At 45.3% G+C, this 288,358-nt stretch overlaps 3 protein-coding genes across 15 annotated transcripts; all 3 read right to left on the bottom strand.

The window, feature by feature from the left end:
* Positions 1-9,687: 9,687 nt before the first annotated feature.
* On the bottom strand, positions 9,688-10,356 carry LOC130145034 (claudin-8-like). The gene has a single exon (XM_056329429.1). It carries the CDS (start codon positions 10,354-10,356, stop codon positions 9,688-9,690), a length of 669 nt encoding a protein of 222 aa, XP_056185404.1.
* Positions 10,357-21,661: 11,305 nt separating this feature from the next.
* On the bottom strand, positions 21,662-23,212 carry LOC130144780 (claudin-8-like). The gene has a single exon (XM_056328923.1). It carries the CDS (start codon positions 23,060-23,062, stop codon positions 22,388-22,390), a length of 675 nt encoding a protein of 224 aa, XP_056184898.1. The 5' UTR covers positions 23,063-23,212; the 3' UTR covers positions 21,662-22,387.
* A 58,234-nt stretch (positions 23,213-81,446) lies between these two features.
* On the bottom strand, positions 81,447-276,645 carry TIAM1 (TIAM Rac1 associated GEF 1). 13 transcript variants are annotated; one of them, XM_056327703.1, is made up of 30 exons: positions 276,494-276,645; positions 237,120-237,463; positions 216,797-216,856; positions 177,294-177,467; positions 172,309-172,487; positions 166,056-167,035; positions 150,390-150,837; positions 147,813-147,985; positions 142,399-142,623; positions 140,766-140,951; positions 138,179-138,325; positions 136,029-136,103; positions 134,812-134,982; positions 128,989-129,093; positions 125,053-125,134; positions 119,891-119,977; positions 116,113-116,337; positions 106,059-106,165; positions 97,061-97,240; positions 96,548-96,616; positions 96,122-96,247; positions 94,148-94,256; positions 91,824-92,003; positions 91,584-91,702; positions 90,312-90,420; positions 88,722-88,780; positions 87,713-87,815; positions 86,881-86,968; positions 85,842-86,014; positions 81,447-83,861 (listed from the first exon to the last, which is right to left on the bottom strand). In XM_056327703.1, the coding sequence occupies exons 6-30, from the start codon at positions 167,022-167,024 to the stop codon at positions 83,377-83,379; spliced, it is 4,800 nt and encodes a 1,599-aa protein (XP_056183678.1). In that variant the 5' UTR covers positions 167,025-167,035; positions 172,309-172,487; positions 177,294-177,467; positions 216,797-216,856; positions 237,120-237,463; positions 276,494-276,645; the 3' UTR covers positions 81,447-83,376. The 13 variants fall into 13 exon arrangements, 12 of the variants coding, with proteins under 12 accessions (XP_056183678.1, XP_056183677.1, XP_056183679.1 ...); XM_056327702.1 differs by lacking the exon at positions 177,294-177,467; XM_056327704.1 differs by lacking the exons at positions 177,294-177,467; positions 276,494-276,645 and adding an exon at positions 266,933-266,948.
* Positions 276,646-288,358: the final 11,713 nt, after the last annotated feature.

Below are 288,358 nucleotides of genomic sequence, written 5' to 3'. Positions count from 1 at the left end.
TCATTGATTTCCTGGAGCAGTAATGCTCTGCTAGTAAAGTAGGCTGCACAGTCAAAAACATGACATTATTCCAACATGTAGATACCACTATTTTATTCTGCTGATGCCAACTAATATCTTTTTATGCAACCAACTACATACACTCACAGACATACAATGTAAAATGAAAGTCTAATAATAAATAGACTGACATATTATTTAAAATGTGATGGGAAGATAAAAAAACCTAGATGTGAGAGTTTTGTATCACATTGTTGGAAAGATTTCTACAGTACTCTGGCATTAAAAAATAATCTATTCTTGTCAAATCATTTAGAAAAGGAAAAGAGCACATCAATAACCATTACTAATCTAGAGCCTGTGAAAAAGATTATTTTTTGTTTGCTGGTTTGGAGATTGAAGTTAACTGACTAAGACTATTCTCATAGAAGTGCTAGGAACTACATATTCTACCACATAAATAACATAGGAAAATACGGTAGATCAAACCTCATTAAAAATATATTTTCAGCGCTCGTTCTCATGAAAATTAGTCTTCTGCAGTTATTCTGTCTGTCCAGCTTCCCTAGTAACACCAGTACCTGTCAGCCAATTTCAATCCTATTTGACACAGGGGTCAAAGCCTCAAAGATAAATTAGTTACTACAAATTTCAGAGAAAATGTTTAAAGAAAGAAAAAAAAAAAAAAAGGGAAAAAAACCCCACACACAGCTACGGAGGGAGAGCCAAATGGCCTAAACAGCAGATCTCTGGTGGGGATGTGGCTGTGCCCAGCCCCACAGCCATGTCTCCCACCCACTGGAGAAGGTGTCCGGCAGCTTGCACTGCCTATGCCTACCTGCCCTGCAGTGCAAGTTGCCATAAGGGGAATAGTAAGACAACATGGATGAAACCTGGATTCATTAACTCTACTTCTGACAGGACAGCATAATAAAAAAAAATTCCCCAAATACATCTTAAAGGAAGGGATGGATTTTGAGCTGCTAATTAAAGAAGTAAATACACAGTGAGTAAACTGTACTTAATTATGTCCTTCTAATCTTTGGAAAATCTCCATGTTTAGCAACTTTTAGTTTACCAATAATATAACAGATTGTGCAATCTGGAAACACTTTTTAAATTATGGAAAAAAGTTCCAGTGTACGTGATTATCATGTTCCTACCTGTGTGGGGGGGGGTGTGTGTGCATACACACTGCTTAGCAACATGCATATGCATATATAAGGAGTTGGGAGTGTTGTTCCAGAAATGCTAAAGGAAAAGGAAGACCCAACACCAAATCTCAGCAGGCATTTGCAGGGTGTTATCCATTCCTATATGAAACTCTGACCAACTGAACAACTATCTCCAGGACCAGTGACAGCTAATCCTGTGTAACTATAACTGATGTTGACATGTTTGATGCTTAAAAGATCTTTTGGTCATAACAAAAACCTTTCCATTGTTTTCAATAAACTTTGAACTTTACCCTCACTCCTAATTCACGAGTGTACTAAAACAACTTGAACGTTTATCTCAGTCTTGCATCCCTATACCTTTATTTCACCATGAAAGATATTAAGGGTATTTTGGCTTTCTGTATGAAATGTTATTGATCTGAAACCACATGCTAGTACTGTAAGGCCAGGTGAACCATAGGTTTACAAAGAGTGTATTACACAGTGGCGTGGTTTAACCCCAGCCAGTAGCTAAGTACCATGCAGCGCTCACTCACACCCCCACCTTTCCTGCTGGGAAAAAGGTAAAAGCCATGGGTTGAGATAAGAACAGTTTAATAATGGAAATACAGTAAAATAATAGTAGTAATAGTAATATAAATAATAATAATAATAGAGATGATGATGATGATGATGATGATGATGAAAAGGAAGATAGTAAAAAGAGAAAGAGAAGTAAAATTCAAGGGAACAAAAAACAAGAAAAAATCTGAATGATGCACAATACAATTGCTCACCACCCACTGACTGATGCCCAGCCAGTCCCTCAACAGCAACTGGCAGGCCCCAGCCAGCTCCCCCCAGGTTATATACTGAGCATGATGTTGTATGGTGTGGAATATCCCTTTAGCCACTTCAGCTCAGCTGTCCTGGCTCTGTTCCCTCCCAACCTTTTTTGCCCCTCCAGCCTTCTCCCTGGCAGGGCATGAGAAGGTGTAAAGTTCTTGAAAGTATAAACACTACTTAGTGACAACTAAAACTATCATTGTGTTATCAAAATTATTCTTATGCTAAATCCTAAACACAGCACTACCAACTATTAGGAAGAAAATTAACTCTATCCTAGCTGAAACCAGGACACAGGAATGCTCAGTCTCTCTTGATTTGGCATAGGTACCACTCAAAGAAAGATTAGCATGTAATTAGCTCTTGGCAGTAGAGTGTCTCCAAATTGCGCCGTGTCAAACAGCTTTTTGGGTGGCACACAAACCAGGTAATAGGTGTGGTAAGCCCAGGGAGAGGAAGTCACTGCCACTCTTCTCAGAGACAGGTTAGTGCTTTTTGCTGCCTGTATTAAACAACACTTCATCGCCTTGCACGCATCCCTCAGCAAACTGAGTTGCTTACTCCACAAATTCCATTTCTTGATAATCACTTTGATAATCACTGCATTTTGCTGCTTGAAGAGACATGCACAGAAGCAGACTTGGAAAACAGGGGCAAACAGTGTTGGAGAGAAGGCATGTCCCAGCGCAGCAGCACAGGCATCTGCTGCAGACAGAGTGTACAGAGTGCGAGCAGCAGCTGTGCTCCTCCATGGCATGAGCTGGTCATCTCACCAGAGCATTCCCCCCGGCGCTGTGCAGAGCAGCACCCCTCTCGATTGCACTTACTGCTCCCATCCTGGCCGGCTGTGGCTGGCCCAAAGGGCAGGAGGACTCCAGGAGATTTCCAGGCCCAAACACAAGGCACCTGGGTTAGACTGTTACGGATGGGAAATGTCAGGACAGTGCACCAAGAGGCTCTACAACCTTTTCCACTCCCTCCAGGGTCTGGCTGCCAGTGCCCAAGGCCAGCTCTGACACGGTTCTGCCACACAATGTGGCTGCAGCCCAGTCCCCTTCCAATGCTGCCTCACGCTGAGGGCTGCCATCCCAGCCAGGCCTGGGGCTGCAGTGGCACCAGGTGATGGCCGGACCCAGTCACCACTCCAGTCACCACCATCGGCCCAGACCAGCTCACCTTGCTGGGGGCTGCGGCGTGAGGTCTGGGTGGGAGTAGGGCACGGCACTGCCCCGATGGCCCCCAGCTGCCCCTCGCTGCTGCACCCCGGCAGGAAACCTGCAGTGCAGCTGTACCAGCAGCGGGTGCCGAGGGTCTGCCAAGGGGGACGGGGGTGGCCGCTGTGGGGAGCAGCTGGGGCTGCCCCATGCCAGGCACAGCCGCTTCCAGCCAGTTCCGCCATGGCCGTGGGGAAACCTGCGCGAGGGAGGGCAGCGCTGCCGGCGCTGAGGGGGAGCGGGTCAGGAACAGCCCGGCCGGCCCCGAGGGGAGAGGGCAGGAGGGGAGGAGGTGCCCAGCGGGGATCCCCTGCAGCCCTCGCAGGGAGCACACCGGAGCAGGGGAAGGAGGGGGGGGAGAGAGAGCGTCTGGGTGGGCATCTGGCTGCCAGCCAAGGTCAACCCACCACAAGTAGATGTTTAGATGAGGGAAGGAGCGTGTTCTTCCTTTAGACCCCTGCAAAGGCAGCCCACCATGGTGTGCCCTCTGTCCTGGAGCTGTGGGCAGGAGCTCTGGCACCAGCATTGGCCTTCCCTGCATCTCCCCATCAGGGCTGCGGCAGCCACTAGGCTGGTGTAAGAAAACCCTGTGGCCAGCCACAAGCCACACGCACATTTTGGGTGTACCAGTGAGCGACCAGGACTCAGACTAGCCTGTGAAATTTGGCCTCACAAAATTACTTAGATAACAATATACTTTTCTTCAACATGTGGAGTTTATGTTGCCAATTTTTGCTAAATTCAGAATGAATGTGACAGTATGTGAGGCAATGTTTGTTGGGGTCTAGAGATTATTTTCTATCTCCCAGCACCATCTGGCATTACAGTGGAAACTCTGAATGAATAAACATTGCTTATCATTCTGTCAGTCACTCATCCATCAGACAGAAGCTGAAACACTAATGTACTCATCATCTTTGTCATTTGGCAATCAGGGACTACTTCACGGTAACTGAGACAAAGACCACAGATTAAGGTCTGTGGCAGAAGCGGGCAACAGAGATTTGCAGGCTTAATGTATTATTCAGTTTGACTGATGCTGATGCAGGGAACAGAACTTGATGGGTTTGTGGTTTCTACTTTTGAAGCACCTTTCTCACACAAAGGTGTTGGTTTTGTCAGTTGAATTGCTGTGAGCTCTGTTTTTGTTGTTTAAATGAAGGGCAATGTCTAAATTTTAAAAAAAGAAATGCTGAAAGGAGCTGCATGATAAATTAATCTCTAGTGATTGGTACACAGGTAGTGTTCAGAAATTATTGGGTCAAGGGAAGTGTACATGCATTAGGATGAACAATAAATAGTTCAAACATCTTGGGACAATTCAGTCAGTTCCCACTTCAGAGCAGAGAGCTGCATCCAGGTTCTCCAGCTTTGCTCCCCTAGTCACTGCAGCAACCATTACAACTCAAACAGTGAGCACTCCTGGATAACAGACAGATCCAGAATCCTTCATTAAAATGACACTTCTTAAAGCTCGTTTTATCAGCAAGATTTGTTCTGGTTTGCAGAGCCCAGGTGAAGGAGGCACTGTGAAGAGCAGTGTCACTTCGATACCAAGTCTCTGCATCAGCACTGTTCAGCTTGCTGCTTGAGCTGGCTGGTAACAGAAAGTAGAGGCACAGTAAAGTTTACTTTTCTATAATGCCTCAAAATTTCACACTTCAGATTGTGACACATTCAAGCAGGAAGCCTTTTTGGAGGGACAGGAAAATGACTAGATAAAAGAATAAAAAGCCTAATGGTAAAATTAGCTCATTCTTTCATTTTTAAAGGGCTGGAAGTATGGCGATGACAATCTCAGGTAACCTTTTGTGTTCTGCTGTTCTTCTGGTACAAACAGCTGAGTTCAATATAGTATTTTCTCTTTTTCCTTTAATTATTTTAATAATAATGCAATTGATTATATCATCACAGAGGTCACACTGGCTTCAATCCATTCTGATCCTTGGAAATGAGAAAACTCTGCAGGTGTACATGGCTTGTTAATACTGCTGTCACAACCCTTTCCCTAGCCAGTTCTGTTCCTTGATGTTGCTAAAAAATGAAATCTTTGTGCTTTTGAATATTTTTTGTTTGTCCTCATTGACAGCTGGAACATTTTCTGTGTGTGGAAACTGAATGCTAGAAGCACTGACACAGACCTTTTCAGCTGAAAATGTCCAACCCTTATCAGGGTATTTCTTGTTTTCTTTTGCTCTTTGTTTCTTAAAGTAGTCATAAAATGTCAAGTTAGTCTTACTCAGTCTCTGAGGCTCAAATCAGGAAAGAAAAGTGTGTAAGTCAGAGAGCATTTCCATACCAGATATAAAGGAAAGGAATTGTTTATTTGGTGGGCCAGCCCTGTCCCAGTTTTCACAGATGACGCAGGACTCCCCTGAAAAGACCTCTTGTGCCTTTTTCAAAAGGATGGTTACAGTCAATCAGAACACAATCAATCTCCCATTTCTGACTTTGTGAGTCCTCACACTGATTTGCAGGAGAGTTGTAACATTTTTTAGCATAAACTCATTTAATCTTAAATGTCCCTCACATAGAGCTTTGTCTCTGCATATCAGGACTGATGACTGCATGCATTTATTTGTCTCAAAACCTGTCTAATTCATCTTTCTGTTATAATGAAATGTTTTGCTAAGTCGTCATTTTTGCCATAAATATATTCCCTTGGCTGCATCTTAGTGGTGGATTATTTGCTCCACAATCTTTTCTCTTCGTCTCAGAGATGAATATACATTTCAAGACCAGCTTTTGAAATATCTATTTGCTTCAGGAAACTTCGTATAAGCAAGTCTTGGAAGTCAGCACTACATCAGTTTTGTGTATTTTATTTCCCAAGGAATCAGACCCACTCTGTTTATTATCTAGCAAAACCCAAAGCACAATGTAAAAACCAAGACTGAATCAGAAAAGGACATTATAAAAATACCAAAGCTGTCTTTCCCTGGCAATGGGGAAATACATTCATTCACTTTAATATTAAAAAGAAACAATGGTACAATGGTAAAAAAAAACCAAACAAACAAACAAAACAAAAACACAAATAAAACAAACAACAAAACCCAAAGGGTTCATACATTTGTTTCAAAACATAGCAAAATCTCAGCCATTCATATTTATTTCCAAAGCATTTTTTTCCTGCAATCACAAAATATTAAACTATATGATAGCATCAATATATTAAACTAGATATTTAACCACAATATTTAATCAGCTGTTACTAACAAATACAGCAGGCCTGAAGTTTCCAACAGTTGTGCCTAGAGGAATGTGAATATAGCATCACTAAAGCAAGTTTACCACCTCCACTCCTCAATAAAAGCAGGGCTTCAGTACAGGAAAACCTGGCAACATTTTAGTAATCCCTGACCTATGCACATCAAATGACACCCGTCAGGCCTTTTCTTCTGAGAGAAAAGTCCTGTCAGTAGAGACTATTCACATGCTGCTTCCTCTTGGTCCTCCATCACGTAGTGTGTGACCAAAGCTCTGTTTCCATGATCCTCCTGTATCCAGGAGTGAAGAGGTGGCCCTTTCCCTAAATGTCTTTGCTGCATTACACATGTTCCTGAGAATCCTATTCTCACCTATCTCACTTGGGAAGGACATGTTCAGCCATCTAAATAACTTCCAAGAGTCACCTTAGACACTTTGGTTTACCCGAGACCAGGCCTGGCTGGACACAACCCGGGAGGAGCAGCAGCTCAGGTCTCCTGGAGCAGCAAATGGAGGGTAGAAGGTGCAGCCTTGGGCACTAGAGATCTGTGCACGCTCCTCCATCACCCCCCTCAAGCCAAGCTCTTCCTATTACCCTCAGAAAATTCATGAACAGCAGCAGTTTATTTTCAAAGCCTAACTGCAGTTTGTCATTAAAGGCCTTAAAACTTCCTTTTCTTACTCATACCTGGAAACTGCAGCTTCCAGCTAGCCAGTTCTGACCATCACAGGTCTTGAAAATGGGAAAAGGAAAAAGAAAAACCTCTGCCTCCCTTAGCAGACACAAATGTATCCACACAGTTTACTCAGCCAAATGCATTCCTCACATACAGAGCTAAAATACCTAGTAATCATCTTTATAGCATTTTGCCCACTAGAATCCACAATAAATAAATTTCTGTTCTGTTCAAATGGAGAAGGTTAACCACTGTGCTATATCTCTTACAGATTAGCGCCTTACAAGAAATTTGTTTCTGCATCAAATTCAGAAATTTTAGCGTCATGGACCCTTAAACATATTTGGGTGAGTCTAAACTGCTAAATCACTTCACCAGAAATTGCTGTTTCTGTCAATAAAACTCCAAACATCCAAGCAGCAACCCAGCCTAGCTGTATGCTTGGAATTAAGGTCAGTTTCCAAACCCACAAGCAAGCACAAGGTTGTCTGAGCTTAGGGATTTTGTTTGATCTCACCTTTTGACCAGCTGGTAAAAGAGAGAAATGGAGCAATATGCAGTCATCAGGTGTTAATGTTAGATGTAAAAAGCTTAGGTTTTCTTTGAAATTAATTTAAATGTTGAAATAAAGCTGATTTATCTTTCAATTCTTGGAAAATAAAGTTACTAGTGTAAATGCCACGCCCAGTTCAAATCTGATTTCTAGATGAACTCACTGATACTGAAGGCATTCAGGTTCCTTTAATTAATGTTATAAAGAACTGTTCTTAATTACTTCTTAAGCACTTATACCTGCATAAAGTTGCATTATACTGAATATGTCATCATTTAAATCCATTACCTACACATAAATATGTATCAAATTTGCATTGCTAATGTCTTCATCCTCTGCTTTGCTCATCATAAATGGCATATCTAAATGAATCAAAAATGTGCAATTCTGGCTTACTCACCAAATAGTTCCTTATTAAACAAAATATGTATTTTAGGACATAAATACAATAAAATAATAGGTGGAGGTCCTCAGGGTAGTATAAATTATTACCAAAGTCAACAGAATGACTCCACTGAAATGCGCTGTCTGACCCAATGACAGCTGCTGTGACAGACATCAGCAGCTATAAGACAACACAAAAAAAAAGTTTTAGTACTAGAAAACCTACTTACAAATGTTCTCTTGAAGGCTCATCTGGAATTAATAAGTGTTGATTTGACTGCTCAGTTGATGAGTGGGATACATCAAGCCTGTTTTCTGGTGACTAGAGAATTCCCACTAAAAGATCTGAGCTGGTTGTCTTAAACGTAAATGCACATTAGTTAATATATGTAATGAATATCTGTGTTCAACAGCACTGTTTCATTTAGGTTTGTCTGAAGTCAAGTTAATAAAAGGCTTGTTTCATTAAATGCGGCTTTCCGTGTTCTGCTTCAAACTGAGCAGTCAAAAGAATATATAGAGGCATTGCTCCGCTCAACTCGAAAAGTCATTACACTCCATTTTTTTTCAAATCCCAGTCACAGAAAAGGATCAGACTGAATATCTGTGTCATTAAATTATCCATGAAATGGTACTACTCATTACTACTGTGTAAAGAGCCAGAAACATGTTTTGAACTGGATCTTCTTTGGTCACTTATCAATGTTGTGACATGGACATTGTCAAAAGCAGGTTCCAAGTTCTCAGCTGTGTAAGGAAGTATGCAAATACTGTTGAATCCTGCACAGTGGACAGACAGACAGGCTGCTCTGTCTACATTTCCAAATAAGTCTTGAGAACACAAACCAAACCAGTCAGAACAACATCAGGGCTTGGCTTTTGTGGGTGCGATGGAAGATGTAGGCAGGAAGCCTTGATCCTCCAATGGGCAAGTAGGGATTACACATTTACATTGCCTGGCCTGTTTAATTCTACATTACATTAGCACAGTGCTCTAAAGTGCACAAAGACAGATGGTCTGTTCTGAATTTTGTAGAAGAGTAGGTGCTACCTATTGAACAGGAGAAGCCATAAAAGGCAAGAGGTAGCAAGCAATGAAAAACTAATACATTCATGGCAAAGTGATTAACAAACATCAATGGAATCCATATTCAATCAGAGGCCTCTGATGTGATAGCAAGAAGATTTGTGTGCCAGTATTGGAGGTTAGATTGCTGGTGGTTTCTCCGTTCATTCATCAGCTTCTTCAGCCATGCTGGAAATTCCATGCTTCGCACCACTGTCCTAGAGCAGTCCTTATGGAGACTTTACTGTAGAGTAAAATGCACTGCTCCCTTTGCAGAACATCAGTTTAGCTGCCTTCCTACCAGCCCGACCATATTCTGTTCATCTTCTCTGAGACTCCTGACTGCTGCTGTTCCCATGCCATTCTTCATTCCCACAGAACAGTGACATTTTTCTTCTCTGCTCAAATATAATGCCCATGTAATCACATTTCCTGTAAGCGTGTTAGAGAGCAGATATGTATGTCAATAGTAAATAGCAAATGAACAAAATTGCTCCTCCATTACAGACTAAGAGTTTAATTGACATTGAAGTCAATCAGTACATGTTGACATGCTAAGCAGAAAGATCACATGTAGCAACTACACATAGGCATGCACACTTAGGGATGGCCCTCCTGCCAAGTCAGGTTTGTGCAGTCTCTGTCGGGAAAGCGATGGATACCTGGATTTTGAGGATGTACCAGCCCAGCACCAGAAGCTACAGTACATTGCTCCTGCAGCAATGAGAAGTACAGTGCTCACCCAGCCCACATAGAGAGCAGCTCCTAGTTCTCGCTTCAGTGGCATAGGGACTTCCGGATCATAGAAGTCACGAATGATGCTACCTCCAGTCCAGGACACGGGGATCAGAACAAGGATACCTGTCAGGAGAAAGGTAACTCCAGCTGCCAGTATGAAGATACTGATGCCCCGGGGATCCTCCTTGGTCCTGTGAGTGTACTTCACACCAACAATGGCCATCAAAAAGGAAATGATTGACAGGACCACTGCAATGCACATGAGGGCTCTGAACACCTCCAAGGGTGGGGGGAGAGCCAGGACAGAGTCATAGAATTTGCACTGCAGCCTGATGCCCAGCTGACTGATGCAGTCCATCCACAGTCCTTCCCAGATGGTCTCAAACACCACGATGTTGCCATCAATGTAGGCAGAAACTCTCCACTGTGGCATAACTGTGGCTGCCAAAGTCCCAACCATGCCGACACCTCCAAATATTAGACCAGTGATTTGTAGCACACAGCAAGCCATGCTTCTTCTGAAAAAAGACAGCTCAAGCAAGGTGGCCTAGGAAGTCTTCTCAAACCACTTTTTCACAAAAGAAATATAAACTATAAGAAGGAATATTTTCTCCAGTAGTTTCCTCATATGATGAGTTGGGTTTTTTTTAAAGCAGCTTCCTGCAGTTTAAGGTTCAGACAGGTGGAAATCCATTTCTGACCGGCTAGAAGGACCTGCTATTTATTTGCTTTGAAACCTGCTCTGACTACAGTGCCTGCCCATCAAGCCTGACAAGTTTCTACCCAATGGGGGACTAGGAGGGGTGTGTCATAGTTGATTTTACTACTTCTCATAGTGTGTCTGTAGTGATGCTATAATTAAGTGTCAGGCATTCAATTACAGGAACCTGATTGCAGGGCTAATAATTTCTTAACTGCAAGATTGCAGCTATGTTGAAATTTCATACAGAAAGTCTGAACTTCCATCTGTTAAAATATTATGTAAAAAAAGGTCATTATAGTTGTTTTTGACAAAAGCTAAACCTGGATTTGGAGTGGGACTTACTTTCTAAGCGCTACAGCCCTGGGAAAACATCTGATTTTTCTTTTTCCAAAATCAAGCTGGGAGGTACTTGGCACAGCTCTTTAATGTAGATTCCTCATTTTGATCAAATACAAAAGTATAATCATGATATTAGACAGGTACAGGAAAGTCAAGTATTCCAATCAACATCAAAGCTTTACTTTACTGGCTCTATAATTCACAAGGATGACAAAGAAAATAGCTGGCAGAGTTTCACAGCTTCTGCTTTTGAATCCACAAGTAAGATTGCTGTTAGGAAATAAACCTCTATGAGACTCTCTCCTGACTAGGAGGATAGTGTTGTCATTATGTTCCATAATAATAATCTTCTCCAGATAACATTAGGAGGGGTTGGGGGCAATTTTCTGATATAAAAAGGATGAGCTCGTCTTTTAGCGTACAATGTGCCTTGAAAGAAGTCAGAGATCCCTCCCATAACAAGCCTGTATCTCAGCCTGCACAGATAGCTACAAGCCTGGACAAAAAAGCACGCCAAAGACTTATTTGCCTTGGGCAAGTTAAGAATAACTGCCGCATTATTCATTTTTTACTTTGTATGTTTATTTTTGACATAATAGTATATGATGACAACTCACTGGTGTTGTTGAAATCAATGTGTTTCTGGTTACTCCAGATCTTTGAGCCAACAGGGGTAGTAAAAAAAAAAAAAAAAAGCATTGGCCCACTAAAGAAAATGAAGGCCCCTAGAAGTGCCATTGAAGAAAGACATATTCTTTGATTACCTGTGGGTTGTAGTGTTGTGGGCTTTGTGTGTTTGGAAATATCAGACATTGCCTTTGATGGTACTAATTTAGTTACAGCCTTAGGTACCTACATAACATATTCAAAGCAAAAGCTAAAACCCTTGAAAAGTGAATTGCCCATCTAAAACCACCCACAACCCAAAATGCCCTCCTTCCTATGGTTACTAACTGTAAGAAAGGAATGCCAGATAATGCAAGTTATAAAGTATAATGGTACATGTCCATCTGGAAAATACTCCCAGGGGATCTGGGCAATTCATTTTTGCCTTCAAGTCTGCTAGCAGGAATCTGGAGAGAAAAAATATCTTCAGGCAAGATGTGAAATGTAACCTTTAGAAACTAAATACATTATCAGATTTGTTCTTGTAGAGATACAAATATTGCATCACTCTTCTGCAGACAAAAAAAAAAAAGAATCCTGTGATACCAAAAAGTTAAGGCACTTTGCTTGATGCCACAAAGAAGGAAGTAGTAGAGATGAAATCAGAAGTCATAGATGATTACTTGTCTAAAAAAAACTCCTTTCTCTGGCAGAAGACTGCTCCCTTAGAAGTCTGCACACAAGACCTGTGCTACTTGAGTACAGTCTCCATCTTACAGGACTTTTTTTTATGTCTGAATTCTCAAAACTGCTTTTTGATTTATTTTAACTTCAAAAAATACATCAACTTGTTATGGAAAAGCCCTCTCAAAACTAGCATTTAAATTTTCAACAGAAAAACTCTTTGTGCAACATTTTCAGGCAGCCAACTCTTGAAGGTACACACAGCTGGAGAACAGACCATACCTAATGCCCTGAATCTGTTTATCCAACTGCCTCATCTAGCACGATTGTTCTGAAACAGTTTTTCCTTAGGTGACTGTACGAAGGTCAGCCACAGAGGTCATGCATAAAATTACACTCTGTGGCAGTCGGGGCATGGTTTGTTTAGAAGATGAACTGCTCACAGAAATACTATTAAAATGCATTATATGCTGGTTTGTGTAGCAACACATCCAGAAAGTGCTGAATGGTTGAGTGGGTTTTTGATCTTTGATTGGAAGTAGTAGCTACGGTAAGTGACATCCAGTGTCGGCACAGGCGTTAGGAGAGGAGCACCCAGGGTACGCTGCTGCACGTACTGTACGGCGGCAGGATTGTTCTTGTTGTTGAAACCTGAGGGGAAGGAAGCAGGAAAGGAAAACCAATATATGGCAGTTTTGACATTTGAAGATCAGTTTCAGAAATGAAAATGAGCTACAGGAGACAGGCTGGGGGGGGGGGGGTGGGGAATAATCAAGAACACTACCAATATCTTGGAAACTCGTGAGGGCTGGAAAATCTTGTCAGCCTCTTAAATGCCAATGAGTCCCTGACTTTGCTAATCGCTCAAAGAACTATGTTTTTCAGAAAAATCTTGTGTTTGAATCACCCTGGAGGGAGCTCTTGCACCCTTGTATACCCTAGAGAACTGTACCCCCATCTGAAGGACCACCTCACCTCTCAGAGAAATGCTTATTTGACTGAGTTACTTCAAAATCACCCTGAACAGCAGACAGCTCTTATACTAGAAATTAAATATATGCTTACATAGCAGGCATGACAGATATAGTGGCTTTAGTGTCAGGTGAGAAGAAATCAAAGGAAAACTCCATTTACTCCCGACTAGACTTTAAAAGTCTCCCCATTCTGTATATCATTCATCTGTTATGCTATTTGAATGCTTACCTGCCCCAAGGTAATACCAGTTCTCAGGCAAGCATATCCAGCCCAAAATTTGCCTTCAAAGAGGAAAACAGGCAACTGAGCAAGCATGCAGCCTTTACACCTGACCTTTCGCTGGATTTCTGTTCAGATTTACATTTTCTCCTCCCTTCAAATCAGGGTGTTCATTTGAATGCTTTCCTTGCACAATACCTTCTGTTCCCTTCCTAGCTTTTAAAATGCTGATGCCTCTTGAAAAGGAGGAAGTAGAGCATCTCCAGTCCACAAGATTAACAGGACCTGTCAAAGATCCCCAGTGCTTAATTAATTACAGGCATCAACAATGTAAATGCTTAATTGCCTCCCAGAAAGCAGGTTTCATTCCTCTTTGTGCATCTTCTATGTACACTGAATTTTAGAGCCCATATACATACACATGCATCTATATATAGACAAATAGACTTTAATCTCACAAAAATGTACAACTGTAATGTACTCAGTTCATTATGAGTTCTTGTCATGCATAGATTGGTTGGTTATGCTACAGGCTAAGGAGCTACATTTAAGGCTCAGTAACATTTTTGGAAGAGGTAAATATGCAGATTTAATAAAAGCACACTTTAGATTAGTGATTACTAAGAGTTACAGTTAAGTCTCTTAACGTCCCAGAGGCTGCAGTTACCCAGTAAGGCTGCAAAGCTGCCTAACCACCTGCAGAGCTTGGCAATGGGGAGTCCCGCAGGCTGGGGCGCTGCAGTCACTCTCCATCCTGTCCCCTTGGGCAGAGGTGCTGGGTGAAGCCATGCAGACCAAGATCATCCTCTACAAGTAAAATCTGTTTTAAGCATACAACAAATAGGGTTAGGATTGTCTGCAGATTATTTGTTTTGGAAACACATGTGAATGGCATCAGTTCTTCCCTACTTGTGGCTTCCAGTAGTCCATTCATTATCTGCCAGGTTAATCACTTTGTTTGCAGCTGTTTGCAAGGGCTGGTCAATGAAGTCATAGTTGAGTTTACAGTTCCATTACTTTCTATGGTATTTTCATTGACTACAGTATTTTGGGCCTATTGGTGAAGTGAAAGTTTACTTTGATTCTGTTTTAATTCAGGAGAAAATGGACTGAAGCCAAGAGAGGCCTTTTTATATGTGTTGACTTTAATATTGCTGCTGCACATATGTTAAAAGATGAAGGCACATCTCCTTCCCCCTCTCTTCAAGCGTGGCACAGTTTGAAGTGAGAGGAACATCTGCTCAGTGTAGCTTAGAGAGGGATTTCCCCCAGACACGTAACAGGCGCTGTACTGGGGCACTGACCTCTAACTCCAGCTTTGAGGCAACCCATGACTGACAGTTGAATTGAAAAGAGCTAATATTTATTTTCTGTCATCTTCCTCAGCATGCCTGAAATTCACAGCCTGTCAAAACTGCCAAACTTTTAATGATATTCCGTGTCTGAGGAAGCCTGTCTCCTGGACACTGTGAATGAACTAGAGTTCAGTGTAATAAAAATAAAACCCTACAGTAATAAAATATTAAATACTCCTTTGAGTATTTAATCCATCTAAACTGCTTCAGGCTTTTACAAGGTATTTGTCACCTCAGTACTTGCGTACAGGGAGCAGCCATCTTGATAGAAATAGAACCTGCCAGAAAATATGCTATCTTACTTTGATGTTCAATGACAGGACCTCAAAGCATATTTGGGGGGCATTTGATTGCACAGTTCACATTAAGCTATTGGAAAAACGGCAGTGGCAAATTCCCAAGGCAGTATTGATTGTTTTCATAAGGGTTAGAAGCAGGATATACAGTTAGGCTATTACTGTGTGAAGCACAGGGGAACTCCTTTATTTACATGATTTACTGTGATAGAATAAAAGAGGAGGAGAAGGTATATTGTGGCAGTGATCACTTAGAGATAGATGAGAGGCAAGCTTATAGAAGGAGGTAATAGCTTTCATTAGACAACCTGATACTGTCAGAAACAACGTCTTAGGCTCAGAATCCCAAGAAAGATTGCTTTTGAAGCACAACATAATAATGCACCCTTGAACTAGCTTTCCTGTAACCAAGCAGTGTGGGTAACTAAGCAAGTCAGTCTCAGACTTTGAAGAACAAGGTTTTTTCCCATCTCATAATTTGGATTCCTCCCTGTTCAGCCCTGTCCCCCTCACTTGTTGTCCTCCCCCAAACCCCACTTCCTGAATGTAACTAACTACATGGTTAATGTCCACCTACAAAGTAAACCCTAGCAGCATCAGCTCCACCACCACCCTCAGCCTTGTGCACCCAATGACACCTCCAAACCCATCATCTCAGCACACAGCGGGGTCACCCTCTACCCCCACACTCTCCCCATTCTCTCTTTACCCAAATCCAGAGTCCTTTATCAAACCTCTTTGTGTCTGTCCAGGATGTTCCTTTACTTCTACCTCCTTATGATTGGGATTCATGTCTTCCCTGGGACACCCTGGCTGACTTTTCCCAGCTGGTAAGCTGGGCATCCCCTAGGAAGGAGCAGCATAGCCCCTGCCCATTGGGCCTGTGTAGCTGGCAGAGCTAATCTCCAGTTACCTCAGTTCCCCTTCAAACAGAGGGAGAGGAAAGGATGGAGAGGAGAAGGGAAGCTCTGCCCAGTCAACCAGCTGTTCCTGCACTCACACAAAAGAACCTCTTCCTGGAAGTCATAAATCACTTTGGATTTGCGCTGGCACAGAGACCAAAGCAGGAGTATTTTGCAGGAAGCAATTAATTTTCGTCACTTGCTCTCAGAACACCCTCTGCAGCATCATGAATCGTAGCAGCTCCAAGGATGCACCACTGTCACTATAATTTTGCACATTGATGCATCTTCCTGGGGCTGATGTGTCTCTGCACAGTGACAACCCACAGCCTGCAAGGGCACAAATGATTCACCAATGTCAGCACACTGCTTCCCTGCACGGACAATCCAGTGCTGTTCCTGATTGCAGCATACTATGTAGCCAACCAAAATATAAAGTTCTTTCTCCATGATCAAGCAGTAGCTGCTTTCAATCCAGATCTGAAATGTGTAGTTTAGCACAGAGTGCAATACTTCAGAAGAAGGAAGAATGTCTAATAACTATTTCTGCCAACCATGTGATGGCAGTTAAGGGGCTGGCAGTTGGGGAAAAGGGAAGGAAAAAAGATAGAGAACAGTCTGGTACATACAAACTGACTTTACAACAACTATAAAATGGAGGAGGGAAAGTCCTCAGCAGATCTGATGCTTTTATGTTGGGATGGAACACTGCTCACATTGTGAGGCAGAGAATGGTATGTGAAGGATCATTAAGGTGCGAGGATCTGTATCTCTGCAGAAGACCATTGCCAATGAGGTGAAAGTGCCTGGAGCACTGAGGGAGAGCTCCTCTGATCCTGATCACATTCTCCTCTATTAATTAGACTGAGCAGCTTAGGGACATGAATGTGGATGAGGCTTAAAAATTCCTTAGGAAGTGTCTGGAATGTGAGTACCTTGGGGAAGGAAAGGAGAGACTTGTAGAAGGTTGATACTCAAGTGGATGAATAACCCCACAGAGAAGGTATTTGGTAGAAGAACAGAAAAGGTAACCAACCACCAAAGAAAATCTATCAAAAAGTCAGAAAATGTAGGGAGAAATGAGACCCAAAAAGAGTCAATCAAAATTAGGCTTTCCAAAAAATAGAATAAACAAGGTGCTACAGGGATACAAGTAATGTAGAACAGCAAAGGAAGAGGCATGCTGGGCTCTAAGAAAGGTAGTTAGCACACCTCTTCTTTGAATTTAAGTAATACCAAGGATATAGGAGACTGTGACAGAATTACAATACTGTACCCAAGATAGATTAAAAAAAAGTAATCCAAAACTTTATGAGCACAAACTGAAGAAAGAGTAATTTCTACTGAAGGAAGTTCAGCATGTGCAGTTCCAAATCTGGTAGCAAGGACTGTTAGCATATGTGTCACATTGGGAGTGGTACTGTGTGTCTGGAGAACAGCGGAACTAAGGGAATGAGTGGGGAGGTGGAAAACCCTGTGCACTAGAAACTCATTAGTCAGAATCTAACAGTATAAGAGGATTTTAAATCCATTCTGAAGAAAATAATAAATACCTAGAAGTAAATGGAAAGTTAAATAAAATGTAGTGTGGACTTAGCAATTTTAGATTCAGGTTTTGTTCAGTAACATTTTCCAGAAAATAAAAGTTGAGAAAATCCAGTCGGACCTTAAGAAAGCATCTGACACAGCAGTGGGCAATTAACAGAGACGCTGAAGGGATGGAGAAGAGTAAAAATAATGTAATGCGGATGCATAATCTATGAATGAGTAAAAGACAAAAGGATATATTGGAAGGAGAACCATCATGTTCCTATTTCCAGACATTGATATCCTGCGCTATACACCCAGCTGGCCAATGTACTGCCAACGGTTAAGTCCCACAGTGCAGGAAAGATGGTGATCTGGAGGCCTGGAATAACAGAATTGCAATGCATTCAACATATTCAAGGAAGGTATTTGCTTGGTTCTGTGAATCATCTACCCCACGCTATGATAATGTGCAATAAGTATATTCAGTGTGCTGAGCAGTGGTGAGGTTTTCTCTGGGATTCTTTGTCCAGTTTTGGGCATCAAATTTAAAGAAAGAGGCGGAGCAGCCAAAAACAACCAGAGAAAGTAAAGAAGTATGGGGGGAAATTTAATGAGCATACCACTGAGGAAAGAGTTAGAGATGATTAAGCTAAGCAAGACAGGTGCAAGAGGTCGGATTGGTAATGGTCCTGAAATACGGAAAAGGCTGTCTGCTTTAAAGGAAAGCAGTAGTCCGTTTTCTACACCTGCTGCTGCTGGGACAAGAAAAAATGGAGCAGCCTCAGCCTGCAGTGAGGAGATTAAGTTTTAGCTTCATGGAGACCTTTCTGTGAAAATTATAATTAAGTACTGGGAGAGATGGCTAAGAACACGGCAGAGTATCCACCTCTAGAAGGTTTTATTGCACAAATGTCTCTCAGAAATCATTTTGGCATATTTATTCATTGAGAAGAGCAATGGACTAGTTACATGGATATTACCTTTTCTAGAATGAACTCCACTCACACTGTCTTCTGCTCCTATTTGTCCTCTTTATCCCTACATGGACCACCTCCCACTAGTGAAAGGAACTGATGGTTCTGGTGGGACTCTTGATGGCACCCAGGCAAATGAGCTGGCATCATCCTTCTAAGTTCTCAGGCAACACATATCTAGGACTGTCAATGGCCTACATCCCTTAGGTGTCAGTTCCTTGCTGAGACTTTGAGCAAAGTATTACAGCCACCAGTTCCACAGGGCAGTGGGAGGAGTGGGAGGGCAGCATGGTTAACAAGGGGTCAGCTTGCTTTGCTGCCTCGGGGTTGATCCTTGGTAGAGTCACAGGCAAAGTCCATGGTCTAGAAGCATCCAAATTGCAGACTGAAGGTGGGCATTGGTTGAGAGGCTTAATTCACAGGCTCAACCCTGCACTGCAAGGCAAGACTGGGATAGTAGACATACCTGCATCAGGACTGCAGGTACTGGCCAAGACCTTCACAGGGCTGGAGTTACCCAGCGCTGCCTTTCCTCCAGCTCAGCAGGCAAGGAGAGCTGTGCACCATGACTCATGCTCAGAAAGCCCACTGTATCTGCTCTGTAGGGTCAGACTATGACCCTTGGTGAAGGGCTTAAATTCCAGGCAAGCCTGCAGTTCCATTAAGCCCAAAGATACCCTGAGCACAGGAGGCTGGAAGCAGGAACAGTACCTCCAAGCACAACTGTTCACCAGCCCTCGCCTCCTGCTGCTTTGTAGGCACCTGCCCCCGACAGTGGCAGCAGCAGATATCCATACATCTCAAGGCTGACACAGTAAGGCCATTTTTATACCTCCGTAATGAGCTTTCCTGGCTGCGAGGCCCGAGGTATGGCCTCTCCTTGCCTTGATCCATTTTCTATCATTCTTTACTAGTCCTGTTAGAGAGTTGAACAGAAAGCAAACAGTCTACAAATGAACTCTCACATATAGGCACCATGTATATTCAAAACCATGGAGTAGAATACCTATTCAGGACTGCACCTTAAAGAGACAGACAAATCCATTATATACAGCTGACCTTACTAGATTTGCAGATGTGTGATAACCTCATCTGTCCCCGATGATTCAGTCTCATAAAAAACAGGAGCTCTTCTGCGAAACAGGAGCTCACACACGCTCAGTCTCTGTTACAACTCTGCCTTGCCTGCACAAAACAGCTCCTGAAACTGCTGCAGTGCTGCCGTCCATGTGTTTACCACCTCACTGCCTAGCTCTAACGAAAGCAGTGCCCAGTAATGCAGGTAGCAGACCTACCCTCTAGACCTCCACAACGGTTGCAGTAGCAGGGGAGAGTTTCAGAAAAGGCTCATTATAAATGGAAGCCCAGTTGCTCAATCATGGAGCAGTGGTTGAAATCTTGAACCTTCACTCATCTGAGTGAAACAAGCATTACTTTCCTCTGACCTGCAAGCTGTGCATTCAGTAACACCTCGCAGAGGGCACCAGGTGGACCTGGAAAGGCTCCACATCCATTTCACATCACAGGAATGCATGCAAGTGCCCAAAGCGCAGCAACACCCCAAAGGGGAACAAGCTAGATACCCTTGATTTCATTTATGGAGGCAATACTGCTTATTTCCCAAGTAATTCACCTTGTCTGTAAGCACAAAAATGAGTTGTAAATTACTAGATACAACATTTGAAGGTTTATTGTTTCAGGCGGTTGTTTTCTGCTTGGATATATGCCCATAGATGGGACCCTCTGCTCAGACTGCTCAGGGTTTATTTCAAGCACAAACCTGAGGGAGGGCAGCTCTGTTTGAAATGGAAACTTTCACTTCAGTTCTTTTGAAGGTGTGGGTGAGATACAATTTAAAGGAAATGTCTGGATGTGCATGGGAGGTACTTAAAGGGGAATAATATGTGTATGTTACAATAAAGTAAACCGTTTGCAGCATATATAGGATCTCTAAAGGAGATTTTCAAAAACTTCAGGGTCCCACTCACAGTCCATTGGACTTGTGTTCCTGTTAGCCCTGTGGATAGTTTTACAAGTATTTTTATAGTCTTCTTGTCTCTTCTTTTGTTTGTACAACTAGATCAGTGTGTGCTTCACCAGGAACAGATACTACTAGCAGACGCTGGAGTAGTGTTCAGTGTACACAGGGCTTTTACAGAGATGTCATGCTTACCTCACTTTTCAATGAGGCTTGCCTCAGTCCTGTAGATGAATACGGTATGAGTCACTCCGTGTTTTGACAGCAGAGACAACTGCAGTGCACCGCTACATACACATGTAGTTTTCTGAGTAAGATCTTGTACCTACCTTTCAGAGGGATGAACTAGGGAGTAGATTTTATTATAGACATCGTTATAAACCCTGGTGTTCTAGCAATGTGTTCTGTGTAGGATATTCAAAAAGTCCCTCTAACAACAGATTTTCTCCTCTACTCTCTTCCCCCCAAAAAGACACAGGGCTGGTGTATAAACATTAATGAAAGAATACAAAGGAAATAAAGCCACACACTACTATATTATGGGATGGTCATGCATATTACACATATACATATGTAGAAATAATTTGCTTTTAAAAAGGAGGAAAAATAAAATTACATAGTCAAGCACATGTATCTATGTATCTTACAAACACTGTGAAGCGAGTTCTAGAGCAGATTTTGATTTCTTCTAGCTTGTTCAGAGTTGCATCCTATGAAGAACTTGCTTCTGAAGTTTCTGATAATATTCTAAGGAATTTAGTACAGATCACATAATAAATTTTCTATAAAATATTTAAAACAGTCAATCAAACTCTAGAACAAGAATGTTATTCTCCATTAAACACGACAAATTGAATTGTGTTCCCAGTTAAGACAAGGCAAAATTCCATTGATTTTTGTGGGTCTGGAGTTGCACCTTATTCATTGGTTACAAAATTCTATTAAAATATTACTACTATTGATTAAATTGGGTCATTTATTAAATTAATTTGTATGGAACTATTTATTTTTTGGTAGACTTTGTTTCTTTACATTGTTTCTTATCACAGGTGCATGATCTTACTAGTAAAAATATTGTTTAGCTTGTTTTAATGTGAACTGTGAGAAATTACTGTCACTGTTTATGGTTTTTATGTCTATAAACTATGCTGGTGTGAGTGGGTATCAGCAAAAATACTGGCCTGACTGCACAAAAGACACTTCTTAAAAATATATATATATCACAGAGTCCTGTGATAAGTAGCCAACACGGTGTTTGTGATCTGTGCAATATTGCAAAATGTAGTAAGCCACAAGGAGTTTGCAAAGGAATACTGCTGCTTCTAAAAAGAGGGATGTGAATAAGTTTGACCTATATGGATTACAAAAGAAAAATTCACTTTCACCAGAAAGATAATATTGAGGACGAACATTAAGCTAAGTTTATTCTCTGAAATGTGTGATATTTTTCATATATTCCAGCTTACCTTCCCCTGCTGAGTAACTTCTTCGTGGAACCTTTCATTAAACCTACAGTAAATCAATCCCTTAGTGAATGCTTTTCTTTTAAACATTATTATCTTGTCCTTATTCACTGTTATCCCCTCTTTCCCAGGCAGGAAATAAAACCACCCAGGTGCTTAACTCCCCTCTTCTTTGCAATAGACCAGAATTTCATATCACAGTGGAACTCTAAGCCCTTTGTTACTGTTTTACACGTAAAATGCAACCAAAGCAGCGTCACACAACCCAAAAGGTATTAGAAGTTACTATTAAAATAATATTAAACATTCACCTCGCTATGCATTAAAATTGTCCATGCTGCAGCATTAACCACCACAGCAGAGCTCACTGCGGGTAACTGCAGCTCCAAAACACGGCCCCAGCAGCAGCAGTTGCAGAGCAGAAGGGAAAAGCATCTTTCTAGCTGCCCTTTTGTGCAGAAGCTGAAATCCATCCATCCAGATCGAATGCTTCAAAAGTAGAAAAAGGTAGGAGGCATCTAGACGTACTGACTTCTGGAGTATGAGCTTTCAGTCTTGCTGTGCAGATGCTGGCTGTGAGTGGGGTAGTGGGTTGCTGCAGAGTATCCGTAGCTTCTGGTTTCCTCACAGCAGCAGCAAAAGCAACAGAATATGGCTCCAGCAGCAACGAGGCAGAAGGCAGCTACCCAGCCCAGGTAAAGGGCCTCTCCAAGCTCCCTTTTCTGTGCAATGTTGACCATGGGGTTGTAGAAGTCACTGATGATGGTGTTGGCAACCCAGCAGACCGGGATGAGCTCAACGACACCAGAGAGGATGAAGAGGATCCCAGCCATCAGAATAATATAGCCCTTGGCTTGCCAGCTGCTCTGCGTGCACCGTGTGCACTTCATCCCAGTAATGGCAATTGTGAAAGCGAGGAATGAGAGCACGGACCCAGCACACATCAGCCCTCTGGATGCCTGCAGGTCCCGTGAGAGGGCCAGCACGGAGTCATAGACTTTGCACTGCATCCTGATGTTGGCTTGCCTGATGCAGTGCATCCACAGGCCTTCCCAAATGGTCTCAAACACGATGATGTTGTTCTCTATGAAGGCAGACACCCTCCACTGAGGCATGCCCGTGACAGCGAATGTCCCAATCATGCCAATGCCACCAACAAGCAGCCCAGCGATCTGCAAAGCACCACCGATCATGTTGCCTTTGCAAAGCGAGCACACCTCAGCAGGTTTCCTCAGTCAGGCGCACACTGCTGGCCAAAAAAAATGAGCAACTTTTTCCGAAAGTCGTTGTCCCTTGTGCAAAGAAAGTGTCAGAGCCAGTCTGCACGACTTCAGATCAGCTTAAATCTGGCACACAGTACCTGGGACTTGGCTGCGCCTTCATTGCCTTTATAATTCCCCTGCCACCACTGACTCAAAGAGGCAAACTGAGCAATCAAGTGGAACAACTTTCCACAGCTAGAGAAAGGACAGGGTGTGTGTGAACCAGCAAGAGCCACTTAGGATAAAAGTACCTGCTGAGGAAAATGCTTTGCATTGAAGTGACTTATTTAAAAAATAAATAATAAAAAAAGAAAGTTCTGTGCTCAACTCTAGCTATTGCCTACAGGTTTGCCTGTGCTAAGGAAATGGACTGGTCTCACTAGGGAGACTTAGGTGGGCACTGATGCAATTACTGAAGCTGTTGCACTGAACAAGCAAGAATATTCTGCTTCGGCTTGGCTTGGTGGCAAATTGCCAGGAAGAAATGGGAGCTGTGCTCCCTGCCACAGGGCCTTTGCTCCCAAAAGTACTTTTGTTCTGAAGCTTGAAAGAGAGTGGAGTGACAGGATCAAGGAACAAAGCAAATCAAAAGGATAAAGATAAAGTAACTCTGAACCTGAAACAGTTCTGCAGAGGATAATCAAAGCTGCAAAAGACCATTTAAGAGGTAGAAAGGAACAATAAAATGCCTCAATCCTGCTAATACCTGTACACATATATAGCTTTATACATTTTTGTGGCTCTACTGAGTGATATGGGAATAGGCAGGCTTTTGGAGATATCCACATGCTTAAATGATTGCACAATCAGGTCTACAGAATGGTGATTTAAGCTATGTAAAAAATTGTTTTCCTGTGCAAAAGCAAACCCAGCAATTGCCTTATGATGGAATCTAGTGCAATGGAAAGCGATGGCTCTCCAGGTGTTAGAGCTAATCTCCTATTAGAGCTATCCATGTACAAATACTTCAGAAAGAACTCATTTTATAAAAAAAAATTTAAGCATAGTAACTATGGAGAGCAGATGAACTGTTCATTCAAGAGTCCTTGTATGATATGGCCAGCAGACAATCCTGGAAAATGTCAAGTGAAGAAATCTGGGAAAATCAGAGCAACTGAAACCAGTCAAAAATCCAGAAAAAAACCCCAGGCATATAACAGTGGATTCTTTTTACAAATCCATATAGCTACAAATGTATGCATAAAATATTCAGCCTGATCTCTGTTTGTGCCTTAACATGGAAAATAAAAATTAGGTATAAACTATGATTATTTGTTACAAAGTAGTACTCCATATATTGCAACAAGAACTAATTTGCTATACTGTAAAAGATCAATTTAGGTTGTAATTAGCTAGATATTGAAATACTAGTCCTGCTTTTCATTTGAACTTTCTTGCCTCTATTTCTTTTCTTGCTATTTATGTATCTTCAACAACAGAAAGAGAATGCAAAAAAAAAAAAATTGAGCAGTGCAGTGTTAAATATGCCAGCTTGTTGGCACATCAATGATAAAGAAAAGGTAAAAGTCCCACTTGCATGTAGTATTTTATGCTCCCTAAGTGTGTTTCTGTGTGTGCATAAGACTATGGTTAGGAGGCAAGGGAAAGTAAGATGCACTCTATGACTCTTTTCCACATTCAGTTTGGCTTTCATATCCACCTGCTTTTCCAACCTCTGCAGCAGGCTGCTGCTATAAAGACATGCTAAAGTGATGAAAGCAGGCAACCTCCCCTTCTATCTCTGGTCCCTTGAGCCCCGATTTGTGACCAGGCAACTTTCCATTCTGCCCATTTGGTTTTGTTTATATCTGTGAAATCAAACCTGCTGTCTGCATGGCTTTCCTAATCCAGAGGCACAGAAAAGTGCAGTTCATCTGATGGCAGCTCCAAAAGCATATGAAGGGTTGAGAAGCCAAGCAGGTGTCTGTTTTTTTCAGGTTTGCTCCTACTGCTGTGGTGCTTAGCAGTACCTGATCTAGTTGCGACTACACTGTCTGCTCGGCATTTCTCCTGCCACACAGCTGTATTTGCAGTTTGGGCTCCTGCTTGCCATCAGCCAGCTGCCCTTGGCAGTTCAAGCCCCTTTTGCCATGTCTGTGAGCAAGGCAAGGGAGGGGACCTATAGCCTCCTGCGTTAGGGACCATGAAGGCCCCCGTGTCACCCCGTGCCACCTTCGGAAGGAGGGCATGCAGGTGCAAAGCACTGGTGGGTAAGAGCTCTCCTCCTCTCCAGCTGCAACCCCTGATCTCGTGTGAAGGGTGTCATTTGCTGGCCAGCCATAAGGGATGACTTGATTCTGTTGGGCAGAATGTACATTCCCAACACATTAATTTGGAGAGGCCACTCTAAATCTTGCTGTATTGACATAGGAACTGCACAGACTGCTACAGCGTGAGAGCATCTGGATCTGTGTAACTGAAATGACAATTTGCTGCTTTGCATGCTGCAAGCTAGTGCTGTCATACAGACCTGTAAGTGATGGGGGTCTGGGTACAGGACTTTGGGAAAACTGAGTGGGGAAAGTTTCTTGGATGACTGGGTTCATAGAATCACAGAATCATTCAAATTAGAAGGAGTGTCTGGGTGTCATCTAAGCCAACCCATGCTTGAAGCTGTTCCATTCAAAGTCAGGAGGCCAAGAACCCAAGCAAGTTCCATTTCAGCTATCAAAAACGTCCCAAAGGTTTCTTGGAGGAAGAGGGTGGTTAAATCCTCTTCCCGCAAGTGTGAGACAAGGAGGAGTTTGAGGAAATGTTATAAATGCACAGTATTTATCTGCTAAAATGGATTTGGCATATTAAATATATAATAATATAATTACCATTGCACAGCTTTGCAGCTCCATGGTTGCCACTCAAACAGCAAAGAAAAAGCTACCCGCCTATAGCAGAACAAATAAACAAGCACTTTAATAATGTATCAGTAAGTAAACACAAATGCAATACAAGCAGCAGGACTGATTTTTCTTACAGACTACTGAAGTTCTAATTTACAGGACATGGGAAATAATTAGCTGAGCAAATATAATTTAACCACATTATTGATTAATTTACAAAACCATTAAAGCTTCCATACAAATTCATGGTTAGATTGTGTTTGTGTCAAGGATTCAGCATTTGCACATTCTTAGAAGGATTACATTTTAGTGCCTTATCTTGCTTAAAACCATTTTCAGAAAGAAATGTGGAGAAATCTTATTTAGCATTATGGATTGCATCTGCTTGTTTACAATTAAAACACAGGAAGGGGGCAAGTCAAGAATCTCATTATTTGTTCTCTGTATTCAAACATGCCATTTCATTATGGGAAAATATCAGAACTACCTGTGATTAACTAATCATATTCCACTGTTGGCCACAGGATCCTATTATTTTGTTATAAAACAAATATGCACACACAAATTAACCATTTCCCTTCCTTTCCTTTCCCACTATGTTAAAAAATTAATATCCTTAAAGTCAGTGTCAAGCTTTTCTCTCTGACCTGTGTATTTTCCTGCTCAGTGTTCCCATCCCTGCCCTCCTCCCCTTTCTCCTCTCCAAAGCGGGTGAGTAAATCAGCTGCAGGCACCCGTTGTTCTGTAGTCTTGATGAATAATGTGGACCTAAAGCAACTACAGCACTGCCTGAGCAGAAAATACACGGCATTTCAGGAGTGGGCTTGGGTGGTCTGTCCGTTAGCTTCAAACAGGACCCCATGGTCAGGACACTTCCCTGTCTCTTTGACACTTTGGTAGCACCTTTCTCCAATGAATCCCCTTGTGTGAGAGCGAGAAGGGATTTCTCACTCTTACATGGCTTGGCTTCTGCATGTTGCATGCAGTTTGGGGAGGAGCTGAACTGAGGAGATAACCGTGTGATTAGCTCAGCTGCCATTTAGCACCATTTTTCACAGCTTCTTGGGGAGCCCACTGCTCCCCAGCAGGGCAGTACAGCCCCCAAGTCCCTGTCATGACCCATTTTCAGCCACTAAAGGTGTATTCTAATAAAATACAGCAGGAAAATATGTTTTAAGCATGATGTCCTTCCTCCTCCTGAGCATACAGCATTTTTTAACTCCAGAGTTGTGAAGTGCTAACAGCAATCGCCGATGCTGAGGAGGAGGTGGGGAGAGGGGGAAGACACGGTTGCTCAACACCTCCAAAAATCTCACCCTGCATCAGTAGCAAATTGAAAAGAATCCTGATCATTGATGCTCTTATGGAAAAACAGACGAGTGTTGATGTCAGACAAGTTGTTCAGCATTTTCTTTCCTGGAATGCTATTATTACTGTGTCAGTGGATGTGCACAGCATGGCTTGCCCCAGGTACACTGTAACCTGGCACTTATTTTTCTCCAAGATCTTTTACCTAATGCAGCAGAATGTGAAAAGCCAGTTCAGCATATCTAGTGCAAGCAGAGTCACTTACATGTCACATACATCCATTATCAGCTTCACTGAAGAGCCACCCCTTTTCAGTTGAGGTAGCTTTTACCCCTGTTCCTTCTCTCTCCATCACTTACCACTAACATGATGCCATTGTCTAGATGGCAAAAGGAACAATGACAGAAGAGCAAAAAATAATAATCCTTGACTAGTAATGTAAAAGCACTGCAGAAAATCTTTTTGCCTAATATCCCAAATAACTTTACACATTTGTCTCTCTTGCTCCCCACGCTTTAAATCCCATATATAAAATCCATGACAATGTGATGATGTTCCCTTGGATTAACATGCGGTGCAGAAATTTCAATTTCCCTGCTTTTAACTTCTGTTTGTTTTGTGAAGTATTAATGCAGAAAATTTGCCTAACTTGGAACAGGGACACAAAGTTCAAAAATAGGATATCTGAAGATAGGCAGTGGCTAAAGAGCATCAGAGGCAACAATTTCCTATGCTGTCTGTCTCTGCACACCTTTAGAGACAGCCAAAACCTCGTGAAGTGCTGGATACAAAGAACTGACCTATTACGTTGCTGAGTCTTCCTAAGAATTAATAGCAGACAATGACATGCTAAAGGAAGGGATGGAAAGCTATCCCCTTGGTGGCTTGAAAAATGGACTAGATAAAGTTCATAGGCAGATGTCAGGGAATGTCAGCACTGAGACAGACTCACCCTGAGGAGGCTATAGGACATTTCTTGCCCCAGACTAGCATTGGGAAGCTGACCTCTGACTTCAGATCCCTAGCTTACACTCACTGAAACCTACAGCCCATCTGCTGTGAAATGAGTAGAAACATGGAGTATTTTGTATAAAGTTGCTTTTTTCTTCATGCAGAAAGAGACATGATCGCTAATATGAAGGTCTGAGATGAATATATTTCTTCATTGTTTTAGAAAAAGCATTGATGTGTTTGAAAGAAAATTTAAATCCCAGTTTATCCCGTTCAGGTGGTTGCCTCAGTAGCATTCTCTAGCATCTCCTGCAATTAGCCTACAATTTACAGATGCCAGACCTTCTTTAAAATGCAATCTTGCCTAAGATGGTCTGATTAAAAGTTTTACATCTCCGGACAAAACCTATCATTTGTGGCTTTTCTGCTCCAACCCAGTTGGAAGCATCACTGTATTACATTTAATTTTCTTTTCTAAAAGTTCCCCAGGCTTTTATTTTTAGCGTTCCTAACATTCTTGCTGTGAAGTGCTGCCCATCATAAGACTTTCATGAGATGATAGTTCATCAAAGACAGAAACAACTGGCCAATGCTTGTCTTCTGTTATACCCTAGATGCCTCAATGACTGCGGCGGGATTTCACAGGTGGAAATGAGAGCAAAACTTCAGTTTTACCTGCTTGCCTAGAATCTATATTAAGTGTTTAGTAGAGAAAATGCTAAGGGAAGATAAGGATTGTTTTCAATTCAGTTAATAATGTTTAATCTTTTGGTGTAATAAAATGATCGTCACGATAATGTATATATTATAGAAGTGGTCTGACATTTTTGAGGCATAACAGTGAAATTGCAGTTATTGGTAGTAACCTAAGGGTAAGGAAGGAAAAGGGGATTCAGAAAAGCAAACCCACAAATTCAAAATATATGCTGTGTGAAGTCAGAACAAGACTGAAGGGGAGGGTTGGTTTAGCATGGCAGTTAATCCGCAACCTACAGAATGGGCACACCCACGCTTTGGAGGTAATGCTGTGGTGTGAAGACCTGACACTAATACAAACAACATGTATTTCTTGCTTCTGGTTTTCTGTGTTCTCGAGAGGCTTCCCCACCCTTTTTCTTGATTTTCTTTATTTACTCTTCTTAGAAAAAATCCAGGCTTGTATCCCAGACATTTTCTAGCATGCTTTTGCCTCTGCGATAGCTTACCTGGCTTTAGCACTAATAGATTTTTGTAAATGAGCAAAATAACATCTTCAAAAACAGATTATCACAGCCTGGCATGATTTCTGGAAAAAGAACAGACAAATCAGTAACACGATAAATATCCTCAAGCAGGCCAAAAGAAACTCTAGAGTTTTAGTCTTTGCATGACAATTGCTGTAACGTGATACACGTTTTGTGCCAGAAGCCAGCAGCTGGCAGGTTGTTGGAGCGCTCCCACAAATCTTTCGAAGCACATCCCGGCACTGCTGGCGTCACTGCTCCTCTCAGCAGCTGTGCCTGAGCTCTCTTTGCCTTCAGATGCAGCAGCATCGACTCGTATCCAAGCCTTACCTCTTCTTATGTCTTAAGCCCACCCAGATGCTAGCAGTGCTCTAGCGCTAATAAACGCTTCCCTATTCAGTCTCCACAGTGTGGTTTTGACAGTAGAAGTGACAACATAGATATGCAAGCTCTTTTACAAAGAAAGCCCCTTGAGCCTGCAATAACATTGCAGAGCATGGAGTCCACTGCTATGAAGTCTGTGCTAATTACAGTCTTTCACTAGCCACATCTGATAAATGGCCCTGCACTCTGGGAGGAGAGAGATGACAGGCAACTGCTGCTTGCAAACATTTTTCACTCACTGCCTACCCTGGCCATGGTCCCACGTTCCAGAAGCAGTAAGGAAGGAGCTGGTGTTTCCACACACACAGGAACTCACCATCTGCAAAAATACAAGGGCAGGAATCGTTTGCTTGCGTTTATGAGGACACACCGTGGTCAGGAAATAGTCCAGCTCAGGAATCCAGGCTTGGGTACTTCTAGGAAAGCACAGTTGGGGTTGTTTGGAGTGCTGCCCTAGGGAAGAAAACTTAGGCTCGTACTCTAAATACTCTTCATATGTGGTGTGAGCCCCCCCCCCCCCAAAGGTACTTTCCAAAATTCGAAGAGGACCAAGCTTTCTCCTTGTAAACACCATAATTGTCAGCAGTGCTCCAGAAAAAAAGCATTTAAAGCAGGTGTATATATAACTAAGAAGCCTTTAAAAACTGAAGGGAGGATCAAAACATCATATAAAGGGGGATTTCAATGCTTTCTCCTTCAGCCACTTTTTTCCAATCTGATTGGGAATCCATACATCCTAGTTTGCTTCTGGGTTAATACTTTCTCATTTATTGCAAATTCTCCTTGTTTTTTGGCTTTCCATTGCTGCATTCATCAGTAATGTGAGCCAGGGGTAGGCAATATTCTCACAAGCCAGGTTTTCCCATGGTGGACCCCTCCTGAATCCTGCAGGAGATCCACTCATGGAGTAATAGCAACACCAGTAATAGCAACACTTAATGCCAAAACTCTTCAAGATCAAGGCAAAGTGTTCCAGCTGCAATATTATCCACAGATCAACATGCTATTAAATTAGTTGGGGTCCTGCACAAAAAATCTTTACATATTTACTGTGAAATACCTGCATGACTAAATAAAACAAGCTCTAGATGAAACAGATGAGTGGAGGCAAGAAAAAGGAAGAACTTTCTTGACATTTCAGTATAGTTCATAGTATTTAAACAAACACACAAGAATTTTTCTGAAAGATGTTTTAGCGGAAGTGATAACCATATTCAAAACAAAGTTGTTTGCTCACCAAAAGGCATGGAAAGAAAAAAAAAATGTAACAATAAACGTTTGGTGCTATCAGAGCAGCTGGAAACAAAGATAGAGAAGAGAAGGACAAGAACGCATCTGGGGAGGCTGGAGTATGCTGGGTTGTTATTTTTTTTACTTGAACAACAGCAGGAAGTTTTTGGCTTCCAGCTGCTTCAGGTGCTGGCTCCTTGTGTGGTGCAGCTCCTTGGATTTCCATTCTTACTTGTCCAACCCCTTTTCTCTTTCTAAGAAAGCTGCAGGTACGTACACAAACTGTCATTCACCTCACTCAGGCTTCAAGATACAGTTGTTGCCCCCGTATCCTGCAAGTGTACTGATGGTGACGGTTCAATGTTGAGAACTTCCCATCTCCCCCATTCCCTGATCTGGCTGATCTCTGTGTACCAAGGTGGAACGGACACCCTGCCTCAGGCAAGAGTCTCTGCCCAAATTTCTCTTTGCTTCCTCTCGGTGTGAGTCAGACCTATGATATTGCAGGGCAGCTACGAACAGCACTTTAGCAATGCAGAATGCATCTGCACATTTGGTGGTGGTTTTTATATTTGTTTGCAGCCTTACCAACTGTGCCTTTTAGATCACCACCTTCTCCCAGATTTCTGCTAAAAGCTTATGCCAGCAAACTCACATTTGAATTTAGTCTATTAAAATGTAAACCATCGGATGGCACATGTTCAGCTGGCACAATGCACTCTTACTTTCATGGAAGTACTGAACAAAAATACTTTTCAGAGATATAGCAATCCTGAAACATTATAAGTGCTGTGACACTGCGTCTCCTCTGATAAGTTAAATTTATCCTAATTGGGAAAATGTTCAATTTTTTCCAACATTTCTTTGCTCATCTCTATGACCTGTTCTGCTGGAGTGCGAGATTGGGATGCACACAGGGAATGCAAGAAGAGCCGGGTGCAATTTTTTCAAGGACAATATTTTTCAATCCAAGCTGGGTTTGGCTTTTAACAACAACATATGCTGCAACAAATGTTCTTTTCTGTCAATGTAATTCATTATCAGATGAAATTTCCAAATGAAATATTTAAACAATGACAGAAATACTAAATATTTAATTTAGAAGTCTCACCAGTGAAAGTTAAAACAGAAGTTGTTAAATAAAAAGCCACCATTTTTCTCCATGTGATCTATTTAAAAAGCCAAAACCTTTCTCCCTGCATAATGAAAGTATTACTGAATTGAATTTTATATGAAAATTCTCATGAAAAACAACAAAATAAACTTTTTAAAGGAAAGTAATTTATGAAAATCCATTTCTCCATTTCGCGGATACTTTTTTTAAAGAGGTAAGTGAGTTGCCACACACAGTGTTTTCCCACCTTCTCACACACGTTTGGGCACACACAGACACACGGGGGGACACACAGAGACACACAGAGCCGTTAGAAAGGGAGGCTGTAAGAGCTGCTGAAGGAAAATGAAGGCAGCACCACAGCACCATAGCCATGTCCCTGCCTTGCACAGCAGACTTGACTGAGAAAGCAACAGCCTTAGGCCTCAAACTATGGACCATTTCTCTAATTCTGAGTCTCCAGTAGGTGTATGCGCCTCCTTGTCTATCAGTAGAAGAAAAAAAAAAAAAAAAAAAAAAAAAGCAGCATTCATCTATGCCATGCCCCTAGCACAGGACAGTGGAGAAGTCACAGACAGAGCCTTCACTTGGTTTCAGCCACCTAGAACCATCTGCAGTCACAGAGTACTCTTTCTTCAGTATTAAGAAGGTGTAAGAAATCAGCAAAGGGAGGCAAGAGACTGGCATGGCTGAATCGAGACCAGCTGGTCAAACCAAAGGGCAAGAAGGAAATGCACAGACAGTGGAAACAGGGACAGGTATCGTGGGAAGAGTACAGGGGTGCTGCCCAAGTTGTGTACGGGTGGTGTCAGGAAGGCCAAGGCACAGCTGGAGCTGAACATAGCAAAAGACAACAAGAATAGTAAGAAGGGCTTCTGTAGGTATGTCAGCCAGAAAAGGCAGTTCAAAGAAAGTATATCCCCCGCCCCCGCTGCCTTGATGAACACAACTGGCAAACTGGTAACAACATATAAGGAGAAGGCTGAGGTGTTCAACAACATTTTTGCTTCAGTCATCATAGAATCATAGAACAGTTTGGGTTGGAAGGGATCTTTAAAGATCATCTAGTCCAACCCCCCTGCAATGAGCAGGGACATCTTCAACTACCTCAGGTTCCTCAGAGCCCCGTTTGACCTGACCTTGAATCTTTCAAGGGATGGGGCATTGACCACCTCTCTGGGTAACCCGTTCCAGCGTTTCACCACCCTCATTGTAAAAAAATTCTTTTTTATACCTACTCTGTATCTACCCTTTTTTGGATAGATCCTCCCTCTCGGGGATACCCACCAGTACCTCCAAGTCCTTCTCTGAAGGGCTGCTTTCTATCCATTTATCCCTCAGCCTGTATTGATACTGGGGGTTGCCCCAAACCAGGTGCAGGACCTTGCACTTGGACTTGTTGAACCTTGTGAGGTTCACATGATCCCACTTCTCAAGCTTGTCCGTGTCCCTCTGGATGGCACACCCTAAGATGTGTCAGCTGCACCACTCAGCTTGGTGTCATCTGCAAACTTGCTGAAGGTACACTCAATCCTACTATGTCACTGATGAAGATATCAAAGAGTACTGGGACAATACAGACCCCTAAGGGACACCACTTATCACTGATATCCATCTGGACATTGAGCTGTTGACTACTGTCCTCTGGATGTGACCATCCACACAGTTTCTCATCCACAGAACAGTCCATCCATCAAATTCATATCTTTCCAATTCAGAAAGAAGGATGTTGAGGGGAACAGTGTCAAAGTTCTTACATAAGTCCAGATAGAAGACAGCTGTACCTCTTCCCTTGTCCTCTGATATTGTCACTCCATCATAGAAGGCCACTAGGTTGGTCAGGCAAGACTTGTCCTTGGTGAAGCCATGCTGGCTGTCTCAAACCACCTCCTTGTCTTCCATGTGCTCTAGCATAGCTTCTAGAAGGCAGTGTTCCAGGATCTTCCCAAGCACCATGATCTTTCCAAAGGTGAGGCTGACGGGTCAGTAGTTCTCAGGGTCCTCCTTTCTATCCTTTTTAAAAACAGGTGCAATTTTTCCCTTTTTCCAGTCACCAGGGACTTCACCTGACTTTCATGACTTTTCAGATACCATGGGCAGTGGTTCTGCAACTACATCAGCCAACTCCCTCAGGTCTCTGCGATGCATCTGATCAGGACTCAAAGACTTAGGTATGTTAATGTTCCTCAGATGGTCACGAACCTGATCTTCTCTTACGGTGGGAGGGACTTTGCTCCCCCAGTCCCTGCCTTGAGGTCCATCCCCTCGAGAGGTGTGGGAAGAGACGTGGACCTCTACTCCACCCTGGTGAGACCCCACCTGGAGCGCTGCATCCAGCTCTGGATCCGTCAGAACAGGAAAGACATGGAGCTGTTGGAACAGGTCCAGAGGAGCACCACAAAAATGATCAGAGGGATGGAACACCTCTCCTATGAAGCAAGACAGAGAGTTGGGGTTGTTCAGCCTGGAGAAGAGAAAGCTCCAGGGAGACCTTACTGCAGCACTTAAAGGGGGCTTATAAGAAAGATGGGGACAAACTCTAGCAGGGCCTGTTGTGATGAAAGAGGGTAGATTCAGACTAAGTATAAGGAAAAAAAAAAATTTATGATGAGGGTGGTGAAACACTGGAACAGGTTGCCTAGAGAGGTGGTCAATGCCCCATCCCTTGAAACATTCAAGATCAGGTTGGACAGGGCTCTGAGCAACCTAATGTAGTGGAAGATGTCCCTGCTCATTGCAGTGGAGGTTGGACTAGGTAACCTTTAAAGGTCCTTTCCAACCCAAATGATTCTGCGATTACTCTGGATATCTTCAATTATGTATAAAGCCAAAAGGGGGGAAAATCTACTAAAAATAAATGCTTTGAATACTTTTCCAGACTATCTCTGCAACAGCCCAATAATAATGAGAATAAGCAGTGGAGTTTCAATTACAGTATCAAATACTGTGTTACTCATCAGTTATTACAAAGTTTCTCTAGTATCAAGTGCTATATGGGATCCTGCTATTACCCCTCTTGAAGACATATGCAAAGTCACACTGTCCAAAGAAATTGAAACAAGAGACCTCTCAAGTTCTGACCAGAGGACAGGCTGGATCATTTTTTTGCCCTTGCACAACTTGCCTGGCTACTGTGGAGCTCCATGGAAACAACCGTGACAGTGATATGTGAGGACAACTCCTCAATCCCACCTGGGAAGAGCTAGCCAATGTTGTTACTCAGGAGTACACATGGAGTAGAGAGGCACTGCATCCCCTCCAGCCCCCTGGACTCCTGCACTTGAATGCCCAGGGACTGCAGGATTGTGTAGTAGTGACCTCCAGCACAATGCCAGGGCAAGCACGAGCTTCCTCCCAAAGTAGATGGTGAACCCATACCAAGAGCTATCCCAGTGGATACTTCATGTGGCTGTCCCTCCAGGTGAAGAGAAAAGCCACGATATCTGCATCAAGTGCTCTGCCACCACATCACTGCTGGAGGGGAACACCACAAGTAGATGTTGGTGATAGCCAGATGCACCTGCACTTGGCAGGTGCCTACAGAAGCTATTTCAGCCCCCGAACAGTGATATACTGGTGCTCACACCAACATAGAGAGCAAAGGGCTGAATATACCCCTGACCAAAATAATTTATGGACATATATCAACGTCCAAGGAGATGAAGGTGAAGGATTTCTGAAACCATCAATTGCTGTCCCAGGAGTGTTTCTGCCCTCAGTTCTGCCTGGATTCACTAGTTCTCTACCAGCTGCTGTTTCTCTCCTCTCCCAGCCAAGGATACAAGTGTGAGGCCTTAGATTATCACCCAAGGTCTGGTGTTAGAATATATCTCCACGACATACCATACCACAGCACAGAGCCCCAGCGGAGCTCCAGATTAGGTTGGGAGTCCCAGCATCTCCAGGTGAGCTGATTTCTGTTGTAACTTATCTTCTTCCTCTGCTGAGCACACAAAATTATCTCCACACAGTCTGTCCATCCACAAGCTACACACATGCTTCAGGGCATGCGCCCCTTCATATCTACTGACAGATAAACAGAAGACCCTGTACAGTATTGCAGGATTTAATTAATGTGATATTTCTCATACCCAAATTCTTAAGTCTTCCTTTGGAAACACGTAGGGCAAAGGAGCTGTGTGAGGTCACAGTCAGTGATAGGTCACCTCTACTAATCAATATCAAAACAGAAAAATACAGTTTATAGGCATATATGGTCCCCTAAATGTGAAGTTTGGCAATACTTAAGTAATAGCAATCTGTCCAGCTGCTTCACACAGTTCTCACCTCAGCAGTACCTAAGCATCTTCCACTTTATGGCTATAATGTCAGCTACCCCACAATTAAGCATGACAATACCTAGCACTTTGTCAACAGCCCTTGTCAGCTGGTAAGCACATTACATTTATTAATTAGGCTTTGCAATACTCATCAGATGTAGGTTGCTAAGTACAGTATGGTTATCTCTGTTCAGTGACAAAAGCCAGTTACAGCTGTCCAGCCTCAGAAAATTACTTATGTGGTTTGTGCCTCAAAAATTCAGTGTTCAGTTACATCATGCTTATGATCCTTTTCAAGGACTGAGAAGTCTCTTTTCTTCTGTGCTTTCCTGAAATATATACCTGCACTGTCAGCATTTCCAGCTCACTTTCCCTTTCCGTTAAATCATCAGCAATTTAGAAGCCATTAAGATATAAAAACTGCCTACTGGCTGCCTGGTTTCTGAACACGTTGGTAAAAGAGACTTTCAGGCCCATACACAGGGTTAGGGAGCAGGGCCATGCTACTCTTAAAAGTTTCTGCTAATTCAGGCTTGAAATGCTGCATGGTGCCTGTAAAAGAGAGTGGCTGCTGAGCTCCCTCCTTATGGACCTGGGCATGGGGAGTGCACTTGAAGAGTAATAGGGCATATGTCTGGAGGCAATAGCTACCATCTCTTAAGAAAACTAATGAGTCAAAAAGTCTGCACACAAATCAGTCCACAAACATCCAGTGTAGCCCACTGAGACGTGCACTTCAATAATAGTCAAGTTGTTCTTGAATAGGGTATCCAACAGGGCGAGCGTCAAGCAACCCAAACCATTCAGGGCAAGATCAGAGGCATCAATTCTCATAGCATCATGGAATGGTGTGGGTTGGAAGTGACTTTAAAGATCATCTAGTTCCAACCTCCTGCCACTAGACCAGGTTGCTCAAAGCCCCATCCATCCTGGCCTTGAACAGGGATGGAGCATCCACAGCTTCTCTGGGCAACCTGTACCAGTGCCTCACCACCCTCACAGTAAAGAATTTCTTCCTAATATCTAATCTAAATCTACCCCCATTCAATTTAAAGGCATTACCACTAGTCTTATCACTACACGGCCTTGTAAAAAGTCCCTCTCCAGCTTTCCTGTAGGCCCCTTTAGGTACTGGAAGGCTGCTGTAAGGTCTCCCCAGAGCCTTTTCTTCTCTAGGCTGAACAACCCCAACTCTCCCAGGCTGTCTTCATAGAAGAAGTGCTCCAGCCCCCTGATCATCTTCATGGCCCTCCTCTGGACTTATGGCCAGCCCCATGTCCTTATATTGGGGGTCCCAGAGCTGAACACAGTACTCTGGGTGGGGTCTCACAAGAGCCAAGTAGAGGGGAAGAATCACATCCCTCAACCTTCTGGTCGCACTTCTTTTGATGCAGCCCAGGATACAGTTGGCTTTCTGGGCTGCAAATGCATGTAGCCCAGTCACGTTGAGCTTTTGTCCACCAACACCCCCAAGGTGTTCTCCTCAGGGCTGCTCCAAATGCGTTCTCTGCCCATACTGCATTTGTGCTTGGGATTGCCCCACCCGCATGCAGGACCTTGCACTTGGCCTTGTTGAACTTCATGAGGTTCACACACGCCCACCTCTCAAGCCTGTCAAGATCCCTCTGGATGGCATCCCTTCCCTCCAGCATGTCAACTGCACCACACAGATTGGTGTTGTCAGCGAACTTGCTGAGGGTACATGCACTCAATCCCCCTGTCCATATCTCCAACAAAGATGTTAAAAAGTGCTGGTCCCAATAGTGACCCCTGAGGAATGCCACTTGTCACTGTCTCCACTTGGACATCAAGCCATTGACTGCAACTCTTTGAAAGTGATCACCCAGCCAATTCCTTATCCACCAAGTGGTCCATCCATCAAATCCATGTCTCCAATTTAGAGACAAGGTTATGTGGGACAGTGATTTGATTCCTGCTTTTCTGCACAAAAGCGTAGGTAGAATCCATTGTGGGTTGGATATTTTTGTTTCCATTTCTTTGATTTTGAGGGCAAAAAGGAAAAAAGCCTGAAGATTCCTGTGCTGAAATGTCTCCAGATTTGGAATACCTCCCCTGTTCTGACTGTTGGAAGGCACCCAGCAGCTTCAGAACAACGAGAGGTTGTATTTGGATCATTTAGAGAAGTCAACCTTGAAAAGAGATGTCTTTACTTTGATCTAAGACAGAATAGCGTTCCCTTACAATCCCAAAGATAGGAGACTAAAGAGCATGCCTGCAGCAGCGATTCAAGGTAACCTTTTGCCTTTGCTCTGCAAGAGCCTGTAAGGGCTCCCGCAGTCACTTACAGCTGTTCCTGGCATCCCGCTGCAGCCTGAGCTTCCTTACTGAGGCAGAAGGGGTTCACTCGAGCCTGTGAGGACCAAACTGAGACTCTCCTGCCCAGGAAGCGACAGGGTGAGATGAAGGGCAGAGCCATGAGAAAAGCCCAGGAGAGCAAGCACGCCTGCTCCTACTGCCTCCAGCCATAGGCAAGGAGTCCAGCAGCTCTCTCTAGCTCTGGGACCTGACACGGCTGGAGTCACCACAGAGGATTTGGCCATTCCCACCACCCCACTGATGGCCACCACCAGATCTGCCAAAATCTGTCCTCCGGTGCTCTTGCCCCGTACAGCCAGGCAGCAAAAATGGTGCCAGCAGCCTCCCCTGGGCTTCCCCAGTGATGGATGCCCTTAACCCACAGCCAGGAGCTGCCCCGTGCCAGGGCGTGTGGCACGCAGGTGTGCTCAGGGGCAACCAGCTCAGGGCTGCGCTGGCTTGGCTCAGCCGGTGGGGCTTGGGACCTTACAGGGGTTAAGGACCCAACTAAGCAAAGTGCTACTGGCCATGGCGAAGAACTGCTTTGCCAGCACAAATAACTAATCTGGTAAAAAAATCTGGCAACTCAGTTACCAGGTTTAGACAGTGTGTCTTTGGGAAAGACTGACTTAAAACATGAGCAAATACTTCGAGGGTCCACTCTACACCCACTGAACCACTTTGTGTACTTATGCCTGATAGTTTAAACAGGATTTTTGCGTCAGGGGTGTTAAATTTATTCTAGTTGATTGGATTTGAAACCTCTAATAACTACATCCATTTGTACTATATATACACAACCATTTAATACAAAATAAATCTTGTATCAGGGCTCTTGGAAGATATTATAATGCAGCTGTAAAAATTACTAGTAGCTTTTAAGTTGGACCATCAGATTAGTGTCAAGTAACAATTCCTATGTCTTGAATTGTTACATCTCAAATATTACAGCAATTTACTATCAAGTAGCAATGATAATACTATTTTTTCTAGCAACACTGACTAACAAATTCCATTCAAATTATTAAAAAATAGTACTAACCCTAAAATCACTTTCCTGAGCAGTTAAAAAAAAAAAAATTATGTACCTTCTGACCAAAAATCTTAGGCAAAATGAATAGTCTTGGCTTCTATCCAGAAATTACAGATAAAATAGGTAATGGCTGAAAAACATGTTAAAAAGCTGCCTGCTCCTAGTGGTACTGATGGCAAATTCTCATCTGTCTTGTTTTTGTATTTCTGCAGTAAATGTATGAAACATGTTAAAGTCAAATTTGCCCTCTGTAAGGAAGGTGTGAACAATTATGACTCTTTGTTCTTGTGAAAAACAAGCCAGGTGAGAATCCTTCACAATTCTTCAGAAAGCACCATCCTTTACTAAATGACAGACACTATGTGTAGCTATAAGGAGACTAAACAAGCAAATGTGATATAGATGGATGAAGGGGAATAAGAAATATGGGGAAGAACTCAGTGTGACCGAAAGCACACCTCTTTAGTTCTAATCCCTTCTCTTCCTTCCTCTGCAGTGTCCCAAATAATCCTTATCTAAATATTTTATTCTGAAACTATATTGTCTCTTATCTTTTTACACCATGGTTTTGTATTTGATCTTAATCTTCTTCTATTTAGCTTGTACCAGCCTCTGGCCTTTTCACATTTAAGGATTTTCTTTCTGCAGAAATTTTGCATTACAAGTAGGAAAAAATGTAAGTATTTCTGTGGGTAAATAAGCACGTAGGTTCTAACATGGGGGGGGGGGGGGGAGAGAAGATATGGACATTTTAGCTTGAATTCATTTTCCTAGAAGTTAAAGAAAAGTCACGTTTTTTTTTTTCTAATAATGATATTTTCAATAGGATGAAGGCATGCTGAAGGCAGTGCAGTGAGATTACACCAATTTACAATATTGCAACACATCAGATTGCAGCCTGCTGTCTCAGGAGTGTGCTCTAGCTCGCATAAACAGCTCTGGAGTTCTTTGGAGGAAATGTTTACTTTATAATTTCACCACAAACTAGAAAGTCAACATCAGCTATAGTGTTGCTAAATTATTCCCCCCTCACAAAAGCAGCTGTGAAAGAACATTATCATTACAGATCCCAAACACACTTCTTTTTGATACAAATTCTCACTTAAGATTGTTGATGAATAAATTCTCATTATCCCAAAATACCACAGAATGTGCGTTCAGTCATCAGTTCCTCATAAGACAACCAGGATGTCGTATTTTCTATAGCCACTTGTGTTTCTTCTGGTGGACAAGGAATCCTTTTCAGAGCCAAGTCTGAACGCTGGAGGTAATTCAGCACTGTGCCTTTCAGAGCAAAAGCACAATCCTGGTTCTTGCAGTGGATCTTCTCTGCCACAAGGCCATTGCCAAGAGAGCCTGCATGCTGAACTGGCTTTTCTTTTCCTCACATATTTCAGAGCAGGGGGTGGGATAAATAAATATAAGCATAAACCCCCCTTGGTTTTTTAGCAGCCTTTTATTTACGCTGACCTTGTCACGCTATACAAAAATGCTGGACTCGGAATATAGCTCCGCTACCACAAAGCTGCAGATATAGAGCATGTAGGGATAACCATGCTGTGTTCACCCTGGCTGCTACACATGACAACAGAAATGCAAGCACAGACTTTAGTATGGGGTGTGTAGGCTCAGCAGGGACCTCGGATTCAGTCTGGGAGCTCATGCTGAAGCCCAAGCCACTGACAGGCCATTATTGCCATTGCTTTTGCTAGCTAAGTAAAAAATCAAGATGTGTCCTAGTGCCTTAATCACATTTCCATTTGAGTAGAGATGGCAATTATTGTACAGAAATATCTGCAAAAGCTGTGCAAAATATTTACAGTGAGTGATGAGTCCTCAGGCTTGTGTTTCCTGGAACTTGACCTCAGGTTTTCTGGCTTCATAATTCTGAGAGACCTCCTCCCACTTAGCCACCCTCACACCATGCTGTCTGAAGATTTCTAAATCCAGATAGCAAATGAAGACACCGGGGTCAGGCATAGCTGTGAGAGAAAAAAAATCTGCCCTAATGAATTCAGCCCAGATATTTATTAATTTTCCTTTTGTTAAACACCCAAACAAACCCACACAGGATGTTTGCTTACAACCAATGCAGACTGCAGGGTTTAATTGGCTGAAAGCTCTACAAATTGAGCCCTGCTGAGTCTGCAGTGCTGTGGTTATAACCCAAGCTTTAGAGGAGACAGAAATGGCCGTAGGATATCTAATTACGTCCTGGATCAAAGTGAAATGGTGAACACCTGAGTTCAGGTGATAGTATCATCAAATTTTAAGTGCAATCAAAACTGTCATTGTTGTTCTAGGGTCTCTTTGAACTGCTGAAGTGTTGCATTCCTGGACAGAAGCACAAATGCGCAGCTAATGTAGAAGTAAACATTGAGCACACTCAAGGTGAGATGGTGTGTCACATTCTTAAGACTTTTGTGGTTGGTTTTTAAAAAATATGTCTTGGCAAGCTTAGTTAACAGTTGCCTTTGTTAATTTTCTTGCATGAAAAATGAATATAAAAGTAATGGCATCGCATGAATAGACTGTTTTAATAAGCCAATCTTCCTCTTGTCAAATGTGGCTTGTAGGACTTACTGTCTCTTCTTCAGATTTAATAACACGGTTAATTGTGCTGGTCTGTTCTTAAAACATAGTCACAAACTGGTTAAGGGCAGGAGCGCAATCCTGATGCCTCATAAATATGATGGAATCTCGCACCATTGTCAGAAAAGACAAAATGAGTCAATCCCACAGCATTGCTTTTCCCGAAGCCAGCCCTTGCAGGAAAGCCTACCTCCAGGAATCCTTCTCTCTGCTCACTGATGTCCTTGCTCTCTCCTACCTACAACATGGCTTCAAATTTTCTTGTGTTGCTCTGCAGTCCTGGGTACCTTGTTGCCCAGTTGTTCCCAATGGTGCATGGGGCTGAAGCCATGAGTACAAAGGCTGTTGTTCTGGGAAAGCTCTCTGGAAGCCATCCTTTCCCAGAAAAGAAGACTCCCAGAGCCTCTCTCAAAAGAAGCATGCTGCTTTGTTTATTTGTTTTGGCTTCTCCTGGCTTGGCTCCTTGGGGAACTGGCTCATAGGCTCAAAGCTCTCAGGAATGCAGTAGTCTCCTGGTTGCAATGCTGGCTGTCCTCCTCATTTCCCCGTGCATTATTTATCCTCTCTCGGCTGCTTTGGATAGCATTGCCCACTCCCTAGTTCAGTTTGCACAGAGGTTCAGCACATGGAAAGCAAAATTCCCACCTGGGCCATGAAAGAGCTGCGCTGGGAACTCCTGCCCCCAGCACCACAATGTCACCTCTTATTGTCATTGTCACCCTATTTCTTTGTGTGCTTACTATACATATATTTTTAAAAGATCATTTATTATGCTTTTTTTTTCAAATAGCCTTGACTTGAGAAAAGCTTTTTCAGGCCCAACCAAAAGCTGGAAAGGATCACTTACAAAGCTGAGTGCTGATGAGTCCCTAGATTTCAGCCCTGGGGTATAACTTGACTAAATTATCTTTAAGTGAAAGGTAGCTCAAGAATTTGAGGCTAATTCCCATCTGTCTATGTCACAAATTTTAACACAGACTCTCATGAAAGGTTGATGCATAACTACAGCATTGCATCATGCCAGCTACGCTAGATTTGCTTCAGTGAAATGACTGAATTTTTATGACACAGAGTTAGCACAACATGATGGAAAATTAGCTACATGATCACTGATGTTCTGGTCAGTACTGTGATTTTTTTAAAAAAAAAAGTCTGTTTTGATTAGTTGATGCCAGCAACAAACTATTCATTATTTCAGGATTTGTCTTCCAGTGCTTTGCATTTTGAGCAGTCATAGTTATCTGTGCCAACTACATGTCAGTCCTGTCCTGTCATCATTTCACACCCACTTTGCATAAAAGTCAGCAGCTAGACAGGGCGATGGCAGGGAAGAGCAGCCCCTTTGAAAACAGCCTCCCTGTCCATTCCCCTGACACCATCAGGCTGAAGGTCCTTGGTGACTGAAGCTCACAGAGGCCTTAGGGGCAGGGAAAGAGGTGGGATGATCCTTTCTCAGCTTCATCCTTCATATACCTGTGGTGACAGATGGGCTGCCCTCCCCATCTTCCTGGAAAACCTCTCTCCAAAGGGATCTTAACCAAAGCCCAGCCAAAAGCATCAAGCTGTGTCCACCCTGTGAGCATCCTGCAAAGGTCATAGCAGGACAGAGAAAATATCAACACGCCACATAGCAGCAGATTCTGTTTCAGGCTATAAAGACGGAAACCATAAGAACAAAAATGCTCCGCTCCAGAGCAGCACCAGGCAGTGCACGGGCTCAGGCTACATGGACCATTGTGTGCCAAATGCTGCTTAGAAAAGCTGCCAGGAGAGGCTGTCTTGCTGGGAGCAGCTGCGGGGTGGAATAAAGGTGTGTGTACTCTGGGAAGTTAAAAACAACTCCAAGCCTAACGACTATTTTAGTGGTGACCTGGAGCCCACAGGAAAGCAGGAAAAGCACGCTGAATGTGCTCTCTGGTTGATTACCACCCATTGTCTAAAATAAAGTGAGTCCAAAAGATTGTTAAACCCTGCTGTGGTCTCAGGGACAAAATCAACCAAAAAATAATTCCACTGCTTGTTGTTAACACGTCCCAGAAACGTGAAACAAAAGGTACAAGTGATATGTTGTTCCTCTCCCTAATTTTAAACACAGCTTTGCAGACGAGATGTTCCTTGCTGCAGATTCCTTACAAAGCAGCAACAATAGAGAGGCAAAGCAAAATAAAACCTCCACAACTCCCTGGGGAAGTACAGTCCATTATTTTATTTTTTTTTTCACTTTTGTGTAGACAACTGATATCGGAGGGAAAGCAGCCATAACAGAACTACAGGCTATTGCCAAGCTGTGGTTAAAAGAAGAAAGGCTGATGTGAGGTTATACTGCTCTCCAGTTTACTGTGCAAGAGCAGGAAAGAATGACAGCAGAGGTAGGAAGAATTACCATTGCTTTCATAAAAGGTAGACAACGGGTTCTCTGAATTATGGAAAGATCCAGCTTGAATAATTAGCTCAGAATGGAAATGGAAGTTTCTTTCATAACAAATAGCAATTACCAAGGAGGCCTGGCTTTAGAAGCTAATGTGAGTTTGTAATTAGTAGGGAACTATGGAGTGGATGTACAGAGAGAAATTTAATCAGCCCAGGGATATAAGAGGCCATGGTCAGCTCCAGTGTGCTGGAATATAACACATGTGTTAAAATATCAATAAAGGAAACAATAAAGCCTTTTGAAATATAGGTTAGAGTTAGTCACTCTGTATTTCTCCAGACTACAAGGTGCTACCAAATCAAAACCTATTAATTCCACTCACCTAGGAAGTAAAAATGAAAAGAAATGCATTGTCCATATACTGGAAATACAGGGAGGCCTGAAGTCCTCTGTAAGAATGATAGGTCACCCAAAACTGTCCAGTCCTCCAGGGACACAGCGGGGAGGGGGAGCCACATACAATGCAGCTTCTGTACCTGCAGCAGAAAAGAACAGAAAGGAAAAAAGAAAGATTTACCACTTGAGAAAAATTGGAAATGCAGGAGTTTCTAAGACAAGCAGAGAAAAAGTGGTGGGGAGGGGAGGCCAGGACATGGGCAGGAAGAAGGCAAGGTTTTGGGGAGGCCAGGACATGGGCAGGAAGGAGGCAAGGCTTTGTAGAAACAGAGAAGGGGGTTAAATCTTCAGGGGAAGCACAGAAAAATGAAGAAAGCAGCAAAACCCAGAGTCCCACAGAGGGGGAGGAGGGTGACACCCTCAAATGTTCCAAAATCCTGACTATGTGAATTAGTCTTGCCCTGAGACTTTTGGGCTCAGTTCATCTGTCTCTGAACACTTACCAGCTATATATCATCTTCTAGCACCCTTCTAGCACCTGTAGAAGCATTAATCCTAACACCAGGTCTTAGGTAGATTTGCAATGTTATTGTCCTCACCTATAAATAGGACAGCAGAAAGATGAGAAATGAGACCAGGCAAAAAGGTCTTAAACTGTGTCTAAACAAGGTGTCAAGTGGTGTTTTCATCCACATTAGGCAACTCGGGGGGGGGGGGGGGGGGGGGGGGGGCGGGGGGCGCGGCGTAGGGGCATGTCAGCACCTTTTCTCCTAATTCAAACAAGTCCAGGTGAGCCACACTTTCTCCTCTTCCCAGCATAAACTGACATATAGACCAAAATTGCATTATTGCATTTAAGAGCTGAAGAGGAGAGATCAGCCTTTATAATGTAAAGGTAAAGAGAGAATTTAATGAATAACTATCAATCTGGCTGAGAGCAAGTACCAAAGAGAAAGGGGGCATCTTGCTGCAGAGCCAGGGGTGTGTGACACGGAGTTATTGCAGGCTGGACCACTAGCAAGGAAAGGGAAGATTAGGAGCCATCTCTCAATTGCAAAGGAACACCTCTGTGGTTCGAGACCCACTGCAATATATTTTATGCTGGAGCTGCTGATGAGGAAGACTGACTTCTCCACTTGCAGCTGAGACACGGGCAACAGCAAAACTCACACTTTCATCCAAATATTTCACTGAAGTTCCCCCAAGTGTTTTTAATACCGCATTGTTTTCATTGTGAGGCGATTTGATTTTCTTTTAGTGCCACCAGCTGCTCCACACACAAAAACTGTTGGCTGTGAACTTCAGAGTTTAACACTGATTTTCACTGCAGTTTCATGCCAGGGTTCCTACAGGAGAAGATGGAGAAGGAAAAATAGCCTGTTGGGGTGCATTTCTCTTCTGTCTGTCCTGGAAAAGTCCTCTTCAGATACAGTACATACTTCTCCATACATAACTGTGTGCATAATCCATCAGACCACAGGTCCACCTAGTCAACTGCCCTGTTTCCAAAGCAGCTAGTGGCTAAGTGATGAAGCTGTCTAACAGTGTGCTGAGTGATGTCCTTCCTTAGAATATTGCCAGAAGTGCCTCTTGCACAATTTTCAGCTTAGAGTCTTTTCAGCGTTTTTGTATCTAATAGCTCTTGATAGATTTTACTCCCAACGATTTGTCCAGTAACACCGTGGACCAATGCAACCAGTTACAATGGTGCACAGCTCACAGTCCCACATCTGAGCTGCACCCTGTGTGAAGGATTGCCTCCTTCTGCAGCGAGCTGCAGGGGTGGCTGTCTTGTTTGACCCTTCCTAGATCTTTTGTTGGAAAAGCCTGTAAACAACCGATCCCTGTTCACTGTCTCCTTGCCACTAGTGATTTAATACACTCCTCCCACACCCCTCTGCTGTCATTTCTTTCTCACCCTGCAGAATCATTGCTCTTACAGAAACTGTTCCATAGGTCTGATTATCCTTTTTGTCCTTCTTGGTATTCTGTGTCCACTGCCTCCCCTCCAAACTGGGAGGGCCAGATGTGAATACACATTTAGGATGCAGGAACAGCATGAGTTTGTGCGATGGCAGCATGCTGCCTTTCCTAATAATCCCTAATTTTTAGTGTGCTAGTGTGATCAATAACAAGTACCGTGAGATGTTTTCACACAACTATTAGAAACCCAGGAGCTCATCCTTATGGGGTACCAATCACCTTAGAGGCCCTCATTTTGTATATGAAATCAGGATTGTTTTTCCTATGTACACCACTTCATGTTTCCCTACAATGAACTTCACTGACCACTTCATCATCTCATCACTCACTCTTAGAACATCCTTCAGCATTTCTCACAATCAGCCTTACATTCACTGCTCTGAACAACTTAATATGACCAGTGAATATTGTCACCTTGTTTTTTCCATTTTCAGATCATTTAGGAACACACTGCTCTCCACACAAATCCCTGCAGGACTCCACTCATGACCTTCTTCCACCATGAAAGCTGACCATTAATCTTTGCCTTCTGTTTCTTTTTAATTATCTGTGCACTGACCCTCCTCCTTACCCATGGCTGTTCAGTACTGCAACAGCTGATGGTGAGGGACCTTGTACAAACGACCTTACACAGCTATCAATTAAAAGAATCACCCTTATCTTCGTGCCTGTAAATAAAAGTGTGTAAGTAGATACAGTTTTTTAGTCTTCTTGGATGAGAAACCACATTCCAAGGCAATGAAGTTTCGGGCAGGGATTTGGCAAATGTCAACAGCAAAGTTCTCCCCATCCTCACCTGTGCAGCTTTGCAGCTAAGTAATTCTGGAATTGCAGAATGAATTCCTGATCTTCAGCACATTTTATGCTTGTCCAGGCACTTCCAAAAAGCTCCTTTCGTAAGAAACACAAGAGTTAACTGTGATATAGCTGGGACCAGGTGTTGTAACCTGCAAATAAAAGAAAATATTATGCAAAGTTGATATTTGGTATTTCAGTTTGAAAATGGCATTCCCATTTGGCAAAAGTTTGCAGTTATTTAAATATAAATGTATCACAGCCTTCTTGCCGCACTGAGAGTAGTTCATTCATTTTCTAATTGACTGATCGTTTCTGTTAGTTCAATAAAACTATTGTAAAGTCTGTGTTTGTGTATTTTAATCAACGACTACTTTTTATCCAGCTTTGGGAAATCACAAGTAATATATTACTTCTCTAAAGCACATAAGGAGAGGATCTGAACTGGTGATTTGTGGTCCCAGCACTTTGAGGATTTGAAAGCTGGTAGCTTGCAAACGCTAGGGCCCAGCTTCTACCCATTACTTAAACGAGTGGAAAACAAGCTTTTCTGTTTCTTCCAATACCAACTGGCTGCCACACTGTGAGTGAACCAGGCACTGACCTGAACTAGCTGAATAAACTAAAATGAAAAAATAATCCCTCTACTGTCAGAAAAGACTACTCTTGTCAGTATTTATTTGGCACCTCAGTGATTCAGTAACCATCCACCAGCTCAGCAGGCTGCCTTTTGTTTAAAATGTTGGCACCAAAAATCTGCTGCTTTATATTATGGCCTTATAATCTGGCCTGACATTGTGACATAAATTTTTTAAATATTCCTTAAACTTTACCTTGACATTTATTTTTAAATTGTGTCTCAAAGAAAGAAACAGTTACATTTAAGGAATCAATTTCTGCAGCAGTTATCAAATGATATCTACTGTAAAATCTCTAATATCACACACTGAGTAGATAAACCTTGCAATTGTGTGAGGAAAAAGGACCTCAGAAAGCTTTTTGAATACATCCATCAAAAAACAGCCACCTCTGATGCTGTGATAGCTCTCTGTCCCCAGGACTGCCGTGCCACACTGTATGGTAAGATGCTTCTGCAGGGTTGGAAATATCACAGAATGATTTGGTTAAACAAAGCAGCATTTCCCCTCCATGCAAATGGCTTGGCAGCAAGTGTGTCCCCGTGGCTGCCAGCACAGCACATGTGGCTGAGGAGCAGGGCTGCATCGAAGCAAGATGCATCAGACTCAACTGGGGTGGGCTCACACGTGTTCAAGGGGCATTTGCCTCCACTGCTCCTGCCATTAAGGCTCTCGTTATGTCCCATGAAACTGGAATAAAACTGTTGCAGTAAGTAGTAGCAGACAAGTGTATGAACTTGACAGGAAACACAGAAAATTGCATTTCACTGCTTGTTTCAGCCCAGAGAACACTTAAAAACATGTTCTTTCTTTAAACAAGTGCTGGGCAAGACCAGCAGAGACGATGAGTGGGCATGGAGCGCTCTCAGGTGAGTGTAACAACATGCTATCCCTTGTGGTCCTCCATCACAGTATCTAAATATTTTATCTCTCTCCTGCACTCAGGATTACGTATTAGGAGAAGGAAGGAAGGATCTGGAAGATTGTTTTCCTGTGTTCTTGTTAAGCTTCTCTCTCTCAAGCCTGATGCCCATATGGCCTGTTAATAATGCAGCACCATAATTTAACGGTTTGCCTTCAGATAAACCCCAAAGTAGGCATGGTCCGGGAAAATGCTCACTTCATATAAGTGCATGGTCCAAAGGGAACTGACCAGCAAACCAAGCTGTAAATGTGAAAAAATGGAGGAAAAAGACAAGCCATCCCAAGCACTTCAGTTTTCTTTATTATTATTATTATTGTTGTTGTTGTTCTTATTGTTAGTATTATTATTATTTTGAGGTTTCATCCTGTTGGCTTAAATGAAAAAAGATTAGATCTTAATAGTCTCCTGCAGTTCCAACGACTTCCAGTAAGGTGCGGTTTTATTCAGAACAATAAAGGGTTTCTTTTAGAAAAAGTTTGTGATTTCACTCTAATAGAATCCAGGAGGGTGCTTCAAGGCAACTCATGAAATATGTAACAATTTGTTAGCATAAAAAAAAAAAAAAAAGAAAGAAAGAAGGAAAATGAAGGAGCAAGAAGGAGCTGGATCAGAAGTTTATCTTTGTGTAGCAAAGCCAGGAGTGAACTAAGAAGATTTCATAGCAGGGTGCATCACTGTGATATGGATGCAGGGCTAACAGGTTTCAGGTCAGCCACCGGGGACAGGTACACTGCACAGCAGTGCGATGGCTGCTCTTTGAGTGACACAGACAAGAGGAAAGACAAGCACTTTGGTCCATGCTTATGTGACAACCATAACCCTGGACACTGTCCCACATTTACCATGCCTTTGAGCTTTGAGACACAGGCATTATTTCTTTGAATGCATAAGGAAATACAATGAGCCAAAAAAGTGAGAAAGTCACTTGGACTTGAGAAAGACCATGTCATCTCCATTCCATCATGACTGTAATTAAACTGTGCCTTTTCATTAGCAGCCACAGCAGCTATCCATGCAGGCCCTGCTTAAAAAGAACAAATAGAAAACAAAGGAAAGGTGAGCATATGGTTTGGCTAGTACATTTAATTTTAGTGCACCTCTGTAAACTCTGTCCTGCAAGGTTAGAAGAGAGGCCTGGGACAGCAGCTGGTAGAGGTCTATTAAGACAAATGGAAGAATCTGTAGTGCTCATATGGTTATTTTTACTGCCAACAGCTAGCCTGACCTGCACTGACGGGCAGAACGAGGGCAGCTCTGGTGCAAGGGCATGTTTCCCCCAGCAGCCTTGCGTTGCCTCTGCTGCTTCCCCTCACCACTGGCAGCCGCCACCCTCAGGATGCAGCCCCAGCTGAAGTCCACAGGTTTTAGCATACCAGGGCTCTCAAAAGGCCTCTAGTTCTTCAAAAGAGAAAGCAAAAAGTTTTATGAAATGTGAAATTCAATTCACTTAGTGTGTTTCCAGGGATTATTCACCAACAGTAACACTTTTTATTTGATTTCTGCCCACAACACCCCAGCCAACATAATGCTTAAGTATCCAGAAGAGACAAAAATAATTATGTAACTTTGTTATATCTAAGCAATAATAATGAAAAAGCTCCATTTCTATTACAGTTATAGAAAAACAAGACCTATTACTCACATAACATCTAACTCACTTTCAATATGGCAGTACAGTTCTTCTGTCTCATAGCATTAATAAAATGTACCAGCACTGCAGACGTTGAGAAAGCAGATTTCCACAGATTTATTAAAATATCTGAAGCTTTCAGTTTAAGCATGAACAGGTAACTGAAATATTATTGCAACAATGAAACTAATGGCTTTCCAAAAAACTTTTCCCAAAGTGCACGTGGCCTGAAAAATAGACAAATATGAGGTTGAGAAATGCAATAAACAGTTTCAGTTCCTGTTCTAGAGACATCAGGTCTTCTGCCCCCTCCCCCAAACCCCGAATTACAAGTGTAAGGCATTTTTTCCCCTTGAATTGCTCTCTTTACCGATGGAGTTTGAAAACCATGAAAGCAAAACAAAGTGCATTCCTTCATAAGCATCATCAGGATCTGTCAAGTCATATCCTGCACCAGTTTGCAGGCCTGAAACCCATAGTGTTGGTACGTGCATGAGTTGGAAAGGAAAGATGAAACATCCAGTAGAAAATGGGGAGATGCTGGCTCCACAGGAAGCACTGCCAGAAAAGATCACAACCCGTTCACTAATCAATAATGTGACAGTGTTTCTGAAAGAGGAAATCTTCTCCTGGTGTGTATTTACAGGATTATTGTCCATAAGACTTGAGAAGAAAATGATCGTTTCTACCTGTACTGGGGAGGCCTCAGCCATGCAGCAGTGCATACCTTTGGGAACTGCACTCCAAGAGTGCCATAGAAGACATGGAGAAAGCACAGAGGCAATCCTCATCATAGGGCCTTTGGTCTACAAGTCTTCGTGAAGAAACAGTAAAAGAACTGACTTCTGAAAATATTTTTTAAAAATGTATATAGATATACATGCACACACATATATATACCACGTGTCTGTTTTCTAAGAATATACCTTAAAAGTCAATGGCAGTACTATACAGACCAAATTTGGTGTCTCATGAATCCCACAAAACAGCTTACATCCTAATGAAGTAGTCCAGTACAACACTAAACTGCAGATTTCTTGATGAACCATTTGCTGTATTGATTACATGACAAGCTACGTAAAACCTACATTAGTGATCCACAGGAAAGCTTAGATTTGGGCTAAGGATTAATGTAAGAGTTTTTATGTGATGCAGGCAAATCTACTTTAGCTTTGCAAGACTATAACATTCCCAGGTTTGAGAGAATTTACTGTACAAAAATCCGCTTTTCATCATACTCAAAGTGTGTACAAGAATATTATAAAGCATAATTCTTCATGATCTACTCAATGCTATCATGCCCCAGTTATACCAGCTTTTGTAGATCTTAACTTCATAGTTCTATCCTTGCCAATGGATATATTTGTCTGTTTCAAACTTACCTAAAAATTATTCTCTAAGTTTTTGTTTATCTTTCAGTTTCTTCTAAAAGGAGAAATAGCAACACAGCATCTCGACAGATGACTAGAGAAGGAAGATGCCTATGAGCTCATACAAAGGATTTGCACCCTTCGCGTTTTCATGACTGCTGACTTTTTAAACCTTATTTTGTGATTTTTGCAGTTTAGATTTTAACTTGCTGAACTGGAAGAACTTTGGGACATGATGGTTTCATGCAGACACTGAACATTTTTGCTGAGCACTATCTGCAGAGAAAAACAAAGATATATATTAAAAGTAGTTACAAATCTCTATGCAGTTTTCAAATGGGACTGTGTATCACAAAGATTTCCCGCACGGCATCTACACTGGAAAGCAGTTAAATCAAGTTTAGATATACAGAATGAAACACTTCTGAAGCACAAAGGACATTTCACACAAGGCAACCACCAGATGTGTATTTCAATTAACCACATATCTATCCAGTAATGACTTAGAGTTTAAAATATTTATTGGATTCTATGTTTGTGTTAACACCTGATGGCCACAAACAGCAGAAGTTGCACGCCAGCTAGAATAAGTGTCTTTTCTGGAATACAGCCACACTGGTTCTGAGAGGTTCGGTAGCTCCTTACCTGCACGGGCAGCTCAAGGCACCCGTCCCTCGCACTCTGCCAGTAAGCCTCAGCTGCACCAGCATAAATCTCTCTAGTACCAGTTCACTGCACCCCTTGTCCACCCTCCTCCACCAGCCCGTCTGCATTCCCCCAAGGGCAATAAACATCCTGCCTGTGCAGTGATCCCACAGCTTCATCCAGAGCCTTTAATACCAGGTTAGGGCTACAACAGGAATAAGCTGCTCTCACCTGTTCACCCAGTGCTAAGAGCCCTGGGGAGAGCAAGGAGATCATCCTCCTTAGGGTAATTACTTTTACGTTTCTTGTTTGCATCTTGTTTGTGAATTTTCTACCAACATCACTAGGGCATTTGAATGGCTGCCATTTTAGGAAGCGTACATGTGAGATGCTTTATCAGTTACCTTTAATTTTCTAAGCCAGATCCAGAAGATTGGTCAGTTGTCAATAAGCCTCCTTTCACATTGTGGATGCCCTCATGTACAAAGTCTGCACTTCACTCAGGAAAGCGATGGGAGAGATACTAGGGGTTTTTTTTCAATGCACATGATCTCAATTTACAGCAGAGCAGGTTAAATCCTAGCACAACCTCAGTAAAAGGGATCCAGCTTCTTGCTATCCTTTTATCTATTCCAAGCAACCAGTTTGTGTGAGAATTATGGGTGCGTTTATGTTGCCCTCTGTGCATACAACATACTTCTCAAAACATATGTTTCTGCTAGATCTGTATAGAGGCTTTGTTAGTGGGAATAAAATTACTAAAGTGTGTAGGTGTTGCATTGGTAATGCATCTATTCATTTATGCTTATGGTGCATTTAGTTTATGCCTCTAGTTTAGTGTTTGTGAAATCCCCTTTTCACTGGGTGCATTCAAAACAGTGCATTTGCATTGCTATTTGCAAGACTTCTGAAGCCCTGTTACATTGATCGTTATGTATTCACAATAAATAGCGCTGTATTTTAATTGGATTGGAGGAGGGTTGGGGTTGGTGGTTTCTTTGCTTGTCAGGAAACAAATTTAATGTAGATGTTCATTAAAGGCATGAAGCCAGAGCATGTTGAGGATGGTGCCAACTGTTTGTTGCAGGTTAAATTGAGGCAAAGGACATGACAAAAATACAAAGCATTCCCTCATGTAAGTACACCTGCAAAGAAATGCTGCTTCTGTCAAACCCTGGCTGGCATACAGCATTGGTATCCAGGATCCAGTGATTTTACCACTGCTCACAACCCCAGTCTAAAATTTGCTATTGTTCAGGGCATGCCTCAGTTTACATTCACTTATAGTTTTGAACCAGCTAAGAAAACATTATGGTTGTGGGTTTCTGAAGTTGTTTTCTCCATGAGACACTAATGATGGGTTATTTGCTCTGCCCTTTTATATTTTGAAGAGGACTGCAGGCAGATTCTCATGTACTTACTTTCTTCATACTGCACAGCTCTACAAAAATATAAAATCATAACTCAAAGAAGATTAAATTAGATTTGGGAGATGCGAACTCCCCAAAAAGAAAAGAAAACAAAAGCCTTGATCAGCATATTGTGATCATGGAAGACATTCTAAAGAAATTTAATGCCATGTAATACATATTTTAAATGTATGTACACTTTTGCCTGTTTGCTTATGCATGGTAACACGCAGCACTGAGACATGAAATGCATTAGAAGCCACTACACAGCACAGCCACCCACAGAAACAGCAGGTTAATATAGCATCAGCTTCTTGTGATTTTAGAGAGAGACACAAATGGCAGATTCTAGCGGTACCAGGCTGATGCAGCTGGTTGCCCTATGTCCTTTCTCTCATTCCATTGAGATACTAACCTTGCAGCTGCTCTGCTTGGTTGTCGCTCTGATGTATTGCTTAGTTATCGGCACTTTTCTTCCTTTAAACTGAGAAAATAATCATTGTTATAGGGGCTTTTTTCTGTGACAAGCCAACCATTGGGATATAAATGTGGTTTCTTCCATGACTCAGAGAAGTTAAAAAAGGACTGACCAAGGGCGAGCTTGACCTAAGGACATTGGTGAAACAATTCTGCAGTGCCTGACCCTGTCTCATGCGTGCCTGCCTCGGACAACGAACTTGCAACCTGTTGTGAGTCACATGAGCATCCTATTCAACCTCAGGGAAAAAGTACATATATTGCATTTGGATCTGTGGACATGCTGCCTAGCAAAGGGTCAGACTAAGCACAATAAAGCACTCCAGAATTGCACCTCATGTACTTGGCTGCTGGTGGTGTTCAGTTCATGGGACCGGGCTTACATTAATGTGGCGTCACCCTTCCAAAATGCACGTGATGTTGATATCAGGTCCCCAGCATCAAGTGTTTTCAACTGCACATCTGTTCCCACTGGACCACAACACTCGCTGATGTAGGCAAAAGCATCACCATGATAATCCAAGCTGTTCAGCCGCATTATCCTCCCTCTGAGATTCAGAAACCCTGAGCTTCTTCCTACATGGTCACCTTTACTCATTAATCACTGGCACAGAGAGAGATGTGAAACAGCCACAGATCTTACACCATCTTTCTAAACACAGTGATCATTGGGAAAGCATAGGTACATGGAAACTTTAGATCCCCCCAAAAGGTGAGCAAAGAATTTAAACATTTATTTTTATTGATTTGTGGGTCTAATTTCAACACAGCATTCTCTTTCTGTCTCCAAACTGAGCTTTCCCTTCTGTTGCTTAATGCCACTGGTAGGTGTTAAGTTCTGGGAGATGTTATACTCCCCCTAGAAGACAAGAGCATTCTGCTCACAGTAAACAATATTTCCAAAGGAAGTTCAAGCTGTTTCCAAAACTGAGACTGAACAGGGTTGAAGTTCATCCTGTGAACTGTATTGTACTCTGCCTGTGCAGAGCTTTGCCTCTAAAAGGGTAAAAGATCTTGCCAGAAATTCACTTCAGTCTGTACATTCACTGTTAGTGAGAGCCAAAAAAGTTACGCTTTTGAAATTTTGAGGATTTCCATTAAATCACTTACTGCTGCCAAATGTGTAGAACAACTAATTAAGGTTAAAATAAAGACCATCATATGCAATCAGGATCCTATTATTACAAGAGAAAAACATTATTCTAGTGACCCTACACCCTTCAGAAGATACAAAACTGTTTCTGCAGACAGGTGGAAAAGTACTCTTTAACGAGTCATCTTTTGACAATAAAGAATGAAATCTATGTGGATTTCCAGAATTCTGAAAGTTTTTTAAAAAATGGTTTAGTTTAAAAGATTTTAAGACTTAGAGATGCTACACATACCAGCTTTTTGAAGCAACAGGGTGGAATTGAATCACTAGGGTGCAGTACCTCCCTGAGTTCATTTCAAGAAGCCTTGACTCTTTTTGTTACAGATAGATTGCAGCCAGAATAGACTGTTAGGGAAAAGGTTGCATCCTGAAAATGTTAAAGGACAACAAAACAAAGGATGCATCATCAGATAGTAAACCAGATCTTACCAGGCAAATTTTAGCCTTAGCTCTTACAACCTTTGCTTAAGAACCCTTCAATAAATGTGTTGATGTAAGAGCACAGAAAACATACATTTTACTAGCTGTTAGGATCTAAGACAACTCTATATTTATCCTTAACTAAAGCAGGAACTACTTCAGTGTGGGCTTTGTCTCTTGTCCTGCTCTGTAGCTCTATGTTGCAAAAGGGAAACAGTGCAGTGAACCGAGCTCCTAACAGTGCTTTTGTGCCCTGTTTGAACCCTGATTTTTCTTTGCTTGAGGACAGGGGTTATGGAGAGTAATAAGGAAAATCAATGATTCCTGGTGAATCCTCGCATTTCAGCTGAGGCCAGATACAATTTTCTGGAGAAGTGTGCCCACAGGGGTTGGCTGGCTCAAGAACCTGGGAGAACCCCGGCCTTGGATGGCCCTTTCCATGGTGTACGGATCAGCAGAGGCTGTAAGACCCTCACAGCCTCAGCAGAAGCAGTGACCCATGTCCTCATGAAGAAGGCCCTGGTCAGCACTGGGCATTCTTTGAGGTGTTATGGAGAGCAGATAACTTACAGATGTGAGATGTCCCCTTTTCTTTTTAAACTTTGTACATCATTTGCTTTGTCAAGTGCCACGTCTCACCATTACTCTTTACAGATCTGTCCAAAAGCATCAACCTTTATTTTTCCACTTTTTGCAGCAAATATACTTTCCTGGACAAAAAGCAATGGAAATCTTGATAAAAGATGCAAAACAGAGATGACAATTGTCTTCCTCTTAAAAAAAGAGTTGAAGAGGCAGCTGAGGGCTCTGCATGGTTCCAGCATAGTGGAAACTCCCTTTCTTTCTGCTGATCCAGAGATCACTAGCCAAAGGAGGCTGACTGCATAAATTTTCTCTCTCACGGGGTCGTTGCTCAGAACACAGTGCCTGCTCCCAAATCTGGTGAGATTTTGGATTTTTTCCCTTTGGCTCAGTTGGTGTTGCCAGGAAGTCTACCTCTACAGTTACACTTTGGGGTATGGAGGTGACATTGTGTTGATTCTACAAAGTTTATAGAAAATAGTGGAAGCTTTGAGTCACCCTTTGTGAATCGTTTCAGTGCAGAGCTTCAGAAAATATTTGGGGAAAATACTCAAAATCACCAACATTTATAAATCTTTTTCAGTTCACCTCCCTGCTATCTATAGCTGAGGAATCAAGAAAGTTTATTGTATCAAATCGCCTAGGTTGGACTCTTCCTGTACTCAGCATCTCAGCAAGGTTAATCGGTTCTCCAGGACGTAACCGAGGGCAGAGTTTAGGATACTTGAGGCAGAATTTAACACTGCTACACAGTCAGTGTCACAGATTTCTTTTGTTCATCCCTGAGTAAAGAACTTACTGTGACAAATCATATTCCTGTTCATTCATTTCCTGAGCGTTTGTCCTACAATATTCTTGCTCCTTGTTTACAGAGAAAGTTGGATTCCACCATATGGGCATAAAAATATTATCTTAGTTGGCTTATTATTTTACAGCATCCTATTTCCCGCCCACAATATGAACTCTTACTCGCACACTACCCAAACATTAGCAACAACTACTTAGCATTGACATCTGTCCATTACTGCTGTTCTCTGTTCCCTAAGGAAACAAGGCTATGTAGTTGCACTGTCTATCCATCCATCTGCCTGTCTGACAGTTTCCCCACCCCCACCCCCCAAAAAAATTCTTGCCAGTTGCAATGACTTTTGACAGAAACATTTAATACTGAAAAGTAACAAGCTCAATGAAAATGGAAGTCAGGCAAAGGAGACAGACCCAAATTACTGTCACCACTGTGGGAAAGGCAGACAGAGCTGAGTTGTCCTCCACCTGGCAGCAGCTCCATGGCAGGGAAGAGAGGTTATAATCACAAGAAAAAGGACTTAAGGACACAAACAAACAAGAAACTTTGCTACTGGAGCTAGAGGTTTGATCAGTTCTGCAGCTCAGGGGAACCTCTCTCCTATTTATGTGGCAGCTGTGCCTAAAAGCCCCTTTTCTGGATCAGACCCCAATTTTCTCAGCACTGTACAAATAAAGGATACGAAGACAGTCTCTCCTTCTTCCTGCCAAAGCTTTAGTCATTCTTATGGTGATTTCTCTCTCCTGATTGTGTGTCAAAAAAAACCCAATGAAGACAACAAATTGTGGAACAAAGATAATATAGAGTGACAGGGGAAATGCATGTAAAAAATATGTAACAAAGCCAAACCGTTGCTAGTATAAAGTCTCAAGTACTATTAGTAACTTTGGGTATGCCACTAGATGTATTTTGTATCCTCACTGGGTATGTCACAGACGATACCTTCAGAGGGCCTGATATCTCAGGCGTAGTTGCTCAGTGCTGCGAAATGAAGTGAAATCTGTGTACGGGGTTCATGCAGCTGCTGATCCAATGTGAGTGGCTGAAGTTATTGCTCCCTCAGCCAGAAGCCCCTTCCCTGTAGATGCAATGAGATGAGTGAACTGGCCATATGCATGCTCCAAATCTGTTATAATGTAAAATAGAATAGGTAGCTTTTATCACACTTGGTCTATTTCTGGCTCCAGTAAATGAAAATAAATCTTTCCTGTCACCTTAGCAGGCATGATTTTCCCTCGCTCTCATGGGCACTAGGAGCTTTTGACAAGAAAAGTAGATTTTATTTGAGGAAAAGGAGAAGAAGTAAAAATAATCATAATGCAGTTAACTCCAGAATTCAATCGACCATGCAATTCCAAATTAACCAGGGAGCAGCAAAGCCCTTTGCCCCTGGCCAACCCAAAATCCTCCTGACGGCCCTGTGAGACACAGGGGAACCAGAAGGGCACCCAGTTCATGAGTTAACCTCCACCCAGGTTACATCAGCCCAGCTGACCCCTCCAGGCTCGGCTGTAATCTCAATTTTCGCCTCCCTGAATCTAACCACGTTTCTCCTGAAAGTCAGCCTAACGCTGTTTCTGATGCTGACCCTGCCCCGTCCCGAGAGGGACTCCCAGTGCCCACAAGCATCCCTTGCTGGGTTGTGCTGGGCAGGGTTCCTCCGTCAAAGCACCCCGCAAAGCTCAGGGTGACCTCTGTAAGGCAGGTCCCCTCCTGTGTGATTTCCGTGCAACGGGAGCTGCACACAATAGCAAGTCAAACAGGTATTAAAATCCACACAGGCCCCCAGGAAAGTGCTGGAAACTGTGTCTGAAGAACTAGAGCAGCTTGCTGGTAACTAATGGATCACTTCAGCTATTTATCACAACAAACACAACCAATTCCAAAGCATAAAACCCCATAAAACCAAAACAAGCATTGGGTAAGGAAAGTTATGCTTTATGTAAATAAAATAAATTAAGATTGTGAAAGTTGGCTCCCCCACTTTTTTCCACATAGAAGCATAGAAAATAACCCCCAAATCCAGTGGTTACAGGGTTTTCAGTTACACAAACTGACCTTATCTTGGTCAAGAGGATGAAATTCCCCCCGAATTGTTTTGTCATGTTCTGTTTTAATTTTACTACCTCCCTTTTCTGCCCTTTGGGCAGTTCAGGAAGTCACATGGGATGCTGAGGAGGAACTTTCAGTGCTCTGTGCCACTCCATGTCAGCATAAATTTCAGAGAAAAAATGTGCAGGAACAGAAAATTCTGCTTTTTTAACCTGAGGAAGTCCCTTTCTCCTACCCACAAATCAGGAAAAATGGGAATGACTTTGAGATACCTTTGTTCTGATCCTCTCTGCTCAGGAAGAGTGTGGCCTACATCAAGTCACCCTACAGCCTCATACCACAGGACTCTCTTTTAAAGGAAAATAATTTCCATATTCCTTGTTTTATTCACGGTTTCTGTCCACACTGTTTGCAGGCTTTTTTCGTGGGTGAAGATGAAGAGCTCTTTCATTTATATGCGGTTACTTTGACTTAATTTCCTTCAATTCATTCTATCAGCTGCTGCAATTATTCCTTTTCACAGAAAACCTTCAATGTCTGTTATCAAATTCCTGACGCTGCCCAGCCAAATACCCGCAGCAATACTTCACACCAATGTCAGTGCCAGAGCCGAGCGTGTCTTTTTCTGAAGGACAGATTAGTAAATGGGCTCTGTTTACTTCTGACACTTTCCTTCCCCAGGGCAACAGCATGAGCAAATCTGACTGGAAAAGAAAGGAAACACCATTCACTCATGTATGGTTTATTTTGAAAGAAATTTTCAGGAAAAAAGCCAGCACAGAGAGAAAGAAACAGGAGTTCCCACTGCTCACTTTTGTCTGCAAAATGTGTTTTGCTGTTGCAATTACCCAGCGTGCTATTCTGTGGTATATTTTCAAATTAACGAGACAACATGTTGTAGTAAAATAAATTGAACAGCAAAGATAAGAGTCTTCCCAGCAAACATTTAGATAATGCTGGTCAGCCTGTAGTCAGCCTTGGCCATCTAGCCGGCAGTTGGTCTGACTACTGCAGGACTGGGGCACCGCTGATCTAGTCAGAAACAGAAACCCAGTCCTTCTCCATTTCACATAATTTCTGGAGCTCCCACTTTTCTGCGCATCTAAATACATGTGCTCCTTTCGGCCAGTGTTACTGCCCCATCACCTGCCGACACAGACCTTTCCTCCTCTGGCTCCATCACACCTTCACTACACATCTCACATTCATTACTTACTGTTACCCTCTTTGGGGCAGCAGGTGCCTCTGCTTCTGGCTTGAATGCGCTGCTTCTGAGACAATATACCTGCTGAACAGGGTTTGATGGCTTTGATGCAACACCCTCTCCAGCAGCGACACCATTCTTCAACACCTGTTCTGTGCTAGCTTGGGAATCACTGCCGGCCAGTCAGCTGGCCTTGCTCACATCTCAGCTGCACCTACTGAACTTGCACATACACAAGGGGTTTGGGGGCTATAAGAAAATTATTCTATGCTACCTTCTTTAAATGAAGATGAACTGGTTTTAAGCACAAAGAAAAGTAGCAAACGCATTTTCTTAACATTTTGAGGCATTACCTTAGATTTAAAAGAGTGCAGATGTGGCACTCTTGGGTCATGGTTTAGCGGTGGACTTGGCAGCATCAGGTTTATGGTCGGACCCAATGATCTTAAAGGTCTTTTCCAACCTAAATGATTCTATGATTCTATGATTTGTACAACAAAATCAGATTACAATAGCTTTCTCTCTGCTTTCCTATCTTTTAATCTTTCTTCTTCTTTTTCTTTCTCTTATCTTGAGCCTCTCTCTTTTTTTAATATGTTCACCTCTTTTGTGTTCTCCCCTTGCCTTTGCGTTCCGTGGTCCTGCACATCAGCAATGCCTCCCTCCAGCCTGATGGCACTCAGAGCACGGGCTGACGAGAGCCGAGAACTGGGGCTGGAGAGCTGAGTGCAGGGCAAGGCTGGTGTGGACAGGCTGTGCCCTGCATTGCTTAGCGTGTGAATGCAACTTTGTCTTCTTGGACACAAATGCAGAAGCCTGATGGTTCTTCCTAAACATAAAGCTCCTGGTTCAGTCTGGGGACTGCTGTCTGAAAGGCTACAGCCCAGCGCTGAAGGGGTACAACCAGGGTTTGTTTGTTGATGCAGATAGAAGTAGCTTGCACAGAGAGACAAAAAGTTTGGCTAGCTTTAGCATAAGCAGGTTTCATGTCCTGACCCCACAGGAATCCTCTGCATTGCAAACATTGTGCTTCTCAGATGAATTTTGCAGGCTATTCACCACCAAAACCCTTCACTATTCTCTGCTCCAGCTCCTTGATTTCCTCCCAGGGATGAGCAGAAAGGTGGCCTGCAGCAGCTGTGACAGAGCAGGGCTGGTGTTCTTACAGAGTCATAGAATCGCTTAGGTTGGAAAAGACCTGCAAGAACACCAAGTCTAACCATTAACCTGGCACTGCTGAGTTCACAACTAAACTATGTCCCTAAGCACCACATCTACATGTCTTTCAAATACTTCCAGGGATGGTGACTCAACCACTGTTCCAGTGTTTGACAACCCTTTCGGTGAAGCAATTTTTCCTAAAATCCAATCTAAACCTCCCCTGGCACAACTTGAGGCCATTTCCTCTTGCCCTATCCCTTGGTACTTGGGAGAAGAGACCAACACCCACCTCACCATAACCTTCTTTCAGGTAGCTGTAGAGAGCGATAAGGTCTCCCCCGAGCATCCTCCTCTCCAGGCTGAACACCCCCAGCTCCCTCAGCCGCTCCTCATAAGCCTTGTGCTCCAGACCCTTCGCCAGCTGCGTTGCCCTTCTCTGGACACGCTCCAGCCCCTCAGTGTCTTTCCTGCAGTGAGGGGCCCAACCCTGCACACGGCATTCCAGCTGCGGCCTCACTGGTGCCGAGTGCAGGGGGATGGCCACTGCCCTCGTCCTGCTGGCCACGCTGTGTGGGTACAAGCCAGGATGCTGCTGGCCTTCTGGGCCACCGGGGCACACTGCTGGCTCGTGTCCAGCTGGCTGTCGACCAGCACCCCCAGGGCCTTTTCTGCCAGGCAGCTTCCCAGCCAACCTGTAGCGCTGTGTGCGGGTTTTGTGACCCAAGTGCAGGACCCGGCACTTCTCCTTGTTGAACCTTGTACAATTGGCCTCAGCCCATCGATCCAGCCTGTCCAGACCCCTCTGCAGAGCCTTCCTACCCTCAAGCAGATCAACACTCCTGCCCAGCTTGGTGTCGCCTGCAAAGTTACTGAGGGTGCACTCGATCCCCTCATCCAGATCATTGATAAAGATATTAAACAGGACTGGCCCCAGTACTGAGCCCAGGGAAACACCACTTGTGTCTGGCCTCCAGCTGGATGTAACTTCATTCACCTCCACTCTTTGGGCTTGACCATCCAGCCAGCTTTTTCCCCAGCACAGAGTGCACCCATCCAAGCCATGAGCAGCCAGTTTCTCCAGCAGAATGCTGGGGGAGGTGGTGTCAAAGGCTTTACTGAAGTCTAGGTAGGCAGCACCACCTTTCCCTCCCTGTTGGCCCAGGCTGAGTGCTTTCCCTACTCACAAATCCTGACGGGGGCAGGTCTGTCAGGTTTCTGGGAAGAGGGCTTTCACCTTTGCAAGCAGGGGTCTGTGGGAGCATATGGTCTGTATCAGTAGCACCTTGCTCATCACAGAAAGGCACAGGAACTGTAAAACTTAATGTATTCTTTGCATACTCCTTATAAGCACTAATGCCTCTGGGCTATAGACTCTTTGTTTTCATTTATGTTCTCTTTTACACTAGTGGCATTTTATCAGGTTGATAATTCAGCTATATAAGAATCCCCTGATATCAGCATTAGTTTTTGTCAAATCCCTTATCCACTGCGTGAAAACAGACAGGCATTTTGTTGAAACAATAAATCCATTATGTCAACACAATTAGTCTGTTCACTGACTAAAACATGCTGTCGAGGAATAAAAGGCATTAACTTAATATCTTTATCTAGTTGACAAAAAACAAATTAGTTCAGAGTCTTTGATGTCATTGTGGTTTATGCCAAGGAAAATTCTTCTTGTTGACATACCATTTTAACATCATTTTGAGGGGAGTCAGGATGCACGGGCTTTACCAGGGCTCTGCTGAGTGACACAGGGAAAGTTATTGTATCTGCTTGTGCCTGTACTTCCCTGTCTGTCTGGACCAGGACTTCTGCAGAGTACTGTTTCTAATTATGTGCTTGTACCGTGATGGTCTGTTCCCTAGGTCAGGGACCATCATTTCTCTATGTGTTTATTTTTGCAACACAAGAGGAAAGTAATGGATTCCCTCTCTGCTCTTGCAGCATCAACAATAAGTGCTTGATTTCTCTTGGCACTTCTTAATGCCATTATGGACCAAATCACTTTCAAAGTCATTGGTGAACACGAGGGGTTTTGGGGCTCCAAGTTCCTAAATTAGAACAGTTGTCCATGCATGTCTTCATATGCCTTAAGGAAAGTTCCTTCCTTCTCACATATATATTTTTTCCAACAGCCATTGAAAATTAGAGGTTCAAATCTCACATTATTTCTTCAGGGAATTATTTCATTACAAAGAGACCTCAGGTTTCACTGAAGCCCTTAACAGTGGGCTGCATATGCACAGAGAAAGGAAGTTGTGCACTGCAGTAATGTTCTTTTTTCCTCCTTTCTCCTCAGAAGAGATTAATTATGTTATGAGATGAGTTTTTAAATCAGTGAAGTAGTCAGTCCTGCTTCCCTGGAATCTAAGGTACAGTGGCAGTTTCCCTCAGCTCTTCCTGGCACTGTGATGGCTCCTCTGCAGTGGGCCTGGGACTGAAAAGTATGAGAGAAGATGATGCAGGCAAACCCAGCCTGCTGCAGAGAACAGCCTCCGCAAGCTCAGATGGGGCTGGGATGCAGATACACAGCATGACCACCACTGACGCCACTGCAGCAATTCCTTTACCACCCATGGATGTGTGTATCAGGACAGTAGCCCTTCTGGCCATGGGAGCAGCCCACATGCAGTAGTTCAGATTTGTTTTCCCATGGGCACAGGGCTTGTGCAGCACCTCCAGCACCTCATTTGGCCAGGCCGCACAAAGTGAGGGGCTCCTCTGTTCATCCTCTAAGGAAGGTCCTCTTTTAAAGATGCCTATTTTCTTTTACTGTGTGCAGTAATCTGAGTTAGAACTAAGCACAAATATAATTCTAGAAGATGGACATTTCACAGTGGTCACTTGACCATCCACTCCAGCTTCCTCATGTACCCTGAAAGTAGCAGGACACCATCAACCTTTGAAGTACTGTAGGTCCCACACACAAGACTTCAAACACAGGTCAGGGCATGGGGCTGTGTGAGATGCATCCCAGCTACTTCCTTACTAGGAAGCTGTATTTGCCTCATCTTTGGGACTAACATTTGATAGCAGATTTAAAAGGTTCATTTTAAAAGGAAAAAAATAGAAAGAATTAAAAAGTTGCTTACAATAAACATTCAAGGAAAATCCTAAAATTATACTTCATCATATCTAAACCTCCTTCAGACTGCATGCCTACATTTCTATTTCAAACTCCCAGCAGCTAGGTTTTTCTCTTTACAGTCTAAAAGGCAACAGCATAGCTCCACACAATGCAGATAGAATGATTGTGAATTGTGTGGTTATCAATAGATTCCTGATTAGCAATTTTCCTTCCATTTATGCCTACAGTGATTAAGAAATATCCAGCTCCTTCTTTCATTTTTTAAGAAACTTTTTTTTTTCCTATTCTCTTGGAAAATCATCTGTCTCGGTTGATTTGTGATTTGGCCCTCTGCTGTGGTCATGCATTGTTTTAGAGTTGCTTGTGAATCACAGTTGTGAGCTGAATTTCTAATGTACTTATGCATACGCTTACCCTTAAGCTAGCAAGTGATCCTTGCGAGATCAGTAACACTGTGTTTAGGTACATGTTTAGGGGCACTACTGGACTTAGACCAAAGTGTTCAAGATCTACAAAGCTGCATTTCTTGTGGATAAGTTCTGTAATCTTTAGATTTGTTATAGTTTGAATTTAACTGCTAAGGTTTTCTCATTTATTAGGTGGCTGCTATCCCCTAAATATATTGGCTATGAAAATTTTTTGGAGCCATCATCTCAACATTCCCACAGACCTCACTTTTTGTAACAGCTAAGGTAGTCTGCTGTCTGAACTTCAGAGGTAGTACAGAAGTTATCAGCAGGATCAAATTATGTGATAGCTATTTTGCTAATTTGGTTAATGAGATGCTTTTCCAGTGTGAGACAGATGCTGCCTATACACACAGGCACAGAGAGAAACCTACATCTCTGGAAACAGAATTACTGCTTTCAGGAAATGTTCTGCTCAACGTACTTGCAAATGCTCGTGGGAAGCCATCCTGTTTTACCTAGCTGAACTGAGATAATTGGCTAGGGGTTTTCCATCTCCAGTTTTAAACTTTTCTGATGTTATCTGGAATGCTTCAGTACTTGGTCTCTGAGGTTTTGCTGTGTTTCCTAAACTATGTTCACTGAAATCAGCTGCAAAATCTTATTAAAACATTGCTTGAAATAATTTCATGGTCAAAGCCAATCTGTCTAAAACACTGTCATAATATTTTAGCATCTGTACAGAGGCTCCCTTAAAAGGAAATAGTCTTAATTGTGTATTGTTCCTCTGTTATGTTTTCTCACTTGTTTACCCAGTGTATTAAATCTGTTCAACACAAACTATTCATTCTTTCTAAACAGAAACATTAAGTTAAACTTTTAACACAAACCATTTCCCTTCCAGGCACAGAAACACCTCTTGCTTTGTAGCACATGAAATGCTAGAACATAACGCAAAAGTTTGCAAATGCTTATGGTTTGGTAGGACAGAACCAAAAGGTGGCAACACCTTGTTCAGCTGCTATTAATATGTGGTACTGGGAGAAGAAACACAAAATCACTGAATCACAGGAGAATTGCTGAGGTTGGAAGGGACCCCAGGAGACTGCCCAGTCCACGTCCCTGTTCAAAGCAGGGTCACACACAGCAGGTTGCCCAGGGCTGTGTCCAGCTGGGTTTTGCATATCTCCAAGGATGGAGACTCCACAACATCTCTGGGCAACCAGATCCAGTGTTCAATCAACCTTAAATTAAAAAAAATAAGTTTTTCCTATTTTCTAAACAGAATGCTGTATATTGGAAAAATATCCACCTGCAGTCTTTCACAGAGGGCAGAACTTCCCTCAGGCCACCATGAAGTCAGCAAAATGGTGGCAGTCCCACCTGTAGTGCCACAAAAGGGCACAGGAGTGAAAGACACCCAAAATGGTAGTGAAGTAAGATGGTGTCGATGGTCTTTCTGAAAGAGATTAGCACAATCACAGAAGCAAGCTATTGCCACAGTATTACTCCTTGGCCCTGCCTCAGGTTTCCCCAGGCTTTGGCAGAAACGTTCTGGAAAATCTCCTGTCAGTACCTTAAGGTGCTCCCACACCAGCCGTCCCTGGAGCTGTCCCTGGAGCAGATGGCTGTGAAGGCTGTCCTGCCACCACAGGCTCAGGAAACCTTCTTGTTTCTGTAGCTTACACTAAGATGGGTGGATGAAGGGGCTGCGGACGAATATTCCTGGCTGCTGACACTGTGGTGGCAAATGCAACCGACCACGGGCAGGCAGACCAAAGGGGTGACAGACAGTTATATTTTAAAGCCATTTAGCAAATATGACCAGGGCTTGCCTGTCAACACACATATTTAAAAGGGCAGATGAAAGACTACCTAGTGCAGTGTCTGTAGGCCACATGTAGACAGGAAAGGGCAGAGCACTTGTGGAAGGACACAGTGAAGTAAAAGTTTGGGGCTGACAAGAGGTGCCCAGTTGCTCAATACAAACGCACGGTGCCAGGGTGAGGGGAGAGGGAAGGTGCTGAGTGAGGCGTGGTGCTGCAGTGCACCCTGAACCCCCTTGCGACTCCAGTTTTGGTCATCAGCCCATCAGCCCCATGCATGTCTCCTTGGGGTCCATGGCAGGCTTAGCCACGTGGCTGGGGCAGACGTATCAGGGCAGCCCATCAGATATCCCATCACTGGCCCTCATGGGTGTTTTGGTGGCTGAGGAAGAAGGTAGAGCAATGACTTTCTCTGGGTCCTTGCACTGCCCCTGGTCAGCCAGAGGTTCTAGGCACAGAAAGGTGTTTGGACCCCATTGTCCTTGGGACATGGATGGTGACATGTCAAGTGTGGAGGAGCACAACGAAGGCACAAGATGTTGCTGCGACTTTGCCATTGCTAGGTGCATTTTGGGAGCCGTACTTGCATTCAGGAAGAATTTTTGCCTCTGAAGACTCATGACATCCCTACATCCACCAGTCAGTGGCTATTTTGGGATGGCACATCCACCATGTGCCTGACAAAGGTCTCCACAACCTTCCTCCAAACTTTTGAACTTTGGACTAGGTGCCTAGAAGGTGCCAACAAAATTGCCAGAACCTCCACTTTCCAAGGGTTCCCAAACCCAAGTTAGCTGTGATTGCACAGGCCACGTAGCACTTGTCCCACCAGCCCTCCAGCAGGTGTCAGGTGGAGCACGCCTCCAGCCCTCTTACTGAGGACACAGGGTGAAGGGCTGGAGGCAGCACTGTGAACACTGCATCGTGCAGCCCCTGTGAGCCTTTCCATCATGACCAGAGCAGCAAGGACCAGGTTTTTTGGCAGCCGTATGCCGTGCCCTCCATGCTCACAGCACACAGGCAAGCCACCCACACGCTGGCTGCCACCAGAGGGGAAGCGCAGCTGTGCTGGGCACACAGGGAACGGTCAGGCCTCGGAGGACACAGATTCATCTGCAGGGTGGCAAATGTCAGAAGATGACTGAAAAGCACCAGTTAGCTTGTCAGGTTTATCTCTTCACCCTCTTCTCTTGCTCTCCAGCAGCACTTGGCCACGGTATCTTGTGGGCAAGCACAATTCCTTTGCTTACAAGTCCCCGGGCCCCCTCTGCCCTGCCACCCCCAACACTGCGGTATGTCCATGGACATGGCCTCCAGCACCTCCGGGAAACATCAAAGGGCTTGGAGGGGCGGCGGGGGGAAATCATGCACAAGGGATGGTGGGAGAGGCTTCAGCAGGTTGCTTTCTCCCCCATTTGCCAGGGAGAAGGCAGAGGGTTTGGGCGCTGTGGGTGAGGGAGGATGGATGAGCAGCAGCTCAGGGGGAGTGAGAGAGCCACAGCTACAGGGGAGCAAACGTGTTCGAAGCATGACAAAACCATACTCGCCAGAAGGGCCAGTGTGGCCCCTAAGCATTAGAGGGAGGAGCAGGGCTGCTGAGGAGGCTCAAGACCCTTTAGGGCAGGGCAAGATGGTCTGGAAAGCAGGCAGGGGTGGGAGAGGGCAAACCAGGACCAGCATCGCTCACTGGATCGGCACATCCCAGTGGGGACTAGCAGTAATAAACCGCGGCCACATCACCTAACTGAAGCAGCAGGCATGCTGCCCCATCGTCGAAAAGAGGCTCCAGCCATTCCCTTGTGAGCAGACCCTGGAGGCGATGTGGGCATTTAGTGTCCATCACTGAGGCCCAGGGACAGAGCAGGGTCAGGAAAGGGGATGGTCTAACCCTCAGGGGCAGGGCACCCTTGCAGTCCCTCTGCCTCCATAACGCAGGAGGCTTACAGCAAACGTGAAGGTCTATTTGGCCTTTCTATTGCCCAAAAAGCACTTCAGAGCACTGCGTGACTTCTTGGTGTTTCCTGAGCCTCTGTTAGTGCATGCATCCACAGCAAGTCCTGGAGGTCTCAACAGCTGCGTGGCCAAATCAAGGTTGAGACCTTCATGTCCCCGTTCAAGGCCAGAGTGCATGAAGTGTGCTCCTGGAGCAGATCCTCCAGTTTTGCTTAATCCAAAAGGGCTCCAGGTCACTGGCACCAGACTCTCCCTGTGCTGTGAACCAAGGCAGGGTCAGTGGGGGTGACTGGGGTGTTGGCTTGGAAAGCATGCCCCAGGGGCAGCTAAAACTAATGCAAACGTGCACTGAGGGTTCTGCTCTGCAGCAGTTTCTGACTGATCTGGTATACCTGCTTTAAAGTGAAACAGGACTTTTATACGGACTAAAAGCACTGACTAACCAGTCCTCAAAACAGATTGTGTTGTGGAGTCCATTAGGGCGGTGTAGGGTCTTTTCTTACATGTTTTGAAACTCAGAGCTGAATGAAAGTCCAGAAGAAAACTGGAAGAGGGAGGAAAGAAAGATAAAGGGGGTTTTTACAACTTGCCCATGTTTATCGCTTGAAGGCAAGCTCTTTTCAGAGACTAACAACTGACATTTTGACTATGAAATCTATTGTCGTACACCACAGCCAGCAGTCACCAATCGTTCTCTTGAAACTTTCATAAATGAAAACTCCAAGACTCATCATCCTAGCACAATACACAGTGCAATGCCACAGCACAGCAAAAATAGCTAGATGAAAATGCTAAACCCCACTAACGTAACACAATGAGCCACATGGAAGTGTGGTGTGATGTGCCCTAAGCTGCAGGGCTTTGTGCTCAGCACTCAATAGTTCGTGCATTGGCACCGTGGTGATAACAAGACTTTTTCTCCTTTGTTCTTGTTGCATTACCAACCCAGAGAGCTGTGGTGCTGCCAGGAGAACTGATGTGGAGCCACCTCCATTAGCAGGAGAGAGAGATTTTCAAAGGGCACGGAGCTTACTATAAGTAGGTACATCCATGCCTCTTTAATAAGCAATTATAGGAAACAAATACAATTCAGGTCCCTTTTTTTTTTTTTTTTTTCTCTGAAGGTATAACAAGGCTTCCTCAGAACTTCAGAGCATAATCGAGTTACCGTGGACTGAGATGCATTCATTCAACATCACAACTGGGCTGTAGCTAGTTCCTATGTGTCCACTGATGTTTCTCTGCAAGAAGGGAAAGTTAAACCCAGGATCAGGAACAACAAATCTGTATGATGAGAAATTAGTAATTTCCATAAGTACCAACCCAGACAAAAGACTGGAATCCCCTACCACACTCAAGAAAAGGCATATTTGTTTGAAATACAGTCTCATGCAATCTGTAATGCATCTCTTCTTGTGTTTTGTCTTTAAAGGAGAAAAGTCAGCCTGTTTTCTCTCTGTATTGAAGAGATATGCCCATCCCAGCCTCCAAAACAGCCCCCTGCAAGTGAACGCCCTCTCATTTGTACAGGCTAAATTTCTTTATGCTCTCTGTAAAGAAGTTACAGTGGGAAGAACTTTCCCCTACCACAAGGAGGCCTGAGCAAATTGAGCTACCAGTGCCACTTGATTTTGATTTACTTCTTTTTAAATTGAGGCTGTCAGGAATATACTGCACCTGTGGACTTTTCGCGGTGTTTTCCAGCTCCTGCTACAATGGCGTGACAGCAGTTTTCACAGTGCAGTAGGCTAGAGCATCCTCATTAATGTGGTCACTGTTGCACCAGGTGGGAATAGCAGCAACTGAGAGTGCCAGAGCACCAACGAGAGCAGCCTGAACTTAGCTTCAGGAGACCCAGCTGAAGGCAACTAATTCTAAATGTCCTCATTGCCTTAAACCCCACTGCTGCTCATTCTGCTGTCACTGAAATAACAGACAGCTGCCAGCAAAAAGGGTTGTAATGGGTTTTTACCCACTCCAATAGGTGTTCACATGTGCTTGAGATTGTTTTGTCAGCATTTCTGTCTTGCACTTACACTGTGATGTATTAACAGTCCTTTCAGGATCAAATTCAGTTGAATTTAATCATATTAGCAAAGCGGCATCATCCTTTCACATGAATAAGACTGGTAGTTTTCAGAAACATACTGCATACAACATCTCAAGGATGTTCAATTAATAGCCTGCAAATGAAGCTGGCTCTAGTTGCTAGGACAGTGATGGAGGAGCTATAGGAAGAAAACACCCCATCAAAACCAGACATCACAGGTTAACTGATCATGTTTGTGAAACTGTCGTTAACTGCAAACAATTCCAGTTCTTTACAAAACTGGAGAAGAGCCTATTCCCAGCTGTAAAAGCAACATAGTTAAATTTTGGGAGGTTCCTTCCTCATTTCTTCCTAATTTCATTGCTTTCAGGACCAGAGAGCAAGAATCCAAAAGAAAGCTTTATCTATATACTATGTTTCCCATTAACGGATCTGTTTTGCCACTCCAGATGTAACTTCAGTTAATGGTAACAGGGAGAATGCTTGGCAGGTGGTAGGGCCAGCCAGAGATCAATATTGCATACTGATGCTGCAGGTTTTCAGACACAGCTGTGAGGATTACTTGACTATGTCATGGTATTAGTGTAAACTTCTGCATATTTGGGGTCTAAGTTTTATTATCTTGCAAGTTTCTTCCTCATTCCCCAATATCAGTCTTTCCAGGGATGGGACATCTTTGCGGACTGATGAAGTACTCAGGATAATAGTTTTGCAAAGTGTTAATTCCTTTGATTCATGCTAAGCACACTCTTTGCCTACTGCTGCTGTATATTTTATACTTATTTATTAGTGTAGAACCATAAGGCAGCATGTTAAAGTGTGCATAGTTTTGGGAAGCAGGCATAGGTGTAGAGGAAGGGAACTGTTATCCAGCTGGTACTGCAATATGTTATTTGTTTAGAGCCCTGTCATAAAACCAACCAGGTGAAAGCAGAAGTGTCCCTGCAGATTTCCAACATCAGAATAAGCAGAGACCTCACCCTGTGCTGCAAACCTCAGCCTAATGCAGGGTTAAAACTTGTGGCTGTGAGAACTTGGCATAGCAAGCAGAAAAATGGAAAGCCCCTCTGGAGCAGGTGAGACCCCTCCCCAGCACAGACCAGCTCTGTATGGGGGGTCCGTGCAGACCAGCTCTGTATGGGGGGTCCGTGCTGCCATGCCCCACAGCCCTCACTGAGGATACAGGCAGCACTCTGCAGGTTCAAGCTATTCAGCTGAAATATCCTACAGAAAAAAGTCATCCCTGCACTAACTATCCCACAACTGAGTAAGATTGCACTACATTGTTTCCTTTTTCCCGAAATGGTCTCATTTCTCTCTTCAGTTCCCAATGACATTGTCGCGCTGCCCCTCCACCCTGATCTTAAGTCTCCACACTGATGTTTATGACCTTCCAACCCCTGCTCTGGCCCCAACGTACTGAAACATCTTCTTGGGCCATCTACAGAAGTCACATCAATCGCAGCTCACTGCTAGGGGCCTTTCCCTGCATCTGCTTGAAATCCACTGTTGCAGCTCCCTGGGGAAATGCAGACAGCCGAGCCCCACAGCTCCAGCTTCTCCGTACCACGCTGGGGTGAATCTTCCCAGGCTCACCTACTGGTTTCATAAAGCATTTGCTGTGCAAATGTGCAATTCTTATCCCAGCACTCTCAGTTTTATTTTTCTTTTAAGAGCAGCTCTTTTGTTACTTTTTAAACAGGAGGCAGAGAGAGAAAGGTCGTTTTAAAATAATTTTATTACCTGTCACTCATATTCTCATGCTTCGTGAGGTTTTGAGGGGGCAGGGGATTGGATTTTCTTATCCTTTTAAGTTATGGGCTTTTTTGCTGTCTTTGTCTCCTTTTCCTGGAGTATTCCAGTGTATAATTCAACTCACAGCCTGCTGTTGCAGTGACCTCGAGGAAAGCTGATACTCTTCCTCTGATTGAGTGTTTCAGTTCCTCACTGGAGATCTAAAGGGCCTTTTTTAGCACTGTATTAAGAACTTGTGGGTGAGGATGGAGATTTTTCTGGACCACATTTCTACCAAAGCTTGCTTCCACATTCCTCTGCCTTCTCCAACAGTAGGGTGGTTTTTCCCCCAAAACTCTCACTCGTCATTTTTAAGCACCGCGCTGCACTTCTCAGAGCAAACTCCAGCTGTGCCAGGCTCTGGCCCGACCTGCCCGGGCACAGACCTGTACTGGGTCTTGGCAAGTGGCTGCTGGCGCCCACGCCGCCCTGCAGACCCTGCAGAAGCAGCGGGAGGGTGAGACGTGTGTGTCACATGCACGATGTGCAGGTACAAAATCTCTTCCCTCTTTTCCACGGTATTTGCCTATCGCCCAAAGCCCTGACCCAGGCCTCGTTACGGTGCTGAGCCGCTGGCCGTCTCTGACACTTTTGCCTGTTAGGAGGTGTTATCCCTGTCCCATCCCTCCTTTACACATCCTTGATGGGATCCTTCGGTCCCTCTGAGACCTGATGCAAAATGGTGAGGACCGAGGGATGCCATCCCCCGGGCGCGGGGGCACGCAGGCACCCGCTGACGGGCAGCAGCAGCCCCAGCGTCCCCCGTGCTTCAACAACCGCACGGACACCGAACCCTCTAATTCCTCTCGGGGAGTTAATTAAAGGGGCTTAATCTCCGCTGAGCACAGTGAATCTGAACCTGCCCCTGCAAATTACTTGCCCTTGACGGAATGACGCAAAGCCCAACCCGCGCCCTGCGCCAGGCCGGTGCCGCGTGTAAGGCCAGCCGGGGGGACGGCGCCCTGCCCCGAGCCTGCTGCGTGTCCCCCTGTCCGAGCCTGCTGCCTGTCCCCCTGTCCGAGCCTGCTGCGTGTCCCCCTGTCCCTGTGCCCGTGCGTCCCCGTCCACCCCCCGCCTCCCTAGGGCGCGCGGGGAAGTGCGCGCCGCGGCATTTGCAGGAGAAGAGCGACCCCTGCTGGCCGCGCGCGGTAAAGGCGGCCCCGGCCCCGCCCCCGCGTGTGCAGCGCCCCGCGCCCAGCGCCGGTGACCCCGCTGCCCGCCGCCCCCCGCTGCCCCACGGGGAAGCCGCCGGGCCCGGTGCCGGTTTGTGCCTCTGCGCGGCCGCCGCCCCGTCCCCAGGGCAGCCCGGCGGGTTGGCAGCGGAGCGCAGCCTTGCCCCGGGGCAGCGCCGGGCGGGCTGGTGCCGCGGCCGCCTGCAGGGGCAGCCCCGCCGCAGCGAGGCAGCGCCGCCCGGAGCGCAGGGCGCGGGCCTGGGCTGGGGCTCCGGCCCCACGCCGGTGGTGGCGCTGGGTGCCAGCCTGACGGCCAGCCCTGACCCCCGGCGACCCGCAAGGCTGGCAGCGCGGTCGCCAGGCCCAACGGGCACCGAGCCGCCCGGGTAAGCGGGCCCCTGCCCAGCGCGGCCGCTCGCAAGCTGGTACCCACCGTGGTCGTGGCGGGGGATGCGCTGGGCCACCACGGGGGGAGCTGAGCTGGGCCACCACGGCGGGGGATGCGCTGGGCCACCATGGGGGGGGCTGAGCTGGTCCACCACGGCGGGGCAGGGGCTGCGCAAGGCCACCGTGTTGGGGGGGGGGCTGCCATGGGGGGGAGGGGGGGCTGAGCTGGGCCACCGCGCTGGCGGAGCAGGCCGGGGTGCTCCGTGGCCTGTGGCCTCGGCTGAGCAGGACGAAGCCCTCAGTGTGGCTGGCCCGTGCAGCAGCCGGAGAGCCCCGAGGCTCCCTGAGTTTCCCTGGAGAAAATCCCGAGGAGCAACGAGTGGTGCCGGACCGACCCAACGCCCCTACAAAGCGGCGGGTGTTTTCTGCAGGGATTGGAAGGAAAGCTGCTGGACCTAGGGGTGTGCTGTGAGATTTAAAATGTAGCACCAGAGCGGCTCTCTGGCACTGGCGAGGGCTGATCCAGAACAGCCTGCGCTGTGCTGTGGAGCTGCCTTAGTCCCCCCACTGCCACGGGCAAAATGTTCCCCTCGTCGTGTGCTGCCCTGTGAATTAACCTGGGGCAGCCCAGAGGCAGGCGAGCATCCGGCGGGAGACGGCACCGAGAGCAATTCTTGCAGGTACAGCGAGTGCAAAGGCTTGTCCAGCACTTTTTAAAAAAACACAGAGCTGCGTGTTGGCCCTTGGGCATGGAGAAGTGCTTGACTTTTTCCTTGCCACACTCCAAGCACCTCCAGTGTTGATTCGGAGCCTGCTCTCCTTTCATAGACAGTGTAGCACACACTTGATATTCTATCCACACTCCTCTGCAGCTTTATGAATCTCAGTTTCTGGCTTTGATCCGATTCCTGCAACATTAATTAATTTCAGGCCCTCTTGCTCCCTCTTTTTTCCAATATGCTATTTCTAATTATTTCTTATTTCCTCAGGTTACTTATTTCATTTCAAACAATTTTTCCCCAAGAGCAGATTTCTTGGCTGTTGTAACAATGTGTCATTGCATACAGGTCATCAGCTAATCGCATAGATGTGACATAGGGATCTGGCACTCCTTTCTAGCACACAAGCTACTGGAGCCTGTCCTAGCACTCAAAAATGGCAACGGTGTTCACTGCTCCAAACCGTGCACGGAATTGCAGGAGGAAGTTTCCCTCCATCTTCCTCCATTTCACACAGAGAATGTTGGCTCGTGGTACCACAGGGTTGTTAAGCCAAAGCAGCGGGAAGGATTTCAGAGCTGGTGCAGCAAGCTGACATAAGGCACTTGTCACCACTTGTGTGCACACACTTCTAGTTGTGTGCTGCTTTCTGCTTGATGCTCTAACTCTCTTTCTTCATTTCACTACTTCAGTGGCTTCCTGAAGGTTTTGGATTAGCCTGGTAGTATGACAAGCTGAAAATGATCCTACTTTTAGTAGCAAACATCAACTTGCTGCAAGAGATGCCACTGCTGCAGGAACTGCTGCATATACCATACACCCTTTTCCTGCTGTTTCCTTTCTGTGCCTTTTATTGTCATCCCCTAGAGAGACACGGGGCTCTGCAAAATTTAACAGCTTTAGCAATCCCTGTGAAGCTTGTTGGCAAATATTCAATATGTGTAATTTCTACTTTCTTTCACTGTCATACCTTCATACTTTTTATTATCTTTTGAGGATGGAAAAAAAGTTTGTGGCATCAATGAGCTGGATTAATGTCTCTTTGAGTAGATGAAAGGGCTCAGTCTGGAAGAAAAGCTGGCTATGAGGAATATGATAGAGGTTTCTAAAGTCATGGGTGAAGTGCAGAAAGGAAGTAGAGATTGACTTTTCACAGTTCCTCCAATGTAAAAAAATCACCAGGTGTCAAATGCAACTAGTAGGATCAAAGTTCAGAATGAGTAGAAGAAGGTGGTACAACCCTGTCTGGGTACCAGACCTCTGAGATTTCTTGCCAAAGCATGTCTAGGTGCAAAAAGCTTACCTGGATTCAAGGGCACACCGGACAGCTGTAGTGGGTTTGCATGGCAAGGTTTTGGTAGTGGTGGGGCTACAGAGCTGGCTTCAGTGAGAAGATGCCAGAAGCTTCCCCCATGTCCAATGGAGCCAATGCCAGCCGGCTCCAAGACGTACCTGCCGCTGGCCAAGGTTGAGCCTGTCAGCAACAGTTGTAGTGCCTGTGGGATAGTGTATTAAGAAGGTGGGGGGGGGATCTGCACCAGCGACAGAGACGAGACCTTGTGAGAGCAACAGCCCTGCAGCCCCCCAGGTCAGTGAAAGAGGAGGGGCAGGAGGGGCTCCAGGCACCAGAGCAGATTCCCCCCCAGCCCACGGTGAAGCCCACGGTGAGGCAGGCTGTGCCCCTGCAGCCCACAGAGGTCCACAGTGGAGCAGATACCCACCTGCAGCCCATGGAGGACCCCGTGCCAGAGCAGGTGGATGCCCAAAGGAGGCTGTGACCTGAAGGAAGCCCATGCTGAAGCAGGTTTGCTGGCAGGACTTGTGACCCCGTGGAGGACCCAGGCTGGAGCAGTGTGTGAAGGACTGCAGCCTGTGGGTAGGACTCACATTGGAGAAGGTCATGGACAACTCCCCTGTGCAAGGGACCCCAGGCCGGAGCAGGGGAAGAGCATGAGGAGGAAGGAGTGGCAGAGACAACCTGTGATGAACTGGTTGAAACCCCCATTCCCCAGCCCCCTGCACCGCCTGGGGGGAGGAGGTAGAGAAATCGGGAATCAAGTTAAACCTGGGAAGAAGGGGGGGGGGGGCAGAAGGTGTTTTTGTAATTTGAATGCTAGTAAATTAAACTAATTTTCCCCAAGTTGAGTGTGTTTTGCCTGTGACAGTAATTGCTGGGTGATCTCCCTGTCCCTATCTTGACCCATGGGCCTTTCATTGTATTTTCTCTCTCCTGTCTGGTTGAGGAGGTGAGTGACAGAGTGGCTTTGGTGGGCACCTGGCATTCAGCCAGGGTCAACCCACCACAACAGCCTCCTGAAGCCAAAGTCACTGGAGAGCTACTAAACCACAATATGTAATTCAGTTGCCTTTACTGGCATCTAAGCTGCCCCAGGATTACCCACCATATACACCAGCTGCTCTTCCGTAACAGCATAGCTCACCTGGAGCACCTGTGTCCTCCTGCACCCCCACCAGATGGATGTCTGGGACCCCCTCAGGCATCTGAAGGAAACGTTACTGCTGACCATGTGAGGGCAGCTGAATTCACCTTGGGATCTTCTGAATGAAGTGTATCTACATCTGCACCAAACACTTCTCATTGTGGGTGAGAGAATCAGGAGAAGGTGACTTATGGCCTCTTCAACTGTCCCACCCCCACAGTAAATCTGTGCTCCTACCATTTCCTATGGAAGATTGTCACCAAGCTTTATCTCCTGGGTGTTTGTCTATTTGGTGTCACTGCAATTATTTTCATCTTTTGTCACAAAATTCAAGATACATTTTGCAGTCTGTTCCTGACTGGAAAAAACCCCCCAACAAACAAACTGAAACTTATCCTGTGTGACCGGGTATGGAGGGGTGCAGAGGAAGAGTCACAGCATCACAGGATGATGCCTCTCAGTAGGGTCTCCAGTCCAACCTCCTGCCCCAAGCAGGGCCAGCTCCAGGATCAGACCAGGCTGCTCAGGGCTTTCTCCACATGGTTCCTGAAACACCCCAAGGATGGAGCCTGCACAAGCCGTTCTCCTCCCAGGCGCACAGAGGCATCCCCTGAGGCTGTGTGCAGTCAGCATCACCTGGAACATCAGTGCATGGAGGGGCACAGCCACAGAAACCGTGACTTTATTTTGAAGGTCACATGGAAAATACTTCATTGGTTACAACTATTCCCTGACTCATCATCATCCCTCCCCCCTTATTAAATTGATTGGAAAAAGAATTGAAAGGAGAAAGCAAACTCCATACCACAGCTGTATGTAAGGGACAAACAAATCCCTGCTGCCCAGGCAGTCTGTGCGCCTTTCCTGATCGCTTTATTGCTCTGCCACAAGAAAGGGTTCCTTACAACAGCTAATTACTTTTTTACATTAGTGAAAATGAAACATGGTCCAGACTAATGGCTCAACTGCCTTCTGTAAGCCTTTCACCGGTACTATAGGCTCGCTGCATGACCTTGTGTGGACTTCTCCACCTGCCTTCATTTGTCAAGCTTAAAACTGGAACAATTTACCCAGGCCCTAAGGCTGTTATAAGATTTCATTATTGCAAAAACCTGCTCAAGCTCATGCCCCTGTACAATACAGAGGTACTATGTATTATTAACAGGATATGGCCAAAGGAAAAGAGAAACAGAGGAAGCAATTTTTCAAAGATTTTCTTTCCCCTCATTTCCCTCCAGAATAAGGCAGAGCTGCAGCAAACTTCCAAAACGCTGGGTTGGATTCTTTCAGTAATTCTGACATGTTGACAGTCTTCAATCACCATGCATGACAGGTCTTGTAATTGAAAGGATTAAAAAAAGAGAAGTCTAGTGTTCAGCACAAGTACCTCAGCAACCACTGAGAATAAAATTAAAAGGGAAGGAAAGCAAGATGACGAAGACACCAGGAGCAGGAACATCAGCTGCGGGAAGCACTGTTCGCTGTTTCCACAGTTATCTGGCCACATTTAAAATAGCTCCACGCAGGGAGTGGGGTCACATTCTTGACATGTTATTTGCAGAGACAATAGCCTCAGAAATTAACATTTCCTGTGTTTTCCTGAAGCCAGTGCAAGGAAAGCAAGTCTGCTAGGGAAGACAACAAAAAACAACTGACTGATAAAACCAGAGGTAAGAAAAGCACTTCCCAAACCTCAGTGCTCCAGGATGCCTGTGCTCTCCCCACAGAACAACCGCTGTTCGTCTGCTGCAGGCAAGACCAAGGGGCCGTGTGAGGCTCTTCTCACAGCTCTGGCAATTACAATTTGTCTTCTAATAAACCAGTCCCCTAAAGTCCACCAGCCCACCTTTTAGGGACAATCTGCCAGAATCCACATGCATAACCCAATTGCCTGCACATCAGTAGTCCTAGTTCCCTAAAGAAGAGTGGTGGGAGTCTGGGTCGCACCCACAGGCCAGGCAAGCTTGGGCCCAGGCTGCACAAAACACCAACCCACAGTACGCTCCTGACATCTGGAACAAAATTCAGCCCCCCAAAAGGGAGGGGATTTAGGCCAAACAAGTGGCCATGGCAAGTCTGGAGAGCTCTTCCAGTGTAACTGGAATTCTTCTGAAATTTACGACTTTTTTCCTCTTTTTAAAATACACAACTAAGGTTCCTTGTGGCCAGTGTAAAAAAAGAAACAGGCGTGACTAGTTATGGATGCAATAAGGAAAACGGCAACTCTCACTTCTGCAAAATATGAGCTGAGCCTTGCCCGAGGGCTCCTTCCTAAGCTACAGAGACTGGCAGGTGAGAATACAAGAACTACTCCGTAGCATTACACTTTCCACCTATCACACCTTCTGTGTAAGGCTAGATACGTGATAAATGAGCTTCATAATAAGAATTTTTAATGCAAGGCATGATGTTATTGCAGTAGGACAAGCTCTTTAAGCAGCTCCGTATACAGTCTGAAAGTTGAAGTCAGTTGCTGGAAACACTGCAGTACCTAGTAAAAACTGAACTGTGGAAATGAACACATGAACCCATCCAAAGAAAGGCCGTGGCATTTCAAACAGGATTTCATACTTGTTCCCATTTGTTCTCTGCTGAGCACGCAAGCAAGCCTGCGCACACTCATTTTTCAGCAGAGGTTGATGCAGTTTCATGGATTTGGAGAACAGCGTTGCTAGTTACAGACGACTGTGCCGTTTTAAAGTTAGCGATGCTACTACGGGCAGCTTCATTTTGCGCCAAGGGGCCTGTCAAATAGGCACACTGTGGGCAAATACTAGCAGCTAGCGTTTGATCTCCTGTCTGCTCATTTTCCACCCTCTAACAGGCAAGACTCCAGGCTTCAACCTTCCACTGAGGCGATAAATAAACATGAGGTTTCAGTAGGAGAGAAGGGAGGTCAACAAGCCTGCTCAGCATTTCATGTGGGACAGGCTGAAGCTCAGCCCAGTGCTCAGACTCCACCAAAAAGCTAGAGTCAAGACAGCCTGAACCCGTTCTAGGGGAGCATCTGCACATGACACGGGGCACACACACTGCTAAGCGTGGAAACTTTAATAATCTGTAAGGAATCTCCTTCATAGTAAAGCCAGGAGAAGTGATCCCAACAGCTTCATCTGCTGTAGGACTTGCTTCCTTGCTTCCCTCCGAGAGAGGCACCTGTCTTGGAGCGTACACATACCACTCTCTTGTATTTTTTTTTTTTTGCAGTATTTTATTTCTGACAGGCATTTACAACGTTCCATTCATAGAACTAAAAACATAAAAATAGACCTTCTTTCAGCTTATAAAAGAAATATATAAGAACCTTTGACATAGACATGTCATGACGTTATGTACAAGAACAACGGTACCTTCCCAGTACCAGCCTTCCAGTATTTCAGCGCTGACTGTATTCCGCTGGGTGCAGCACAGGACAGCTAAAACCTCCGCTTCTCTAATACGCTGGGACACAACTGACGGGTAGATGATATAAAACAATGATGTGACAATACAAAGGGTATAGAAACCTTTCTAAAGCTTTTACGAAAAGAAATCAGAAGATAGCAAAAAGTTAATAGAGAAAGCTTTCGTAAGATCAAGTATAGTGCACCAGAAACCAGAAAGGGGCGGGGGGGCAAGGGGAGAATGCTAGCTGGGACACGAAGACAGTGATGGATTTTTTAGGGGAATAATTTTTGTTATGTTTTAAAATATAGTCAGAGTGGATTTTATAAAATATAATCCTAAAGCTATTATAAAATTTTAGGTTTTCAAAGCACCTACTAATGTGTCAAACATCAATAGATACCAACAAAAAAAAAATTCATATAGTCTTCCTTTTTTCCTATAGGTGAAACTGAAATGGGAAAAGTTATATAAATCTTAAAAAAAAGTGCTATTTTGTATTTTGTATTTGGAAGTCTACTTAAAAACCACAAGATTTTAGTCACGTTTTACCCTGTTTTAGATGTTTAAATAAAAGATTTAGAATGTTAGAGGTTTGCTTGTGTAGAACTTGTTCATACTCTATTGCAGTGGAAAAACTTTTATAAAGGAACTAAAACACACTAGTTTCACCCACAGTAGGAGAGTGGATGAGGTCAGTTTTTTGGCCATGAATTCCCTGTCCCCTAAGCCCAAACTCTGCCAGAGAAAGTGGACCAGACAGATCTGTGATGTTGCTACACTGGCTCCAGCAAGGTTACACCATGGATCAGTTTGGTCCGCTACAATTCAGTCATGTCATTTCATTTTATTCTTTTTATTATCTAACTAAACTCCAGTCTCAAACATATACAATAATCCTTTTCCTGAAGAAAGTTATACCTAAATAAGGGTTTCCAGTTTATACTTTAATATAAAATCAGCATTCCTAACCCTCTGCAAAAAGCTAGCCTCGTATTCTAGACGTGGAGCTACACTAACGCTGTAAAACTCTTATCCCTTTGTGCCCCTGCATCTCAGGTAAAATACAAAAAAATAGTTCTTCAAGTGTTAAATTTGGATCTCTTTTAAGAGAGTTTGGCATCTTTACAATATTATGTAAAACTAGAGCTTCCAACATTGACATTAAATTAGACCAGCCACAGACCAAGAGGACTTAACACAACATAAATCCCAAACCTTTCCTCACACATTCCTAAAATACATGTATTTTCTCTTACATTTAAAGAGGGAAAAGTAATAAGAATACTGCAACTGTACACGTTAAAAAGGCAGTTTCCTCAATAAGGAGATGAACCTACGACTGACGTTTTACGGCTATAAACCCCTCTGTTCGTTGTGCTATTGTTCAAGCTAGTTCACTGCACGTAGGTTAAGACATCCAGAGTAATTTGTTTTCCAGTGATGATATTCTCCCCATACTTAATTTCAGCCCCTGATTATTTCAGAATAAATAAAATAGTGTGAAAGCCCTTGGTAACATAAGACAGGACCTCAAGCTTATTCTGTTCCAGGTTTTGAACATTTTACAGTTGCCTAAAGTGTGGCCACATGGCTTCGGACCAATTCAGCTGCCGAAATGGTGTGTGCAAGTGTGCAATCTATCGGGATCAGCTCTCCGCGGTGTGCGGGGGCAGGAGGGAGGGATGTAGGGTGGGACGGGGAGACCTACGCATCCAGGCAGGGAAGGGGACCGGTTTAGAGCTCTGTGTTCAGTTTCCTGCTGGGGACAAAGTCTTCACGCCTAACCCAGATGACCTCCTCGCTGTGGCCCTCCATGTCGCCGTTGATGCCAGACAAGGCTGCCTGCTTCTTCAGCTGGGTCATCCTGGAGGCGTGCGTGTCCACGGGTGGGTGCGGGCGGTCTCCCTGGCACGGCTGGCTGCTCGTGATGGAGGCTGCCTGCAGCCGCTCCCGAAGGTCTCGGTCAGCCACAGCACCTCTCATGGCCTCGCAGTACTCATCGTCATCGCTGAGGATGTCCGTTTCCTTGATGTCCTCCTGCTCCTCATACTGAGCAAGGTCAAACTGTTCCTCTACCCAGCGGTCAGTGTCCCCACTGTGCGTGGGCTGCTGGGGCTCTTTTTCGGGGCTGCTCATGTAGACGGCATCTGAGTCAATGGTAAACCTGTTTCGGGCCAGCCGCCGCCTCCTCCTCCCAAGAGACTTGCTTGGGGCTGACACTGCACACACAAAGATAAAACCCCACAGGCTTTTTACACATGGTACAACTCTCTTTAAAAAGTTAGTCTTCCAGGGGCCCTTTATTTAACACCGCTAGGCACAAAGCAGGCAGACTCCCACGAATGACCTAGTCATTCGGCATCCTCCCTGTGGGCAAGTCACACTTCACTCAGCTCCTCAGCACAGGTCTCTCTCCAGCTGAAAAAGGAGTTTCTGCTACTCAGATCCACAGTTGGGATAATGGCCCTCAATTACTGTTCCTCCTAAGCGGCAGGCAGGCAGCCAGCCAGCACAAAGCGCATCTGTTCAGCTCAGCTTCTCACACGCAGTGCCCTGCTGTCAGCACACCGTGAAAACCAACTAGGCTTAGGCTCACGCCTTGGTACAGGAAATCGCTTTGTCTCAGGTAAGAGCAACGCTAGGTTTCCCGGTAGCTACCTTGGTGCTGAAAACGCTGCAATTGTTGCATTATTTACAGGGAAGTAAGATCCCTGTCCAGACTCTGCCACTCCCTCCCCAGCTCCCTCCCTACTGGCGGGCGGGAGAGGAAACAACCCCAAAACCCAAAAAGCTTTCAGAAGTTCCTTACTCAGCATCAGCTGGTCTACTAGCTTTTGCAACTGGCCCAATTAGCAAATTCACATCTTCTGTGTTGGAACATCTTCATAAGAGGCTTGTGAGGCAAAGCAGGGGATGAATCCTGCAGCTGAAGGACCTGCAGGCATTCCAGCACTTTACGTGCACACACACGTAGCTCCATGGCAAGCAGGTGAACTCCGAGGTTACAGTTTGTCCCCCTCCACTGAACAGCACCTTAGCACTTTCAGTATGTATTTATTAAACTCTGGCTTGGGGCTGGGGTTACATTTTAATATCCCTGAGCCCTAAAACACGCACTAACTACAACAGCTCAGCAGTTGCAGATTTTAACCGTAGTTAGAGGTCTGGACTCTAGGAGATTCTCATCTCTGCAGAATTCATCATGCAAATGCACCAACGAGCCAAACTGAAAGGTTTGGCATCTACAGCAGATCAGCCCCACAGGCTGACTGAAGAAGCACTGTAGTAAAACAGCTGCATTTTGGCCCTCCTTTGACTCTTCTTCCTTATGATTTTAAGTGTCTCTGAGGCAGATGGCTAGCAACACCCCGAGTGAGAAGCCATGCTGCGAATGTTACTGGTCTGGCCTGCCCATTACAGAAGAGGAACAGAAAGCCTGGCTGTCTACAGTGCTGGATCTAATGAGCAGAAAAAAAAAAACCCCAACAAACCACCAAAAAAACCAACCACCAGACCAGATCAAAACACGCAGCGGTGCCATGTACTTTTCAGTTGGAAGCATGTTTCTTCCCTTCATCATCTAGTGTTCTGAAAATGAAACCCTGCTTTTCCCTGGGATTTCCTCATTGCTTTTGCCTGAAGTCAACTGAAAAGGAAAATCCATGGTTTAGGACAGGCCATTACAAAAATAATAGCATCAAGTGCATGCTTCTCAAAATGGGAGAAGCAGAAGCACGTGCCCTTTAGCAATAGAGCTGAAAAGTCTAAAATGGAGGACACACCAAGCTATCTCTTCAAACCAAGCCACTCACTTAGGGGAGCTGATTTTTCTTGTGCATTTTAGTTTAAAAGTGCTAGGGTTAGCTCAAAATTCTGTACATGCTTTTAAGAAGTATGCAGTGGGCTTCTGTTCAGCTTAAACCCATTTCCAGATTAAAGTGCACAGCCCATCAGTATTGACAGGAATCCCATTTCTTCCTTCCATGCCAGAAGGACTGCTCTGAAGCTGAGCCTTGAGTGCAAAGCAAGGTAAATAGAGGCAATTTAAGGCTCTCAAGGAGGTGAAGCATGGAAAACCAGCAGTTTTTACATACACAGGAGAGAATGCTAATCCTAATATACAAGTAACAGACACCACCACATGTCCTACAATGGTGCTGGGGTTACTGGGATCTTGAAAGTCTGTAGCCCTACAGTACCTGCCCTGTTCATGGCTGGCCTTGCACCTTTTAGAGCACACAATCTTTTTCCACCAAAAGGAACATATTGCTGGGATGAGGGCAAACTTTCGGTTTTAAGAAGCTGTCTTCTGTGTTTATCCCGCAGAATCGAGTGCACTGCTTTCAGAAAGTCCTTCCTGTGTTCTGGTGAACTGAAAAACAGGCGAGAAGAGAAAAGGCAGCATTATCCCTTGGGAACTGCTAAAAGCTCGCTGTGAATGAGATAAATAACGACTGGTTCTGTAATTTAAGACTGCAAACTGACTGGCATGAACCGCCACCAGAGAAGACTCAATTTAGTAACGTATTTTCAAAGCAAAGCTAAACCTATAGTCCTTGCAATGGACATCCAAGGAAACAGATGCACTGTTCATTCACAAAAAATTTAGTCATTCACCCCTCTTGAGGCTTCCTTTCCATCCAATACCAGTCACACACTCTGCTTTGTCTGATACACATCAAGCTGACCTATGGTGGCTAATTAAATCTTAAGTTTGTCTCCTGTAAACACACACCAAGCAGAAGTCCTGCAACTCTCTGCTACCTAGTAGTAGGAATTGGCTTGGCATCAGCTGTGTTGGGCTCTGGTGAACTTGTGTACCAAATTCTTATTTGAACTCTAAAACACGTCAGGGCAACCACCACGATGAACACGGACAAGGTTTACTTAAAGAAAAGGCAACGTATTAAGAGCAGAGGTTGGAACTTCACATGACAGGTACCAACTGAACATACCACAGTAGCAACTACCTGGCATAAAGATCCAATGCCAGAGTTTAACTGAACGTAAATTTGTGAAAGGAAAACTGTAATAAGGGTATCTCCATAAAGGTGCAAGCTGATCAAATATATGCTTTTATTTTAATACATTTGACAAAATTCTGCCTGCCAGAAGTAAGGTTTCCACACCTCTCCCCACTTCCCCTACTGGCTATTTCCAGATTGCCTTCAAGGGAAGACACAGGCAAGGTGGGATCCTGTGATGCAGCTGCTATTGAAAATATAGAAAAGCACTTACCTACAGCAAAGGTGAAAGGTTCTTTCTGGCCTGCCTTCAGACTCAGATTTAACATGGACAATCTCACATACAGAATTGGCCTCTGCATCTAAAGTGAAAAGCAAGCAGAACATCATTCAACAGTTTCTCATGTTTAACCTCAATTAGAGTATTTATTCCATAATCCTGAATAAAGGGTTTAAGACCATCCAGGACAACAGATAACACGCTGCAAACAATATTAGCTCATGGCTGAAAGGCAGCAGTGGGCAAGTGACTAACGAAACAACACCCTTAAGTTTGCCAAAATCTAGTGGTACTTTATATTCACTTCATTCAGTCTCATAAAAATATGAAAAAAAAACCCCAAACAACCCCAATCCAGCTTTTCAGGTATTCCACAGAGTACTGTCGCATTTTACAGCTACCTCTTATTTTCTTTCCACTTTTACTTATGCATTAGAAAGGGAGCAAACTGTTTAAAATTTTGAAAGTTTTATTAGTATGAACCCGTCGACAAGAACAAAAATTCACTAGCTCTGTTGTCTCACAGCTGCAAGATCGCTTTCTAGTCTCCAGAAGAGGAACAGAGTGAACCAGAGTCGGCAACAACTTTGCCCTGTTTTTCCAAAACCCTGCCCAGCTTCAGAAGAGCACTGACAAGCTGGAGGTACACCACTGGAGCTTCTGCCCGTTCATCTCTCTTCAGGGCTGTTACGGATGTTAAGGTTGTGGGTTCCTTTTACAGGCCCCAGAAACTGCACACACATGTACTAAGGGCAAACACTGATCACTGAACACCCCCAGACCAAACACTAAGAACCCTGCCAAATTCGTGCAGCGGGAACATTACCTGCACTTGCCAACGCTCGAACCTGCAGTGCTTCCAAAGGTATCATGTGGCGAAAGCGGAACGGATCCCAGTCTTCGTAAATTGAAGCTCTATGTGATCCTCCCTGGAAGAAAAAAATACCATTAGGAAATGAGACACCTTGGGATAGTCAGGCACAAAAGTCTCCTGTGCTTTGCACTGAGAACATCCAGCTAGAGACTAGTTGCAATTCTTATTTTCTCACTACAACCTCTTAGTAACCAGTGTCACTGAAGCGCCTGAGAAGATCTTGCTAAAATCTAGACAAAAGCAACCATTAGGCCAATCAACTCTTATCAATGCCTTCAAAAAGTAATTCCAGACCAGTGCTGCATTCTCTCCTCCAAGTGCACATACACTCAAAAACATGTATTAGTTTTGCCTTATTCACTCTGAAGTTACCTTGTGGCCAGCTGACTTTAACCATACAAGCATTCCAAATCATACTTTGGTTTATGCCATATGTGGGAATCCAAAAGCTTTCTGTAATACTATAAACCGTGGTCCCTACTGCAGCAAGGCAGGTGTTTACTGTTAAACCTTAGCTTTCACCTTGAATCCCAAACGCCAGTAGGATCCCCTGACACATACTGCAGGCATACCACATCTAGCAGCACTCGCTCAGCAGCACGCCACAGCCAGAGCGGGAATGCGGGCATTGTGTTTCACTAAGAAAATTGACAGACATCAGCTCCCGTATTTGACTTGTATACACTGACCAAAGAGTCAAACACAAGAGAGATGTTCAAGGTGATACCTTGTTTCACGCAAGTCCGTTTCACAGCACGGGTGAGGCAAGCAACATGAATGACTGGTCCAGCAGAGAGCAAAAGATAAACTAAATGAACACTTGCAGACTGCTGTGCCCAGGCTGAACAGCAGGCCACTCGGCACTACCCAAAACCTCAGCTGTGTAGCAGAGAACAAGGATGACATATGCAAAAGTACCACAAATGCACACACCATCACCGAAAAGGTCCATCCAACTTACTAGTTTCTTCTTCTGTTTGGAACCATCCTTGTATACAAGTACCACAGCAGTTTTGAACACTAGAGAAAGTTAGAAACAAAAGTCACGTAGTCAGTAAGGCTGGGAACAGGTCTCCTCTATGCCCAAGCACACAGACCTTTCAACTCCTCAGACTACACTCACCTGAGTCAGGGAGGGAAGGCAGGAGTAAACCTACCAGCCCTCTTGCATATTCTTCCCAAAAATCCAATCTCAACAGCTTTTATCAGGTTACTTCAAAGTCACTTGAAACTCAAACGAGTTTAAGTTACCAATTATTGGAACAACTATCTGAACAGCAACAGTTCTACATAAAAATTTAGAAAACTTAAATCCCGTGGCTAGGTTCATCTCAGACAAACGAGCAGCATCCAGCTACATGCAGCCAGTCAGCAATGAGACTGTGCTTGGACAGAATTTGAACCCCTACCAGGTGGGACGGGGGTTTATACCAAATTAAAAAGTGAGCACCACTGGCAGGCAGAGGTATAGCCTCATTCCTCTTTTGCCACATAACATCTACTCGGAGCTGGAATTTGTTTTTCAAGACTCCAGTTTTCCTTGTAACCTCTTTCTTTCAGGCCTCAACTGCACCCTTTGTTATCAGACTGAATTGTACAGACACCTACTTCTGGACATTTTATGAAACCAATTTCAAGATTTCTGGAGCAATTAAGAGTTGCTACACATTTCTAGCAGCTTTCATGAGGCCACTCAGCTTCAGGGTATGACCAGGTGCTTTCCCAGCTGACAGGAAAGCAGTCAATTTTTATATGCTCTTCCAGAGCAAAGCTGTAAGAGCCTGTCTGTAATCTGCTTGGTGCAAAACGAAAATAAAAATCATTGGCTCCCTAACCAGAATCACTTTCTGAAAACAACAAGGAAAAAGCCTGTTGCGTGTGAAGAAACTTAGGAACAAATAAAGAAAACTTATCACACTCTGCATCACTTGATATGATTCTGAAAGTACAAGAGATGTGGTTTAGCCAATATAAGCTATCATGTACCTTTCCAAGGGACCATACTTCAATGTAGTGGAAAGACCTTGAGATCTATGCCAACAGCAGTTTCAGTTTCTAGTTTGGCCACCCAAGATAGACTACTCAGAGGGAGACAGACCACTCTAAAGCAACTCACTGGGAGTCCTGGCTTAGCTTTTAAGCACTTCTTAAAGCTTAGGTATACAAGTTCTTTCTGGCAAAAGGCACAGAGAAAAAAAGGCAAAGCCTTTGCAAGCAGCCAATTAATTCTACAGGATGTAAAGTAGAGTTACTTTGCAACAATCAGACTACCAAACTATATCTTTCCAGAGACAAATACCTTTCTATATAGCCCTCAATTCATAGCTTTGGATATGGGTTTAAGAAACTCTTGCTCTATTACAGTAGTCATCTCCAAACTCTTCACCAGTTTTAAATGAACACAGAAAAGAATGTGACCATTGCAAAGAGACAAATAAAGCTTTGAGTTTCAGCAAACCAGAGCCAGTGCTCAACTACCTTCAACAAATATTTGCCAAGGCATAGCTGACAGTCTTTTAGGCATCTGAAATAAAATTACTCAGATACAAACCAAATGCTGCCAGTTCAGGTTCCTTCTTCCACTTCCCCAGTGAAGCAGGAGGATTCAGCCATATCACTGTATTATGCAAAAGCAAGTCCCCCATCGAAAGGTCTGCAACCTGCCAACACAAGCACATGCCCAAACTCACAATGTGTAATTAGTTCAAGAAAGCTTACTTGAATTTTCAGTTCAAGAAAACTTGCTTGACATTTATTCCTAAACAAACAAGGGAAATTTTGGAATATTTTATCAGATGACTGCAAGTGTGTGCAAACAGACTGTGACAGTTAGCAACATATGCAAGTAAAACCTTAACCGGTTAGCATAAATTAGGGGAAGTCCAAATCAGAGTTCGTCTCTTCTAATTTGGTGGGAAGTCAGGGCAAACCCCAGATTTTTCCCTTGCATTTTTTTCCTCCTTTGTCCATCTTCTCCCTGTCGGTTTCTTTCTATTTGGTTTGAACACTTAAGCATAGCCCCCATCACACACACACAATTTGGGGTGAAGTTTATAGAGACCGCATCATGTGAAGTGGTCAAAGCACTTCCTCCCCACAGTTGCCGTGGCTCTTGATTTTGCCCAAAGGTGCATCTGTGGAAACCACATTGCTGAAAATGGACTAATAAAGGAGCTCATAACAACTGTTGGGAGATGCCTACTAATATTGCAGCAACCAGATCTTTTGTTTTGACTTACGGTCTCCCCGAGTGACAAATCGAGAGCTATCCCCAGCCTAGGGGCCGTGTTAGCCCATTCCTCCAGGACTGAGCCACACCGAGTCTTCACGCAATTGCATATGCACCGTAGGAGACATCTAGACCAAAGCCTAAGGCATTCTTACATACCAAGCACACCAACACACTTTCTAAAAGAGAAACAGCAGTTTCTCACACACCGCGCCTCGCATTTTTATCTCTTTAAAGTGATTAAAGAGCTAAGCACAGACTTGCCTCAGCATGCCAGTCCACTCAGACTGGTGGGGTGAGGTTATTTATGTGGAATGAGGAGAGTCAAGACATCGACATCAGAACAGTGAACTGCAGATTTGTGATTTTGACCGAAGCACGATATTGAAGATGCGTTAACCCACTACTTCTTTACATTGGTCCCACTCACCGAACCATACATGGAAAAGCAGTTTTTGAATTGGATTGGGATTTTTCTGTTTGCACCAGGATCCACTTAAATGACACAGCACGAAAGGTAAATATTTGATAAAACATTCATGCTACAGGCACCAAAGTAACAGCCTTTTTCTCCTAAATTTGATCATCCATTACCTCTTTTTTCTCCCCTGTTTGTTCTGCTATGAGTTGGTCAAACACTGCACCATATTCTTCATGGATTTTCTGCATTTCGTTAATGTGGCTGGCAACTTTGTTCATTGTTTTTATGGCCACTATAAGAAAGACAGAGAGACAGGGGAAGAGACAAAAGGTATTTTGAAGGCTCTGAGGGGAAGGAGGATGGTTCCAGATCAGTGATTAAATAGGGAACAGCAAGGCAGGTTAGCTCCTTACCATCAAGGTGGTAATGTTCTTCACTGTCTACGTCAGTCAGAGCAAAGAGCTCCTTCAGCAGGAGAGGGTATTTCAGTATCCGCTGGATGGGTTTGATGAGGTAAGACTCCAGCGTGGAGGAGTGCTGCCGTCGGGGATTCTGAGCATCCAGAAATGCCTTGAAAGCAGTGTCTGTCTTGGCTGGAAGATTAAAATGAAGTGATAGGATAAATCAAAAATCATAACAGCTACCCTGATAAAGTGACTTTTCCAGCTGTAAATCAATATATCCAGAGACATTTTGCAAGGAACTGCAGATTTATCGGGTCCACAGTATTAGATTTATGCATTTCAGATTTTCAGTTACCCACACTTTGCCACAGATAAGCTATTTATGATTTAACAGGTACCCACCTACCATACCAATACACGCAGGTTTTAATTTCACTGTCCACAGCATTTCTGGACTTGCAACTATTGTAGAGCACCATAAAGTGTTTTAATCAACTGTTTCCTTTACGAAAAGGCTCAAGTCGGTTATTTGTAAGAAGTCAGTACTCACCCATCTAGTCTGACAGGTACACCTATAATACTGGTGATTGTTACCTGGTCCTGTTACCATCAAGCAACCTGATCTGGTTATTGTTTCCTCATTAAACCTTAAAATGCAGTACTGAACAACAACAACAAAAATCAAGAGCTAGTAAGGAGGCAGGAAGCAGTAAATTTATGATAGTACACCATATTTTGGGAGAACAGGCAGAGTGGACATCTGATTGCTATCATCTTGTTCACCTGACTGCTACTGGATTTATAAAAATAGCGTTTTCTCTGTTGCTCCCTCTGCTAGAACACAGATTTGTACAGGGAGGGAAGTACAGAGAAGGTGGCATTTTTAGACATACAAGTTACTCGGTGCAAGAACAATTGCTTTTGTTAGAGCCATGTCCCCTGCCAAGGTTGGGTGGGTTTTTTGCAGACAGTCACCTGATTTCAATAAAGCAACTTGAGTTTCAAATCCAAAGGCCACCTGTACCTCAGGTAAGGACACCAAATTACACTTCAAATACACTCCCAGGCTTTTTAAGAGATTTCTTACTGGAATAAAATTTTGTTTGTGCCATTATTCAAGTACAACCATTTCTCATGCAAAACAAAACAACCAGATCTATGGCCTTAACATTAAAGTCTAACAAAATGATGCTGAAAGAAAGCATGGATGTGACTAGCAGCAAATCATTCATTCATGTATTCCAGAGCTACCGAATATACCTTGCAGCACGGTAAATAAGAGTTTACAAATAGACATGAAAAAAACATGTGCACAGCAAAAAAACCAAACCAAAACAAAACCAACCAAGAAACAAAAAAAACCCAAACTTCTGATTGTCAGGCATCCAGATGCTCTTTGAAAAAAAAGAGCTCCTCCCTTAATGCTCCTACAATTGGAACCATTTGTTTATTTAACGTTCTGGCCAAAAATGAACTGCACGAAGAAGCACTGCTAACTCCAAGAGATTAACACTTTCACAGGGGAAAAATACACCACTCCAAGGCAAGGAGGTACGTGAGCATTTAGAAGCCAGACCACAGCTCATTTATCTCCGTCTCAGCAAGCCAAGCTCTACTAGGAATCCACACATAGAAACTTCTCGGGCAAACTGGAATGAAGGTGAGAGGAAAACGACGGGGGAGAGAGAGAGTACAATGAAGTAAAATATTTAGACAGCTTCCATAAAATGTTCTCCCAGGCTGATCTTTTCCTAGTGGCTGTCAGCATTCAACCACATTGGCCAGAGCTTCAGTGGGATTGCCACTAGCAAGGATTCACAGCGCAAACTCAGGGAGGATCCAGAGTTCATTACAAGCATCACCACTCCTGGTTCCAAAGTACACAGTGATCCATTAGCACAGCCCACATTGCCCATTTATGAAATCTTTCCACTCCTCACATGACTGAAATGAAACTGAACATGTCAGGGGAGAACAAATTAAGTGTGTGGGGAAAAGCTACATGCGAGGTTAACGACACCTTGTAGTGGGCTACTCAGGTATCATGCCACGGATGGTGGTCCAAGATCACCCATAGCACGGAGCTCTCTGCAAGCCTCTCAGGCCAGATGGACTTACTTCCCTACTGCAAAGTCTCCTGGAGAGCAACCAGGCACACACATGCCCCCACTCCTCTGCCGCAACTTGCCCCGCGTGGTCTGGGGTGCAGCGGCCACCTCTCCTCATCCACAGGCACAACCTGTGCCAGCTCAAACCAACAGGTCACTGCAACACCTCTCTCTCTCTCTCTCTCTGCATGCCCAACATGCATTTGTCCAACACACGGCTCTTACCTTTCACCAGTACTTTGGGGACTTTTGTGTGGCTGGCACAGAAGGCGCTGTACAGCTTGAACCGGTCAGCATAGTAAAGAAAGGATCCACCCAAGGAAAACAACACTTTCTAGGATTTAAAAAAAAAAAAAAAAAAAAAGGCATTAGGGAAAAAACAGCACATGAAAACCAGTTGTTAGAGTTATTTGTTATCTTCCCTTCTTCCATGTCACCTGAAGTTTCCATTTAGCTTTTGGATAACAGGACACTGCACTTTTAGAGTGTTTTCACAGCATCTAGCAAGAAACAGGCCTAGCCTTGATCTGTGGATTTGAGCTATGTGATTAACATCATGAGGCAAGTTCCAGTTAGGATGACCTGGAGACACTGTACTGTTTGTCAGACGCAGGCAAAGGAGGAAAGGTACAGTGACAGAGAGAGTTTAGAAACCACAGGTGTTGTCACACCTAACCCATGCTCACATCTCTGCTGTAGAGCAAGGTACTTCAGGTTGGGTGGTGATTGTTTTGTTAAATGTGGTCACAGCCATGCTGTCCTGTTGAAACATCACTGACTATAGAGGGAACTAGGTTCACAGCTCCAGAAAAGTATTTAACCCTGAGCTTAAAATCCTGTTGGTCTAAGCAATGACCAGAGGCCACAGAAAGGACTGGATGTATCTGACTTCATAACAGATCAAGACACTAATGAGCTGCAAGACTATTATCCCTCTGCATAAACACACCAAGGTCTTCACTCTCTTCAAAATGAGTTTGTCTTAAGGACCAAACACAATCTTTCCCTAAGATGTCTATGCCATAGACAAGCATTTTCTCCCCTACCCACTTAAGAACAAGACAACATGGGGTGGGGAGATGAGACAACGCATAGGCAGCTTGCCTACAGTCAGCAGAGGGAAGCAAACTGCAGAACTGGAGCCACAAAACCCTGGAGTCCCATTTTGCACGCTGCGGTCAGACAACACCCATAGGACAGAACTAAAAGTGAAGCTGATGCACTTCTTATGGAAAAAGGTGGAAGCAGCAGCGCTCGGAAGAGAGAGTTCTCTCCATAAGGAGGCTTCTTCCACAATCCTCTCAAGGCTCAGATGACACAGTGGTCACAGAGGCTTCCTCCACTTAAAAAGAAGAAAAAAAAGTATCTCTGTGCTCTCCATTAAGGGCACATTTCCTACAAAACAAAAGCTCTGTTCTAGTTATGCTGAGGGCAGCGTTCATGATTGATGCTTATTTTAAACAAGCACCTGGTAGCAAAGCCACACAGGCTCAAAAAGACACATTCTTTCAGTAGTTCTTCTAGGGCTATATGTTAGCTGAAGAGCAATCCCAGTGGAATTATTATTATTATTCATAAAGACATCCTGTCCTCTGCCAACATAAGTGTTCAAAGCAAGAGTCAAATTCTCCAAAGACAAAACATTGCATTAGCTTCTTGCCATATATTCAATACATGACTGCATCAGAAATAAAACAAAATTTCTGTTTCCACATCTTCCTTTTTTTCTAATATATCTTTAGTTTACATTTCTATCTTTGATGCACATCTGCTGATAAGTGAAAGTATTTGCCATATAGTTCTGCTATGCACCAAAAGTCCCAATACAGAATTCAATTTACGGTTCTGATCTGTAGCCCTAGTGGGCTTCTGAACTACTACATTAGACTTGTCAGAACAAAGATTTTGTGTAACTTTCCATTTCTAGTTTTTCCTGACAGCCCAAGACAAGAAATCTGGCAGAAGGGCAAGAATAGCGTCTAAAAGCACATGACGTTTGAGATTTCTAGTGCTCTACACGGCTAAATGTAGCAAAACCTACAACTGTAGCAGGATGTTTTTCTAACAGCTTCAGTATTAGCTAAAAAAAATAACCTCTAGTGTAAGTAGATGTAGGTTTTTACATGAGCAGTGACAGTAGTGAGGCAAATATGATGAAGAGTGTTAAAGGACTACTCCAAACGTAAACAACGGGATTACCTTAAATTGTTCAACTTTTTCAAGCTTTTCCAGGTCTGGAACCAGCCTTACTCCATCTTCGAGAGTTTTCAAGAACTCTACCTGAAATGCTACCATTTCAGTCAGGTTCCCAAAAAGAACATCCAGCTAGTAAGAGAAAAAAAAGCAAGATGCTGAAAGTATCACTTTGCAGCTAAATCATGTTTTCTAGACTTTCAGTAATTCTCAGTCCAATTGTATAATCAATGTAATGTCAGGAAAAAACCTACAGACTACACATTACTGAGCAGTACCTTTATGCTCTACTCAATCCGTTATTTTAAAAGAAATGGAATTCAGAATTTCTCCATAGCCCTTGCTCAAACAAGCAAGTCAAGCAGGGGGGTGGGTGGAGAAGAGGGGTGTGCATAAGCTATCCAGCAAAAAGATAAGCAACAGTTAACATACCTCATCTGGTGTGAGAAACGTTTCTTTTTGTAGAGGCTTCAGGTATCTCTCCATGAGACAATTTAAGTCCTAAAAATTCAGAAAAAGATTCCCATGTCGGTTCTTCAAACTGCTTCTGAATATATAGAGGTGGCAAAGATCACCGTTTACCTATGATCTATCTATGAATTTTTCCCTTTCACACATAAAAGAGCTAGATTTCACAGAATTTAAGACAGTAAAAGGAAACATTTACATAGTTTTACTTATAAAATCGTTACCAGCTCTCATTGAGCAGTGTTCCTCTGCACACCAGCTAAGTAATTCCAAATGACAGCATAAGAATTCGGAAAGCCTACTTATTTCAGAGGCTTAAGTCACTATTCTAGGGACAAATTGTAGAACTGAATGTCAGTTAAACAAAAGATACATGCATGAAACATACTTTGAATTATTAGAGAAGAAACTAACAAAGTTTTCCAGATGGAGCAGAAATATTAGTGTGGACTGAAGCAACACATCAAAACCCCTTACTTTGACGTAGGTGCGTTCTGTCTCGAGAAGTTCACAGATAACCTTTCGCAGTTTATCTGCATCTGTGAGTTGTCTCATGGTGGCCAGCTGTGGTCCTGTAAATTCCTGAGGATGAGCACTTGAATCAGAAGAGTTCATTTCATGCAGACTGCGACAGAAAGCAGCGACCTGCTCTGTACTCTTCAAAAAGAAGGAAGAGGAAAGACCAGCGGTAATATTTTAAGTAAGAGCTGTAGGAATGATAGAGCTGAGAAGCCTTTGCAGTTAAGCAGTTGCAGCTTGAGGGCTTTTTGACAGGCACCAAAGTCCAGAAGTGCACACATCATTTCATATATCTGTCTATCCTCTCTCTCAGTGACTGGGGATAAGGGGGGGGGGGGGGGAAATAACCAAGTTGCACAATTCAAGTTAATTGAAGTGCTGTTCAACAACATTCCTGGTTTCAGATAAGCATGAACTTTAATTTAAATAGGCTGGTCCAGCATTTAAGATTGAAAAACAAACAAACAAGAAGGCCTAGGAATCAGGAACCAAAAATGACCATGCAAACAAAACACACACCCCAGCCCTCTGCCAGTTCCCTAATCTAGTCTGCAACAGTCCTGTGAATAGCTGTGTCAACACAGCCAAGGAGACAACACAGAGACAGAAACCTTTTGAGCTGTTTTTCCAGGAAGCAGAGTCATCAGGGGAACCAAAGACTCTCAAGTATTCAAAGGCAAGCTCTTTCAGAAAGTAACTGTATACCTGTTTTGTGTCTGGAAACATGTCTTGCAGGGTGAGTTTCTTCCCGGTAAGTCAGTTTTTTCAGAGCTGCTACATCTAGCTGGTTTCTGTAACATTTAATCAGCTGTCTATGTGTAAAGACAGTTATCCTCTCTTCCCTCCCTCATGTTACATCGTCATCTTGCATCTTTTGTTATGCTGAAAAGTTTGGAGCAGGTATAGTCTGTGTCTGTGACGACAGCCCCAGGCTTCTAGGGTTGCCCCAGCAGTGGCACGCAGGGTCTCCATCCCTCCCAGAGACCCGGAGGGGGCACAGGAGGCCAAAGAGCTGCTGCACTTGATCACACCTCTAACCTTCTGCATCTAATGCCTACATGGTATCTTAACTCAGATTTAGTGATTTGCTGGCACTGCCTCTATAGCCCTCCAGTTCACAGTAAAATGACTGACCCAAAATTAGCCTGTTCAGAAAATATGCAAAGAGAGGAGAAGAGGAACACCCCCACACACATATCCCAGTGGGTGGGGTGGGGTGGCGTGCGGGGTGGTAAGAAAAAAGAAAAAAAGCGCATCACCACCATGCAGTCTGGAGACAGAGCCGTGCCCCCTGGGAGATCACTCCCACCAACTGGTAGCAACAACCTCACCCAGAACCTGCACTACCCCACACCTCTGCAATGGCTCAGTGCTGAAAAATCTCCACATTTTTTAAGCTGCACAGCCTGCTCATACATACTTTCCCCTCTCAGTGCACATACCATGCCACGAGGCCAAGAGGAGCATTAAACATGCTAGTGACAAGTAAGGGATTTCCTGCCATAATACAGTTGCTATCCTTCAAGGTGTCTTATGCCTGTAAATGTTCACCCAAGTGTACCACTGTAAGGCGTATTAGTAAAGATGCTTATTACGCAAAGGATAAATTTCTTCAGGACAAAAGTGTAAGCAACAAACTAATTTTACTGAAAGTTACTAAAAGTAGCTGACTGTCTATACAAAAATGCCTATTGGACACAGTTTATTACAGGAAATATATTCATCGAGTATCTGAGGCTTAACTCGGATGAGGAAGAAAGGAACAATCTTGTAAATTGAGGACTGGAGTAAGCAGTGAGCTGAACCAGTCCACTTCCAACTGACCCAGCCTCTGGTAATGGCATGTGTCACTGTGAGTTAAGATCTATTAAAGTAATTCCTTCCATTCCTCAGCAAGGTTCCACTATATTCACTGCACTCAAGTATAAAGCATTGTATCTCTATATATGCAGGTTATACTTAAGCTGTATATATGCTTATGCTATATGTATGCTTATATATACATATGCGCTACATATAAGTACAAACCCAAACTTTTAGGTTAAGTTTGCATTAGATTTCAACCGGTGCAATGTTGATCCCAACCGCCCCGAATTCACAAAGTGCAGTACGTGAAAGCCTGGCTTCAGCACAAGTGAAAAAACCTGCCCGCGTTATCTGCTCTGCTGGAAAGGGACAAAGAACTGACAATTAATGGATGTTAATCTGAGCCTGCAGAGACCCAGGACATGCAGGGGTTTGCTCACAGATGTTTAGCTTTGTAAGACGATTTTATGAAACAGTATTTGAGGAAGACATATCCAGTGGCATTTTAAGAACCAAATGTAGAAATAAAAATAGTTACATAATGTATAAAACACAGTATGGAATGTGTTTTAAGCAGTTCATGCTTGATAGCCCGCAGACAGCTCGACATCCTGTGCATGCATTTGCAGTAAGTTGCAGGGAAAGATGGGTCACCCAGAAAGAGAGCGCAAATCCACTTACACCATGGAACACCAGCTAAACACCAGTGAGAACCTGAAAATTAGATAACCTTCATACAGGCATGCAGTCTGCCCCAGAAGGAACAGCTACACCCATATGCCAAAAAGGAAGTGTAAAAGACTTTTAAAAGCCTTATCTCCACTTGTGCACGCTTAATCATCTGCTCACTGGCTTCAGCCATGCCCAGCTCCAGCCAGCAGCAACTGAGCTCTGCCTTGCCGGTGTCCTGCCTCACAGCTTTTTATGCATTCCCCAAGCACCACTCACCCAATACTCCTTGGACAGATGAAAAGTCTCCCACAATAACGTTCACAAACCCGTTCTCTTGCTTGCTCACTGAACAAACCGCTGTGGCGGTGTGCTCCTCCCCAGCCACTTAAGCCATAACCACCAGTGGGGGTTGTGACGGCTGCATCCACCTTACTCTGGACTTTGGCGGATGGATGGGAATACGGTAGCCGAGGGTTGTCTAGAATGGTGAGCCAGATGTCTTGCTGGTAGGCAAATATGATCATAAGTCAATTATATTCTCTATAAATAGTAGCCAGCCCAGGGCCCGTTGAGCCCTCCTGCACAGCAGCGAGCTGTACGCCAGGATGTCCCCTTGAGTAGGGATGCCTCCCAGGGTTACTCCTGGAGGTTGAAAGACTCCTTGCCACAAGAGATTCTCAGTATGTGATTAACAGCACACTAAACTGTGAAATCTTTGTGAAGTGATACATAGCGAAGTGATACAGAGGAATGATTGTGCATATATAATCCTTTAGACATAAACCAATGACCAAGTCTGGGACCAGGAGTGGATCCAGCCACACCTACACTCCTCTTTGAGGAGTTTAGAATGCAAGGGGGTCCCTTCTGAGCCTCATGGCTCAATGGGAGGGTCTCCTTGACAGGTTTGCCTGACCCTGTCCTCTATGCAGTAAATAATCAAGGGTACCTTGCCACTGGATGTCGTTAAACCGCTGTCACATTAACCATTGAACTTTGTTAACTTGCTGCTTTTATCAATAAAGCATACTGTTGCTTCTCTCTTATGAGTGAGGTGCAAGACTATCCATGACAACTGTCTTGTTTCATTCCTGAATGTGATTCTCCCTACCTTATATTTACATTAAAAAAAATATATCAATTTCTAGACAGAAAACAGATGCATATTGCACCAAGGGAGGTTCATAACGCAGCTATTTTGCTAAAAACTCTCAAACGGTATTAACAAAAGCCTCTCTATTCCCATTTTCCTAGAGAAAGTGGACAGAGTGGGGAAGGTCTGGAACAGAAAGAGATCCTTTTACCTTCCAGTACCAGCTCTGTTTGCCAGCTGTGACAATGATAGCACTGAACCAGGATTTCTCTAGGAGAATTAGGGCACCACACTTCAAGCACAATCCTTTGAGCAATCCCATCTAGCAACCCTAAAATGAGATGGAGGGCTGGCACAACTGGGCTGTAAAGTGAGGTTTACTTTGCAAGTACATTAACCCCTCCTCTGCAGGGGGCTCAGCAGAGGAGCTAAGCTCATCCTTCCCATGCAGGAGGAGCAAGCCCTTAAACTCATCAAACATATTGATGCTGCAGTGGGGAGTTTTGGCTGCCTGCCCTATAGTTTTGAAAGTGGAATGCCAATTCCTGTTGCGCTTACCGTATAAAGGCATAGGGGTGCCTGCACATCAGGCAGATCGCCCCCTTGAATGGCACACAGCACCTCTGTCTGCCACGGATGGCAAACTCTAAGCAGTACTGATCTCCCAAACAAAACTCAGGTAAATTGCATCCTTTCACGCATTGCCAGGACTGCTAACGACATTGCACGGTAACAAAAAGCCTCTACAGGATATATATGTTACAGCTCAGCCTCGAATTTATAACCTGAAAATTAAAACAGCATGAAAATTCATTTAACTGCTAATTACTTAAGACTAGTTGTGTTGCACAGTAGATCTGCTCACCAAATACAGCATACGGTACAGAGAATCGCCAGCTCTCCCAGCGCTTTCGTTCTTGAGTTTACGGTTAACTCTCCAAAGAGCCGACATCGCTGGAAAGGCAGTATAGCCAGAGCTGTCACTCATCTAGGAGGAAAAATCCCATTTCTCCACATATTCAGCTGGTCCAACAGGCTTTCCCACTTCAGAAGGATACTCCACACTGTTTACTTGGCATGCAACACAGAATACGGCTGTATTCTAATAAGGAAGAGCAGTGACCATATTTCTCTAAGCAAAGCCTTTCTGCATGTGTCATTTGCCGCTGGCCTCGTTTGCTCACCGCATCAGCTGGAATTAAGAGCCGGCTACCAGTTGAAGCTGAGAACTCAACACCGCTTTTCATAGACTCGTTAAGAGGAAAACTTCAGCAGAGAGGCTGAAATGCAGCAAAGCGGAGGTGAAGACAGCTCAGGAATATAAATGTCTGTTGCCTGTAGCTGAGCATGAGCCGATTGGCTACGAACAGCACTGCTGAAGAATATTAAACATCTGAAGGGACAGAGGCACAGAATTAAAAGAACTTAAAAGAGCCAGTTACGCTACTGGAAAACCTACCCTTCAAATCCCTGTTTTAATCCTTTGACATCTATTGCAACACATTGAAGCTTTTGAGACTTAATTCTGGTCTTGACTAATGCTGCAGAAAGACGACGACCTATTTTCTTGGAAAAAATACCTCTAAATGGTATAAGCATGTACACACACAGCCCATTAGGGCATGCTCTCCCAAGCACAAGTGCTGCAAGGTAATTAGCTTTCATTTCAAGAGGCAGATGTCTTTAATTAGAAACAGGGAGAAATGAGCATCCTACAGTATTTTAACTGATGACAGGTTTTAAAACACATTCCCAATTAAATTCAAAGGGCTATTAACAGTGAAAAAAATGCACAAAGATTGATCTTGAGATGCAACACAACACCTATCTTAGCCGTTGGTAACCTGCAACATTACGAACTCACACATACGCTCAGTTTTCAGGGTACCTCCTTTGAACCTCTGTTTACTTTACAGTATTTAAAAGGCCAAAACAGGTCACCACAGAGGCAAGTCACCGTTTAAAAAAATTACTCTGGTATGAAACGTTCCTGATATTCTGTTGAGCTGGAAACTGATAAAGGGGCATCACCTCCATTTCATAAACAGCCTGCAACTTTAATTCCCATGCTAGGTGAAAGCAAACCTGAAGAGATGGCAGAGAGCAGGCTTTCTTTTTCTCCACTCTTCTCCCTCCCAGCTCTCTTCCCTTTGGCTCCCACATGACATGGAGGAAGAAAGGAAAGTCAGGAGCCCACCCCAGAGCACAAGCAACTGGGAGCACAACTCAGACCACTGACAGCTGCACGGCTTAAAGGAAAATAGTTGCATCCAGAAAGCCTAGCTGCTTGCTACTGCCTCAACCCACCTTGGAAACAGGTTTCTAGTATTTTATCAGAATAGTTCTACAGACATTTAATTTTTGCTTATTATTATAATGATTCCTTTGACAACAGTGGTAGAGAAGTAAACTTCACATTATCAGGTCTTTACAGAAGATAAGATTTTCAGGAAACGGAGGAATTCTCAGAGCACTGGTGTACCCTCCAAATCCTTCACCACCATCAACAGCTTGGAGGCTTTTGCAGATTAAGAAACAAATGCACCACTACTAAGGAAACATACACCCACGTGCACACATGCTGGGCTGGGGGAAGGGAAAGAGACAGCTGGGAGGGAGGAGAAGGAGGAGAAGGGAAGACACATTTGAGTATCTCCTGTGTTGTATACAACCATGCATCACCTACATGAGAAAGTTACAAGTAAGTCAGAAGGGACCCAAGTGCAGCTTTAGGTAGAATTTCACACAGCTTACCTTCATAAAAAGCCTACCCAGCCTGTGCTACAAGAGCAGATGAAGGACAGCTGCAGCACTGCGTTCCTCTCCTTTTCCCATGAATTATTAACTCTCCCCTAGGATCGCTTTGCTGGCTGGAGAGCTGGCAACCTTCCTCAGAGCAGCTCTGGGCTCTCCTCCTCTGCAGCGCTCTGTGGGCATCAGCAGACCACCAGCACCACGGCACAGAACAGTGATGTTTGCAGGATTAAGCCCTGCCTCAGGATCATGCTATCGCAAGGCAAAAGACAACCCAAAAGCTATTTTCGGATCTTCAGCTACTAATGCTGCATCTGGGCTGAAAGAAGGAGAACTCTGCATTTAGCTGGGAGGCTCCAGCGCAGTTAAAATGGATTTCCTCTGCTGCCCAGCGGCGAATGGAGAAGAGTGCTCCTGCCCTGCTTTTGCCAAGAAGGGCAGAAAATAAAGAAAGTCTCCCCTGAACTCCTCCATCTGAGGGAGTCTGGAAGCTGTGGCAGTAATGGCATCACAGGGGAACATGCCCCTCCTGGTGGTAAAAGGGCAGGGTGTTCCACTTCCCACGTACAAAAATAACCCCTGTAAAACAGCGCTGAGGACATCAGCTTAATCTTCTGTGCCATAATCCTAGAGGCATGGAAAGGTGTGGCAGTGCATGGACAGGAAAACACCTTTGCTTTTTTCCTCACCATGCCAGCTGGCTGGTGACTTTCCACAGAAAAAGATGTGTTGGAGACTCCTCACTCCCCACACAGATCAACTTTCCCAAGAACACAGAAAAGCAATGGGACTGGGAAAATCCTCCCGTTGATTGAGCTTCTTTACTCCCCTACACCATATACTAGAATTCTCTACAGGCACTGCAGAATAATTTGGGGGGTTCTGTAGCTTTTGTTAGAGAGGAACCACAAAGAAAGCCCACTTGGTACAGAGCTCTTCTATACAAACAGGGACAGCAGCATTCATGAGTATGCCAAGTTGAGCACATTATATATCTTTTTTTATGGAAGACCATTTCAAGGAGCTTGCCCCATAACAACCAGAATGAAAAGTAAAATGCCTCACTCCCCTCGATATCACACAAACAAACCAAGACATTTTTCTGAATTTTAAAAGAAAACATGTACTGATATCAACATTTCATTTACAGAAAAGACAAGTGTTCCTCTCGTTGGAAACAAAGGCTTGTTAGAGTTACAAGCTACTCTTCCAATATACGAATATTAAGCATTAGTGCTGCTAATGCACATTTCTCAGTTTAACTAAATCTGCTGAGCCACAGAGCTAATCATGTAATCCTTACGCCTTGCTTCAGGCAATTACAGCTCTGAAGATCCAGGAGGCAAGATGCAAAATGGAACCCCACAGCCTGTCACACAGTTCAGAAATAGAAAGCTACAGAAAACACAGAACATTTATTCCCCGAGCAGCTATGTGTTATGCTCCGTGCTCTTCCACAGCTTCAGTGTTTAACAGAAGAGACTATTTGCAGAGCATATGAAAATCCCACATATTTACAGTTAAAAATCCCAAAGTATCAACAAACACTTGCACTTACTAAAGAAGAAATTCTTTGTACTTACAAGAAGAAGTTCTGTAATAAAACCTGGAAACAAACTGTACAAGTAATCACCTTCTCAGCATGTATATATTTCATGCATAGGAATGTTTTCTCTTATCTGACTTCCACTGTCTGGCTATCAAAGACAAAACTACAGGCTAGCATGACATAAGAGATCAGGAAACGAGAGGCCAAGGTCTTTTCCTTCCTTTCACTACAATGACAAGTAGAACAGCACAGGGACCAGCTCAGAGCTCACTATAACACATTTTAGTTAAAACAAGAGCTGAGAAAAAACACACCTGTACGTAAGCACAAACTGTGTGAGATCTGATTCTCATTAGATCGTTAATTCTGTAGAAAAATAGCTGTAAGCTCTCATCACCACCTATGCAACAAATACCTAAAAGCAATCAGTGTCTTTAAAATAATGTCACTTGATTTTGCCTCAAAAGATACTAATCATCACATCTAATGCTGTATAAAGCCCGCCAGTACCACAGCAAGTGCAAACTACCAACCACTGCAAAACCCATCCCTCAATAGATGGCAATTAGCAATCCATTTGCACAACCTCTTAGCTATAATTGGAGAGGTTTGCTTCAATTTAATGTAGATTGGCTATAATTAGTTTGCATTTAAAAACTAGCATGTGCACTATGCTATTGATTTAGGGAAATATTGTTTAACTTATATTCCTCCTATGCCTAGAAATCAAGAAATAATAACAAATTGTAATAACCCACCTGATCTTTTGCTTTAGCTGACCTGCTCTGGTGAAGGAGGTGATAAACTAGCCCATTTAAAAGCTATGTGGGAATATTATCAGAAGTTACTGAAGATGTGAATCAACCCTGGAAAAAGGGCACAAGTCTTGCTTAAGAGGTAGTGATGTGCCATAATCAAAGCTGTAATTTGTTACATTCAATAGCATCCGTAAACACCTCAAAAGTAAGATTAACATTTTCCCAGGAAAGATGCTTTAATTGTGTGCAGCTGTGAAGCCAGCACATCAGCTGTGACTGTACTGCACTTTCACTCCATTTCATGTGAAAATGAAACTTTCTCACCTTGCTCATCTTATCGGCCTCATCAGATGACTCCAAGTCTTGTGCTTCTGCCTCCTCTGGAGCTGTCTCAACAGAGCTGTCCGGGTCGCCACAAAGCGAGTGCCCTGCTGAAATTGAGATGCGCATGAAAACCCAACCATAATTTCAAAAAATTCCAAAAGCTGGGTGCAACAGACGTGGAGCTCCCATGGAGGGCCAGGCCCCATCCTGTACACAAGTACATGCCCACAAGGTGTTATGCCAGAGGCACTCAATGGCCCCAAAGGACTACCTTGGTTTAGAGCAGGGGCCAGGTTTAACTATAGGTGTAAAAATACACAAGTTATGGCCAGACACGTTACTTACTTGGAAACTACGAAAGCTGATTCAGAGATAAGGCTAAAGTGCCACATTTAAATTCTTACATTTAGCATTAATTTCTTGGCTGGCAAGCAATTGCCTACCTTTATACTTCAGTGGTTTCAAATGGAAACTGCAGTATGTGAACGGGCAAGTCATGCCAAGAAGCAAGTCTCAGTCAGCCCTTCTTCTGAGTTAAGCTGAATGTGATGATTTTAAATTGCTTGCAGCTTTGGTTTAACACACCCACTACTGAGTTTCTATGTTGATTTTTAAGGAAGCAAATCTGGTTTTAGCAGATTTTAGGAGTCTAATACATCAACTGAAAACTAGATTTCATTTCCATCAGTACGTGGCCACAACTATGCACCTCTGTGCCTGAGCAGTCTTCCCGAGACTACGCTGATAACACAGCTAAAAACTCGTTTGTGACCTCTTGTAAGTAAATGATGAATTACCGGCAAGTGATGAAAGAAAGAGAACTAATCTCAGCCTGAGACCTCTGTGCACAAATAACTTTTTTGGGAATCTCATCCTCTGACTCAAATAGATGTAAGAAGCAGTATTACTACATATTAGCCAGTCTTCACAGAAAAACAGATTTCATGTATGTTCAGCTTCTAGTTATGGCAAATTATAACGCCCAGTGATGGACTGAACTCTGCTGGGATTCTCCTACATGCGTCAAATGACCTTCAAGCCAGCATAAAGAGGTACTTTACAGTAACTGAGTCCAAACATTAATTCCTTTTAACTTTCCCCTCTCCTCCCCTCAACCCCATAAGGATGAGGGTTTTTTTCTGTGGTGTGCTGCCACTTCTGGGGCTGGATAGGGAAGGATGGTTTCTGAGTATGCCTCCCTGCCTGCATCCTGCCACACAAACAGGACAATGTCCCACCAGGGATTATACCTTTTATTCCATTACATTACATTTATTCTTCAGGTAATGTGAAAAAGCCTAATCAAAGTTCAATGGATGCTGCAACACAGAAAATCCCTCCCTTTTAAAACCCAAGACTCAACAGACTATATTAACATAACTTTGGCTGTATTGTTAGCATGCAGCATTTAAACCTTTTGGTGGCAAACTGACACTGTCCTGTAACAGAACACAATTTTTTTAAAACCAGTCTTGGGGTTTTTTTTGTTTGCTAGACCTACAAATAGAAGCAGCCCAACAGCGCACTATCGTGTTGTGAGCACCCACTGGTCCAGCTGGAACATGGACATTTACAACGATTAACAGTGATTTAGCACATCAGACGCAGCACCATTTCCATGTTAGTCCCATGGTGACTTTCACGTTACTTGCTATTTTTCAATTAGACATTTCAATTTAGCTAAGTCACATCTATTTGTGTGTAAGAAGCATTTGGCCAGACAGCAATGCTATGAGTAAAAAGGCCACAGTGATGGTAACACCTATTTGTTACACTGATATATTTCAGTTAAATACTGTGTGGTTTGGCCAAAAAGACTATGATAGTGGATGGTCTTTTTAATTAAAATAAAAATGGCAAGCTGCTTTAAAATCAAGAGATTTTTTTAAAAAAAGAACCACCTGATACACACCTAGTGTATTTGTTTATATTTATACTGGAATGAAATATATTTCATGGTCCAGAAATTATAGTCTCTAGGAAATATGTTTCCTAAATTCATAAGGAAAATTCTGCTGCCCCTTCGCTGCAATTGAAAAGCCACCGCTCTTCTTTCAAGGAGTTTTATTTTAATGCACAATGTTAGTTGGCAGACACATCCTAGGTAAGTTTCTCTCCATCAAGACTGATGGCAGAGATCCAGGTTTGGGTTCCTCAGTACCCAGCTTCAGCTGTTGTTCTTGCAAGCTTTCAGCCACCATCACCAAAACCAATTTGCACGACTGTACAAGATTTCCACTTTTTTGAGTCTGCAAATAATTTGGAAAAAGTGGAAATCAGAAACCTGGAAATAAATTCAGAACGTATATAATGGGATGGAGCTAAACTGGACATGAAATAAAATTAAAAAGACATAAAAGGTAGTTCATAGCTGAACTTCTGGAAGACATGACTCTTTTCTTAAAAGATAGGTTTACTTTTTAAAAAGATATGCCTGTAGGGGTTGTTTGGCAACACAAAATCTATTTGAAGAAGTGTTTTTTCTGTAAAAAATTAGGTTTCTGAGCCTTGCCCATATTTTATCAACTTGGACTATCAGCTTTCTGGTCTCTCTATTAATGTGTGAAAAAATCCTTAAAACCCTTAAGCTATCCATTAAAAAATATGAAAAAAAAATGTGCTATGTGTCATAATTTGTCTGGAGCAGTCTGTGTTTTTTCCCTGCAATTAACTTCCCATTACAAGCTGTGTGAAATACATCTTACAGCTGTTTCTCACCCCAAGCCAAGGCAAATAATGTTTGTTTGGGGGTTTTCATTTTTGCTTTTAAGCCACCACTTTTTCTTTTCCTGTATATTAAAACACCACTTAATCTGTTTCCTGCAGTATAAACACTTTTACCCAGTAGACAGCAATCATTCACTCACGCCTTAATGAGCAGCCACACAGCACATGTGCTCAGGGTATTTCTAATGTCTTAAGCTGCCAAAGTCAATGTCGACTTTAGCAGGTTTATCTGCGCGCTGTTAAACGTAGGCAATCAGTTCAATAATGTCGCACGTCCCGGCCTTTTAATACCTTCCAGTTACCATCCCATTTCTGTCAGGTTGACTACATCATTTTATTTTTGCCCTGTAAATCTTTATTTGGCTCTGCAAGGAGCTCAGAGGGCAATATGTTCATTTCCTTCTGCAGCACCTAAACGTTGCCCAGCCACTACTAGGGATGGTAACACATGGGCTTCACTTGACATTAAGGAATTAGAAAGGGAAATGCAGGAGGAAATGGGGGTCAAATCCATGCGGCCACCAGCACAGATGGAGGTCACACGAGCTCCCAAGTTGCCTCAGCAGTGTAATATCTGTGACATTATGACTAATGCCCATTAAATAACTCCTACTTATGGCTAAAACTAGCAAAATGAAAGGGAGTCTTATATCACTGGAGCAAAGGTTCTGGGGCTTAAAGGCCTGGAGAATCACAAGCTTAAGCACCATGCCAACACTTGGCTAAGATTTTCCATGGCTGCTGCTTCCAATTTGCAGAGTTGCTGTTGCTCAAGATTTTAATGAGACTTCCACAATATTTGATATTGCTCTTGAAGTCCACTTCTTGGTGCCAGATTATACATTTTTTTTTAATACAGCAGAAATAAATATTCCTAGCCCAGCTCTGTCAGCTGGGGTGCAAAGCTCAGAAGTGCACATCCTACTAACACAAAAAAGCAGCACACAAATCAGAAAACTCTGCATCTCGATGCTTTATTTCTGAGTATGTGGAATGGGCGATACTGAAGGTAATCCTCCCGGTGGCAGCACTGGGGAAGTGCTCAGTGCTGGCAAGGGCAGCCATCTGCAGCACGTTGTACGCTCAGATGGCTGAAAGCTTTGGTTTGTAACTTTAAGGTGCCTCAGTCTCCCAAGGCGGTTGTTTTACACGTCTCAGCAACCCACACTACACCTTGCCATGCGACTGAGGCAGAGCTCTGGGGCTGCCGCAGCTGGCCAACAAGTGCCAGGGACAGGAGCTCAGCCTGGTGTCCTTCCCTGCCTGCCTGCCACCGCTTGCTCCCTGCAAAAGGCGTGTTGTGCTCCTCCGTATTTCTTTCACCGATGACAATCAGCAATACTGGAAGTAAAATATAGTGATTGCTTAATCACCTTCAGCAGGAAATAAGGAGCGAACCTCATCTGAGCTGAAAGCACAGAAGAAATATGGACCAGGCGGAACGTGACTACCCCAGCTGAATCCCAGCCAAGTCACTTAGGTGTCAGTGCTCCTGCGAGAAGGGCTACAAAGGTTTCAGTGGCCAAGTGCTTTCAGCACCTCATGTTTGACTGTAGTCTTAAAAGAAAAAGTTATCAACTTACTTGAGCTCAACAGTAACTTCCTTAAACAGAAATTGCCATTTCTAAATGCTGCTGGGGAATGGCCCCATTATGACAACAGAGTACCTTTCAGAAAAGACTCCATCGTTAAACTGAACAACTTGAATACGAATTGTTAGGGAACCATCTCCCAGATTAAATTTTTATTTGAGACAAAATCTTGCCTATAAATCCACAATAAAAAAAGGTAAGTATGCATTTTTTTTCTTTTGTAGAATTCTGGTTAGCTTTGAAACACTGAAACATGCAAGAAGGAAACATCCTTTTTATAGTGGGGTATTCTGTCCCATTGGGAGGCCCCACAGAGTTGATATCTTCTCCAAAGACCTATAAAACTGAGCTACAAACTACCAGTTTCAGTCTACTGAGCCACCAAAGAACAGTACAGGAACAAAATGGGAAACACTGCCTTTCCTGCAGAGCTACAGAACAAGCCGCATAAATCTCTTTTCAACAGAACTCTTTTGCTCCTCCTTCCATTGCAACTAGGTAATAAATTGTACAAATATAGAAAAATCTATGCTGAATGTCACTTAATTCACTCTCTCTTCTTGGGGAAAAATGCATATTCAATGAAACCTTCCCTGTCCCAACTGTACCATGGCCACTTTTCACCCCTTCCCTGGTCAGGAGCCTAGTCAGGCACTTGTAATGTGCTTGAGTAGCCCCTTGGGAATAAACAGGATTTTTCATAGATGTAAAAACAAAGCACGTGCTCAGGGACCTTGGAAACCAGAGACACTGCAAACAGAACAAACAGCCTTTTCTTCTGCAAATATGGCGCTGGGAGCCGGCAGGGGGAGCGGCAACACAGCAGGAGTATGAAGATGCTAAAGGACGGTGCAGGTACGCTTACTGCAGCGGCGGTGGGATGGGGGCAGAAACCCAAAGCCACAAGGCAAAAACTGACGCGTCAACAGCAGCTCAGGTGGTCTTTAGAAAAAAAACAGGAATGAGACCTCTGGACACAATTCTGACTGAAGCAACATCCTTGAGTTTTGGCTTTTAAGCTCTTAGAAACGAGATCTCATGAGCAACAGTTCTGCATGTCTCTCATTAATTATATGCAAGACTCTCAGATTGCTGCTGCAGTAAGGGCCTCTCGAATTGCTAAATCAAGCACTGAATGCTCACAGTATTTTTTAACATACTACAAAAGGTATGAAATCAGTCCTCTGCCTCAGGAAAATAACCCTGAAGAAATTAAGGTTACTGTTAGTCTCAGCTTGTTCTGAAATCCAAATTACTTAGCCTAAGGGGACCTGTGACAGTACGAGGATGGAATGAAAAATAGTGGCCATTCTTACAGTGCAGTGAAAGTGTGTTTCAGTTTTATAGCATAGTCTTTACGGTGTGTGTTAACTTCAGCCTCTGGTTCTCCTGCTTTCTGAATGACAAAATAATAGACTCCTTAAAAATACCTAGCTACTTCAGATCTAGAAGATCTTTTTTACCATTTATACATTCTGCATGGTGATTTATATGGCTCACAGTTATCCTTGCAGAGTTATCCCTTATACTAGAGGTCTCCAAAATACAGGAGCGTGCAAAGCCTGAACTTCAGAAACTCCACCCCGGTGTAAAAAAAGGCAGTGAACTGTGGGGAGACCACAAACAAGTATGGATCCCATTCCCAAATCCCCTTCCAATATAAAATACCTTCTTTATGATTTTGGGGAGATGCAGTGCTGCGTTTCCAGCTTTCAGCCTCTCGTTCCCTGGATTGAATGGAGCAAACAGGGAGACAAATAGGGAGCAGTTCTCACTGATCCTTTTAGGCAATAAGGAAAACAGGCTGCAGGGCTCCAGACAGAATGAGAGCTAGTCCTCCTCAACCAGATTTATGTAGGCTGCATTAGCAAGACAGAAGAATGAAAGCCAGGAAAAACAATAATAGATTAAAGGAACAAAGCCTATGGCTCTGCAAGCCTGATGCAGCGTGAATTCCTAGGAGAAAGTTTATATCATACTCAAGATGATGTTTTTCACATCAATTAGAGGTATAAAATGCAAGGTCATTTCACGAATAACCTGTTAAGTAAACAGAATGAAGTAATCACTGCCACAGGGCTGATTTGCAGCTCTAGCCCCAGCCTCAGTATATACAAGGTAGTTCCAGATAATGAAACAGCTGTTACGAGACCCATTTCACAGAAGCACTGGCAGTCACTTCAGGGAGGTCAACTCCCAGAAACACAGCACTGCTTTGCTCCTGGAAGACCTCCCGCTGAGTAATGAGGCATTAGGAAAGCTTCCTTAGGAAAACGTAACACAGCATCTTTCTATTGAAAACACACAATATGTTTTGTCTCACACAAAAAACCTACCCTTTGCTGCCTTCATAGTCGATGAGGATGAAGAATTGCTAGTGAAGATAATTATGGGACATCAGCATGATCGACCAACCAGACCCTGAAGTTCTGGAGAATGGATGTGCCTACGGGTGATTTATACCTGCTGGCATTCTGGCCCAGCAAAGTTTCACCCTCTGCTGAAAGGGGGTTACAATACTTCGGGACCAAATTAAAAAATCTGCATGCTGTAAAAGCATCGAACAGAAATCACCGAGCTGATTTGACTAGCCAGCCAAACTGCCAGGGATCAACAAGGACACAAATAAACAGGTCAGTGGGTATTTCATACTTGACTGCTCTCTAAAAGAAGCTATGGAGCCCAGACCAAAAATCTAACATACAGCCACAATGTCCCAAACAAAAGCATGTACCCCTTTTTAAAATTTCACATGGATCCCATTTTAGGTAACGAGTCCCTGAAAAAGCACAGGGCCAGACGAAGAAAGGCTTCAGTAAAACAGCGTGTTCTACAAACACCTAAGTGGAGAGAAATTGATGGAGAAGATCAAAATACCTCCCAGTCACACACTTGGGTGCAGATCCTTAATTTCACTCCTGCCTCAGGCTAAGCATCCCAAATTAGAGCATCGGCATTGTTTAACTTTAAACACCATCTTAACGTCATTCTTCAGAAGCGTACTCCAAATGGCAACTACAGATGCTTTCAGAAGCTGCCACAGACACCTGCACATCTGCTGATGAGCTATTGTGTTGCTTCTGTTGGTTAAAGAAGTATTCCTCTGCCTTTGAGGAGGAAGGTGAGTCCCACTTTGTTTGCCACGTTTTTAAGGAAAGCAAATGTCAACAGAGGTCTAGCTTCTGTGCTGCCTGTTGCCTGAAAGCGAGTGAAGGAGCTGACTATAGCACACCAAAAGCGACGGGCAGCTGTACTGACAGAAATCTGAAGGGAAAAGGAAGCCCCAAAGCTTAGCCCTGGTCCTGGGGAGCTATTTAAGAAGGAGGCGCTTTAGCCCACCAGACAGTTCACATAGTCACTGCAGGACATGGAAAAACAAGCAGCCGTTCCACACCACTGCGATAACCACAAAAATCCAGCTCAGGAGAAGCTTACAAAGGAGGACAGACATGACTTGAGTTGAGAGCAGCACAAAGGAAGTCGTGCCTACAAAGCATCAGAGGCAGGAAGCCTGATTTTGTCATGATGTGTCCATCAGCAATGTCCTATGTCCGCATTTCACATGGGGCACGCAGGGTTATTACTGGGTAATGTTAAAAGGCAAATGCTAGGTTCTCCAGACACATTTGGCAAACTGTGCGTTATCTTACCCTCAGCAAGAAAAAGGACCCCTTGAAGCCCTCACAATAACGATGCAGAGAACTGACAGTGGCAGAGAGTCTGCTTGTTGAGAACCTGGGTTACAAAATGTGACTCCTCTGCCTTAGAAATCACTGTGTTGCATAAATACAAAAGTCCCAGTCCCTAAGTCTTTGCACCCAGGGTGGACACTCACTTCAGTGAAAAGTTAGAGTATGAGGATTGAGCACTCAGGGATTCAGTGAAAAAGCACAGGCAAGGACAAAAGGACGGGCCCCACAAAGAGCTGGTGTTAAGTAGGAAATAGGGGCATCTTGTGGCCAGCTGTAAAAATGTACAAGATGAGCTTGATTTTTCAGCACAAAAGCCTAACTGGGAAGAGTTCCATGAAAATTCGAAGGGGAGAATGTCCTTCTGAAAATGTTTAATTTTAACTGCCTTTGGAAGTTTATCCCGCATCTTAGATAAGGTTGCTTTTATCAGTCACCTCTGAGGTATTTGCAATAAGCTGTTTTTAAGCTTTCTTGTTCATGCTATTACACTTGCTATGAATATCACAGTCCCCAAAGTCAGCCTAGGGGTCCAGCTTTCCCTTTCCTCACTAGGTGTTCCTGTCATCTGAACTATGGCATTTGTGCTGGATCACTTTAAGTAAATATTTCAAGCAAAGCCAGAGCAGCATCCAGAAATGTTGAAAGGCAGGCTGCACCTCCCTGACCCTTTGCAGGCAGACATGAGTCAGCTTGGTCCTGAGCCCAAGCAAACTATCTTTCACTGCAGCTTCTTTGCTCCAGCTCAGCATCATGTTAATGCACTCACGCTGCTCCTGGGTTAGCTCTAGTTTGCACCCACTCATCCCAGAAGCCCCTGCACTGAGTGATGGCAGCAGTCAGACATGTCCTGGGAGAAGGCTTTGAACATCAGTGAAGTGCATTAACAGCTCTGCTCCTACTCCAGCTTTTCATTCCAAGTGCCCAAACCAAAACTATTTCATAGTTGTCAAAACAATTATTTTGATATTTCTGAAACCTTCACTTTGTGGAGAAAAGAAAGTATTTTGACATATTCAGATGCCATTTACTTTCGACTGAAAGTCAAAATTTATCTCAGCTCAGAATAGTTTTGATTATCTAAAAACTACTTCTTTTTGGCCATTCCACTAATTTTTCCTGTATTTTACATTATTCCAAAAAACCTAAAGCAAACAGTTATGTCCAGTATCCTCTTCTGTTTTGTTGGGGTTTTTGGGTTGTTTTTTTTTTTTGCGGGGGGGAGGGGGCATTTAGGAGCCAGCACATAAGACTTGGCTAAACAGGCAAGTAAGAGAAGACATGGTGCAGGAGCTTTCCAGTGCAATTTCCAAAACCACTGTCTTACAGATGTATCAGCCAGCAACCACCAAGGAGGCAGTCCTACTATTCTGCAGCCATTTCTTTTAACCCATGCAAGACTGCGTGGCCTCAGCTGGTTCAGGAAGCTAAACTAGCAGCAAACAATTCATATTTGCTGGGGATTAATTTTCTGCCAGTTCAGTTTTCTGAAGAGGGCAACATGGTGGGCAGGAATGACCCTTCCCACTGCACTGTGCTGTGGGACCACTTAGGTATGTTTGGCTGTAATGACAATCCCGACTTTAGTTGTTTTAAACTGTCCTTGGGAGTTATTTATGCATTTCACGAAACATGCAGGGCTCCCGTGCTCCTGGCTAACCCCACAGAGGGCGAATGCTTATCCTCTCTTCCTTCCCTGCCATACACATATCCTGTAGGCAAATCCAGAGGTATAGGTACCTCCTGAGCAGCCCAAAAGTAAGCACGTAGTTCTGTGACTTGCTGTAGGCACAGCTAGATGATGTGGCATGGATTTGGCGATGACACCGTTTCACAGCCTAACCATGTACACAGTCACCCTTCATGGCTACCGCAGATTATACCTTTACGGCTTCCAGAGCTCCCACGTACTATCCGCCCAGCACACTCAGACTGTAATTCCTCTCACTTCCACCATGGAAGTTACATGCAGGGATCAATGGGATTACACCAGCACACTGTAAGCATGAATCTTCTTCCTGGTGATTTCTAAATTGAACCCAATACCTTGGCTGCTGCCAGCAAACACCAGTGTGCTGTCAGTCAAGTCAGACGGGTTTTCCAAGCGACGTGGTGGTGGCTGCATTAGTTTCTGCCCTTCCTCTATCTCTGGATAGGTGCGCACAGTAAGACACAGTGAAGGCTGCACAAGGGCATCTTTCAGCAAAGCTGAGTCCAGATCCTCAGCAGCTTTCTTGTTAATCTCCACAATTTCATCGCCAGCTTTCAGGCCTGCAACACAGAAAGGAACAGGTAAGACTTGTACAGTAACGTTTCTGTCACCCACAGACATCAAGGAGCTCAGCCAGGTGTTTATGAAGTGCCAGACAGTGTTAGGTCTAGACATAAAAGTAAACATTTATGACTGGAAAAGGTACTGAAATTTGATTGACTTTTGTAGATTTGTTGTCAGGCTGGTAGTCCAGTATGATCCCTAAGAGCATGGTGCCCAGAAAGTCCCTCACAATGTACCAGCAACAAGATAACCCCTTTTTCTTCACAGAATCAAAGAATGGTTGGGGTTGGAAGGGACCTCTGAGATTATCTAGTCCAACCCCCTTGATAAGGCAGGTTCACCTACAGCAGGTTGCACAGAGTTGCATCTGGGCAGGTTTTGAGTATTTCCAGAGGAGACTGCACAGCCTCTCTGGGCAGCCTGTTCCAGTGCCCTGTTACCCTGCAAGGGAACAGCCGCTGTACAGCATGGCACACTACACAACACATCGCTCGTAAATAAATATATACTGAAGGACAGAGCCAGACTGCTGAGGTGCTTGCACATAGGATGGCGGAAGGAGTAGCTGGGCTGGCTTGATTCTTGCTTTTAACTTCCCATGTAAGTGAAGGCTTTTATTTGAAGTGGTCACCTACCCATACACCTAGGAGGAAAGAAAATGTTTCCCACTCAGCTGGGGTGTATGGTGTAGAACTTCAGACAGCCTCATCTCTGGCCGTCTCTGGATCACGTCCTAGCACACAGATCTTCAAAAGGCAAATTTTAGTGCTTGGTAAGTTAGTTACGGTTTTTTTCCAATCTGATTTCATGAGTTATTTATAGCACCGGTGCCCAAGGGAAAAGGGGATCTGCAGAGGAAAAAGCTGACTCCTGTTCACTTCAGGGGTGACACAGCAACGCCGAAGATGTGCAGCCCTGTGAGAGCTCCTGCAGGAAACCTGACCTTCCCTCAGCCAGCCAGGCCCGTTCTCCCAGCTAATAACAGCAAGCTGGACCAGGGTTTAAACCTAGGGTCAGGCAGGCAGGAGCATGCCAGGGCATGCCAGTGCTGACAGCCCTGATCACTGGAGCTGCTCCTGCCACTGCAGCTTTTGTCTCCACTTGGTGACACCAGCAGTTCCCCACAGACATCCCCCCAGGAGCTGACCCACTGGGCACAGCTGGCAGGAACGCATGCTCTGCAATGGCCACTCACCCACCAATGGGACCGCCTGGCATCCCAGTCACTGTCCTGGCATTTACAGGAATGAAAGCTGGAATTTAAAGGGTTGAAAGAGCTGCTCTGTGGGGGTGACCTGCCCTCATGCCATGCAGTCCTCTGGCTGGGCAATCATGCAAAGGGTGAGTCTTGCTACCCTTAAAGCTCAGATGAAAGGTCTGATTTGATGAGCCTGAGCTGCAAGCAGAGCTCAGCTGCATCCTCCAGGAAACAGATTACCTACCTGCATTCAAGAAAGAAATGTGGAAGGGAGGAGGCTAAAGAGCTTCAGTCTTCTTTAGGAAAATTGAGATCTTTCTAAATGCATGTAATTGTGCCCAGAAACTGTAGTGTGGTGTGCAGTTTCGGAGAGAATAAAATGAACTAGATAGAATAGCTACAAAGTAAATGGACTGTAAAATCATATTTGAAACAAGGACAAAACAAGGCAAGTCAAGCATTTCACATTATTTCATTTATTCTACTTAGTGATGCCATGTCATAATAGTAGCAGATTAATATGCCTGCAACCATAAACATCCTATCTGGGGCTTCATTTACTCTTTGTAATCCTTGTTTGAATCATTTGGGATAAAGCATCATGTCTATCAAGCACCTCAAATTCCAACAATGGTCTAGCTAATGCAGACCAACAGAAAAAACAAAAAGATACACAAATTATTAGGAGAAAATAAAATCTAATTTTTCTAATTAGAGAAAAAATAGGAAATGAAATACAGTATCTCATTAGACTTACTCTAGGAAGTGCAGTCAGATGCAAACATGTGTAAGTAATGGAAGGAAGAGAGTTTTCCTCCCTGCTTTCTGCTAAATCTGGGTATATTGTCACAATATCCTGCCAAGTACTGTTCATACAGAAGTGGCTTTTCATATCAATTATCAAGAGCAGCGTATCACTGAAAGCATGTTTTAGCATTTCAGCCCACAGGAGGCAGTCTGCGTTCACGCATTCATTTAAATTGTTGTACAAACATTAACTAAAAGCAAAACAAGGAAGCCTTGCTGAACACCCACACCCTCGCCATCATATTCTCTCCCCACAAGAAACCCACAGGGTTTTATTTCCCTGTGATGGGCTGGTAGAGAGCTAATCCCAGTGCCCATTCAGGCCTTTTGGCACAATACCCATCCTGTCAGCCAGGGCGTATGGGGCTGAGGTGGCGTGAGGAGGGACAGGAAAGAGAAAGAGGGCCTTTTCAAGCCTAATAGACATATGCAGCAGCCTCCAGGATGACCTACATGGTTTTCTTAAACTAAGGTTAGAAGCTACAGCTGAGCGAAACTCCAGGCTCCCTGCAACCAGGACTGTTCCCCCTCCCCTGCCCCCTGCTTCTTCCTTCCCAGTTTCTGTCTACACAGTCCTGTCCCTCCACTGTGCCACTTCTGCCACTCGCTTCATTGCAACACATGCCGACTCTGTTTGCTAGCAGGTCAGAAAACCAGCCATGCATTTCTGCCACAGCAGTTTTCCATCAAGATGGGGAGCTGAAAAGACTCAGCAGAGTGCCCAAGCCAGGACAAGGCAAAGGGATGGAGCAGTTTGGGGAAGACCAGCCCCCCACTGCTTTTGGCAACAGCTAACTGTTGAATGAGCTCTGCGAGACCATATAACCACTCACCCAGAAAACTCTGAAGGTGTTCTTGAGGACTCTGCATACATTGATGGGTTATGAAGAGATGAGAGTCTTTTCACTCTTCATGCTCCCCATGTTATACTTCAAAATCCAGTTAGGTTTCAGCTGCCCAGCTCCCTGACCAGCCCATCCCATGACTGCATGAGCAGCAGCACTGGCACATCAGAAAAGGCAACGAATGGGCAAAGAATAAGGGCATGGCAGTGTCAGGATTGACCTCAGCTTGGGTAAGCTGCAGTTAAACCATATCTTGCTCTGCCTTGGGACGAGCCTGGCAGCCTAGTTATCTCTGCCAGTTTCTGGTCCAAGTGCTGTCATGCTTCCTGCAAAGGCTGGAAGCAAAACTAGAGGCAGTAATCCCAGCCACAGAGAGCACTATGATGGCTTCTACTGTACTAGTTTATCTTGCAGTGACTGACCTGAGAGGGCCTCTGCTCCTCTGTCTAGCTGCAAGGGACATGCTGACCCTGCTACATACACAGCAACTCAAAATTAAGAGGTTGACTACATAGCATAGCTGATCCCAAGATCAGAACAGTAATGTATTCAGTACCTAAGGTTCTTCCCAAAAGACCATGGTCTCTTTTGGACTGAGGCCCTGATCTGGTGTGTTCATAAAGCTCCTATCCCAACAATCTCATGGCCTATAACAGGATTAAACAAACAGCAACAAAAACACTTCAAAAAGTATTTTACCTTTCTTGAAAGCTAGTCCTGTCTCTTTGACGCTGTTCACATACAGCCGACGAATCCCTTCTTCTTCCATGGAGGACAGAGAGAAACCTAGGGAGACACACAGCGAGACGTTAGAAAAAGCCAACCACTTCCAGCATGTCCTAACTGCACACACCACAAGTCCCTGCAGCCAGCAGTTGGGAATTCCTCCCTTCTCCTTTCCCTCAAACCTTTACAAACATGAAGAGGAAGTTAAAAAATGGAAGCGGCTTTAACAGAAACCCAAAATGAATTTCTGAGTCTTTATATAAATCATCCACAGCTTTATTTGAGAATACCACAGCTGCAAAACATTGGAACAGACTTCTAATTCTCTTGCTACAAAAGGTCACTTCAAGAAGTTTTGCTGTTTGCAGACAAAAGCTCCACAGAGCTGTGGTTTGTGACCCAAGCTGACAAAAGCCAGGAAACAGACAGCTATGGCTGACATGCCATCCTGAACTCGGACAAGGCATAACAACTCCTGCTAAAAGCAGAATGCCAACTTTTACTTTTTGAAATTCCTGGACTGGACAAGGTTTTAAAAACGCCACTTCCCCTTTTCCCCTTTTCTTTCCTCAGCTCCGCCTGGCACAACCAGCTATTTGCGAAGTCTCAGCTCAGCGCACATTTCGTAGCTACACTGAGACCCACTGAACAACCGCATAATGGAAGTACTGACACAGCCTTAATTCAAACAGTGCAAATGGTACTGTTACATTTGGTTTTGGTGATTTTCTTGCCATTTGTGTTTGACACTGTTAAGATAACAATGTGTAAAGGAAATACAATGTGGTTAGTTAAATACGGTTTGTTTATTTACTGTTGAGGGTTATCTAAGGCAGAACATATGCCTTTCTGAAACTTCATTACTCCCTAAATGGGTGTAGGCAACCATTTGCTCTCTTTCTCCAACTAGAAAAACATTTACAAACCTCTGGGGGAAGATGCTTGTTTGACATGGAATCAGTCACCAGCCAAGAGGTACAGATGTGCTAGGAGCCTATTCAGACTTTAGGACTCTTTTCAAGTTGATGCTTATGGATGAGAAGTTATTTTTTCATCCATCATTTAAAAAAAAAAAAAAAAAAAAAGAAAAGGAAAGAAGAGGAAGAATGTGGCAGCCTAGAAGCAAGGAGCATATGGCCCTTCATGACTTACTGAGCTACTTGGAATCTGTATGTGAGCTCCACAGCCCGAATAAAATTAAATTTGTGAAGCTTACTCAACACACCAACTTTGGCAGAGAGAAAAACTCCCAACTAAACAAAAGAGCAACTGTAAAATATAGTAGTTATTAGCTGTCATCACCACAAGCCCACCTGGAAACCCCTTAAGCAGAAGCACAGTGGAGGATGATCAAGACTGCAGTCTGCGTCAGCAAAAATCGGCAATTACTAATACCATCACCCTTTTGCAACTGAAATGGTGTTTTGCAGCCAGCTACCATACAGTTAAAACAAGGCTGAGTTGCATCTCAAGTTCTCACGGTGGCTAACTGTCAAGAGATTAGCACACCCATGCAATCCCAAGCTCCCATTCTCCTCCGTGAGAAGACCTCTGCCTCCTCCAGTCTGTCAGGGCTAAGCACACATACAGTTGTTTTTTAATTCGTCTTTCAGTCAAAAAAACCACCCCATAAATCCTGAACAGTAATTACTGACAGAACGGGTGTAAGAAGCAATTACACATGTTGCCATCAGCTTTAAGAGATGAGAAACGGGCAATGGGCAACAGCCTTGAAATGGTCATCTCACAAATACACTTAATCCCCCCCCCAGACAGGGTGTCTGACCATACCCCATGAATGGACGAACTGTTTTATTTCCGCAGTTGTGACAGTGGCTTGATCTTGTAAACAATTTGAAGCAGCATGCCTGTTCCGTTGCAGGGCCGGTGCCAGTGCTTTCATTGCCATGCAGTAAAGCAGAGCAGGGAACCCATCCAGATGAGAAACACCTCAGTCAAATGGGTGTGTGTATGTATATATATGTATGTGCAGTTTGTACATACACATGTATAGTATGAATGCACAGTTTCCATCTGGCTGAATTCTGCAGGTGCTCCACACAAACACTAGTACTAGCACTGCATGAGAGGAAGGGCAGGAGTGGGTGGAAGTGACAGTGATTGCATAAGCTGGCATCACTGCCAAAAAGATTATTATCAAACTGTGCATGGACTCTGAAACACAGGTGTGAAGAGATGGGTGGTGACCCAGACAGAGCCTTTTCTTCGCTGCAAAGTTTTGATGACAGGAAAACAGAAGTCTGCATCCATGAGTGCGCATGGCCTCACTGAACCAGCACAATACCTGAACAAATCCACCTCCAGAAAATTACCTCAGCCCCTGTGACAGACAGTTGCTAACAAAAATGCCAGCATGCTCCCGGTACATGCAGGAGCTGGAAGCAATAGGTTCCTACTGCTGGCGCGCCTTGATTTCTGCCCACACAACCTTTGCAAAGAGGCTGGTACCAGTGAAAAAGTCAAGAATGCATGTGTCCCAGGTGTCAGCAGCAGTATCACATTCACAGATTTGATGCTGGCAAAGTCCAACACACTAGCCAGAGACTCCAGGAGTGCCTCTTACCACAGGCATGCTGGTGGGAATAGAAACACTACAAGACGTTCCCAGGTGAGCTTTCCCTAAAATGCTCTGCTCCATCCTTTTGAACTTAACGGTGTGCTCAGGTGGGATAGTGAAGCTGCTACAAAGGCCTGCTAACACCTGAAGGAGCAGCTCTGCCACCTCCCTGGCACCAGCATCTCTTTGCTGGCCCAAAACAGCTTACAAAGCCAGCAGACAGCTATTCACTTATTTTGTTATCTCTCTGCCCGGCTAGTGAGCTGAACTGGCCTGTCTTAATTGCACCCTTAGCAAAAGCATTTCACCTCCCCATCTGTGATACCATGTCTGCTAAATGGATATAACAGCACCGTCCGTATTGTTGGGATTAATTAACAGCTGCTTGTGAAGTATCTTGAAAATTCAAGGTGATTTACAAGTATTATTGTTGCTATAGCTGGAATACTAGCAACAGCAACAGGTAATGTCACTAATGATTTTCATAATCTCATCCATTTTCAAGATGAAGACTTTTCTACTTCTTCTGGAGGAATCAAGGCACAAGGAATTTGGACATATGTTTTTTAAATGGGCAAGAAGTGGCAGAAGGCTTGAACAAAGCTGCACAGAAAAACAAGCAACGATCAGAATAAAAAGCCCCTCAGCGCCCTAGACACCAGCTGCAGTACTGGCTCCTGACCCTGTTCCCAGCACTTATGGAAGTGCTCGTGAGCGGCTGAGGCCCGAGCAGCACCCAGCTGACTGAAAACCAACCTCAAAGACAGCCCTGCTCACAGAAAGGCTCATGCAGGTTGCTTAGATGTTTTGAGACTGTGCAGTCACATCATTGATTTAGGTTCTTTTCAAAAAAACAAACAGCAGGCAAGAAGCCTTAAGCAACCCTGTTAAAAAGAACCTATGCTGAAACTTTAAAGCTCTGATCTTCGTGTTGCCATAGCTTGTGAACGTGCTGTAGCTTTCTCTCATACACCTCTCATACAATACGATACGGATTGTAAAAGCATGTATCGGCACTGCTAATTCTGTAAAGAGACTAAAAGAACTACAAACTCAACTGTACCTAACATACAGGATGGGAAAGAATCTCAGAAGGAACCCTAGCCTTCCCCAGCGCTCAGCCAGGATCAACACTTCACCTCTGCTCCCCCGCACACACGTATTTCAGCCCACACTTGTCACTGCATGAACACATAGGACTGTTTCTATGAGACAAATAGAGACTACAGAAATTCTGCTCCCATTCAGTGTCAGGGTAAGTTTTGACATTTTCTTTCAATGCGACCAAAGTCAGCTTTTTGGGGGTGCATTTAGCATTCACTCCCTGCAGGGCCAGAGCTAGTGAACAGATGCATCCTGTGCCTGATCTCATTTCACAGGACATGACAGTGCATTTCACGGTCTTTCCCATCTATCACTTAAAAAAAGAGAAAACGAAATAAACAGGAAATGCTATGATAACTCTAACTCTTGCATGCTTTCAAACACAGTATAATTATTGAACCTAGGGGCATCACTGTGGTGGTTAATATTTCTTTCTTAGGCCTTCAATATTCAAACTGCAGTCAGTACCACTGCTTTGTAGCAGAGCTCAATATTCAAATGGCCTGCAGCTGTATAATAAGCAGTTTGGGGATTCAGAATTATGCTAGTCATTAAAACAGAATATTTAGATAAACAGTACAAAGATGCAGATTGCCTTCCCACAGGGTAGGTTGCACAAATAACTTTAAAATACACTACAGAACTGTAATTGCCAGACCAAAGGGCAAACTTACCAGGCTGCAGGTCTGTAACTTGAAATACTTGAAAGCTAAGAAATATGACCACCCCCATGCAAAGATTAGGGATTTTGCAGAAATACACAAGGACGACTTCCCCTGCTTCATGTTTTATGCACATGTCTGTAGGACATGTCATATTCTGGCTCCAGGAGTCCATGCGGCATCCTCAAGGGATGGGTGTGCACTGGGGCCAGGCTCCCCCAGCCCCTCTTGGGACAGCTGCCCAGCTGCAGAGCTTGAGATGCCTCCCACCCACAGGCGATGCTCCTGGCTGCATCCCTGCAATCATGCTTGGTGGAAGGAGTGAGAAGGGAGAAAGCCTTCTAGCGTGCTAGCAGTGGCAAGCCACAGTGGCAGCCCTCTCCCAAGCCCCACTGCAGGGCCCTTGTGAACGCCATGACGCAGGCATTCATGTAAGAGATGACACCTGGCAAAGGATGCTGTCTTTCACTGGCGCTCAGCTGCACAACCTCTGTAGGTAGTGTTCTGAGAAACTGCAAGACAAGAAAACATTCGTCCTTCCTGACCCTGTAGCTCTCATCAAAGAGCTACACAGCCTACAGCTTGAACACCAGGAAAAAGTGTTCAGTGCACTACAAATAAAACTGTCCTGCTTCAGTGCTTCAGCTTTCTGTGGATGACACAGGAATCACATGTGCTTTTCTTTGTGTGTCCAACAGGCCTTTCAGGTATATCAGTGAAGAGCAAGCAAGAACCTGCCCACACTAGAATTGACTTGGTAGAAAAATAAAAACAAACAAGGAGAAACTCACCATAAATATCAGAGGATGCATCAGACTTCTCTATTTGAATGTGCTGTGTAATTTTCTGACAGATTTCTATTTCTTTGTACAGCTGAACAGAAAAAAAATCACAAAAATACGTTACTGTGGGAGGAGACATCAATTGTACTAATTTTGAACATTTTTTTTTTAATTACAAGCAGAAGAAATGGACTGTGGTCATTATCAGTTTTTCTCCACATGGGTTAGATGTATTAGTAGTGTCACTAAGTTTTACCATTAGAACACAGTTAAAGAGGAGGAAGCACTGTTTTACTACCACCATCAGAAAAGCAAGGATATATGTATTTCACTTGATCAATACCATTCTGAGTAGACAAGAAACAAAGCTTCTATTCTTGTTTTCATATTTTACGGGTAGTCATCATTTAAAGTTTCTATATTATTTTGATTAAGACATTGCAAGAATTCAATTATTTGAGAGTATTAAAATCACAAGGAGGGATCCTGTTTCTTAAATAAATTTCTGAATTGTTAGAAGACGATGGGATTTGATATGCAGCTCTTTCTTAGCATGAAATTTCACCTTTAACACTTTCATGTTTATTTGTTCCAACAAAAGCCCCCAAGTCTTTGAAATGGTCACTAACATCCTTCCTGGGAGACCGGCACAAATTCACACCTAGGTAATAACCCAGAAGCCCACGCACTCAGGTGCAATTCACCCTGCCTTTCAGGAGCAAAGCAACTCCTCAGCAGGGCTACACCCCTCCACCACAGCTCACACATTTTGAGCTTTCAAATCACTGAAGTTTTCCCGTCTTGTGTGGCTCACTATTGCATCCAGGTCCTGCCCTGAGTGCCGAACAAAGGAGATGGTAGTGGGGCCTGTCATCCTACCTGAGGCAGGGAAATCCCGCTTCCCCAGTCCAAGTCAGACATTTAGAGGCTCGGAGCTGACATCTTTGGGAGTCTGCCCTGACTTATTCCTTGTAAGGCAGCCTTGACACACTGGAAACCTCTGGCTCAGCACAGGTTTGAAGCTGTTTTTTCCATAGCACAGGTAGCACTTAAGTAATAAACTATCCTTCCCTCTTTAGAAAAAGTCATAACCACAGGTGAATGAGAGCTCACAGGTAAATATTGGTTCTGTTTACATGCTGGTATAAGTGTGTAAAAAAGCAATTCATAATAATTAGCATTTTGAAACTAAGTGACAGCAGTGTTTCAACTGAAGTATTTAAACCATTTCTTTAAAATAGTAACTAATTAGTAAAGGGCATCTTTAATAAAAGTATCATTTTATCTCCTGCTTATATCAGCACTTACACATCTGCTTAACTGCAAATATTAGGTATTACAGAACAGTTATATACCCATTTAAATGGTTGTTTATAGTAAAACAGAATGTAAAATGAAATGAGGATGCCATGCTAGTAATATTTTTAAATGCATTTTTCAAATATAGGAATATATTGTTCAGAACCAGAAAAAGAGTCAAAAGACATTTACAAAAAACACAGCTAGACTTCAGCAAGGGTTTTAAAAAGAGGAGAAAGAAAAAAAGTGAAAATAACAGTATTTTCAGAACAAAATTTACGTCTGATCCCTGCAGCCATCTCAACTGAGTATGCAGGACCAAAACCACAGAGGATGGCTGACAAGCTCTCACAGGGATATGGCAGACACTTGCTGCCTGCATCCCAAAGTGCTGTTTTCAAGCAAGAACCTCTATCAAATGGGAGACAAGTAACTCAGATGCACAGGTTGCAGCTGAGCTGCCCAAACCAGAGAGCCAGCCCCGAGGTGCTGCTTGCATTTCCTTGCCCTGTGGACCTGCTGTCCCGACACCCAAAGGCAGGCAGCATACCTGGGCTATGGTGGCTCATGCCATGAAGGTGTCAGCCTTGCAGGCACCACAGCCTCGGGGGGGAAACCCCCTCCAGACCCAGAAACAGGCCCAGGGCTCTGCATGGAGAGGTTTGATAGCAATACTTGGAGCATCCCAGGGCAGGATGCTAGGTACCGGGGCCAGGATTTCTTCCTGACAGCAGCAGCAGCATTGCTCCTTTGAGTCGCTCCAATCCCTCGTAGTGTTTTTCATAGCAGCTTTGGGTTGTTATTATTGGGTTTGGTTGGCTGGTTGGCTGGTTTTGGTTGGTTTTTTCCCTTCAAGATTATATCTTCCTTGCCTTTTTCTTCTCTACCACTTTTGGTCTTGTCCCAGCATCCTTTCCCAGAGCTACGTCTTCTAGTAGTTCCAGCACCTTCACTCCAGCTTCAGCCTACCTGCCAGACTTCTGGGGAGGCCCCTGGTCTCCTGCTTCCATCTAAAAGTGCATCCTACCCAAAGTAAAAAGTCTGGCACATCAAGCTTCAGCCAAAACACTCCAATGCTTTGTTTGCAATAAAAGGTGCTTAAAAGTCTAACTGCCTGGTACAGCAGCTAATGTTAAATGCTCTCCCCTGAGCCCTCAGTAACATTTTAAACACATAATAAATGGAGCTTGTGATTTTTTAAAGACTGTGTCAGTACACAAAGCATCACCATTAATGTTCTGGAGATAAATGGAATATGGATATTTAATCTCCATTTCTTACTTCAATATATCTTAGAGAGTCTGCAAGAAAAAGAACTATCATCCTAAGAAATCACTTTTCTGCAGCAATGTATGTCTGCCAAAGCATTTTAGTAGATGGAAGACAGCTCTAGTGAGGTAACATCAACATTAGACAATATTATAAACAGCTATTCAGGAGACTACAAAAATAGAGGCATTTGTTGTATCATATTACACCAGAATCATTTAATTAAACACTTACATGAAGTAGCTAAAATTTTCTCATGAAACAAGCGTGCACACACACCAGCAAACACACAAATGTCTGTTGGTTTAATGTTACATTATATAAAAGCCTGCCACACCTATCCATATTATAAACTTTCAACATGTGCACAGTCCCACCGACTGTAGAGTTTTCGTTTAATTTCATTTTTTCAGAGTAAACAATAATTGATGACTATGTCAATCCTACATCTTCTCAACATAAGAAAAGTCACCAAAGTCCTTCCAGGCAATGAAAGCTAAAATCTGTCTCCTCTTGAGTTTTAATTTTTCCCAACGATGTTTCGCTTCCCAGTCCTAGTATCCCACTTTCTCACTTTTTTTTGTTGTTGTTGTTGTTGACAGTGTTAAACGGCAAATCCTGGAACTTATTTACTAAATGAACAAAAGCATCCCTAACTGGCAAAGTTTTACTTCTTATAAATAAAGCAGCCACCAATGAAAAGGACTTTAAAAAGCTTTACAGTCTGCATGTGTAAAATCATAGAGTTAAAGCATGACACTAATTCCGTTTGGTCTTTTTTTTAATCTCTCATTTCAATATTCCTTTGAAGTTGCTTTTGAGATTAATGATATGAAAACATCCAACTGAAGCAATTAGGAAAGTATATTCTCACACGTAACTCCAGAGCTTTTTAACCTCAGCATTTACCTTCCCATTTAGGGAAAACAAAAACAAATTAAACAAACAACAAACCAAAAAAGCCAACTACCTGTGCATTTCCCCTCTCTTTAAAAATCGGGCAAAGCGATCTGAACAAGAAATACTCAGGCCTCAACACTATGTCTTTAAAACCACCAAGGACAATATGAACAACAGAAAAAGGCAACCTTGAGAGAAGTAAGCTTAAATGTATGTTAGAGTGACGTTCACACATTACCTGTGCCTGTTCCTCCTCTCTCTCTTCCACACAGACGCATGCACAAACATGAGATAAATATCAACTCTTTCCTCAAAATTAAATGTTTGGAGAGATTACTGTAGGCCAATTTGCTATGGTCTGCAAAGCACTATAATTGCAAGTTAAAAAGCACAGCTCTACATATTACGAATGTCAGATAAACACTTATTAAGTGTCCTACCAAGTGCCATTTAATTTTGCTCAGTAGGTAGCATTACCAGTTCATAGATATCCTCTTCTGGCTTTGGTACATAAAACTGGATCTGGTTTTCAATCAGGAATTTAAGACGCAGGTAGTGAGCAGAGTGATCCAACTGGTGTGTCTGCAAGAAATGGAGCAGAAGCTTTACAAGAGAAAAGCAATGGCTCACATCATCTGTACTTAGAGAAAGGCCTGAGACTCATAGGAAGAAAAATGCCCCAGCACCGTCTTTCACAAGAGGCCCATGATCTCCTAACCTGAACCTCCTCCTCTTCCCCAGGAGTAAGCATTCATTTAACCACTGACCAGGATGTCAAGGGCAGCACTAGTACTCTAAGCAGCCTCTGGTTCTGCTTATCTGGCAGTTCTGCTCCCTCCCATGCTATTGCAGAAATAAGCAAACACTTTTACAGCAGAAGACTCAGAGCATACCTTTGCATACAAAGGGCATTTAAAAATGCAAGGAGGAAAATAAATGTTGTGCTAACAGAGAAAAATGTAACAGGACAGTTTTTTCTGTTTGTTTTGGGTGTTTCAGAATCTTCGTATTTTAATGGATAATTACGATGTGGTAAATACCAAGCAAAGTTAATATAAAAAAAATCTTTATGTCCTCTAAGTTCAAAACCAGCTCTGGATACACTGGCTTTATAAGGCTAAAGGAAGCCATGAGTTGCATACTGGATTACATCCCAGTGGAAACAGGTCACACCATTTTAATGAATTAGTTATAATTAGCTGACGATACAGCATTTGGTCTGGGAGATGTTAACGACCTTTTCTCAGCACGACTAATAAGCTTGATTTAAGCAGAGGTTAATGCAGTGTGTAATCAAAACGCATTAGAATTATGACAAACACAAAGGATGTCATTCAGAAGTTACTTTCAAAGTTCGTAAACTGTTGACTAAGGCTAATGAAAAACCCCAAAGCGATTCACAAATATAGGAGGTAAATTCTCCTCACTATCACTTTTGAAATCCCATTATATCTTTTTATACTTGGCTTTTCTATTTTATACGAGCAAATTACCAAAGTTTTCTAGGTTGTGCTAAAAACAATGGCTCATCTGAAAATTCATGGAAGAACGTAATTATTGCCTATTTATTATGTTTTTCAATGCCTTGCTTCTCCAGTTCAAGCCAAGATGATGATACAGCGGGACTCAGCTGACTGATCACGGTAATGTACACCGAGTGACCCGTAAAAAGATCACACACTGACCTAGCAAACCCTTCAGCAAATTCTCAGATAACAGTGAATGTTTTCAAAGTCTAGATTAGCCCATGAATAAAAAAGAGCGACCAATAAGAATAATAAAATAGATCTATTGCTTACTCTACGTACTGCTACATTCAAATATGTCCAATTCAAAGACCAAATTCAGGAATCAAATATCTGAAATGGAATAAGCTCTGTAATCTGGACAAATACCTAGTTAATGAAATAAAGAATCTGAAATCTATCAGAGGCCAACATAAAAACAGCTGAATGTAGGAGACCCCTACCCTCTCCCCTTTCCTTATTTTTAATAAGCATTTTGCACACTTTCCTCATTGTTTACTGACCTTTTTCACTAGTTTTTTCTCTTACACACACACACATACAAACATGCCAGAAATTAAAGGGAAGAATTGGCTTTAATGGTTCAGAAATGACACAGAGGAGTTCTAGATTAGTTTCCAGTCATATTAGTTTGCTATCCCTATACACAAACTGAAGAGCACCTCACACACCAATTAAACAAGAACATACAGAGACATGAACCTACAGACTGCATACCCCATGTCCAGAGTGAGCCGTCTATGATAAATCTCTCTGCAAGTCCATGAAACACTTGAGCCATTTACAGCAAAGCCAGTGGGGAAAAAATTCTATGTGGAAAAAACCACACTAGCAGAAAAAGAAGCTAGACAGCCTGGCAGCCTCCACCTGCCACCACGCTGTATCGTCCTGTGGTCTCCTGTGCCAAAGCTGTCATACACATGCTGCATTTCATGCGGGGCCGGACCACGCCGGTCAGCCAGACATATGCTGACAAGCCACACACCATCGAGTAAAGCCCAGGGTTGGGAGAAAGCCCCTGTCTGCAGCTGGGTATTCGTGTCGCTTCCCACAGCAACTCTGAATGTCCTCCCCTTGCAGTGGAGACCCAAAGGGATGCTTTCCAGCCTGCCCCAGGCCAGCAGAAATCACAGCCTGTTGCAGAGGGACATGAATTTATGTAGTCTGGGGCCTCCAGCCACTGGGAGCAGACCCAGAGCTGCCTCACCTGCACTGGTGGGGCAGGGAGCCCATGCTCAGCCACCCCAGGCTCCCCGTGGGGCCAGGGGCACCCCAGCACCACCAGTTCAGATCCACTGCCCGCCCTGGGGCAGGGGCAAGGTGCGCTCAGACCTGCTTGCAACCTGTTCTGCAACCTGCACCCTGATAGCATCTTAAAAGAGCAACCTTTGGCAGCTTGATCTATCATCCCAGCGGTCAATGACAGGGCTTCTGCCTGCTTTGATACGGGCACTGCATCAGGCGTGGAGGTGATAGCTGACGCCTCCATTTTCACACCTGTCTTTGCAGGGAGATCTGCTTATGAGAAAATTGTGCGTGCTGTCCATTTTAGAGAGCAGGAGGGAGCCAAATGCAAGATGACTGACGCTGCACTGAAGCCCTGAACTATGCCAGAGAACAGCATTGTCTGAAGAGGTCACCAGATAAAACTCACACATTTTTTACGCCGCTAATTTCTTCCACGAAACACCAGCCAGGGTGTGTGCCATTCATCCACTACATTGCAGTCCCATCCAAGTCATGCAACGAGAGTCATCACCATTAAAGCTGTGAAGGTGCAGCGCATGAGCCACACCATGTAGTTAATTAACATCTGCGTAGCTGCAGCAATGCTTTGTCTACCTCAAAAATTTACGCTAGTTAAACTGTTTCAAATAGCAGCATGATTTTCTACTGAAATGAAAGGAAAAGGTCCTCTTATAGCGGACACAGGCAATCTGCCCTAAAAGCCATACCGTTAACCCGCTTCTTTTGTGGCTGATCTAGCTGCGTCCATACACGGGAAGGCAGGAGCAGAAACAGGGCAGCTTTAATGGTATTTAATAATATAATATAACCTTTCAAGACCACCCAAAATACCTTTTAGCAGTCCAAATAAGCTTCTCGGTTTATTTATTTCTCTCCTAATAACTCTGGCTATGACTGGACTAAATTAAGTAGCTAACCCAATTTAAAGCATAACCTGACAACTTAACCAAAGTGCTCTTGAAGAAGAATTTACAGCCTGCGGTGCGATCCAACTCAACAGGCTCCGAGCAGTGTAGCGGGTCGGCACACAACCAGAACTAGTCATCCATTTCAGCTCCCTTCTAGTTAAAGCAAGGGACACCCATGTTCTTTCAGCTTGGTGGGGGAGACCTTCATTCATGCTGAACTGACAGCATCATGGAAACAGGCGAGCCACCTCACCATACCACCCGAGCTTCGCGCTTGTGTGGCCCAAACCTTTTCAGCCAGAAAACACCAGCTCAAAATCAAAGTACGCCTGCAGAGCATCAAGCTTAAGTAACTTCTCAGAGACTTTGAGCACAGATCCGGAGACCTAGGGGGAATCTGCTTCTTGCTCCTCATGCAGGTCTCTCTGAAAAATGCAGGTTGTGAGAAAGCACAACCTTTTTCACTTCTCACTTTTTATCCATTCAGTCAAAAGACTAAATGCCACGTAGTCTTCTAGGCTTGATTTTTGGTGTTATTCTCTCCATACTGACTGCCTAAATCCACATACAGTGTGTGTGTTTCTACTCAATTTTAAGACATACCATTATGCAAATGTTAGTAGTAAGTATACACACATTTACACTGATCAGTATTATCCATGCATATACATTGACTTTTCCTGCCTTCCAAGTGATGTCATTAGTTAAACCTTAGGTGAAATCTTCAAGAAACCACTTTAAAATATGCTTTAACTATTCTCCCACCAAATTTGATCATAAAAGTGTCACAAAGCAGCCTCCAAAACCTAACTTGCTGTATAATAACAAGCAGCAATGTGAGTATAAGAACACATTTTCTACAATGACTTGAGTGCACTTAATGTTCTCCAACAGAATACTCAAGCTCAGTTTAATAGCACAGACAGATTTAACCACATCTACAAACATGAAGAGGTTTATATGAAATGTAGATCTTGAAATGTTTACTATACCAGAACTTGACTGGTTCTCAGATGGCAGATGATGTGAAATGATGTGGATCAGATATTAAAGGGGAAAAAATGAGCTGAATGTAAGAGACAGAAGAAAGAGATTGATTATTAAATGCTACAGCAAAGAAGGCATCCATCAGTGTTTTCCAGACCGAACACTTACAGAAAGGAAAGAAACAGACAATAGCTCTTCAAAAAAACAAACACTCACCCACCTCCCCTATCCTTATATACCACCACCCACAACAATTAAATACACAGCGGGAGACCAGATTCTCAGCAGGCGCCTACTGAAACTGGTGGAGCTACACCAATCTGTTCCAGCTAAGGATCTGGCCCAGTGAGTTAATCACTCTTACTCAAAGGAAAATATAAATCCTAAAAATAAATCATTACTAATAATGTGTCATCCAGCTTCCCTATTATGTCTCTCTCCAAAAATGTCATCTTTTCCTGAACACAATGAAGCGCTTTCACAAGCTGCAGCACTCTTAATAGTGCACCTGGCAGAGAGACGAGCACACTGTATAATTATTGGAAACAAACGCTGTTCCCTCACCTTCGCTCTCTTTGGAAGCATGTGCAACATGTTCTAAAAGTTCCCAAAGTTACGCGCTTAACTAATAAATGTTTTCTTTTCTTTTGCTGTTGTTGTTGTACAGAAGAGGACTCACTTTTCAGAACTGCACGTGACATGAGTTGGGTCTAGCTTGCAGTCAGCCAGTTAGCAGAAAACATACATTATGCAGCTGCCAGAACTGAAAGCTTGTATTTAATTTGTCAAAGCTTTCAACTTCTTTGCTGAGATGTAACTCTTTTTAACGGCCAAATGTCTCCGATACTTCATTTTGCAAAGAAATCCAGGTGGTTTTTCTTCCACCCCCCACAAATGCAGATAAAAGCTTTCCTCTCTCTTCCCTCCTGCCACCTACACGAGGTGAGTCTGACTCCGCAATGCAGACAGCAAACACAGGAACCTTCTCCTACTCCTGGTGCTGTCGTTTTCTCAGTGCCTTCCTCCCCTACGCCAGCCAGAGGGGAGGAAGCGGCAGGGGGAAGGAAGGAGGAACAGCACCTGGAAACAGGACAGCCTGGCACCTGGGAAAGGGTGAGATCACCCCGCCTGCCTGGCGGAGGAGGGAACGGGCCACGGGGGGGCTTGGCAGAGGTGGGGAAACCAGCGTGGCTGGGTGAGGACAGGGTGACTGCACTACCATGCTATGGGGCATTCAGTGAGGGGAAGGAGGCTGGGGGGGTGCAGACGGGGAGAAGGGGAAGGGTCCTGCACACAGCTTGGTCTCCAGTGGAGTGGGTACGTAAGAGGAGGCAGCACTGGGGTGTGAAGGCACCGCAGAGGCTCACGCACGGTGGACAGAGTGGAAAAGACAAAAACTAGCCTGCCTTCCTCTCCCTACGCGCATGCCAAATTTAGCTCTAGCTGCATGAATATTTCTTGTGTGGTGCTAGCGTGAAAATTTCAGTATCGTTCATGTTCTCCATCTAACATACAACTGATCTCACAATACAGTGCACTGTGAGCACTGGCATACGAGAAAGTTACGATGAGGTTCACCTGAAAAGGATCATGGTTGTAGATACTTCACCCCACTTCAGGGCAGCCCTTACCTTGCAAATCATTTCCAGCACATCCCGTGTGGTGTCCCCAGGACGGATGACTGTCAGAGCAGGCTGGTTGTTCGGCAGGCAGAACCAAGATGGTGTAAAATACTCGTGAACCCAAATATCACAGTCAGGATTGTGCTGATGGACACTGCTCAGTGCCACTTCTTTTTCCCTCTAAACAGACAAAATCTGTTATGACGCTACCAGAAAAATACAATCTCCCTCTTCATCAGTAACAAGTGTAAGGAACATTACATGCTGTATCAAAAAGCCTGCTTACAGAGAAGACATTTTATTCACAAGCCTAGACTGAAGGCTTGTCTGGACAGGAAACTTTGCAGTTTTACCTGAGCAGTACAAAGTGTGCCTTCTTATGCCACCCACACAGCTACACTGGTGCAGTGTGCTTTTCCTGGGGTTTTACCCTATGGCTATTGGGAATGCTAGGAACGCAACAAAAAATAATAGTGATAAAAAGAGATTTAAAATTAAAAATTAAATGTACTGTGTTTCTGAGTAAACCAATCCAAGGCCAATAAAACTGTTGTAAATGCTACAGTTCCTATACCTAGAAATGGCAAAATAGCAAATCTTAGCATTTATTCTGAATTTACTGCCTTTTATACATCTGAGCTGCTTTCTAAGCTATAAATCCCCAGGAAGTGATAGAGTTGCAGAATCCCTATTCGCTGCAAGTGGGCTCACGCAGCTAAACCTGTATTCACTACATGAAGAATGTGCCTCTTAGCACTGTCTTAATGCTGTTTTATAGCCGACTTTCTCTGGGGAAAGAAAGTAGTTGTAATTGTGGCTGCAAACGGAGAAGCTCACAGAAGCGCATGAGAACAAAACAGAGAAAGTCCTGCGCCTCACAGTTGTGCCAATCCTGAATTATGAAAACCCCATATGGCTGCCACAAGGAACCATCTTCCAGAACCAGCCATGGTCCTCCTGTGGGCAAGTACTTCCCTGGCATGCAGTGCTAACACCCCTCTGGGTCTGCTACCTCCAGCTGCGTTTAGGGTGCCACGCTCAGCGAGCCCTTTTGACCATGAGCAACCAGCTCAAACCCTCCCGGAGCAGCTACAAGCCCTACAGCACTCAGAGGGTTCTCTCCTCTCCTGGGGACTCCGTGTCCCCTCTCTCATCCCAGAGTCAACGCTGCACTTAGACTGGCTGTAAATGGGGGGAAGGAGGCAGCTGGAAAGCTGGTGTTTTACCTTGCCATCTGGGACCGTATCATCAAAGATTCCTTCGAGAGATTTCTTTACTGAATCAACTCCTTCACCAAACACCTGAGGAACAAAGAGCAACTCTCCTTTAAAACATGAATGCGCCTCTGTGCTGTCTGCAGCACACACTAAGGGGAGAACAGTGTATCTAACATCTGGCATGGAAATCAAACTGAAAAGTAAAACATTCATCTCAAAACACAGAAAAGGAGAGTAACAGCTTATTAAAAGAGAAGGAGGTGGGGGGTGATGGACAAGCTGGTGACAGGACGCCATTCTGAGAGATAGAGACTAGTTTTGCTTAGGGGTCTGTCATTGACCTACTTGGTGGAGCTGGACAAATTTGATATTCTTTTGTGCTCATTTTCCTCACCTGTAAAGTGGGGGAAATGAACACTTCTCCACCTCTGCTAAGGCTGAGAAATCAGAAGAAGGGATCCGCTTCTGGCTGATTTCATAATAAGCCAGCTTCAAAATGTACTTAGCAAACATTCAAGTACTACCAGGCACAGTAACCCTTCTCTAACGAAGTAAGAGCTGGTAACCCAGCATGAGCCAGAGAGCCAAAATCAACAGGACTCTGTGCAGGATGAATGACAGAATGGGAATATTTACAGGATCCACCCCAAATCAGCACAGGACTGCATCAGATGGGCAAACAGCAGCATTGTTACTGCAGCAGAAGCTTGTAATTAAAACTGGAAAGTTAAGTTTTATAGCTCCACATCAGCACAGCTTTATGATCAAGTTGCTGGGTTTGGTTGTTAACTACTCAGCACCTAAAACAAAGCAGGGACCATGCAGGATGGGAGAAGATCACTTCTTTAGGGATTTACAGTTTACTGCTTCAGCTTTGCAATACTTTGCATGCTAGTACACATGAGCAGGGGAAGTGCATTCAGGCACTATATTTAGACATTCTGCTACTTTCTCAAACTTTGCTTTTCCTTTGACTCTCTGCAGTATGACTCTTCTTTAACTGGAACAAAATCCCTTTTCACGCCTGTGCTTATTGAGGACTGAGGGGGGGGAAGAGTGGGGGAAGGGGGAGGAAGCATGAAGAATGCATTTATCTCCACTGAAAGGAAAAAAAGGGTCTGAAGACACAGCATGGGTAGGATTCTAGCACAGGACAAGGGAATGCCCTTGATTTGGGGAAATAAGTACAAAGCAACAGGGATCATGCAGCTCCAGTGCAAAGACTTGGGAATACGCTCACAGAGGCATCTGCTGCTTCCCAGCAAAACCCTGAGCTTTTGCTCAGTCACTAAATGTTAGGTGAACTTCTAATGTCTCACTAAAAACAAGATGAACAATTTTGCAGTATTCAGCCTCTGCTAAGCAAAACAAACACCCACTGCTGCTTTAACAGAAAGAAGAAATCACAGGGCAAAGAACAACATGTGTCCCAAGCCTTTCTCCCCTCAAGAAGTGAAAGAAGAGAAAGAAAAGCAAAGCCTACATTTCCTGCAATTAGATGAGGTATGGCTCTTAAAAATTGAAAGCTATAATTAGGGATGTTTGGAAAGAATAACAGGGAAGCACCTTCCTACCACACTGAAACACGTTTTCCAGAGACAGATCTGGGCAATGACTGGGTGGAAATGCTTCAGCTTTTGCTTTTTTAAAAATCTGAAGCAAAATGGGGATTGTCCCTACTAAATGCAAAGCTTTTTCTTACTTTAGGAAGTTTTCCCCAAACTCAACTACATATGAAGTATTCTACAAACTCATAACTTTACTTTTAAGGAACAAACAAGTCTGCACTTTCTTTTCCTTCCAAAGCTGTTATCTGTTTTACACTGCTGCTTTGTTACTCCTGAGTTTAGGGGAAGTACCTCCAGCAAAACCAGAAGTAGCAGAAATACAACAGTGGAAATGTAACCAATTCAGCTAAAGCAGGTGCAAACTCCAAACCTTGTTTGATAGGAGCTGCTCTATACCTATTTGTAATTACAGTCACTGATTTTTGAAAAGGATGTGAAATGAGATGACTATATGCTGTGAAAAATTAGACAGGCATGGTTAAGGCTGAATGTGTAAGTGCTTGATGCAAGTGACTCGTTGCATGAACTGCATGCTGCACAGTAACAAATAAGCCTTGAAAATAACAGTATCACAAACTTCCACACACTTACCTGATTAATGCTTGGCCTCCCTTGCTTTTTCTTCGAGGTAGTATCCAGCCCCCAAAGAGAAGAAAACCTGCTTCTCCGTTTACTGGCAGATCTGGACATGGCCTGCGTCCTTCTCCTCACTCCGGACTCCCCTGTGCGAGCTGCCACCTGTCAGTGCCACATGGTTTTAAAATCAAAGGTTGCAGCATCCCACTGTACCATGGCTTACATAATCTAATAAACAGTGGAATCTGCTTTGAAAGAAAAAGGCAAATGCTATGGCAACGATGTGTGCTCACAACAGGGACAATGGTGATGCTTCAGGCTAGTTCCTCCTCACTGTGATCTAACTCACTTCTTCTGAAGTCAAACATCAAAAATTAAAATGGACACTACCACTCCCTCATTTTTTTTTGGCATTTAATCCGAGATATTTTAAAGCAGCCTCATCATCACAGAGCAAAGCTGCCGCACCAGTGAATGGTTTGGGTATTTTTCTTTTTTTTTTTTTCTAACAAGGTTTCAAAGCTGGACATGTGAAACTTGAGATACCCAAACTTATCTGTTGCTTCCAAAAAGCCCAGCCTCTCTCTGCTCCTTCCTGTGAAAGCATCCTGGAACTGACTCACAACTGCTACAACCTCAGATAAAGGCTTGCAAATAGGTCAAGGTATTTAAAACCTGCACTTCCTTAAAGATAGCAACATTTAAAGGAGTGAGCAAAACACAGGAAGCAAAAAAACTGAGCTGAAATGACCCTTTCAATTACAGCAGTGTTAACTGCTTGGGTACTTGAAAAATGACCTGTGGAAACCCCTTCCAAGCCAAAAGATATTTGCCTTTAGTGAGACCAAATATCTGGGGAGTGTTCCCCAGGTGAGGAAGCTCTGGTAGAAATTAGCGCAACATTAGTCAGAAGTGTTTAGGCCAGAGTTTAAGCAGATTTCCCATGTGGAGGTGGCCTCAGGAGAGTGAGCTCCTCTCCTGTGAAAAAGGGAGTGGTAGGAGATGGCAGGCATGAACAGGAGCGCAAGGTGAAGCTAGACAGACAGACAGACCCACCCTGCCGACTTGGCCGTATGCTTCCTGGAACACCTTTGTACTGGATTCCCACAGCCGAAACTAGCAAAAAGTGACTGTCGTTTGGCAACCCCAGTGGGAACACCCGAATCCCTGAGTGATGCCCCAAGCTACAGAGCTGAGAAACTGGTCGGTTGGGTGCAGCAGATACAAAACCCCATATGAAGACAGGTTGAACAGAAGGCTGGCTTGCGTACCCGGGGAACCGTTGCTGTATGAGTAACAGTGATTCCCCTTGGGAAAGGTGAAGAAATCAAGGAGATGGAGAACTTAAACACTATGGCAAGCGTCTCCACTTCCAAAGCCTGGACTTGTGAGCCGTTTCTTAGCTGTACCTGGGACATTTGTGCAGAGGCACCTGGGAGACTTAGCACATCCTCTGACTAATGTACCGCGGAACATCTTCAGGAGAGCTCGGGATGCCACGCTATCACCATGCAGCACCCAGCTCAAGTCTGAGACTCACTGCGCCATCTCTACGCTACTGAGGGCAAAGGAGGACACGAGAGTTTGCTTGAAGGAGAAGAAAGCATGTGTCTTTTCCAACACAACATATTCAAAACATTATTTTTGTTCACTTGGCTCTCAAGAGACACCAGCATGAAGAGGCAGACTGTTTTTCAGGCTAATGCTTAGTGCTTTGCTAGATGCAAAAAAATAAGCATAAATGCAAATTACAGCCAGCCACTTAAAAAAATATAAATCCACCAGCAATTATCAGGATGATGACGCTAATCTTTTCATATATAAAAGAATAAAAACGCCCCTGATGAATTACAGCCCTGTATTCAACTGAAGGGTACAGCTGACATCTACAAGACAACAGTGGAGCTCAGCTATTTCTATGAAGCTCCAGGAGTCCAAGACAAAACTACAGGAACTTAATTTAAATTCATTAAAACCCCGCCACTTTGCAATACATTTCCCTGTATTTTTAAGAGCTGGGTTGTTACATTATTTAAATTCAAACAACCATTTTAAGCATTATTTGCTACACCATAAGTAGCAGAGAAGAACATTTCCCCTCCCTTGTGGAGCATCAGGTGTTGATCACTGGAGACCGGTTATTAGACTAATTGGTCAGTAGTTTCATCCATATGGTAGAAGACAAGCCATGCCCGCGATGGTCTAAGCCAACATGTGCTGAGGGCCTCGGAAAGGCTCTCATTGATTTCACAGGACTTTTGGATCAAGCCCATGTATGTGGACATTAGAGATGAGCCTGCTCTTGTAACAGGATGATCTGTTTATAGAAAGTATGTTTATAGTGCAGATCTGGTAATTCAAATTCACATGTTTAGGAGAAACAGAGTTCTTCCACTTCCATAAGGCCATGGCTTGCAAGCATCTGCTTTTTAATCTATACCCAGGACACACACCCCTTTCAGGAAGCAGAATATTCTGCACACTAAGGTAAGGGCTCACCTCCCAGGCACAGACTGTTGTTTGTTGATGTGATCTCTGCACTGGACATGTGAAGCGATTTACAGGTTGGCAAAGATGACCCCTGGCCTCTGTTCAAACTTACCAGTGCATGAAACGACGAGACTGAAAAGATTCCAAGACGGCCCATCGCAACTTTCGTCGGACGGCTGGCAAAAGCAAGCAGTCTTTTAGGGTTTGGGAGCTCCCCTCCTTGGAGACTAGCCAAGTAACAGCGGTACCGAAATAGGTCCATCTGGAACTGTTCAAGATTTTGTTCCCAAACGAAGATCTGTGTACAGTGAAGATTGAGGAGCAAGACACACGAGAAAAGAAGGAGAGAGGAGAAAGAACAGGGTGGTAAATACCTTGAAAAAATTTTATTGTTCCCAGTAAAACACTTTTTTCACCAATGCTGATTTCACTCAAGAAACCTTGATTCCCATTCTTTCCCACTCTCCCCTACCCTCACAATCCCCAAAAGGATACAAATAATAAAACGTTTTCATTAGATGGAAAACAACTTTTTTTATGTTCATAGCAGAAGTCTTCTGGGACAACTACTCCTTTGATACAATGCTAATTAATAGGATTAAAATTTCATTTTTAATTTTCTTTGTATTCCAGGATTCTCTTCTGAGCAGTCCCTTAAGAGGCTTCTTTCATGCATCAAGGGCATCTGAGGAACAAGAAGACCACACCCCACCGAATTCCAGATACAGAGCGCCCCAAATCAGCAGCCACAGCAGCAGCGTTGCTGTAAGCATCAACAGAGCTTGCCATACTTGAAAAAGTGTAGCACGCTGGCAATAATTAATCTTATCAGAGGAAGAGTAGTACAATCAGCCTATGTAAGGACTTTTTTAAATAATTCAAATTGCTGATAGGAAACAGTTTCAAAGCATTTAGAAAAACTCAGTTACATAAAGAGAGAGACTGCTCTGCCCCCTTACTGTGATTGACAGCCTCTGAGTGGAGCCCTTTCAACAGAGGCGAACATCTCCCCCCTCTCACGGGCTTCCAGGGGGTACAAAATCTCTTCAGCTTAGCGCATTAGGGCCTGGGCTGCTCCCTACGGTTTGCATTACAGGCATGTTTGGCAGCCATGGTAAAAGAGCTACAAACTAATGAATTAGGAGCCATATGTTAGTTTCCTAAAATAAGGTGCCGCTGCGGCAGTAGGAGAGACATCTGCTCCAGGCTCTCTGCTTCAGAAACACAACTACGTTGTCCACTTCAAGTCAGAAGGAGAGGTCCTGAGGGGCAGCCAGGGTTGCAGCCATGAGGTCAAGGCAGGCCCTTGTAACAAGCAGAAACCAGGGGCGCCTTCATCGACCCATCTACCAGGAAAAGAACCAGTCTCTTCCATGCTCAAGACAACAAGCAACAGCAGCATTTGCTAGTCTGTGACCAGCTCTTCCCTAAGGCATCCTGCTGCCGTAGCCTGGTACCCTCTTCACTCCCCTAAAGCTCTCACTCCACCTCCAGGCAGCTAGCCAAATCCCTCATGCGGAGGCCAGGAGAAGACAGCCCATGCTGTACCTTAGTGCACGTTGTTTGGAGAAACGGTGCAACTAGGGCTGCCAGCACGGCTGTCCTGCCAACACATGTCCCGCCTGCTCTGGGATGCTCTGCCAGCATACACACGGCATAGCAGGAGCAGACAGATGTACTGCTAATCTGAAGAAGGCCTTAAAATATTTGCTAGGGGCTTATTTCACATAAGCAAGTGAGATTACTTGATCCAGTATGGTCTTCTTCTTCTTGGAGTCCGTTACTGAGGACAGCTGCATTTCACCCATCTTCTTCATCTTCTCATCCATATCAATCTTCTGCTCCAGCTTTTTTATCTCTGTTTTCAGGAGTTTGACGGTGTCCTCTTTGTGATGCTGCCTTGCCACTGCAGTTGCACAAGCTGAATGGATTGCCGTGATCCAGTTCTCCAGTTCAGTCTGGCTAGAGGTCTGAAGAGAGGGGAAAGAGGGGGAAAAGAAGTCAAGATGCTCTTTAAAACTGATTGGAGATTAACAAATGCAATCCCAAGGAGTTTCCTTTCCCTTTGATCTTAAGATCCAAAGCCTTAAATCCACTTACAAGAGAAGTAATAAGAACCCCATCATTCTTAAGCAGGCCATTTTTAACTCAGCGCTAGGCATTCATCACTTAGAATTACACCTATATCTGTGCTTTGCAGCTGGGCAGTGTTTCCCAGCCAGGTCTCAGGAATTACCTTCCCTGTTCAATACAACGCTGCTATAATTTGTAGCTCAACATTTAATGATGTTTTCTAAACTCCCAGTTCCTTAAGGCAAAAAATGTAACAGCCTCTGTGGTCTTCACAGTATGGAGAGTTTTTTTGGCACGCAACAGTTAGCAATAAATAAATGGCATAAAACACAACCATAATATCCATGAGTAGCTTTATTCTGATGCACAGACAAACAAGCTTTCTGCTTCTGAAGGTCCCAAAGCACTCTGAAGGCAACACTTGTTAACATTAAAGGCAAGCTCATTGTAATTTTTACTGTTCTGGTATTGTCCCTTCCCAAGCGTGTGTGTGATACTCCAGGAAAAGGGAACATTTCCCGCTCCCTGCAAGTGTTCAAGGCCAGGTTGGATGAGGCTTTGAGCAACAAGTACCCTTGGCCATGGCAGGGGCGTTGGAACTAGATGAACTTTAAGGTCCCTTCCAACCCAAACCATTCCATGATTCTACAAGATATTAGGCTGGGGAATGGGTCACCAGTACATTCTTCTGGAAGAGCGCTATTCTCTTTAGAGGCTTCTGACACGGAAAAAGAGTATTTCAAAGCATCCCTTATCCAGACTTTCAAAATAAGAAGTAAATCTTCTTATTCTTCTTACTAAACTTCATTCCTTTTTACAGTAGGTTGTAAAACAAAATTTACAGCCAACTCAGGGTTGCAGCGGACTTTCTCTTGAGTGTCAGCCTTTAGCAGTAATCACAATGGTATTTGGTTTGTGGCTGAAAAAGTAGCAAGGTGCCAAACCACCTTGTTCTAATTAAACTTTCTGATGATACCTGATCTTTTAATAGACAGCACAGTTTGACTTCTCCAGTTGCTAGCAGAGATGAAAAAGCTCATCCTCACTGCTCTCCTGGCGGTCACAACTAACAGCAAAGGATGTGGCTTACTGAAGCCAATGAGAGATTCCCACAGAAGCCTAGCTCTGGCAACCAGGTATGCAAAGGCTGGAACTTCAGGCTGATGCGCCCAAAACTTCTGTGGTACTGAAGCTGGTGAAACACATGTCCCAAAATGACATCACTTTCCTTAGTTTAGGTTAGAAGTCCCAAGCAGAGGACAGGGTCTACACTGGGAGGACCGATCTCTTACTCGCAATTTTCTTGTCTCCAGTTGACACTGAAGAATGTATTACAGAAGAATGACACAGAATATATTACTTAAATTGGTCAGGGTCCCTGACCAAGTAATAAAGTTAATAAGGGTTCATTCATAGATAGGGGCTTACAATGTCTTATCACCACTGCTGAAGACACGTTCAGCCCACCTTGCTGAGGAATGACTGCTGAAAATAGAAAAATTATTTGCAGAACGGGAAATACTTTGCCTACGGTCAGGTGATGAAACCCAGCCCCCAGCAGAGAAGAGAGCAGCACTGGACTTACAAAGAGATTGTCTGTTTTGTTAATTCCTAGCAAAATCGTAACAGCAATTCAATTTTAAAATATTATCTGTATACCAGCTCATCCTGGAGGTCATCTCTAAGCATGTGGAAGAAAGGAGGGTCAGCAGGAGGAGTCAGCATGGACTCACCGAGGGGAAATCATGCCTGACCAACCTAACAGCCTTCAATGACTGAACGACTGGCTAAGCAGACCGGGGAGAGTGGCGGACGATGTCTACAATGACCTCAGCAAGGCTTCTGACACTGCCTCCCATGACATCCTCCTATGTAAAAATCTGCACTAGATGAGTAGACAGTGGGGTGGATCGAGAACTGGCTGAATGGCAGAGCTCAGAGGGTTGTGGTCAGGGGCGCAGAGTCCAGCTGGAGGCCTGTAGCCAGTGGTGTTCCCCAGCGGGCAGCACTGGGTCCAGTCCTGTTCAACTTACTCATCTATGACCCGGATGAAGGGACAGAGCTGGAGAGCTGGGTGGAGAGGAACCTAGCGACGTTCAACAAAGGCACGTGCAGGGTCCTACACCCACGGAGGTACAGCCTCAGGCATCAGTACAGGCTGGGGGCTGACCTGCTGGAAGGCAGCTCTGGGGAGAAGGACCTGGGAGTTCTGGTGGGCAGCATGTTGCCCATGAGCCAGCAGGGTGCCCTTGGGGCCAAGAAGGCCACTGGGATCCTGGGGGGGCATTAGGAAGAACGTGGCCAGCAGGCTGAGGGAGCTCTGCTCTGGTGAGGCCACATCTGAAGTGCTGTGTCCAGTGCCGGGCTCCCCAGTTCAAGAGGGACAGGGAACTGATAGAGACAGGCTGAGAGAGCTGGGCCCATTTAGCCTGGAGAAGAGAAGACAGAGAGGGGATCTTATCAATGCATACAAACATCTTCAGGGTGAATGTCAAGGGGGCAGTGTCAGACTCTTTTCAGTGGTGCCCGGTGACAGGACAAGGGGCAATGGGCACAAACTGCAACACAAGAATTTCCATTTGAATATGAGGAAAAACTTCATTACTTTGAAGGTGACAGAGCACTGAAACAGGCTGCCCAGAGAGGCTGTGGAGTCTCCTCTGGAGACATTCAAAACCCACTTGGACATGATGGTGGAACCTGATCTAGGTGAGCCTGTTTTAGCAGGGAGCTGGGACTAGATGATCTCCAGAGGTCCTTTCCAACCCCAACCATTCTGTGATTCAGAGTCAGTTTTCTTTCTGGTTTCCTGGGGAAAGGGAGGGAAAAAGAGAATCTGGAATGGATTTTAGGATCTAAAGACTCTTCTGGTAGATGAGTAGGCAAGGGGAATCACTCCACTTCTCAACGGAAAGGACCACATAAACAAGCTGCAAACATCTGATACAGAAGTATGTGGTGTCACAAGTTGCTCTGAGTTCCTGGAAAATGCATGTGACATCTGCAAGTAATGGATTTGTGTAGGCATAATAAGAACTGATTGCGCAAAGAATCATCGTGTAGGAGGTATGTGATGTCTCTAGGTGCAATGCAGTGGGAAGGCTTGTTACAAGATGTCCAATATCTGTACGCATTACAAGGCAACCCTATTTTTCTCCCTAAGTACACAACGTCTTCTGCAGGTCTGGGGTTTCTTCTCATCAAAACCGCTACTACAGCACTGTGTAATGGATGGATGGATGCGCACAACCTGAGCAGTTAAGTAACACTGCTGAACAGCCGTACACATGCATCGGCTGCTCTGAGTGCAGCAGAGCAAGCCCTACAGCGCATTACTTCCACCACTGCAGCTGGTCTCATTCCCGTCTCCCCAAACCCATCCCTGCTTTCTCTTCTGCTTTGCTAGCGATGCATGGGTTCTATGACAAGGGACACATTAACAAAAAATCTCTGCAAGGCGATATAAATTATTGTTTTTCATTTCAAAAAGGCTCATTTTTGCTTTTTCCCACAAAGTTGCATGAAAATCTACCCATGGCATAATGACACAGGGCTTTTTATTGAAAAAGGCCCTGTGTTGCCACAAAAGAAATGTACTGAATGTGACCTTTTCAGTACTTAGCACTGGCATTAATTTTATGAGAATTAAGGTTTTTCCTTAGAAAACTGCATGGGAAAGATTTTACAGCTCCTATCAGTAGATTGAGAGGAGGTGGCGCTCCACAACCTTTCAAGAACACACTGAGACCGTAAGCACCACGCTTACCTCCTGGATTAAGCTCTCCAGGTGGCAAAACACACATACAGTGCCCAGGAAAGGCACCAAGTAGAAAGGGGCAGTGCAGTATTACACTATGAGCTAAGGAAAAATCAGACTGAGGTGGCAGAGAAGCTAGCCTGCCAAAAAAAAAAACCAAATTTTTTTTCAGTATGCAATCAGATAGTCAGCCTATTTAAGATGTGAGCCAGCACCACTTCCTTTGAATCAGTAATGTCTTTTTATTTTGCATGAATATGAGAATCTAGCCCCTTGTTTAGGACAGCTGCAAGAACCTATGAGACAGTGCAATTTTAAAGATTTGCTCTGGAGTACAGGGGAGTAATGATGCAGGGGCACATCCTACCACAGAGTACCTTCTGATTTAAGAAGGCAAGAAACTCTGAACTCATTGCCACTGGAAAGGGAAACAAATAAGGGACTCCTCTGGTGAAGAAAACTAAATCAAGAGAGGAGGAAGTGCTACCACCTCAGTACAGGCTGGGGATTACAAATAAAAAGAGTCTTGATTAGTGACAACTTGCAATAAGAAAGTAGAAATCCAACCTGAAAATCACTCAGGGAAGCAGCAGTTACCAAAATCCAGAAATCTTCTTCAGTGAAACCATCAAGTAATGCATGTTTTTTGATGTAAATACTGGATTTTTTTAAAACATACCCTGTGAAATTCAGACATTTCTATTTTTTGATTAAAAAAAATCAAACATGCGCTTTCAGTCTCCTCTCGGGCAACAGCAAGATGTTGACTAAGGTCCGTATGAACAAGGGGCAAATGGATTATGCAGCACCACTGGGAAAGTACCTGGAGGTCCAAGTACCCCCTTGCACTTCTGACTCCTCTTGGTCTTGTAAACCCTTTGAGCCTCCCCACAAGGTCCCATCTTTGATACGTCTCTTATGAGACACACATCATGTTATAGCACATTTAATGCACTACTCTATGTCCTACACTGTAACTGGCCTTGTCTGTGTGTTATAAGCACACCATCAAACCATGCAAAATTCCCGGTTTGTACAGGGTAATAACAATATTACATAATTCTTGCTTTGTTCCAACCATCTACACAGAGAGGGTCCGGTCAGTCAATAAAACCAGCAGATCTGACAGTGATTCACATGTGGTGGTGGGTCCCTTGAGTGGCATTTACCAAATATATCATATCCTTGCTGCAGCACTGCCAGAGGAAAATCCCAAAACCACTGGAGTCAGTGGGATTCTTCCACTGATTTCAACTACAGCTAACACTTCCTCCTTGGTCGGAGACAGGAAAAGGTAACAACTTTGTGAAAAACTTGAACCAGACCAACCTGAAAGAGGAAAGCATCCCCAAGGGAGTTGCTGAGACAGAAGACAAAGTCCTTCTTGGGGTGTTCAGGAACTGCTTGCACTATGCTGTTTTCCACCCAGACAGCATGCTTTGGGATGCTGTTGTGGTCAATGCCAGATCTGCCATCAGTCTCATAAAAAAACAACGTGCATCCTAAAAGAGACAATCGTATATTAGCAAGCAACACATTTAAGCATAACAACCGCCCTGTATTATTCAGTGCTGATACTTGGGACTGTAAATCACCTGTAAAACTGTCACAGAGATGGAGGATTTGCCAGTGCCTGCTCAAATCTTCAGCACTAGCTGAAATCACTAGTGGAGAGCAGTTTTTAGCCCAATAAAGCGGTGGTTTCCACACCATAGGGGCACACCACCAACTGTATGGTACATCAAACCGTGCCCCAGAGGACCATTTTGTTCACCTTAGCATTCCTAAAATGGAGCCAGCCACAGACACGAGCCGAAAAAGTCATGGGCAGTAAAACACAGTCCCAGATGAGAAGCACCACTGTAAGTCCCAAAATGGGAGTCCTCCCCAGCCACCCTGTCCCACCAAGGGGACCACAAGGAAGACGCAGGTGTGAAAGCGTGTCTCCCCTGGCACTGCCGAGCAGACAGGCCCCCAGGCAAACCCCCATGGCCCTGCCTCAGCCTCCTGCAGCTGCTACAGCCCCTGCAAGGCAAAGATCAAGCGAGTTAAATTACTGGATGCAGATGAGTAACTGGAAGAAAAAGAGACTGGAATGAGCTGTGCTTTCTAAAAGACAAACATACAAAAAAGCCCCAACAAACAAACAAACAAACAAAAGGCATAAACCATATTCTTATTCCACTATAATATTTCGGATCTGACTCATGGTGATACCGCCAAAAACAAAAATGCGTTTTAGCTGGGGACAGCAAACAACCTGCTTGGGTTTACAAAATAATCCTTACAATTCTCAGAGAGAGGCGGGTAGCAAGTCTGCAATTTGGGAGACTACAAAAAAAAGGGTCTCCTCTTCCATCTTCCCACATTATCTACAGTTGTTTTAAACTAAAACAGGCACATTGTTTCTCTGTCACTGGAACTAGCCCTCTCAGTGGCAAAGGTGCTACCCAGCCTCTCAGAGAAGTATTTGCAGCCAAACAATACCAGCTGTTAACTTCAAAGCCTCCTTTAAACACTAACATTATTAAGGCACAGCAATCTAAGGAGCAAACACTTCACTTCAGTTAAAGCACTTCAAAATAAAACTGCCTCCGTGCTCATCCTTCCCCCCTTTTCCTCCCAGATGGCCCTTTGTTTGCCTGCCCCTCACAGCAAGACCTTCCTGCCACATAGCCCCCCTCCCAGGAGATCAGCCCCCCCTGCCCCTGCCCCCTCCCTCCCTCCCCTTTCATTTCCCCAGTCTCTCTAACCACCCCAAGGAAGGGCTGGCACCTAACTTTGCTGTTGGTTTTAAAATACTGCTGCAAATTACAAAAAAGAAAAAGAAAAAAAAGAGTGCTCTAAAAAAAGCATTCTGTGGGGAGGACAGGGCTTTAACTACACTGAGGTTTCTGGCAATCCCACCCACAGCAGAAGACACAGCTCTGCCTCCCCTGGCCCACAGAGAAGGCCGGTTGCGGGGGCGGAGAGCGAGGCCAGTCCCAAAATCCCGCAAGCGTCGCTTCCCGTTTTACTGCTGATGCAACCACATCAAGATTAATTAGAGGTCGCTTTAGGAGGCCAGGTCCCGAGTTTCACTGCTCCGTTAACGTTTATGGGCATTTGTAAGCACTCAAACCCCAAACTGCAGCATGCTCCTAGCAGGAACTGCAAAAATTGGGAGAGAAAAGGGTCTGCGGGGCAGCAGGGCGGCTGGGTGCTGAGGGCTGCCCATCACCAGATGGGTGACACAGACAGAGCCAGCATCTCCCAGGTCACAAACCAGTCTCCGCAACCAAACCATGGCTTCCCACCACACCGCGAACGTGTTGCGGCTCGCTGGGTGTTGATACTCCTGAAGCGAATCTCAGAGAAGGAGAGGCCAATGGCACTAAGCAACAGGAGTTACAAGAGTTTTAACAGTTGGACTTGATGATCTCAAAGGTCTTTTCCATGATTATATGATTCTATAAGAGGAATGCGCACAAAGACAGAGCCCCTGTTTGAACACGTGCCAGTGTCATCACTAGCCAACTCCCACCATCACGTGGCTGCAGCTGCACACAGGTATTTAGTTTGTCAGCCAGCCATAGACATGCTTCTTCAAGGAACCCAGTGCTCGGAGAAGCCACCCTAGGTGGTGCCAGCAGGCCTCCAGGCAGGGTATGAACCCCACTTCAGTGCAGCACAGACATGTGTCTCTGCCTACACGCATGCCATAATGTAAGCACATCAACGACCATCAAATAAACCCCCCCCTCTGAAAAACATCAGGACCACTTCCTCGTGCTTTGGTTTAATTACACTGAAGCTCACAGTGGCTTTTAAAGCCTAGGCTACTGGTTTCTTCATCTGCAGCAATACACAAGCCAAAGGACACCACGGACGCCCGTCTGGATAAACCCTTGCATGCTTGCTCTGTACCTTTGAGGGAAACCCAGTAGTGCTTCCATTTCCTGCGCGTGGCTGACTCCACTTTCTTGTTCTTCTTGTGCACCAGGAAATTTTTGACGGCCAGAGCACCAGCTTTGCGCACCGTGCCCTGGGCGGCTGTCAGGAGGATGTCGGACTGCCCTGGGGAGCTGAGGGTGCCGCTGCTCTGCTCGTCGCTGAGGGCAGAGCCAGCCTCCTCCAGGTTCTCGCTGTTGGTGGTGCTCATCTCAAGCTCCCGGCGGAAGTTCTCGTAGACCCCTTGACGAAGCCCGTCACCTGTCGAGCTGCTCCCGCTGTCGCTGCCGATGAAAGCCCGACTGGCCGTGGGGGAGTAACTTGAGTTGGTAGCATTGGAGCGTCTAGAAAGGAGGTCGGTGTCGGTGGCTGCTCCCTCGATCCCACTGTCAGTGAACTCGCTCCCCTCGCCTGCATTGACATCCTATTTGCAAGAGAGACACAGCGTGACATGAAGAGCCTGGCCCAGCCTGGCCTTCTAGAGAACACCGACAGAACCCGAAACACCCAGGTGGCACCACATTTCTTCACACCCCCATTTTGTCTGGCACTGGAAATCACTCCTCTCTTTTTCTTCTGAAGACAAACAACTGGAAGAAAAGGTGGGATAGGCAGAACTTCCAGCACAGTTTAGGAAGGACCAGTCACACACACACACAATTTCAGGTTGTGCCTCTACAGCCTTAGCATTTTGGAATATAAGACACAGCATCATCTGTTTACATTAAGCTAACAGTGCTAAAGGTTTTGCAAAAGGAGAACATATGGTAGCAAAAACTGGCAGTGTCAAGAAAAGCAGCAATCAACCTACGCATTTTGAAAAGAAAACATTAGTATCGTACATTCACACCTACAGCTGAAGACACATTTTAGACATCCCAAGATTGTGATTTACAAATTATATAACTAAATAGGTACTTTTTTTTTTTTTCTCCTAAGAGGTTAATGTATTTGAGGTTACTTCTGTTTTGTGTCACTTCTACATCACAAACCCTAACAAGGGGCCACATGATATCCCTTGCCAAATCCCACAGTAATAGACCCTGACAAACCACTGCAGCAAAAGACCCTTCTCGGTCCCCAAGAGCTCACAGTTGAAGTATCATAAGAGACAAGAATATGGCTGGCTTGAGCAAGGCAGGAAATAACGTGACTGAATTCAAGTTTCGAAGTAGCTCAGGCTGCCCCCTGCAACAAGGCTGGTGCCCAGAGGGGGCTAACTGCTACCGCCTCAGCATCCAAAGGCACTTGTGGCAGTTTTTGAAGGAGGACAGTAAAGGCCAAGCCCTGTAAGTTGTGACAAATATGTTAGATACTTGGGAGAAGAGGGAGCCAAGGACGAAGGTGCAAAGAGGTGAGAAATACGGCCAAAACAACAGATATTGCAGCCTCTACCTCCCTTGCAAGAGCAGCTGGTGCTTGACTTACGAGTCTTAAACAAAGTGAGGAAGTCTCTGAGAAGAGGTGGCAGAATGAAGTATTTCTTTTGAGAGAAAACAAGCTTCTAGGTGTTGGTTCGAGCACGAGTTTCCTGTGAAGGCAAGAGCAGCTCTGCAGAAACCGAGAAACCCTCTACCAAGCCCTGTTTGAAACCTTCCTCCTGTGGAGCAAGAACTGGATGAGGAAACCTTAGGGGGAGGGGAGGGGTGTTGCTGAATTTGACCAACTTTTAAGGCATTAATTTGTAACGGATGGGCCTGTTCTTCATAAATGCTACCTCTCAAGGGAGTCTTGGAGTCCAGCTGGAAGAATAAGCGCTTCCTTCCCTGCTCAATGAGCACAGTTATCCTAGTCAGTCTGGTTATTTAATGCAACACAGCGATAGACAAGCTGTTCTGGACAGGCCAATATTCCTCTACTCCCACTGCCTGTGAATGAGCCGAGCAGGGCTTCCTGTAACTGCAGCCATCTACCCGCATAGAGCAGTTTTCACAATGACATGTTTTTTCCTGCTGTTCCAATACATTTGGGTTTTGGAAGCCAATTATCTTCCAATTTCTTGCAGCTCTGCAAAGGAGGGATAGCTGGAGAGGGGAACTGCAGCTCTGCAAAGGAGGGATATCTGGAGAGGGGAACGGCTGCTGCTCAGAAACCAGTGTTTACAAAACACTGCCGTGAGCGAGCTTTGAGCGAGCTTTTGTGCAAGCTGGATGGTGCAACTTCTGATGACAGCACTCCATCTGAGACCCCATGCACCAGGGAGCCAGGACTGGCATGGCCACTCAGCGCTCACGCCCGAGGCACTGCCTCTCTGCCAACGCAGCTACATCAGCATAAAACTGGAGCGCCAAAGAACTGAACCGGATCGCCCATGTTCACTGGGATAATTATTCCCATAGAATGATTGGGGTTGGCATTTGTTTCCTGGGCCCTTCTTCATCCATAATGTCTTTAAAGGGAAAAAGTGTGCCACTCACACAGCATAAACAAATGTGCATTCTGCAGTGAACACGACATACAAGCAACAAAAATTACTTGAGGTTTTGAGATATGTATTATATGGTTAATGATTTAATAAATATACAGTCTGTCTCATAATTATTTTATCCATGCTATACAAAAAGTATAGAGTTAATTCCAGAATTTCAGCTGATGTTACTTTTAGGAAGCACATCTCATGCTTTAACCAGAATTAATCGGTTTTTAAAAATGAAGAGCTACTATAACAGGTCAACAGGCTGAGGGAGATGGGATGTGTAATTTTGCCAGTCAGAGTATGCATGAAACTTTCTTGGTGCTTTTTAGCAGATGGAGTATTTTTTCAAAAACAGAAGTGCACCCAGAGATGATGCACAGCGCTGCAATGCAGGCTCTCAAGGTCACTCGTGCACAGTGTGACACAGCCTTATTGTGTAACCTTGGTGAGACACAGCATTGATTGCCTCAGTTTCCCCTGTCCATAAATGCAGACTATACTCTGGAACTGATACATGGGCATAACAGTTTACTGTTTATAAAAAAATGCAAGGATGGAAAACTCGGAGTGAATGTTATATATGCTCATGAGCTTTAATTGCAGCACATTTTGAAAACATCTTTATAATCTTCACCACAGTGCAAGTGATAGGCTGGATGGGTCAAAAGACCTTTTCAGCATAATGCTGCAGCCCTGCCCCTAATCTCCCTCTGTACCCTGCACTCCCTTTTCCTCTCTTAAATATCCTGTATCAAAGACTTCTAACCAACTGATTCAAGCCCTTCGGTAGGAGGAGGGTCTGGGCATACAAAGGTCAGAACGGTTCAAAATCTATAGCCTGGTAATATTGTTCACACTCATGAATTATGAAACGTAGCATTGAGTGAGCTTAGCACTTTCGGAAGTCTGCTGTACGAGAAGATTGGTCTCAGGGTTAGTAGGGTTAAGAGCATTCATTGCACAGGTCTCTGACTTCTGAGCTCCTGCTGCAATGTCAGCTCGTTCTCATCGGAGGGTATGAAAAGCTCTCCAGAAGCAGCCAGCATCTGCTCTGGCTGTCTCACAGTGCTATAACCCGCATACCGAAGTGCATTCAATTAAGAGTTCAGCAGAAAGTACAGAGGTTTAGTATTGCGCTTCCACAGAAATGTGCCACGGCTGAAGGGGTAACAGTCCCAATCCAAGCAACAAACTGTAGCAGGGTTTGATGAACACATCACTGGGGGCACAGAACTACTCCTGCAAATATTCAAATGACGATGCTGAAAATTAAGCATCCCAGCTCACACCATGAGCAGCATGGCTCTCCACTGATGAGATCAATGTGGATACACAGGCCTCTAGCTTTGGTGTCCAGCTACTGCCACGGCCACCACAGGCTGCTGCTCAGAAGGAACGCAAACATTGCATAACCTTGATGATAGCTGTTTAAGAATTACTCATGTTTCCTGCTTAGGCTATCAGAGAGCCCCATGGGCAATAGCAATGTCTCTCTCCTCCAAGGAAGACTTATTACTGTTCTGGGTCCATAACGGACATGCCACAAAGGCTTGCTAACGAAACAGACATTTTGCTCCTCAGCAGAAGGAGTTCCCAGGCAAAAGTTTCTGAAGCCAAGAGTGAACTACTCAGCTCAGCCTTCGCTACTCACCCCTCTGACTCCTGCCCACCGTCCCTCAGCTCTCCATCATGATGCTGATGGCATGTGCCAGGCACACCGCAGAAGCTGAGAGACAGCTGAAGACTGCAGAATGCTCATTTCTGAAGCCTGCAGTTTTGGACGTTATACACACATTATCACAAAATCACCAGCACATTACTCTGGATTTGCAATTCCTATCACCAAGGGACTCTGTTTTATTTCACGGGTTAAAAACCTCAAAAGTTTAATTCAGCTCTGTGTAAGGTTCAAGACACTGCATCTGATATTCTGCATCTCACCAGAGAACTTGTGTTTTGTATTTTCAGGCTGGCAAACAGCTGTCTCCACACAAAGGAATATTTTTTGCCCCGAGAGACCATCCCAGGAACCAAACGCAAGATTGGAACTAAAATCTGTGCCGCCCTGCTTAGCCTTCCCACTGGTGTTTACCTAGCTTCAGGCCTGGGAGGACAAGAGGGCAAAGCAAGAGGGAGGTGGAAATCATTAAATTGGTCACACCAAGGAGAAAGCGTGTAGTAAAGAAAAGAAAGCATACTTCCTCCAAGAAGTCGTGGGAATAGCAGCTCTTGGCATTTTGCAGACACAATAGGTCTTAGACCATAGGGACAACAAGTCGAATAAACAGGGGGCTTTGTCGCTTTGATTGAAGATTTGCTCTGTGGAAAGCAGGGAGAAATTCACATAAAGACGACTGGCTGAAGAAGGGAACTAAACAGGCTCTAGCAACTGTGCTGCACGCTGTGCCTTGATGGGGAGGCGGTAAGCAGTAGCACAGCATCCACCAGGATCTGGGATCCCTGCCACTGCTGAAGATGACAGAGGAGCAGCACCGCTTCTTACACTGACAGTGTTACCATATCCGTTGTAAATGCCCAGGGTTTATGAAAGGACGTTCAGCAGACAGTAATGGAGGGAAAGGTGGAATGCCCGACACCAGAGAGGCATGCCACAGAATGAGAAACCGGCTGAATGATGGGCTGAATGGTGCCCTTGCTGCCAACAGGAACACAGTGAGGCCCTGCAAGCAGGCCACGTGCCTGTTACAACAGCCCTAATGGCATTGGAGTGTAATGAAGTGGAACTATCGCTGCCCCACCAAATGCAGACAACAATTTAACTGATGAACCAATTGGGTAAAATATTAGTGAAAGTATTAGCAACCTATTTAGCTATATGTTTTTTCCTCACACGAACACTGGGTTTCATGCAAAGCAAGACAGCAGGGAATAAAACTGTAATGCAGGCTACATTAAGCTAATGCAGTTCGTGCTGTAGCTTTTGCATACTCACATGATACTCATACTTCTATGTGTCTACTGCAGCCACATTTGTTAAAAAAATCTTTCTAGATTTAGAAGATACACAGAAAAAACCTTCTGCCTTAGAAAAAAATGTTTACCTCCAGCTAGCAAAAATCAGGCAAAAAGTTTTGGGACAGGTTCCAAGTGTCTACAAACAGAAGTGTCCCCTTGTTGAACATGTTTGGTACTGGCCTCCGCTAGCAAGAGACCACTGGATCGGATAAGCCTGACCCAGCTCTCCAGCTCACGACTGGACACATTCAGAGCGCTTGCAATAACGATGCACTTACCAAACTTCCCACCAGCAGCCCAGTTACAGGCACTATTAAAATGGCTTCGTGAATCACTTTCTCGTGCTTGACTGGCAGCAGTGATTCATGGGCACTTCAGGCACATGGGACTGATTTAGTAGGAAAACTCTTACTTCCCTAACATAAACAGTTCCTTATGTGGTTAATACTTCTTTCTAAATTAACCATTAGATTTAAAATTACTTGTTAGGCTTTTAACTGAGTAGGTTTTTTTCTCAGAAGGGGGTCCCTCCAAGAGAACACATATCCTCTGTTCCCCATCCTTTTTAGCAACAGATCAATAAGGTATTCACATTCAGCAACAGCCTGAAATTGCACATAACCTGTCTGGTTGCTAGTTAGAGAAGCACCACAGAATACATTTAAAATAGATGGGTACGCAGCCTGATGGTTTGCATGCTTTTATGTGCCTGGTGTCTCTTTGAAGCTCCTGCGTAGAAAAAGATTGGCCTGATAAGTGGTTTTCCTTTCTTTTCAGCACTGACTCTACCATCACGGATAGTGAAGGTAGTCTGTTAAGGTACTAGTTGCTTCAAATCAAAATGAAACCCTTTCTCCAGAGTAACTTGAGCACCTGGTAATGAATGCATTAGAAGATTTATCTGTCTTGAAAAGAGTCAAAATATTCCAATAAGCAAAGATAAATCATAAACTGCAAGTGAAACCCAACTGGGAGAAATGGTTTTAAAGCTGCAATGGAGAAAACAAAAGCAACTCCATAGCTCATTCCGTCTGGAAGGAATACAGTTTTGAAGACTGTTACAAATGTACAGAATTGTGTCCATGTAACTCACTGCGAAGTCAGAGGGATTATAATAATGACATGAAGGAGATCTGCTGCCACAGCAACAAACAAAACCCCCTCAACCAGATGCTAAATATGAATGAAGGTTTTGAAGATATCTACAGACCCGTGTACAACAGCACAGTAGCAAATGAGAACTAGCCCGGACGCACCAGACTGGCAACAGGCTTTGGAGAACCAAATTTTCAGCCACAAACCAACATGGGCCAACTGCAGTTCTCTGTTGGATTGGTTGGGTCTTGTTTACACCTCCTAGGAGCGCTCCCAAGTCGAGTGAGTTATAAGCCAACTGCAATTTGTATGTGGATACCATACTGAGATGCTGGGTTTGTGACCTTTGGGAATTCAAAGCGATCAGATACTGATATGTACAAGCAGCTTTGGTTCCTACTTCTGTGCACTAACTGCACTGGTGCAACAGTTCTTCAGATATCTGAAAGAATCCAAATTAAAAAACAGCAACAAACCCTTATATGTGTTATTAAAGCTGCTTGGAGTAGTGTAATAAGCAAGCAAGTTTTGGCCATGGTTCTCTGAAATCAAATTTACTTCCGACAAAAAAGGTACTAGCCCAGACCTCTAGGTATTCCTCCTAGCAGTAAGCTTCACTCTTATTACAAAAGGATGAATCAGTCACAGGTTTCTGGGCAATAATCCCTGGGAAAAGTCTTCAGGCATGGATTTCAATGGGGTTTGGTTCCAAGATTCCTTTGTGAACTTGTCCTGGTGAATGCTGTAGAGTGTAATTTGGCACCTTGGAAAGACAGCAAGGTGTCGGATGCTAGGCACCCAGAAGATACTCGAATATGGAAAGGAGATGCACATCCACTTAGCTCCTGCAGGACAGGCAGGCAGCAAACACCAACGTATCAAGCATCCATCAATCCCATTTCCTTTGCAGGCAACTCTGAGTGATAAATGTGGCTGTTACCTCAGTATTACACTTGGCTCCTTTGCTCCATGTCAAGCCGTCACATTAGCTTAGGGACTCTAACATGGGGGTTGGGAACACTTTCGGTTCACTGACTCCCCAGACATTTTCCAGCTAATAGGTGGGTCCCACCAGAAAGATCATCTCTGTAGACCACCATGCTTCCCCAAGGAGCCTGGGTTTGTTTCTTACCTGACTTAGCTGCCTTAAAGGCAGATTATGGAACCAGAGGGACTCCTGCAGCAGTCAGAAAAGTACAACCCTAGAGGCTTGTCAGCTGTGAGATAGAAAATGTGGAAAATGAAACTGTCTCCCATAAAGCTGCAGGGAAATACATGGGACAGCTTTACGCTCCTCTCCAAGGTACTGTGTGGAGATCTTCACTGACTCAGGACAGTTGTGGCATCAGTTTATGACCTGTCCATGTTCGGAAAGTTAGGTTTGCATCCCTAAGAGCTAAAGTATTGGGTAAAGGGAAGGGGAAGGATGTTTTGATTTTGCTTTTTAATAACAGGAGAGAAATCCAAGCCTGCGAGAGAGCACACAAAGAACAGGGCCTTCAGCGGGAAACAGCGGGAAGCACTGCCATGGGACCTGAGCATACCGGCTCTTCCCTGGCTTTAGCACTGACTTTTAAAGGGTGCTAAAGTATAAAATACCATGCATGATAATCAACCCATAATCCAGTAAAGCCTCTTGCAGTGTGGTCCCTACACGCAGCTTCTGACACCTGCGCAGATCTGGGTTGGACGCCTGCTTTCCATCCCCACCAGTGGGAGGAAGTCTCAGTTCTTCAGTGCTGCAGCGTTTAATCCCTCTGCTCCCAAACGATATGCTGAGGACCCCCCAAAACTTACCTTGCTTTCATCCCAGTGGACCACCCGGCTGAAGAAAGTTTCTAGTGGGATTGAGCTAACCATAAACTAACGCAAGCAGCCTAACTGTGCTTGAATTAAACAAATGGCAACATGCCTAACCAAAATCCTCGAAGTAAAACACAGGGTTAGGTTACTTTATGTTCACTCATGCCAAGAAGAGGCAATTCTTCCTGAGAAATGTAATAGAGGGGGCAGAAGTGGGGAAGACGGAAAGCTGCTAGAACAGCAGCTTGAAATCAAAATTCAACATCTGGGGAGGTATTCACCTGAACAATCAGCTAACTTAAGGAAGCAGGGAAATGTCTGCTGTCTGGGATGAGGACTAGTCACAGGATCACATGCTGAACCTCTCTGAAAAGAAAACGTTTGAATAGAGCACTTAATTGGAAAGGATCACTACTGCAAATTGCATCCATCTAAGTAAGCACAGCCCAGCAAACAAGCAGCTGGGGCAACCTGTCTGTGATTTTTAAGTGAAAAGCACTTGAAACCAAAAACACACAGTGTATGTAGCTTTACAGGGAATACAATTATTGCCAATGGTACAAGCACTTCAAATGTATAAACGACAAAGTCCTACTGTTTAAGAAAAACATGCCTGAATAGAGCTAGATCAGATATCAGGACTGCTGATTTGCTTTCCATTGGCTTCAGACCAAGAGCAAAGGAAGAAAAACAAATTAAGATCTTCAAAAGAGTATCAAAATATTTGCTAGCAAAGACCAAAACACGTATTTTCACATGCTCCTTTCCCTGACAATATTAGGGCACAGTTCTGTGCTCTGAAGAGAGTGACTGCTATTTGCTTTAAAATATCCTGAATAGCCAATATCTGATCTGATCTCATCCATCTAGGAAGGGCAGCCTGGTGACAGAGCAGGGAAGAACTCTGAGTGTGGGTCCCTCTGTTCAAACTTTCCTCCAGGCTCACACTGAATCTGCTTCCAGTTAGCCAGGCTATAAACAGCTTATTTGGTTTAGCCATTAAATGGGTCTGGTCATACAGACCCACTGAGAGCTGCCACGCTGGCAGCCAGCAGGACCCAAGATGTGGATTCCCAAACAGTTTACACTGGTGCAAGCTTGGGCTGCCACCAAAACGAGTGGTTACCCCTTCCCCCCCAGCTCATTTCCACCTCTTCCTTTAACTTTGTGCCCTGTGGCGAGCAGCTGTAAACAGAGATGTTTGGTTTTAATAGACTTGTTTGCCTGGAGGCTCAGCAAAGTGACCAGCTGACCAGTGCTCTTTGGGGGGATTCAGCTGCCAGAGTCACCCAAGCCAAACCCTCCGACTCGAGGATCTCCAGCTTTTGGAGGTTTGGAGCACAGTTCAGGCTGTATCCGAGACCCTGGCAACAGCCTCTGTCTGAAAGGCACTACAGGACTATGTGAACAGGGGCTCCAATCAGCGAGGTGCACACCAGTAACAACGCACTTGTAGGCACTTACTAAACTGTATGTCATTAATTATAATTTAATGATACACGACTTTGTATTTCTTTCCTTGATTCCATCTGGACTCAAACGACTAAGATTAAAGGTCTAGGTCGATCTGGTTAAGAATCATACTTGGGTTGAAAATAGCTGTGTTTTCCAGACTACAGACAGAGATGTACAGAATTACTTTTAACAGGAGCAGAGCTTTAGCTGCTGAAGATGCTCTGCCTGGAAAAACAATGACTGAGGAGGGCTACAAGAGCAGGCTCTAAGGTCACAAGCGTTATGCAGAGTGAACAGGATGCAGTGGAAGCCAGAAGCAGAAAATTATTTCAGAAAAGAGAATCCATGGGGGACAGGTCAACCCAATAGTCTTGGATGCATTCCTCACTCAGGAAGACTCAAATCGCTAATCTTCTGGGATGGCAAGAATGCCCTAAAGGAAAGTTCACCATGTACTCTCCCAGTTTCTTTCTTTTTCGCTTTTCCTCAGCACCTGGTATTTGGGGAACAAGGTACTGGACTATATGGTGCTCTCATGTGACTAATCCGGTGAGGTCCTTTTACATTTGAGGTTATATCCTCTATGCCACAAAACCATTTACGACAAAGTTTTACACAACTTAAAAACAAGTATCGGCTCTCTGGAGTTTAGCCATCCTACAGAGCATAATGAAACACTATAACCTGTTATAAAATTCCCTGAGATGGTAAAAAAATAATATCAACCAGAAAGATATTCTAATTTTAGACTGGTTTCTCTGTACGTCCTGATCTAATTCCCACAAAAAAAACCCCTGGTTTCATCTCCTGCATATTCTGCAAGATTTTTTTAATAGGGTTTTATTATTTTTTTTTAAGGCTAGAGATCCCGAATTCCTCCAGGCTACCTACAGAGGCCTAAAAATAGTAACAAACTTGAAAATTGGACAAAAGGGGATTTAACACGCCAAGGACATAGTCTGTGGCTGGTGCTGAAGGAGGTGCGGTTTCCAAGCCAGGCAGGAAGCTTGTTCACTCAGTTTCACAACAAACACTGGACTGGACATGGCAAAACCCCTTTGCTTTCCCTGCAGAGTTGAGGGACATCTTCCTGCTACTCCTTCTCGAAAGTTATGTAAAAAACCTGGACGGCACTACTGTAACACTAACACAGGCACTGAGCTTTCCCAAGGAAATCACAAACTGTGCTACAAAGCTCAGAGAGGAACAAGCCACCCTCCTCGTATGTCAGCGCTTGACCATGCAGAAATGCTTTGGCCACCATGTCTCCTTGCATTTTAATGCACACAGGAGTCACACCGTGCTCTAAATACTGCTTGTCAAACACCACCGCTCCCCTACAGAAGACAGTGCATGCATAGCTTCACACCTACTAGGAACTAATCCTAACATTTTTTCCCCACAAAACAAATACCAGCACTGGAAGGCCATGGAGGTCTCTGGCTTCAATGGCCACTGCCATCACCACCGCGACCATCACAAAATCTAGAGGGGGAGGAGCGGGATCTGTAGAGCTGGAGCCAGCATCAGGTAGGGCTGGCTCAGGGCCATCTGCAGCAGGCACCCATAAACAGACACACTGCTGGCACCATGGCTTGGCAAGCAGATTTTGCCTCGTGACCAGAACATCTTCTGTACATGCAGGACATCTTCACCCAACTGCCCTCATAATGGAGTTTGAAATGTCAAAAGAGGCTCATGCCCTACGCAAGGCTGTATCCACCCCCATTTGATGGTCTAAAGAAAAAAGCAGCCAGAAATTATCCACAATGGGGAACATGGAATAAGGAAGTGGCAAGATGGGCTTGGTAGTGGCACAAAACTGTATCTCGAAGTTTCCGTTCCCCAGTTCCCCTCCTGAATCTTCAGTTAGGGTTTGTAACAGCTGGTGAGCATGTGGTTACAATTGTCTCTGAACATCCACCAGGAGAAGGAGAAGAAGGAGGAGGAGGGGGGAGTCACCCGCAGGCAGATGTTTAGCTGCAAGCAGGGCACAACAGGGCCGTTTCATCAAGTGTGGATCCCAGCAGGCAGGTTGTAGGATCCTGGGGACCTCACAACCCACAGTCAGAACAAGATGTATCCAACCAGAGCTTGTCTCCCTTAAGCAAAAATGGGTGAAAATGTCAGCCAATTAAGCTTTTTCCACCTACATCACACCAGCTCCAAAAGCCAAACATGATCCCAGCAGAACTCTCCAGGAAGCCTCGCTTCAGCAGATCTGAACCCCTAATGTTAAAATGTTAAAAAAACCAGAACTGCTGCGTGGGTGCCCCCAAGCCACCCTGTGAATATTAATTGCTTGAATGTAATTGTCTCTCCAGTATTAAAAAGCTCTCCTTCTCAATTAGTGGAAAGTGACTCCCACAGTTCAACTGAAGGTTTAAATTTGGAAGGGAGAGATTTTCTTTTCTTTTCTTTTTTTTTTTTTCTTTTTTTTTTTTTCTTTAATGTAAACCACATACTTGTAAAGAACCCATGGATAAGGCACTACAACACAACATGTACAGCTGTAATTCTGGCACCTCCTTTCTGTGACACATTCAGGGCCATGTTTTTCCAGTAGCAGTGGTCAGCACATCACAAAAATTAAAGCTACGGACAACTTCAATAAATTCAGCCCATACAGAAAATAGGATGACACACATGCACGTCGCTGGACATGCATGTAACAGTGGCTGGATTCAGGAATCAAACACAAGGGCACAAGTCCATTGCTGTGGTCTCAGACTTACCCTGCGCTTGGTGCCTTCGGCTTCCAGAGACCTCTTTAGGAACTAGACTAGTCAAAAGATACCTACAAGTGACCATCAAGACCTTCCAGCACTACTAGCACCAGGGCAGGTGTGACTGAAAAAAACATGCAAATACCCCAGCTAAGAGTTTCCAAAAACTAGCAAATACAAACCCAAATTCTTGTGAGGATGGGTGACAGTGATCTGGGCAGAAACCTCCCTTCCGGCTGTGAGGCTCAGTTAGGTGACTTTGAACAAGGGGGTTACCTCTGCACTGCTAAATAACACAGGGGCGATGACAGGTCACTGGCCTGAAGGCCAACTGTGTCTGACGCCATATTACACTTGGCCCTGGGTCACCTTTGTGTGGTGGCCCTGTGACCCTAAGACATAACTATTATTTTGTGGGATCAGGATGGGGGGAGGCAGTCCAAAAGGCTGGAAAAAATATGAAAGCTCTGCTTCAGTCCATTACATTGTTTTTGCAGCGTGAAATGTTTTCCAGCATGAGGACACACACGGCAGGCTCTGGGACAACACTCAAAGTGGTCATCAACAGTGTGAAGCCCACTGAGAAAGTGCTGGAAGACTGGGAAGGGCAGAGGGAAATCAAATGCCCCAAACCAAGCCCAGGTACTGACTGGCACAGACCAACGCAGTGCCAAGGAGCACATTAACAGCAAAGCAGTAAGGCCATCGGCTCTACCTCTCAGCTCCCACCACCTCAAGTAAGGGTAACCATCAGGCTCTACTTCACGGGTGTCGAGTAAAGACGAGCAAAGTGTTGAGAGACTGTCGGACTGGGGACCTGGTACAGAGACAGGTTGGTAGCTTCCCTCCTCTCACCCCTAAGCCACCTAATCGGGTTCACCAAGGAACTAGTCCTTGTACTTTGTGTGCAAATTTGGACCTCCTTTTCGCTCTGTCTATCAAACATGTAATGAGAGTCATTTCCCTACGCTTGCTAAGGGTAAGCTTGGGCTAACATGACTTCATTGCTGACAAGTATCTCATACTTACTGTATGCTGCTAGGATTAAAGACTTGGAAGGAATTTTGACCTTTCCAAAGCTTTAATTTTGTTGAATTCATACCTGGTAATAATCACTGCTGAGACTCCTTATAGCCACTGTCTCCAAGCTCAGGAGATACATCTAGTGAAACCAGCCCCACAAAGTGATTTCCCTGGGTATGGCTGTGGCGTCACAAAATGCTACTTGAATTCGTGACTTTCACTAAATGGCTCAGAGGAATCTTCTTAATGCCAAGATAGGCACCAAGAAGAAAAACAAATGCTTTGCTGTTCACCAGCGACACTGTTTTTCTTAAATACACTTGAAAGAGGGCTGGAGGCAGCAGTTGCACCTAACAATCTCCATGAAAGCCGTTAACGTTCAAGGCTGCCAAATAACATCCTTTTTTTTTTGTTTGCTGTTGTTATCCTCTTGCTTTTTATCCTGTACTGCCTTGATGGAGGACCAAAAGGTTCTTGCGTTCACACTGTAAAAATGCCTCTGAAAATAAAGAGCTGATTCTGAAGTACAAAGCTGCTGTTGTGGGACACTGCAGCATCTGTTTTAGCATGCCACTTTTATATTTAGAAGCAGCGTATCTCCACAGATCAAGCACAGCCGGCAAATCACTCAGCAACTCCTTCCCACCACCTCTCACAAGTCAGTGCCAGCCGACAGGGGGGCACACGCTCCTCTCACCCTCCACACCTCCGCAGCCCTGCACCTCCTCTGCGGCACGCTGCAACCTGCCTGACTCACGCTGCCCAGCCTGGTATCTCTAACGCTGGTGTCCTGCCAACAGCTCAGCTCAGCAGCAGGACATGAGCCCGACGGCCTCCGACCTTGATGCAACGTGCTGCTTTTTTCTTTTTCTGGGTCACACAGCGCAGTGGGTACACTCTGCATGGCATATGTAAGAAAACCCATGCGATAAAATCGGGGGAGCTGCTGAAGCACGCGAACTGGTGCACAGCTCTGACCATCGCACTGTTCTGTCCGTGTCCCCCGGCCATGTTTCTGAGCCAGCACCCACAGCTAGAAAACAGTGCAGTAAAAAGCACCACAGCTAGCCTCTTCCATTAGGCAACTGGACCACTGCTCTGAGAAGGTCCAGCAGGCCAGCCAAAGGAACTTAAAATGAGCACAACACGCCTGCAATGTGTGTGCAGCACGAGGCTCGTGAAGGTGTGTAGGATTTGTAGCTTCTTTTCCCTCCTCTCTAAGAATAATCTGCCACTTAAATGTAAGCAGAATTGCTGTTTGCAGCACAAGGCGGTGCTGTGTAACTCGATCTTGGCACCGCCAAGAAAAGCAGGGCAAAACATAATAAAGATGCAACAGCAGCCGTCAAAGCAAAGGTCACAGGACTGGTGTTTCAAGCGCAGGAGGGGCACCAGCTAGAAAAGCTCATCTTGGCTCTGTGCTGTCTATTAAAAGGATGAGGGGTGAAGGGTATGATGCCCTCCCTGGCTAGGAGAAGCAGCATCTTCCCCATACATCTTCACCCCCATGGTTTTCCAGTTTACGGCAGGTGAGCACCTCAGCTTGCAGGACCAGCAGTCTCCTGTGAGGGGACAGCACTGTTTCTGGGTGGCGTTTTGCACAGATGTGGACATCAGCTAATTAGAAGAGTGAAATTTCAGCCCAGTGAGTGTTCACAGCAGAGGGGAGGGGAAACACTCATTTCTTCTTTGCCTCCAGCAACGAAAGCAAGCCAAGGAGTGCTTGCATGGGTGCAAGCAGCGGAGGGTGACAGGGCAGGGAGGGCAGAGAGGGCAGACACAACCAATGTGTGCGAGCTCCCAAGTGGAGTGATTGGTTTTGGCAGCTCCCCTGGAAAAAAAAGCACTGTCAGCACGGCAAAACACGCAGGAAAATCTTTAGCTGGCAAAAGCAGTTTTATCTTTTCCAGAGGCAGTGAAGAATGGAATGGAAAAGGCCCAGAGCTGCAGATAAGGAAGGGAGCAGTGATGGGATCAAGCCAGCTCTGGAGACTGGTTAGTTCAGCTCTCTCCTGCATACAGCACTCTTCTTGGAAAGTGGGTGTTGAAGGAAAACAGAGCCTGGAAGAACCTGGAATATTTTTATCTACTGACACAGCTTAGCAAATGCCACATGCTTCCGTTTTACACAGAAGGAAAGTGCCTTACCTGAGTAGTTTTCGCCCTTCTGCCTTGCATGCTGTTACTATGGCTAATTTGTGGGTTGGTGGCCCCTTCGGAAAGGCAGTGGGATTTCCTACAGGGCAGCGTGTTGTAATTACTGTAGGAAGGTGCATCCTCAGTGGTAACTGATACCATCTTATGGCTGCCAATATCTGGGATGTCAGACACTAAATTCCGGCAGTACCCTCCAAAGGCATTTCGCGGGCCTCCATTGACAGTGGCATTCGTGGTTTTGGGGGAATACAAGTCGCTCATGGAGTTGGCACGCTGGCAGGCAACCAGCGGCTGGGGGCTACCACTGGCCTCCGTCCCCAGGGTGGCCTCAGCGTCCTTCTCCTCGGCCAAGCCCAGGATTTCCTCGTTGCTCGTTAAATGCTCCTGGCTGAGGTCGGAAAGTGAAAATTCCAGGCTGTCCTCACGCCAGATGTCGGCTGATTTCGAGCGCTTCTTCTTGAAGCTGGCCGTCTCCATGAAGTTTGTCCCATTGGCTGCGTATCGATGTGACCTGCCGTCACCCTCTGCCAGGAAGGGCGGCTCGTCCCCATAGAGCCGGCTCTCCTCGGAGTCAGGCATGCTCTGGACGGAGGCGGCGGTGAGAACAGTGCTGCTGTCCACACTGGGGGTGACGGAGGAGTCGGTGTGATAGGAAACGGGCCGCAGGCCCATGTCCACACGGTCCACCCAGATGGGGCTTCCAAAGTCCTCTAGGTTGGCCTCCTGGGCGAAGGGCTCCAGGCCATTCTCCGCCAAGGACTGGGGGATGCTGGGGGTGCTGCTGGAGCGGGTGCTCACTTCTGAGTTACGGTGGATGATTTTTCCAGAAGAAGCATGCCGTGTCCGGCGAGAGGCTTTATTGGAGAGGCGAAGCGAGCGGGAAGTGTGCTTGCGGCCCAGGCTGGTGTGCTTGTCTCCATAGAAGGCATGCTCCACACTCTGGCTCTCCGCGTTTCCCATGGTGTCACGGTCTGCAAGGGGAGAGAGTGGGGACTGTTAAAGGCAGCAATCAAACATGCAGGCAAGAAGACACATGGACTCCCCAGTGTACCCAAAAGGGCTTTTTTTTTTTCTTTTCTTAATGAACCTGTCCAGAAACCTACACCACAGCTTCCACCGGGTCTCACAGGACATGCTGTAACAGCAGCAACTAATCCCACAGAATTCATTAAGTGAGCCAATGACCATACCAGCAAACTTACAAATACAGCTCAGTTAAAGCAGTATGTAGGAAAAAGCCAGACAATAGCTGTGTAAACGAAGAGTGTAGAAGAGGGAAGGATTGCACCTCGATGCTTGGTGTGAATGAAGCCAGTTCACCACCGAAATGCACTGGCAGTCTGTGCGCTGCAGACGTCTGCTTGACTCTTAGCATTAGCTTCATAGTTCCAGCCAACACCACAAACTCAAAAAATCAGCAGCTATTGTTGATCTGCATGTAACAAGATGCCAAAAAGTAGATGGATATATACCTTTATCTGAGATTGCACTTTTTTTTTTTGCTAGGAACTGCGAGTTCAAGCACCAAATAGCAAAGTACAAATTCAACTGTTCGGCAGCAGGCTAATGACAGGTTTGATTTCTGGAACAAAAAAGCAGTGCAACATTAAGCAGGTACAGAGAGCCCCACGCAAGAAAGCTGTATTATGAAAAATCAATTAGCATGAGTGACTCAGACTATACAAAAATAACCTTTCCTTCCTACTCACTGTGAAGCAGATAGCTAGATCTAAGCGCTTTGATCTAGCAAAGGGAAAACCGAGCTGGAACGTGGGGACTGGGTTTCTGTCTCCATCTCCATACCTAGCCTCCTGCATTATTCAGCTGTGCGTGCCCCACCATGAAAAAGGTTTCCCATCCAGAAGGTGGGAGTGATGACCTGGATTCAGCCTTGGAAAACACTCTGAGATCTGTGATTTCACTCAACAAATGTCAGAAATATTTTATCAGTAGTATTGGTCAAAGAGCAAGAAGACAAAGGAGAAAAGTAAATGTTAAAGAACATGGTGATTCAAAAGTAAATAGGAGATCCTGAATTACACACAAGACAATTATATATAGATAAATAGTTCATAAATATTGAACAGAAATTCCAAGAAAAAACTTCCTTGTTCTGAGGTATTTCTATTAGTCTTGGCTGAAAAAAAAAGCTGCCCTGACAGTAAAATAATCTGGAGTTTTTAATTTCTTGGGGCAACTTCCTCTCATTTGACGGGATGCGCCAATGGGTATTGAGCCAGATGTTGGCAGAATTGATGTGACCATGTATTCTCCCTCGCTATCTAAACACACACTATCGCTCCTGTGCAGAACTGAATTAGCCCTACATAAATTACATAGAAAGCAAGGAACTGATTGTGCTAAACACAGGCACAGAGCTTCTGCTGTAGGCTGCCCTGGGCGCATAGGGTAGAACTGAACTTCTGCAGTGATACTTCCACCCACAATCAGAGGACTGCACTTGCTACTCTTCTACCCAGCTAAGTAGGTTGTGTCTGAGGCTAAAATTCTGTTCAGTGCTGGAGCAACAGGCACCTCCATAAATATCTGGACATTTCTGCATCTAAAATAAATATAATCGCATGTGAAGTAAACTATACCAGGAAATACCCTGCATCTACTGAAATCAACAGCAGAACTCCAATTGACTGTCATGAGACTTGGTTATCATGCATTGTTTAGAAACATAAATGCACAGAAGAGACGGAAGTTTTAATAAAATTTAAAAAAAGACAGCATTATAAATGCCTAGACAGGGTTTATTATTCCTTAAAAGCTACAGCTCTTTGATACAGACTGAACTGAAAAACAAATGTCAGCTACCTTTTGCATCTAAAACATTTTAAAACACAAAATGTGCACTTTGTCTTCCACACCACTGTGTAAAACCAGACCTCAACGCTGCTCATCTTGCAAAAGAAATCCTCTCAGGGTAATGCTTTTTGCTGCTTTGATTCTGAGTTTCTTGCTAACCACACCTGCATTCGACAGCATTTCCACATCTGCAAAGCCCATCAGAGCATGCAGCCATTCGTCCCCAGCCTCCAGTCATGCAGCCATCACTTCAGTACCTATCTAAGGAGAAAGAACAGTTTTAAAAGTCCTCTTGAAACCCTGAATGATGGAAGAGTTCTTTACCTTCAGGAAATGCTACTGAAGGGCAGAAACATCCCCAACACACCACAGAGCGAGGCACACTTGGTGATGAAAACGCTGGGCAGTGCAGCTACAGAAAGCATCCCCGTGCCACCACCTCGACGTAGGCTCCACGCACATCGGGCAAAAGTTCACTCAGCCAAAAAGTAACAGAAGCACAAACGACTTGGCAAGGAAAGGAGCCGCAGCTCAGGCTGCATCCCGTAAGGAAATAACGCTGCTGCGAACACTCTCAGGGAAGGAGGGAAGTCTTTTCTCAGAAATGTTTACTGAGTGATTTCACACAATGAGAAGTATCTGCTAGATACTGGCAAGAAGTGTCAGACTTCAAAGTAAAGATCTGTCCCTTTTTAATTCCATGGATTGGCTCTTTAGGTGAGGACACATTTGCAAATCCAGCAGACGACTATCTATCCTGCATTAGCCCATACCTCACTCCTGCACCCAGCAAGAGGCCTCACCCTAATTCCACTGATTTCCCCAGCAACAGGTTGCAGCCCGGGTGGGTGCAAGAGGGCTGCAAGCAGACAAGGTGCAGCTAATCCAGCCAGAGCAACGCGAGACAGTGACATCCCCGTGGTCCGCCACCATCCCCAGGCAGAGGCCATCTCCCCTGGGAGATGCAGGACACAACGGGCTGAGCCCGCCTCAGGTGGAGACAGTCAACCCCACTGGGTCAAGCTGAGGGTGACCATTTGTGGGGTGCCCGAGACCCCCATCCCACCTTCTCACCCCCATTTTCGCCTCCCTTCTGCTTTCCTGGCTCAGCGTTTCCACCAGTTACTCTGAACCAATTCAGGTGCTCATGCAGCTGAGTCCACTAAAGCAGCAGAAAAAAAATCCAGAAACAAACAAAAAGACTTTATTAATTAGTTTATTTTTGCTGAGACAGTGAGTTGAACTCGCACGTGCCAAAGGCAGCACAAGGGTGCCCATCTGGGGACACAGCAGGGCGAGGACAGGGCAGCATGGCTGGAGGGCAATGTGGGAGCCAGGGAAGAGGGGACAGTGAGTGGCACCTCCCTCGTTTTGGGGCAGCAGTGAGCTGTTAGGTCAGCTCAGGCAGACGTGGAAGGGCAGCCCTGAAGCATGTGAATTCGCACTGAAGCAGATGCCGGCATCCTCAGCTAGCAGGAGCGGGCACTGGGCAGGGAAGGGGAGCCCCAACCAGGGGCAGCAGCAGACACCCTGGGGCAGAAAGGTCTTACACAGCTCCAGCTAGGACTGCCAGATGCTGCTTGTCTATGGCTTAACTGAATTTAGCGCACACAATGAAAAAAATCTGTATCAAATTAAGAAAATGAGTAATGTTAATGGAAGTTGCACGCAAATGCTGTTAGAACAAAGGCTCCCCTTGTTAGCTCACCCACTGAATCCAAAGGTGACCATTAAAGACCTATCAAGGTACCACCAGGATACAACATAAATCAAGTGTGACACATCTTGATGCTTTAAACAGGTCTGTTGCACTCGACCAAGGATTGCGATGTGTCAAAATCTGTTCTGAATTATTCTCCGAAGCTAACAGAGATTAGCACACACAGACCGTGCACTGCAAGCAGAACTAGTTGGACATTTTTCAGCAGAAAATGTTGATTCATCAAAACCCAAACTTTTCGTGGGAATAGACTGCTTTTGATGAAAGGCTCCTCCGCTCCGAGACAGAGAGATTTGAAAGCTGAAGCAGGGAGACAGGCATGTCTCCTGGAAAAGGTACCAGCTCAGTGACTCAGTTGCTTGCTGAAGACGCGGAAGATCAAGATTCGTATCTGCAGCCCAAGTCAGGCAAATGAGGGGTGGCACCTTGTTCCTCCACATCCTCAAGAGGCAGCCTGACCATCGAGTTACCAGCTGCTCTGGGAAAGGGCTCTCTCTCCCAGATCTGCTCCTTCCTGGTTCAGAGCAGGGAAAATGTGGAAAATTGTGGAAGTCTTCAAGGGTCCAGGGAAGTCACCTTTTAGCCAGCTTGCACAGCAAGAGACAGTACAGGGGTTTGAGTTGTTTGTTTGTTTGTTTGTTTTTTAAAACCAAAACTTAAGTTTGAAATCAACATTAGGATATCCACAGGGAGAACACGAACTGCAGGAAAACTTTGGAAAAAAGTGTTCCCTACATCAGCTACCCTAGACAAGCAGACTGACCTCTAGCTGAACTGCTGAGTTTTTGCTGGATGAGTCTTATATGAAATGGTTACACACAAAGATGATCACATTCTAGATGACCGCTGATGACAGCCCCCTCAAAAGAATATAATTTTCTCTGCAAAGTCATTTTATTTTCTCTTCCTGTACCCCAATATTAAACATTCCTTAAAATAATTACAAACCCAAAATAATCATTTCCATTAAACCTAAGGTACTAACTCTCAAACTTGCAAAAAGTGGGCCCTTAGATTCCATAAGAAAATCTGAAATGTATTAATTTTCTAACCAAATTTGAAGCACCTCACAAGACAACAGATTGCAAATTTAAAATTAGATTCCAGTGGGAGGTCCTGGTGACAAATCTGTATTTTTCTCCTGGAGTGGAGCTTGAAGGCTGTGAGAACCAGAACAATGACTAAATCCACAGCAAGCAATGAGCCTACAGAAATAAACTTCTGCTAAAATCTGCCAGCCAACAACAAAGACTTTTACTGAACTCACAAGAACCACATAGAAAAATGTACAAGACTAATAACCAAGTGTGAACATACACATTTTATTGTAATTAAAATGTGCTTTTTCAAAAGGGCAAGAGAGAGGCTGAAATTCCACAGTAAGCCTTTGAGTTTCTTCGGAAACTCCAGCAGCATATTTAATTGTTTTCAAATCAGAACCTTTTAAGCAGCCATTTCTTTTCTGTAAGCTGCTCTCGCATATGTTAAATCATGGGATGGGCTCCAAAAAGGCCCTGCAGGCTATTCAAGTAAGGAGGAGAGAGGGAGGATGGGATGTCATCAGGAGCTGCTTGATGGCCATTCAAATGCCTTTGTATTGCTAAACGGGTGTAACCATAAACCACACGCAGCTATCCATTTTTTCCCCTCCCGCGAACCATTATACAACACAGCAAAGTCCTAAAGAAAAATATATGGACACACATGTACCTTCTGAGGCAGTACTAGTATCCAGCGCAACCTTCCCCAAGAGAGCTGTGGCATTTAGAGGTATAGAATTGCAAATGATACCAAAATGAACAGTTACTGGGACTGCAGAAGCTGTCAGCACCTGCCACTCAGCGACTCCATTACTCTCGCGTCAGAGTCTATGACTATATGCCAAAAACCTGGGGAGAAAGAGGGGAGAGAAAAAAAATCAGACAAAGGGTTAGCAGGAACGGCTATACAGGAGGACGTTCTTCTGCCAGGTCCTGTTATCACTTACCTAAGAAACGCTGTGCAATACAGCATGTGAATGCTGTGCTCAAGTTTGAATGATGAAATCTGATGATGACAGAATAAATGAAAAACCCAGTCAAGCACCACCAGCCCAAACTACAGAACACGGAGAGTTCCTCTTCCCACCACCTTGTACAATAAAAATCCCCAGAGACATCAACATGCCCCTGCTGAGGTCAGTCTGTCTCAGGCAGGGCTAGAAAACCTCAGGTCCAAAACCACACCTGCGTCTGGAGATGACTATCAAGAAAGGCACCTTCCAATAAACCAGGGTTTAACTCCTGGCAGCAAGAGGGGACCCAACTGCCCAGGGAACAGGCCCAGAACTGGAAGATCTCAGAGAAGATTTCTCTGCACAGACTGTCTAATTTACAAAAAGGGCGGTTGTACAAGCAGGGATTTCATTAACATTTTTCAAGGGCGAATCAGACATGCAGGGCAGAGCATTTACATGCATTTTTGCACATGGTGAAAGGATCATCGGGTTAATTGCATTCATTTAGGCATGGATACAGAAGACCAGTCTGCACTTATTTAGACCTAAGACAAGTCATAAGAATAGCCCTCAAGTTACGCACATGCATGCACTCGTGTGGGTACCAAATCCCAGCCCTTTCTTGGCCTGACACCGCTGGCAAGCTCCCTTGCGAGTACACCAGCTCAAGGTCCAGTCCTGTGAGATACCAATAACACAGGCTCACCTGAGAGCTGGGTATGCTGGCCAAGCCAGCTCTCAAGCCACCAACTTCCCCTTCTCCCTGCCAAACACTGGCAGTGAAACATCAGCTCAACACAGCACGCAGAGCTCTGAGTTATAAACTTTTCCAAAAGTCTCAAGGAACAAAAACCTTGGGAGAGATTATAGATGCCCTTCTTGTTATTAGAGCTGCTTGGTGGGGAAATTGTGATCCTCACTCTTGGCTGGATTCTCAAAAGAGATGAGAGTCACCGTCTCCTTTCGAAATTAAAAACATTCTCATTTTCTTTCTCCTCCTTCATGTTCCCCTCTCCAGTCCCCACCTCCCTCTCTTCCCCCAAGCTGTTGGTTGAGATCTGAAAAACAGTTCATGAATTGCTCAGGAGCTGGCAGAAATTAATAAAATGAAGCTCATTTATATTGAAATGGACTCATTACCATACCAGCTGCCAATAATTTGCAAGATGGGAATCCTGCTGACAAACAAGGTCCTACAGGCAAGAGGCTTCCCACCTGCATCCCACCACACGACAAGCAACCCTGCGATGTGCTTTCCTCACCTCCAAATCTTTTTTCAGATCTGCCTGCTGCTGCCCCAGAAAACTTGTCCAAAGGAGAAAAAAACAGATCAGGCCAAGCGTTTTACCAAATTTTCCATCCCAAAGCAGCTTTTGAGGAGTTTGTAAGTCAGAAAAATCTGCTCCCAGCTGAAATGAACTCTGGTCACTTCTGTGAGAAACAATCTATGCCACCCGCTCCACACACTGCCTGTGCTCCTCCAACAAAAAACATACTCTTCTTGCATTCATTTTTTCAAAAGGTGGGAAGATCTAGAGTGGATGTTTACAGCTGTATACTGCATTATCCATATCCTCACCACATTCCCATACATTTGAAGAGCTGGCAATATCCTTTGCCACGAACAGATGAGACTATGCACGCACAGCTCCTCCAGAAGAGAAGGATTTATCATTACTGACGGATTCTTTCCTGAAAAGCTCTATTCCTATTAACTTTTACAACTTGTAGAGTCTTTTCCAAATGAAATCAAGTCATAGTTTTCAAGAAGAATATAAGTTTTTCATATTTCTCTTTGTCTGCCATTCATACACACTGGAACGGTCCTCGCCCCCAAGCTGCCTGGTTCATCCCAGCAGCCCAGGCTCTGCTGTAGCAGAAGTTCTGGAGGTCTGCAGTGCTGAAGCAGCCTCAGACAAGGGTTTCCCTCCAAAAAGGTCTTGCAAGAAGGGATGTCCGTGTTTCTCCATCAGGAGGAAAGGCAGAAGCAAACACGAGCACAGCTCGATGGTTTGCTTCCCAGCACAGAGCCCTTCCCCGAGCAGGATGGGTTTGCTCCTGTGGGCGCTTGCTCTGTCAGCAGAGCCTGGCCAGGAGGGAACCTGACCGCACATTCAGACCACCGGTAACTCACCAGTAACTGCTCTCGGGGTAGATGGACAGTTACAAACATTCACACGTGGAACAGTTCATGTCATTAAAAAAGAAACATCAAATGAGGATTTTCGAACTTCTACACTCAAGACAAAATATTCACTCCTAGAGCTGACTCCTGCAAACATGTGTGCATACACACATACATATATATCTGTGATGCATGTATGCATGCATGTATGCCAATGTCTACATATGTCAATGCAACTCCTCTTGTTCTTTGAAAGTCTGGAAGTAGCACAGCTGTATTTATTTCATAGCCACAAAAGAGCGCCTAGAAAAATCAGGCCAAGGAGTTCCCACAGGGCTAATCACACAGCAACTTAAGTCAATCCAAACTGAGGAAGCTCGCAGCAAACCACCACAAATGGATTAAATGAATGCATAGTATGGAAGAAAAATATATTAAAGGAGCACCTTGTTATTCACATCTGCTACCTGTGATTCTAGGTACAGCAAAGAGAGGTTTGACTTTCACAAGCTGGGAGTAGTTTGCAATGCCAAGAGATTAGGAAAGAAAAACAGCACACCTGTTCTCTTTTTGCTTGCTGTCACCTGACATGAACATTAATGAACAAAAAAATACAGAAACTGTCGTTTTCTTAAAACCTCCTTTTCAAAGCAGAACCCTTCCTTTCCAGCAAGGAAAAATTAGTATGCAAGTATATCCCCTTGTCCAGGGAACATGAAAAGTTGGATAGAAGGATGACAGCTCTATTTTAATTCTATTTTTACTTTTTGATATTAGGATGCATCATTTTTGTCAGATTCCAAATGCAACTGCAGATGCGAGATCAGTTGGTCATTCAGTAAATCCTCATTTTGAGAAGGCTTGGAGAAGCTCTCGGTAATTCTACCATAAACCATCAGGATGTATACACATAGACAGAAAGCAGCAGTCATTTCGTACAGAAACTATTTAATATTAATCAGTGGCTCTGGGCTGTATTCCCCACCCACAGTCCCAGTTCCATGCCATTGTAACTCCAGTGTTCGATCCTGTCTCCTGAGATGGAGAATCAGGCCCTTTATTTGTAACTGGAGGCCACATTTTGTTAGCCTGTATTACCTCTAGTTAACATGAATTGCTGCCGAAATCAATCTATCAAATCATCCACCCCGAGAAGAAGGTAAATGCTCTAGTATGCTCCAGGGTCCTGGTGTGCTGACAACTCTGGCTCTTCCCGTCCCATGCCCCTGGGGCACCCTCCACAAAATGAAACACTGCAACCCACAGGAGATGGGTGGGTGGGTGGGTGGCTGGAAGGAAGGAAGGAAGGGAGGGAGGGAGGGAGGCTGCTCTGTACCTAGATCTCTGTCTGAGATGGCTTTCTGTGACAGGGCTGGATACAAACAAGGTTGTAGGGACCATCCAGACATCAGCAAGAATTGGTCAGCAAAGCTGCAACTGCAAAACCTCTTTGCAGCTGTCCCACTAACACGCAACCTCTGTGTCTGTCACGGTTAGGAGAACAATGCTGGGTGAGCGTTCCAGATGAAGAGGAGGGGAAAGAAAAACAAACCCACGTTCTCTTTGTGGAGAACTCATAAAGGAAAGATGTGGGAAGCCTTGTTCCTCCAGCTGTAGCACCACACCTATGAGAATTTCTAAGGGAGGAAAGAAAAGGCAAAAAGAGAGGGAGGGAGGAAGGTCCACCAGACCTAAAACTTCCATATACCTGACAGTCAGCCATCCCCAAATCCCAGCTAAAGACAACAAAACCAGAAGCACGGCACTGACAAAGCACCATGGAGCCTTGGTAATAAATTAATGGAAGATAAGAGCAGGTAGCCCAAGGGAAAGCCCCTCTTCAGGGTCTCTATATTTATACAAGGGGATGTGAATAATTGACACGGCTGTGGGTTTGTTTGGTTTTTAATCATTTTTACAAGTATCTGAATGTGTTTTTAAGTCATTCTCCTTCCCCTCCCTTTTATTTTTAATGGTGGGAAAATCCCCTTTTCTTCCCTAGGGGAAATCTGCAAGGTTTTACTCGTTTACAGAAAAGGGCAAAGCAGGGGAAGGATTCTAATTTCAGATCATCAGACACAAGTAAATCTATGGGAAGCCACAAGGGCAACTCCCTGGAGCCTGTGGGGCAGATGAACAGCAGCTTGCGCACTGCGTCCTGGGAGCAGAGGGGTTTTATAACCTGCTCCGGGGAGCTGCAGCCAGCACTAAGTCACGAGGGAGCTGCAGGGAAGAAGGAGCCCACTTGGCCTTCATGAAGGACGAGAATGAGAAAGGTAGCTACAAGGACTGCATGTGCATTTATGTGTTACTTAAAAAAGTAAAAAGAATGCCCAAAATGCAGCTGAAATAAAAATAAGGTGCGGTTTGTTTGTTTACCTTTAGGTTATACATTATTGTTATTACACTTTGCTTGAAAAGAACTTCACGGTTGTGCCAAATGAGCAGAAAACTGCTGATACACAATGAGGATGGGACGTGCCAAATGCTTTAAAAAACCCCTTTATTTAGAATTAACAAGAAACTGTTCAGACCAGGAGACAGAGCCCCAGACTGATCCATCAGAGCTCTCACCGTGCAGCTGAGGATGGGCAGCTGGAGGAGGGAGGAGGGAGAAGCGGAGTGGGACATGGCAGACTGTTCATGCACAGAAGAATCACCTTGTGCCACAGTCTCGGCGATAAAAATTGAAACTCTTGGCTTGAGTGACCAGGCAGATGCTGAGGCAGGATGTGAAGGATTAAAATGCTGTGGAAAAAAATTAAGGCCAATAATTCGGGGAGGGGGAATTGGAGAGGAAGCATTTAGTGTATATCCTCACTTAAGCACAGAGCTGAATAACCTGATTTTCAAGCAGTGCTGAAGACCTCACACAGATCATTAAGATAGTGCCTGAGATATGAAGACAAGTATCTAATTTTAGATACCCCAACTTAAGTACCGGGGAGGGATTCCAGAGGTCTACAGAAAAACAGGTGGCAAATCAAAACTGGGCAAACGCACGATCAGAGCAGCTTTCACATTTTCGTTGCACTCACTCTGACAGAGAATGAGGTACAAAACCGTTTTAAAGTATGCTTTATAATTAGTAGAAAGGACGTAAAAGTAACAACTTCCTTCATGAGGCCACAAGGGAAGCATAATAAGGAAAAGTACTGAAACAGAGGATGTCCTTTTAAGTTTATAGCATGCCTTGCAGATGTTTTGGTACCAGTTTCTCTCCCCATGAGCTCCTACCTTTAAATCAGTACCTCACAGGATTCAGCCCTCACTGAAATTGTTTGCCAGGGCTAGTGTGCCGGGCTAGGGGGGAGACGCGCCAGCAGCAGGGCTCGATTCCTGCCCGGCAGCCTGCCTCATGTGCACCCCGGGCAAGCCAGAGATACTTCCCACAGCTCCTTTTCCTCTGTGAAGTGTGAATACAGCGCTCTCATCAGCTGCAGAAAGACCCAAGATGGCCATATCCCCGATTTAAAAGGGCACTGGGTGACTCCAAGGAGGGATGCCATGTTTAACCAGCAGAAAGCACACGTTAAACATCCCATTCTTCCTGAAAATAAGAGAGCTTATTGCCTGGTGTGTCAGCAACACCACAGTCTGGTTGCTCTGGCGGGACAGGGCCAGGCAGAGATGTTAGTGGGACAGGGCGAGGTGCAGATGCTTGGGACAGCAGTTCACCCAGGCCAAAAAATAGGACTGCCAGCCTCAGCCTGCACTGAGTGCTCCCACTGGTGCTGCCGGAGGGGATGGGAGAAACAAAAAGGAGCCCCAGGTGAAGAGGCAGCCCTGCTTCACAAAACCCAACACTGGGAATTACAACTGCTGTTTATTCAGAGCCTGGGAGGAGAGGAGAGGAAAGCGAGCATATGACCAAATGGCTGCTGTTTTCACCTAGTGTGATGGCATCAACCGCAACAGAGCAGGTTTCTCAGCCTAGCATTACCATAGTATAAGACCTTGCTGTTCCTCCAGCAGAAAAAAAAGAAAACATCCATGCAAAACTCGGCTGGTCTGCACCAGCTTGGCACTGTCGAAGTTAAATTAAGCATTCAGATTTTATCTTGCACGTCCTGACAGAACCTGATCACTCAAACGCTGTCGCAGAGATGTATCCACATTGCAGTTAGGTTTATCTGGGTCTACCGGTTTTAGTCACAACTCGCACATCACATCTCCTGACACAGCTCCTGCTGATAGCTCTTCCCCACGGCAGGAACACACAACACCAAAGGCCGCAGTCTGGGTGTTGCTTCTTTAATTAAGAGGGGGCAAAACCCATGAGGGATGGTAATCCTGGGGGAAGACACCCTCAGGGCTCAGGGGGTGAGCCCCCCACCCCCGGAACAGGCCAGGGAGCAAAGAGCCCTGCCATGGAGTGGGGAAGACAACCAATCGGCAAATGTTTTTGAGAGGAAAAGCCAAAACTACCAGAAATCAGGCTAAGGAGGCTTTGTGATGGAAAGCTGAAGCCTGTCACTGAACCAAGCCCTGAATGTGGCCTCAAAATAAAATGAATGTTATGCCTTCATTTTCAGTAAGGGCATGGGGGAGCAAGGCACGTAAATCACCACATCTGAGGTATCTGAGGAGCAAAAATCAAAGCGTTCAAAATGTGACAGTCAGCAGGAGTTTTGAATCTGCATCCCAAAGCTATGAGAAAAGCGGTGCAAGCAACCACAGGGATATAGACAAGAATTTTTAGATTAAAACCCGTGGATCAGGATCCTGCCCGAGACTGGAGAACAAGTGATCCCAGCAATGACATATCCATCTGTCTGGCCTCAATGGCATGCAAGGCTGGAGAGCACATCTGAGAGACAGAACAGGGAATGACATGGGAAGGAACGGGAAACCGAATAAAATGCAGTATGGGTTGTGGCATGTTACTCTGCTTTCTCCAGCAAAATGACCTATTTTCCAGGGGAGGAAAGGGCAGAAGATACCTTTCCAGGAAACTACTAGTTAAGATGAAGATGACAAAAACTGGCATAGGAATTATGATATGCATAAGAAACTTTGCAAAGAGGCTGTGCTGAAAGCAGAATTATCTGGCTAAAGGTACCAGGTTTTTTAATGTTTTCAATGATGACACACAAAGTAAAAAATGTACCAGTGACTTGTGCTGATGACACAAAGCTAGAAAAAGTCACAGTACAGAAAAACCTTTTGTCTTGTATTGATCCCAGAGGACAATAAACTCCCGATGTGATAAAAATGATGAAAAAGCAAATGTAATCAAAAGATGCACCAAGCAAGACTTGCCCAGGAGAAACAGGAGTCAGTGTTGCCACAGAAGACATTGACCTCATCTGGAATAACATGTGCAATCCTCGTCATCCACGGCAAAGGTTAATACAGGCCAGACTACCTTCAAGAAAAGCAAGGCAGACACAATGAAGCATTGAGCTTCACTCTGAGAGGTGAAAACAACAGGATTGTCTCATGTGGCAAAACAAGAGGCTACAAAAGGATGTGATTTATGTTCACAGGCAGAAAAGGGTAGGTTAAAAAAATCATAAATTCAAATAGTTGTATTCATAGTAATTTCATCCTAACAAAACAAGCAAGGCAAGGTTAAAATAGCCTATGCCTTCCTCCCGCTCCCTCTCCCCTTCACAAATGGCCTCAAGTCAGGCAGCAGTCCCTGGTACTCGGCTCAAGCAGAGACCTGCCTAAAAGCAGCCAGCCCCCAGCATGTGCATGGAATCTCCCATGACAAGAGATGCACAGCAGGCAGGTCCCCAGCTGGCGCTGGCCCCGGGAGTTGAAGGAACAAGCCAGGGCAGTCTCTCTCTCAGACAAGTGTCAATGGACAAGGACTGAAGACTACCCAAGTTTTGCACAATTAATTCTCTTAGACAGCTTGAACTTTGCCTGTGGAATAACAAAACTGCAGTCAAATGGGAACCAAGCACGTAGCAAAGAGGCAGCTCTGTGCACCAAGCGACCCCAGTGGATCCAGCTGACTTGTTCAGATGATTACTGCCCTGGATTTCATGAACTGACCAACTTTAGTGGGATCCAGGGAGCACAGTTGCATCAAGGGAGAGAGCTCGTCCTTTCAAAAGATGTGAAACTCAAGCTGTTCCTGAGCAATATGAAAAAAGTAACATATTGATGCTTTGGACTGATCTTCTATAGTTTGGCAGCCACAGTAGTTGGCTCCAGTTCTCTGGCTTTGCAAACTATGGTCAATAAAGGTAAAATGTTGTTGCTGGCACACATAAGCTACCTGCAATTAGTGCAAAGCCAGCACTGCCAGATGACCAGCTGTGGGTCTTGTACCTTCGAGCTCCTGACATCCTACAGAGCAGAATGCCAAAAAGAGCTTCAGTTCTTCTTCAGAAAACCATTCAACAAGTGTCACCAGAGAAGGCGCAAGGAGAGGTCTTCCAAATCCTAGGTGAGAATTTTCCACCACCAGGCTCTCATTTTCTCTTAGTGCCTCAATATTTAAAGATGATACAAAAAGCATAAGCAACTAGTTACAAGACAAACTGAGGACACCTGTTCCAAGAACATCCAATAATATAGTAACTCAAGAAAGCCTCCTGTGAAGGTGCGTCCCACAGGAGAGGTGAAAAATGGAGATTTTGGGCTCATCAGACAGAGGACTTCCATCTGTATCTCCCTGGTTTTGGAGGAGTGACATCCTCTTGGGTATAGATAGGATGGAAAGCAGCACACGGCTGCATGCACATGTGCAGCGGTGAGGGTGGGGAAGCCACTCTTTTTCTACTTCAGTAGTCTGTCTCACAATTAAGTTTTCAGTTAAGAATGCTGAGTGAATTTAAGTCAAATCTGTAGTTGTAGCGATCACTCAGAGCCTCGGATCCTGCCACGTGTCTGCCTAATCCTGCCTGGGAGCTCCAACGATGCAGTATCACTTGACTATGGCCCTCCACTGCTTATAACTGGCTCCAGAGTTTCTTAGCTGTCCCAAACTCACAAACCACATTTCAGTGAATAAGCCATTCACCAGAAAAGAAAAATTGATTGCCTAGCCTGGAGTGAAACATTACTGGAAAGTCACCCAGCAGAGCAACTTATTAGAGCCAGCTCTACAGATGCCGCCCAAGTGAAGCACAACCAGAGCGTTGCTGGAAAACTGCTTACTGTCAGCTCTGGTTCAATGCCTTTTTTATAAAAGAAGGTCACTAATAAAATGTTCTACCTTAATATTTATAAGACATGGTTTTTCTTACCTGTAGCAGTTACTGTGGGGTATAGTCACATAAATGAAATATAATACGGTGCTAAAGCATGAAGTGGGATTTTTTAGGAATTTTAAAGCATGCATTAGAAATGCAAACCTCTCACAAAACAATAGCTGTACCTCTTCAAAAATGCCAGGCTGGTGAAATATCAGCCACACCACCAAATGAAGACACAGTAAATCTACACAGCACTTGATATTTTCAGCAGTTGTAAGTGTCATTCCATCATTTCAATGCTTCACGCTGCTACGTGGCCCAAAATAGTCCTAAAAGAAAATAACCAGTTTCCTCTTTAAATTTAAAGAGTGGTAGATGATTTTAGTAGCTGAGAAAGCTACTGATATTTTCTGTGGCATCATTCCCAGCTCAAATGAAAATAAAAATTGCAGTAAACGTACACACGGTGTATTTGCAGACACACTGACCATATTCACCTATGCCCACACTGCAAGTGAATTATGCAGCCCACCTGAGCTCACAACAGTTCCTGAATTCACATGAACGGCACCTGTCGGACAAACGGAGTGATCTCCAAGCTGCAGGAAAGGACCACACGTGCCCAGTAATTTCCCAGCACCATTTTTGTCTGTATGCACACAGCCCCCACTGTGTTACCAGACAAAAGTAATTTTTACTCAAATGAATGTTAAAAATAGCATCAGGGAGCCTGAATTTCAGTCCTCTTGAAATCCATGTTTCCTCTGTCCTGTGCCAAAGCCACCAGGAGAGGTGACTCTCCCGTGCCTTCTACTCCACCAGCAGCTGCAGCCTCACTGTACCTCTACGCTGATCCTACAGACCTCGGGTAGAAGGAGTAACTTCTTTTTTGTAGCGAGTGGATATACGTCCAAGACAAAGAGAAGACTACTGCCATTTTAAAGGGGAATTTTAAAGGGAAGCCCTTTAAAGAGGGGCCACAAGAGAGAAGCAAAGGTCATCTTTACAACTGAGCTAACCAAAGACTCCCTGGTTTTGCAGTGCTGCACCAGCCTTTGCACCTCTTTTTGCAAGACAGCATTCTTTGTGCTGGTTCAGAGGTCCTTACCGCTGAAGTTTTCAGACCGCTAGTACAGAGTCTGCCCTACAGATGCTCTGGTGACCTCTGGGTGTTTTGTCATTACAGACAGTCTTCCCTTCATAAACCATCACCTTATCACTCAGCACTGATGGGCTGCACATCTCTTAAGGACACGCAAGAGTGAAATCAAAATATCTCAAATGCAATTCCCTCCTCCATTTATTTACTTGGTTTTTTCCCACCACTTTTCAGAGTCAACATATGTACATGAAAAGAGGAGGAGGGGGGAAAAAAAGCCAATATTTTGCACTTTTATCATTTACAGTTTTCAACCAACTCCTACAAAGTCTCTCTCAAAAAGTTATCTTCTGTACATTAAAGGAGGGAAGACAGCTCTGTGCGGTGCAGGAATCTAAGCAGTCTCAAAATTGAGGCCAGATCTACATTAAAAATATTTGCCACCACAGCTATGTCAGTCACAAATTTGATGGAGCATGGCCTCTGGTTATGCCTGCAGAGGCCACTGCAATACAGTTATAGGAGCAAAACTGTGACATGACTTATAGTAAGACTTTTTTTTCCCCAAAAAAAAGAAAAACAAGCTTAGAGTAAGCTCTTCCAGCAAAAGCACTGTTTTGCTGGCGTAAGCGCCAGCCGCATGAAGAAGGCTTTGTACCACTGCAAGGAGGCTGCGCTGGTGCACCACACTGGTGATGTGCTGTTAAAAGGTCTCTGGCTTCGCTGCACCCCGCTTCTGTGCCGGCCCTCAGCAGCGCGATGCTTTCCTTCATTCCTCTGCCAGCCAGCCCGGCTGCTCTCAGCTCCCTAAGAAGGTAAAGTCACTCTTTTCTCCGTCGGTCCCTGTTGCGCAAAACCTGGGCTGCTCCAAGCAGCCTCAGGTCGTTGCAACACTCGGCAACACAAATGCTCTCCTTTTTGCGATACCACAGCCGATTGCTTCTTGTCTGCGAGGCTGCCAGCTTCTGGCTACGCCAAGGGTGGGCAGAAACGTCAGGTCTGGTAGGGGAAGAAAAAGTGTCTCCCTCCACAGTGCTGACACCATCCTTTTCTTCAAAAGGAAGCTGTTGAGCTTATGCATACCGGTCTCACTCAGAACAAGCTGCCACACGAGTGATCCAGCAAGCCTCCCGCCTGCAGAAATAACAGCTCTCTTAAACACTTTGCCCAAAAGCCTTAGTGAAATCAGTGGCAAATTAATTCAATGGGCTTTGGATCAGGCCCCCAAAGAAGTAATCAGGTTTGAAGTGTCGCACGCAAACCCAAAAAGTTCAGCCCTGCTTCTGCCATTTCTGAATTGCAATAGGAAATTCTTCTTTGCCTCATGCACATAACTTTCACACCAAAAAAAGAAAAGGTAAAAGGGAGCAAAGAACAGAGAAACCAGATGCTATTTCTCTGACTTTTCTAAAAAACATTTCCTCAGTGGTCATTTTTGGCACCCTTTTCTGGCCCACAGTCCCCCCACCAGCTGGGCTGTGTGTGAGCTTCTAAAGCCAGCACCACTCGCCCTTCTCTCGGGGGTTGTCCCACGAGGGTTTGGCTGTGGGGAAGGCTCCTTCTCCTCCTCCTTTCTCCTCCTCCTCCTCCCCTTCTCCTTGCTCTGCCCCAGGAGACCTGACAGCCTTAGTGAGGAGGAGGAGGAGGATGAAGCAAAGGCAGCAGCGCCTGCTCCCCTCCCCGGCTGCCAGTTCCCAGCATCGCCCCAGGTAGCAGTCCCAAGGCAGCACATCTCACTTTTCCATTTAAGGAAAAAAAACCAAAAAGTCCTTCAAAGGAAACTCACAGTAAGCATTCTGACATTTTGAAAACACCTTTTTTAACATCTTATATACAGGTTTTTTTAAATACCTGAAATTCCCACAGCAGCTACGTTCAGGCAGGAAACCCAAAAAGCAACCAAACACTCTTCCTTCTCTGCAAAAAGTGTTCATTGCTTTGACAGTCAGAGACAACGCAGGCTGGAGAAAAATCACCCCTCCTTTCAGCCCTCACAGGCTGTAGCATCCACTACACCGTCCTCCTGGTGACATCTGTAAGGTTGCAATTAGCCACCTCTATTTCTGTAATCTTATATGGTGTAGCAAACAGTAAGTCCATTAACTGTGACATTTTTGTGGGATTTCTGTCAGGTCGTTTGTTCAGGAGGCTTACACGTACAAAAGATACAGAAACCTGGTGGGCTTCCTTTATTCACAGTGTTTCAGACAGATCCACCAACTTGCAGGGTTCATTTAATTACTGATTAATAATTATGTACACAGGCAGTAAATAGCTTTTAAAGATGATAAAAACATTTGAAGAGTAACTTAATGTTCAAAACAAGAGTGACGCTCCTCCAAGCATCACCCGAAATCCCGCTGCACTGATTAATAGGTGGGATATTGTTTAGCCTGACCACTTATCAGCACAGCAGGGAGAAGTAATTTAAACCAGACGTGTCTGCAACGCGTTTGAAATGAAACAAATAAAATATTACAGCTGGAAATGTGGTTTGAAGCCAGTTTCTACCACCCCCATTCACCATGAGCTCTGCTTTACCTGGAAAAGTCTGAGTGATTTGACCAGATGGAGGAACAGCGGGAAGAAGGTGGCTTTTGGTGCAGACCTCATTCCCTGGGACGGGGTGGCAGGGCAGGGAAAGGGCTCCATGCACCACCGGCCCAGCGATTTAGGGCTCAGCAGCAAGCAGTGTGGTGAGTGGGGGATGACCCCCAGGACGGGGACAGGGACGGGCACTGGTGTTGCCCATGGGTACCAGTTCTGCTTGTGTGCCACAGCTGGAGGAAAGGAAGCAAACTGCCCCTCGCCCACCTTGCCCCTCTCCATCTCAAAGCAGAGGCTGTGCAGCAGCCCCTGTGGGAGAGGGCTGCAAACAAAAGAAGCCAGACACATGGTTTGGTGCACCTTATCTACACCCAGCTGTGGGAAAGGAGGGAGGCACTCCGCTATCACTTCTCATGCAGGTTTTAACATGCCTGAATGTATTCTCTGCCTCTTAAAAAAACCAAAACAACCAACCATGTAAAGGAATGGATAATGGCCTTTGCAGGGTACCTTTCCGCTTCAGCTTGCAAAGTCTGCCCTGCCATGTACTTTACCCAGCACAGCGTGACTGCAAAACATTCTACACAATGGGCACCCTGAACTTTTCAAGGGAAACAGCTTCCACCAGCCCCACTGACAAATTAGGTGGAGGTGTCTGCTGACAGCTTCCACATCAACAAGGAAAAATGCCCCAGGTGAAATCTGAACATGGAAATGAAATTTAAAAAAAAAAAAAAAAAGTTTGTTTACACAGAAGATGCAGGAAGCTCTGGCCAAACCTGCATCCACGTGCATCCCAGGCTGCTGGGTTCACACTTACAGTCAAACAACTCTTGGGGCGCCCCGTGGAAGCATGCACTTAATGTGCTGCAACCTTTTCTTAGCATCTCTGATATGCCAAAAAAAAGGCTACCTGAATGGCTTTAACCAATACTGCAACACGGAGTTGTGTAACGCTGGCAGGGAAAAATCTTCACAAGAATCATTTAGTTGTGGGCAGGTAGAAAGCCATGCCAACTCTGCCGAGTAATACAAGTGCATCTCGTGGAGCCATTCATAAAAGCTGGCGCTTAATTCAAGGCACAAAGCACTGAGAAAACCCCAGTCCATAAGGCAGCTAACCAGATCTGGAATATCGGAATGCAAGGGGAAAAGAAAGGGATTGCAGTTAATCTTCCTAATGAGCAAAAAGGCCGGGAAAACTCTAGGAAGGTTTTGTGCGGGGATTTGTATGTGCTCGTGGGAGCTCAGCAAGGTTAATAACCTGCTCTTCTTACAACACCGCACGTAAGTACGCAACTTTAGGGCACAGGGCCGACCTTGTTAAGTTTATGTTCAATAGTTCCATTTTGATCTTCCTCCTTAAAGCCTGACATCCAGCCGTGTTTCGAAGAGGAAGCGAGTCCCATACTTGTCTTAACAAGTGTGCAACACCTGCTCCGGCGCTCTGGGGTTTACTGTATTGTTTGGGGTTTGGGTTTTTTTTTTAAAGCCTAACCTAACAGGCTTATGGGAAAAAAAAAAAAAAAAAGGGCCAATAACCAGTTTCAGGAATAAAAGAGAAAAAGACTTTATTCATTCACCCCTTTGTTTTCAGGAAACTTAGCCCAACATATCTTTGTCAATACATCATGAAAAATGCAGAAAGTGCAAACATAGGCAGGATGGTGCTTCAAAGGGAAAAGGCACGGCCCTGCTTTGGCTCCCTGTGTCTTATGACCAAGCCCATATTCTGGGATATTTCTGTATCATCAGGAGACTTTTTTTACTGGAACTTTTAACAAGCAGGGAAAGCCCAGCAGCATCCTGCTTGCCAAATAATTTGTTTATGCAATATTTCCAGAATCCAGCTTCTTTTCCCCTGTAGAAATCCTATGTCCACTAACAAGGAAGATGTTTAAATGCTAAAATAGGAGACCTGAGCAAAGCCCAGAACTGCTGTAATGGAAATTGTCTCCCACCAGACTCAAGGGATATTATTTATATGAACACTCACGTAACTGAAGTTAACTATTGTCCCGCAGTACTACATCAAGGTCATTATTTCAGATACCACCCTGACAAGAGACTTTATTAAAAGAAACAAGATTAAAAAATTATGCAGAATTCCAGACAGAATTAACCCATAATTCAAGCGAGCGGCTTGAAGAGCAGATCAATGCAAAGCAAGGATTGCTAACACACCTATCGGCAACGAAGCCATCCCCAGGCTGGCATTTTTTCCAGGGAGCTTTCAGATGAAGATTAATGGAGACATAAGGACAGCTCTCAGTTTAACCTGTCAGCCAGTGACTTCAGACTAAATTGAATTATGAATTGTTGATCCCATAAGAACGCTACTTAGACATTTTCTTGCAGTGTACATCACTTAAGACATGAACCATCAAAATGAAGCAATTTTTTGTCTGCTCTGGGTGATTTTGCCCAATTAATTCATTAAGGGAGTTTGAGGGAAATATTCAGAAGAATGCCACATGGTGTGAACAGATAAGATGTCCCACTGTACATATTGTCTAACTTAGCCTGTATTTAAGGCAAGCATTAAATAACAAAACTGAACAACAGCGAACACAGTTCTTTAGTACTACCATAAAAATAAAAAACCAAAACGTTAACTTCATTGATTCCTTTGCTGTGCCAAGTGTAACATGTTGATAAAATCCTACAGAAAGGATATAATTCTCAAGGACCATTCTTGCGCTACCTGAAGGTATGCAGGTGACAACTTGAAACACTAAAGCCAGCCCAGGCCATGGCACAGGAGTGGTAACTCAAGCCCGCATGTTCAAACGCCTCGGCAGCCTGTCCGGTGGGTTTCGAGCTGTGGTCTCTGCAGCAGCCCACGGGAATCCAGGGGACAGGGAAAGCACAGCCACAGCTGCTACAGTACACAGCATGCTGCCCACTGACTCCTCCCAAGGGGTACACGCCTCTGCTGGAACAGTTTTTAGGAACCAAAAGATATTGAAAGCCACTGCATGGAAGTGCACACTGGAATGGGTTTGAATTTGCATATAGAGAAGAATAAATCAGGCTAAATCACATCCAATATCATGACAGCTAACCATAAATTTTAATTTAGCTGACATGATACCAAAAATGACATCCTGGACTAGATTGACCACGAAGTTGTGACTGATGTCACACAAACTAACTTGATGCTTCAGCTTCAGGCTTGAATACTTTAACGTGTTGTTAGTTAGACCAGCATTAAGTAAAAGCTCAAAATTCTACCAGTATTTTCCAAATCAATCTAGATGAAGAAACATCGATGCAACAGCCATCCAGCTTTTCCAAGATTACAGTGCCTTTCATGAAAGAAGCTGAGAAGCAATTCTACATGCCAAGTCGGTAAACAGAATTAGATTTAGAATTAGAAGTATAATAATTCTATTTTAATCAGGGAAAACGGCAGGAATAATTAAAAACTAATAATTGTTATGGAAACCCAGCTGAAACATTTGTTGATTTTAAATTAAAATGGTCGTACATTGGACTAACAAAGAGTTGTATTTAGAATATTTTCGACACTCTCTTACTTAAAAAAGCACTTACATTTACTGCATTTTTAATTAAAAGAATAACCTACAGGCCTTGGAAGAAAAATCTGGTACAGCTTTATGGATTACCCTGCTGCAAAGAAAAACACTGTAGTGGCTAGCTCCATTAAGAACATCTAAAAGAACTTCATCACATCATTCAAGTGAAATTCAAAACCCTAAAAATATCAATTTTTATTAGTATAAAATTCAAATAATGCTGTATTTACTCCTTTCTCCTCTTATGTTTTGTGATTTCATTGCATTGTCTTAGCATTTTCACGTATTAGCAAGGGATCATAACTATCAACAGGTAGGCTGGTTAGGGTGCGGTGGCTAAAACCATTCCCATGGCTGTACCCAAGTGCACTGCTCTGATTTTAACTTGGGAATACAGGCTGAGCCGCATGGCTTAACGCTGTATTTCACCATCTCTGCTGCAAGGGCGGTAACTCCCAACAGAGGACCGGTACGGACGGCTGCGGGCAGTCAGTGACTCAGTGCCCAGTTTAATTTGTTATTACAGAAGACAACACCCTTAGCTACCTTTTCTCCTGCGCATTCAGGAACAAGTGCTCAATGCACAGCTGATGCCCCAGCTATCCTATGGCCCTGTGGCTAATCCAGTGCGCACCCCAAACTCTTCTCAGGTAAGGGGAAGGATAGAGGCATGAAGAAACCTAAACTCTGGTCTCCGTACAACTTTTTGGCAGCAAAACAAAAAAGTCAGTTCTTACAACCATTCTGCAGAGACACCGATGTGGTGGTATTAATGACCTCTGCTGCTGCCGCTAAATACCCTTTGCATAGGAAAATCAGCTCCACTGGTGTTCTTGCTACCACTAAAACTGACGTTGCTGAAGGAGGCCAGCGAAACCTCACTATAAGCAGGAAAACTCTCATCTGGGGAGTCTATGGACCCTCAGGCACTTCCAGAGGGACACAGGACTGGCTCAGCCCTCTGAGCATCCTCACAACTTCAGGAGTTGGCTGCCCAGCTCCAACAGCACAGTCCCATATGCATACGCATCTCTGATGACAGCCTAAAGCAAATGGCTGTCTGCACTGGTCTGTGAGAAGCTGGAAGCATAAATGGTCACTTAGTGAAAAAAACCCCACTCAATTTCTATAAGAAATCATGATAACCCAGCCCAGGCACATGATCTGTATGCCTCATGCTCTTAGAATTCAGTCTCTTAATGTACATTTCTGTTTAATCCTCTGTGCACTATTACAATGCCATAATGAAAATAAAATAACAGCTTTCAAGTGTAGCTATTGAGTTAATCACATTCAGCCAGAATCAGTCAGAAAGCCTGAGTCCTCAAATCCACGATTTACAGTGAAACACCTAATGCTAACCGGTAGCATTTCAGATCACATACTGCTGAATAAATTCAGTGTTATACAATGCTGTCCCATCAGGTAGACCTATTTTCTGTTATTAGCCTGGTGAAATAACCTGCAGTACTTACATCAGGCATGTTAATGTTTCTGTTGTTTTCTTCACACTTAGCACCATCGCTTATTTTCACCTATTCCAAAACGTTTTAGAACAGTCAGATCAGACACATGGGGGATGTTTTTCAAAGAAGGGCATGTGCCTTTAAAGCTGAGGACCCCTTTTTTCTAAGTTTTTAAATTCTAGAGAATTCTGATCAATTGCAAGCCAAGAATTTCAGTGTGCTGCACCTAGGCTCTCTGACAGGTTTATCAGTTTATTTAGCTGTGAAGCTTAAGCAAAGGCTGTATCTTATAGCAAAGGTACTACAACAGGGCTCCACTGTCAAACTTAATTCCACAGATTCACAAATATCTTAAATCTCCCTGCATCTCAAATCTCGTTTTACAGATGGAGAAATTACTTTCCTCAATCACTGAAATAAAGTCAGAATAAATCCATTTATATAGGCGAGGTGCTCAAGCAGGTGACATGGTAGTGACAGATATCTAGTTAGACAGAAAGGACTGAGCTCAACACCACATAATTTCATCAGAGTATCAAAAAACACAATGTCATTTTGCTTCCCATAAAAGGTCTCTCTAAAATGAAGTTAAAGAAATCATATGCATCTCCTTAAGACATGACCAGAATTAGTCTGATACAGGCTTGTAGGACCCACTCAATTACTCTGTGATAATATTGCAATAAATTTTAGGTCAGGCATGGTGGGATATGAACCCCAGGCCTCCGGCGTTCATCTATTAGGTCTAAAAAGAGAGGTCAGACAAAGATAATCCTCTTATTGCTCCGTCAATTTTACTAACGGAGACTCTAAACGTGAAATTTGGTCCAGCTTTAGCAGTAAAAAAATTATTTTTATTTGCCAGCATCCCAAATCTCTGCCTCTCGAGAGCTCCAGGGGCTGGGAGCCTCACCAAGCTCCAGGAGCAGTGGGGTGGTCCAGCCCTGAGCACCCGCTGGCTCGCTCATGCCAACCCTCCCAGCTTTTCCAGCAGGGAGCTGGGAAAGCAGGCAAGCAGAGAGGTTGAACAGGCCTCTGCACAAATGTATTAATTTCTGAGAACTCTGGAGAATTTTTCTAAAAAACCCATGGCAACAAGTACCGTCTGGTGCAAAAAGGGTAGTGAAAAGCAAGTGCTGCCAGGAAGGCGTGAAGTTGCTGTCTCTCCCTTCTGCACCAAGTTCTGAGTAACATTACGATGTGACTAACGTCTTTCTGTACATAGCAGCCAGGCAAGAAATTTTATTGCCATTTAGAGAATGAATCAGTAGCTCTGGGAGGAATAAAACCTTCTAAAAGCTTTTATCTTCCCATATTGAAATACACCTTTTTTTAAGAGAACTTCATAAAAGTGTAACTTTAAATACCTGCTGAAAATGCTTTAATCCTTAATTCCTTCTCATTGGTATTAAATGTGGCCAAAACCTGTCCTCTGCTGGGTTTGTTTTACTTCTCTCTCTGACTAACCTAGGACCAAAGCATGTTACGGAGAAGTTAGTGGAAGCAACAGGTAGGCAGAGATTTCGAAAATCTGATGGTACTCCCTTGAGTGACTCATTTTGGGGTTCAATGAGCAAAAAGGTGCTTAAACTTTAAAGGGATTCCTGTACAGAAATAGCTCTCTGCAGCTGGCTGGTCTTGGTAAGCTTGAAGTGAGATGTACACTCTGATGAGCAGGTTCAGGATTGCTCTTTAAAAGCTGGCTATCTCTAGCTCACCTGTAATCTTGTGAAAATTACAGGCAAGATAAGGATGGCCAGCCGTGCCTCTCCTAAACCCACTGTGCCATCTCAGGCAACACAGGCTAGAGAACCATTTCAAAAACAGGACGATCAACCTGCAAGCTTGAGATGAGCATGGCAAAGCTCGAGCAGGCTCTGGTGGTAAGCAGGATCCAGCCCCACCCCCCCACACCCCCTAAAAACTCTGGATCTCAGACTAGGACCCCATCTCAGTGCAAGGGTGCACATATTCACAGCGGCTGGCAGGCAGGTCCACGTCCTGGAAATGAACCCAGCACTGACACCATAGGCGATTCCTCAAACATCTTGTTCCTCTTGTAGACAACAGCTCTAGGCTAAAACAACCTAGGGTAAAATGCACTGGAAATGTGCAAACTATTTTCAGTAAGTATCAGAAAAACTTTTTAAAATGTTCCTTAACCCACAAAATCTGTGTCAGTAACCATTTTCCTTTACAGATGCACTAAGGCACCAAGAAACCACCCCTGAACTGTGGGCACATCGTCGGTGGCAGGAACCGATCTCCTACTCCAACCACCAGACTACACTCCCTGCTAGAGGCAGCTCCCTTTCATCTCTTCAGAAAATCAACACTGAAACCAAGTCAAAAGCTAAGTTTTTGGTGGGGAAAAGTAATCCAGCAAAGCCCTGAATGTAGATCAGGAACCAGAAGGTTTACTTGCATAACCTCACTTAGTACATTTAAGTTAGTGTTACGTGCTTGTCTCACGAGCACAAGGCTCTACCTCCCCAAAAAACCACTACAGCTGGAAAGCAACCCCCCCAACCCTTGAGCTAACAACAGCCTCCACTGGCATCTCCAGAGGAAAGCCGGACTCCGAGGAGTAAGATGCCATGCCTGGATAGCAACTTCAAAGCTCTTCGCTACTCTAAGTCAACCATATACTGCAATGTCCTCAGCTTTTTATCATCATGCCGTCTCTATCGCTCTGCACGTCGTAGTATATAGGATGTTATTTTTTTCTCTTAATAGGTTTAGTTGCAAGTTTGTCTGACCACTCGCTGTCTGGGAGCTGTGGTTTTACTGGACTCCTTCAATTAACCTTCAAGGACTTCAACGTTTTTTCCCCTGCACATTTGTACTTGGCACCAAACAAACATGCATTAGAGTGCTTCACTGTTTACTTTGCAAGATGCATTCCTCTGAAGTTCTATGTTGCTGAATTATGCAAAAAAAAGCATACTCCACTGACATACTTCCTATACGTTTGCAAGTCGTTACATCTGTGTTTTATACACACAAGGGGCATGTTCTCTGGAAATGCGTTTCTTCTGAGGCACCATCCACCCTCACCGCCTCCTGAGAGCTCATGGTAGACCCTGCTGTATTTATACTGCAGTTGCATCTGAAAGCTCCAGCGCGGACTGAAACCGGAGATCCCAGCTGCCTTACAGTTTCACAAGGATAGGTGAGCCTTGGTCCAGGAGTTCACACAAAGCTGTAGCTGTTTGCCCTATCATCGCAGACTCAGGCTTGTCAAGCATTTCATTGTCATTTATTTGGTGCTAATGGGGGAAGCTATACCATGCCTCGTGCAACAGGGCAGGCCCACCTCCCATTTTATGTGCCACCTAGTACTTTGGTGGAACCAGCGCACACCATTCGACAACAGAGACCAAGTTTTTGGCAGCCATAAAGTGGCTCAGCCTCCTGTTTTCCAGGAGGACTAACCAATGCACATCCAGTGAGACTCCAGCCGCTGCAGTGTTGGCCAATTCGTTCAATTCGGAGAGACCAACCCCTATCTCTGCCTCTCCTCCAGGCCCATCCTGTCCCAAATCCTTGCCCTTCCCCACAGTGTTCACTGCCAGCTTCTCCCTGCTCCCTTACCAAACACTTCTCCCTGGTAAAGGAGATCCCAACAAAGACAGCTGTAAGGTCCTCGGAAACATGAGGCTTCTTCGTTACCTGTGAAGCCCCATGAGCCCAAACAAGGCTGCAATTAGACCTGCCCCGAAGCCTCTGTTTCCAAATAATCCTGCCCCCTTCTCCCAAAGACACAGCTCCAGCCCTGCAGACGTTTTTACTCTCAAAGCCATGCTCTCAAAAAAGCCTTGATTTCTTTCTTTTCACTTGCCCAGAAGCATAAATCAAAAGCTGACTGTGGTAGGTACTGCAGTTTTCTCATGCTCCTGGACAGCCATGTTCTGTTCATTCCTCCATTACTTAATGTTATTTCAAAATACAGACTCCAGCTGTTTGAGTACCTATGTGCAGATGTGCAACTTTGCCCTCCTCTGGCTTCATTCCCCTGCTGCAAAAAGGCTGGAGGCCACATTTCAGCAGAGAGGCACTGACTGTCCCCCGGCCAGAGGGGAGAGTCCGTGATGCTGGCCACTCCGGCAAGGAACAACAAACGGCTCCCAGGGACGCTGCCAATGGGTCCGAAGTCTTCGTGGAGGTCTGGATATTTATAAAGATTTGCCAAGTCCAGGTGGCCCAAAACAACAGACTGCACCTACTTCCTCCTCAAAAATCTCCCATTCCTTTTAATTTCCCTTTAACACTGCCACCCCCCCATAAATTCCAAACTTGGAGGTATGCTCAGGTAACCTCGTCAAGCATAAACACCTATTTTAAACAGTAAACAGAAGCTGAAATATCATGCATTCATTCATATGCCTGCAGGAATGACAGCTTGAAGGAACATATCAAGTAGTATGACTTCCCACATTTTAAAAAAACAGGCTGGTAAATTACAGTGATTTATCATTCCTCAACAAAGTACACACAGAAAAATAGTGCTTCCCAGAAAAAAGATTACCAAGCAATCATCCAGATGTTACTAAAGCATTAAGATAAATTTGCTAAAAAAAAAAAAATAAAAGCAGCAAGGAAATGAATCCTGGCTGGCTTTTTTGTTGTAAGTTTCATCTGCAGCTTCTAACTGAACTGACTTCTGCATTCTGCGTCAAGTCTTACACCAAGGCTGTGTGCATTTCTGGTGCCTGCTGCTGCCTATGCTCGCACCTCTCACAGCAACGCCTCGCTAACTCACTCTGGGATGCCGTAAAAGCCAACAGAAATGCAACTTTCCTCCCACTTAAGGGGAAAAAAAAAATAAAAAAGCATTTTCTTGGCTACAGTTGTGCAAAGGGGGGGGGGGGGGGGGGGGTAGGATCCTTTATTACTGTTAAAAGAAGCACATTAGTCATTTTTAACCAGAACAACCTTTGGCACGTATTACGCATCACAGTGAAAATCATCAGATGTTTGGCAAAGGTTTTCAGTAACCACTTCAATTCACTGCATAAACCTGCAGCGATCACTCCATAATCCACCCCCCACCCCCCCCAGGAAACCTGGGAATAGTTAATGCTTCAAGTCCCACGGGCTTGGCTGGCAGGTTTCCTCCAGCACCCTCGGCGGGGGGCCGCAGCATCCCTCCAGCTGCAGAGGGGCCCCAAGCGTGGGTACCCCCCACCAGGCAAGGTGGGAAGCGCCTTGCAAAGGGAAGCAAGTGGCCTCCCTGCAGCTGAGGAGCACCGGACAAAGCAAGCAGGCTGATGCACAGCCTCTGCTCTGGGGCTTCCAGGTCTTGCCAGTGTTCATGCAGAACCTGGGCACGGGCGAGGATACGTCTGATCCCTTTGGAGATCGAGACTTCACCATCGAGACGCAGCTTTCCCATCACTGAGATAACCCAAAAATCGGCTTCTCAGACACTTGCCGTGGGCATGGAGCTGGCAAGCAGCAGTCATACAGCTGCATTTTTTTGAACTCTGATAGATCACCCATGTTCACTAATTTCAGGTTGGGAAGTTTAAACCACGCAGTTAATGTCCTTCGACATGCTGGATTTGGGGGGTTTGGGCAATATTTAGCATAATCCCATGCAAACTGATAAAATCTTTCTAGCTTGTTCCAGCTAGGCACACTGGTTAACATGCAAGAAACTGCCTATCAAGCAGCGCTGTTCAAGTGAATTTTGGTTTGTAGTAACCATTAAATACTCCCCCTCCTGCACATCCCAGACCTTGATCAAAATCCCTCCTGTCCTGACCAGGATTTGGTCCCCTGGGCGCAGGGAGGCAGCTGCACCCAGCAGCTTCCCACCTCCCTTCCCGGTGGTGGCCTTACGCAATGGGGAGTCTTTGTCTCCATTTCAATATCTAAGGGCCTGGAGCACACTGAATACACCTTCCCCGCCCAGGTTAATGCAAATGAATAACAAAGCAGTTTTCAGCTGGGAAGCAGACAGCAGAAGGCTTATTTGTTTTCCCTCCAACTTGAGGATTAGAGGGTCTGGGCTGCAGGACCACAGAGGGCTGTTTGCACACCTGGGAAAGTCACGACATCAGGTTTTTAGAGTGCTACGGCAGTTTCTGATACGAGCTGTGAAGCCTCCTCTCACCAAAAGCTCAACTGCTGCTAGGATATTTTCAGTAGCTGCACGGCAACGTAGTGTATGAACGGAAAGACCAAAAAGAGGGGCTTTGTGCATCCTCCAAAAATGGTGGAGTCAGGTATTAACGCAAAATTACACGCTTTCCTTCTTCCCTCCCACCTCTGCTATTTTACAGGCTTCCAAGCACTGCTTTCTGGCCTCGAACAAAATCCTGCAGGCAAGGTCTGGCGACCTCCCTGACTCTTCCATCTGCAGCGATGACTTGCTGTTGCCCTACGCTGCCTGTTTCAGAGAGCCTTATTTCCAGAGGGGTCACCCTTGGCGCCCAGGACAACTGCCCTGATAGCTCCAGCACTACCGGAAAGAGAAATCTCCCTAAACACACAGACAAAGCTTTGGCTCCATGAAGCAAGAGGCCAGTGCAGCAGAACCACTCACCTCAGCTAGGCAGCTGTCGTGGTCCCCCAGCCCATGCCTACTCTGCCAGCAGCTGTGTGGCTCCCTATGGCCGTCCCCATAAGCTAAAATGCATCTGGACAACACCACTAGCACTGCAAATATTGATACAGAGGGAAGTAAAGCAGAAAAAGACTTTCATAAGGACAATGCTATTCAAGTGCTGTTTCTGTGCTTGATCCAATATAAAAACCCCTCGACAAGTGAGGTTTTTTCTTGCACTACTCGTATGAAACCATGCCCACCGGTTCCAAATTGTTTGGAAAGGAAAATATAAATAGAAATGCAGAGAAACTTTTACGAGAAAAAAATGTTTCTGCCTTTTCAGAAACAAACACAACTGTTCCCACCACCACGGGTGACCACCAGCACCCCTCCTATCTCATTAAACCTACCGTGACTCTCACACATTCCTATGTCCACAAGTAATCCTTATGTCCGATCTCTTCATGACCCAAACCGTTCCTGCAATGTCCCCGCTTGCCGACGACACTCGTGCCATTACAGCAGCATGTACGTATGTATGCAAGGCGATTTGTGGTCAGGCCCAAGGCAGCTTACGGAGGCAGTGCTCATTAGCTGTGCCTCAGGTATACCTATGACAATGCAAGGTAATGCAATTTATCTTACACCACTCCTGGTGAAGCTGCACCATGGCACGTTTGCTCTGTACCTCCTGCAGTTACTGGCGATCTGTTTAACTCCGTTAACATCACTGTGAGTCTGAGCTCTTACTTATCCCATCATCTAGACCAACTCTAGACAATACTAGAAAAAGCAAGAGGAAAAAAAGCAAGAGCTAAACCACCGCTGGTCTCCCATGCCCTAACCTCCACCTGCCACCCCAGACCTCGCTGCTGGGAAGCCCACCGAAGGCGGACAGGGAGAGCGGGAACTGCTGGGGGTGCTGGCAGCAGCGAGCCCACTGAGCCTCCTGCAGGGGCTGCCTTTGAGCCAAGGCAAGGGGTGCGCACAGAGACCCTCACAGGACTGCAGCCACACAGGGCACCTCAGGCTGCCTGCGCCCAGGCACACACACTGCCTAATGCGCACCCCGCTACACCGCTGCCACTGCTGGGATCATTTATTTGCTTTGTTTTATGAGGGCTTTTTAAGTTACCTGAGAACACTGCATTCCAACTCTTATTGAAAGCATAATTGGAAGTCTCAAAAAGCAATTACATTAAAAGCACTCTGCAGTGAATCAACTAACAACCCATTTGCCCATGAGCCTCCTGCACCAGCCACAGCACTGGCTGATGGGGCTGGACTTCTGGGATGTGCACATGGAGCTGAGGCTTCATGCATGGGAACAACACAGCCTCTTCCCCCTCGAAGGAAGAAGGGTTTGTTAGTTATCACAAATGTTCCCCCTTTCTCAAGTCCTTCAACACCGTCCCACCAAGAAAGCAAACAAGCAGCAGAGAGCAAGCCTGCTGAGCCAGGGGAAAAGGATGTTCATGTTTGTTTACAATTCAATTAAAATTTGTAATGTCTCTACCAATAAAAACTACATTCTGGTTCTAGAAACTGCTAAATCTTATGTGATCCGTGCCTTGCGAGGCACAATAGAAATACAAATATCTACATGATAACTTCCCTTTTTTTCCCCCTGCTTCTGCACTGTTTGCAGCACAGCTGGGCTAATCCCATTTCCACTGCTCTGTATTCTGACCTCCTTAAACAGCCCCATGCTAGGATGTTAAAACACTCTAATCTATAAATAATATATTCCCCTCATCCAGCAATGGATTACTGGGCCATAAAACTCACTGGAACACATTGCACAGTCGCCAGTTTAACAAAATAATACTGAGAAAGACATGTCAGTAGAGAACTGTCCTCTTTCTTGCCGAATTTTTTTAAAGATTTGACATCACCATTACTTTTGCATTTGATTATTCTTTTTTAATAAACTGTTTAGGAGCCGGTCTATTATTCTAGTGACCTCTTTTTCCCCCCACCAAAGACCCTTGATTTCTTTTTTGTGCTATTAATCCTCAGAGCATGGCAAAAGACCAGCACCAGCTACGTAACCAGAGCCAAAGTGAAGGGGAGGCAATAAAGGGCTTGCTGCTGCCATACGGCACAGGGCCTCACACACAGGGCGAGGCCATGCTTTAGACCCAAGACAACCTGTTGCCCCAAGTGGGCAGCTCCCATTTCTGCTCCGCCATCCTCCTGTCCCAGCTCCTTGCAGGAGGATGCTCAGGCATTCACTGGACCCCATGCTGGGCCCGTCCATGTCACTAATAATCCTTCAGGGAACTATCCATATTTTCCTCAGGGTTCATCTTCGAACAGCCATTACCTACAACTCAAGCCATAATGCGTGACTTCATTTAAAGATAAATGAGTCTGCTCCAAAGACCGATGTCTAAAAGGCTTTCTCCCACTGCTGTGACAGTGCAAAATCAATGCTTCTCGTCACCACCAATGCCCGCAGGAATCGTACTACCTATTTCCCAGAGCAAAAGCATAAAGCTCAAGCAAATGATTAAATGATGCAAATTTGTGGTTTGGCAGATTTTTTAAAAACAGGCATTCTGGAAAAATAAAGTGTTTCTGTCTCAGAACAAGTTGGAACTCTCTTAAAAACAGACATGCACCCTTTAAAGAGCAAGTTCCCCTAGGAAGTATAACCAGGCATGACACACTTCAGCACTTGATTCCTTAGCTGTTTGCTGTGATTAACACAGCAATTTTCCATACTTTTTTTGTAATGCACTTTTAACTCTGAAAGGATTGGGGAAAAACACGCAACCCATCGACACCCACAAAATCTGCTTCCTTCATTCCACTGCACTAATCACATGTGAAAATTTAAATCACTCCCGCAATATGAAAATGCTGTCAAAGGAATTAATAGCTGCCTTGACAAAGGGATTCTGGTACATTAAGTGAAACAATTAAAGCACTAACATTTCTAACAGCTACAGCGTGACTTAATTCCCCCAAAAAGGTACACATTATAGTTTGCCCTGCACGGGAGGATTACTCATGGCTGATGGGTTGCAGCGCAGCTCTGAATCAGGTCTGAACCCTGCCCATTGGAAAGCAAGCCCGTGCCCCTCAGGAAGCAGAAGCCATATCCAACATTTCTACAGCAGCCCTGAAGACTGTGAGTTGGGAGAGGATGGTGAGCCGGCCTCTCAACAGCAGCCAGCTGCTGGGAGAAGAGCAGGGCCAGGAGACAACACTGCCCATTTGGTTATTAGCCCTAATGCTTAGTCACAGTAATTGCAGGGCCTGGGCTCTGTACTCAGATTTCCTGTCACCAACCCAAGAATTAAGCAATTTAGATTTAAAGATAGTAACCGGTATATAAAATAACTTGGTAAGCGATCACAGAAGTAACTAGGAGAAAAATGAGCAACTCGATACGGAAAATCTTCCCCCAGCCCCTGCTTCTGCAGTGTTATCAGATCTTCAGCAAGTGCCAGAGCCCACCAGATCCAGCTGTCCCACCTTCACTGGGAAGCGCAGCAGCTTTGCCCTTCACAACACCGCCGCTTTCCCCACCTCACAGAAACACCTAACAGAGCTCAATTCAAGTTGAAACCTTTCACGGGGCTCATTTTCAACAATTAAAGAGCATGGCAACCTGTAATTAGGGAAAATAAAGCCAGACAGCCGGAGAAGGGAAGCATCTTTAATAAGTAACACAATACTACATTTTCTCTCTTAGGGAATTTAGCTATTAAGTCCCCAGCTCCCATTCAGCCAGTCTGAGCTCTCGGCGTCTGCAATGAACCCAAAGTGCTTCTGCCACCTGCAAGCAGCGCAAACCCTGGAAAAGCCCACATTTGATGACCTGGTGAAATGCTACTTGGAGAAAGCAACACCTCCATCCACGCTGGGGAAAGACAGAAGTCAGGAGAGGAGCACCTTACACAGCTTCCTGGACACACAGCGTCTTAGACAACACGATGACACTACACCCCACAAACATGTTTTCCCAGCTTTAGCTGAGCTTCAGCTGCTCACATTCCCCCAGCCCAGCACACACAACACAAGCAAAAGCTAATGTCATTCGTGAAGTAGCTTACCGCTCATCATCAACAGCACAAACATCTTTGCCTGTTGTATTTCCCAAGCCCCAGCTGCCTGTAACAGAAAGGAGGAAGTGCCAGTGCTTCATTCCCCTTCTGCTTCAGAGTGGGTGTAACTCGTTAAGTTTCATGCTAAGATGAGATGGGTCAATTGGGTGTGTTTGAAGGTTTGGGGTTTTGCCATACCTCCCTCCCTCCCTCCCTCCCTCTCCTGATTAATTCCTCCCTTTGCAGGCTTCAGACGGGCTGCCACTCAACCCCGCTGGCTCCCGAAATCCGAATTCCTAAGGACACCCCTCCAGGGTGACTTTAACTCACCAGCCTGGTGTGTTGCGAGAGGAGCCAAGAACTAAAATACCCAGTGAACCCACAGAGGTGACTTACACATCAACTACGCGTGAACCAGCCACGTAGTCCCCCTGCTCATGTTGCTAAACTGCATTGTCCTTGGCATTTCACTGCATTTTCAGGGAGCAATTCACCAGCAAGATATAAAATAAAAATCTTCAGACCTACTCTGCGCCTTTGCCACTGCCCTCAACTCCCTTACGTCCCAGAGGATTCCTCCCCGAGTATGTATCTGGACAGTGCTCCTGTTGAGGACACGTATTCAAAACGCTCAGGCAATGGCCTCCCGCTAAGCTGTCCACAGGTGCAGAAGTGTTTGCAGGATCAGGAACTACAGGGATTTAAAAATTACTCACAGGTCTGGTTTTACTTAATTCACTACTTCCACATAACTGCCTCTGAATTAGGATTTGAGCAGCAGCATCCTCAAGATGAGGGTTGGTTAATGGTTGCTATAAATAAGAAATACCAATGCAAAACTTAAACCATCTGTGTTTAGCCCCCAACTTTCTCCACCTTGACTGCACCATTTAGAGGGGAGAAGAAAACCAGGTCTCAAACTATTCTCGGAATGAAGTAGACAACACAGCAAATATTTTTTACAAACAGAAATCAAATTAATTAACAAATTAACATTTACAACTGTGTGATGCTTCGAAAATGTATACAGAGTATCAAATAATAACCATATCCTTGCAGTTCTGCCCTCTGCGACCTAGCAATGACCACAAATTGTGAAAAAGACAAAACCACCAGGAAAGCATAAAAATAAGATGGCAAAAGGTCTGTGCAGGAGCCCAGTTCTCCCCCAGGGTTATACACATAGTTGTACAACTGCAGTGATTAAAGAGCTGTAGTGAGGCTGTGGGGCTCCACACACCTGGGTGCTACAGGCGCTGGAGGAGATGGCAGGAGATTAGTCTATTTTGGGCCAGCCAGAGACAAGATAGTTGGAGGAGCAATTTGATGCGGCACAGTCGTTCTTACTCACTCCATTATCAGAAACAGGCGCAGAAGCTGAGCTTCCTGATACAGCAGTGAGTTTTAGCCCACTTCAAACAGCAGGTTTGGCTTAACTTCACATCTGAGTACTTGCAGCATCAGATGTCTCAGATATATCTGCCCATGCTTAGAAAGCACCAGGTCCCCCCGTGACTGCCAGCACTCCTCCATAAGCACCGGAGCAGAAACAGGCTGAAGGAGGGTCGGGATCAGAAGTACCACCCAGAGAGTACTGAAATGATCAATTAATTTAAACACCAAATGACCAAAGCCAACAGCTCCTATTTGTGGGCCAGGCAGCAGAAACAAACGGGAGAAAGCCCAGGAGAGCGGACCACCTCCTCCAGAAGTTTTCAGCACCAGTAATTAGCAAACCTCAAGCAGGCAAGCAGGTTTGGCGAGTCACAAGTGACTCAGAACGCAACTGGGGCTGCTGCTACCTGCCTTCAGGTTCAGGTTCACGGAGGCACAGCCTGCACTCGCCATCTTCAGCCCATTGGAACAGCCCGATAGGCAAAGCTGGGTTCAGAGCTCTGACACCACCCACCCTTAATCGTTTCCATCAAAATGGCTTCACCATTACACGGAAACCGATGTGTATGTATACACAGGTGTGCATGCACACAAGCTCCCATAGATACAAAGCAATTATGCTCCAGTCCTAAAGGAGGAACATAAATGCTTACTATGACAGATCGCAAGTGATTGTCTGAAGCATCTTTCAGCTTAAGAGGACTAAAGGAGGCACACCCTTTTGCCACCAGCACCAAGTTGATGTGCGTTCTGTCACAGCAGTTTGGGGCATCTTTTCCTGCTGGTTTGCTGCTACCTACAGCAAATCCTTGGCATGGCCAGGGCTCCCAGGAAAACATGAATTTTGTGTGCCCCACACGCACACACACACCCCCCCCTCCTGCTGCTTTCAGAAAGTTTTGGCCAACCAAGTCCTACGTCAGCAAGTCTGAAGTCACTCTGACCACTGGTGGGTTTTAAATCAGTGCACATGGAAATAAGAAAAGCAGTGACTTCCCCTTCTTGTCGCGACCCATAGCACCAGAATACGAAACAGCAAGGAATAAATAGCAAGACTGATGTATGGAGAGAGATGCACAGAAGAATTACAGGTGCCATCACTAAGATCTGGGTCTGTTGCAGAGACAGCACTTGCGTTAGTCGGTCTGGCTGTGGCTGCAGTTCTCAGGAGGGGCTGGAGGCAGAGGCAAGGGAAGCCTTCTCCCCAGCCACACACTGGCCAGCCCACCCTCCTCCAAAGCTTTGCTGAGAAAGGAGACCACAGGCCTTCAGGGAAGCCTGGCTGGGGCAGGGAGCCGGGAGCAGGTGGCCCTGGCCGCTGGGCGCAGGCACGGAGCGGCCGGCTGACAACAGCCTCCCCGGGAGCCCTCCCGGGCAGCGCCGCGGCTTGTCAGCTCACGCCTGCCCGCGGTGGGAGAACAGGCACCGCCAGGCCCCGGCCCGGCACCCCGGCTCGGCTGACGCATTTGGATACACGCCTTTTGATGTGGGCTTCCTCTGAAGGCGCGCGAGCCAACTTATATAAATCTTAATGCTCTCCTGCGCTAAGTGATTAGCGAAGACCTACCAAAACCTGTTTTAAGACAACCGAGCATATTCTGCCCAAAACAGGCCGGAGACAGCCAGGCCAGCCACTGAGCTGGGTGACTGGACGGGGCCGTCACCTCCAGTAGCTTGAAGAAGCGGCCATCAGCTAACCCCTGCGGCTGGATGAGGGCACACGTTTTACCCTCCCCTTCTCAGCTGAGTAAAGACAATCCACTGGGAAAAGCCCCTTTTTCTTCCAGCATCAGCAGGATGAATCCCAGCGACCCTCTAATCCAGGGCCCCTCACACTTTTTAACCAGGGGGCCGGCGCGCGGATGCAGTGGCAGGCCGTCATCTGCGGCTGCTTGGTTTCCCCCCCGACCCCCAGCGGGGGAGACAGGGGGGTCTGTAAACACCGGGGGATTGAGGACCCTGGGGGGCCGTATCCGGCCCGTTGGGCCATAGTTTGAGGACCCCTGCTCTAAGGAGTCCACAGACTTTCCCAAATATCCAACTGAGATGTGGAGCCCCAGCACAGAGCCCAGAGGACAAAGGTCCTCCCCAGCGGAGCATGGTCTGCTGCAGGACAGCACCTTCTCCGTGGTGAAAGGAGGGGAGAGGGACTCCCATCAGGCACAAGACAAGTCTGTATCCTGCACAAAGGTGTATTTATCAACCCTAATTAACATCCCAGGCTTCTCACACCCTGGCACACCTGCTAATTAGCACACATGAGTTAATATCATTTTAACAATGGATTATCACTTTGGGCAGAAAAACGGGAGTCACTTCAGTACAGTGACTCACCCCGAGCACTGCAACAAGGTAAGATACGAAGAGCATCGGCTGCGCTTGCACAGGCCTATGCAGACCGCATCTCTTTAACTACGGCTTACTTTACAAAGCCAAGGTGCTTCACAAATTCATGATTGTATCTGTCTTATTTTCCACCTGTGCAAACAGATGGCCTTGGAGAAGCATCCTGTCTCCATCCTCCAGACAACTGGAGCCACTCAGATCTTTCTTCCAGTCCTTGTAGCCACGGTGGAGTTTCTAATGGTCCCAGCCACTGTGATTACTGCCCACTTTGGTCAAGCATGTTTCAGGACATGACCCAGGGCCCATCAGGCACTTATCATCTGCCACAAAGGACCCCACGGGAACACCCAAGGTGCTGATGCCCAATGCCAGTTTCGGTGCTACTCCTAACACCCCATAACCACACAACGATCTGGCAGCGCATGCAGCCACCCCAGCACATGTTTTTGTGACATTTTTCCACATAACACTCTGAACTGCAGCCCCACAAACATGACCTGAGCTTCGAAGTTTGAGCCAGTCCCTGCACATCACTGTGGATGATGTTGCCAGGCCACGCTCTGGCTTTTCACCCTGGTAGCCCCCTGCCCAGGGAGCAACACCCACACGGGTGCCTGTGCAGCCTCACGCATCTGGCAGGAGGGGCTTTGACCAAAAATATTGCTAAAGCAAAGGGTTGTTTCTGTGTAGGTGGGGACACCATTTGGTTCAAGCCATTGTATATTTAATGATAAACTGATGAAGAAAGTCAACTTAGCCTGCATTTTTTTTTTTTTTTTGAAGCCTCAGCCTCCCAACTGGATCTCTGCGATATAGAAGCTCACAAGAGGGCACCGGTGGAAAACCATCACACCACCATCAGAATCACTTCTGCCCCACACCCTCTCAAACTGATGTTTCTGCCTGCCTTCACTTTGTCCCATAAAAATCTGCAAACCAGCCCCTGACGATTAAAGAAAGTTAACACCGTGAAAAATTATACTACATTGAATGTATCCATATTCCCTGTTATCAGAAAGATTTTCTCAGCCTCATGTTTCTATTTGGGATTAGGAAGGGAGCTGTGAAAGGCAGGTATTGTTCAGCCACAAACAGTTCCTTTTCAGCCTCTATAAAAGTAAGGTAATGAACTACAGCTTGGTTTTTTCCTTTGGAGAGGTCAGCAGATATATCAACTCATGGGAAAACTGATCCCCCTTGTTACACTGCAAGGGTAGTTGAAAAAGGTTTCTAATGAGCTACAGGGAGTAGATGCTGGCAACAAGCCAGCATCCTTCCCTGCAAAACCAAGACAAATGACAAGAGGCATGAACCACCTCTGGAGCAAGTACAAGGTAAAATTTAAGGTTTGCATTGTATCGCGCTGCTTGTGGCTGGCAGCTCTGGCACCGGCTTTGCAGCGCATACATGGGCACTTTGCTCATAGGCACTCAGCGCAGGTAACTTCACAGGCAAAGGTAGGACTCCTTCTCTCTTTACTGGGACTGTCCAGGTGTGTGCAGGTAAAATACACACCTCTGTGTATACAGGATTAGTGTCTGCAGAAGAGGCCTGCTTCTAGTCATCTAGCCTCTAAAAAATATCCACAGTGGTGAAGCTCTTCCGGACACACACGCAAGCAAGCGCGCACACACACGTACCCAAAGTGGCCACGAGCTTCTGCACCTCCCCAGCACCAGGATGGTTTTACAGGGTGCCTGGCACTGTCCAGCTGTGTCCAGTGGCTCCAACCCAGCTCCCCCCGACTGGGGAAGTGGGTACCGCTGCGACACCTGCGTTGCACACGCCTCACAGCAGCACCCACGAGCCCCTTTGGTGCTCACTGCCACTGCGTGTGGTGCAACGATAAGCCAGAGTTTAACAAAGCAGGGACTGTTTCCTTTTTCAATGAGAAGGCTCGAGGAGGAACACTTTATTCAAGACCTCTAATCCAAACACCTCCTCTCATTTCTTTGAAAGAAACTAGTGGTAGCTGCTGTCATTTTCATGCTGCGTTCTGACATGCTTCCACCACATCCCTGCCAATAGTTTTAATTTCGTCAGAAAAATCAGCTCAAAATGAGTGACAAGCTGTACACTGCTGATGATGTTGTCAAATGACAGATAACGTAGGTTTACATTAGCTGTCAAAATTTTTCAACACTAAAAATAGCTATCACAAGCTTCTGGATTCACCACATTGAAGTATTAAACATATACAGGACATTCACACCTTCAAAAGAGCCCAAAGCCACTCAAAGCCAGGTAAAACCAGCAAAGTGTGATGAACAGCAAAGGTCTCTAAGCATTACTTAATTTGAGAAGAAACAACAACACACTGCCATATGAAATCTCCTACGAACACTGGCCAAAGCAAAGACAGGATCTTGCACACAGCAGCACAATATGGGATGCAAACACATGCAAAGAAAGAAAGTAAGAAAGAAAAGCTTAGAGAAGAAGAGAAAATCGTGCATCCTGTTACCCCAGCTCTTGGTCCAGATCCCACTGAAAGGGAGGGCAGAGATCTTCCCATGGCAGCTCCTCCTTTCCCTTCCATCATCACTTGCCTGCATCACAGCCTAGCAAGAAAGTCCCAGAGCTGCGAGGCTAGGGAAGGATGGGAAAGCCCAGGAAAAGCAAGTAGGTTGCTGGAGAGCTGACATTTCCATTCAAGGGATGACTTCTCCCCAAGCAGAAACCCACCAATGCACACTGGCCAGGCAGCAGGTCACCAAAGAGGACATTGTTTTTATGTTGGCATAGGAGGAAGAGGGGGAAAAGAGACCATTTACAAACCAGATCCAGCTTGCTTATTCCCTCTGAGTCACTGAGATGACTAGCACAGGCACAGTTGTCCCTATATTAGGTCAATATTTATAGCAGAAAGAAAATGAAGCATCACAAGGAATTACTAATTAGATGTTACCATAACACTGTGTAGAACTGAAGCAGCGCTCCAATGTGCTTTATAAATAATTAGCAAATTAACTTTCACAGCACCCCTGTGAGGCAAGTATTATCCCCATCTTCTGCACAGCCAAGTGGAGACTGAGTGGTTTGCTTCTGGCCACAGTCCTTGAGCAGAGGCAGGATTACAACTGATGCTGTGGTCCCCTGTCACTAACACCTGATTAAGGCAGAGCCTGATGACCCAGGGTGAGAACCTGACTCAAAACACGCTTGTGTTAAGTTAGCCAGAGCACCTGACCTGCCATCTATGTTCTTACACCAACAGTGAGAAGACAGAAGATACCTGTCCCTAGCATTAAGCCCAACGGTACCAAAAAAAGCACAGCGGCACAGTTGGCTTGAACCTACCAAAGTCCGTGCCGCTGCCTTAAGGAGAGACTTCACGCTACAGCCATGTGCTCCCAACCTGGCACATGTATTGGTGCCTGTGGCAGGCCAGTGGCTTGCTGGTTCACAGACAGCTTGGGATGAAAACTGGCCCTGCTGGAAAAAAATAAGGCAGAATTTGGGCAGATGGGTCTCCTGCCCTGGCCAAGCACATGGCTGCCCAAGCACAGGCATGGGACATGAAAAAGGAAGAGGGAACTGGGAGCCTGCTGGTTACATCTCCTATACCATCAGACCATGAGCCATGCTGCTTCTCTCTCCCAGACCTCTGCTCGGGCCACCAGCAGGAACTCTGGAGTTACCATCCCAGCCCCACGCATCTCCATGCACTGGCTCAGGCTGCATTCTGCAGTTCCTTGCTACCAGCATGAAATGCACCCGCAGGCACGAATTCAGGGGCTGAATTCAGGGCTGACTGAGCAGCTGACCCCACCTTACCTGGAATGAGCACAACTCCTTTCACTCTAGGGATAAATTCCAGCTTACGCCAGCATGAGCCCAAGACTCAGCCTCTTCCCTTGCTCTCAGGAGGAGTGTGACAGATGACGTACCAAAGCCCAAAGTTTGTTCGGTGGTTCAGTCTCCCCAGGCTCTTCCCAAGAAGAGGCATCTTTCCACAGCTCACAAAGAAACCTATTGACAGCCACAGAGCTGGGGGAGGCCAGGTGGCAGAGACTGCACCGGCCGCAGGCAGACCCCACACCCCCATCCATCCCTCCCACCCTGCCTGTAGAGCCTGTAGCCCATGGCTCTGCGTCCCTTCCCCAGAGCCGGAGGGAGCGCTGCCTGCTCCCTCCAGCACTTGCCTGCCTGTTGGGTGGAGAAAGGCTGACTGCAAGCACGAGCAGGTGAGACCCTGTGGGCTCCTCACATGCTGGAGGCAGGAACTGGGGGAGAAAATTCCCTCTACCCCAGCAGATCCAAAGGAAACAAGTCGGAGTAACTGCTCCTTTCCAGACTTAGCAAACAGCATGCAGCTTTCAAGCGTGAACTATAAATGTCTGCTAACTCTGCCAGCACAACAGAAAGCACCCTCCCAGTAATTCTGTCCAGGCAGTGCTCCCCTATGCATCCAGCTCTCACCTTTCACCAGAGCAAGCAGGCTACCACAAGTGTCCTTGCTCCCTCCCTCCCACACCGAGCTTTTTAATGAAGGTGAAGACCACAGCAGCCTCAATGCCATCCGCACACACAGCCTTCTTGTCACTGCCACCTCCACCCTGGTGGTGCTGGGGTGACTGGCACATCCAAAGCAGAGTCACTTTCTCAACAGCTCACTGTCAAGCAGCGGGAGAGGCAAGTCAGGGAAGGGAGCAATCTGGCCAACAGGATGGGCAGGAGAACAAAGAGTCATGGAGGCAGATGGACACACTCTGCTTCTCTGAGCTCTCCACAAAAGTGTGCAGTGAAATCAAGGATGCTGTTGCACAGTTGCCTGCACATCCCAAAGCAGGCTTTGGGAACGAGACTGGCTCAGAAAGGTCTTGCCACAAGTCCTCACGCCACCTTCCCACCACCGGCCATGATGCAGATTGGACCACCGGCCAGATCCAAGCTGGAGGCCCAGTTTCCCATTGGCTGGTCCTCCCCATGAAATACTCGGAGACCCTCGCAGAAAGAAACTGTACAGAAGCGTAAACCGCTGCTATTCATTTCTGCCGGATGCACGTTCAGGAAGCAGGCAGACCTGCATCTATTCTAGACATGCTGCATAAAAATAAAAGATGCTGGTTGACTGCACGTGTTCTCGATTTTAGAAAACAAGATCCAATTTATTTCTTCTCTTTTTTTCAAATCTTTACAGCCAAGTGGTAAAAAAATTCCCCTCGATATCAACTCAATGAAAAGAAACACCGACCTGGTTTCAACCTCCCTGGACCACAGCATGATACAGCAATCACGCCTTTCAGTTAATAGCTCCCTCCTGGGAGACCCCAGCTGACACCCCTCACTCACAGCCTGACCCAAAACCTTCCAACATGAGCAGAGATCTTGATTTCAGGTTCTGCCCAGAGGGCTACCACCACTGACTTTCACAGGATGCCTGAAGGATGCAAATGCTGCAGCTGGCAGACAGGGCTGGCACAACTGGACTTGCCATCCCCCAGCAGTCACACAGAGACTTAAGGAGATATGGCTCTCTCTTTTATGTCTCAGTGCTTTTCCCTTTTCTCCCTTTCCATTAACTTGTTCTAGCTACTTTAGAAGTCTTTTCCCCTTTTAAAAACTCACATCGAGTTATTTAATTGAAAGATAACCACACTTTTTTCAGAAAGTATATGCTGTTCCTTCTACTTTTTCTATTTATACTCTCCTCATTCACTGCCACGACACAATACCTCATACAACTATATTTCTGTCTACTTGTTTGCCAGCACTGTGCTCCTCACAAGGAACAAAACTCAAATTTCAAGGCATAGCTTGTATCCATCTGCGGTCTCTGTCAAGCATCCATGTTGGCGGTTCCCATGCCAAGTCCAGGTACACTGTGTTAGAGTGGTCATAAAGTGAATCACTAGGAGTTCTGTTGGGATATACAGAGATCTTCACTACAAAGATGCTCAAGGTGAAAAGTGAAGTGGGATCACATTTTCCAGAGAGATTGTGCAGGCTCCCTCCTTGGAGGTTTTCAAGACCTGCCTGGAGAAAAGCCCTGAAAGCCTGGTCTGCTCCCAGGGTTGGCCCTGCTTTGGGCAGAGGATCGGACCGCAGACCCCCAGACATCCCTTCCCACCTGAACAACTCTGACACATTGACCCCCGGCTCAGAGGCACCCTCCCAAATAATTACCAATTAAATGCCCAGGGTCATGCCTGGCAGAGAGGGCAAAACTGCACGTCAACAGGAGACAAGCCTTTCATCAGCGTCGGCTCTACCCAGCTACACTGCCTTGTAGCCTTCTCACAGTTCATGGAAGGGTTTAATAATACGACCGCGATGGCTAGATCCCACCTCCTTCCACACTGGCTGCCAAACATGCCTTCCAACTTAGTTCTAGGGCCAGCCACAGCACCTCCAACCCACTTCAGTCCAACAGAGCTGAGGACTGTCCTGGTCTCAGCCGGACGCGGAGTTGGGATGGAGTTAATTATCTTTTTAGGAGCTAATGCGGTGCTGTGCTTTGGCTTTGATGTGAGACGTTTCAGTTCCTCAGGCCTTGTTAGTGAAAAGGCTGGAGGGGCACAAATCAGGAGGGGGCACAGCCAGGACAGCTGCCCCGAACTAGCCAAAGAGATATTCCACACCATGGGATGCCATGCCTGGTATATCTGCCTGGGGGGTTGGCTGGGGCGGGCAGCTCGTAGCTCGGGGACTGCCTGGGCATGGGTTGGCAGGCGGTGAGCAGCTGCACTGTGCACCACGTGTTCCTCTCTTCCTTTCCCTCTGGATTTTATTCCTTCCCTTCCAATTTTCATTGTAACTGTTACTACCATAGTTGTTATTATTGTTCTTTCATTTTTATTGTATTTCAATTATTAAATTGTTCTTACCTCAACCCTCGAGTTTTCCATTCCTTTCCAACTCTCCTCCCCATCCCCTCTGGGTGAGGGGGAGTGAGCGAGCGGCTGCGTGGGGCTTAATTACCAGCTGGGGTTAAACCACGACAGGACATGCTGAAACAAACAGGTCTCTGCTACACTGGACAACAGTGAGTGTTGAAGTGGCAGGAGCACTCAAAAAAGTGGTTCCATCAGCAAACCTGAAAGCCACTGACTTCCAACAGAGGTTTATAGTACTACCCAGCAGTAGCAGGATGGTAAGTTCCTGTGAGTCCATAGCAGCCTACAGAGCACGCCTCTGTCTAGACCAACTGAACAAACCTGGGGGAATTTCTGTACACAGCTTGGAGGCCAAGAGCAAAGTGTGGCAGAGACATGCCGAGATAGGATAGTGTTGAGAAATGGCACCGGTGCATCTTCCTTTGAAAAGCATCAAAATTACAGGAAACTGTTCATACTCCTTTATAAAGAAAAGAAGAAACTGAGACACACGACCAGAAAACACTTTAAAAGCTGGCTCCTTTTCATGGTTAGCAGGCAAGGAAAGGAGGTGCAGAACAAGGAAGAGGAAAGCATGAAGCAACTTGAAGTGTCTTCTCTGAATGGAGTCTGAAGTCTTCGGCTTTCTTTTGATACCAGTATATTTAAAACAAAATAGTCTGTAAATCTTGTTCCAAACTACTATTTGGAAGCTGGCCACAGCTTGTTACGGACAAAGCAGGCAAAGAATATATGGTTTATATATACTCAAACAACAGCTCCTGCAAGCTCACTCCTGAGTATTTGCAAACCAGTGGCCACATTGACAAACAACACATACAGCGCTATACGTTCACAGTATTACATGCGCACAGTTGGAAGACCTGCATTATGGCCTGACCTGAGCCTGCAGCGTCTAAGGCCACTGCTACTTGACCTTGCCTTTATACTTGCATAAATGTGTTTTTGAATGCTCAGAGATGTGTAATTTCCCTGAGTGATCCCTAAGACTAAGAGTTTATGTACAGATTAACTGCTTAAGCAAGCTCATGGGCAGAGACCTGGTCTCTTTTACTGGCAAAAGCCTCATACTCTGAAAATTGTAATAGTTCTAGAACTGCTGATTAATTTTCCTCATTTGCACTTCCCCCCCCCACCTCCTTTTAAAGTCCTGCCTCTTCCTTTTACTTCTTACGAGGTTTTTCAGTATTTGTCTGTTACTTGAACCTTAAAGCCTGATTTGTGATTAAACACAACATTTGGGAGGCCGACTCCAATGCTGCCTTCTGTCACTGTTCCAACTGTAAGAGGCTCTGAGAGATAGCAGTGTATCAGGGCAGATCCTTCCCTGCATAAGTCTATGTGACCAGAGTTATTTCTCCCCTATTCTATTCCCCCGCCCAACACACACAAAAAGCCTGTGATTAATACACAGCGGGATAGCTGCATGGCATGAATAGTGGTGGGTATGTATTAAAGTGGCAATAAATAGGGCAACGGCAAGGAGAACATAGAAATACATTGCAGAGTAATAAAGTAGCTCAGTTTTATCAGTTGCATTAATTGCACAAAAGCAGTAATCAGAAACTGTATGCTTAAGTATGTCAAGAATGCGTAACTTGAAGAAATTACTTTTGTAATATGGCCCACTCCCCCCACTGTAGCTGCACTCAGGAGATAAGGGAACTCTTCAAACTTAAATGACCACATTCCACGTTTTGGGGTTCTGTGAAAACCAGCTGAGCTTTCTGGAGGCCAGCCGAGGTCAGGCCAGCTGAAGTCAGGCCAGCACAGAGGGAGTGAGCATCAATCGTCTCGTCCATTTCAATGACAGTTGGCTACAGGAAAAGCGAGCCTCCTGCATCAGCCATGGATGAAAGTCCTGGAGAGATCCCTGCAAAAGTGGAATAAAAAGCACAAAAGCCCTCAGGTTTCCCTTTAGGTGATCCTGCAGCATTACAGATGCAGAGCCTCTCCAGGGAAATGCTTCCTCTTCTTCACTCTCCACCTAGCTCTTAGCATGGAGTTGGGACCACTTCCAACTCTGGCTGCTCCTTAAAGCAGCTGTCTCTTGGGTCATCATCTTGCAGGACACAAGTGAAGACACTTTAAAATCCACAGCAAAAAAAGCATAACCCCATAGCTGGCAAGGAACAGTTAATCAAGGATGTTTATCTGTCACTGGACTTTGGAGAGAAGGATCCTAATGACAGAGTTTTCTGAGGCCACGAGAGTGCTGAACAGATTCCAAGACACCTCCTTTCTCCTCAAACCTCAAAAATGACACAGCCAGAAGATGCACAAGGGCAGAGACCAAAGAACCCAGAGCCACAGCTGTCCATGCCCTAGCACTAGGAGAGGCAGACCTCCAAGTCATTGCGTATTTATGCAGTAACACCACTTTAGGACTTATTCATTGTAGGCAGCATACGGACGCACAGTTCAGAAGCGGGATGCACTAAAGCACTCAGACACCCGTGTCAGAAGCAGGGTGCTGTGAGCAGAGGATGTGAGCCCTGCAGAACAAGTAGCAGCCCCTTACAAGCAGGAGCCCTCTCCACGGCAATTCAGTGCCTGAAACCTCCAGACAATAGCAGGAGAAGCAGGAAGGACTGGTCCAAAGTACACTGTGGAGAGGTCCAAGCTTTGCAAAATGTTTCATTACACTGTTTCCCTCTCCTCAATCAGGCTTCCATCAGCAGAGTCCAAAACCACTGGGAAGTGGCTGGCTTCCCAGCGCTAGGATAAATTGTCCCAGTGCACTGGCAAGGAGAGGTTGCAGACAGTGGTCGGAAGCACCAGGCTGCAAGAGAAGTTTTCCCATCTATGCCAAAGCTTCCAAGGGACAATGCTGATGAACTAAGGAAAAAGTGTCTCTGCACAGGGGGAAATCCTGTTAAGTTGTGCTCCGTGGGCTGCCCACGACCTCTGCTTCTCCTTTTTGCTCTCATTAAGCAAGATGCAGCAAAGCCTTTCAGGCAGCTTTGGAAACTGCCCGCCATTCCTCCGCAAAAGACTTAGCCACAGGATTGACTTCAGACGCGTTAAAAACACCCTTGATTTTAACCAGAGCGCCAGTAGCTGCTTAAAGATTATTATCATGCTTATAGGTTTTGCTACCTGGGAGTGAATGGTGTCACATCTTTTAACAGGCACCGAAGGAGAGGAGGGATGTGCACTGTTGGCCAACAGGAGCCCCAGGCAGCCACCTGCCCCCATCCCTGCCTCTCTTCTCCCCACTTAAATTACTCCACATTAGGGCTGCCAGGCTCTGCTTATGCGTTTCAAACTCCAGCCAGCCACCAGCCCGCTTCTAGCACTCTGGCTTATAAAATGCAGCTGGCCAAAAACCCACATTTTTATTTTCTGGCCATTTTGACTCCCTGAACTTGCTTATTGTGCAATGAGGAAAACACTGGTGCTGCTGCACAGAGGGGAGCGGGAACACATGGCCCTGATTACAAGGATAGCTCAAGCTCAGAGCCATGCCTCCATCGCTTGGCAGCAAAGCAGAGAAGGGAAACGGGGCCAGTTACGGCTAACGGCCTGAACAATACACAGTTTATATACTGGATCTGTACCTTGGTGTGATTCGCAACCACCCTGGTGATGCAGTTGTGTGACAGGGCAGGATGGCCCAAGCTGGAAGTGCTAAAGACTTGCCCTTACAAAACCCAAGCCATACACAAGCAAGAAAACGTCACATATGATATTCCCCTTCCCACAAAAAAAAGGTATTAACTTTTGGGTTTGCCACGAAAGGAGCAACAGCCTTCAGAGCAGCAGCCCCTCTGACATTAGTCAATATTTGATAAAATGGAATGAGAGAGAATGGAAGAGAGTGAAGAGGAGACCTTTCACATTTTTCTCTCTCTTTTTTTTTTAAGACGCACTGTCAGTCTATATCCTCAATAAATGTCTGTGCATCTCTTTATAACATAAATGTCAACCTTGCAGTGGATTGGAACCTTGGGATTACAGCACTGGCAGAATTAACATATTAGGCATAAAAACCATAACATTTCATTATCCATTGTAAACTGCATGTGCTTTCACTCCAGGGAAACTGGAAATATCACCTAATTTCACTATCATTTTCTGTTAACTGACTGTTCTGCCACATACTCGCACACTGGCACATTCAGTCTGATGATTTATCATCTAGTTTCATTCTTCTTTCTCTACAATGCTGACTTTTTTTTTAATCAATTTTTTGTTCTGTTTTTGTCTCTAGGAAGGTACCACACTACAAAACCACCCAACTGGAAAAAAAACTTACCATGGAACAAACAAAACAGATCATATTTGTCAAGCTGAAAACACACCAGAAGGAACCGAACCTGACATCTTAAATAAGCGTAGAAGGCAACATACGTAGAAGCGCAGGCAGGAAAACCTCAGACACAACAGGCAAAACTTTGACTCATTTATAGGCAGGCCAGGGTCTATGGTCAGTAGTGAGGCACTAAAGAACAGAATCTGTTCCCTTCTGCGGCTTAAACTCCCTGTATCTTTCCTTCCCACTATTAGGCTGGCTGTAAATTCAAAGATTTGCATAAGCCACAGATTTTGTCTGTCTCTTTGAAGGGTCAAAAATTAGAACAGCACAAACAAACACACATGACAAATAGGCCAGCTGGCAGCAATTTGGAGTGACCACATGGAGGAAGTGTGGCGAAGAATAAGGGCAGGACAGAAGCCTTTAAAAGCCCGGGTCATATGTATACTGCAAGTTACAGGGTGCCTCAGGGGAATTTTTTTATTTAATCAGTTTTGTATCTTTGCAAAGATAAGTGACCAACTATCCAGATTTAGTGCCTGTCATGTTTTTATAAACATTTCTGAATATATTTTCTTTGATAAAACATGCAGCTGCTGACATAATTTTTCACATAAACATTTCACTATGTATTACATTGCGAATTTTAAAGAAGGCTTAACATTTTTATTTTTAAGAGATCACTCGTTCTCCTCTGCACGCTATGGAGTGCTGCCCTAGGACAGAGAAAGGAAGGGACAACTAAGTGGAGCATAAGATGGTAGGCAGGAGCTGCAAACAGACACAACAGTACAAGTCTACCAAAATCACCCTGGTTGTTACTCACATGAGGATGTTATGGAAGTAAGTAGGAAGGCAGGGAAACATTTGTTGTCCCACGTAGCTTCTGGAATGGAAGAGAAAGATCAACAGGTCAACTTCAAACATCAAGCCAGATGCACACAGCTGGTGTTAATCTGCATGACCTTCATTACCTGCAACAGCCCTCTGCCAAACTACAGCAGCCTAAGAGCTGGCCAGATTTTTATTACTAACATCACCTCAACCTATTAATGCAGGGGGGGAAATAATTCAAATCCAAATTGCTTCTCACTGTTTGTTGCTGTTCATATCTTGACAGAGCCACAAAACCCAATTAAGTCATTTTCCCTTTGGTTTGCAGTCGGTCAGCTCCAGGCGCTCAGGGCTGCAAGTATCTGGAACTGCCAGTCCTGCAGTGAATATTTCCTTGTTTAAATGCAACTCTTTCCACTGGACTCGGGTTTAACTAATTGTACCATTTCTATTGATCTTGCGTTTTATAAAAAGCTTGGCTCCCAATTGCATGCTGTCAGCAAAATTATGCTTAGGGCCAAATTTCATTTAGTCTGGATCTCACAAAACAATAAATAGGAAGCACCGACATATGTTTAAGGCAGTAAAACAGAATGCATTTTAAAAAAATAAATCTCCAGAATGTCTGTCCAACTAAAGTAGTAAAAGGTCACTTATCCCCAGTAAACATCATCACTGCAGGCTATTCAGAGATTGGAAACGTGAGTTGATTGACAACTCCATGAGCACCATCCAACTGAGATTTTCTATGGCCCTTCTTCCTGATCAACCATCTTTACATCACCTCAAAACACAGGTTTGTGGGAGGGAGAGCTTGCTGACACCTCATTATTTAAAACTGTTGTTTTTCCACAACAAGAAAAAGGAAAGAGGAGAGTTTCCCATTGCCATTTGACCCACCACAATGCACTGAGCCCTTTCAAAACCCTCGCAAACTCTAAATGCTGTAGATGATGTAACACCATCAGAAATCTGCCAAATAAATAAGCAAGTTCCAACATGCCTCCCTCCAAACCTGCAAAGCAATTTCCATTCCAGGACAGGGACTTGTATCGGGGTTTAATATGCTCTTCAATATATCCCCTTCGACAAAGAAAATCTGTGCCCGCTGCTACAGGAACATGCTTAATCCCTGTAAACAGATGTCAGCCTCCATAGCTGAGAAAATGACTTTGTTCTTTAGGATCAGGGAATTTAAAATGCAAGAATTTAAAATGCTCCAATGAATATAGTAACTTAAACCCCAAGAGGAAGCACCTGCTTTCTGAATAGGCACCCAATTAAAAAACCCGCCTCTGTTTTACGCATCCATAATTCAACATGAATGGTCTTTTGCTAGTTGACAATATATCAGCTATGGTCAAAGAGCAATAAAGATGAAAAAGAGAGGAGGGAGCTGCCAAGGGGAAACGGCCTGAATCCCGTAGCACTGCCCCATGCAGCAGCTCTCAAACGAAATCTTTCCAGCCGGGTTTGCTCCACAGGGATCCACCAAACTCCACACAAGCACCACCAACCACCCTGGGAGGACACCAGTTTACCCCAGAGGTAGATTTGGGGCCTGGATCCATATCTCAGATGCACAGCTATACCTCCCCTCTCTCATGAACCCATTCACAGAAATAAAAGCATCTCCCTTCACTATACGGCAGGTAAAGTAAGGCTCCAATATACTGCAGGTAAGATAAGGCCACATCAGTACTGACAGGGATGGGGAGGGTAAAACCGAAACAGCACAAAAAGGGGATTTTCATCAAAAAGTAAACAAAAACAAAAGCCAAGAACAGACGGGAATGATCAGCTTGCCTGCAGGATTAGCAACCGCAACAACAAAAAGCAAGAAACCGTAGCAATCCCCTTAGCTGAACTGGAAATAAAGCAGGCAGGCTTCTCCATCGCAGCCTGCTTGCCACCGTGTCACCCAGGGCAAAAGACAGTGGGGCTGGAGCAGAGGCTGGAGCAGGACCCTCATCAGCCATTTAGGCAGCAGCTTCAAACATTCAGCCCAGGCCATGATCCACCCTCACCTCAGCTAAGAGAGGCTCCTACCAGTCGCTGGGCCAGGACAATCATTTGGCCATTTACCAAGAAGTCTTGTTTACTTTGTCTTTGTTGTCACTTTCTCTCAGTACAGCTTGGGTTTTCACGAAGTAAATGTTCTCCTTGCAGACAGGCAGAAAGCTAGAAGCAGGGTCCACACACACACCTCACGGAGCAAGGAGGCCTTGGCAGGAGAGGGACTGTGCCTGTATGGACTTCAGGCAGGACTGGCAGCAGATCAGCAACCTTTCTGGGAAATTTCATCTGCGTTACTACATGTGCGTGAAGTATATCAGCTTGGAAGTCTTAAAACACTCTGGCGTGAATCCTGACGATGAGCAGAACTGTCACTCCGCTACGATTAAAATCTGCATCGATACCCAGGGCAAGCTGGGGTGCTTCCCCCGTTTCCCACTGCCTTCAGAGGGACGCACAGAGCCCTGGGGAGAGGCTGCGCTGGCCTTGGACCAGCACTCAGGTCGGCAGCAGCTTCAGAGAGCTTCAATCACCATGTGCTCACTGCAGACCGGCTCCTCAGGCACACTCACACCCTACCACAGGCGTCTGCCCCAAAAGCAGCTCCCTCTGACGTGAGGCATTTCCCTCCCTTGCCTGGCTAGGGGCTGAAGGGCACAAGTGACAGACACATCGACCATGAGCCAGACCAAGCCCAGACCAGACTGTTCCCCATCCAGTCCTGCAAGCTCCCAGGAGAAGCAGACCCCAGGACTCGCAAACTAGGGAGCAACAGCAACAAAAAGCCTGTCCCTCTTCCCCATCCTCAGCCCTCTCGCAGGAAAACCAAGGCTGGAGGCAGCATTCGCTTTCTGCCAGCCACCACCAGCCCGGTGGGAAACAAACATGCTGCTGGCAAGGCAGCAGGTGTCCTGTAATTAAACACTGCATTGAAATGCTCACTTGTAAAGAGGACAAGTTAAGATTAGGCAGACAACCTCAGTTCTGACATCTTCTAAGTTTAGCTTGCTTAAAACTGTAGCTTCAATAATATGTATTTAACCTAGAGGCTGGGATTTGCACAGTTTTTAACATGTCCTTTGAAAGGTCCACAGAAAAGCAAATGAAAATATTTTTTTTAAATATTAAAATGTTTCCATATAAATTAACTGAAGTTCAGCTAGATGATCTACGCTTTCCTTACTTTTGTATTTTGTGTCAGAAAAATCTGTGACACCTGACATTGGGGTCACAGCATCCCTGTTTTCTCCCCGCAAGGGCTCCCCTCAACCAGAGTTCCAGCCTTCTTAGGGATCCATTTTGTCTTATTTGCAAAGGCCTTTTCTTCTCTTTTGCTAGTCTAGACACTTGAACTGAAACTCAAGCATCCCCAACAACTACTTTAAATCCCTAGTCCTTTTTTCTGATGTAAGAATGACTGCAACAGTACTGTATTATCATACAGTACTTATCCTCGAAAACATGTAACTCCAATTCAACAATCCTATTACATATGCTCACAGCATTTGTACAGAACAGATTTAGCTCTTAGCTCTCCATTGCTTTATCTCTTTCCGTGTTTGCCAGTGCAGAAATTATCTCAGGCTATAGACAGGTCATGTCCAAATGTTTTTCCTATCTTGCTGCAAATCTGGAAAAAAAAGCAACCGTCACGTAGCTTGCAGTACCCTGTCAAGCTTCCTAGCTCAGCTTTTAAGAACCATCCCCCTGAAGTGCAGTGGAAAGAGACAGTTATGCTGTCTCCCTGGTGTCCCATCCCTAAGCGATGCTATCAAAAATACAACTTGTGCCATCAAGGGGTCCGTTCAATCCCCTCCCAAGGAGTGTAGGGCAGAGAGAACCTGTGTCACACTCCTAAGGATCGGGGTCACTTCAGAAGTGATGGCAGTATGAGTCATACAAGATAAAGGGCAAAGAGCCCACCTAGAGTAGAGCAGTCAGAAAGGGAGCTCCCAAGAGCAGAGATGGCAAAAGGACAAAATGAGGGAAAAACAAGCAACATGGACACAGGCACAGATGGAAAAACCCACCTTCAATACTTCAGCTCACCCTAAAACTTAGGGCTGGGGTGGCAAGGTAAAACCACACCAGCATACCACGCTGCTGGCAGGAGGAAATCATCTCGTTCTGCTCTCTTCTGCCACTCACCCCCCTCAAAGTGCACATACGTTCTTACCCCATGGGCACTGCCAGCTGCCCATGGCCCTTCCCTTGCCCAGCACTATTCATGCCAACTCACTGCTTTTGTCAACAAACTGAGCCACCATCAAGCCGTCTCCCCGTCTCAGCAACACACCCACCTCTAGCATAAGAAAGAAATTTAGAGTTAAAACACTTCTGGTTCATTTACTCCAAGCACACTGTTCCTACAGGCCCATCCTCCACGATATAAGCATACGTTTCTTGAATCATCATCTCCTACATCTAATACTGAAACCCTGTTTTAATGCTGTTTTGCCATCCACCTGCCAAGGATATGCCCTGTTTCACTTTGGTACCCCCTTCTGTGCTTTTGCTCAAGACCAGTCTCTTACCTCATCCCATTTTTTCCTCATACCATGCCTCCAACACATTCTTGACAACTCATAGTTTAGTCATATTAGCAAGTCTAAACCCTAGTTACGCAGCATTTGCCAGCAGGACAGCTCTATCTCCATGAGAACATCAGCCCGGCTTTCTAAATACGCAGCTCTCAGCAGGTCTGATGCTGCAGCCCAGTGACAGCCCACAGAGCAGCCAGCGCTCTTGAGAAACTTGCCCTTTATGTACAAGTACTGATATAACAGTGGCACTTAAGAGATGCTTTTGACTCATCTTGCAGCAGCTCCACTCATGGAGCACTAACTGGAATATACACCGAGAGGAAAGGAAGGAATAAGACAAATGGGTTCGGCAAGGTGGTTTTGTTCTGTCTGTGCTGATCACTCCAACTAAATATTGACAGGAATACTACAACTGATGGGAGATGTTGCTCAGAATACACTTTCACTATTTGTTCAAACCAAGACCATGAAAGGGACAGCATAACCCCAGGCCACTGGCTCTTCCATGACACCTGAGCATGGCTGCACCCATGCGTCAGTCAAATCAAGTTGCCCAAAAATGCATCTGATGAAACCAGGTCTATTTTAAGTCACATGGTCTGGGAGTGCTGGTACTATCACAGGCAAGGCAGTGGAACACAGGGCCCAGCAGAGGAAGAGGTGGGATAATATCACGCCCTTCAACCACAACTCTGCAGCATCACAAAATTAAAAAAAAAAAAAAATTAAAAAATCACCCAGATGCTCAATAAGGTAAATTGGGTTTTTTTTCCCCTGAAAAGTAAGCAAAGACAAACAGGGAGCAGGCTGCAGCTGGCCCCAGCCATACTCCCTCAACACCACCAACACTGCTCAGAACAGTTTCTTCCATGTTTTTCCTAACTAGCCTCTAAGGCAGATTGCTGGTTTGGCTTCAGCACCCATGGGGAACATCCAATCCATACCTACAAGCACAGCATCCCACCCCACAACAAGCCATTTCCATTAACCAAGCCAGAGTATCACTAAGAACATTACCCTACCAAAAATTACATGAAAAAAAGAAAAAAAGAGAGAGAAAATAAAAGGCTATAAATGCGTAGGAATAACCCCATCTTATTCTGCTGAGCTGCATCTTCTCTCCACCCTTGCAGCACTGTGAACTCCTCTAACCATGCTGTTTTGCTCTGCCCCTGCAGCCAGACGCTGAGGCGGGCCTTTTGCAGCCCCCCACCTCTGACCCACCACTCCTGACATCCCTTTGTCATGTCTTCCTCTCCCTCTCTCACCTGGCACATTCCCACCAGCGTACAAACCCAGCTGTCATCCCCTCCTCTGAGCAGCACTGGTCCCAGTGCCCTCTGCCCACCCCTGCTCCTGCCGGTCACCTGGGCCTGTTATCTGCACTGCGGTATTCAAACACTGTAAATTTAGGAACATATAGCAGTCTCAGGAGAGGGAAATAAACAAAAAAAAAAAAATAACCATTGCATATATGCCAATGGTTTTATTTAAAACACCTTACACCTGAATCCAGGCACCAGTGACTGCAGATGAAGTCCTTCTCGCCCGGCTGCTGGCCATGCACCACCGCTGCGCCCGCTCCCCTCGTGCCCGCCTCTGCACCTCCCCAGGGCGCCAGCTCCACGTCCTCTGCTTCACCTACTGCCCTGCTCACCCCACGCTGCCTGCCCCACGGCCCCCACCAGCCACCACCCCTCCCCACGCCGCTCCTCCAGCGGCCGCACGCCTGCACCACCCCGACTGCGACTGCCCCGGCGTCATGGCAGGCACGCCGGGCACGCCAAGGCGAGCAGGCGTTTCCAGCGCAGAAGTAACACGGTGCTGGAGGGGCTCACCCAGGGCATCTACAGACTGCTGTCTAACAAGGCCATGGCGAAAGCAGACGAACATCTGAAGAGATATGCCATGACTCGAACTGAAGCCTTGCAGGCCTCAGGGAGAAAGTATGTGATGTGCTGTGATTGCTGTCATGTAGAAGACCAGATTGGATCAGGGTCTTCACCTTTGGTTTCTGTTCTTCAAGCTGCTCTCCAGAGCATGAGCACCTCTTGCAGAAATGCCTCCTGGCTGAACAAGTTCATCTATGCTCACAGCAACACGAACTTGCTTTCACAGATATCTCTGAAAGATTCCCTCTCAAAGGAGGTTCCCAAGGATTCCCGGACAAAGAGCCGCAGGTGCAGATGATCACCACTGTTGTTCTGTCAAGTTTCTATGAATCAACGTATTAAATGGATCAAAGAGGGGAAACCTCCCCTCTGCTTGCATTTCCAGTTCTGCCTTCAAATCAACCTCTCTGATGTGACTGCTTCTCTTTCATTACTGCTCCTTTTGTCGCCTGTCCACAGCTCTGGCCTTCTATTACGCTGTTTGCTACACTACCAGTATTATTTTCTCTGTGCCTACCCAGCCTTTCTCTTCCTTCAAACTCACTCCTTGCACCAGTTTCTCCAAAGACACCTTCTTCCAGTTCGTGTTATTGCTTTCTTTACAGCAGGGTTGCGAGATCTGAGTTTTTACAGGACCGAGCACATCCCTTCCAGACAAAAGTGGCAAATAAGTCCTCTCAGAACATGTGCAACAGCATCAAACAAGATGGCAATATGCAGGATGTTCCCGCACCAGATCACTGTTTATACACATACACAAAAATGCTTCTAAATGCTTTTTGAGAGGGAGGTGGGACCAGAGCGCTCTTCTAACCTACACAGTTCTACAATTCTGTCATCATTGTGCAAACAAAATAATAAAGACTAGAACTGGAAACAGCACTGCTCACTTCACAGCCTACAGCAGAGGTCTTCTTCCTAGTTCTGCTGTAGTGCCACCGTGACCTTTACAATGACATTTCACTTCTCAAAAGATCACAATTCATTCCCATTAATGCAGATAAGACATCAAAGGTCTTCTTCTGCAATGCACCTAGTAATCTATCAATGAAAATCATGATTTAATTAAGTAGATAATTATGACTGCTTAAGACTGAGGAACATCACTACAGTGTAACATATTATTATTGTATCACCTAAAAGAACTTGTAAATATAAACCAACTAAGAGTCCTCACTGCTTAAAAAAACATTCCATATTTTTTCTTCAGTCCTCTTTGATAGGGTAAGAAGGGCTGACATGTAAATAAGCTGCTGAAATGAGGCAGGTTTGACAGCTATTTTGACAGCCTCCTGAGGAGGCTGGAGCTACCCACGACCTGTGCACAAACCTGAGACGGGCACGCGGGCAGGAGGCTGAGCCCCCCAGCCCCATCCCAGCACGCAGCTGCAGGCAGCAGGAGCAGAATGACCGACTGCAGCTGCCGGGTCCACCAGGATCCCAGCAGCGCCAACCACCACAGCTGCCTCTTCAGCGCCAGGGAGACAAAGCTGTCTTTACAAAACAGACCTGGCGAACAAATTCTGGAACCCCTCTTATCACAGGCTGAGATGTGGTCAACGACAAGGAGTTCACTTCCCTGTAGAAACCAAATTTTACTATGACAGACAATTGTGGGCTCTGTCCAGTTTCAGGTGCCTTCCACCAGCATTTCCCGAAGCGACAATTCTGCCCGTAGAAAGTGGGGAGTGCTTCAGTTAGCACCAGTAAGTGAGAAATGATGTTTGGTTTGATAATGTGACTGTCAGTGGGATTTTGAAATGTCACTCCCACACCTAGCAGATGCAGTTGGCTCACTCCTCATTTTAGAAAAATGTACTGAAGTTCCTTTTGTAATTGATGCAAAATGTTTCACAGGGCTGGAGCTTTATTTAAAAAAAAAAAAAAAAGCTCTCATTCCCTTTCAATTTAAAGTCATTTTAATTAATTCTCTTGGACATATTTAAACTCTTCTATCCTTTTTAAAGATGCTTTTGCAGGGACAAGCTATCTCCTTAAGTAAAAACCATATGGCTCCAAGCTGAACTAAAAATGCCCAAAACCAACACAAAAGAGAGAGCTGATGTTTCAAGAAGGTGGATCCTCCACCTATCATCAGTCTTGGCCCTGACTTTGCCAAAACTTACATCTGTGAATAACTCTGGAAGGATAACCAAGACAAACGTTTGTATAATGGGAGCCTGAAAATGTAACTTGTTTTTAAACAGGCATGTAAGACAAAACACAACTGGAATGACAGTATAAAAAAAGATGTGAGAGGAGACACCAAAAACCTGTGGGAGAAAGATGACGTGAATACCAGTTAGTTTTGGTACTTTACCTTACAAGTGAGCTCACCTAATAATTTAAGTTACCAAAACTAATCTACTAGATGAGCTTTTTTTCGGTCCATATAATTTTAATCCATATAAAAATTGTCCCCAAAAGCCTTAAATGCCACAAACCCACCTGCATTCCTCACATGCTCTTTACCCCTTCAAACTTCTTCCTCTTTGGCCAAATGCACGTGGAAGAAGAGGAAAGCTGTACAAAATAGCCCCAAATCTACCCTATCTTGAATCCAGGATATATGAAAATGTGGATTTGAAAAGAAAATTTATTCCCAAGTTAATATTTCACTTGGAAATAAATCTTTGACATTTATCCTGTGGCAACTAAACCTCCTCTCCCTGCAAGGCCTGACACTAAACTTCATGGAAAATGGACCAAGCTGCTAGCAAAACAAACGGCTGTGACATTTTCTAAGGGCCCAGATCTATATACTCATATGCTGGTCTTTAACTTCATCAGCTAAACATACTGGATTTGTTTCTTAAGTTTGGAAAAACACTATTTACCCTCTGTTCCATCAAACAAAGTTTAAAAGCGAACTCAGTTGGTTTTGATATTTGTCCTAAAATTAATGTGATGGTCACTTTATCACCAGCATTTAATTCAGCTGGTTCTTAAAACTCATCACAGTTCTGTAAATTGCTCCTGTTTTCACTGGAGGGTTTGGCTGAATTGTCTTCTTTGACAAAACTGGCTATATAGAAATAACTGCATATATATAGATATGTGTATATATATATATATATATATATACACACACACACATATGTATGTATGTATGTATGTCAGCCCATGAAGTGGTTGCTAACATTTGGCTGGAGAAAGACAATCATGCCCTATACCAAATTCTGTGCAGTTACCTTCCGTTACACACACACTTGGCAGGCTTCCATTATAAAAATTTATGCACTAAAATTAGCACTCACAATTGCAATCAATTGCAACAATCAAGTGTAAGTAATTCAGAAGGTAAAAAAAAAAGTGAGCATGGAAAACAATGTTACAGGACTGCAGTGGTTCCTCTGTTTAGTTATACTTGTGTCCAATAGTGTCTTTCTATCCATCGGTTGTAAGGCTGCAAGCACACAATAAGCACAGCAGTTTCTGAAGAAGCTTCCTCCTGTGATGCCCCAGAACGTTTCCTTGTCATTTCATCTTTGGCACACTCTCCCCATCTTTGGGAAGGATGCTGGGAAGACACCGTAGAAACCCTCCAGTGCAGAAGATGCCCTCCACCATCTCCTCACATCCCAGATTTATCCAGCACCTCTCAGACTGCTTCACATATGTGCACATGCACCTCCTTTTATTTGCCCCTGTTTCTGCAGGCAAGTGACCTGGGCACTGCTGCTCTCTCTGCCCTTCCTCACCCAGGACCCATCCCCGTGGTGCTAAGGGAAGGGATGGTGCAGCTCTGCAGGACCCCCTGTGGCTCGGGGACAACCCAGCCCTGGCCCTACGGATTCTCCCAAGGGCTGAATCCTGCCTCTGGCACTGGCTGTCAAGTAGCCAAGTACAGGGGCTTTCCAGGAGGGGCAGAGAGGGATGGGTCCCCAGGGTCCCCAGAGCAGCACCGGGGCTGCCTGTCACATCGTCGCCTGCAGAGCAGGGACGTGCACATCAACACTTTGAAAACATGAGCCTTATTTTCTGATGTGGGAAAGGGTTTATTTATTTATTTATTTATTTATTTATATAAAAGATATCATAAATACCTTATTTATGATGTGGAAAAGGGTTAAGGGTTAAAAGGCATCTTACCAACAAACAGCAAAGCATTAGGAACACTCCTCAAAAAGATTTTCATGACCGCAAATGACTAAGACAACTACAGTGACTTGGTTGATAAGCTTTTTGGGTTTTATATATCATCCTCTTTGACACAGATGGTATATACTGCGTATGATATGCTGCCAGAGCAGAACTCAAAGTTACAGGCAGCTTTGTACAGATTTTTCCCCCCTCGAAACAACTCATGTAACTAGTAATAAATGTTACATTGTTTGGAACAAAAAGCAGATAATGTATATAAACTTCTCAAAACTAAACACATATGGCAAGAATATGCTAGAGAATATAGAACACTCTAGAGAACACAAATTATGAAAAAAACCCTCTCTGTGTAGTTCAGTGTAAATACTTCAACTCATTGTCTCTTCTCTCCAACATGCACACAAGCAAATCAATGCCTGGCACCCCACTTTAATCTAAGCAGTGTTCCATCATCTATACTAACCATCTACATAACTTCTGGCCTCCGAGAACCTACGTTTTGTACGTCATCACACATTCAAACTGAATTACCTGCTACTGTTTTAATTCACTTCTGGGCTTTGGGTTGTTTTCTTAAACAGGTCACAGCTGTATTATAAAGGAATATAGATAGATAAATAAGCATATGGTATTAAAGGAACATTTTAGTTTTGCAAAGAGAGGAGTAAGAAAAGCTTGCATGGTACAGCTTGATCAAATCAGAAGCAAAGCCCTTGGGTGCTACACATTTGTCTCCATTCCTCAGTTCCTAACAGCAGACGCTCTTCTGACCCAGACCTATCACACTGAAGAGAAAAATGAGCATAAACTCAGCGTTCCCTGTATCATCTAAAATATCTATTAATATATCTATTTACGGTGGTCAACATGAAACCAATTAAGCTGTTCTGGACACAACAGAGCACCCACCAACACAAGTCTAAGAATTTTCCATGGCCGTCACTTGGCTTTGGTCCAAGCACGTAATGTCATTTCTCACTGACATCCTTCTGCAGCATGAAATTCCACAATTCAGATCAGATAAAGCCAAACAGACCTCTCGGCAAAATGTCCAGAGAACCAGCTGACTCTTCAGCAAAGTCTACCATTAAAAAACCAAAGTGTATGGGTGTGACCAAAAATGGATTTAGCGTAATACTGGTTCATATGACACTAAATAGAAGCTGGTGGTATCTAGCACATCTTGCCTTTATTTTATTTTTTTCATTGAACGCACCTGTTCTTCTCATTCAAGATGAGAGCTAAGCTGTTCAAACACCCGAGTTACTTTGCAAGCTATTTCTCTTCGCACACAAGCAAGCCCAGGCAAGAGAATCCATCCCTCCAAAACACAGCTACTCGCAAGAGACAGTGCAGGGCAAAAATTATAAATACGCCCTGTGACTGCACAAATTGCCTCACACTTGGCATTTCAGCACAGTATATTCCATGACTGCTTCCCACCCCACCCCCCCCAAATGCACACTGCAATGGGTTCTAACATTAAACTCTCATCAATGTGTTTTTTTAGCTCACAGACTGAGCCGCACCTGCAGGTTCAAGCTGCTGCACCCCTCCAGGCAAACTAGCTGGCATCAAAAGAAGGTGACTGGCAAATACGCTACCCAAAACCAAGAAGTACAAAAATATTTTTTGATATCAAGAGTCTCAGGTGAGGGGTGAAAGTTTCTTTGCAAAGGAGATGACTAATTCCAGAAGACCCATCCATCCCGTGGCCATTTACCTGGGAGGATCAGATGTGTCTTGGGAAGAAGAGCAGGAACCTGAACCTGGGCTCCCACTTTCTAGCCAAGCCCCATGATCACTGCCAAGGCAATGCTCATCATTCAAGTCCAGAGCAGCTTCTTTACTCCCTCTCCAATCCAAATCCAGTTTTAAACCCAAGCACAGTGAGAACATTTCTGATTTCTTCAAGTTTTATAGGACAGCATTTACATTTTCAATGCAACTGCAATTAAAATTTATGCATAAAACGCAGGGGTGATTGCAAGTTATTTAAAATTCCTCATTTTGAGTTTGCATTAAGAGGAAAAACAACTAGGGAAAGATTTTTTTAAAAATGTATGAGCTGTAAGGGGTAGTTTCAAATGTAGCAAAAAAGGAGATGGCTAGAGGAAAGGATCTGGAGGAGAAATGAAGCTGATAATCAGGAAAGTGCAATATAACAATACACCAGACTGCAGAATGCCCTCCAAAAGCAATGAAAAGATAATCACTGCAAAAAGCATTGCCACAGCAGAAGATGATCAGCAGCTGAACACATCTGTAAATTCTCATGCTCCTGCAGTGCTACAGAAATGCAATGATATCCCAAATATTGGAAATTTCTTAGATTGGAGAGAAAGGAAAAAGAAAATGGCCACACTCCAAAAGTACCTTAAAATATTTCCTGTGTTGATCCGCACAAAAAATAAGTAGTAGCAGAGACTTATATACCCATGTTCTCAGAAAGGAAAGACCTCATTAATTGGCCATCCCATTCCTCAGCCTAGGAAGCATGCTGCCAGGCTGCTCCAGGTACCATGGGCAAAAGGTCCAAGAGCAGCCACTTAAGTAGATAACTTCAAACCTGACATGGCCAACCCAGGCACTACACGTCTTTCAACATCAGGTGCTCACTGAGCAGATGACTGTTCAGATAACGAGCTGTAAACAAAATCATACACATGGATACACAGAAGAAATACTTTGGCTTCAAAGGCATTTTTCTTCAGCGTGTAAACATTGCAGGAATTTCTCTCATGTCTCAAATAGCATTACTCTGTGCACAAAGTCAAATCCACTCACAGCATGGTCTATTTTTGTCCGAACAAGGAGCAGCCTTTAACCGCTCAGACGGACTGCAGTACAACATCTTGAGGTTCAGGGATGCTCTACAATGATGGGATAAACTATTATTGGAAATCTATCTGGTTGCTAGGGCAAATTCATGTAATGATACGCTCCATCCACCAAGCAGAATCTGGTTTGCAAGTCAGAAGAGGAGGAAAAATTAAGATGAGAGATGACTAACCAGGGTAACGTGAGAAACCAAATTAAATGCCATGCTATATAGAAACATGGTTACAGTTTCCATCAAGAATCAGCTGAACTCCTACATGAAACACGCCTGGTTGTTTTGAGCCAACAAAGCCTAGATCACAGGCTTGAAAGAAATTTCAAAAGATTGTACAAGGCATCCTGCCACCCCCAAGGCAGGATTAACGATATCTAAACAGTACCTTATGCAGGGCATACCGCTACTGAATCATACACATTTGTGCATACAGCTCTCTCGTATCAATATTATTTGTCTTTTACAAAAGGGAGTAAATGAGGCAGGCAGAAAAGAACCAGTTAGCCCTCAATTGCATACTACATCTCCTGCAAAATTAGAAAATTATCCCAGATGCTCAAAAGCCTACAAATAACTGATGGATCAGTTTTCTAGGAGCTTTATGCATGGATATCTTCTCATTTTCAGAATTACTGGAGCCTCAGGTCACATCAACCTGCTACACAGCTGGATAGTCTTACGTATTTTATAAAAGACCGTGACAGTTCTTCTATCTGAATTCCAAGCTTTCAGCTCAAGAAATGTCTTTTGAAAGTTAATAGGGCAAAGATGGTAAAGGAATGACAAAGGGGCGGGGGGGGGATGATGGTGTATAAACTATTTTCCATTTTCTCCATGAACAGTGAAGAATGGAAACTTGCATGCTAATGTTCAACACACCAGTTTTGGATGACACGAACTGGAAATGGTTGTATAATTTATATCTTACGGCCATATCTTCTGGTCACTGAACTTAGAACTGAGATTATAAGAAAGCATGAAGATCATGTTCAGGAAACTGCCATACTCTTCTTGGTAGCTGAGCACTTTGCGTGTCAGAAGAAAGCTTCTGTAATTAAGATAGCATCTTCCTTACAACTGAGAACAGAGAATATGTAATTAGGGTTTAAACTGTTGAGGACAGGCTTATAAAATAATCTCACTTAGGCCTCACAGTTAAATGAGCAGTACCTATCAAGACTTGGTCGAACTTAAGCATACCTCACTGGTAACAGATAGCACTCCCAACACAACCCGGCATTGAAACTGAATCAGCGTGCTCTTTTTCCTCCATTTTGACTTCTGAAATAAAAAGGTTCAAACTGATGAGAGATTTAAACACTGCAGAGATTAGGAATCAAGCTGAATTCATAGAGCCACCAGACTTAAAGATTACTGCCGTAATCCGCAGGAACGATGCTAAAAGCAGAATGACTGCCAAGACTGAAGCTGAAACCTTCGCCGCAGTTCCGGGCACATTTCAAGGCCTCTGGTCAGCGCAGGCTGCAACTGTCTTCACTGGAATAAATAGGAATGAGGCAACATGCAAGACACCAATTTGTTCTTCTGTGCCAACACAGCGCACCCGCAGCCTCCTGCCTTTTACCCAAGGGCAGCATTCAAATGGAGGTCCATCTGACTCGTTTGTTTATGTTTGGGCTGTACATTCCTCACATACATGTGTGTGACACAGGGATCCCCTGTAAGGGTTGTCCCTGCCCATAGGGTGGCACAGCCCTGGCAGAAGGTATAGACATGGGGCTCCAAGGGACAGGCTGGTACACCAAACCAGGCAGCAAGCCCTCCCCGTTTCTACTGAACACACAGAGCGTCAGTGCCGCTCAGAGCTGAAGCAGCAGCCCTCCTTTTGCTCCTCTGCTCAGGAAACAAATCAACTCTTAATCAACGCAGCATTTGGGCAAGCAAAGATAAGGACCTGGCTGAACTCTTCCGAGATCAAACTGCAGCTGCCTCCAAACCCTCATCAGCCATAACACTAAACACAAGATTTTGTACTCTTCCAGCTGCCTCCCAAAAACCTCTTCAAATGGGATTGCTTTATACATGGGATTTCCCTAGCCAGTCATAAAACGCTGGCAATTCTCCACATTCACAGCGTGTTCTGCTGTGTGAGCTCCAGTTGAGTCACCTGCACCACTTGGAGGCAAAGCACAAGTAAGAGTAACATGCTCCTGAGTTTCTGCAGTGATCCACAGGTGCTACTCAGGCCCTGCAAGGACCATATCCTGCACGTGGGTACACACATGCAGCAGTGTAAGAAACAGTCTTGTTCACTTTAGGTACTGCTAAAGAGGCTAATGCTTCTAAATAACTCAATTTTAAAAAATGGGGCTTAAATACCATTGAAACCTAAGATCATAAAGAGAAAAAACACAAGTGCACATGGCTCCTAAGAAACAAAACGGCTTTTCAAAACAGGATTTCTCTGACATGCTCCTAAAGAAAGCTTTTTACTTAAACTGTTATCAACTGAAGAGCAGGAGAAAGACTTCAACAAATTTGTCAGTAAATACTCCCATTCTGTACAGGTAAAAAAACTGACACAAAAGTAATCTAATAACTTTCTAAACTGATAAGATGTTATTATAAATTACAACACATATGCACATGTGATATTTGTATATGAACACATACATGTATCACAATGTATAGCTTTTTTAAAAAACAACTTCAGGAGAGAGTTTGGTCATACGATGACCTACCTGTGCAGAAAAGACTAAAGGGGAATAAAATCTCTAATCCAAGTGAAATCCATCGCCGCTGGGAGACCCATCCTATTGACAAAGATCAGAGAGGGAATGAGGAGACCCAGCTTTTATTTCCTGCAGCATCACATCCTTCTGGGCAGCACCATCACATCTCCCCAAGCCCTTGCCGCTCCTTCAGTTGTCCTTACAGTCAGGCTGGCAGCTTATTTATGGAAATGGCTCACCTTTGCTATGGGTGTGAACATTTACCTGCACTAATGTCCTCATCTCCCTCCAAATGGCCCCACACACAGATAAACTGCCTTCTCTTTTCTGCTTCCTGGTTAAGAGAATATGGATTAATAAATATTGGGCCAGAATCTGCCTGTAGTTTTTACTGGACTGCATAAATGGTTAAAATTTTCCTAGAGCACCAAGAAGCTTGTGGGGAGGACACAAAATGCACAACTGCACGTGTGTAAGATTAGGGAAGGAGGATGGAAGGTACCAGGAGGTCTGAAATATTTTCAGTGAGATACATACACAGATTCATCCAATCTCCTGACAAGTACTCTGACTTTAAAAGGTGCTTTAATCTGTCTTACATCTATATAAACACAGATCATAGAAACAATTGTATATAGCAACCTGGGAAAAAAGAATACTGGTATCATCTTTCACTTTATAGCTTTATGTTGGAGAGGAGGGAGGAGAAGGAAAGAGGGAAGTAAAGTAACCACGGTCAGCATCACAGCTCGAGGTGAACAGGCCTGTTTCTTTTGTTACCTCGGGTCATCAGGATAATTAAACCCTTTATAATAGCCACTGATCCACATCAGGCAGCACATATAACTGCAAGCCAACCTAAGCTGCACAAAAGAGTAGCTACGCATTGCAAAATAACCTCTGTGCCTTGCTCAGCATTTTTGGGACAGATTCTGATGCTGCTACTTCAGCAGCACTGTACCACGCTGACTGTCCAGACTGACAGACAGCCTCAGCCCATGCTGGCCACAGAACGCTGCTCAGGGAGGTCCAGTGCCATTTCGGGAGCAAGGTGGCACCCCAGTGTCTGAGGCACAGCCTGCCCCGTGATGGCTGGGGGACTCTGAGGTTCAACCACAGCTTGGACGCCGCACACATTTTTGGAAGAGCGGTGGAGTTGATGGAAAGGTCAGTCTGAGTCGCTGCACTTCTGTTTGCACCCCTCCCTCCCCCAACTGCAGAGTTTCTAAATTAATCTGGGTCTTTAGCCTTGTCGGCTTTTATTGCCATTTCTTAAAGAAAAACCCAGCTTTCATGCTACAAACTACAGGGCTGAAATCCCCAGACAAGTTTAGTAAGTGCTTCTTGCAATTCGCCTTTGCCCTTATTCATCTGAGTGTACTCCCTTAAGTGTCTCCTAAAAATCTAAGATAGGAAATGCGCTTAGTTTCTTCTTTATTTTCCCCTCTCTGCAACGTTTTAATCAAAACGCGCCAGCCAGCTACATCCAGCAGTCGCGGGGTGGATGAGAACAGCACCGCTTTGTACAGATTGCACTCGACAAGTCACATCAGCAGGGGTGCAGCCTGAACCAATACCTCCCCTTCCTCCCCAAATCCTGACCTCTGCTGCTCAGAGGTCTCCGACTTAGGAGATGCCAGGGGGCAAGAAATCCCGCTTCTGTGCATTGTTAAAACAAGACATTGTTAAAAGGAAAATTCCACGGGGTTTTGGTTGGGTTTTTTTTCCTAAATCCCTGACAAGGAGATCGTGTGTGTATAACCCACAGCAGAAATAACCCTAAGTCTACCAAAATCAAACAGGAATTTACTGACCAGCTTTCACATGCTGCAGGGACCAAGCCAAAGCCTAGGAACTTGCACTGGCTGACCCATGGCAATGTAACACCTTTTCTATTTCAGTTTCACTTAAGCACAGGAAGGGGGGGAAAAAAATCAGTAGAAACGTGTTTTAACTAATAACTGGAAACTTTCTGTTAAACTAATCAGAGCACTGTACTTGGGTAGGGGTGTGCTACAGCTTTCTAGGATGCAGTAACCAACCAAACACAACCATGGGCTCCTGGCAGGATCAGCTGCTCAGCTGCAACAGTACGCATCTGTTAGCGCTGGCAAATTACAACTGGAAAGTATTAGGGAGGGCTGATTAATTGCTACAATATGAAATTTCCATGCCTTCATTTTACATTAGCAGCTTTGCAGTTAGCAAAACACAAAGGAAAACCAGAAACGGGGCGAGTAGAGAGTAAGCAACACCTCTCAGACATGGCCAGGAGCATCCTCAGACGATACTCCCTTTTCAGCAGAGCTTCAGTTTTCATCAGAACCAAAGGAGGCCTCCATGCTTTCAGGCTTTGCCGAAAACACCACAGGTGGCAGCCGATGCTCCAGAGCCCCCTGACAGCCCCAGTGCCCCTCTCAGTCACAGGGGGAGGCACGTAGGGCTGGTGCCCTGGAGGCATGTGGGACCACTACGACCACAAGATGGGTTGAGGCAACACCATCCATCCTCCTTCTCCACCTCCCTCATCTCCTCCCTGCAAAAAGGAGGGGTGAGAGTTATGCGGCAACTCCAAGGCTACAAAACAGCTTGCTTCGCAGCCCCCTCCCTGCCCAGCCCCTGGCACCACATGTAGGGACCAGCCACCTCTAAAAAGTGGAGGCCATCAAGAGCTACCCTTCACCTTACCAGAGTACAGGAGTGGGCCCACGCACAGGCACCTGAATGGGCATGGGGGCCAGTGCCAGCCATGGGAAAATCCCAAAATCCCTTGTCAGAGGGCAAGCTCACCACCAGCCCAAGGCACAGGGGCACGGTGCATGGAGATGCTGGTGTCGCAGGCTTCCTGCCAAGATGCTCAGGTCTGACCCACCAGCACAGAGGCAATTTGCACACGCTGCCAAAGCGGGAAGTAGGAAACCCCACCGTGTCTTCCTCCCCAGATGGAGTAAAGCAAGACGACGGCTCTGTTGTTGCCTCCCCTGCATCCCTTCCTCTCCCCTCTGCACACACGTAGTGACTTACTTCCAACACACTTCGCAATATGAACTCAAGATGAACAAAAGAACAAAAACTCTTCTCCTCTCCTCTGGAGGGAGGGGGCAAAATTCAGAGTTCAGTCTGCCACTCCACTGCTAGCTGGCACCATCACTGCCAGTGCCACACGGGCCACCGAGCACTGGGTAATTTCACACACCATATGTGCAGCAATCGGGAAGCGCTGAGAGCACGGGGCTGGAAGAGCTGCCACTGCCTGCAAATCAGCAGTGCTATAGGGAGGGAGAAGCAGCAAAACAACATCCAGAAGTAATCTGTCACATGAAGTCTTTCCAAGGTGACGTAACACCCCAGACATGCCCCCAGTCCAATGTGAAAGGCGTGCGGACACAGGGCATGTTTCAGCATCACCTACCTGCACATGCAGCGCTGCTGGCTGTGATAAACCCAGAATGCAGCATCCAGCCCCACCACCATGCAGCCCCTGGGCAGGGGTTTTGGGGGCCAGCATCCCACACGGTCACAGGCAAGGTGAGGGCAGCACACCCAGGTGCACTGGACACACGGCTGGTTGCATGCCGTGCACCTGGCTGAGCCTGGGGGCTCTGCCCCATCTCCCCAGCCTACAGCCATACCCTGGGATCTCTGCCTCCAGCTGGGACACCCACCAGGATGTTTCCAGGACTGCCACTGATCGGGATCCCCATCAGGCAGGAAAGCAGGGTGCAACTAGAACAGTCCTCAGCAGGTGTTGGTGATGCACACACCAGGTGCAAGGGTTGAGCATCCTCTTGCCTGTGAGGAGAGACCCCCTCCTTGCAAGGAGATCCACCAGTGGGAATACAGCATTGCCAAGCTGCAGGCATCAAAACCTTGAGGTCTACTTCATACCTGGGGTTTTCCAAGTTGGGTTTTTCTGTTGTTTTTTTAACAGCTGCTGGGTCCATGTGACAAATTTTAAGCAAGTGAGACTCAAATCCTCCTAATTAAGAGGCACAGAAACTGGGGGGGGAAGACATGGACTGACACCACCACAACAGACACCCATACACTTAAAACTGTAAAAACCTAAGCCGTAGAACAGCACAGTTGTTCTTGTCCCAGAAGCAGCAAAGCTTTATTTTTATTTTTTTCTTTCTTGAATATACCTTAGTCATTGAAGAAAGAGAGAGAAAAAAAAACCCTTTAAAGATGAAGTTTTAAGAACATGGTCTGATACATCATTTGTACTCACCTTGGCAAGATCTCCTTTCCTCCTTTCAAAGGTCTGACAGCTTCCAGGTGAATACAGCAGCTCCAGAAAGAGAGCGTTTGACAGTACTATCTGCACAAATACACCTTGAAAGCAGAGGGTCTGAGTTTTTCTCCGAGTAGTCCTATTAACGAATTTTGGCCTTCACAGTTCTCCAGTTGGCTTCTCCTTAGCAGAAGGGTCTGGATGCGAGTTGCAGGGCAGTGCTGGGACAAGCACAAGAAGCCTCTCTGGGGAGCTGGGCTCCAGCAATTGGGGGTGCAGGGCTGATGCCCCAGATGGCTGCGCCCGGGTCAAGCCTCACTGTCAGGTACCAGCACACTCCCCTGCGCAAAGAGCAAACACAGAGCTGACATGTACAGCCTTCAGCTACGGTGCAGCATTTTGCTTGTGTTTTACATAACCATTTATGACTGTTACTCAATAATGAAGGAGCGCTTACCATGGAAACTACGAGGAGGTATTTCATTTAAGATACAGAGCACACTTTTTAAGTAAGAGCTGTTCATCTCTAATATGCAAACATCTGAACTGCAGTCAAGGTTTTACATTTAGATGCGTTTCCCAGAAGACGGCTAGTCCTACTTGGAAGCTATGTACTGCACTGCACACTTTAAAACAAAGAATTTCTAAATTTTTCCTCCCTAAAGCTAAAAAGCCAGGTGAAACGAAGGAATGGATCCATTCCTTTATGTAGCCATTGTAGGGTTCAGCACGAAATGCCATTTTCTGCTGAGGCCCCACGAGACTGTAGCAGCTTAGCAGGCTGCCAGCCTATATCAGCCCCCCCAAACTGCTAAGCCTCGAGGACTGGTCCCAATCCTGTACGGTCCGCAGACAGTCGGTAAGTGACCTAGTAATCCAATTAGGCAGCAACACAGGCTGTCCAAAGAAATAAAACAAAAGGAAACGAGGAAGGAAAAAGTAACAGGAAAGAAGCTATGCCTAAAGCAAAGCGTATCCTCATTACTCCCCTAATCTGCAGCTGCAAGCAGGAGCTTAGCTGGGTGCCCAGTGCCTGGGAGAGGGGGACAACAAGCTACAGAAAGCCCAGCTCGCACCCCGGCCTGGAAACCCCCTGCCACCAAACACAAGAGCTGCTCGCTGGCTGTATGGAAGACCGGGCAGATGAGATAGCCCCTTCCAGCCATCCTGGTCGGTAGGGCTTTGCATCGTTTCTCCAGCCTGTTGTAGCTATTTAAAGGGCTATTCTGGCTTTTGTCGGACCACGTTCAGCCATTGCCAGGTATTCTCAGCACGTTAGGCAGAAAATCACGTGGCTGCAAAGGGACAGGGGAGGGACATCAAGATTACTTCTTCTGAACATGGCTGGGTGGCAGAGACTGCTCCCATGAGCACTCCCTCAGGGTGCCCATCTCTGGCAGCCTAACCCACCAGGCACCCAACTCCGAAGGGTATCCCATCATTTTCAGAGGATGCCCCACATCTAGCACAAACACAAACAAGTACACGAGATACCACCCGTTCACCTTTAAAGGTCAGAACCCCTGGGAAGAGACGGGAAAGGCAACTGTGTGACACACAAAACATCACAACTGCAAAAAGGGGATTTCTGGTTAAAACAGAAGTTTAACCAGCCAGTGGTTTTCACACACCTAAGAAATGAGCATGGCCAAAGTTTTAAAAACATGTTTTAAGCAACCTCCTAACTGAGCTCTGGCTTCCGCTGGGCCATAAGATGACTACAAACCCAAACACAGAGCAAGAGATCTCAGCTGCCGATGGATTTGTTTGTGGGTGTGAAAGCTCAAAAGCACAGAACCTATCGCATCAGCTTCCGTGCTGGAGGCCCAAACAACAGCATTATCTGGGGTTTTGGAAAACAACAAAAGAAAGAAAAAAAGCCTTATGAATACCATTGCTCTGGAAAATTAGCATTTTTAATAGGAAAGTAAACATGAGGCTTGTTTTATATGATGATAACTATCAGCATGTCAGAGTTTCTTCCATGGTTCCTCCATTATCATAACAAAAGCTCTTGTGCTGAGCATCTTGGTTGAACTGCAGGAGTTAAAAATACATAACATTCCAACTTCTTAGAGATAAATTTGCAAACAAGAAGTGATGAGGATGCACTCCTACCACTGATTTCTTTTATGAATAACTTTAACAGCACTTTAAGTCTGAAGAGAGATGCAGTTATTTTATCAAGATCGACCTGTAATCCAAGATCAAAGTTTGAAAGCAAGAAAAAAAAAGAAAGAAAGAAAGGAGCTGGGCATCCATCTCTGGCATAGAAAAATCCTTCTCCTGAGCATTATCATAAAGGACTTGCTTTTCCTCTGTATCCTGTGACATGACCCTGCCTGGCATTGTCTATCAATGAAGGTTGCTTCATTGAGGCACTGGCCTCTCAGTAGCCGTTTGCCACGCTACCAAAACCTTGGCTGAGTGTGCCCAGGCCCTGTTTCAAGACAGAGCGGCTCCTGCACTGGTCCAGCTCCTGTGCCAGGCACTCCTCTGGACCAGAGAAGACCTGGAGGCAGCCAAATTGCCCTCCCTGTCTGAGGCCAGACGTGCAGCTGCTGAAGCCCATGACTGCCCAGCCACAGACAGGTTTTTCCACCACAAGGGTGCCCTGGCACGGGGTGCAGCCCCTGGGGGCTCCTCTATGCACCAGCGCAAGGGGCTGCCCAGCAGCAGCAGGGGCAGTGCCAGCCTCCCAACGCAGCGGGGAGCACGGGCCCTGGCACACAGAGTGGCCCCAAAACAGGTTCCTACATGTCCCCCGCTGTGGGCAGGGAGGGACGAGCAGCTCAGGACTCCAGCAGGCAAACCTCAAACGCTGCAGGTTCGCCCGAGCCATGGCGCAGTGCTCATGGCATCGGCTACATGATGAGTCTAGGGAGTGACCAATTTTGCAGCGAACAAAATATTTTTCCACCCTCTCCACGGACAATTAGCAACACAAGCCTGAAACGTCAAAAACCGACTCTTAATTACCGAAGTCAGCACTTAATGACTCCAATTACATTTCTACTGATTTCTGAAAATTGGATTCTCCACTACACTTGCTGTGTTTAAATTAGTTCCTTACCTCATTCACGGTAATTATACTTTGACAAACCAAATTAAAATACAGTTGAGATTTGTAAAATCCTACTAAAAAATAGTGGAGATTTAAGAATAAAAAAATGTCTTAAGGTAACTGCCATCCACATATTTCATTGTCCTCTCTTCAGAGCAGGAATGCAGAGGGTTAAAAGATGACAGAGATGCAAAGGACAGGATTCTGCTACAGAAACAGTGTTTTAGTAGTAGGAAACAGTGGTTTATTTAGTTCTGTGATAGCAACTCACTGCCTTATCACCCTGTATCACAGAAATTAGCTTCTCCTTTTATCCCAAACACCAACAAAACTTACTTTTCTCAGGCTCACCATCACCAGTACCACAGAGGACTCCAGGAATGAGGAGATTCACATGTGCGTTTATTGGTAGGGAGCACATTTCTCACTCACAACTAACAGCTCTCTCTATCTAACTTGCATGCTGAGACCCTAGTAGCTACACCTACCTTCAAAACACGACTATGTGGGTGTTTGCTACAGGCCACCCGATCAGGAAGAGGAAGTCAGTGAGGCCTTCTACAGACAGCTGGAGGTAGCCTCATGATCACAGTCTCTGGTTCTCATGGGAGACTTCAACTCCCCCAGTATCTGTGAGCTGGGCTCACGCAGTCCAGGAGGCTCCTGCAGAGCACCGATGATAACTTTTTGACCCAGGTGGTGGTGGAGCCAATAAGGCAAGGTGTGCTCTTAGATCTTATATTCACAAACACAGAAGGACTGGTTGGAGACATGAAGGCTGGGGGCAGTCTTGGCTGCAGTGACCATGAGATGGTGAAGTTCAGGGTCCTGCATAGAGGACGCAGGGCAACAAGTAGGACTGCAAGGCTGGAATTCAGGAGAGCTAAACTGGCCTCTTCAGGGACCTGCTTGGAGGAATCCCATGGGTCAGGGCTCTAGAAAGCAGCGGGGTCCAAGACAGCTGGCTAATATTCAAGCATTACTTCCTCCAAGCTCAAGATAGGTGAATGGCTATAAGTAAGAAAGCAAGCAAAAGGGGCAGGAGGCCTGCAGGGATGGGCAAGGAACTTCTGGCAAACCTCAAACAGAAGAAGGACGTTTACGAGATGTGGAAAGAGGGACAGGCTACTTGGGAGGAATACAGGGATGTTGTCAGAACATGCAGGGAGGCAACAAGGAAGGCTAAGGGTCTGTTTGGAACTAAATCTGGTGAGGGACATCAAGGAGAACAAGAAGGGCTTCTTCAAATACATCAGCAGGAAAAGGATGACCAAGGAAAATGTGGGCCCACTGCTGAATGAGGTGGGTGCCCTGGTGACAAAGGACACAGCAAAGGCAGTTACTGAATGCAGTCTTTGGTTCAGTCTTCACTGCCAAGGCCAGCCCCACGGTTTCCCATACCCTAGAGGCCAGGCAGAAATTTTGGACAAAGGAAGACCTTCCCTTGGTCAAGGAGGCTCATGCTAGGCATCGCTTAAGCAAACCTGACACCCCCAAATCCATGGGCCCCAATGGGATATAACCCAAGTGTTGCAGAAGCTGGCAGATGTTATTGCCATGCCACTCCCCATCATCTTTGAAAGGTCATGGCAGATAGGAGAGGTGCCTGAAGACTGGAGGAAAGCAAATGTCACTCTAGCCTTCAGAAAGGGCAAGAAGGAGGATCCAGGAAACTACAGGCTGGCCAGACTCGCCTCCATCCCTGGAAAGGTGATGGAACAGCTCATCCTGGAGGTCATCTCTAAGCATGTGGAAGAAAGGAGGGTCAGCAGGAGGAGTCAGCATGGACTCACCGAGGGGAAATCATGCCTGACCAACCTAACAGCCTTCAATGACTGAACGACTGGCTGAGCAGACCGGGAAGAGTGGCGGACGATGTCTGCAATGACCTCAGCAAGGCTTCTGACACTCCCTCCCATGACATCCTCCTATGTAAAAGTCTGCACTAGATGAGTAGACAGTGGGGTGGATCGAGAACTGGCTGAATGGCAGAGCTCAGAGGGTTGTGGTCAGGGGCGCAGAGTCCAGCTGGAGGCCTGTAGCCAGTGGTGTTCCCCAGCGGGCAGCACTGGGTCCAGTCCTGTTCAACGTACTCATCTATGACCCGGATGAAGGGACAGAGCTGGAGAGCTGGGTGGAGAGGAACCTAGCGACGTTCAACAAAGGCACGTGCAGGGTCCTACACCCACGGAGGTACAGCCTCAGGCATCAGTACAGGCTGGGGGCTGACCTGCTGGAAGGCAGCTCTGGGGAGAAGGACCTGGGAGTTCTGGTGGGCAGCATGTTGCCCATGAGCCAGCAGGGTGCCCTTGGGGCCAAGAAGGCCACTGGGATCCTGGGGGGGCATTAGGAAGAACGTGGCCAGCGGGCTGAGGGAGCTCTGCTCTGGTGAGGCCACATCTGGAGTGCTGTGTCCAGTGCCAGGCTCCCCAGTTCAAGAGGGACAGGGAACTGCTGGAGACAGTCTAGCACAGGGCTACGAAGATGACTGGGGGTCTGGAGCATCTGCCTTGTGAGAAAGGCTGAGAGAGCTGGGCCCGTTTAGCCTGGAGAAGGGAAGACCGAGAGGGGATCTTATCAACGTCTACAAATATCTTAAGGGAGACTGTGAAGAGGACAGGGCCAGGCTCATTTTGGTGATGCCAAGCAACAAGACAAGGGGCAACGGGCACAAACCGAAACACAACAAGTTCCACCTGAATATGCGGAAGAACTTATTTTTTGAGGATGACAGAGCACTGGAGCAGGCTGCCCAGTGAAGTTGTGGAGTCTCCTTCCCTAGAGACATTCAAAACCCACCTGGACACGACTTTGTGCAATCTGCTCTAGGTGAGCCTACTTCAGCAGGGGGTGGGACTAGATGATCTCCAGACGTCCCTTCCAACCCAAACCACTCTGTGATTCTATAGGATAAGCATGCCTTCTGCAGGATGCAGTTGCTCCCATTTGGGGATGCCTACCCTTTATGAGGGAATTATTTCAAGTTCCTCCTCATAATTAGTATTAGAAATTGAAAAGGACAGGAGAGTAAGCAGCATATTTCAAGAAACTAAGCAACCAATGGAAAGAATGCATAAAAATGTAGTCTTTTAGGGAAAGCCTCTACACGTATTTAATTCACATGATACAGAAAGCAGTGATTTCTCCAAAGAGAATGCCGCTCCATACATTTTTCCTCCGAAAGAGGAAGGAAAAACCAGTAACAGCCCCTAACCCCTTTGCCAATCTCAAAATGGAAACATCCGAAGCACATACCCTTATGTTGCAGCAGCCTGGCAATAGCCATGGGACTTGTCGAGCATCCACAGTAACTACGGCGAAGCCAAGGTGTCCATGCCAGCACTGCGGGCAGCACTGCAGTCCGGGCAATACAGTCACAGGAGTGTGTCGCAGCACCTGGACAAATTAATCCTAATCCCTGCAGGACCAGAGCCATTTCGGGAGCCAGCTACCTGGCACTGCATCTCGAAGGACAGGTGGGCATTACACTGGCTAGGAGGTTAGTACACTGAGCAACCACCCCCAAAGTTAGCTGATGGAAAAATTAAAGAAAGCTTTCAGGTTTCTGAGGGATCACAACTGCCCCAAAGGAGCAATGACAACAAGTCCGAAGCAGCCTGGAACCGATGTGGCGTACCATCCTCTAGTTCCTTATGGCAAAGCAGTAAGGCATCGCAAAGCCCCCACCAGCTCACTACAACTAGAGAGGAATACAAAGGAAACCATCCACACATGTTCGATGTGTATAGTGTTAATTCAAGAGGCAAGAGGGCAGATTTACAGGGTCATATTTTCACTTCGGTATAGGGATATAATATGCCACTGTCACAGCTACTTCTTGCAGTAATACCTTTTCATTATGTTTGTTTCTGCTTTATTTTTATTCTCATCCTTTAAGGATACCCATTACTCAGCAGTAGTTGTTGGATTTTATGTTCACATATGGTTTAAAGAGGTGGTTGTTTAATGTTCCCTATATGTAAATAACTACGTGCTGTTTTAGTCCCTGCTGCGCAAGTGGAGGAATGATTAGACTATAAATCTCCAATACAGAAATGTGTCAAGTTGTTTTTCATCTACTAATCTATTAGCACCTACTCTGGGTTACATTTTCTATCTTTTACCTATGAATCCCCACTGCTTTTAATGAACACATAAAGCAACCAGCAACAGGCAAAACCAGCCCAAAAAGCAGGACTCAAGGGGAGCAGCCAGCAGCCTGGGTGCAGCCCTCTGGCAGGCACCCCTCTGCCTGGAAGCAGGGCTTTCGCCACCACCGGTGCAAAGCCAAATCCAGTGTGGCAATGCCAAGGGGGCCTGTGTGTTGAGATGCCTGGGGAACCCCCCACGGCACAGTCGAGAGCAGGGAGCCTGGGGAAAGGCCACATGGGACAACATGGGATAACACAGCACCCACTGCCACCACCTGTGCCGGTGCCGCACACAAGCAGAAGCCACTGCACAGGGAGCTGGCTTCACCCCAGCAAAAAGCAACCATGGGACAACACATGCAAACAGCAGTGCAGCACTGCACGGTAAGAGCCACGAGGAGCAGACACCTACATTGTAGATGGTTCTCCTTTTACTCTCTTTGTGGCATAGCCCTAGTGCTGCTACTAGAAGCGAACACACATTTTTCAGTGTAATTTATCATCTTTTTCATATGGCTGACAGTGTTCATTTCAAATCAAAGCTCCCATGCCAAGCACATTAAACCCATTTTTACTTTTCAAAAGTGAATGCCATGAGAGCCAGAAGCAGCATTAACATAACCACTAACAATTCCAGCTTGTTTGATATCAGAAACCAGCACATAGAATAATCTTTTGAACTCTCCAAGGTGGAGAAACAGTCTTTAAGTAAATAAAGAGGAGATACATAATTTGTTGCTCAGCCGGTCTCCCTTCCTTGCTGAGCCACGACAGACCACAGAACACACTCCTGCTCCCTGCCACCTCCAGCCTGATTCTCCCAGGCCTTTCAGTGCAAAGGAAGAAGAGTAGAAAGCTCACACCGACTATCAAGCAAGCATCCTATAGCCACAGGTAAATGCGCAGCAGACCTTTCATCACAAGCACTCCCAAGCAGCCCACACTGCAAGCCACAAAGTGCTTGCCCAACAAAAAAAACAGGCCTGTACTGCAGAAGGTGGAAAGCCTTAATAAACTATGATGTACCACTGAAAGCAAGCAGGAAACATGGCAGGCAGCAGCAGCAGCATCCAATTTCTTTCAAAAAAACCTCCTGTTTCATCCTAGGAGGGTGATCAACTGGCTGCAGTGCACGGGAGTGGGGTAGTGAGCAGTGGTTGCTGCCACCGCAATCCAGCAGCAAAAATGCCCGTGTAATTGGCACCACTGCGAACAAGCACTCCATGCAACCACCCGCCCTGGGTAGGTCAGTGTAGAAATCAATCTCTGGTGGCAAACAAACAAGCAAAACCAGGAAAAGCCTCAGAAGGCAGAAATTGGGACATTTATCAAGAAGCCAGGAAAGAAGGAAAAATCTTCGGCCTGTGGAAGCTGGCAGAAGATAGCCTGAAACTGCATATTAATTCAATTTATACAAATGTAGTCCAAGCTATCAAATTTGGGCATAGTCTTTTAGGGAAAGCCTCTACATGTATTTAATTCATATGATACAGAAAGCAGTGATTTCTCCAAAGAGAATGCTGCTCCTTAAATTTTTCTTCTGAAAGAGGAAGGAAAACCCACTAACAGTCCTTCTGTAGTTAGGAGACACTGGAGTGACTGCAAGAGCTATGGGATTCAAAAGATGCTCCAAATCAATGCCGCAATACAAGGACGGGAAGAACCCCAAACTGCTCACGTTTGACTTCTTCCATTCCCATCCCACTCCCACCCTCTCTGAGTATACTAATGAGGAATCCTTGCCCAAATCCAGTCCCAGCAACTGATTTCTGCTAACCTAGTTACCCTGCAGCTCTAACAACAGATGATGGATCTCATTTCCTGCCCTAGCAGCCTCTGTTGTGTGGCATTGCTCTGCATATTAATGATTCTTAATGATACCTAAAAGCATCTGCAAAGTCTGAAGTATGGATTTTACCACTTAGTCCAAAGCCATAAAAAGCCGATAATAGTAAAGTATGTTTAATGATCAAAACCAAGAAAGGAAAGCATTCATTAAGACATCCTCTTAGCTCTTGTGGAAAGGGGCACTAAGATGATTTTTCTCCTGGACCAGTGGTGGCAGGTGAGTAAGGTGATGAGTACTATAAGCCTGCAGGAGACCTTTTAAAAATAAATATGTATTTTCTAGGTTGGCAGGGAATAAGCCTATTCAGCGGAAGCAGAAAGGAGGGAAAAAAATAATGGTCAAAGGAGTGAAGGAAAAGACCTGCCCACTTGCCTGTGACATTGTCAGCTTCGGACAGTGATGGAAGATTAGTCCTTAGGGAAATAAATCACCTCCAGTCAGAGCTCCTGGAATTCAGTGCTTCCCATGACTGCTGAAGAGGTGCTGTCAGCTGATCCTTATTTCTCAAGTTTGGGATGATGACTGGGGTGGCGAAAGGCTCAAAAGAAGGGTTAATTAAACAAAGAAGCAAATAGGCAAGAGCCTTTAGAAATTGATTAGACAATGAAAGTAAATGACTTGGCAAAACAACCTTGATTTCACTGCCAGAGTTATAAAATCATCTAAGAGATGGAGTGCTGTTTTAATGATTGATATTCTCACTTATGTTCCTGCAGAAATGATAAGTACTGGGACACTTATTGGGGTAAATGAAATCACAACCCAGCCACCTCCTTTTCTACTCTGTCAAAGGAGAAAAAGCTGCCAAGGATCTCTTCATCCAGAAACCAAAGCACCACCAAGGACTTAAGTAAATGATCATGTTGCTCAGAATGATCATAAAGCTCAGAAAAATATATTCATGAAACTCATATGCCATTTGTCATTTCCTTGCTTGCATGGGTGCACCACCATTCAGGTAGGGGACTAAAAACAGAAACCCACCTTCCCCCAGCATTTCCGCTGTATAGCTAGACTCTGCATTTTCCACTCTCCCATGCTATCTATTTCTGTTTGTTTGGGAAGTCATATGGCCAGGGTAAGGCCCAGAGCCTTGGGAAAAAAAATATGTACAACACAGATCATGTCTATGTTACCTATCCAATGGTTATTTAATGCTCTTTTGTAACATACCAGTAAAGAGAAGAGACTTCAGTCCAATTTCATAACACTGAAGTCTGGAATCATCATGTTCATGAGGACAGAACTACAACTGGTATAAATTTACTTACCACCACCACAAATCCCAGCATCATAATGCTGAAATATTCCAGCCATCAGAGCAGCAATGTTGCAGACTGCCCTGCATTTTTAACCTCGATTGTACGTAATTGTTACTCACTGACCCATTCTCTGGCAGCCCTTGGCTGGAGTAGGTTGCTAAGCGACCCGTTTTCGCTCCAGATACTTTTTAAAGCTAGTTTAGAGATGGCCAAAAGTCAACAAAGTGAGTATTGAGACTATTGCGGACAGATCTGAGGTGGAAGTGCAAGTGTAGGCCGGAAGGAGACTAACCTGCACCTCTATTGTTACCCACGTAATAATATTCTCTGCGACTTTGCGACACGTGCAAACCCCTTGCAGAAGCCCTGCCGCAGCCCCCACACAGCTCGCACACCTCCTGACCCGCAACATCGATTGGCTCCTGCTTCTGAACAACTCCTGGGCAACTGCCAGCACCAGAAGAGACGAGTTGAGGAGCCAGACATCCACGCTCGCTCCACCAGGGAGTTGCACCGGCGTCTGGGAGGTGAAAGGGCTGCAGCCCAGCACAGCTGAGCGCAGACACCCTGCCGTGCCCGCCTGCCAGCCCTGCAGGGGTGCTGAGCCCAAACACCCGCAGCTCAAACAGAGCCCACAGGTGACAGGTGACATCCTCCAGACCAGCGCTTGCAGGCACCCAAAGGACCACGCCAAATAAGAACAGCCTTCAGAAACACACACGGGGTTTTATTAGGGAAAACCACACTGTTCTTTGAAAGCTAATGAGAATATAATTACTCTCCCAGCCAGGAGCGCTGGGACTTTCTATAGACCCATGACTAGAAATAATCAGGTAGAATTCATCAAGTGGAGGGTATAAATCATCCAGCCTGTGTTTCTGTGTCTTGCGTTGCCTCAGCTCCCCAGTCAGCAGGTACGCTGGCACACACGCCCTGCCGGCATCCAGCCATGGGCCCGATGAGCAGAGCAACAGGCAGCCAAATTATTTCTGCTGCTCCCTTCAACAGGCTGGGGCTCTCACGCCCGCGAGGCTGCCACACTCCTTGGGTTTGCTGGGAGGGAAACTCTGGGAGTTTTGTCCTTCTGGCAGACTAGGTTGGGTGGGACATGGATGGCATAGGAAGGACCATGAATGCTATCCCCTTTTAAAAAAAAGGAACAACTCTTACTGTGTATGTCATCTCGGAGAAACACATCCTTCTCATCTTGATATTTTACTCATGTATCACCATCTCATTAACAACCACTATGGTATGTCATTATTAGTTATAGAAACCACTGGTTAAAATGCTACCGATTTCAACAGAAGCAAGACTGAGCAACATGGTCAAGAAGGAACTGGAAAAGTTGCAGGATTCAGGAGGAACATGCAGACAGGAAAGCTCCAATGCTCTGCTTTTTACTGTCTTTTTTTTTTTTTTTTTTAATATAACCTAGTAGCATAGGTTACAGTAGTAATTACAGTTACTGGTGTAAATTAGACCTTTATGACCAGGTTCACAAAGCAGCTAAGGAATTCAATAAGGGAGGCTGTGGCTATACGCCAGAGTGGATACTCAAGTAGCTGAACATGTTCTGTTTTCAGAACAGGCTCTTTATCAGTTCAATGTATTTATGCAAACTTGCCTTTTTTTTTTTTTTTTTCTTTAAACCATCAAGAAAACTTTTAAGAACAACCTAGCCCAACAAGTACTGGGGTAAATACACACACAAACTCTAAAGCTTCCAACTTGTGCCTCTCTTTTACCATCAGGAATTCTCTTTTCACCGAAAGTAGCTTGGGCTACAATACCAGTGTTTTAGGAGTAACAGAAATGAGTTAAAGCACAATGTAAGCTATATGTTGTAAAGAGGAAGATAAAGATTTGGGCAACCAGGAGATTGCCAGGGACCACACGTGCAAAAAAAGCAGAACGGTATGAGGATTGAGAGGGCAACAGAGTAAAGCCAAGAGGGACGCTGAGCAAAGCACCCAGCCCATGGAGCTGGCGGGTGCGACCCAGCGGGGTTCTGGCCGGACACACAACAGGGCAATGGGACAGAAATGGGGCTCCCCATAGCCGAGGCTTCCCCCTGACCAGCATCTCCCCTCCTGCTGGGTGGACCAGGGCAATGCGAGGACAATGGGGAAGTTCTGTGACTTGGCCCCATCTTCACCATAGGTGAATTTTCACCCCCTGAGCACCAGCTGAAGCCTGCGGACAGGGATGTGCAGTGCATCAGCCTACACCACCACATTCACCTACACGCTCCGCAAACGTTTGGCATTTGTTTCGCTTAGCCTCCGTTTTATAAACTTGTGAAAGAAACGCTGTGAAATTACTAGCTTCGAAAAGAAATGACTACGCAGGAAGAAGTCATACAAAACCAGGGGGCCCCGTGAGTAATTTGACCACTTCTGTTTAGACTATTTTTGATAGTTTGTTATAAAGGACTTAAAACCTTAACCCAGCTTGCCTTCACTGCTGCTTTTGGGGTCCAAGCAAGCTGTTTAACACACTTGGTGGTACTAGAATGAGTCATAGAGCATAAAGCTTTGTCACAGCCTTGTCAGTCACTCCAAGCAACACGATACCATCACCTCCAGCTGACCCCTGGAAGTTAAGTATTGTTTCATGAAAAAATACTGAAGCTTGTTGATGGCAATCTGCCCTCCAGACAGACAGACCTTGCGCAACACCCAACTTGCATCCAAAGCCAAGGCATCACCCAGCAGGATTGCTAACTGGAGATAAATACCCACAGGACATGGGAAGATGACGAGCCAGAAACATAACACCAATGACTCTGAGAAGGCTGCTGGAATTAAACAACAACGTTACCACCGGTTCTGCAGAGGAAGAGCTAGAGACAACCGGAGTAGGAAACTTTGCCAAATAAAACTGCTAGGAGTTGGATTGCTCACTGTTCACTTTTGCAAGCAAAGTTTCTAGGAAAAGAAAACAAACCCCTTTCGGTCCTGGAAGTGTCTGGAGTATAAAACTTGGACTCAGCTCTGCACCCTGCCTGTCCCCAAGAATCAGGCAGGGAGAGTAAAAGGGCAGTGCACTATGTCTGCGCACACAGGCGTCAAAGAGGCACTGCTGCTCGGGAGCCAGGAGACAGACAGTAAAAGTAATTTTAGGCCCACTGGCCTCCACAGAACCATAACAAAAGAAAAAAGGAACTGTAAAAAGCCTCAAAATACAAAACACTTCTTGGAGGAAAAGAGCTATTTGAGTACCGCTTGATAAATGTTGCAGTTGTTAAATGATTGATGCCAGCAGGCATCGTGCCAAAAGCAAAGGTGACTGCTGAGATCACTGGAAGTTTTGCCTGTATGCAGACCTAAGGACCAAGCCTAAAAGTTTCATTGAACTCCATAAAGAAAGAAGAAGGAAAAAAAAAAAAAAACCACCAAACAAAAAAGGCATAAATAAAAGAGACAATCAGAGCTGATCTGCACTGTGCTTTACTCCACTGGACAGGAAGCATATCCAACCATGCATAGAATATGACAGTATGCATTTGGAACCAAATTCCTACTTCAGAGCTATTACAACCAACCATCAAGGCGAGCCTCAAACTACTCAACTTGACACAAGCAAGGACCAGGAGACGTGAGTCTGCTGGGGGGACTTGGGGCAGCAGAGGAGGCAGAAAGGAGCACCCACAAGGGAGAGTGGAACATGAAGAGGAGTGCACAAGACCACTTCCATAGCATGGCAGAGATGAAGACGCATGCAGGTATATCAGGTCAGTCAAAGCCCGTGCTGTTGCCAGAGATGACAACTCCTTCCATCTGCACCCTATGTGCCAGACTTCGCCTTCTGCAGTCCTGGATGCTCCTGCACCGACGCAGCTCAGGGTGTGCCGGTAGAAGTGAACCCTTGGTGAAAATCAACCCTACCAAGAGGGGTTTTCAAATGGACTGGCTCCCTGAACACCTCACCACATGGTCTCCAGCATTTTCCTTGTCCTCTCCCTTGTGCCAGCCTCCCCAGGATGCCAGGGGATGGAAATCCTTCTCCTTCCCCGCCCACCCCATGTTGCAGGGACACAAATGGGGCAGAACAGGACAAGGCTGGTGCAGCCACTCCTGTGTTGAATCCCTTCTGGTAAAACTGTCTCACATTTCCAGATACCCATTAATCCATCACCCTTCAGCTCTAAAATTCATACAAATTATTTTATTTATAATTAATTAAGGTCTCTAAATGTAGAAATTAAATTACCATTTACAGTGTAAAAGGAGATAGCACAGAAAAACCTAGATAGTAGCAACAGCTCTCTCCTCTGCATGAATCAGGAGGACATGTGGGGGTGGGGGCTATCTGGCAGTAGCATTAGGTCATAACACAGATTTCAGCATCTTTGAAAAGCTGCTCAGGCCCAGTCACACGAGACCTTTAGGTCTGAGGCAGCAAATTAATCCCAAAACTTAGGTGCCCCTCAACTCTGCTCCCAATAATCCTCTGGACCCTTGCATTAGAAGCACATTTGCCAGACAGCTAAAAAACAAGCGTTTAATTTATCGCTTGGCTCCTCTGCTGGAAAACAAGCTGTTGGAAGCACAAAAGAGCTGCTCCTCATCATATGTATTTAGACTCACCTTTCTATTCAAAGCAGGCCGCAGCAAAAGAGAGAACATACAGGGAAACAGATGGCCCTGCACTGAACACAAGGCATAATTCACTTGAGGGACTGAGAGTCAGGGAGGGAGATGGGATGAGCAAGCTGCAGATCAATGCCACCATTGAATTCTGCCTTGTATTTACAGCAGAGCCCTGCTGTAAATAGTGTAACGCATACTACAGCCACGAACATTTTCTCATTAACTCAGAAGGGAATGATTCTGGAAAGTTTTTTTGCAGCTTATTTCAATGACAAAGCAGCATCTGAATCAGTGATGGGGATGATGACAATTTGAAAGGCAACTTCCTCCCACCCCCAACAGCCCACTGATGCAGTTAGTATCAGAATCCATTACTATAGTAAAAGGATCTTTTTCCCTTACATTCAGCTACTGGTTTGCCCAATTGCAAAGGGATATTTAGGCTGAGATGATGATGGGAAGATCATCCGTACAAGTTACTCAAAGAGCCAGGCAGCCAGATTGCAGAAAGGGTAATAGCCATGTTGAAATTAAGCAAAGAAGAAAAGGTTAATACACGTGACCTTTGTGATTCTGCGCAGCCAAAAATAACTATGCACAAAGTACAGGAAAGTTTTAGGGCTAGATTCTGCCCCTTCCACGAGCACCCTTATGTCTCACTGAAGTCAGCAGGGGCTGAGCTGACGCCTATGCTCAACCTTTCCTTACAGAGGGAACAGGGGGAGGCTCCTCGCAGTACCCCACAGGAGCCTCTCAGGGTCAGCTTTTCACTTGGCAAGACAAAAACCACCAAGCCAAGTAACAGCACAGGCATGTTTGTTGCTGAAAAAGCAGGCTCTGAAAAGATTGAGAATGTGGATAGCAGGAACAAGAAGAACTGCTCCGTCTGGTCTCTCTTCCTCATGCGCCCATCTCTGTGAACCTGCTGTCTTTGTGAATCCAACCAACTGGTAAGTGCCCTTCTGCCGCTGACGCACAAAGGATGCGAAACCTCAATTAAGGATCCATGTCTTGCAGGCTGTCGTAATTCATGCTTTAGCTCTGTAGGACCCCAGGTCAATTCCTGATGGGTAGCTGCTCCATAAACACAATTCAGAGGCTAGGACTTCCGAAATGCCTACAGACACACATGCAAAGGTATATAATTGAGCGCCAAATGAAATGCAACTGTTGTGGAATAATCAGTTTTTAAACCCCACAGCTTGATTCTTGCAACATGTCCATCAGATACAATGAAAATACAGTTATTTTTTCCACTTCAGTTCAGGCTATGCCACATTGCATCTAATGGTTTAAGTCCTGCATAGGAAAAGGCATGTGCTTGACCTTATGTATTTATGCATGGTCTATATTTATACACCATGAGTGTAAGAGTTAAGCAGACGCCCAAACTTCAGCGGGACTGTTGTAGGTATTTCAGCTTATCTCTGTATCTCCAATATGACATGGCTCCAGCGAGCTTGGTGACCACAGCAGAGCTGAATCAAGCTCTTGGGTTTTCAGTTCGAATGAGCTGCATACATTTATAGAAGATGCGACTCAAATTGATGCCAGCCTCAAGATGCTATAAAATACGGAGATGAGTGTCAAAAGTGAACAACTGAGGTATACCTCAAAAGGCGTACCACATATAAACATTCCTGCGACACTGAGGGAAGTGAAAAGCCCCTCCAAAGGCAGCTCTATTATTATTTGTAGACATACCTCCTTCTTGAAGGGCCCAAGAGCCGCAGCCACATCCCAGGCACCCATATTGCACAAACACAGACCCCAGCCTCTGCCCCCAGAAAGCTACCATAGGCAAGTGCTGTCCCTGTCCCCTAGCCACACAGGCAGATACCCACAGCAGTGGGGCCAGCACATGCCTCCCAAGCGGTTCTCTTGCAGAGGACTGCCTTTGCTCCTTCCTTAGCCTCTTCCTCAGCCAGGGACACCAAACCAGCCCGCTTGCTGGGGTATCTGCCTGCCCAGGGTATCTGCCCACTCCCAGGAGGCAGCAGGGAAACGACGAGATGTTTCCTCACCCTGTGGCCAACACAGCTCTTTCTGCAAAACACGGTTTTGTGAAGCCTAGTTTAAATCAGACCCCAGTCCTGCAAAACACATCCTCACCTCCTGTTCTGGTACACAAACGTAACAACCTAATGGGACTACTTACAAACACGGCCAGGCGTGGACATGCCATAGGGTGGTCAGGCCTGCTATGGCACAGCATAAGCCTTTGAGACGTGCAAGTAGTAAGTGGCCCACAGAACACCAGGATTTTGTTTGCACATGTGTTGTTTCATTTTATAATGAATATTTTATCTATATATAATATAGATAAAATATATCAATTTATAATGAACATATAATCCCAGCCATGTGGGCTCCCATTTGCTCTGAGACCCACCGAGCTCCCTGTTCAGCCTGAATGCAGAAATAGTGCTGCCATCCTAATTTCTATCCCAAGCTTTGGGTCAGGTCCTCCAGAAGGAAGGGGGCTGCAGCATTGCTGCCCGCCTTCCAATTCGGAAAGCCAAAACGTGAGACAGTCCACCATTTCCAAGCAGCGCACACACAAACTGCTCAAGCATGGTAGACAGGAAAAAAGCAACTTCCTCATCAGTACGGCTTTTGTTAGGGACAGGACCCGAAGCAGCAAAAACACCTTCTGTAAACCACCCTCACCAAACCAAGAGCACGTAACACATCATAAATACCGCTTTTCAGCTGGTGTTCAAGTGCTTTTCTTCCTAATGAGCCTTTCCAGACGAGAGCAGACAATGACCACAAAACAATTACAAAGAACAATATTGGAAATTGCCAATTAGGTATAGTATATAAAAAAAAGCTTCAAAGAAGAAAAAGAACTTCAACACAAACACTACTTATTTTTTACCCAGCTATAGACAGTACTTATCTAAGGGAAAACATTTTGCTGGAATACATGTTTGTTTTAATTGTGTAACTCTGACTTCACAAACAAACAAATCCAAGCTATGGAAAATGCTGCACCTAGACTTTTAAAATGGCAAGGTTGAGCCAAAGAGAAGAACATGCTACAGTTATTACCGTTTCTTTGCAATCTGAAAGGTATTTACCATTTGGCTTTGCCCACGGGAAATAAACGCTGTTGCAAAGTGATATAAAACACTGTTCCAGAGTAAAATCTGCCCCTGTCCTGTCCTCATTACTCCTGGAAAAAAAAAAAAAAAAAAAAATCTGTGTGTGCACGTGAACAGAAAGAAGTGGGTAACCTCATGAAGGCAGAGACACTGTCCCTTGTCCCTTCTCCCTTTCCTGAGCAGAGTACCACCTCTCCCCAGGAGCATCCACAAGGGGCCACACTGCCCCTTGCTCCCCGTGGGAGTGCTGCCCACCAGCCCTTCACACCAGGGCACCCAGCCCGTGCGGCGTGTCACAGAGGTACCCAGGGCTGCCTTGGATGGTCTTTAGACACCTGTCATGGGTCTGCTGCCCACTCCCACGGGGACCGGCAGCAAAGCCAACAGAGCTGCTCGTAGTGTGGCAGGTCACACCAACACACCAGGCAAAAAAAAAAAAAGATTGGAAAATGTACTTACCTCCAGTGTAGAAAACTGTCTTCAAGTATAAAAACTTTTTATTTCAGCTCCATTTCTGTATAGCTGAAGCATCCCAAACTGCCCGAGGTTATCAGCACAAACATCAAACATACAGAGCTCTGTGTATTAAATGCATCAGCAGCTGGCCCAGTTAGATCTCTAAAACCAACGCTAGTGCTGGCAGAGCAAGTTGCTAACCCAAGCACCAGGATCTGAGGGAATTCGATGCAAAGGCAAAAAGAAGAATGACATAGATATATAGATAGTTAAGAAGAAAGCTCACCAGGCAATTAAAAAGAAAATAATATAAAATTTCTTCACTTCAGAAGAGAAATCATCATCCAGGCTATTCCATTTCATTAATTTTTTAGCAGTGCTACCCATTCAAGTCAAATATCTGATAGAGAATTTATCCTTTTAGTCTTTCGAAGCAAACTTTCTTCAGACTTTTGAAGCAAACTTTGTTCCATAGAAAGGGGAACCGACTTGACAGCAATTCATTCACAGTGGAAAAAGAAAGGGATTCCCTCTCACACAGCAAATTCTGTGGTAAAACTCCGAATACTGCAATCTAGTTTCAGCAATAACACCCAATTTGAAAGGAGCTCAGAAGCCAAGGCTTAAAACAAGCCATTAAAGTCAAATATTTTTGCAGTGAAGTGTTCAGAGGTAGTTTGGGGGTTTTTTTACGAATTTTTTGTTTCTCTTCCTATTTTGTGACACTGTTACATCAAAAGCTTGATCTAAAACCCAAAGGGGAAAAGTATCAACAGAGACCCTGTTCAAGCAGCAGAAGGACATTGTTGGGCCACTCCATCAGATGGCAGTTCCAGCCACAGAGCCAGGCTGCTTCCATCAGTGAGATGCTCACACAAGCCTTCCTTGCTTTAACACTTTGTGGTTACTACTGATCTTCTTGCTTACAGCGCAGGAATTTAATAGTTAGAAGGACAACCTTCTCTCTAGCCCAACAAAGATTTGGCATGAAGCACAGCCCAAACTCCCCCTGCATCTAAATAATTTCTAAAGGGAATCCCCACAGCTGAGGAAGAGAGAGAAACAGCAATTCCATAAAGACACAAGAGAGATGCAAAACAGCACAACAACAACCCGAAGATATGTCCTGCATTTCTGCACAAACTACTTTCATAAAGAAAAAAGAAAAAAAGCAAACTGCTGTGTGTTTTTTTGTATCCTTTGGAGGGTACATAAGGGATGTTTTAAAAAAAAGTATGTAAATATCTACTAAAAATATTTTCTAAAATATCTATTAATTCTTTGCTAAAAGCAAACATCCTGAACAAAGGTCCTAGGAAGAAAGATTAAAAAAAACCAACAAAACATTACACAGTTGCATACCATTTACTTAAGATGATGAATGCACACAAGCAGTACTCAGGCAGGGTTTCCTCTGAAATTCCAAGTGTTCAACTCTTCTGCACTTAACACCGAATAAAATAAATAAATAAAATTGAATAGTGTATGCATGAGTAACTCCTGACTTATTTTATTTATGAAAGACTATTATCATTACCCCCAACATGGGTCATCCGCAGTGCAAGAACATTCAGATCCACAGCACAAGCAGCAAGGACTATTAACAACGAGCATCAGAAATGTTCTTTGCTACTGGATCACTCATAACTGCTGGTAGGTCTCAAACCAGGCATCAAAAAGAAGGGTTCAAACAGTCACAACAGGCTGGTATGACTGCAGGTTTGAGAGAGGTCTGCTTCCAGATGTTACCCTGTATTAAAGCATCCACACAAGTTAGATCAGCACAATTAAAACAAGCCGGAACAATCCTATTACAGCTAGACTGGCTAGTTCCTCACACAGACAAGCCTAAATTCATACTTAATTAGCTGTTTTAAGAAAGCTCAATAGTCTCTTTCTAAGACCAGCTTTCCAGAACTGAAGGGACCACCAGCTGCATTTTCAAAAGACAGCAGGAAAAAAAAAACCCAAAAGCCATTTCCTTCTGTAGAAGAGGTCCCACCGAGACTGCAGGGCACACAGACTCTCATCTGCCCCAAACCCCCTCAAGAGCATGGCGCCATGCAAACCCACATCAGCTGCAGGCGAGGCAAGAGGCTGCCTTTAGCCTCCCGTGCCCTTGCTGGGGCTGGCTGCGACACCTGGAATGGCAGCCACATTCTAGGTACCCCTACAAGGTTCACTTACTGTGGCAGATAACAAAAGTACCCAGCATAAGCAGGTGACTCCCTTATTCTTACTATGCAGCATAATAGTGATCTTGCAGCCCCCATCAGAGTCATTACCTAGTACCACAAGCAGTGAAACTGAACCACAGGGCAGCAGCATCTTGTGATCCTCACAGCCTCATGGCAGGACTTTGATTTATCTTAGTTATTAGTGTTTTCTTTATGAGACAGGGCCTATTTTATGTGAAATGCTTAAGCACGCTGGGCCTATGGGTCACTAGCCTGACACCACTTTACTGCAAATAAATACCAAAAGCATGCCTGGTTATACTCACCTTCAAAAAAAACCCAATTAAAGACACTGCCTGAACAACAGCAGCAGCAGGTTTACTTTAGGCATGTGGAGTGGAAGCAGGTATTATAACTCAAGTACAAAGAGAGCCATAAGTGGCAGCAGGACTCTGATAACAGGACAGGGAGATTAAAAGAGACCCAAACATCAGAACAAACCTCTGAGGAATCTGAAGGAAGAAACTCAGGGTCTGACAATCACTTTGACATCACTGCAGCTTTAGCTATATAGATGGGTGGATAGGTGCCAGTGTTTAAATTCTCTTGAGGATTTCTATAAGTTTTATCTTATTCTTGAAAAAGAAGTTACACAAATGACTCTGCTTTTCAATGTTTTCTCTGCAACAAAGATTACAGGTACTTCAGTCTCCCCTGGCAATGCTGCACACTTTCAGCCCCTAAAATTTAGAATGTTCTTAAGTTAAATGAGAATGGGAAATTCAACATTTTAATCTTGGCTAGCAGATACAGCATTTCAAATGCAGAAAACATCAGCACAAGTTAACAAAAGACAAATGGATTCAATCTCTTCAAAAGCTTAGAAGGGTAGAAATGATCTTCTTCCACCAAGCATTACGGAAGCAATTTTAAAAGGAAAGCATCCACTGACGAGTGACACTGCTATATCTAACCTGAAAGACAAGATTTAAGGCCAGATTAAGTTTTGTTGGCAAACCAGAGGAACTCCATCGATATCAACTGTCCTACCCAATTACATGAAGCCAGGACTTGTTTTATGGCGCCGCACAACGTGACCTCATTTTTGAGCTTGCATTAGCTAGGAACAGTGTGTCCCACTGAAGCATTAAAGCCTACAGACTCAGCCAAATCTTCCATCTCAATATGCCACCAAGTCAAATCAGCAACAATTATCATCCTGGTCTTGAAATATGCAATAGCACATGCAAGAAATATGCTCCACTTGATCTGGGAGACAGATCACATCCCAGCACTTCTTAATTTGTTCAGAAATACAGTCACCTTTAATGCCTTTAAAAAAAAAAAAAAAAAAAAAAGAGGCCCTTCCAGCAGCATTTAGCTGTCAGCACTTCCTGAGAGAGAAGAAAAAAGTATCAATTCTTTTCAATGGGTATCTAAAGATTGGGAGGGAAGACAACACGCACCAAGAATCCCTCGAAGAAAAGCATTTAGCAGAGAGGGTACAGTGCAGAGTGAAGAGCATGCCTTCTGCAAAGACCAGACTGGAAAATGGCACAGTAGTGAATTAAAACAAAAAACTCCCCACCTCAACAAAACCTGTGTTGTGTTGTTTCTTTCTTTCTTCTTACAGCGTCAACCAGTGCGACTGGCAAGCAGCAGGTCGTGGCACCCCACAGCCTTGCCAAAGCCCAGCGTGCATGGTGCTGCACCCATGCTCTGGGGACACCCCCCGGGCACCCCCCACCCTTAACCCACAGGATGGGAGGGTGAGAAATGAGGTTTCTCAACACAGGTTATCTTCAAATTTCACGCTGGTCAAAATGTACCAGGCAAGCATTTAGTGGCCAGATACTGCTATAGATCAGAGATTCATTTACTTGCCACCATCAGCTGCAGGGAAGAAGAAAACAACAACCCATACCCTCTCCTTTCCTATATTCCTGGCATCTTCCTGTTTTGTGTGGCTTGTGACACCCCCAATCAAAGGGAAAGCCCAAAGCATCCTGCAAACAAAAGAAGAAAAGCTGGTCTTTCATGGAGTAAGAGAAGGAGATACAGTACCTGCCCCTGATGTACAAACAGGTTCAGGCACCTTCTCTTAGAAAGATAAAGAGCGTTTCACATACAATTCCTCCCACTATCTCAAAGAGTCTTTAAAGTACTCGGGGGAAGGAAGGAAGGAAGGATCTGCCAAGAGAAGACTGTATATTTGCATAAGACACTTTGATGGTATAAACACTTCTGTGTACCCACATTTATTAAACAGATGATTATGAATACCTTGCATGAGTGAAAACCGACAACAGGCCTCACCAAACACAGCATGCAACAGGGGCGGTGGCAGAAGACTTGGGACTACAGAGCTCCTGGGTGAAGGAAGGTCTTCTACAGCTTCACACATGTACCACTCCAACTCCAGCAGGTCTGTGACCATGGCAAATGGAGGAGGAAGAGGAAAGGAGAGGGCAACAGGAAGCTGGCATGCAGAAACACGGTGAAATACCCCTCCTCTGATATTATTCAGGTTAAGACAGCACTTCAATAAATACCTAGATAACACAAAGTGAAGGAAGTTAAGTGCACAAGGTTAAGAAATGGAAAAAAAAAGTTTTTTCTTATTCTCTGTAAAACTTGAGACTCAATCATCACCTTAGGACTTGTTGTTCTTTCTATTCACAACACGGGGAAATCCAAGGTGGCCAGCCCAAGCTGGGTAAAGACACTCCTTGTCTCCCCAAGAACTTAGGTATTTTCATAGTCACTTCAGAAACAAAGGCTGTCTTAAAACCTGAAAACCTGACTAACAATGCATTTAAAGCTAACACTAAGGCAATGGTGATTAAATTATTCCTTTTCACAAAGCCCAAAGCAGGCCCAGAAACAAAACAAGTCAAGCACAGGTTTTTCTCCTCATCTCAGAATCACACGTATGTACGCCCACACTGCAACCTGCTGGTCCTGGCTGATCTCCTCCATGCAGCTCAGCCTTACCCATCTTACTCTTCTCCTGTTGTTTGTTGCTTGCCATAATTGTGCGATTAAGGTATCAGCCTTCCCTCACTAACTCCTACAGACTATACCCAGTCCTCTCTTACTGCAGATTCAGCTCCAAGCAATTTCTGGCACAGCTCTCTAAAGGAAGCAGTTTCACCACTGAGGTACAACTGATAGCTGAGTCCAAGAAAATAATTTAGTGACGTGAAAAAAGATGCTTAGTTTAGCAGATCAGCTAACAAGCACACTGGTGCTGGAAAAGCCACATGCAGATTTCAGGCAGGGCAACACTCTTGGGTAACTTTCAAAATGCTTGACACTCTTATTACTTCCTTGGAAACCCTTCAAAAGTACAAAAAAATAAAGCAATTTCCAGCTTCAGCTTGAAAGAAGATATATACTCTACAGCCACCAGCCCTAAAGAGAGACTTCTGTCCATCACAGGCATTATTGTCAAATCCTCATCATTTCCATTATCTCTTCCCCTCATTCCAGCACAGGGCACGCTCTCAGCAGCTTCAGTAGACTGCATCCTTGCAGCTGAAAACCGTGTCTGTGTACAAATACGGTCACGTAATATAGATGTCTTCAGAAGATCCCCACCCAGCAACAACACCCCAAGATTCCCCTTGTTTGCAGCTGGAAGCTGAAATACCTCTTCAAATGAGCCTTCCCTGTTCAAAAGAGGAACTGAAACCTAGCATAGCAGGAGGCTTCCCAGCCCCAACACCTAAAAGATTACCAGTGGCCCAGAGGAAAGCTGGAATAGGTCCCCCTCTGTCTGTGCATGCAGGATGTGCTGGAGCAGAGAAGGCGTGAGGCAAGAAACCTGCACCTTCCTTCTGTCAACAAAGATTTGGGCAGATCTAAGAGAGAGATATTTACTAGCATTCGTCGTGAGTAAAAGCTCCTGAAGATGTGTCAGACTGCTGACATAAACAAGCCTGCTCATGGCCTACAGGCTGCACAGCTCAGAGACCATGCATCCCTCTGACCTCCCACCCCTCACCCAGCTCTGCCTGCACCAGCAGCCCCAGCTCGCTGTCAGTCATTTTTATCTGCCCGGTTGGCAGGGTCAGGGCATCTCATCCTCCAGCAGGTCTGTACACCTCCTCGGCGGGCCTCCTTCCCCCTCACACATGCCTGATGACCCTCCTGGACCAGTGCCGTCACCCTGCCTGGCATTACACAGGTACGCCTGCTTCGCATTGCTGGCTGCAGCTCCCCGGTGTCAAACTGAAGCCCTCCAGGGGTGCTGCTCTTGCTGGTTGTCACAGACCACAGCCCTTGGGCTGTGCAAGTCGCTGAGCAAGATCCCCAGCCCAAGACGTTCGCATTATGCTGCTGCTCACTCCCTCTTGCACTTGCCAAGAGGCACCATGCATGAGCTCTTCCCTGTCCTGTCCATCAAAGGAAGGAATAAATTACCTCCCGGCAAACTGGGACTCAGTTGTTCGCTGACTCCAGAGAGTTCGAGCTTCTGCAGCAGGCAAATCTCCCGAGGCGTTTCGTGTGCTGCCGTTCCCAATTCTGCCACATGATGATTCCCATTAGGGTGCTCCCACCTCCCCCACAGACCTCGGTTAGGATTTCAGCTGGCGTGGATCCTGAGGGCACTCTCTACCGGCAGCAAAACTGTGCTTGCAGCTACTGCTGCTGACCCTTTACAGTATGCCAACAGGGCACAGCTCAAATTGTTCTAAAAAAATGCTCTTTTCTGTTTCTGGTACAGAGCTCCATCAATACCCTCTCCCTGCCATCACCACCCCAGGCTGGAGCAAAGAGGTCAGGTAAGACCCAGGCCCAAGGATGTCCTCCCACACTTCCAGCACAAGGAGCAACCTGAAGCACAATTCTCTTTGTCTCTTCCCATATTTCAAGACTATTTGGATACTCTGCAGACAAATTATGAATTTGCTTCTACAGCTGCACCAAAGTGAACTTTTTTTTTAAGTACAAGGTTCAGTCGCCTTTGCTTGCTGCCTCTCCTGCTCCCACTGCAGGACAAAAGGAGGCAACAGGCAAAGTGCAAACCAGGCAGAGGGAGAAGTAATGAAACTTGTAAGACTACTCCATTTGAATGGAACGATCCTAGGCAAAAAGAGAGAGCAGGTATTACCCCAGCAAGCCCATATTGCATACCTGAGCTCCACAGAAACAGAAGGCCAGATCACAAAAACAAAGTGGAGGGGCCAGGGGCAGAAACAGCTGCAGCAGCTCAGCAACAAGCAATGGTGCAAGCTCACCCGGCGGGTGCCTCGGGTGCTGAGCAGGAGGACGAGCGCTGGCTGGGAGGACTTTCCCTTCCAGCAGCTACACCACTGTGCCCTACACAGACCTGTGCAAAACCAGGGGAGACAGGAGAAGTCCTCCAGCATCTTGGGACCCCGCCAACAGCAGCCACAGTCACATCCATGCGCCCAAGGATGATTTGTGGGCCTTGACCAACAGTTTAGTTCTCTTTAAAAATGTCAGTAACGCCAGAGAGCACCAGGGTTCAGACGGGGGATAGATAAGGGCCTAGGGGAGGTAGGGGCTAAGGGAAGACCACCTCCCCCTGCCACAAAAATGCAGACAGCTTATCTGTCATACCCTAGGGGGGTCCCTTCTGAAGGCTGTTTTTTTCTTCTTTTCCAGGAAGGGAAAGGAGGGTGGAGTGTCTTTTGGCTTTCTTAGTTAAAAAAAAATTAAAAAAAAAAAAAATAATTGAGGAGACCTGCTCTCTGTTGGCCAAACCTACACACACTTTTTCCACGCCCCCCTTCAATTTGACACATTTCTCCAGATGCCTCCTCACTGTCCCCTAGCCTCTTTCACCCTCCAGACAAGGCCATACATGGGGCAGATACCACCCCGCAATGAGAAGAAAAGCTAAGGTAAGGGGGATGATGCGTGGGATCCCTCAGTTAAGTCAAGCATTTGTCTTCACAACAGCATCCAAACACCAAATGGGTACATTTTTCTTCTTGGTTTAATTTTAGGGTGCCCATACTCACAGCTTTTGCTTTAACACCAGCTGCCCCTAACTGCACATGCTCAGGGCCATTTTTATCAGAAGGCTCCCGGAGCAGCTTTCCTGTGTTTCTTTGCTAGATTTTATTCCCTGTCCTTCAGTCCCTCCAGTTCCTCCACTTCACAGCTGGCAGGGACCAGACACACTTGCACGCAAGACAGACTGACTGACTACCAGCAGACAAACAAATACAAAAAAAATACTGAGAGTCCTCAGTAAACCATCCTTCTTTATCTGACGTCTTAACACCTCATAAGCATTTTGCAAATTTTTTTTCATACCCAGCTTCTTCCTACAGGCTTAGAGCACCTACAAACCCTGTGTTTGGAGACTTGTCCCACACCTCCCTGTCAAAGGTCATCTATCCACAAGGGCCAGGCAGAGAGCTGAAGCCCAGCTTTTCTTTTGAGCACTGCCATGGGAGAACTGAGTGAGCAATGTCTACAGCTGTCAGACCTTAATGCCGTGCTACAGAGCTGGCAGCATGTTAACCACAGACGGCCCAAGGAAGCTGAAGGGAGTAATGTAATTAGTCAACCACTAAGTACCTCCACAGTCACATGCTTCAGTGACTGTCTTCATAAAGCTGTGAATAGCCCACTGCAGCTATGCCCGAGCTTTTAACGTCGAAATTAATTCATCCTTGACCTGAGGCACAAAAAACCCTACCCTACCCCACCCACACCACGGATTTGCTCATCAACTAAACTGATGACTCCTAGTCAATACCATCCAGGCCTTTCCCTGACCCATCACAAGCCTCACACATAACGTATACCTGATACAGATGATACATACAGTGATGACACTGCCAAATTTCAAGTTCACATCATCCAGAGAGAAATGCATGCAGTCATCACAACAGCTGGTGCAGACCATCAGAAATCAAGTGAGAGAGGAGAATCAGCATTTGCGTACCTTTAAATTGGAGGACGCAGTCCCTGATGCCCTGAAGTATGCTCAGTGCTCCAGCATAAGGGATTTCACGTCACAACCACCACAAGCTGCTAGGCAGGCATTTAACCCAAGCACCACCGCTCACACAGCTAGCTGAAATTTAAGGGCCCAAGGTAGCAGCGAAGTAAACCTTTGCTTGTGTCTAAACCATAATTTTCTCCCTATTCTTAGGTTGTGGTTGCACTGGAAGTGGATAGCAGCAGCCAGGTTGCACCTGACTGATGATCCACCCAGGCAAGCTCCATAGCCATGCCAGTCAAAGCCAACTTTGGGAGTCACACCACAGAGGTCTCACAGCCACTGCCACTCACAGGAAGGGCAAAATAACACATCGCTTGGCTCACTCTGGTAAAAGCTCCTAAATACAAAGAGGCTGCTGCTGGACTGCAAAATCCCCAAACTGCAAGGTGCTAGAAGCTGGGAGAGCACCTCAGAGAAGTGTCAGTAGCACCTGCCCTGGTCTTATACTCATCCCCAGGACAGAAAGGTCTCACACTATTTAGTAGCCTTCTACAGGTGAATTTCATGGAAGAAAAAACCCAAATATGATGTGAGAGTGTATTCAACAGACCCCACAGGAAGAAGAGGGTGCACAAAGAACTGTCTCGTTCATCTAGTTGAGCTTACCTTCAACTCATGCCCCGGCAGGTACCTGCAGACACTCACAAGTTACCAAAGGAAAACTTCTATAATTCTCACAAGATTCTTAAGCCTGTGATGCAAAACGAACATTTCCCTGAAGTCATATTTTGCCAACAAACAATTTTCACATAGAGAAGAAAAATAAGTTTGACCAATTCAAAGTTGAAAGCTAAAGAGTTTTAATTTGGGACAAGGATAAAAATGTGAATTGCCAACAAATAATTCTCCAAAGTAAAACAACATGTGCACCCCCTCTCACACCCAGTCATGAGCAAACCTCAGACACAACCCTTTCAGAGAGGACACACGCCTGTTGTCTACACACATCAGGAGGGTTCCAGTGGAATAATTACAATTAATCCACTACTTAATCTCCTAATCACTTCTGAGCAAACTGCATTCCTAGACATTTGTTAATGACACATTCATCTTCATACCATCCTACTCCTGAAAATTTAACCAAGAAAATAAACTGAAAAATGCCCAGGTAACACCAGTTACCTCATTCAAAGCTACAAGCAAAAAAGATTTGCAGCTGAGGCCTTGCCTACAGTGGCAACTTGCTGTCACTGGTACAGGCACCGAGAGCTCTTCCGTGCTGGGGGTCTCATCACCAAGCCACCCTTGCCTGCCGCAGCAGCCACCTTCCACTTCCAGTTGCTCGGGCTGGGTTTTAAGTGGCTTGTGGTCCATGAGCTGCATCAGTAACTGGATACGCAGAGTCCCCCTGCAATTCCCCTCTTACTCAATATATTCCACCTAACATATATATTGCAGATTTAAACATGCGTTGAATGAGTTTAACCACCCCACGGGATGCAATAACTAGGTGTTAGGAGGAAATTCTGAGAGCAGACAAGAGTAAGAATAGAAATTCAGGCAGTCTTTGCAACACTTCAGTTCTGTGTCTCACTTGGTAGGTTTAGAAGAGACCTGTAACACCGACTTTTTTTTTGTTTTATTACCGGGGGAAAAAAAGAGTATTCCAGCATGGGAGCCCTGAAGCTAAAATTAAAAACCTGTAATTTGGGTTCAGTAGCAGTTGGTATAATTCAGATCCCAGCCACAATGAGAGGTCTCCAACATTATCAACTGTCAACAATTATTACTGGCTAGACACACAAAACAGCTTTGTTCTGAACTGGAAGCCACAACTGCAAGCAGCAGTAATTGCTACCGAAGTCAAAACACACAAAAAACCCCAGCCTTTCCATGTAAAATATGATCCAATGAAGAATCTCCACTCCTATCTGTAAAAAAGAGTAAAATCCAAGACTGTATGCCCAGTAAAGGAGGGGGCTAGCAAGGAAAAGGGATCCCAAAAAGGCACTTGTTAACTATTCTGAGCTGAATGCACATTTAATGAAACATCCTGTTCATTAGTTACTGAACTTTCGTTAGCAGTTTAAGGGAAAGGTACACATGGAAGAAATGAAATGCAATCAATTTCTCCTGAAAACGCATACATTTCCACACTAATCTTCAGCAAATTCATCCCAACCAATATTAAAAACCGAATCAATTAATACTAATTGCTCACCTTATTTTCACAGAGGGATCTTCACACTTCAGCAAGCCTCAAAAAAAAAAAAAAAAGAAAAAAAGAAGAAGAAAAAAAGGCTATTTGTACAAAAGCAATTTACTTGTCTGGTCTTTTTATATCCATTTAGCTATGCACTTAATTATTTTGGCAGGTAATTCTGTCAGCTCAAGTTTCCTTCCTCACAACTACCCTTTTGCAAACTGACAGAACGAAGCAATCACGTTTTTATAACCCCACAGCCTATAGCAACAGAATAAACAGAGTCTTCTGAGTCATGGGGCGAACTCCCAAACCCACTGACTTCATTAGCAGATCGGCCATTAACAACACAACTGGTGTGACTTTCCCAGGAGACAACGATGACCAAGCGAGGAAGTGTATTTTACTAGCAACAAGCAAACATAAAAGGATTCACCTTCAATTTTTCTTAAACACGACACATACATTTTTAACACTTGCCGTATAGATAGCACAGAGTAAACCGAAGCTACATTTGTCCTCCTCAGGTGTAGAAACACAAGAGGTTTTCTGACCATCACATGCAGAGTCTCCAAGAGAGGCTTTCTCTTCCTGCGCCCCATATAACCACACTGCACTTCCAACACCACCGCCTCATTAACAGGTCTTGAAAGGTTTTTTTACACAGGTCCATTGACGTCTACAAGCAAAACCAGACAAATAGCTGTAAAAAAAAAAAAAAAAAGTCACTTAATGCTGAAAGTCTTCTTTTTGGTTAGTTTTATGGAGAAAATGCTGCCAAAACAGCTCTCTAAAATGCTAAGCAACTTGGATCGGCATGGCACCAATCAATCAGTGTGTCCCTGCAGCAACCTGCACCCCTCGCCCCAGGAACAAGCCAGTGTCAGTACCGGTCAGGCTCTGGGGGGGCTTTCCCAGGGACAAAACACACCATCTGCCTAGCCTCAACTGCTCCCGAGGTGTCTTCCTGCCTCCAAAATCACCACGCTAGCTCATGTCTCACCTGTCCCAGCTCCCACAGATGGAGGGGATACACAACAACATAAGACAGCACCAAGCTGAAAACCTTTGGTTCATCTGGAAGGAGACAGCCCAGGCACCAGAGGCAGTAACACCATCAGAGAGCCTTTTGGGGCTCTTTTGCTTCAGCTGTATGTGAACGGCCAAGAAGTGACTTAAGCGGAACTAGTACCAATGTGGGGATGCAACCGCCTCAACTCAAAATGTTTCTTGCATCGTTCAGTTTCTGCACTTCCTGCATTGTTTTGCATTTTTCCTCCCTCATTCAGTCTTGGCTGATACTGCAGGGGAAGCCAAGTCGAGTTAGGGAAGATGCTTAGCCTTTTTTCACTCCCAAGTTGGTACAAGTTAAGTACTGCTAGCTGTCTGCTGCTTCGTCACCGTAACAGCTCTCCGTCTCCCAGCACTACAGATATCAAACCCTGTGGATCAAAACCCATGTCATCTCTTAAAAAAGAACATGATAGTAAGTGGAAAAATTAACTGAAGTCAGTGTTTTCTGCATTTTTTTACCACGGTTCTCCAGATCACCTGTCACACAGTCAGTGGAGAACAGTTTTAAAAGTGCCTCTGCACTCGTGTCACACAGGCACCTACCCAAACTCTAGGGAATGTCCATGAAGGAACAAGCTACAAACGGAGGCAGGTGCGGACAGAAATGCAGATAGGGCATGAATTAAGGCTTTCATAAAATTTTCAAACAGCACCAACACTCTGCAGGAACTCGTCGGGTGGTTAGGAAGCAGTACTCAAGGTTTTAAAGCATGCTTTCAATAAGCAAACTGAGGAGCTGATGCAACCAAAAAGAGCTCTGCTGGAGCACTGGCTGGGACGTGGAGGGAGATACCTTTTGCCCAAGGCTTCACTGGTGACTAACGGCAGCAAGTTACAGGGAAAGTGCTGGCAGAGATTAGAGCAGTGGGACCGAGTAGTGGAGCACAGCACTGAGAGCCTGGCCCACTCGAGAGGCCACTCATTGTGAAGGAATGGCTGGCAGCAGCACAGTAAACTTTCACATCTCAGGGGGTTTCCACAGCCCAGGAGATCAAAGCACTGCTAGAGTGGAAGGAGGTGGCAAACAGGAGAGGGAAGGACCTGTTTTGAGATCAGGATGGCAAGAGCTGAAGTCAGATGGGAAGCAGTCAGGAAGCCTGCCTGGGGTTAACAAGGAAACCCACATCTCTCCCCAAACCATGTCAAGAGATAAAGGCAGGCATGGGATTTCCTTCAGAAGAAGCAAATGGAACCAACACTGACAGACTAGGATAATTCAAAACAACAAAACCCACCTCCTGCTAACAATGGATGGTCCGACAGACAAGCAGTAACTGGATCCAAGCAGGGACTGCCCTGGCCTGCTGAAAGCCTGATGCCTGACTGAGCACTACATATCAGGGAGGGTGGAAAGCCAGACGGAGGGCTAATGTGATGACAAATAGGCTAGGTCACCGTACAAAAAAAAAAATAAATAAATAAAAGAAAGAAAGAAAAAAACAACAGAGGGGGAATCAAAATTCTAAGTGAAACTTTCACAACATCACTCGTTTTCTCCATGCTTTCTTCTGCGAGTAAGGCAGACAAGAAAGAGGCAATCAAGGTATTCATGTTCTTGTAGAGCAGTGCTGGTATAGCAGGAAATCACGGGCAAAGTACTAGGCTACAGCTTTCTGGCATGAGGTTTTAAATCTTTATAGATGTAAGATATTTTGAGTGAGAGATGAGAGATGTTTTCCAGCTGTGGTTTAACTTTAGCCTAGAGATATGCAGTTGCTCTATAAAAGTAGTTCCTAAGATTAGTTTTTACAACAAAGGGAGAGGAAACTCCAGTCATCCAAGAGTGCTATTGTCAGCCAGTCTGAGATGAAATGGCACAGCACTGACTGATAACGATGCACGATGAGATGGCTCTCACATTAGGGAAAAAGACTTCTTTCCTTACATAGCTGGTTGGGCTTAAGTTCTCCAGAGGTGGCTGTGGAGCATGTATGCCATTACATGGGGAAAGCAGGAGAGCTACTCCTCTTTGAAAAGACATTTTGCAAAGAAAAGTAGCAGAAAGGACTTTTTCTGTGATAGAAAAGCACTGCTGCAGCCCCTCCACCCTCCCCAGCCAGTCACATCTGCCCTCACCAATGCAAGGGTTTTGCATGAGCCCTCAGATGAGCCCACAGCAGCAGGAACAGCAATGGCAGAGGCGGAACTTGACAGCTCCTGGCTCCTAAACCTCTCTGATAGCTCTCTTCACACCGACAGTGACCGCTGCCATCCCTGAGCAGCTGCTCCTGGCACCACCAAGCCGAGCCCAGACTTTCTGGTGCAGCCACCCCACGAGCCCTGCCGCTTCACAGGGGCATCACGTTTGGCCCAAAGGACCCTGGCACCTTCCCGTGCTGTGCCAGGTCAGGGGCACACTGCAGGCAATGCACAGTCAAAACCGATGTTGGAGGTTGCCTCAAAACTTCTGCAGCCAACTTTGTCTTCATGAAACACCGTCCATCAGAGCCATCAAGTTACTGCACACCACACACAGGCTTTGTGTCTATGTCTTTGCCATCACTCGGCAAAGGAAAGGGCGGTCCTGCCCTCCAGTAAGTCATACTATTAGGCAAAGTAAACGAGTTGTCAATAAACCCTTGATTGTTCAATGAGACGTCACTAATGGAAAGGCAAATGTACACTGCCAGAATCCATGAGATGATAGCAATAATTTTCAAGTTACGCTTGATGTTTCTGTGATGTAGCTATTTTCAGTTGCTTTAAATCTTCTTCATAAAAGTCAGTCTTTGAATAAAATAAAAAAACCACTTGTGATTGTTCTGAGCTCAGAGGCACACATTTAATCAGCCCAGGTGTTTAAATTATTTATCCATGAGGAGGAAAACCATACTAATCTTAGGAACAAAGCACATGATGGGGAAAAACAATTAGACTTAAAGACATGCTGAATAATGTGAAGCAGTAGAGAATTCTTTCATGCACAAGATAACTGTGACCAAGGGTGTACCAAGTATTTATGTTATTGCAGCCTGGGCTGCAAAACTCAAAATACAGTGTTTTGCTGCTACTAAAAGAAGTATTTCCCAACTGTAAGGCAAAATTACTGTTTTCAACAAGCACAAAGCCCCAGTTAAAAGTTGGTACTCTCCCTAGCTTGAAAGAGCAGAACTTCTCCGATGTTTTTTTCGAAAACAAAAACAGCGTCTGGGGAAAAACAGAGTACTTTAGGAACTATTCTTCCTTAAGTAAATGTGCCATCCAGTGCTCTGGACCAGACCACCTCTCCTCATCACTTACACATAGAAAATAATCTCTTGCCTTTCTTCTTTGATCTTAACCTTCTTCCTGCTCTACCTCGCTTCCCACAGCCAAGGGTCTGCCCAAGTTGCAAGGAAGACCTCCCAAGTGGAGGTTATACAGGGTGGGAGCAACACTCCAGCCCACTGCAGCCTTGTTAGATCACTCCCCTAGCAATGGTTGCCACGGAAGCAGCCAGTCTGGCACTACATCTAGGTCCCCAGGTGGATTGAAGGGCTGTGGTGATGCACCACGACACCTGGTTAAGAACACAAGACCTTCCCACCACCCTTGCTCACTGCCTGCTCTTTCAAGGGCAGAAATTCTTAAGTCTGCTTTAATGTTAATGGAATAGGTATCTTGGTCCAACTCTCAAATGCCTGGTCCCTCAGCCTTGGCTTTATCCACTGAAATTAATGGAGAACATCAAGAAAGAGGTGTATTTATACTGTGCACTGGAGAAAAGTAAAACCAGGTGGTGTTCTGCCAAGTAGACGCATTTATGCAACGTTGAACCCCAGCATCTGTACGTTCACTTAGAAAGACTTAGCCAATTAAGTTGATAGCACGGCACGCGCTGGCACTTTCTGAGATGCAGGAAAATACAGGCGTTTCTTATCCCAGCAAAGAATCTCTGGCTCTTCTCCCAACTTGTCACCAGTGTCTGCTGCCTCACCACCCAGCATGCAACATCGTCTGCCATGGAGGTGGGTTATGGCTACTGAGCAACAACAGCCTGTGCCTATGTGAACAAGCTAGAATCCTTTCTTGATCTGTGCCATATTGCAAAGGTTGGGCTGACTACAGAGAAAACAAAATCCTTACCTTTGCTCAAAGAGACACAGGGAGAAGTTCAAGGTATTTCAGCTCACTTCAAGCCATTGCCAGCTGGTGTTTCAATCATTTTGTTTCTATAATCTGGGCAGCACACCAAAGATCACAAGGATTTGGTTTAAGTTTCATTTTAAAACCATCTCGTAGGAGAAGAATCATTCCTCCATTTTATTAAGCAAAAACCATAGGCTGCTGACAATGCTATTATAGGCGGCAACATCAATGGAACATTTTTTTATATATATATATAAAAATAAAGGAAAACATTGAGCTAAAAAGTTACTAACAAAAATAGAAAGGAAGACCCCTGAGACATTCTCTGCAATTCCTTTTAACACAAGCCAACACTTAAAGCATCTTGGCTGAGATTCCCCCAGTAACCTACAAACCATTTTATAGCATCATCGCTCAAATCAGAGTGTCCAGTAGAGCAATTTCTAAGGGAATGACATGCCTATTATTGACAAAATCCTTCACAGAGCAAGTAGAAAACCTACAATGCAGATACATCAACTTTTTTGAAAGTAACATTGGCTCAAATTCAGTTATAATGCGAAAGTGACCTGTTTTGATGTCAAAAGTCTTTGGCATTACAGCTCAGAGGAAAAGTGTCTGTGAAACACTGCAAGAGGGACACAGTTTCACAAGGAGCAGCAAATGAGAGGAGAAAGAGAAGGAAAGGGAAAAAAAAAATTACCAAAGCAGCCCCCAGCACCACAGCCTGCCCAACTGCTCCCAGGTACAGGCAGGCGATCCTGAGTTCCCTTCCTTCTTCGGATCAATTCTCCAGCCATGGGAATCCTTCATTTGATGTTTGCTTTCAGCCGCCGTCAGCCGTTTTACTCAGTTTTGCCAGACTGCACTTTTGTCATTAGTTCTGGTTAGAGATACGGATGAGGGGGCACTTCCATTTCATTCTTTTTGGGTTTGGATTTTTTGTTTGTTGGGGATGGGGTTTTTTGTTGGTTTGTTTTTTGGGTTTTTTTACTGAAGTACCTTATGCTGTAACTGTAAGAATAATTATTTTGGAGGATGAAATTTCCCATCCTTGTTCTCATTGCAAAGGTGCATATCTGAAGATCTGCTTGGTCATTTAAGGTTTTTGAACATGTTCTCAGATAAGGACAGCTGCAATTTTAACAGTAGCTAAAATTACAGAATTTAAGAAAGGAAAATTTGATGTGATGTTTCATGCTTTAGTTAACAGTCTTCCAAGATACAAAGCTCCAGTTGCTCTGGAAACTGTAACTTGGACACAACCATGTAGATACATCAACCCCCTGGCTATAAATGAAAACACTTTAGCAACGCTGCACATTTGTGTGACAAACATTTTTAAAAACAAGCACTGCATCCTGATCTTCATACAGGTAGGGCACATCCCGCAGCCCTCCGTGCAGGGCACAGTTCTCTGTCTGCATTTCCTTAAGCCTCAAGAGAAATGCTTGAGCGAGAGCCAGGAGAGCATGCGGACCTGGCATTGAGACAACGACCCTCCAGATGAGGGAGAGACGGGAAACACAGGTGGGTGGTTGAGGGATATGCCACGGATTGAAAGCAGAGCTGTTTCTTCCCATGTTTGCATGGTGCCTATCACACTGCAGGCACAGCTGGAAGCAAACACTGGTACCAAAAGAAGGACTTGGAAGACAAATGAACATGGTGGACAGGCTGGGATCTGGTACACAGAGCCCTCAGCCACTGACTCAGGAGAAGGCAGCAGGAAACCTGGAGCTGGGAACACAGCAAGTCAATGGCCGTCAGGAGAGGGAAAGCGGAGGGGGATGCTCAAAAGTAAAGTAGGAAGAATTGAGTGTGGGATGTTCATGGAGGGGGATCGGACACAGCACAACACCAGAAGCCAGATACGTGTGGGTTTTTTTTTTTTAAAAAAGGGGAACTATTTCATACATAAACGACGGCCTGAGTGCTGGTTGCTGTGGAAACCATAACTTTGAATTCAGTGCCTAAAACCTAGCATTGCTATTTATACCATGCTCCTCACTACAGCACGAGAACTTCGGCTGAGAAACAGAGAGCTCTGGTACCAGACAAACATGGGTTCCCCCCCTCCGTTGCATGCAGTGATCCTTTCAAACAATGCCTCACAAGGTTTTTTCCGATGTTCCTGGCCACTGAATGACTACACAGCATAAGCACCTCTGATAAAAAAAGAAAAAAACCAAACTAAAACACCCCTGTCTTTCCTCTTACAAGCAAGACCAAATGAATCACTGGACATACATCAGGTAGGATTTACTGAGTTCCACTTCCGTCAAGAGCAACTAGAGATGCCAAAAAGGCATCTTTTTTAAACAACAGTATATCTTGTTTCCCTTAAGACAAATTATAGTCAGCATTGCATGAGATTATGGAGGGCCAGATCCCAAAGTCGGTTATCATTAAAGATGACAAGCATTTGTTTAAGGACTCCAGAACATTGCCTTTGATATACTGGAAAGCATAACTGGATCACTAATGCATAAATAACAATAACAAAAAGGCTACAGATTAAATTCCTGCTGGGAGAATCCCTTTAAAAGAATTTTGGGGTTTAGTTGCTTTGCTGTTCAAGAAGGAAATGGCTTTTTTCTGCATGAGAAACATGGTTCTGGGGCAGCCAAGTGTTTCCCCTGCAGCCTGTGTGGGAGCAGGACTAATCTGCCTGCAACCAAAGCAGAGGTGAGCCAGGTCCCCACAGGTATGCCACTTTCCTCTTCCAACTCCACCATTCCAGGGCTTGGAAGGGAGGAAACAGTCCCATTCTCCAGCCACCCCTACATCACGTTTTACCTTGAGTAGCATGGAGGTGCTAGCATAGCACATTCACCGCCACTACCAAATACACACAGTAACTACCATGGCGGTGATGATCAGGTTTTAAGACGCTTTCCAGGACCTGTGCACACATCAGTCCCCAAATCAAAGAGCTCGTGGCATACAAGGGCGATTAAGGCAAAAGCTGAGGGAGAAAACCACAGCATTTTCCAAGGTCACTCGCACCTTCAAAAATCCCACGGGACTGTCCCATCCATGTGGGCTCATCAGGAAGCAGCAAGGACAACAGTTAGGTGCAATCCAATAAACAATACTCTGCCTGAACAAGGCAGCTTTGCCAGCCGAAGGGCAGCCGGGGGCTGCGCAGGGACAGAAGGAAGGACTCGGCGGAGGGGCTCCAACAGCTGCCAAGCCAGGAGGGGCAGAAGGAAGTTGCTCTCTGCAGGATCGGGCCCTTACAGCCAAGGTGAAGGCGGTCCTCATTTGCCCTTGTTCAATAATTTATATCACAGCACTGAAGTGTCATTGAAATTGACAGAAGCGCTTTAATAATACAGGAAGGGGAAAAGATGCTCTAATCACAGATTAGGCACCCAAGTAATCACTCCATAGACCTCAGCCTCCCCTAATTTATTCCAATACATTTTTTAATCAGAATTTCATACACAGCAAAATGATTAACAAGTCACGAGTACTACCTATTTCCTAGCTCCAGCAGTCTTTCGCGAGCCCAGAGTCCCGCGGCTGCGACGGAGAGGGGGAGACGGGGACGAAGGACCGACGAGGAAGGGAAGTCGGTTTCTCCCGGCGCTTCCCAATCCAACGTGGTAGCACCGAGCTGCGCGCTGGAATTACGCACCCGTCCCCGCAACTCTGTTCCAGCCCGCAGCTGTGCCCGCGCTGCCCGCCCAGCCCGGGCTGCCCTGCGCGCCCCCGCCAGCAGCCCGCACCTCCGGCCGGGGCAGCGCGGGCGGCTGTGCCCTGCGCCACCGACCCGCGGCCGAGCGCGCCGCCCTCACCTGCCGCACGCTTCGGAACCGCGCGTCCCCCGAGTGACAGCCGGTGCGTCCCCGCACCGCGGCCGCCACGGCTCCCCCAGCTCCCCGCAGCGGCGGCGGCACCCGGCGCAGAGGGGACCCGGCGGCCGCCCCTGCCCCGCGCGCCGGCCGCCCGGGCTGTCCGGGGGGGCGGCGGCCCCGGCACGGACCCCGCGCAGCCCCCCCGGGAGGCGGCGGGCCCGTTTCGGCGCGGGAGCGGCGCTCCCGGAGGCCGGCTGCCGCAGGGCCGGCCCCGCAGCCGCGCAGCGGCGGGGACGGACCCCGGCGAGGAGCCGGGCATCGCGGCGGGGCCACCCCGGCGCCGCCGCACCGGCGGGGGGAGCGGCGCCTGCTGCCGGCGGCCCACACCGTGAACAATAAAGCGGGCCCCAGCGGGCCGGGCGCCCACCCGGCCGCAGCGGAGCGGCGCGTCCGCGGCCCCCCACAGCCTGCCTGGGCACCCCGGTGCGGGCGGCGGCGGCGGAGGGGCTGCGAGCCGGGCCGCGGCCGCAGCCCCGCGCAGCGCCCCCGACGCGGGGCGCTCCGCCGGGGCGCACCGGCGTGACGGGGGATGCCGTGCAGCGGGGGACGGGGGCGCGATCCGCCGCCCACTCACCTGCCGCGACGGGGCTCGGCACCGCGGGGGGAGTCGCCGCCGCCGCCCGCCCAGGGAGCTGCTCCCCGTCACCGCCGCCGGGCGCCCGCGGCCGCCGCCGCTCAGAGCGCGCCGCTACCAATAGGCGCCGCTGCCATATTGTTACTGCCGGCGCTGCGAGGGGCGGCGCCGGCGGCCGCCTTGGAAACCGGACGCCATTGGCTGCTCGGCGACTCAATCCGGACCGGGTGAGCCAATGGGCGGCGGCGGCGGCGAACAGCGGGGCGTTCGGAGTTGGAATGTTGTGTGACAATGGCCCACGCGGCTCCCGGGCGGGAGGGGAGGGGCCGCCCCCCGGGGGGTGGCGAGGGCGGGCGGCGCCGCGTGCGGACCACCCCCCGCACCCCTCCGCGCCGCGGCGCCCGCAACAAAAGCGGCCAATGGGGCGCGCGGGCCGCCCGCGGCGCGAGGGAGCGCGGCCAACCCGGGGGGCGGGAGCGGGGAGCTGCGCGCGGCGGGCGAGGCTGGCGCGCGGGGCGGCGGCGGGCGGCGGAGCGGGACCGCCAAGTTCCAGCGAGCGCTGAGGCGGAGCGCAGGGCCGCACCGCTCCGGTGGGGGGAGAAGGCCCCTGGCCGCTGCTGGCGGGTCGGGAGCTCTGAGAGGAAGGTGCCTGACCACCTGGGAAGTCGGTCTGACTTCGAGGAGGTCGGGAGCCGTGAGGGGAAGGTGCTTTGCCCCCATCCTCGTCGGGGGGGAAGGAGCCATTCCCGACCCCCTCGAAGTCAAACTGACTGACTGCTGAGGTGGGCGAAGCACCTTCCCCTCGTGGCTCCCGGCCCCCTGGAAGTCCCCCGGAGCAGTGCTGAGCTTTCCCCATCTCTCCCTCCTTCACGTTCTCCACCAGACACTTCCAAGGAGCCACCACCCAGCGCTCACTGATGGAGCCGCATCTTTCACCCGGGCATTGTCTACGCTTGCTTCCCTTGCTGCAAGTGCCATCCTGTGCCATGTTCCCCTTCCTTGTTTGCTGTTCTCCGGAGACCACCAGGCACCAAGGGCTATCCATCTACGTGGCTCAGACGCGCGCAAGGTGCAGTGGCTTTTTCCCTGTGTCAGCCTGCTCATGTGCTGTTTCTCCAGCTAAAGATTTTGAGAGAAATTAAGCCAGTGCTTTAGCTGCACATCACGCGCACAGACTCCATTCAATGGGACACAGGGAAGCCAGAGAGCACCTTGTCACAAGCGTTGCCCCAGCTGCCAAAGCGTTCAGGTTGTTTTTTTAAGTAATGACTCAGCTCAAACCTGGATAAGTACATTTTAAAATGCATTAATAAATAAACATGAGCTGTGTCTTAACTGAAAGTGTTTTACAAAACCTGCCAAGCTGCATAAGTTGTTTTTTTTAACCACAAAAAGGTGGAAGCAACTCCCCATGAACTTTGAAAGTCAAAATGGGAAAATCCAAATCAGTTGTCATTGTTAATTTTAATGCTTGGGTTTGTATCAAATAAAGAATTTTCAAATACCGTGTATTTGTTCTACCTTTAAAAATCAAATAAGAAATCTCAGCTCTCTACTCACTAATCACTATGTTGCTTGCAAATCAAATCCAAATATGAAGCATCAGTTTTCTTCATCAAGCCATTGATTAATTAATGGCAGGTTTTAAATGGCATTACCACACCAAGCACTTTAGTCAGAGCATTTAATCAGCAAGTTTAAATGCAGGTCCTTTGCTGACATTGATTTTTAGGTAAAATTCCTCACTGATTCAGCCAGGAGGTCTTATTAAAGTTTGGTATTGTGCTATGGCCCCAGATTAGGAAAGTTCAGCTAGTCCAGTGGCCACTCAGAATAATCGTACAAACCCAGGCAAGTGACAGCTACCCCAGATGTGCAGTTTGTTTTATAGTTCACGGTCGGTAGTATAACTTAAAATCAGATCTTCAAGGTGTCCGTCAGCTTATAAACAAATGTATCCCACCAGACTATGGGTTGCATGTCGAACTCTGTGTACCCAAGGGCCATCCTAGCCCCGTGTGGGGCTGCTGCACCTCCTACATCATCCCAGACCAGGAGGACAGCCCTGACCCTCGGCCACCTCAGCCCTTCAAGTCACAACTAGGACCACAAAGGGGAGTCATGCTTGACCAACCTGATAACCTTTTACAATGAAATCTCTGGCTCAGTAGATGAGAGGAGAGCAAGTGGGTATTGTCTACGGTGACTTCAGTGTGGCTTTTGGCACTGTTTACCGTAAGATCCTCACAGACAAGATGATGAAGTATGGGCTGGATGAGCAGAGAGGTGGAGTGAAAACTGAACAGCTGGGCCCAGAGGGTGGTGATCAGTGGTACAAAGTCTAGTTGGAGGCCAAGAACAGTGTACCCCAGGGGTCAATACTGGGTCCAGTCTTGTTCAACATCTTCATTAACAATCTAGACTATGGGGCAGTGCACCCTCAGCAAGTCTGCAGATGGCACAAAACCAGGAAGAATGACACAAAGCAGAGAGTTGTGCTGCCATCCAGAGGGACCTAGACAGGCTGGAGAAATGGGCCGACAGGAACTTCATGAAGTTCAGCAAGGGGAAGTACAAACTCCTGCACCTGCAGAAGAACAACCCCATGCATCATTATATGCTGAGGGCCACCCAGCTGGAAAGCGGCTTGGCAGAAAAGGACCTTGTGCCCTTGCAGCAAAAGTGGCCAAAGGCACCTTGGGCTGCATTAGGCAAAGCATTGCCTGCAGGTCAGGAGAGGTGATCCTTCCCTTTATTCAGCACTGGTGAGGCCACACCTGGAGTACTATGTCCAGTTCTGGGTTCCCTGGTGCAAGAGAGACATGGACACACTGCACAGAGTCCAGCAAAGGGCCATGAAGATGGTGAAGGTACTGGAGCATCCCTCCTATGAGGAAAGGCTGGGAGATCTGGGACTGTTCAGCCTGGAGAAGAGAAGGCTCGCTAGGATCTTATCAATGTAAACACCTGGAGGGAAGGTGCAAAGAGGACGCAGCCAGGCACCTTTCAGTGGTGCCCTATGACAGGACCAGAGGCAATGGGCACAAACTGAAACACAGGAGTTTTCTGCTGATCATTAGGAAACACTTTTTTCTCTGTGAGGGTGACTGAGCACTGGCGTAAGTCGCCCAGAGAGACTGGAGTGCCCCACCTTGGAGATACTCAAAAGCCATCTGGACAACTGGCTCTAGGTGGCCCTGCCTGAGCAAGGAGTTGGACCAAGTGCCCTCCAGAGCTCCCTTCCAACATCAGCCATTCTGTGATTGTGTAGACAGATCCTCTGTACCCTGGCCTCCCTCCCCTCCTGCAATTATACGCACCTCCTCCACTTTGGGCTTTATATGTCTGATTTTGCACCACCATCATCTCTGACCACAACTGCAACCTGTCCACTGAGCAGGTATAGGTTACTGGCTCGACCAAGTGGGGCCAGGCAATGCTGCTTTGTCATCACATGCCAGTTAAGTGGTGATGTGTTGTCCCACCAAGCAGGTGTGCCTGGCACAGCCCTGCTTTATTTTGGTTTGTCCTGCAGCCCAGGATCAGCTTATTCCATGTTGCAGGCAGCTGCACACAGCCCAGGGAAGATCTGCCCCTTGGTTAGTGCAGGCTGTGCTTGGTTCCCCAGCCGACGTTTGGGCACACTTGATACTCACGTTCCTTTATAACAATGCCTTGTGATTCTTTAAAGTCTCACAGCTTGGCTATTAGTTGTATGGTTAATAAGGTTTCTAACTCTGATTTGATTTGCCATTTTGGAGAACTTCTAGTGAAGGGGAAGAGAAATGTCATGGTAAAAAAAAGGGGGGAGAACATGATTTCAACTGTCAACCAAGGTGAAGCTACCAAAGACAGCAGAAGATCCTCCATGCAGCATGACTGCTTTGGCCAAGCAGTGGTTGAGGAAGGCTATTACCACTTCCTAGGTTTGGCCAATACCATCCAGCTGCAGATTGCTTTGATGACGAGCTGTCCTCACAGAGCAAAATGAGAACAAATTAAAAAGGACACTCCCATTTCACATGATTCTGCAAATAGCCAGAAGGACTGGATTAAGCTGAGCATACTGAATTGTCCATGAGCCTACGAAGTTACCACAGAGAGGAGAACTGAGATATGTTAAGGGGGGCTGAGGAAGGCAATATGGTGCAGAAGATCTTTATTACATGGAGAACTGGTGGCATCAGTGGGATTGTAAATCGCAGGAAAACGAAGTCAGAAGGGACCTCTGGGAGCCTCTGGACCAATCTGCTCAAAGCAAGGCTAATTTCAGTCACGGAGGTTGTGCATGGACTTGCCTCATCAAGGTTTTAATATCTAAAAGGCTGGAGGTTTCACAGCTTCTGGGCAGCCTGTGCTCCTTGCACACCGTGAGCTCCAGCCCCTAGCTGTGTTCTTCCACCCGACACACCCCAGTCTGCCAGTCTCCCTGTGGTACAGGGGCTTTCACATGTGTCCAAAGGAGAAATCCTGCAGCTGTCACCGTGGTTTGAGACAAACACAAAGCAATAAATCAGCCAATCACCCAGCAGCTCCTGTTCCACCTGTACTGTCCATTTCTCAGCCCACGGCTCCTGCAGAGCACCATACAGCAATGTACCATATAGCTCCCTCAAGGCTCCTCTCACACCCAGTATCTACTCTGTCCTATAGGTCCTCTGCAGTACATGGAGAAGAACAGTAAGAAAAAGCTAATGGTGAAGGAAGGCCAGGACATTTTCTAGAAGCTTGTGAAATACAATGGTAGCAAGACATATCCAGTGGTGTATGAGAGTTCGACCCCAGAGAGGTGCTGTTGCCTCCCGCCTCCATAGTGCATGACACTGGCATGGTCCTGCTTAAACACTGGTGTGATTTTCAGCAGCTGCCCCAGAACAGGGTGAAACCAAAAGGGTCAGGGGCACTGACGTATAGGTGACGTCTACCATCAGGCCAAATTGGGGAATATTTCTGTTCCTGGGGAAAGCTCGAGGTGTCTGAGGGAGGAGGGAGCTGCGCCCCCCCCCCCCCCCCCCCCCCGTATCCCATTCACTGTTCTGCTCTACAGATGCTTATGTCAGCGCCAGTGGGGAAAAGGCTGAAACCCCTGCAGGGACTGCTCTTCTCTGCCAAGACAAAGGCTTGGGCGCTGTTGTGGTTTAACCCTGAAACCAGAACCAGTGCACATCAAACAACAGCACAGAAGAACCATCACCCCCTCCTCAATGCTGCCACCCCCCTCTCCTGCTGTGGCCCCTCACACTCTGGATGTAGCTCCTGCAGTCAGCTGCATGTGGGCAGGTGGCTGCAACTCAGCAGACCTCACTGCACAACTGGGGCTTACACCAGCTAATATGGGCACATTTTTAAGTAATCCCACTTCATTAGCTACTTTTCTAGGGCCTCAGCACATAATGAGTGAAATCCATTAGTCATCTGACAGTTCTAGTTATTCTGCATGTCAGGTCCTATCTCTCATTTATATATCCAGACTGTTACGGCAAGCTGTGTGCTAGTTGTACCCCTCCACCTACTCAGTGCTAATTTAAGAGTTGTTATTTTTGGCTTGCAGTGATTGTGTTCATAAAAAGTTCAGTTTCCTCCAAAAAAAAATTTAAAGGAAGCAGAATGCAGGGTTGAGCAGAAAACCCCCCGCTAAACACCATTTGCCCAACATCAGCAAACCTTGTTTTCAGGTAACATAGCAGAATTAAAGCATCTTCCTATGAAGATTCTGTTTGAGTTTTCGAATGATTGAGTTGCAAAAAAACGTAGCTGTTTTTGACAGGGGCATACAGCAGTACCTCACTCAGAAAAAACAACTTGGCAATTCGCAATGAACAGAGTATTAACTTATTGCAAGGATGCTAATTCTGTGACTGAAAACATAACATAGAATTTGCCTATCAAAAAGGATGTATGGATGAGGAAAGCAAAAACACAAAGTTCTGTCCCTACTCCAGACATTCCTTTTCCATTTGTAAAATTAATTATCTGTAAATAATGCATTTTTCTCTTTGTAATGCATGTTTCAGTATTTCTCCTTTACACGAAGAAAGCTCTTATTCCTGAGCAGTGCACTTGTGCATCTGAGAGATGGGAATGGCAGAGGATATTTCAAGTTGAAAAATTGAAAAAGGGGTTTATAAAATGGGAAATGGTTCTTTGAAAAATAATTGTAGACTGTTACAACCTTTCAAGGATGTCCTGCTGTGTGCATGTAAGCTGACATTTTATGATACTGAAGTCCTAACCAGGCCATCAAAATTGGATTGAATTAGGACTTCCGTCCTGGTGAGCTTCGTGCCTTCTTCTTACTTTCGTATTAGTTTTGCCTGTAGCTTAAAAAAAAGTTGTTCACAACGACTCAGTGGTTGTTGCCGCCTTCTTTCTTTGAAAACAGGAACAACAATGTAAAAATGGAGGTTTCTTTCTGGCTTTTAAGTGAAAGGAACTCGGGTGGATCCAAGAGCCTGAACTCTGTAGTTAAAAGTAACTATCCCTGTTTAATATCCCTGGTAGCAGGGACAGTCTGCTTCCATGAATACAGAGTATGTGTTACCCTTTACAGTCCCTTGAAGAAGCTCTCCCAGGCCTTTGCACACTTCAAAAATTGTAATAATGCCTTCCCTGTTTTTTTCAGCCAGTATTTGTCTGAATAATTTTCAGGCTGCAGCAGGGCTAATAGTAGGATTGCATCCTTGCACAACTAGGATTATGTAAAAGAGGAGATGCATTTGATGAATTATTGTCCACCTTAGGCTCTCTTTTGAAAAATGCTGTTATCTGTGTTCACTGCTGGTTGTGAGTGAAGTGATGCGTAAAATCAGAGTACTTTGGATAATGGCAAAGTCTGTGCTCTCCCAGGGGTAGGTATGATTGCTCATGTCATAAGGAAGGCAATAGCCCTTGCTTCCAGTCCCGGTTTTTGTTGTTGGTTTATGGTATTAAAGGGTTTCTTTCAATGTCATTACTAATTTCATAGAATCATAGAATGGTTTGGGTTGGAAGGGACCTTAAAGATCATCTAGTCCCACACCCCCTGCCACAGGCCGGGACACCTGCCACTAGACCAGGTTGCTCAAAGCCCCATCCAGCCTGGCCTTGGACACTTCCAGGGATCGGGCACCCACAGCTTCTCTGGGCAACCTGTGCCAGTGCCTCACCACCCTCACAGTAAAGAATTTCTTCCTAATACCTAATATAAAACTACACTCTCAGTTTAGAGCCGTTATCCCTAGTCTTATCACTACACGGCCTTGTAAAAAGTCCCTCCCCAGCTTTCCTTTAGGCCCCTTTAGGCACTGGAAGGCTGCTGTAAGGTCTCCCCAGAGCCTTTTCTCCTCCAGGCTGAACAACCCCAATTCTCTCAGCCTGTCTTCATAGAAAAGGTGCTCCATCCCCCTGATTGTCTTCATGGCCTCCTTGGGACTCACTCCAACAGCTCCATGTCCTTCTTATGTTGGGGGTCCCAGAGCTGAACACAGTACTCCAGGTGGGCTCTCACAAAAGCCAAGTAGAGGGGGAGAATCACCTGCCTTGACCTGCTGGTCACACTTCTTTTGATGCAGCCCAGGATACGGTTGGCTTTCTGGGCTGCAAGCGCACATTGCTGGGTCATGTTGAGCTTTTTGTCCACCAACACCCCCAAGTCCTTTTCCTCATGTCTGCTCTCATTCTCCACTCTGCCTGTATTTGTGCTTGTGATTGCCCCAACCCACATGCAGGACCTTGCACTTGGCCTTGTTGAACTTCATGAGGTTCACACACGCCCACCTCTCAAGCCTGTCAAGATCCCTCTGGATGGCATCCCTTCCCTCCAGCATGTCAACTGCACCACACAGATTGGTGTTGTCAGCGAACTTGCTGAGGGTACATGCACTCAATCCCCCTGTCCATATCTCCAACAAAGATGTTAAAAAGCGCTGGTCCCAATAGTGACCCCTGAGGAATGCCACTTGTCACTGTCTCCACTTGGACATCAAGCCATTGACTGCAACTCTTTGAGTGTGACCATCCAGTCAGTTCCTTAGCTACTGTGTGGTTCATTCATCACATCCATCTCTCTCCAATTTAGAGACAAGGACATCGTGTGGGACATTGTCAAATGCTTTGCAGAAGTCCAGGTAGACAATGTCAGTTGCTCTTCCCTCATCCATCAATGCCGTAACCCTGTCACAGAAGGCCACCAAATTTGTCAGGCATGATTTGCCCTTAGTGAAGCCATGTTGGCTGTCACCAATCACCTCCTTACTTCCCATGTGCCTTAGCACAGTTTCCAGGAGAATCTGCTCCATGATCTTACCAGGCACAGAGGTGAGACTGACTGGCCCGTAGTTCCCTGGGTCTTCCTTATTTCCCTTTTTAAAGATGGGGGTTATGTTTCCCCTTTTCCAGTCACTAGGAACTTCACTGGACTGCCATGACTTCTCAGATATGATGGATAGAGCTTAGCAACTTCATCTGCCAGTTGCCTCAGGACCCAGGGATGCATCTCATCAGGTGTCATGGACTTGTGCACCTTCAGGTTCCTCAGATGGTCTCAAGCGTGATCTTCTCCTACAGTGGGTGGTTCTTCATTTTCCTAGCCCCTGCCTTTGCTTTATGTGACTTGGGCAGTGTGGCTGGAGCACTTTGCCAGTGAAGACTGAGGTGAAAAAGTCATTGAGTACTTCAGCCTTCTCCATATTCCAGGTATTTACATCTCTTGTTTCCTTCCAGAGATGGCCCATGTTTTCCCTAGTCTTCTTTTTATCACCAGTGTACCTGTAGAAGCTTTTCTTGTTGGCCTTGACATCCTTGGCCAGATTTAATTCCATCAGGGCTTTAGCTTTCCTAACCTGATCCCCGACTGCTTGGACAATTTCTCTGTGTCCCTCCCAGGCTACCTGTCCCTGCTTCTACCCCTGAAGCCTACCTTTTTGTGTTTGAGTTTGTCCAGGAGCTCCTTGTTCACCCATGCAGACCTCCAGGAGTTTTTGCCTGACTTGCTCTTTGCTGGGACGCAAAGATCATTCCTGAGCTTGGAGGAGGTGATCCTTGAATATTAACCAGCTTGATTGGGACCCCCTTCCCTCCAGGGCATTATCCCAAAGTCCTTTGCCAATCAAATCCCTGAAGAGACCAAAGTCTGTTCTCTTAAAGTCCAGGGGAGTGAGCTTGGTGTGCACCCTCCTTGCTGCCCTAAGGATCTTGAAACCTACCATTTCATTGTCACTGCTGCCAAGGCTGCCCTTGAGCTTCACATTCCCCACCAGCCCCTTCTTGTGGGCAAGAACAAGCTCCAGCATAGCACTTCTCCTCATTGGCTCCTCTGTCACTTGGAGAAGGAAGTAATCATCAACACATTCCAGAAACCTCCTGGATTGCTTATGCCCTGCTGTGTTGTCCCTTTAACAGATATTGAGCTGGTTCAAGTCCCCCATGAGCACCAAGGCTTGTGAACATAAGGCTTGCTCCTATGTGTCTACAGAGGGCCTCATCCACTCAGTGTTCCTGGTCAGATGGCCTGTAGCATCCCCTCACTATAATGTCAACTGTCTCTGCCCTCCCTTTAATCCTGATCCATAACCTCTTGGTCAGCTCCTCATCCATCCCCCGGAATAGCTCCATGCCTCCACCTGGTCACTGGCACAGAGGGTGACCCCCTCTCCTTGTCTCCCTTGCCTTGTCCTTCCTAAAGAGCCTGCATCTTTCCATCCCAACACTCCAGTCACAGAAGCCATCCCACCACATCTCCGTGATGCCAGTAAGATCGCAGGCCTGCAGGCGTGTGCATGTGTTTAAGTCCTCATGTTTATTCCCCATGCTAGTTTGCATAGCGGCATTTAAGTTGGGTCCTCGATGAAGCTGACTTACTGGCTGGAGTGGCTGGAATCCCTTTGTGCTGCTCTTCAGGTGCTCACCTGCTGACCTGCAACGCCACTCCAGGCTCTGGGCATCTATTGCCGGCACTGGCACCAAACTGGTAGGAGTGGGGTGGACTGAAGTTCCTCCCTTCCGGCAACTTCAGTTTAAAGCCCTCTTCACCAGCTTGGCTGGCTATTGCTGAAAAGGCTTTTCCCATTCTTTTCCCATTCTCTGACAGATGGACCCCATCAGCCCTCAGCGGACCAGATTTCAGCTGATCGCTGACATCAATTTATGGATAAAGAATACATTACTGAAAAGCCGCGGGGGGGGGGGGGGAGGGAGGGAAGGACCATCACTGAAAATATTTGTCTCTGGTTAGATTAGCTTAACCCACACATGTAAACCTAAGCAAAATCTGTGTTACTGCATTAGGCTTTTACTACTTGAAACCTGGCCTAAGCCCTGATGTAGGTCACAGACAGAAAATCATTTACTATCCTTAACTAAATCCCAAAGGGGACATTTGCCCTTGCAACCACCTCACTAAAATCCCAGCACGCTTTGGTCTGGCTTTTGCCTTTGTGAAAAGAACGACAAGGAACCCAGGAAGTTCAGCAGAGGGAAGGACAGGAATGGCACGCTTTGTGGCAGCAATCTCCTCTTCTACCCTTCCATCTGCAAACACACTAGCACGGACGCGTGGGATAAAACAGCAAGAGACAGCTGTGCTGAGTGCGTGAGTGACAATTTCATAGGGGGCACCAGTGCTGCCTGAAACTTCAAGGATGCACTTTAAGAGGATAGAAATAACCAAAATTTTGAAAGCTAGATGCAAGGGGAGTGCTGACATGAAAGATACCCCGTATAAGTGGCAGCCTTGTAAGACAGACTGCCAGAGACACAGCAGGCTTTGCCATCAGGAGACACAGGCTGAGAACACAGATTTCTGTGGCACCTCCAGGCCGTTTAACCAATTTCACTTCTTTTCTCTTGGGATGCAGCTTGATACTACATCTAAGCCACCCCTGACAGCAAATGACAGTGCAAAGGGGCAGTGCTAGTCCTGTTCCCTCACTGCTTGCCTTGCACAATTTGAACCTGCAATGAGCAAGTTCAGTCACCCAAAAATCAACTCTCTAAAACCAAGGCGACAGCTTTCTCTTGGTCTAGCTCCCTGAGCAGGCTGGAAGGATGTACAGGTGGGTGCTGGTACAAGCAAAATGTAAAGGAGAACCTTCCCCTAGCAGATTGCTATTATACTGGTCTGGCTGTAATGTATAGAGTACAGAAAGTAGTGCCATGAATGGTGGTGTCAGTGAGCAAAAGGAGATGGTGAAGGTAGGGCTGGCTGGGGAAAGTAGAGAGCAGCCAGAAGACACTTGAGGTGTCATTGCCATTGAGAAAGGCATAGCCTAAGCCCACAAATCAGGTGTTTGCAGGGACAGGCAGTTTGGCTTGGTGTTGGGTGGGTGGTGGATTTTTCACTAGCTCCATTGATACTGTTGAGATATAGGAGCCTTCAGGCACACAAGCCTCTCCTCATTTCCCAAACAGAAACAGCAACCCTCATGTTAAGAACAGATTGAGATGAGTTGTTCTGGGCTTAATTGGATTATTTTAATCAGATGGACAATTTCAGAACAAGTTTAGTCAGAACTTATGAAGTGCTCACAAGGGAGACAGGTAGCAGAGGTAGGTAGTATTGCTTGTGGAATACAGGGGGACTACTAGGAGGGGAGCATCTATAATATATCTTAAAAGTTAGTATCTTCTTGATATCTGAGATGTATTTTTAGACAGTAGGTTCAATAATTCCAGATTCACCTTTTGAAGGTGTTTTGTTCCTCTGAGAGTATGTTTTATGCAAAATGCCCCCCCCCTCCCCCATTTTCAGTTTGGAGCATCTTTCTCTGTGGGATGTTTGTAGGAGCCACCACAACGCTGGTGACTAGTGGTTGCCTGGTTCCCCTATGTAATTTCTTCAAGGACAGCAGTGCACTGAACGGTGTGGACATTCTGGGGCATGTATGTGCG

This window comes from Falco biarmicus, chromosome 2 (genome assembly GCF_023638135.1).
Source record: "Falco biarmicus isolate bFalBia1 chromosome 2, bFalBia1.pri, whole genome shotgun sequence".
In the NCBI taxonomy this organism is placed as follows: domain Eukaryota; kingdom Metazoa; phylum Chordata; class Aves; order Falconiformes; family Falconidae; genus Falco; species Falco biarmicus.
The sequence above is the reverse complement of the archived record's forward strand: the minus strand, read 5'-3'. Positions and strand labels throughout refer to the sequence as shown.

What these genes read in the sequence shown, in the direction of transcription:
- LOC130145034 (XM_056329429.1), bottom strand. Translation starts at nt 10,356, where the DNA reads ATGGCTTGCTGTGTGCTACAAATCACTGGTCTAATATTTGGAGGTGTC.
- LOC130144780 (XM_056328923.1), bottom strand. Translation starts at nt 23,062, where the DNA reads ATGATCGGTGGTGCTTTGCAGATCGCTGGGCTGCTTGTTGGTGGCATT.
- TIAM1 (XM_056327700.1), bottom strand. Translation starts at nt 201,166, where the DNA reads ATGTTTGTGCTGTTGATGATGAGCG. An exon ending in AGAACATTACCACCTTGATG is followed by an intron (nt 91,703 to 91,823) that starts GTAAGGAGCTAA and finishes TCTTTCTTATAG; the next exon opens with TGGCCATAAAAACAATGAAC. An exon ending in ACCTGAACTGGCAGCATTTG is followed by an intron (nt 88,781 to 90,311) that starts GTTTGTATCTGA and finishes AACTTTCTCTAG; the next exon opens with TGTTCAAAACTGCTGTGGTA.